Source organism: Panthera tigris, chromosome E1 (genome assembly GCF_018350195.1).
Source record: "Panthera tigris isolate Pti1 chromosome E1, P.tigris_Pti1_mat1.1, whole genome shotgun sequence".
Taxonomy (NCBI): domain Eukaryota; kingdom Metazoa; phylum Chordata; class Mammalia; order Carnivora; family Felidae; genus Panthera; species Panthera tigris.
The window spans coordinates 46,732,845-47,021,202 of NC_056673.1; the positions used below are offsets into that span (position 1 = coordinate 46,732,845).

At 42.2% G+C, this 288,358-nt stretch overlaps 4 protein-coding genes, 1 long non-coding RNA gene and 1 other non-coding gene across 19 annotated transcripts in view; 3 read left to right on the forward strand and 3 right to left on the reverse strand.

Annotated features, from left to right (window-relative positions):
• The first annotated feature begins 652 nt into the window (after positions 1-652).
• CE1H17orf58 (chromosome E1 C17orf58 homolog) lies at positions 653-6,247 on the forward strand. Its single transcript, XM_007088292.2, has 4 exons — positions 653-938; positions 3,338-3,892; positions 4,136-4,327; positions 5,272-6,247. Exons 1-4 carry the CDS (start codon positions 863-865, stop codon positions 5,460-5,462), a joined length of 1,014 nt encoding a protein of 337 aa, XP_007088354.2. The 5' UTR covers positions 653-862; the 3' UTR covers positions 5,463-6,247.
• Positions 6,248-6,839: 592 nt separating this feature from the next.
• Positions 6,840-154,537, reverse strand: BPTF (bromodomain PHD finger transcription factor). The gene is given in 31 exon segments (XM_042966712.1): positions 6,840-11,390; positions 16,740-16,926; positions 23,037-23,121; positions 23,957-24,149; positions 27,925-28,253; positions 34,773-34,998; positions 35,312-35,394; positions 36,986-37,902; positions 38,581-38,803; positions 41,660-41,877; positions 47,675-47,783; positions 48,692-48,843; positions 49,585-49,831; positions 51,418-51,460; positions 51,800-51,950; positions 53,695-53,823; positions 54,883-55,007; positions 59,274-61,584; positions 62,633-62,812; positions 66,153-66,291; positions 67,042-67,171; positions 78,976-79,107; positions 79,581-79,936; positions 81,777-81,964; positions 87,147-87,335; positions 101,393-101,581; positions 102,128-102,334; positions 105,792-106,015; positions 114,554-115,376; positions 153,905-154,280; positions 154,283-154,537. Coding segments are annotated over 31 exon segments (9,153 nt in total). The 3' UTR covers positions 6,840-11,353.
• On the forward strand, positions 29,771-29,843 carry TRNAK-CUU. Its single transcript has one exon. It is a non-coding gene; the product is annotated as a tRNA-Lys (tRNA).
• Positions 154,538-187,721: 33,184 nt separating the features above from the next.
• Positions 187,722-195,875, forward strand: LOC122233655. Its single transcript, XR_006211307.1, has 3 exons — positions 187,722-187,981; positions 188,113-188,257; positions 195,322-195,875. It is a non-coding gene; the product is annotated as an uncharacterized LOC122233655 (long non-coding RNA).
• An 8,792-nt stretch (positions 195,876-204,667) lies between these two features.
• Positions 204,668-228,022, reverse strand: NOL11 (nucleolar protein 11). Of its 3 annotated transcripts, none has more exons than XM_042966751.1 (18): positions 227,944-228,022; positions 225,847-225,960; positions 225,665-225,721; positions 222,522-222,670; positions 221,093-221,150; positions 220,656-220,800; positions 218,040-218,228; positions 216,290-216,366; positions 213,688-213,811; positions 213,007-213,095; positions 212,350-212,418; positions 211,450-211,634; positions 211,171-211,296; positions 210,788-211,015; positions 210,275-210,353; positions 209,541-209,633; positions 205,248-205,355; positions 204,668-205,082 (listed from the first exon to the last, which is right to left on the reverse strand). In XM_042966751.1, the coding sequence occupies exons 1-18, from the start codon at positions 227,983-227,985 to the stop codon at positions 204,966-204,968; spliced, it is 2,049 nt and encodes a 682-aa protein (XP_042822685.1). In that variant the 5' UTR covers positions 227,986-228,022; the 3' UTR covers positions 204,668-204,965. The 3 variants fall into 3 exon arrangements, with proteins under 3 accessions (XP_042822685.1, XP_042822683.1, XP_007088355.2); XM_042966749.1 differs by lacking the exon at positions 227,944-228,022 and adding an exon at positions 227,698-227,900 and having other exon boundaries at positions 210,788-210,955; XM_007088293.3 differs by lacking the exon at positions 227,944-228,022 and adding an exon at positions 227,698-227,900.
• Positions 228,023-242,403: 14,381 nt separating this feature from the next.
• Positions 242,404-288,358, reverse strand: part of PITPNC1 (phosphatidylinositol transfer protein cytoplasmic 1) — a 268,903-nt gene continuing 222,948 nt past the window's right edge. For 11 of the 12 annotated variants that reach the window (XM_042967495.1, XM_042967499.1, XM_042967497.1 and 8 more), the window contains 3 exons: positions 265,708-265,863; positions 262,320-262,383; positions 242,404-247,083 (listed from right to left, as the gene is read on the reverse strand). In XM_042967495.1, coding sequence (XP_042823429.1) covers positions 246,767-247,083; positions 262,320-262,383; positions 265,708-265,863 — 537 coding nt within the window. In that variant the 3' untranslated portion in view covers positions 242,404-246,766. Of the gene's footprint in view, positions 247,084-251,122; positions 251,242-262,319; positions 262,384-265,707; positions 265,864-288,358 lie in introns of all 12 variants that reach the window. The other variant, XM_042967493.1, reaches the window with a different exon arrangement.

The window sequence follows — 288,358 nt, forward strand, 5'->3', positions numbered from 1 at the left end:
GAGAGAGAAAGAGAGAGAGAGACCGACCTACCTTTCTCGGGGAGAGGAGCCATCGTTAGAGACCTGGGAAGGTGTTTTCCTCATTTTTATCTCCTAGCACCTGGTTGGGTAAAAGGCACTCAGCATGGGCTTGATGAATCTAGCCAAGGAGATACCAATTTCAATTGAGAGAGAAGGAAAAAAAAAAAGAGAGAGAGAGAGAGAGAGAGAGAGAGAGAAAGAAAAAAAGAAAGGAAGGAAGGAAGCAAAGGAAAGGAGAAGAAAAGCTATTTTGCTTAAGGCTGTTTTTCCTTCTGGTTCTAGAATATAAAAATGGCATATATAGTAAAATAGTTTAAGCAAACCTAGGTTTGGTTCCTCTTAGAATCCCTGACACATTCCCGGATGAATTCTTCCCTGTCATCTTGAATCCCTTCCACAAGCCCAAGTTGTCTCCAGCACTAATTTGCCTATTTGTTGACTTAATCTGGCAAAAACTTCCTATCACTCATTCTCCCCCCACCCTGTCCCTTAGCCCCTCAACACCCTTATTCCCCCCACTTGCCACCCCACCCTCTCCCCACCCCCCACCCCAGTCCGCAAACCCACACGGGTTTCAGGTTTAGGATTTGATGTTGTCACTGCCCACGGACATTCGCAGGGACAACTTTGAGAGGCCATGTGCTCGTCCCCCCTTAGGAAGTGGAAGAAATCCCTGCAGCTCGGTTTTGTTCCAATGGTCTGTTCAGTGAGTGATTCCCGTTTCCCCAAAGGCTGCCCCTCATTAGCATGAACGGGGGTGGGGGTGTGGAGAAGGGGTGGGGGGAGAGAAAGAGCAAAAGCCCAGGCTCAGTTTTAGAGCCTGGGAACCGTGTCTACGAAAATGACAGCTAGAGCTTTCTGGCTCCTCTGTTTGATCGTTGGATCATCTCCCGAAGCCCCAGTGGCGGAGAGAAAAGGTAAGATCGGTGAAATGCTGAGTCCTGGGAGAGGAGCAGGGGTGGGGTGGGGGGTGGGGGGGGACTGGGGAGAGGGCGCGCTGAAGGGCGGGACGAGAAAGGGGTCAGAGTTTGCAGGAGAGGGGACTCCCGGTCCGCGTTCGTGTTCGAAAGGAGCAAAATGTGTCCCCAGGATTTTGTGTGTCCTGGCAGCCTTTTCGGAAAGAAGCCAGTTCAGCTACTGAAATGATCTCGAGCGAGCCGGGCAGGCTGGAGAAAACTTTGCATGTTAAGTAGTTGCTCCATCGCAGAGGAGGGAAAGTGTCAAAAGGGGTCGCGGCGTGCCTTTCGGGCGCCGTGCGGGCCGGGCTCGCAGGACGCGGCGGGCGGCGGGCGCCCCGAGGAGCGCGGGGTCCGCCCTGCGCCCGGGCCCGGGTCCCGCGGGCGATCCGAGGCGCTGGGTGCGCCCGCCGGGGCTGAGGGCGACGGGGAGCCCAAATCGGGCATTTCTCCCCTCTCACTGCAGCCCCAGCGGATGGCCCAGGGATACCTGAGTCTTTAAAACACACACACACACACACACACACACACACACACACACACACACACAAGTTCATGCATGAGATGAAAAATAAGTTACTGAGGGTATGAAACAGGGGTTCTCTGCAGGGAGAGGTTTTTGTTTTGCTTTTATTTGGATGTTCTCTTCGATTCACTATCTCTGGGAAAAATAGCTTCCGCACCTCACGGGGGCAATTTACTTTGGGTTATTTTTCCACATGGAAATTGAATGACTTCAGTGGCATTTAACCCAAATATCAGACAATCTTTCCCATGACAACAGATGGTGATATCAATGGGGAAGCAGTTGTGAGGTCAACAGTTGACAGTCAGGAATTGGATATCTACCAGAACTTTATTCAGCTGTGTATGGCACAGCGTTGACCGTAATGAGTCAGAATCAACCTCTCTGCAAAACATGAACTGTAACCAGCTATTACTGCTGGGTGAAAGCTGATTTTAAAGGAGATTGTCAATTGGGCAAGATAAATCACTTTAAATGAGGTGTTGCGAGAGCTGCGAACCGGCAGACCAAGCTCTTCAACGCAAGAGGAGAGAAATGCCAAAAACCAGCCGTTGAAACAACTGAAAAAGAAAAATAAAGACCGGTTCTTGTGCCTCCTTTGGAGGGGCACTGGGACCCAGGCAAACGGGGAGGTGATAATTGTGTAACCGGGCATGGAAGGTTGCCCAGCTCCCAGGCTGGCTGAAATTTGCTCACTAACCTGTCTGCAGAGCTGGGGGAAATCATTAATAATTCTAAAAATTTGTTCTCATGCCATAATCATTTAAGATATTTTTTTGTTTGTTGGTTTTCCTCCACCAAGGGCAGGGCGGGGAGGTGGGGGGGGGGGGGAATGTAAGTGATGTGTGTGTGCTTTTACACTTAACCAGGGACCTCTGCCTCCCAGCCATGCTTTAAAAATCTTTCGTAGCTGTGGTTTACTAGTATGTGGTGTCCAAGAAGCCAGATAAAAATCCACTCACAGAGACCAAGATGACAGTGTAAACACGGATGGGAAAACCAAATAGTTCTGTTGTCAGGGGCGCTCAAACAATTAGGAGAACCTGTAATATGAGACCTTTCCCCCTGGGGTTTGCTCTTGGTACTTTCTCAACAAACTGTACATAGCAAAAAGGCGGATGTTTACATATATATATATATATATATATATATATATATATATATATATATATATATGAAACGGCAAAAAGAGTTTGTTAACCACAGCCGTCAGTTGTGTTTAGTTCTTAGAACAGATAGGTTGGTGCAATTTTGAAAGCTATAGATTTGAAAAGGTTCCCTAACAAAATGCAATGTTCCCATGTGGTGAGAACTTCTTCCTTGGTTGGCCTCGGTCTCAGAGGGCAAGACCCTCACCTCGGTCTTCCTGCGGGGCCTAGGAAACCCGTGCTCCGCTCGGACCTGAAGCTGGGGAGGCTTCCCTCCCCTCATCACAGGGGCGCCTTCGTCTCCCCCTCGCGTTCCCTGTCCTTCACTTCCAGGGCTCCCGGCCTCCCCATCGCTCCTCTCGCAGGTGCCTGCTAAGTTTCTACGGTCCCCCATCTCTCCCCCCCCCAGGGCCCTTTCTCCCCCACCCCCGCCCCCGCCATCGGCCTCGCCCCCCCCCCCCGCAGCCTCGTCGGCTCAGCCCGCCTTCCCACCTCCCTCAACCTCCCCGGCCTCCCCACTCGGCCTCCCCAACCCTTCCCGCTGGGTCTCCCTCCCCTCTCGGCCCCTCCTCCCCTCCCTCCCGTCCCCACTCGGCCTCTCCTCCCCTTCCCACAGAGTCTCCTCTCCCCTTCCGGCCTCTCCTCCCCTGACGGCCTCCCCGGCCTCTCCTCTTTTTCCCCTACAGCCTCGCCGCCCCACAACAGGAAGCCCGACCCCGGCGGCGGCCCGAGCGCGGAGGAGACGCCGGGGCCCCGGGCGCAGCCGGTTCCCGAGGCCCCGCGGCGGCCGCGCGCAGCCGAGGCCGCTCCCCGCGCTTGGTCCGACCCGCGACGCCGGAAGCCCCCGCCGCCCGCCGAGAACCGGGCCGGCTTCCGGGAGGCCGCGCGCGCGCCCGCCGGCCCGCCGAGCCCGCGCCTCGCGCAGGCCGAGAACCGCGCCTCGCCGCGCCGCGTGCCCGCGCTGGAAGACTCCCCGCGGCGCGCGCGCTCCCGGGCCCTGCGCTTCCCGGCCGCGCGGCCGCCCGCGCGCGCCGCCGAGGATCCCGCCGGCCCCGCCCACCCCAACCGGCCGCGCGCCGCCGCGCCGCCCCCGGGGCCCGCGCCCGCGCCGCCGCCGCCGCCGCCGCCGCCGCCGCGCCTCAGCCTGCCGCGGAGGGACGCGGGACCCGGCACCGAGCCCTGCGAGCGCGCTTGCAGGACGGACCTGGACGAGCGCGAGTCCTACTGCGCGAGCGAATTCGGTGAGCCCCGCCCCGCAGCTCCTCCCGGGTCCGGGCTGCAGAGCCCTGGCCGCGAGGCGAGCCTCTCCGAACCCAGAGTGCCGGGCTGTGCTCGCGGACTCCCCTAAGGGCAGACCCTGGAGAAACCCACCCACTCGATCCTGCAGTCCTCAGACCCGTGTGGACTATTGCGTGGTGTGTGCAAAACTCACTGGGGAAAGAGAGGAAATGCGTTTCTCCAAACTCTTTGTTTTTTGAAAGCAGCAGTGAACGGAATCGTGCATGACGTGGACGTGCTCGGCACAGGGATCCGGCTGGTGACTCTTCTGGTGGACCGGGACGGGCTGTACAAGATGAACCGCCTGTACATCACTCCGGACGGGTTTTTCTTCCGAGTCCACATTTTAGCCCTAGACTCCTCCAACTGCAATAAGCCATGTCCAGAATTTAAACCTGGTATTGAAACTGATCTGACCACTTTCTATACGGACTTTGTCACCACGTGTAGCTTGGGTGCCACAGCCTCGTCTGTCGGTCACCCCAGTACCGGTGGGTGGGGGAGAGTACTCGAAAACGAATAGTTTGCAGCCGACAGGTATATATTTCGGTCACTCCGATTTCAGCTCCACCAGCCTCCCCCGTGCTTCTGGTTTAAAGGTGGGAACGGCGTGTTTTGGCACAAAGCGGGCACTCAGATTTCTTTGTTGACAAATGGAGTGATGAAACAGCGTTGCCAGAGGGATGCCTAAGAGGCTTTTCGGAAAAGTTTAGAAAAGTCTTTTTTTGGAGGATGGGGGGTAGGAAATACCCACTCCCACATCTTCCTAGAGGTGTGCTCTGGAAAATCCTCCTGATTGTGATTAAGACCTTTGTTTTGTCGTGTTGGCAGGTTACAGGCTGATTATCTGGTTATCTTCTAAAAGGTCACCAGACTGTTTCCACCTGTTGTTTGAGGGTGAAATGTCTGAGAATCAACATATGCAGCAAGATAATAGATTCAAGCTTAGGCTTTTTCCCCGGGTGGCTCAGTCCCTTGAGTGTCTGATTTGATTTTGGCTTAGGTCCTGATCCCAGGGTCCTGGGATTGAGCCCTGCTTCCAGCTCTGAGCTGAGCGTGCAGCCTGCTTGAGATATTCCACCCCCCCCCCCCCCCCCCCCCGGCTCACGGGTGCTCTTCTCTCACTAAAATAAAAATAATCATGAAAAAAGATTTTAGAGTAATGTCTACGCCCAACATGGGGTTTGAACCCACAACCCCAAAGAGCAGGAGTTGCACACTCCACCGAATGAGCCAGCCAGGTGCCCCAAGCTTAGGCATTTCTTGACAGTCTCAACATTTTCTGTTCCTTGGCTTTTAAAAGACACTGTGAATTTACATTTTGGTTACTTTTTTTTTTTAGGCAGCAGGTATATTGTGATGGGTCACATCTACCATAAGAGACGGCAGCTCCCTACAGCTCTCCTTCAGGTCCTGAGAGGACGGCTCAGGCCAGGAGATGGCCTGCTCAGGAGCAGCAGCAGCTATGTGAAGAGATTTAACCGAAAAAGGGATGGGCAAGTTCAAGGTGCAATTCACACCCAGTGTGTTTGAAATGTCCTTGCACTTCTGGATCATAAGAGACTTGGCTGTCAGCAACGAGACAGGCAAGGTCTGTCTTCGTGTAATGGGGTCTTCCTGTGGAGTGGGGCACACAGCTCCTTCGGGAAGTGATCGCGTAGTTCCAGCTCGAATCCTGAAATTGCCACTTTCTTATTTACAAAATGCTTCTTCCGTGGTATGCTTCTGAGCTGCCTGGCAAAGTTATTCAACTCTAGGGGCACTTACTCACACGGCTCAGATAACTGACCTGTCCAGTTAACAGATCACTGCTTCATGGTGTTTATTTTTAATTATTTTAATTTAAATACATTCTTCAGTAGAAATAGTTCACAAAAAAACATTTCCTTGATTTTAAATATACAACTTTGAATAGGTTATATCGCGTATCAAACCAAATTTCATACTAAAACCATCACATTTTAAATTCTGTACATAACAGTAAGTGCACTAGTCAGAAGACATATATGAAATGTCATTTAGATCAAACACTAGGGTCAGAGCTCAAGACAAGTATTAAAGTTTTACACTTAAAAAGTACTAACGGGCTTAATTCAAGCAGAATATTATTCAAACAAGTGTTCCTGATGTACCAAAATGTAAGAAATAGTTTGTTTTCATGCCTCCCTGCTCCTAAAACATATGTTGTGTGCCAAACTGGCAACACAATGTCTATCCCAATGCTAGACATGTTCTGGGCGTATCTGATGTCATTTTTCTGTTAAGACCAAGTATCATGTTTGTGTTTGTCAAGTAGTAAATCTTGCCTTGAAATCAGATCTTGGATGCACCTGTTTTGTTTGTTTTTTTTTTTTTTAGCCTCACTGAGCTCTAAAGGTTTAGGAAAAAGCCCTTCTCGAACTTACTCCAAAAACCCTGGAACCAATAGTCAATGACAGCTTGCAAATAAGTGAATTTTAAACACTTGCCGGTTGGTTTGCAAAAGGTCGAATCACTAGCTGTATTTAATATCGATTTTATACTGGAGTCCACAAAGACATTAACAAGTTTTTTTCAGAAGACCAAGCTGCACATCAGTTAATTTGAAACCTGTGGCTACAGACACGGATAATCCATGGTTGAAGCCATGGTTGCATGAGGGAAGAGAAACAGGAACTGAGCTGAAGGGAAAAAAAACCAGCCTATGTGGTCCTAAAGGAGATGCGCTCCGGGAGCTCAAGATGTGTCTTTAGACAGTCTTGATGGCACACGGAAGCACTGTATACATGAAGGATGTTGAGGCCAGGACGATAGAGCATCCACAAGGAAGTTAGCAGCAGTAGCGTTAAGATGTAACATCTGATTGTGTGGGAGATACTATTACCTGGTGTGTCCCAAACGGGGGGGGGGGGGGGGGGCGGGCGGGGGGGGGGTGCTGAGGGATAAAATAACATTGGAGAGGTTCTGACTATTCTGTGGTAAAGCGTTATTCAGGGATTTTTTAGAGAATTTTCCAAAAGTGAGTCTTGCTAAAACTTACTAAAAATCATGGTAGAATTGCTTCTTGGGAACGGATCAATTGCATTGTAACACCGGCTATCAGCCAGTAGAGTAAGCAGCAATTGAAGAGCTTCTGGCTGTTTTTTTTTGTTTTTTGTTTTTTAAGAATAAAGATTAACAGACATAAGTTGCGCCAGTCACAAAAACCAAAGCTGAATTTTTCAGCGTGAAAAAGCTAACTGGTAATCTCGACCAACGCGGTGGGGAAAATTGCAAAACGGCCAAACGGATAAATTATCGGCTGGATGGTTGGAAGTTAGAGTAGTTACAAGGGTTCTTCTATAAATAGCTTTGGCCTAAAAGGGAGGGGAACACATCACTTTGACAGAAGCCTGAGGGTTAGGGTTAGGGTTTGACTAGACCGATTTGATAGTTTGAGGAGTTTTGGAAACACACAAAACGGCAGAACTGTGTGATCTCTGTGACGCGTGGTCATACGGTTAGTGAGTACGTCCCGGCAAACACAAGCAGGCCAGCTTTTTAGGAGCTGCCCAGGGTTATGGCCGTCGTTCAAGACCAGGTTGCAACGAGAGACAAGTGAGGCTCCAGTGAGAGCATTGGTGGGCTGGGGGGGGGGGGGGGGTGTGTGTGCACAGGAGGTGGTAAGACGGAGAATCCCAAGTTGGGCAAAAAAGGTTAAGAAGAATTTCATTGGCCACAATCTGTAATTTTATGGAAAAATTTAAGTGGCAAATCCATTGTAGTTCCTAATCCTTTTGTCCTGATAGATTTTCCTTAGCACGTGTGTTTGTGCGCCAAAGACTAAAAGGCTATGTGTGCTGGCAGTAGTCTCTCAATAGAACACTCCATCGCCTTCGAGAGGAACTCGGTACCCTCCCTCCTTTGAATTAAGCTGTTAGAACTCAAGAAAAAAAAAGTACTTGTCTTGCTTTCAGGTCTATAAAAAAATATATGCCTTTTTTGGGTACTGACTTTTAAGTTTTTAAAAGACATCATTTGGCACTGTTTGTTTAAATTCCTTCAATCGTTCTTAAGGTGGATCAAACAGCATATATGCAGACACCTAAAAACTGGCCCACCAATTGCAATTACAATCCCCGTTTCAAGTCTGGGACTTTATTATTTAAAAAAATAGAGCTTTTCTTTCGTTGAATTTGGTCCAAATTGGATCAAATGGGGTGTGATCTTCTAAGAAACGTCTTTCTCAGTAGTTTATCCAGAAGTATCGCTCAGAATACTTCATATTATTACAAATACTTCTCAGCTGGCTCTTCCCCTCCAAACACTTAATAAGACACTGCTTTGCCCATGAGGTGGCGCCATTCTCACATTCAGGACTAAACTGGACGCCTCCCGGGAACGCCCTCAATCACGGAAAGAGCAGGGGCCGCCACTACCGCGCAGCTGTGTCTAGCTCAGCCCGTCCACGCACACTTAAAAGGTCACCACGAGGCCGGCTCCTTTAATATCAGAAACACACAAAGATGAATACAAAGAGGGAAAGAACATCGATTTACAGATTCTGGGAAGGTAGCTTATAAACAACAGCAAAATCTCAGGGTCTCTAACACTCCAGGCCATTCAAAATATAAAAAGGCATTGTTTTACTTTAGAAAATAGCTCTGAAAGTTCACAAAAAATTTTTCTTAACCTATTGCAGGGCATTAGCTAAAATACAAATCCCGCAGAATCTGGATGGGAGAAAAAAGCTTTACCGAGATTATGAAAATACTTACTATTATGAAATGTTTTCAAGGACTGTGAACTTGGCAGATGAGACCCCCAAGCACCAATACTTTTGGCCAAGGACACCTACTAGATGCAAATTCAATATATTTACAAGACGAAGTAGAAAAACCCTAACCACGTATCACAAACGTGCATTCTACTACTCGGACTATTGAAAGGAAAACAGCTACAATACGTGTATCTTATGGAATAGGAGGAGCCTGTCAGAGAATACTCGTAGAAAAGCAGCTTGTGAAATCCATTATATAAGAATGTATGTTTTTCAAAAATGCCTTTTGAAAGACTGAAGCTCTGTTAAGTTGATAAAACTATAAAATGCCTATTTATATGGTGGCAGAAATTGCCAAAGGCTTTGTTATTAAATGCACACACGAAACTAACAACTTCCTGGTCTGAGGATCCCCATAAAATTTACCTTTTTTTGGTACAATTTGGCAATGCCAATGGCTACAGAAAATATACCAACCAACCAACCAACCAACCACTGTTTCATTAGAAACTGCACCAAATCCAATGTCAAAAACATTACTTTATTTTTCTAGGATGAAACGTCCTATTACGTACAAAAAGAATTGCTGTTTAGAATTTGCCACAATCTGTTAAAAACATAGCAATCTATTGCCTACAGGTAGGAAAGTTCTTGCCGCAACAAGTTTTAAATGATTAAGCCCATATATATCTATATCTATATATATATATATATGAATAAATAGTACAGAAATACTGTGACGTGATGAGATGCAGAATAATTTTATAATTCATTAAACTGTAGGACTCTTGCATCAGCACAGTGCATACAACAGGTAACATTTTCTTGAAAAGTAAAAGGACAAAATAACCTGTAAATAACCTGTATTTGACTACTTCCGTGTTAGTATTTTAAGCAAAAACTGTTTCCACGTTTTCATATTGAGCAGTTAGTCTCAAGTTTGTAAGCAGAGCTTTAAGTGACGTTCGTATGTACAAAAAGGAATGGGCTTCTTGAGATAAAATGAACCCAGAACACCTGCACACCTGAGTCTGTAATAAGGAAGAACTGGGAACTGGAGCCACCTCTTTATTTTAAGAAACTAAGGTCTGGGAAAGGCTTTGCATAGCAGGGTGATATTAAACAGAAGGAAACTTTAAAAACATGATTAGACAAATTCCAGAAACTGGTAGGACAAAGCTAATGCGCATTAGTGCAAAATCTAGTAAAATTTTTGCAAAGCTCCACAAACCACCTACGGCAGATGTTACAGAAGCGATTATTACAACACAGTAACACAACGTGGAAGGGTAGAACCCCGAAAGGAAAAATCTGCAAAGTCTACCTTCCTCTGTTGTTTCCATCTTTTCCCATACTTGCTCACACTACTTTTTATGAGGAAAAAAACAAACGAAAAACCCCCCAAACCCAGACAACTCAACCGATAAACAAAAAATACAAAATGGATCATGTCCTCTAAAAAACGCCCTTCATAAAATAGAAGTAGCTGTCCGTAACTGCTGATTCGCCTGGTATGATATAACGTACACATGAGGGCAATGTGTATTTTGCCACATTACCTCTTTCATTAGTATGATCAATTGATACAACAGGATTAGCACCCCTGAAGATTTTTCTTGGATGTAGTGACAGTGGGCTGGGAATTCTAAAACGAAGGGCCACTATCATCCTGGAGAAACTCAGGTACAATGAAGTTCGTCGGCCTTTTGTTTACCTTGTGGCCCTCCCTTTCCCCTCAAAGGCTTACAGATAATCATTAGCGCACATTCAAAGACACCATCTGTGGGAGAAAAATGATCTCCATTTATTTTGTTTCATATACATCCATAGTTGAATTTTAATACAAAAAGAAAAAAAATTAGAATCTGACAAATGTTTACAAACAAGATACCTTCAAATAGATTTTACTCAGTTTAGCCTGGTGCAGAGTAAATGACAAATTGTACTGTTATATTCAAGGCAACAGAGTCTGTAGTCCAGGACCACTTAGCCCAACCTTTATGCAAGCTTAATTTTTATCTACCATGAACAATAAACTCATTGTTGATTCCCAGTTGTGTGTGTGTGTGTGTGTGTGTGTGTGTGTGTGTGTGTCTGTGTGCACATGTGTACATAGCAGCTCCTTTCATAGAAAGAAAAGACATCTAGAGGTCGTCTTGTACTTTTACCTACAGGAATCATGATAAGATACAGAATGGATTACATGTAACCGGGGCTGGATTTTATAAGAAAAAATAATTAGCTGACAAATGAGGGCAGCAATAAAAAAGCGTCTTTTTTGCAACAATAAATAAATACAGTCAAAAGTTTTCTGTGAGACTAAACCAGCTTCTTCACTGAAGAGCAGACGTGGCATTTCCATGGAGTTACACTTGACCCCATATTATCTTTTTTTCTTGCTTTCTTTTTTCTTTTTTTTTTCTCAATAAACAAAGTTTTCCCGCTTCTGCCACAATAGTAAAACCATTTGATCTTGACAAGATAATGGTGTCGTTGACTTTGCTTTTCCCTTGTCCGTTGGACAAAATTGGCCAAGAATATAATTGGACTGTTATGACCAATAAAAACGAAGTTTAGGTCAAGTCTTGTCAGGATAACCTGACTAAAAACATCTGGCTCCTTAATTTAAAATAGTTCAGACAACCAGATTCTTGCTGTGTTTTATGTTAGGTTAACACGCTGAACTTTAAGAAGCTGTAGACTGCAGTTTGTTGTTATGAGACCTACAGAATACAGAAAAAAGGGAACAATTAAGCACCCTTCATTTTTGAAAACAATGATGCTTTATGTGGATGCCAAGGTCAGTCTGTCTGGGGGAAGAAGCAGCCATGTTCTTTCATTTACCCTTGGCAAGCAAATATATGAGAACAAGTAAGAAACTGTTAACCTACAATAGAAATTTTCACTGTACACTGAAACATGATAGTTCACTGGAAAAAGCCATTATTAAAATATATATATATATATATATTCATCTAATAAAGATTATACATTTTTAGCCAATGGGACAGATAGAAACATTTACAGAGGCGTTACCATTGTGGTAAAGGTGTGCGTGTGCGCGCGCGTGTGTGTGTGTGTGTCTGTGTGTGTGTGTGTGTGTGTGTGTACGTACATGCTTATTTACATTGATTCGGGGAATATGAAGAAAAAATTATATTAAAAAAAAAAAGAAATAGCAGTATTAAAATCACATTTTTCTATTGAAGTCCAGAAAGTCTCCTCTCTAGTTTCACAGTTTTATTCACAACTTTCGTTAGTAAAAACCACACTCCTGCACAGCCGCCAGGACTAAGTCAGAGTGCGGTCTACTGCAGCAGTGTGGATAAATACAGCATTCCAGGAGTTTACAATTCTTAAGTACATTGTTCAACATGGCCGCTAGAATAAACCATTTACTACTGTACATATATTTTTAACATTAAAACATTAAATTAACTAGTATGAACTTTGTGGGGGGGCAATTTTGAATTAGGTAATCACGTGGAACAATAAAAGAAAGAGTGACCCCAACATCCAGTTCTGATTCCAGTTAAAAATTCAGACTAAAGATATCAGAATCTGTAAGAAAAGAAAGAACATGGATGGTATAAATGATGAATTGTAACAAAGCACAGTAATGAAAATAATGTGCGAACAATGCTAGAGATCATAAATTAAAAATGGGGAAAATATGGCAATGGAAATACTGGAAACCCGTAAATCAATCCCATTTCAATGAATGGCTACATGTAGGTTTCATTCTTAAATGCCTTAAATCTGGAAAGCAACAAAAAGATTCCTTAAAATCTCCTCCCATTTCATCTTATAGAATTGAGCAAACTTGTCGATTTGCTCCCACGTTCCTTAATGAAGATTATGTGAACTCAAATAAAATAAAAAGCTGCAAAAAATAAACGGGTGACAAGCTCTCGTAAGTGGCCCCTGTACTGTGCGGACCCAGCCCCTGGACCCCCTCCTTTCCCCAATTTCGTTGTTTCGCCACAAGCCCGCAGATGCTTTCTCCTCCTTCATCGGCAGCTGCTACCATTCCCCCTCTGGGTTCTGCCTGCAAGCCTGGCATGGCAGCAGGGTGGGATTCAAATCCCCCAGTTTCCACCTCACAGTTACTAGCAAAGGCTAAAGCCTTTCCAATTAAAAAAGGGCAACTATAGAAATTTAACTGGAGGGATAACTGCAAGAGGTACAAATAAAAAAGCAGGGAGAGACTGAAACTAAGTTGTGGTCCTCTTATCCCAATATTTACTCAACCTGAAGCCAAGGCTCCCTAGGATCAGTTACTTTGAACTGCAGTTCGTCGGCAGGTAGATTTCTCATGCTGCTATTTCTCGTTTAAGCAACTTCATATTGCTTAAATCCTGCTACAGCAAATGATAACTAAGCTCACATAACCATTTTCCCACCTCTCTTCTTGAATCCAACTTTTACTTCTAATTTTAAATTAAATCTAAATGTGCTTTGTCTACAGGTTGATTCTAAAAGCTGAACATCAACGCACTGTTTACATTATTGTAACTATGTAAATATTTTTCTCCTTGTGCCACTTACTCCTTTGCTAAGAGGGCATTCTTAGCATTCCTACACGACTTTATGGTTTTCATGGGATCTTGAATTGCCTTCCATTTTTCCCCTCTTGCATTCTTAAACTAGTAATTATCTAATGTATGAACCATTTCTCCCGCCAGACACCTTCCTCTTGAGAATGCTCCATTCTCCTGCTCCAGTTTGGACTCCCTGCTGCATTAGCCTGCTGTACCAATGTCGTCATGAGTTAGAGTGATTCATATTATTTTCCTGAACCGCTTGTTTCTTGGATCCAAGATCTTTTGTTTTCTTGAGTTATTTTGCTAGTGCACGTCGTAAAATAACTTGCAAAGAAAGGATTCACGGGAAGGAGTCCCTTTATGAGTCCTTCCGTGACTGAAAGTGGATTTGTTCTGCCCCTGCACTTGATTGTTTGGCTGGACACAGAATCGTAGGTTGAAAATCATTTTTCCTCAAACTTTTAGACGTATTCCTCCAAAGTCTTCCGGCGTTCCATGTTGTCAGAGAAAAGTCTGATACCCGTCTAATTCTTGTTGCTTTATAGGTTGTCTGTTTTATCTTCTTTAGAAACGCTGAGAAAAACTTCTTTTATCCTTGGCATCTGGAAATTTTACAATGATGGATATGTGGGATGGACTTTTTCCCATTTGTCCAGCTGGCTTATATGTTTACCAACTGTCCTTATCATTCCATACCCCTCCCACCCCACAAGAATGAAGCCCCAGAGGGATTCAATATCTGACGCACAGCAGGGTCTCAATAACCATTTGATGAATGAATGAATCTGTTCTGCTCGAACTTGAAGTCTCGTGCCTCTCATCAGCTCAGGGAATTTTTCTTGTATTAGTCTTTTGATAATTTATTTTCCTCAGTCTTCTCTCTTCTTCTTTTCTGGAATTTCCATTAAGTGAGTACTGGAAATGCTACAATGCATTTTCTTCCTTTCACATTTTTCATCGACTTGTCTTTTTGTGCTTTACATTGAGAAAGTCCTTGATTTTAACTTTCACTGTTTACAGTAAGTTTAGTTTCTTTTCTAGCCACTCCTTCTAACTGTTCTTTATTCCTAATATCCTTTTCGCCATTTTGTAGATTCAAGATCCTTTTTTTTTTTTTTTTTAAAGTAAACTCTACTTGCAACGTGGGGCTGGAACTCATGACTCCCAAGATCATGCTCTACCAACTGAGCCAGCCAGGTGTCCCTAGATTCACTATCTCATAAAATTTCTCTTGGGACATGATTAGAGGCTTGGTTTTTTGTTTGTTTTTTTTTAAGTTCTCTTTTATCTGTTCTGCTACACCCTGACCTTTCTCTTTTACGCTGCAAGCTTTCCTTACATATCTGGTCATCCCTGGCTATCTGTTCACACTGAAAGAGAGGAAGTTGAAGGACCAGAAAGGTGCCTGCGGAGCCCTATGTACCTGTGTAAGGCTGACTGGCAAGTGTTGCCTTCGATCAGGGTTTCTTAATTCCAACACTGCTGACATTTGGGGGCTGGATAATTCTTTGTTGGGGGCGGTCTGGTGCACGAGGACGTTTAGTCGCATCTCGTCAGCATTACTTCCCACCTCCGAGAGACCGACAAAAATGCCCCCAGGCATCGCTGAACATCCCGTGGGAAGTGTGGGGGTGGGCAAATTATCCCAGTCGAGAGCCACAGCTCCAGAGCGACGGGGCCGTGGACCCGACCAAACCTCAGGTCGGGGGACTTTACTCCGAGTCCAATTCTCTTCTGCCTCGTCCAGTTCTCTGCAGAAAGCTCACTCCATTTCTCCAGGGAAGAAACTCGTGTTCTTCCAGTGCTTCGGGCTGCCCGCACAGGGCTGTCTGGACACAGGTTACAAAGGGTGACTGGCCCGTATACAGATCTTTAACTCCTCTCTTGCCTTTTATTGTATTTTGGAGTCTTCGTGTTGGAGGCTTGCGGCAGGTGTACTGGGCAGCAAGCGGTCACCTCTGCTGAAGAGCCGGCTAACGGGCTGTGGCACCCCTGGCTTTGTCAGACGATCCTTTCATCTGCTTTCTGTCTTCTAGAATCTGTGGAGACCTCATCAGTAACATCTAGCATATTCTTCTCATATTCTGAGTTTACCCCTTTTTATTCCTTCATTATTATTTTACGAGGGACTTTACCATATTGAGTAAGTCGTCCTCTTCCACTTTAGGTTCTACGGCTAATGGGCTAACAGATAGGAGAGGATACAAATGGGAGTTTCAGACATTCGGGAAACTCTCTTCGTTCTTGGTCTAGAGCCTGCCTACCTACCTGGTTTCCTTCCTTCCTCGCCTATACTTTTGATTCCCTGGGACACCTTGGCTAGGCTTGTCCTTCACTTTTAGTTTATGTAAACGGATTTTAAAATGCAGTTCTTGATCTACCTTGCTGCAGGACAAGGAGAGAGACAACACCCTGTGGATTTTCCTCAGAAGAAAATAACTAAGCTCAGCACTGATTCTTACACTTTGATATGCAGAGTTCACTAGATAACAGAGATGCCCAGGCCCCAGACCAGCCAAGATCTACCCAGTCCGAGTACCGAGGGAGGATCAAGCATGCAAGCTGGTGGATGGGGGATGATGGTGAGTAGTGAATATCAGGGCTACAAAGTGGTGGAAGTTATCACAGGAAAAGAGAACAGGGCCCTGTTGGAAAGAAGAAAGTCATGGGCTTGAGAAGGGGAGACTGAGGTTCAGAAACAAAAGGCACAAAGATGCTGTATCTGAACACCATGCAAAGTTGCTCACTGCTTCTGTGTTACCGGAGGTTCAAAGTAAAGGCCGGTGGACTTAAAGTCTAGTTTTGCTCACAGGAAAGATACCCAGAGAAATAAAACATTTTATGATTTCAAAGATACAGCAAGCATAAATTAAGGAGAAAGTGCTTAAATCCCCTTTCCTAGTCTTCTCCTTACTCTACCCTACAGAACAGTAATTTTTATGCTTTGGTAAACTCAGTAAGGGCAAGAGCTCTGTCTTGCTACTAAATTTTTATGTGCCCCATGGCATGTTTCTTTTTTAAATATAAATACATATTTATTTAAATATAAATACATATTTATTTAAATATAAATATATATTTATTTAAATATAAATATATATTTATTTATCAAGTAAACTCTACACCCAACATGGGGCTTGAACTCACTGCCCCGAGATCAAGAGTCGCACGCTCTTTCGACTGAGCCAGCCAGGTGCCCCTGCTCCGTGTGGCATTTGAGAGAGCATCTTGCATTCTATAAGCATCTGATAAGTGCTTTTTTATTAAAAAAAAAACAAAAAACAAAAAAACCAAAAACTTTACTTTTCAGCAGATCACAAACTCAGCAACTTCTCGTTACTGAGTCTGTCCTCTTGTCCTTGGCAGTGTATTGTAATGCTAGAGTCTTGATTTTTTTTCTTTTTTAACGATTCTTGATTTCAAGGTTCAAATTTATCACAGACTGCACTCACTGGCTGATCTAGACAAAAACAGTAGGAAGAACTGGAGGAACTGGGTTAATTCAGAACACGGAACGCATCTGCTCACCTGCTAGCCTTGAATCCTTTCAATTTCTGTACAAAGAATGATTCAAGAACTTCTGCACATTGGTAAAAAGGCGAGTCGCTAGGATTGTAGTAACGACAGTTATCAAAAATTTTGGTCATGTCTGCCACAAATTCCGTCAGCTTTTCATAATACCGTCTTTGTACTCTTTCTTCCATGGTGGCGAGGTCTTAAAAACACAAAACAGAACATTTTTAAAGCTTTAAGGCAGTTCCAATGTGAATACTGCCCACAGTTCTAATAAGAATATAGGTTTCCTGCCCCAGCAGCCCCTGAAACCAAGCTGATTTGCCACTGGGGACTGTTCAGCAATTCATGAAGAAAAAAGGAGCACTTCTCCAATTTTGGTTTTGATTGGGGGAGTCTAAAATATAAACCTTGGCTACTATTAAGAAGGTTCTTTTGATTTCAGTTAACGAGAGAACAGCTCTTCATTCAGTTGGGTTGAAATAAAGGAAACTACACCCACACGATCAATACACATCTAAGCACAATACATTTTTACATGCAAACAATTATGTGTATTACATGTACAAAGAGGAGGCAATCCAAAATTAAGACCGAAATATCTTTGGGGCTTTGTGATACCTGTATTAGATTTTAATACCATCATTTTGCTTTCTTTATTAATTTTTATTGTTACCTTATATTGGTGGCAAGTGACACTTTAACAACAATTTTTGTAATGGTTTCATTTATTTTTGAGGGAGAGAGAGACAAGAGTGCAAGCTGGGGAGGGGCAGAGAGAGAGGGGGACACAGAATCCGAAGCAGGCTCCAGGCTCTGAACTGTCAGCACAGAGCCCAATGTGGGGCTCGAACTCATGCACGAGATCTTGACCTGAGCCGAAGTCGGACGATCAACCAACTGAGCCACTCAGGCACCCCAAGTGACACTAATGTAACACTTAAGGTGGCAAGGATATAAAGTGTCCACTTAAAGAGAAAAATCTTAGCTGATATGAATAAAAATATTAGTATCTAACACTACAGGTAGTATGCAGAGAGGACTCAAATCATTCAACTGGGACAAAGGTAACTGTTTGGAATATACTGAGCTTAATCTTTTGAAATAACATTAGGTCCTAGGAGAAAGTTGTGTTTGAAGGAAAATTCCACATATGATCTCACATAAAAATCTGGGAGAATATGGGGCGTCTGGGTGGCTCAGTCAGCTAAGTGTCTGACTTTAGCTCAGGTCACTATCTCGTGGTTTGTGGGTTTGAGCCCCGCATTGGGCTCTGTGCTGACAGCTATGAGCCTGGAGTGTGCTTCAGATTCTGTGTTTCCCTCTCTCTCTATGCCCCTCCCCTGCTTGTAAGCTCGCTCTCTCTCTCTCTCTCTCTCTCTCTCAAAAATAAATAAACATTACAAAAAGAAAAAAGAAAAAGGGAAAAAAAAAACCTGGGAGAATAAAAAGCTGGTGATCTCAAATCAATCTAGGTTTGACAGATTGAGAGATAATACAATTTCAAACTAAATTTCCGTGATTATTTTAGAATTTGAGAAAATGATTTTAAAGCCCAAGAATATCTAAGAAACATTCGAAAAATAAAAGTAAAAGGAGAGATTTTAATCTATCAGACATTAAACAAATATTATAAAGCTGTGACAATGGAAAGTGTGGCATTATGTAGGGTGACACAAACGTTAACGAAACTATTCAAAACAGGAATAGACCTAATCATTTTCAGCAGAAGAATTTTATGTATGTCGAAGATGTCATGTCAAATAAGCCGAGGAAGGAAAATTCATTAAGAAACTGGGTTGAGGCGATAAATGATTAGCTGAACTATAGGTGCCATTGACCAATCTGGACAAAATACTAGACTATACTTTAGCTAAACTTCTCTCTTTCCTCCAGAAGCCTTAGCTTTGACCTATTCTCATCGTAACAGACTCAGCCCTTCCTCCATAATCTCTCCTAGAAATAGGCTAATGCAGGGGGCCTGCCCCCAACCACACCACTATTATTCATGCTATTTGCCACATCCCATTCTTCCTAGCCTTGTTTACTCTTCCTTATAAAAGAAAAGCCCTTTTCTGCCTAGCCTTTGAGATGCCTACAGATCTTTGGTTGGCAGATTCTCCCTATTACAATTTCCCCACCTCCATTTATTGTAGTCATCTTCCAAACAAGGTCTGGGGTGCCTGGGTGGCTCAGTCTGTTGAGCATCTGACTTTGGTTCATGTCATGATCTCCCAGTTCCTGGGTCTGGGCCCTGTATCAGGCTCTGTGCTGACAGCTCAGGAGTCTGGAGCCTGCTTTGGATTCTGTGTTTCCCTCTCTGTGCCTTCCCCCATTCGTGCTCTCTCTCAAAAATAAATAAACCAAAAAAAAAAAGAAAAAAAAGAAAAAGAAAAGTAAAGAAAAAAGAAAGAAACTGGGTTGAGGCAATTGCCTCTACAGCTGAAGAAAAAATTCTTCACACTAATGCCAAAGTAATTCCAGCTGGATTAAAATATAAGGACAACGATGAAAACCATAAGGAGGGCTAAAAGGACTACATCATAAATGTAATTAATCACTGAATTGTGCATACTAGGTAGTTATGTTATGTATATTTTGCCACATATGTGCACGCACGCATCTGTCTCTGGCAGTGTCTGTAGGGAGCAGAAAAATACAACCGCAAACATGCTTCCGGCCTCATGAAATCCCAAGCAAGACTTGGGCACGTCTATTGTGTGCAGGGTATGGAGGCTGTACAGAAGAGGGTAAACATCTGACACAACACATCATTCTTGCGCTTAAATTCTGTGTGCTTACCGTCTGGCTAACTTTAATAATGTATGTGAATAGTGCTTGGATGTTTTGTGATTCCAACTTAATTAGATATCCTTTAAAAAGAAAGTACCAGGAGAACATATATGTGAGTATTTATATACCTGGGGAAGCGCAAAAGACTAAAGGCATGACTCCAGAGGCAAAATTCGTAATGATTAATAGATTTAAATCCCAAAACATTAAAAATGATCATATGCCAAAAAAATCAATAAGAAGCTTTTAAAAAACTATTTTTGGGAGAGGCAGAGTGAGTGCGAGTGGGGAGGGGCAGACAGAGAGGAAGAGAGAGAATCCCAAGAAGGCCCTGCGCTGTCAGCATGGAGGCTGACACAGGGCTCGATCCCATGAACCGTGAGGATCACGACCGAAGCCGAAATCAAGAGTTGGACGCTCAACCGACTGAGCCACCCATGTGCATCAGTATGAAACATGTCCCTGGTATATAAAGAGCCCTTAAGGAACACTGACAACAATATGAACATCCCAGAAACATTCTGTATGGGCAAAATACATAAATAGGAAACTCACATCAAGTTCAAACGGTAAGTACACAACACTAATTACTGAAGTCATGCAAAGCCAAAGAACCACATTCTTTGTCCAAATTGGCAGATATTTAAAATTAATACATCAGCCTATTTTCAACAATGACTCCAAGACAGAGAACGAGAGTGGTAGTACACTTCAAATTTTACTCTCTGCACCTCTGTAACATCTATACACCTAACATATTATTTTGAAATAATTATTTTCCAAGAAAATATTTCCTATCAAAAGCACGATAATACTTAGGGTTTTCAAGAGTGGAGAGAGAAGGATACAGTCATACATTACTATTGGAAACGGGTTCAATGTGCTGAAGTGCAATTCAAAAATACCTATCAAAAACGTACGGAGTATAAATACCATTTGACCCAGAAATGCTAATTCTAGGAATTTCTCCTCAGAAAACAAACAAGTGCAGGCAAATGCATGAAAGAAGATATTCACAGAAGTGTTGTTTATAACAGCAAAAACTGCACACCACTGAAAACCCCATTAATAGAGAGGTGATTAAATACAGTATCTTAATTGCATACAATGAAAAATGATGTAGGTCTATACTATAGCTCATGTGAAAAAGGTACTGATAAATTTATAAAGTATGTTATAAAACAGGATTCATTCATATAACCCTATTTCTGTTTAAAAAAATTTATTAGAGCTGCTGATCTTATTGGTTCCCTCCTTCTCTGAAAATAAACTATTTTTAATTAATTACTTTACTTAAAAATTTTTTTTTAATGTTTATTTATTTTTGACAGGGACAGAGAGAGACTGAGTATGAGTGGGGGAGGGGCAGAGAGAGGGAGAGGGAGACACAGAATCCGAATCAGGCTCCAGGCTCCGAGCTGTCAGCACAGAGCCCGACACGGGGCTTGAACTCACGAACCGCGAGATCATGACCTGAGCTGAAGTCGGACGCTTAACCGACTAAGCCACCCAGGCGCCCCAAGCTATTTTCAATTTAGCCTGTATCTTCGCAGACATGTTTATGCATTTCTAAACACATTTATGTGCCCTTACAAAGTATATAATTGTTTGTTGCTTAAAACCTAGGTATTTTTCTGTACCTTTTATTTTTCTTTCAAGAGTATATGTCTTGGAGATCTATATTATCTCCATGTATATACCGAATCACAAGAGAATGTTTATCTTGATGGTTAATAAAGATGAAGGGGGGAAAAAAAAACCCAGAAAACAATCCAGCTCTTTAAGAAAAGAATTTTGGTTAAATAAGTTAAAGTATATTCAATTCACAGACTACAGAAAGTCCTCGAAATCATGTTATTGAAGATTAACGGCACAGTGACGTGTTTGTCAAACAGAGGACAATATTTATTTATTTACTTATTTTTAAGTTTTAATTTTTTTTAGTAATCTCTGCACCCAACGTGGGGCTTAAACTCATGACCCTGAGATCAAAGGCGCATGCTTCCCCTACCGAGCCAGCCAGGCGCCCCTCAAACAAGATGATATGATCTCAATTTTCACACATACACACACATGCACATGCATGCACTCCAAAATGGGATTCAGTGAGGAAAAGATCCAGGCGCGTTCTATCTTTTCCTACTTTGTTTATTTCCTAGTTTTCTTGTAATTGTGTTATGTTAAGAAGGAGAATTATCAGAGCGCCTGGGTGGCTCAGTCGGTGAAGCGTCCGACTCTTGATTTCAGCTCAGGTCATGATTTCACAGTTTGTGGGTTTGAGCCCCATGTCAGGCTCTGCGCTGACAGTGCGGGAGCCTGCTTGGGATTCTCTCTCTGTCTCTCTCTCTGTCTCTCTCTCTCCACCTCTCTCTCTCTGCCCCTCCCCTGCTCCTGCATGTGTGTGCTCTGTCGCTCTCTCTCAAAAATATAACTTAAAAAAAAGCAGTTATCTATCATCTAAATAAATATCCCTAGATATTTCTCAAAAGAGATTACAGAGATGTAAAATATGTACAGGGAGTAGCGTCTTCTACCTTCAACACCAGACCGTTTAGCTGCCTTTTCAGACCGTTTTAGCTAAGCCCTCACGCCTACCTCCCCTTCAGGGTTTCCCCTCTTTGAACTAGTCATCAAACACAAACCCTTCCCGTTTCTTGAAACTGAAATACAACCGACATATGACGCTGTATCAGTTTTCGGTGTACAACATAATTATCTGATTATACGTAGGTACTGCAAAGTGATTGCCCAGTAAGTTTAATTAACATCTATCACCAACCGCATATAGTAAAAAAGTTTTTTTTTTTTTCCCCTCGTGATGAGAACTGCTCAGATAATTCTCTTAGCAACTTGAAAATATACAATAAAATCCTTCTCATTTAGAAGATGGTCAGCTGGAGCTGCTTTTCTCTCTGGCAATTTTGGAAGCTTTGACGTACATTTTAATTTTTATAATTTCATCTGCAGATAAACTACTTTGAATGTAACCACCTGAGGCTGTTCGTCTCAATACGATCACTTGTGACTGTTACTTGTTACCATTTATTTTCCTGGGAAATGAGGATGTATGCTCTTGGATCTCTACCGCAGGCCCATCAAATTTGCTTTCCTTCAGGAAAAGAGGAGGAAGAGGTAACAGGGAGCGATAAGAGACTCAGACCCTGACTCGCTCACTGATTTCACTCATCTTTTATATGGCTGCAGGATGCTCTGCTTCCGTACCACTGATTCAGCTTTTCCTCTATGATGGCCACTGATGTCATTTCTGGTATTTCTGGGATTGACAACGGTACTGTGGTGAACAACATACTTGTGCCCACGCAAATCCTAATAAATGAAATTGCTGGGTCCAAGGGAATGCAGATTTAAACTTAATACACACTCCTAGTACATCCCACAAGTTACCACACCAATTTATTCTTCCACCAGCCTTGCTCAACGTATCGTCACGACGTATCACGCGTGATAGATATCTGCGGAGACTTCTGAAAAAACTCCATATTCAACTCAAGTACCTACCCATAGGTTCCTTAATCACACCGTAATAATCTGGTGCGTCATTAGGATCCACTGGCTCAAGGAAAGGCCAGGCCATCTTATGGGCCTGTGATGGGAGGAGAGAACATCATTATTGTCAGGTCATTGAAGTTTCCCATTTGAATTGCTTTATCAATCAACCCTTAAGCCCCAAAAGTCAGTTTTCAACCTGATAGATGAGATTATTTATAATGTAAACGTGAGTAGAGTTTTGCCCTACTTACAAATCATCTCGGGTGAGCATACTCTGTTATTAACGGTTCTCAAAGGGTTGGTCTGAGGACCTCCACTGTGGGGCTGGGGCACTAGCTTAGAAGACAAGAAGTCTGTCCTCTCATTCCTACATGACAACCTGCTACCGGTAAAACTGGGGTGGAACAGTCACCATTGCGGACGAATGAGGTGTCAGACACGCTAATAAATAACTTCACCCCCATACTGAGACCACTGTTCTCTTTTTAGTTCTTTTTATCTTAAGATTTTATTTTTAAGTAATCTCTACACCTGATGCAGGGCTCGAACGCACAACCCCAAGGTCAAGAGTCGTACGCTCTTTCAACTGAGCCAGCCAGGTGCCCCCTCGCTAGAATCGAATCGAACTGTTTTTCAATCTATGGTAGTGAGGAAAACTTTTCTTTAAAAATTACATTCAGGTTAAAAAAGTGAGTCGTTTTAAATGCGAGTGTCAGGTAGACACCATTCGAGCTAATGTGTGGATACGGTTAACCTGCTCGTGATATCGGCATGTGAAGGACTGAAGTCTGGAGTACCTCACTAGACTGGCTGGAGGTCAGTAAACGATCACAGATTCTGAGACTGGAAGGTTCAAACCCCAGAAATGGCTCCAGAGTCAGCGCTGGCTGATTTCAGCGGCAGACAACGCACACACGGCGTCTTCTTACCTGTAAAGAACGCAGCACCCTTTTCAAGCCCTCGTAATCTTTCTCCGTTAGCGGCGTGAGCACTGTCATGGCATCCTCGGTGGACTGGCACTGTGGACAGACATACTCGTCAATGAGCTCTGCCTCACTCTGCAAGATGCCCACGCAGCGCCCATGGTACCAGTTCTGACACCGATCACAGCCAATATAAAATCTGCAAGATCCGAAATGGAAATGTGAGTTCAAAACAGATGGGATCACATTACTTACATCTACCTTAAAAAGTAAAACATGCACCTGAGAGGACTCTAACTCTGGGTATAAAATAGTTTTAGTATCACAATTGTTTTAATACTTCTGAAGATTGACATTCAAATGTGTTAATTTAGTACTTCTGATGTTAACAAAGCACTAAAAGCTTATTAAGAACGCTGTGTAATACTGGAGAATATGAAGAAAAACGTAAAGCATTTGATTGACTTTAAAGCTCAAAACAAAATAAAGCCGAAAATCTTTCAACTAGTACCGTATCAAATGGGAAGCTGATACTGGCCACCCAACTGGGAGCTCAAAATCCTGTAAGCTAATAACAGAGTCTCAGAGCTTTTACCCAAATTAGTGTTTTTTTCTAACCTACAATAATGCACCATTTCAAACACTGATAAAATCCAAACAAGGCAGGCTGTTTTCATCTCATTCGTTTCTGTTACATATTGAAGAATCAAGTCTACCATTAAACCGTATTTTTTCCCAATGCATCTCAAACATTCGCTATGAAGCAACACAAATTTTGAAGGGGAGGTAAAGAGAGAAAAAGAGAAAAAAAACCGGAAAGGAATTTGTAATGTAAGTGTATAATATATGCAGAAAAATACCTTGCTTTTTATTAAAATAAATAAGTAACCAGTCAGAGCAATTTGGCTTCCTAAATTATTAAATATGATGCTCTTATCAGAACTCACTGTGACTCATCATAAGGTGTTCTGCAGATACAGTACAATTCCTCACTGCTGCCCTCTTGTGCCCGTTTACAATCATTACAGATGTACACATCCATTTTCTTAGCCTCCTTTTCTGTGATGCCAACACATTCTCCATGATACCAGTTAGTACAAAGATCACAGCCAATATAGAACCTAAAAGTATTCACAATGAAAATGACAATGTAATTGTCATTTTGAGCTGCATGATACTTAAACCTGTCTTCCCTGTCCTGATTCACTTTCTTACAGGATAACTTTCTGCAATGAGTCAGCTAAACATCCTGAATCCAACCATTCTACCCCTGGCAAACTACAGCATCTGACACTGTATCAAGTGTGGAAACATAAAATCACTCACATCAATTTCAACAAATACACTGTTTGGTGAAATATGGGTCTTTAAAAACATACTGGACTTGGAAAAAATAAACAACACACTGATGGTAATGTCTCCCTCTTAATGAATGTGTGTAAAACTGTAACAGGCACAAAAACCAAAGCCGAAGAATCAAAGACTTACATCTGTCAAACCTATGCCACAGAAGCCATTTCAAATTCAGGGCTATTTCTTAGATAGGTTTGAAAATGTATCTCACGATTTAAATTTGAAAACGAAGCAAAGCGCAAACACCAAGCAGAAGTTACACTACGAGGAACATGCAGGTCAGCCAGGTGCAAAAGATACATGGTCAAAATATGGCATGAGGAAGACAACTAAGAAAGGTACATGTAGTGACTCACTTTCTACTAAGTCTTCTCAAGAAACACTGGAATTTAACCCAATGGTAACAGATTATGACGTGGGCCAGTTTTTCAGTTAATGTAACGTATGTGACAGTGTGGAGAGTGACCAGGTTAACTAACTGGTAAGGAACTGCTTCGATTCAAAACAGGGGGTACCCGGCGTGGACAGTGATACAGGATAGGTATCCAAAAAGCAAGAGGTTCCACAGTACTTGGCACGGTGGGGGTGTCGGAGTGTGTGACTGAGGGGAATGGCATTCAGTCAGGCCTCCGGGCTTGTGTAACAGAAGGCCCCAAAGGATGGAACGAATGAAAAGCATCTCTATGGTAAACACAGAGTGCATTTAAAAGCGCTGACAGGAGCTGTGTAGGAACGCCATGTAAAAATCATAGCAGGAATTCGCGTGAATCTTAAGGACCCGGACCGGCCTTGCTGACACGGTTCCGCCAAAGTATTTCTTGGCGGATTCCCCGGGAGCAACGAAGCAGTCCTCAAACTTCAAACTAACCTTCCAAACGAATGTAAAGGAGTAGCGTATGGTTGTGTAGTTCATCCCACTCCCATTAATGTTTTTCTTTTGAATTAAGACTCCTCCAGGATTTTTGCTGCTGCCACAGGTGGGGGTTGGGCCTTCCGGGTGTTTTGTATGTTGCCTTCACGAGATGGTGGGCTATGTGTTCTGGAAGTAAGCTCAGGACTTGAATTTCAAGTTTTAGGCATTCTCACTGGCTCCCCAAACCAACCTAGTTTGGTACAAGAGATTATAAAATACTCCTAAAACACAGCAACTCATCCCAACTAGAACAGGGAGTGAATGAACCCGGTATACTGACATTTTAATAACACCCAACTAAAAATATGAACTATCCACAAAATAACGAGGTAGAAGGAGCACATACTTCATGCAACTGAAGTATGACAAAAATGATGGTGTGTGAAATGAATTTCTGTGATGTGAATATTTTAAATAAGCCACGTTTGTCTAATTACTTAAGTAAGCTCCATACACAGATCTTTGTGTAAAGAAAGTAAATCATGTTCCGCTTTATTCTGTAAATCATTATTATTTTGCTTAAAGGGAGGCAACTTATATTAGAACTAAGGGGGAAAAATCAGTTAATAGGGCTCCACCTTTCACATTATATATAATTTCCAAGAGAGACAATGAAAAGGGAAGATGCCTAAGCTGACGTGTCTAATTCGCCACATAGCTAAATCTACCAACAAAACGGTGTGACCTAGAACTTGCACGTTATAATTTTAAATAGCAAGCACTAAGGCAGCTCCAATGTTGTAACTTAAAACCTCACTGAAGAGATCACAATTTTATTCTGTAAATTGGTTAGGCATCCACTTAAGGTAGATATTCAGCATTGCTACTTCTAAAGAATCGTATATTTTTAGCATGATCAAACATTTTGGTCCTGCAAAAAATATCGTAGTTAATCTTGGCTTTAAAAAGCTGGCCTACGTTTAAATGCTCAAAAGGAAAGCTGGACAATGGGTTGAATGATAAGGATAACAAATGAAACTGCATTAATGGATTAGTGTTTCTAAAATCTTGTATCTATATCATCAAATACAAGTCACAACAGTCAAAAAAAGCTTCCAGCTGCCATGCTTATTGTCACATTTTTGAGGGTCATTATTAAGGACTGAGTGAAAACACTCCTAGTATTTTTCTGGCTTTTGTCCCCAGGAAGAAAGTGGGAACTTTGACAAAAATAATATTAAGTTTCAGTATCCCAATACAAAAACCACAGAATTGCTTAAAATTAAACAATAAAAAACCCAAACTACTCGAACTTGAAACCTTGTACACCGTTCATATTCAGATAGTCTCTAAGATGTGATGTTATCATAAGGTTGTGAACAGATTCCAGAAAGGATGCTCTCAACTTTGGGCAGCGATAATAACACACCTCCTTCTCCCGACAGCATTACTGATCGGTTTGGAGTTAATCCAGAGAGAAGAGGAGAAAGCAAAAGAGCAACAGAAAGCTTGTTTTTGACAGAAAAGAATATGATGAAGAACAAACATGGATCATGAACACGTAAAATACAGAAGTTTTACTTTTCCAGTGTCATGTTTAAGAACATCAGATGCAAGACCACAGAGAAAACATTATTGTCCCTACTTCCAGCTACTTTCATTGACATGGCTACCAATACACTCCTTTTCTTCACAACTTTAACACAACTTCACTTTAACAGCTAAGCTTTTAAGAAAATAAACGAAAGCTCAAAAAAGATGTACTCACTTCGATTCATCGTAAGGCGTTTTACAGATACAGTAAAGCTTTGTGTCCTTCTTAGTTTCCTTTGAGGTAGTAGAGATCATTTTCTTCTTCTTGGACTTGGAGCTCGAGTCTCTTTCCTCTTCTCGCTTCCTCTTCTGGGAAGCGGCAGGCAGCGTGGCCGTGGCCGTGGCCGTGGCCAGGGGGCCCGTGTGCTGTGGGGGGGGCGGAGGCGGGGGTGACGGCGGAGGGGCCGGAGGCGCAGGCGGCGCTGCGGGGGAGGGAGCCGCTACCGCTGTGGCCTGCACCAGGTCTTTTTCTTTCTTAACCCTCAGGTCTCTCTTGAGCTCTTCCTGTTGTCAATTAAAGACAATACAAAGCTGTCACCGAACTCCCGTTCATGTCGGACTCGGCCAGAGGACTCTGCGTTACCTCTCTTCTCACCTCCCCTCCCCTTGTCGGAGTGGCTCTGAGGTCAGCCTCGTGTGAGGGGGTCTGTAATTTGAGTGTCATCCTCACTATACCCTGAACCCAGTCAAAACAACGAGAAGTATAAAGCGAAGATTACGAACGACTCGAGATCTGCCAGTATCTTCAAAGGACACCTGCAGAAAGATGATCCAGTTGCTGAAAACAACGTGCCCCGGGCTTGCTCTTTTTGTGCCCTGGTTATTTCTGTTGTTGCTCAGAATGGGATTACAAGTGTCTTCACCCACTAGCTAGCTGCTTTCTTCTGGCGGCTCACCGTCTGTGTCCTTATAAAAATTTCTTTTCAACGCTTATTTATTTTTTTGAGACAGGGAGAGACAGGGCGTGAACGGGGGAGGGTCACAGAGGGAGACACAGAATCCGAAACAGGCTCCGGGCTCCGAGCTGTCGGCACAGAGCCCGACGCGGGGTTCGAACTCACAGACCGTGAGATCGTGACCTGAGCCGAAGTCGGACGCTCAACTGAGCCATCCAGGCGCCCCCGTCTGTGTCCTTATAAACTGAACACGATTCTTAAAATTTGGCCTGACCAGCCACAAGTTGAATGAGACACAGATTTGTCTAATTTATTAGGCTCCTAGGTCTAGAATTTAAAAACGCAGGAAGAGCTATCTTATCAACACACACTCTGATATAAAGTAAAACCCTTACTTCTCTTCACGTGAAATACTTTACAGATACACGTGTTACCTAGTGCCACAACTTATTCTTAGAAATGATGATTATTTCTCTAGAAAAGGCCATTGGCATTGGCATCCATGAACAAACCTGGTGTAAATCAATCACTGCTATGACCAAGCTTTTATTTTTTTAAATTTGTTTATTATTTATTTTGAGATAGAGAGCACGAGCAGGGGAAGGGCAGAGAGACAGGGAGAGAGAGAATCCGAAGCAGGCTCCATGCTGTCAGCACAGAGCCTGATGTGCGGCTCGAACTCATCAACTATGAGATCATGGCCTGAGCTGAAATCGAGAGTCAGATGCTTAACCGACCGTTAAGCATGGTAAGATCTTTTGAATATCACAATAAAAAAAATTTTTACAGTAATTTCTACACCCAACATGCGGCTCGAACTTATGACCCTGGGATCAAAAGTCGCATGTTCCAATGACTGAGCCAGCCAGGCGCCCTGTAAACATCACAAAAATTCTAACAAATAAACCTGAACGGTCCTGGTTTAATGAATCTTATTTTCTCTATTTAGCATCTAGATGGTCCGGTAAGTGAGAAGGTGAGCTGCGTGACTATTCAGCAGCCCTTCTCAATGTAAAAGGTCTAAACCTTGAGTGTCATCTTCCTAATTAATATGATGCGTTTATAACGTAGCGAAATGGATTTTAGTAAAATCAAGATGATCAAGGTGGTTTGATGGGGTGGGGTGCCTGGCTGGCTCATTTGGTAGAGCATGAGACTCTTGATCTCAGGGTCATGAGTTCAAACCTCACATTAGGCAGAGATCACTTAAAAAACCCACAGATGGTACGTTGGGTATACGCTCGACCCCCCTTCAAGAACACACCAATGACAGTAAACTATAAGACAGAGAAAAATCGAAAAGACAGAGCCATGTTCGAGTAAAATAAATGTCTCTATGAAATGGAAACACAATACTGAATGGGGCTAAACCTGCAGGCCCGGTGGACTCCAGGTTCAGAGGTAGGAGGAGGTGGCCCAACAACAACCGGTCTCTGCAGGGAGAAAGGGACTCAACATGCTGCATGGGGGGGGTGGGGGTGGGGTCACGAGAACAGGCTCCCTGCTTGATGTGGGTCTGGCTGCTCTTACACTGGGCTTCCAGGGAGGAAACAGAACTCCTCTCACTTAAATGCCAAATGCAAATCAAATGAAAACATGTGATGTGAAAAAAGGCAAAGTCAGTAACTGAATCTGAATTAATTCCAAATGAAATCAATTTTATAGAACAATTTGACCAAAAACTTCATAATATGTAGGTTTGAGATGTTCAAAGAGCTAAATGAAGGTTTAATTTCTATTAAGAAATGGTAAGAAATTACTTTATCAATAAGAGAAGCAGAGAGGGTTGGAGGAAAGATAAAAAGGTGGAACACAGGACATTTTTAGGGCAGTGGAACTATTCTGTCTGTAACTTGGGTTTGACATTACACATTTGTCAAACTCCCAGGGCTGTGTAACACAAAGAGTGAAACAATGTAAACCGCGGACTTTAGTTAATAGCAATGTACCACCTGGCTCATCAACTGTAACAAATGGCCACACTGATACAAGATGTTAATAATAAACGTGTGTGTGTGTGTGTGTGTGTGTGTGTGTGTGTGTGTGTGTGTTTTGAAGGGGGGTGAGTACACAAGAACTTTCCTGCATAATTTTTCTGTAAATTTCAAACTCTAAAAAACAGCCTATTTAACAAAAAAGACAGACAAGCAGAAATCATACAAGAATAAAGACATAAACAGGGCGCCTGGGTGGCTCAGTTGGTTAAGCATCTGACTTCAGCTCAGGTCACGACCCCATGATTCATGGGTTCGAGCCCCGCATTGAGCTCTGTGCTGGCAGCTCAGAGCCTGGAGCCTGCTTCGGATTCTGCGTCTCCCTCTCTCTCTCTGCCCCACCTCCACTTGCGCTCTGTCTCTTTGTGTCTCTCAAAAATGAATAAACATTAACAAAAATTTTTTTAAGTATAATAAAGATTATGTAATATACGGTTAAGAACACCATCCTGTATAATAGGATATTTACAGAAGCGCTGTTTTTTAAATGGCTGCACACTGTAATGAGTAGAGACATATTCCGTATGTGTTGTCTCTAGTGTGATTCTGTTTTGGTATAAACTGAGTTTACATATGGATACATACATTAAAAATAATGTAAGTTATATTCTGAAATTATTTAACAACAGTCATCTCTGGGGGGTGCAATGACTTTAAATTTTTTTAATGTTTGTTTATTTTTGAGAGAGAAAAAGAGTGCAAGTGGGGGAGGAACAGAGAGAGAGAGAGAGAGAGAGAGAGAGAGAGAGACAGAATCCAAAGGAGGCTCCAGGCTCTGAGCTGTCAGCACAGAGCGTGACGCAGGGCTCGAACTCATGGATCATGAGATCATGACCAGAGCCAAAGTCGGATGCTTAACTGACTGAGCCACCCAGGTGCCCCAACTTACAGAATTTTTTAATGTTTACTTATTTTTGAGAGAGAGAGAGAGAGAGAGAGAGAGAGAGAGAGAGAACACGAATGGGGGAGGGGCACAGAGACAGGGATAGAGAGTGGAGCCTGAGACAGGGTGAAACTCACGAACTGTGAGATCATAACCTGAGCCAAAATCAAGAGTTGGACGCCCAACTGACTGAGCCACCCAGAATCCCTGACTTAGATTATTTTCATTTGTTGGCCAAGCTAATTGTTTTCAAAGACATCTGACTGTACACGTCCAATTTATTTATTTATATGTAAAGAATACAGATGATAAATAAATCCCCATTCTGTGCAGAAGATGGAGTAGGAATAGCATATGACACACATTAGATGTTAAATACCAGCTGCATGAATTGAATGGATAAGTCACATTTATATCCTATTCCGCAAGCTGAATTTTTCACTCAAACTTTTCTCATGGATAATCTCCCCCAAGGAATTAAAGACAAAAAGTACCAATTCTGCAGTCACCATTTTGTTAAAATGGCAGCCCATTGTGTGGACACCCAAATGCATTGAATCCAGTGGTTCCCAACTGAGGTACCTCTAGAGAGTATTTGAGAATGTAGGTGGAGGGGCAAGGTCATTTTTTGGGTTGAAGGTGATACTATCATTTAGTAAATGCTTGGGTTCTTACAGTGTGTAAAAAAAACTGACCTATGGAAAGGGCCTAAAGTCCTTCTGTTGAGAAATCCGATTACTATGTGGATTTCAGGATGATTCCAAACTTTTATTATTATTATTATTATTATTATTATTATTATTATTATTATTAACATTCATTATGTCCTTGCTTACAGATCTTGCCTAATTGTTTCTTAGAAGAATTTCTAGAAGTGAAATTATGGATCAGAATATCCACATTTTAAAGAATTTTCATACACTGATGCAATGTTCTCTAGAAATACATATTTTCTCTAAAACGACACTCTTTTCATTTCATTCCTTGGTATTTAGGTTGACTATCTTTTTGTATATTTATTGGTGTTTGGCATTTTTTAATTTGAAAATTTTGTGTCTCACACATTATTAGAGTGTTTCTTTGTTTTAATTTCTGCTTTATTGAGGTATCCCTGATAAAACTATAAGATATATTTACAGTATACATTGCAGTGACAGGATTTCCCCTCATCTAGTTAACTAATGTTCATCTTTTTCTGTTTTTATGTTCTCCTTTTTCTTACTGACTTAAAGAGCTCTTTAAATTTTAGAAATACTAATTCTGTCATAAATATCATAAAATGTTTTTTTCGTTTGCTATCTGTTTTTCAATATTGTTCATTGTATTTTCTTTATTCCAACAAAAAATTTTTTTTCTGTCTTCAAATCTGTCTTTTTCCTTTAAAGCATTTGAGACCTGTAATGCGTGAGAGTGGTTTTCCCCACTCCAAGATTACAAAGATGACAGGCCTGTTTTCTTCTATTATTTTTGTGGTTTCCTTTTTTACATTAAAATTTTTGATCTGAAACGTATCTTTAAAAAAAAAACCCTCCCTACTTAAAACTTAAAATTTACTCATTTATTTTGAGAGAGAGAGCACGCACAAGTGAGAGAGAATCAGAGAGAAAGAGAGAGACGGAATCCCAAGCAGGCTCCACACTGACAGAATGGAGCCCAATGCAGCTCGAACTCACAAACCGTGAGATCATGATCTGAGCTGAAACCAAGAGTCGGATGCTTAACCAACTGAGTCACCCAGGGGCCCTGAAATGCATCTCACACACAAAAAAATTTTTTTAAATGTTTATTTATTTTTGAGAGAGAGAGAGAGAGAGAGAGAGAGAGAGACAGAGAGTGAGAAGGGGAGGGGCAGAGAGGAAGGGAGACACAGAATCTGAAGCAGGCTCCAGGCTCTGAGCTGTTGGCACAGAGCCCGATGTGGGGCTCAAACCTATGAACTGCAAGATCATGACCTGAGCCGAAGTTGGACGCTTAACCGACTGAGCCACCCAGGTGCCCCTGCTATGAGATGTGCCTTAATTTAAGGTGAGAGGGAATATTTGCTACTAAGAATTGGCTTTTGTTTATTGCCCTTTGACAACAGTTGTAGTCTTGACATTTATCTAGTGAGTGACTGACTACCTCACTGAATCCTCTCATAAAATTTAGGGTGGGGCTGTTGATATAATATTATACATTATGATATTATATATACAATATAATATAATATAATATAATATTGTATCATATACAATAAACATTTTACCTTCTTTTTTTTCTTGACTTAATGCACTATCTAGAAATTTCCGGAGGTAATAAATAATAATGGTGGTTTTCGGCACTGTCACCTGGTTTTTGACTTTAGTGGGAAGGTCTCTTAATGTCTCAGAGTTGTGGAACCATTGGTTGCTGGGCTGATCAATTTAAAAAAAAAAGTACTTCTCATCTTTTTAAAATATACAAGGCACATTTAGGTATGCTTTAGATAGCCTACTTCTAAGAAGCTGTTCAAATATGCATGAATAGATGTCTTCTTTCATTTTTAAATAACCCCCCCAAGCAAGCAGAGGGTTAGCAATGCCTACAGGATCAGTTACAAGACAAGAAAATATGGGGTCTTATTTAACGGGTGCTCTTCTTCTTCTCCTTTTTTTTTTTTAAGTTTGTTTGTTTGTTTATTTATTTATTTATTTTGAGAGAGAGAGAGAGAGAGAGAGAGAGAGAGAGAGAGAGAGAATGAATCCCAAACAGGTTCCACACTATCAGCGCAGAGCCCAATGTGGGGCTTGAACCCATGAACCATGGGATCACGACCCGAGCCAAAACCCATTGTTGGATGCTTAACTGACTAAGCCACCCAGATGCCGCTTATTTAATGGGCACTCTTTATTTTTCATTCTTCCGACATTGTTTTGTAGTTCTTGGTCTACCTTTCTCATGAAACTTGGCTTCTGATAACTTTTGGCGAGACTATGTCATAGAGAATAAACGCTATCCCCAAGGAGGTGCTCAAAATGTTTTTCTTTAAATCAATAGACTGACCTCTCTTAGAGTGGTTACTTGAGAGATTCCTAGATGCCTTCAGATATAAAAGCTCTGTCGTGTTTGAAAAGACATGTGTCCCACTGCTTTTAGTTTATGCACAAAAATGTTAAGTTCTAGAAACTAGCTGAAATGTAAAGCGTAACCAAAGAGGCAAGGGAAAAAAAAAAAAAAGAATATAATGACATGCTAAACACTGGCCATGGAAGGAAAGGAAATCCCTTCTTACCTGCACTTGAATTTGTAGGTCTTTGTCCAGGAGCGCTCTCTTTTTTAGTATTTCCGCTTTGAGTTGTTCTTTGTGTTTGAAGAGCAGCGCGGAGAGCTTGGTGGCATTCTGCTTGCTACGTTTCTGTTCCACACTCTCTTCGCGCTTCCGTTTTTTTGCTGCCTGTTTTTCTTCTTTATCTATCTTATCCAAAATATACTTCATCACCTGGTTACAGACAATCATTCTGGAGAGAAATACACAATCCATGTAATGCTGGGCATGTCATTCTGAAAAGCTCAAGACATCATTTTTCTATGTCTCTACGGTTGATACACAAACTTTCTGTGACCGGAAAGCTTCAAAGAGTGATTCAGACCAGTTTTGAGCACCCAGTATTGCCAAGTATCCACCTTTAATGAACTTCAGGCAAGATAAAAAACCAAAACAAACCAACAAAAAAACTTAAACTCAGACGTCCTGTCCGTGTACATGCTAAAGAGGAAAGGCCGACGTACAATGAGACCCTGTGTTGCTGGGTTATAAACAGGTCTTCCTACCTTTGATTCTCTTCTCTTTCAGCTGGAGTCATGGTCTTTTTCTGCTTTAAATGTTCTATTACAGCATTATGCTTCATCACCACCTTCAGGACAGAACAAAATCCCAAAGTGCATATTTTATAATGACTACATGTTGGTATACAGATTAACAGCAGAAATCTGAGCACATGTATGTTTTCCAAAGAAAACCGTAAGAGTTTTATGTCAGAACATAAACAGAATTAGAGCTGCAATATGGCCTGAGTGCTTACCGTGTACTGGGCACTGTGCTACGTAAGCACCTGACATTACCTCAATTATTCCTCGTAACAACACCGAAAGGGATAATCTTATAAACGAGATTCTGAGGCATGAAAAAATTAACTCACTTGTTTGACACGAAAAAAGGAATAGAAGCTGTAATTTTAACCCAGCTATCACTCTGCAACAGCCATTTTTGTTACCATTATGCTCTCTTCCTAGGTATTAATTTCTCCTCCCCGTCCCACTTTGCACAGAGATTAGGATAAAGACAGATATCGTAGTAATTCTAAGCTTACAGACTACACGGTACTAAACGCTGGGTGATAATGCATTTGAACATACATAGGACATCGATTTATAAGACTATTACCCCACGCCTTTAAAATCCCTTTGTTGTTTAAAAAGTACTTCTAATGACGTTGCATTAGAATCATCAAACGTGCTAGGAGACAAGATCTCAATTAATCCAACCACTGCAAAGGAACGTCGCTCATACGGTGTGACAGAGGTGCTGACTGCTGCTACAATGGCACTCATGGTCCAAATATCCGCGTACCAAATCAACGTGTTGTACACCTTAAATGTATACACTGCTGTATGTCAAACATATCCCAATAAAAAATAAAATGCAAAGTGTTTCTATACACATGACCTCATTTAATCGTTACAATAATCTCACGTGGCTGTCAAGAGAGGGAGTATTAAGGAGGATACGGAGCTCAGGGCAGAGAGGACAGTGTCGTGGACTGTGAATGGGAGACCCAGGAACTGAACGCAGGTCTCATGACTTGGGAACACTGGAAAGCCACACTCAACCTCCTGACTAATGCTGAGTGGTGCACGCTGTTGACGCAAAGAAAGTTTCCCTCAGCAATGCTTCAGGATCTTGTACACGTGACTTCATTTTAAGTAGAGCAATGCCAACTCCTCTAAATTGCCTTACTTCACTAAGACGCTATTGTAGGATGCCACTTTTTATTTGAGCTATGGAACAGAAGAATCTCCACCTCTAACAAAGGTGTGGTTAGAAACGCAAATGAGTTTCAATGGTCTGTAATGTGTCCCTCACGAAAACTAAGGAGTGACGACTGCAAATAACTTCAGAGCGCTCCTGATGCCTGAGCGGCTGTAAGCTTCGTTGACCTTCAAGTCCTAGATCAATGGTGCGGAAACTCCTAACTCCATCCTTCCCATCTTAGTTCTCCCCCGGCACAGGCAGTTTTTCTAATAAGCACTGACTGTCACATCCAAGAAGAGTTCCAAGCCATGGCAGTCATTCAGTATTTTTTCGTCAATCCAGTGCTGCTTTCTAAATAGAACCGTCAATGACTTTTGCCTCCTGTAGGAAACCTGACACAACCAACACTAGGTCTACTGCACAGCACAATCATTCAAGCTACCGAACATGCTGCTTTTACTTAATAACTTTACCTGTTTCTGAATGATTTCACTTTGATTAGAAGCTTGGAGAGTGTGTTCCCGCTTAATTTCTATCTGCTGCTGCTTCTTCTTTTGCTGCTGATCCCTGAGTTGCTGAACCCTTTGCAACTGCTCTTGCACACTGGCTGCCTGCACTGTAACCACATTCTGAATGTGGTGTGTCTGCACAGGACTGCTTTGCTGAATTTGAATAGGTAACTGGAGTTTGATCTGCTGGGGCACACCACCTTGCTGAGCCTGTATCTGAGCCACAACCTGCGACTGGATCTGAGACAGAACCTGGACTTGTTGTTGCAGCTGGGGCACAGCAATGACTTGGGGCTGCGGCTGCTGTATCTGTAGCTGAGGACGGGATGGGGATGAAACAGTAACTTGGTTTAACGTCTGTCCTGATGAAAGAGTTTGAGTTGGAGACTGTACCTGGGGTTGTGATTGTGGCTGGCCCTGGGAAGGTGTCTGAAGAGATGTATGTGGTTGAATTGGAATCGGTTGTGAGGTTGTAGTCTGAACCTGGGATTGCTGTCCGGGAGACACTTGGGATGGAGTCGATGGACGTATTCGAGTCTGTGGTGGACTTTGGACGCGAGCAGGAGACTGTCCTTGGACATTACTTTGAGGCTGACACTGTACTGCGGCTTGGGGTTTGGATGACTGTGCTTGGGCGGGTTGTGCTTCAGGAGGGACATGGGATGCAACAGTTGTTGGGGTCTGAGCTTCAGGCTGAGTCTGCACTTCAGGCTGAGCTGGGGACGGGGGCTGGGTTTGGGGCTGGGGCTGAGCTGAAGGCTGAGCAGTCTGTGGCTGGGCTTCTGGAGGACTCACACTTGATGACTGAGCTGGTGGCAAGGTTTTGGCTTGTGGCACCTGTGTCGGGGGTGATAATTTACTCTGTCTTTGTTCACCTGTACCTGTGAAGAAGAAAGACCAAATGTTTCTATGACTCTACGACACAGAACCTTGGTTAAAGAAGAATCTGCAGGGGATTGCCTAAAGGTGCGAATTCTGAATTTCAGTATAGAAGACTGACACCTTAGACATTCCAGAGACACTCCAGAGACACATCTGAGTTAGGACTCTCCTAACCGGGGAGCCAGGCCCTGTCTCTAGAAATCAGCCAGGACTTCTGGGACAGGCTGACGTTAAACCCTCATTGTTTTCCTGGGGCGTGGTGAGGGCAGCCGGCAGTGGGAGGCTAACACAGTGGTTCTGGACCTGCAGCTAAGCGCGGGCCATGAGCTGGATACGTCAACCTTCCCCGACATTACCTGCGTAATCCATTGGTGCCCCCGAGGCACCATGACTCCAGTGGTGCCCACAAGGCTGGGCAAGAAGCAAGTGTGGGCACAGTTACCATGATACCCACTGTTTTTGACCCCCCGCCCCAATTTTCTGTATTTTTTACGGGGTGACGGAGGTGACAGGGAACCTGTAGGAACAAGAGATGTTGTGAGGTGGACCGGACGGCTCTTAAGCTCACTGGCTTCAGGCATGATCTTCCCAAAGATAAACACCGGGCCTCCTTTCCCTCTACTAGCCCAGCAACTTGTGCAGCGACAAGCGGCACTTCTGATACCCCCAAGTTCTACCTGCTGCCGTAGTGGAAACGGTGGTGGTGGTGCTGCTGGCCGCTGTGGCTGTTGTGGCCAAAGGTGTGAAGAGGAACCGCTGGACAGTACCGTTTGGCATGGCAGCTTGCATCAGCTGCTGTCCTGGGCCCGGAAGTATAGTCACCCCTTGAGGTATCAGCTGCAGCTGTCCAGTCGTTTGACCTTGTCCTTGAATCACTACCGTCAAACCTTGATTGCCGCCCTGTGGAGAACAAAGGGCAACAGGTAAACGGTGTTCAAAGCGTCAGCCTTTAAGTATACCACTTTTACGTTGGAAAGAGCCTTTTAACGTAACGAAACTACGTATCTGAAGCTCTAGAGAACGGCATCGAAAGGAATTCAGATAAGCTGAAGTAAGAATGTTTATTTGGAAAGACTGATGTTGTTCAATGGAGAAAATATGAACTAACGACCCAGAGTTCCAGTCCAAGCTGTCCAAATGGACAGCCAGGTATCTGTCTACAAGTAACACTACTCCTCCAGATCCAAATTTCCCTACTATCTACAAAATCAGGGCACTGAAGTGAATGACGAATGGCTCCACAAAATTCTGATTTTAAACCTTCTTATATTCGTATTCTTTTGTAATTTTCAAAGCATCTTTGTATATACTGTCTCGCTGGATTCTCACAATGGACTTGTGACTTCGTGGAGTAGGGAGAGAAAATATTACTACAATCTTATCACCAATTAAGAAACTCAAGGTTAGAAAGTTCAAGTCACTTGCCCAAAGCTAGAGATGAACTTAAAGGTGAGAAAAAAATGAGGAACCCAGGTCTCCTGGTTTCACTTTTTCAGTATGTACCAGATTACCCATGGTGTGTGTCTGTGTGCACTGAAGGAGAAAAAGCTTAGGGTTTCGACAAGTCGTGAGGGTCGCTAATGCCCAGGTAGTTACCAAAATGGGGACCAGGAACTAAGAACTCTGTATGTACTGCCACTTCTGTCCAGGACTTGTTAATCCAGGAAAATTAACTACTAGGGACATGGCGGAGAGTTAGAAATCAAAGTAAAACAACCCACCCCAAATTCTCAACAGCCCAGGCTGACGCCACCAAGTTCATATACTAATGCACATATACTTTACTCATGAGTCCCCTGTTTACTCTTGCACGTTCAAAAATGCATAAAACACCAAGTATAGTTTAAAAAATAATTATAAAGTAAACATCTATAAAATCAGCACTCAGGTCATCGTCGCCAGTATCCAAGAAGTCCCTGCTGAGATCTGCTCTGATCTGCGTTCCCTTCCTTTCCTCTGGAGGTAACCACTGTTCTCACTGCTACGGTAACATCACACTTCTTCATAGTGCGACTGCTTACATATAGACCTTTCTGGGGTTACAGGTTCACAACTTCACGAATGCCATCCGTGAAAAACATGACGGGAATGAAGCTTCTCTCGACGGACAATGCAGCAGCCCTGTATCCCTATACAGCACAGCTGGTTTTGCCCGTTTCTGAATTTTGTGCAAATGGAATCATAATGTAAGTTTCATACTTGCTCCCTCAGCTCAACAATGTGGTTCTGTGTGGCCACGGTTTTTCATTTTCATTACTGTAGGACTACAACACAATTTATTGAACTGACAGTAGATAGACTTTTGGGCTGTTCTTACTTTTCTACTCTGGTGAACCATGTGCTACTATGAAGACTCATGTTCATTATCCTGGTGCTCACGTGAACAAGAACTTCGTTAGGGAATACAGGAGAACTCCCAGACCAGAGGTATGCATATCCTCAACTTTGCCAGGTCACGCCTGGAGTCGTCCAAACGGCTAAACCAATTTATACTACCGCGGTTGCACATGGAAGTGTATTTTGTTTCACGTCTTTGCCAGCTCTTCAGCTTGACCAACATTTTAATTTATACCAACCTCCTATGTACACGGTTCTCATATCCATTTCCCTCGTTACCAATAGAGTTCAGTAGTTTTTTTGACTTTGGACATTTCGATTTCTTCTCTCCTCATCAAGTTTGTATGCCCCCAACTTTTTTTTTTTTTTACTGAGCTTTTGCTCTTTTGCCTTATTTTTAGTAATTCTTCATGTGTTTTGGATAACAGTCTGTGTTTGTGTTACTTTTTATAATGTCTGATGAACTGAAGTTCTTATTTTTAGTGGAGTTGAATTTATAAATCTTTTCCTTTATGGTTAGTGCTTTTTGTGTGTAAGTAAGAAAGCCTTTCTTTCCTATCCCAAGGTTATGAAGGTGTTCTTCTCTCTAATCTTCTGAAAGTATTATACTCTTACCTTTCACAGGTAGGACTTGTATCCTCCTGGAAAGGAGTTTGGAAGTGAGGTAGTGGCCCAGTTTCACAGTTTTCCATATAAACTCAATTGTCCCAGCACCATTTACTGGAAAGTCTGTTCCTTTCTCAATGGTTTGTAATGACATCTCTATCATGGAACAAGTGTTCACATAGGCATGGGTCACTTTTTGCATTCTCTGCTGCGCTATTCATCTATCTGTCCTAGTTGTCTGCACCTTTCTGTACTAATGTGTGAGGCATTATCATAAATATTTTGATATCAGGTCATCATACAGGGCAAAGCCTCCTGTTCGTCAACAGTATTATAACTATTCCTTCTCCTTTGCACTTCTATTTTAAATTTTTAAAAAATCAGCCTGTCAGTTTCCATAAGAAAATCTCCTTGATTTTTAAAGGAACTGCATTCAACCTACTGATTAGTACTAGAAGAACTGAGAACAGTTGAATCTTGCAAGGAAGCAGCTGATGTACTCAAGTCTTATTTTTCCAATGGAAATTGGTCAACTAATAACGTTTTGGTACTTAAGAGGATTATCCATCTGGCTGTTTCAGCTCACAGTCTAAGGGCTCTAGATGACTGAAACTGATTATATCTCGCCTTTAAGAAGTATTTTTGACTCTACAAAGCAGCCATTTCTTTAAAAAGTACATTTTAATTTTTTGAGAATAAGTACCTGTTTTTAAACTTACTGCAAGAATAAAACGGATCACCTCTAGAGTTAACTAAGTGGAATTACAAATGAAAACTGGAAAAAGAGAGTTACCATGAAATGCCATTACTTACGTGGCCCTGTGTTAACTGAGTGAGTTGAGCCATGGTGAGCTTCACCTGTCCCTGTTGGGGACGAGGGGCCGGGGAGGGTGAAGGCTGCAGATTTGCACTGGATGTTCCCGAAGTTAATCCTTTCTGTCCCGGTGCTGAGGAAACTGCATTAGGGGTAGAGATCGCGGTGGAAACGGGTTGCCCTCTAATGATCTGGGTCACCACTTGCTGAGGGGCACCTACACAAACAGCAAAACGTTATGAATGCTTATATGCCCCCAGGCAGTCAACGCGTCAGGTGAAGGCACTCTTGTCAGTTTTTGAAAAGACTTAATGTGATGCCGTCAGCCCAAGGATGTGCTCAGACATATATCCACGCCCACAGTCCCACCTGGTTGCCAGTGAAGCTACTCTCGCTCAGCTCACACAGCCATTCCCCAGTTCCTGCTATCTGCAGGAGACTGAAGAAACAATATTCTTCCTGGGAGGCCAAAGCTAAAATGACAAGAGGGAAGACTGAAGGAAGAAATATGTATCTAATAAGCCATTTTATAAGGCTGCCTTTCCTGAGGAATATTTAAAATAAGATGACAATCTAATATATGGTGACTTCATATGACTTTTCAACATAACAGGACTATTCTGAACCAACCACTCGTTTATGAACGAGCTCTTCCTACAGCTTTTCACCAGTTTGGGAGAACCACGGGGTCAAGATCACTATATCCTTAATATTAGGGCAAAACATTCAAAGAATGGATCCATAGTTCATTGCTTAATAAACATCTACTGGATGAATGAATTTTAATTAGGATGGCTCAACAGTCTTCTAAAAACTTTAATTCTCATTTAACTTGCTGAAACTGGAGGAAAAGACAGGTGGAATCCGCTGCCCCCTGCCGTGGAACAGTTGCTAAGAGTAATGATCTGGCAGCTAATTTTACATTTATAATGTCCTAATTCATTATTAATTAGTGAATCACATCACACTTATGATGTTTTACATTCACTTTCTGTCTTTTGTTCCATAGGTGAATACATAGGTATTTCTGTATGTATTTCTTTTAACGAATGGTGTTTAAGATTCTTGCCTATGTATAACATTGAATGTCTTCTGTTATTCAAAATACCTTCCCCTTTATCTTTTAATAAATAATGCTACGGTAAAATCCCTGTTCATAAATTTTTATGCACTTCTAGTTCTTTCCTTAAAATAAACTCCTCTCAGTATTACTGCGTTTCTAGTAGGAACACAGTACCAAACTGAATTTTAGATAGGTTATCCCAACTCACACTCTCACCATTACTGAGATTCTATTTCACTGGACCCCTGGCAACCCTATGTACTATCGGTAAAGTACAATATTCCAGCAACCAGAAACGGTCTGACAGTATCATGGTATCTGAATTTCTTCAATTACCATAGAGGGTCAGCATTTAAATCCCTGTCAAGTCATGATGCTTCATTTGTGAGCTCTCTCTCCACACTCCTTCTCATTTCTCTACGGTTCCTACTTATTTATAGTCAATTTTTAGAGATTAAAGATATAAATTATAACTATATTTTTCCTACTTTTTAAAAAATTTTTTTAATGTTTATTTATTTTGAGAGAGTGAGAGTGGGCAAGCAGGGGAGGGGCAGAGAGAGAGAGGGAGACACAGAATCCGAAGCTGGCTCCAGGCTCTGAGCCAACAGCACAGAGCCCGACGCAGGGCTCGAACCCATGAACCGTGAGATCATGACCTGAGCCGAAGTTGGATGCTTAACCGACTGAGCCACCCCAGTATCCCTATTTTTCCTACTTTGCATTCTGCCTTTTGTTTCTTTTTAACAAAGTTGTGTGTGTCTGTTTTCTTTATTGTAGCTTTAATTATTGCTTTTAAAATTTTCCTGCATTCTCTAATCAGATCTATCCTCCCAAGTAAGTGCTTAGTTACGATATATGTTGGCAGACCTCTAGCCAGCCCCCTCCCCCACAAAAATATAAACTGATTATTCTAGGAACATTTACTATAAGTACTGTCTTTCTTTCTTGCTTCAAAATGACAATTTTATCACACTGCAAATTCTCACATATAATGCCTCTTTAAGTGATTCTATTGGTTTAGTTTCCTTTGGTGACCAGTGCTGATCCTGGTCATGTATCATATGTTCTAACAACCAGCACCGTATGTTTTCCATCATTACACTTTCTTCTAAAACTTTTCTCCATTATTCTCTCCCATTTATTAACATGAACCAAAAAACAAAGTACATCATGTGAAGTCAAGTGCTTTAATTTGAGTTCTGGACCCCACATTATGTCCCTGTACTGCAGTTTGAGGAACAATGCATGAAAAATTACTTTACTTGATTCCCCTGGTACTGATATGATGTTATCATAAACACAAATGGATTAAAGGGTTGGTAACGATCATACGATGGTCATTCAGATGATCCCTAACACGTACATGGTTGGTTTGTTTTTAATATGAAATTTATTGTCAAATTGGTTTCCCATAAAACACCCAGTGCTCATCCCAACAGGTGCCCTCCTCAATGCCCATCACCCACTTTCCCCTCCCTCCCACCCCTCATCAACCCAACAACATGTACATGTTAATTTGTTTTGAGATAATCACCAAAATGCAAATTCAAATATTAAAAAATTGTTATAGGGCGCCTGGGTGGCTCAGTCGGTTAAGCATCCGACTTCAGCCCAGGTCATGATCCCACGCTTCGGGAGTTTGAGGCCTATGTCGGGCTCTGTGCTGACAACTCTGAGCCTGGAGCCTGTTTCGGATTCTGTGTCTCTCTCTCTCTCTCTGCCCCTCCCCTGCTGGTACTCTGTCTCTCTGTCTCCCAAAAATAAACATTTTTTTTTTTTTTTAATTTTAAAAATTGTATTACATCCAGGGAGTCTGTGGATTCCATTTTGGGAAAGGCTAGCGTGGTGGGAGGAACAGGATAAGCCGATCGATCGGATCGGACCACAATCAGAGGTACGCTACACACATCCACCCCTCCTCCACCTCTCTGGCCACGACTCCTAGAATTCCTCCTCGTCTCCACTGGGCCTCACCAGACCCACTGGCCATCTGGCTTTTCCTCGACACACAAGACACACTCATGTGCAATTATGGGTTTACGGACTCACATATGCAAGTCAAACACGTCACTGAAGCTACAGAAGGCAAAAGGGAACAAAAGGCTCTGTACATCTTGCGATCACTCAATTTTTTGTTTTGTAAGTTTCTTATCATTTGTCATCTATAATTCTTTTTCTCCTTTACATTAGTTTTACTGTTCCCTTTAGTTACCTGACAGCTAGTTTTGAACAATAACAGATACTGAATTTTACCAATTGTTGCTGCAGCATTAAGTGAAATAATGAATCATACTTTCTTTTCTGGGGTAAGTCCTGTTTAGGCTTTAGAAAATTGACTTCAAAAAAAACAAAACAAGGGCACGTGGGTGGCTCAGTTGGTTACGCATCTCTCGATTTCAGCTCAGGTCATGCATGACCTCCCAGTTTGTGAGTTCAAGCCCCACATCGGGCTCTACACTGGCAATGCGGGGCATGCTTGGGACTCTCTCTCTCCCTCCATCTCCCCCCCACCCCAAATAAATAAATAAAATTTAAAAACAAAAACAAAACAATACTTTTTATTTCATTTTAGAACTGTGCTAAAATTGCAAACTGAACGGAAAAGATTTAATCTTTTCTGCCCCCTATTCCCTGTAACTACTTCTTATAAGAAAGAAATTGCTTCCTAATCACTTCAAAGAATTTTACCATAAAACCAGGGTCTAGAATTCTTTTTTGTAGGGAATCCTCTAGCAACTTTGCAGATTTCTTTCCTTGAGATGAATCATCGAGACTTGAAATTTATAAGCCTAGTATACACTTCTGCTTCATTATTCAAACATATTTAGTTCCTGAATATGGATAGTGAAAATTCTCCAAGGTCTTTGTTTTTTTTTTTTTAAGTTTATTTAGTGTGAGAGAGAAAGAGACAGCACGAGTAGGGGAGGAGCACAGAGAGAGGGAGAGAATTTCAAGCAGGCTTTGTGCTGTCAGCACAGAGCCCAATATGTGGGCTTAAACCCACGGACCAGGAGATCATGACCTGAGCTGAAATCAAGAGTCAGATGCTTAACCGACTGAGCCACCCAGGTACCCCTCTCCAAAGTCTTATTAGAAGGATAATTCTACTTGATTAAAAAAAATTCATTCTATTTTTATAGCACTTTTTCTCATTCCTAATTCTGTAAACCAGCATTTTGTTCCCCTTTCTTAAGATTAGACTTGCAAAAGAATGGTTTATTTTAATAACATGTGCCCTTTTCCATTTTCTTTTCTTCTTCTTCTTCTTTCTTTAAAGATTTTATTAATCTCTACACCCAAAGTGGGACTTGAACTCACAAACCCCAGGTCAAGAGTCGCATGCTCTACCAAATGAGCCAGCCAGGCACCTTGCCCTTTTCTGTTTCCTAATTATTACTTGTATTTTATTTTACTTCCTCCTGTTTTCTTTCAAGACTTGTTTTATATATTTTTCTAAATGCTGATTAAGACTTAAGAATATACTGGGGTGGCTCAGTCGGTTAAGTGTCCAACTTCAACTCAGGTCACGATCTTGCAGTTCGTGAGTTCGAGCCCTGCGTCGGGCTCTGTGCTAACAGCTCAGAGCCTGGAGCTTGCTTTTGGATTTGGATTCTGTGTCTTCCTCTCTCTGCCCCCTCCCCTGCTCACACATGCGCTCTCTCTCTCTCTCTCTCTCTCTCTCTCTCTCAAAAATGAATAAACGTTAAAAAAAATTTTTTTTTAAAGACTTAAGAATATGGGTTTTGGTCTGTTTTGTCCTCCAATGTATTTTAATTGCCTAGGGTAGGTGCTCAAGTATTTACTGAATAAATTTGCCTCTGAGTTTAGCTTTGGCAGCATGACTTAGGGGCTACTTAATGTGCTTGAAACTATACATTTGATGTTTCCTTCACCTAAAAGTTACTTATAAAAACACCCGTTTTTAAATTTCCAAGCAAGTAAAAATTAGTAGAATAAGTTATTAACTTCTTGCTTTACTTTGAAGAATGTGGCCTATACACTTTCTACTGTTTGGAAAGAATTCATCAGGTTTTACTATGACTCACTATGTGACCATTTTGGTACAAACAGCCCATAAATATTTAAAACCAATGTGCATTCCTGAAGGTTGAACAGTTGACATGCAGCCTGTTTCTCGTCTACAACGCTCCTGCTAATCCCTCCTTCATATCAAATAGTTTTTGCTTTATACACTCCAGTGAGATCTTATTTGGTTCTTAAAGTTCCCAAATTACACCTTCGTTGCAAGTTTTTGTCTTTAAGACAATGTGAAAATCACAGACCTCTACTCTGCTCAATATTAGTAGGGTAATCCTCATCTTCCGCCCCCAAATCTCATCCCCCTTTCTTTCTTTCTTTTTTTGGTCTTTGCCCATCTTATTATTGTGTACCTTTTGTAGTAATTCAACTTTAGGTATGTTTCTCATAAATGTACAGTTGGGATTTTCCGTTCAATCTTTTAGCGTTCAGCTTTCAATATGGCAGTTTTAACTTATTCACATTAACGAAAGGCGACACTGTCTCTGTAATCTTTTTTTTATGCTTTCCATGTAAATGCTTCTTAGCTGTTTCCTTGATTTTATCTGTCTTTTGCCACACAGACTGTTGTCTTTCCTCATTTTCTTTACTCCAATGATTTGAATTAGTATATATTCCATCTACTAGAGGTTTTTAAAACATTTTTATTAAGCAAACTTGGATCTATTTTCTCTCATCGGCACAGCCAGAGATGAAATAACATCTATGAATGTACTCCACAATGGATTAGAAATTTAGTATGCTTTGAATACTCATTCACAATGCAGAGTAGTAACCACTATATGATCACAGCCTGAAGTATTCATCCAAATTAGTATTTTCTAGTATGCAAAGTAGCCAATACAGAGTATTATAGATTTCCCAGACTGGATGTTTAGATGCAAAATGAAAATGCTGGAGGGACGAATACCTGGCTGTACCATCACGGGTGTTCGAATAATTGCCTTTCCTAGTGTTGACTGCTGGAGTGGTGTTCTAATCACCGTCATACCAGGGCGGATCTGAGGCCCTGTGATTACCTATAAATGACACAAAGGAGAATGAATTAAAATGCTTTTAAAAGACTAAAAAAGCACGATGGACTTAGAACACAGTCTTTGAACATCCTATGTTGATAATTACATCTACGGAAATGACAAAGGCTCTTGGGCATTACATTTTAAATTATATTAAGCATCAGAATAACGATGGAATTCTGAGGGAAGAAAATTTAATCCAAATGAGATCATACAAAATTCTTTGTCACTGATATCAAGTACAGCCTACAGACCAGAAGGAAGGCACAAGGCTCAGTGAAGCTCTGTCCTATGATCACCGTAGTTGTTCAGAGAAAAATGTTGGGTTGTGTTCTGGACCTGAGGTCCAACACATATCTGTCACCCACAGCATACAAGATCGGAAACCAAATGTCCTTTCACAGTTTTAGAGGAGAGACTACAGAGCATATTGTTTTCAGTTTTACAGTTACGTCCAGAACATTTTCAAGTCTGCAAAACTTGAAACCTCTTCCATGATACCAGAGCCAAGGAAATGATGTATCTAATAGGTGTGCATGTCGGCTGATAACCAACGAGCTCTAATGCCACGGATTCTATTTTTCATTCCACTTCTCAGTTGCATACCAAGTTTCCCTCGGGGCTCCAATGCTGTCTGCTGTTTCATATGAAGGAATTTTCTCTACAGAATCCTAGAAAGCATTTCTTCTGATTCATAAACTAATATGCTATTATGTTGAAAATTAGCATTTCATATGTCATTTATGCTTAGATATATAACAGATTTTTTAGAAAGTCAGTACCTTGGCATAGATGAGTAAAAGGTAAAGGAAGATGAGGAGCTACGTTAATCCTGGAAGAGGCCATTCTAAAAACTTCAACTTGATGAGGTTGACGCTTTAAAACAAAAGGAGTCTGTAAAGAATTCTTACTTGTGAAGTGCTTGAGGTTGCTCCAGAGCCTGAGGCATTGGGCCTAATTGTGACTGTTGCTGTCCTGGGCTGGAATGAAGTAAAGGTCTGCTGACTTGTACCTGTACTTGATGGAATGATACCCAGGACTTTCTGCTGTACTTGAACAACGCCTTAAAAGAAGATGAAGAAGTCATTAGCAACTGCCCCTTTCATAACAAGCATCAGGTGTCACTGGGTTTCTGAGGAGAAACTACGTGTGGCAGGGTTTTATAGTGGGCTACATAGAATGTGAGGTCCAAGGACTGAAATCAGTGAAAAGGAAATGAAAAATAATGGCAACAGTATGATCTGGCAAATGTGAATTAAAACTCTTCACATTTCCCTTACCTCCTTGTGTTGCTGGCACATTTACAGCGACAATCTTGCTGTTTGCAGGAAGTGGCAGTTTGGTAATTACTTTTCCTGCCATAGTGACTGGATTGCCTGTAATTTGGAACGTCTGACCTGTGCTGGCAATGGTTGTAGCAGATGTGGCAGCTGTGCTGGTGGCTAATGGGGTATAAGACATTTAATAAGCTTTAGATTTAAAATAACCAGCAACGTAGTGACTTCTAGGAAGGGCACCAAGGCATGAAATGTGGCTCATTCTTGTCTTTTTAAGAAAAACATTCCTCTCCACTCAAAGTAAGTGAACTATGTAAATGTTGAGAGGGAAATAATGGAAGAGAGGAGTTTCACTCATGTCATATCATGAATATTATCTGTAACAAACCAACTGTGGCAGCTTGATTGCTCAATCAGCTGCAGGAAGAAAACAATTCTCTAAAGAAATGTTTCATCTCAGTCGGTAAACGATCGAAATTTCTTTTTCCTGAATGAAAGCAATCTTTTCTTTAAGAACAGTCGTGTACCTGAGTTTGACTGGCCTTGCTTAACCCACGTAGCAAAGGTCTGATGGAAGTTCTTGTTTTGCTGGAATGTCACTGTCGCTGGAGATCCAACTTTGGTAGTTAGTACCATTTTAGTTCCGGTCGTAACTGAGCCACTTATGGGGGCCACCATCACTTTCGGCGCTGGGGAGATGGTACTAGTTGTACTGTTCGTTGGGGAAGTGGTGGAAGCTGCAATTGCCGTAGGCTTCTGCTGTTCCAATCGTTTCTAGAAAAGTCAGGGAGAGAAAACATGAACCGAAACAGTTCCAAATAAAAACAATACCATTCTGCAAGAAGTCCACCCACTATTTCTCCAAATCTAAGAAACTGCACCAAATTTCTAAAATATTTTATTTCTGAACCTACGTATTTAAATTTGCCCTTCAATTTAATTTCTTGATGCAGGCCAATATTTTTATGACTCTAAACCACACCTATTTTATTGAAAGTAGTAAGTCTTTCATTCAAAAATGAAGCACAATCAAATTTTTCCAGCCTATACAAGCGTCCAACCTTTCAGATGACAAATAAAAGAGACACAGGTCATCTTATTGAAGACAGGAACACCTTGCGGCTCAGCGGTGGGATTTAGAGCACATGGCAAATGATGGGAACTGTACAACGTTTCTGGTTTACTGTAGTGTTAATTTATCCGATTATAAAACACAGGTCAGTATTTAAATAATCACTATCCAAGTTGACAAACAGGCAAGCAAGTTGAAAATTATAAGAAAACATCTTTTTTAAACTTCTTATATTACTCAGTTTAAACATTTTTTTTCCAAAAAATTATTTTAGACTATTTTACGCAGGGAAGTACAGCCTGATTACAATAGAGGGTTATTAAAGCCAATTTGTACACCTTCCATCATAGATTGCTAACATTTCCTGACCTTACCAACATGACAATGTAAGCTTCCACATGTAAAAAAAAAAACATAGGTGCCAATGATTTCAAACCTGATGGCAAACGCTTTGTCATAATTATCTTCTTTAATGCTCAGACTGACCCAATAGAGTTGCTGGTATTGTAACTTAAAGATGAGGAAACGGAGACTCAGAAAGACTCTGGCCTGGGCAGAGCTAGCTACTGCTGGAGGTGAGAGGTGTACTAAGATAATATTGCAATGCTGAACTATCTCCTGCCACTGCAAACTGCTCACCGGCGACATCACAGCCAGTCTCGACAGGAGTGCTTTTGTGAACATCCTATGCGCGTGAACAGAATGTGAGGTATTTCACACAGTTTCTCATTCCTCAGAAGAAAAGTTTAGTTTTGTATATTTAGAAATGTCACCTGATTCAATCAGTTAAAAAAAAAAAAAAGAGAGAGACAAGGAAACTGAACACATATTAGGTAGTTATTTCCTGAGGGTGCTGAGGATATGCCTTCAAAATTGGAAATGTTGACTGCATTTGTAAATAAGTATTTTAAATACATTTTTAAAAAATCACACCAAACTCTTACAGAGTTTTAGTAGAATTTGCTTTCTCATAGACTACAGAGATTTTACAGATTGGAACTTTGCAGGAAAACGTACTTCAAAATTACCCTCAAACTAATGTAACACTGTGTGTCAACTATACTTTAGTAACAACAAAAAATTATGCGTCGAATTTTAGATAATAAGTCAAACCACACGAATATATCAACACTGTGCTTTTGGTGTGCATGGATTTGGCTAAAAATGTCAACTCGCTGCCAGGTGGGACTAGTACCAACTCCCCCACCTGCCGGGCAGCCAAGCGCTGCTGTTTGAGGTGAGCCTCCATTTGGGCCTTGAAGTCCTCTGCCTTCTTCTGTTCACTAACCTTAGCCTGTTGCTCAACTGCTTGTGCCTTCTCTTTCTCCACTCTGCAGGAAACAAAGGAGAAATTTTGTCAGAAACTACACTGTGAGGCATTCGGCATCAAATATTAAGTGACATCTGGTTGACTCTCATGTTCTAAAAAGATGTGAAATTATTTCGATTTCAAAAATGAACATTAGAAGGTAATTAGAAACTGACAAGTGGATACAACACATTAAAATTAGAAATAGGACTTTAATAGATGATATATAGCTAGCACTTAAAATCCAAAGGCGAAGTAAAATTAACTAGGACATACTGAATAAACTTTTGAGGTGGCAATTCTTCAATTCTGAAGTGATAAAAGCTTCGAGTATCTGAGCACATGTTAACTATTTCCTTACCTTTCAGCAAATGCCCTGATCTCCCATAATTCCAACTCTTCCTCTGCTACCCAAGTTTCGATAATAACAGGGCCAGTTTGCTTGGGCGTTTCTGGTCTCTTTGGCCGCAATGCACTCGATCGAAGGCCTTTTCTCTGAGGTGTAGGTGTTTCTTTGGAAAAGAAATCAGAGTATTTTAAGCAATATAGCTTCTAAAATTGCAGTACTTCTGACATCTCCTCTTAGATCATGAAAAACAAGAGTTGGCCAACTTTTTCTTAAAGAGCCAGATGGTAAATACTTTATATTGTGTGGGCCAGATGGTGTCTGTAACAACTATTCAACTGTGCCTTTGTTTTCAAGAAACGAGCCAGAGACCATACATAAGTGAGTACATATGGCTGTGGTCCAATCAAACTTTATTAACAAAAGCAGGTGACGGGTCAAGGCTCATGGGCCAGGTCTGCTCGCTCCTGATATAAAAGGCCTAAGAGCCTGTTACATCTGCCCGTAACATTCCTCCTGGCTTCGCTCCCCCTCACATGACTAATGCCTGTTCATCCTGCAGACCCCACCGTGGATACAACATTCTTCAAGAAGCCTACCGTGTTCCTCGCACCTAGTTGGGCTGAGTGTCCTTGCCATGTACATACAGCTCTGGCAATGTGTATCTCCCCATCACAGCACTGAGAAGGGGAATTTGAAAGTTGCCCGTGTAAAGAAGGGATCAGAAACTACTAACTAGAGGTAAAATCTCCTAATGTAAGATTTTAAAAAGAAAAAGCAGGGAGAGGCGAGCATTGCACCTTCCCATTTGTTCAGGGAGCAGGGAAGCAGCTGAAATAGCAGAAGGACCTAGGTTATCCAAAGTGGTACGAGGAAAGAAAAGTGACTCAAGGAGACTGCAGTGGTTTGAATTGAAGGCTCTGGGGTCAAGACTAAAGACTGGTCAGAAACTTGCCTCTTCCATCTGTTTCTCTGCCTATCGACTGAGCTACTTCTGTTCCAGGACAGCACTGTTTTAATTACATTACTATTTATTTCATCATTCTACTAGGACAGGTACCCCTTATTGAAGTTCTTTTCAAAAAATCTACTCTCATTTATTCTCCAGGATAAACCTTTGAATTAATTCAATCAAATTTCAAAATTTAAATTTATACATTTTGGGACAGTTAACTTCTATTAAATAGTATGTTTATATCTAAGGACAGCATTCTCTTTTTGCCCATTTTGTACCAGATTTTTTTCCTGAATGGTTTTACTGGACTTATAAAATAACACCGATTTTCATCTATTTATAGCTCTTGAATCTGGTCACCTGACTGAACTCTTTCTAGCGTAACAGTTTTGATGCTCGTGTGGTAGCATTATAACAACACTATAACGTTTTCTCTGCTTCTTTGAGAATAGGGGCCCCATCCAGTTCTTCCATGTCTTCGCTGTCTAATGCCCCCACGTAGGTGCTCCATAAATGTTTCCTGAATCACTCTTTGTGCCTCTGAGATCATTTCTTCCCCCTGACGTTATTTCAAAACAGCTTTAACTCTTGAGCCAACAAATGTTCAGTGACCACTCCTGCGTCTGATTCTGCAGCAGGTGTCAGGACTACAACAAACCAGATGGACTCGGTGGCCGCCCTCTTGGAGCCGATGGTCTGGTGTCAATCATTGTTCCACAGCTTGATTATAAGAAGTTATCATTACAGCTCTCGGTACCCCTCCCTGCGTTCGGCGCAATGCCTACAGGTATCGCTGTGTGTCTAGTGGAATCTTGTTAATTTTATTGAGTATCAAAAGATATCTTCTTCAGAAGTTGAATGAAGAGATAAGGAAACGATTTTAATCCAATTTTAATTCATAAAAGATGTGGCCAACAGGTCAGTAACAAAGAACAGAGTTCTTTCTATTCCTTACCTTTTGGTGCTTCTGGAACTCCAATGGGGCAAATGATTTTCCGGATACAATATTCAGATCGAATGCCATAAGGACCAACATCTCGCCTCTTAATTATCTCTGTCGTTGTGATTTCAGTTTCAGAGGTTTCTATGGTGATTTAATTCACATAGTATTAATAACCACCTAAAATAGTCAGAGACTAGAAAAGTACAACATCTGGTGCTTTAAGAAGGAGACACACATGGAATAAACTTTTGAAAACATTTGATTCATCAATGACTTCAGGATCATTGCTGGACTGCAACAATACTGAGTTTCTTCCTCACTGAAAATTTCTAAACTGAGCTGTTTGGGGGCAGCTTGGTTTCTGGTGGCAAACAGTCAAAATAAATAAGAGAAGAGAGAAGCAGCAAGCATAGGGTTCCGGATGTCCCAGTTTAACTGATTTGTTCTCTGTAATAAGATCTTTTAAAAATTCAGACTGATTCACATGTAAGTGCCTCACCTTATAATTTAACCCCCTTTCCTAGCCCCCAGTATCTCACAGCATGTGCTACCAAACTTTAGCGAAGCTGTATTTTAAAAACACAAGCCATATATATATATTGGACGTTTTTTTTTTATTTATTTTTTTAACGTATATTTATTTTTGAGACAGAGAGAGACAGAGCATGAACGGGGGAGGGTCAGAGAGACAGGGAGACACAGAATCCGAAACAGGCTCCAGGCTCTGAGCAGTCAGCACAGAGCACGACGCGGGGCTTAAACTCACAAACCGCGAGATCATGACCTGAGCCGAAGTCGGATGCTTAACCGACTGAGCCACCCAGGCGCCCTGTGTGGGTTTTTTTTGATGGCGGTGAAGCACACATGGGCGCAAGCTGGGGAGGGGCAGAGAGAGACAGAGAGAGAGAGAGACAGAGAGAGAGAGAGAGAGAGACAGAGAGAGAGAGAGAGAGAGACAGAGGGAGAGAGAGAGTCCCAAGCAGGCTCCACAGTGTCAGCTCAGCCAGACGCAGGGCTCGAACTCATGAACTGTGAGATCATGACCTGAGCCGAAATCAAGAGTCGGACGCTTAACTGACTGAACTACCCAGGTGCCTCCCAAGCATTATATTTTAATGAATAACAAAAATGCTTAAAATTAAGTGAACTGTCAAGTGATTTTCTCTTTTCAACTTAGACTAGGAAAGGAAAAGCCCTTACCTGTCCGTGTGGTCCCTCCTCCTGGAGGAGCCTTGGCTGCCATGTCATCCCATCTGAGGCTTGCCCACAGTAACCGTAACATAAGGCTCACTCCAGCCAAGGACTTTACAGTCTGAAGTCTATACCTGAAAGAAAAACCCAAGAAAAACTACATATGGATTGTGCACGCACGCGTGCGCACACACACACACGCTCTATTATTAAACTGAAGGACTATTTCTAGTTCTCATTATCAATCGTTACAATACAATTTTGTAAGCACTTTGGCTATTACATGTCCCTTAATAAAATAACTTTTTTATTCCTAGGCATACCATGCATCTAACAACTTAAAAGGGGTCTGTATGTCACTTCAAACGCCATATAAATTTGTAAAATGAGCACGTTTCATTGTAAGACTGATATGGCAAGAATTTATGAAGATTTTATAACGTTTAGCCTAATTCCAAAATATGTGCTACAGAAATTACAAAGGAGAACAAAATACGGAGACGTAATTGTGTTACTAAATGCGGTAAGAGTTTTGAAGGATAAAATCTTAACTAACTGATTTGTGCTGAAACAAACTGAAACTGTTTAAATTTTCTCAAAACCCAAAACGAAAAGACCCCCCACAAATCCAGTAAGACCTTTCCATATGAACAGAAATTCTGTATCCAAATGGTGGTTCTGGAAAACACGAACTACTGGATGATGAATGCCTGTCAATACTAGTAACACTTGAACCACATTAGTAGCTTCAGAGTTCTACAACACAACGAATAATAAAAAAGGGTAATGCTATATTAGTTATTGATCAGGAGACAAAGGAATCTGTGTGCAGGTTTTTACTAAGCACTGTGTGCAAAGTTATTGTACATTTTAGATATTCCTTTGAAAATAATATTAAAGATACATTTCAAAACGAATTTACAACGGCAATGAATATTTTGTCCCAAAATGGAACTGACCGTAAAATATTTTTAAAAAGCCCTTGGGTCTCAATTCTCTATTAGTGGTCTTTGAGTAATTAAACACTCTGTTGACATATCCACATACGTAAATAAATAAACTGGTTGTGGTGTACAGAAAACCTATAAAACTAAAATAATTCCCTCCTCTAAGAGAGGTAGAATAAGGTAGACCTTAGACAATTTGTATAATAAGAGGCAATGCTTTCTATGCTAAACATGAAGCTGGGGAAATGAACAGTGTGAGAAGGGGACCGCTCTAGCCAAAGACTTGCTGCAGCTTCTTACGTTCCCATCTCCACCTGGGACACCAGTACCTCCTTTGCTGTGCTGCCGCCCTGTGAATCCTGTGACCTGGACAGAACAATGCTTGAATGGGAGGGCGAACGCTAACCGTTGCAGGGGTATCCTGGGAGGGGGGAAGTACGTGTCACTTTCAGACCACACCCTACAGAAATGCCTAGGGAACTCTGGACACCAAATGGGGCTGTACTTGGAAAGAGAAATGTTTCTCATTCTCTCTTCTTCCCCAGATCACTCTCTACAGTCAAACAGCAACTTCAGTGCGTCTCTATTTCACAAGGGAAACACCGCCAGGTGAGGAACACACCTGAAGCCTGTTCATTCGTGCATTCCTTGGAAGAATACTTGCGTGCCTTCCATGTGCTTTAGACTAACTGAAAGGAGCTGGAGACAGGGATGTGAATTATGATCTGCTCCTGTATCCTCAGGAGCTGTGACAGAGGAAAGCACGAGGGGCACCTGACTCGGCTCAGGGATGGGGATCAGAGCTTTGCTGGAGTCTCAAAGGACAAAGATGTGGGGGTGGCTGCACAAGGGCAAGGGACACACGTATGTACGCTCAGGAGGAAAGTGTGCAACAGCACACGCTTCCTCCGGGAACCACATCTGGCGTGCTACGACCGGAGGGCAGGGGGGTGGCGGTGCGGCGAGAGATGAAGCTGGCATGAGAGAGGAAGGCAGAGCCAGACGTGCCGCACCAAGTGGAAGGGTAAGAGAAAAGCATTAAAGGCGATCCGTAGTAAGGCCTCGGAAGCGTCTGCAGCGTAGGATGGGTCCTGAAGGGAAGTGCTTCTCACAGATGAGGGTGTACAGGCGAAGGCTGTCCCCTACCTGCCCCGCAGCTGAAGGCTTGCTCAGCTCAGTCAGAACATTCACAGGGTAGATCTGCCTTTTAGGAGGGTCACTGGGGCAGAGCTGGGGGGACAACTACTGGTTCAAAGTGATAATGAAACACAGAATCAGGGCCCAGGAGAAAGGAAGTAAGGGAATGGACAGCGTGGAAGAAAAAAGAGGCCTAATGAGTTGACAAGACAAGTTTCACTTTTCACTACTGCTCAGCCTTACCATTAAATTAATAAAGATCAAACATGCACCTCTGACATTCTTAGCTTCTACGCTAAGCATCAGACATAATTGATTCAAGTGTGAGTATAAAAATGCATTTCACATGCATGATTTTTCCAGCAATACACTTTTTAAAAATGCATTCTAAAGTCAAGAATATTTTACATATTTACCCATGCCTCTGTTAGATAAAAGGGATTATGTTGCTCTCTCAACTTCAGCAAATTCAGACGTTAGCATGTATCTGATGACAATATCTGTTTAAAATGTACAGGAAGGTATTTCCTTCCATTAAAAAATGAGAAATTAACTAAACAGATACCAGTGGTGCCCACAGTGCATATTAAAACATAACAATACAAGGCTCCTGAAACCCAGCCGTGCAGAAAAGGGCCCTGGGCAACACGTGACCAGAACTGGTTCAGAGAAAAGTACTTCCCAGTTGAGCCTACCTTCCACTTGAGAAAAGAAAAGAGCAGAAAGGTCGGCCTCCACAACTGCCAGGTCATTGTAATTAAAGTATTTGTACATAGTAACTTTTCCAGTGGGAAAGAAGTTACCTGCAGGACAGTCAAGGATACACTTTGGGACCGCTCTCAATGAAGAAAGCAGAAAAGTGCAGAGTAATCCTATAAATCCATGAACTGTAATGAAGAGTTCCTTGATTCCCTGCAGGATTCTGCAAATCCTTCATTGCAGGCCCTGCAGAGAAATTGTACTTTTCAGCTGTCTCTATTGAATGTGTAATGGAGTGATATTTTAATTCAAATCAAAAGATGAGTTATAAAAACCTTGGTCAAACCAAATATGACTGGTCATATTAATAAGTTAATTTCTTTATCGAGAGTACTCATTTACACTTCGTTTTGGTTTTGGTTTTCTTTGATCATACTAGCCAGCTGTAATATAAAAGAAACACACACACACACACACACACACACACACACACACACACACACACACAGGTATGATCTTAACTTAAAGAAAGTGGGACCACAGATACACAGAAATGAAGCCTAACGTGAAATGGAGTCTGCTCAGTCACTTGCTGAAATAATTTTAGGTTCCTATCAAAATCTAGCAGACATCAAGACTGTTCCTGACTCCTGAGCATGCCCCACACAACTCTTACGTCTTCGGTGTTTATGTTTCATCCTTTCCAGTGGTGAGGGTGAAAAGATAAAAAGACAAGGACATGAAAAAGGACAAAGCAAGGACAGATATGTGAAAATGTGATATAGCAGATAAAGTACTGGACTGGGGGTTTAGGAAAACCGGGCACTATTCCTAACTCTGTCCCTCTGTGGCCAGAGGCAAATTATTCCACATCTATAAAAGATAAGAATTTCTAAGATCCTTTCCAATATAAAACTACACGATCTTACAACTGACAGTACTACGTACTTATGACTCATCCCCAAAGCTTAATGCCCAGAAAACCTTAATTTAAGACTATTTCTGGGTTTTAAAAAATCGTTCCTCAGGACCCTCTTGGGACCACCTCTTCGCACATAAATAACAGAGAACTCCAAAAACACATGTTTATCATGCAAATAAATTACATTAGGAAGATTTCCACATCATGATGGACCTTGTGTGATTCACAGGCATGTCTCCTGTATCTTATGTTTTTATGAATTACCTAATAGAAATAAAAGACCAAACTCCAGAAAGTTGATTATCCAATTCTGTAACTCTCTCATTCCCCAGGAAAACACATGGCAGTAACTTGGAAAGTCAGACCACAAAAACAACTACGTTTTCCCTGTTTCTTCCGTCTTGTGAAAAGTAAAACTGAATTTCATTTTAAAGAATTCCCACATATTTTTTTCAGTCTTTTAACATTTTTCCCTAAGTAAACTTTGGTACCTCACAGCTGGCCAAATTCAAGATTCGCTGTATCTTATTTCCATTACTAACTTGGCCCATTAAATTTCCGCTTCCCTGTCTTATCTCCATTATATCTCATTTTTTACCAAAAAAAAAAAAAAAAAAAAGAGAGAGAGAGAGATGCTTACTAGATACTGCTTTTAAGACTTTCTCCCTTCCCCAAATACATTTTAAAGTACATACCTCCAAGTGATACCAAAGGTTGGTCTAGGAGAAGGATACGGCCATATATCCAAGGCAGGTTTTGCATTGTAATTAAAATAAGGGACTTCTCGGATTCCTCCTTTTCTGGCCAACTTTTTTAAGTCATCATTAGGCAACACAAATATGCTCTTCTTGCTGCTCTTGGTGATAAATTTTCTATAGGATGGCAGAGCAGTACCTGAACGAGTCTTCTTGGGTCTTGAAAACTTCATGAGTTTCACTTTGTCCCTTGTGGAATATTCTTTGCTCACGGTCATAGATGTTACCAGAGTGCCTCCTGCAGTGGTCAGTGAGTCTGTCACTGTTGTGGTGACCACAGTTTTGCTTTGCTCCTTCACAGAGATGATGTCCACGCTGCTGCCCGTGGAGGGTGTGGAAAGCTTTGTTACCGTTGTAGTGGTGGTCGTGACAGTGGATTTGGCACAGTTTTCTGTGGAAGAGACCACAGTCTGCTTATCACCTTTTGCTACTTTGATTACGGTTTTTGATTCCGTGGCCACCGTGGATGTCATAGTGGTGACTTCTGTGATGACTGTTTTCCTCTTAGACTCTCCGTTGACATTTTCATCTTTGCTGGTAGGCAGCCCGTTTTCATCAACAAAATCATTACTGAGGTTAGATTCCTCTCCAGAAGTAACAGGTGAGGGAGTAACTTTCTTAACTTCTGAGGTTTCAATTTCCATATCTTCTACCTGATTTGTTGAACTGCTTTCTGGACAAGACAGTGGAGGTGTGGTAGTGTGTATACTCTCAGACTCTTTGGTTGAAGGCAGGGTCTCTAGGCCATCCTGGTAGTCACCTCCAGCATCAGAAGATCTCAGTAAACATGATTTTGTTTCCATGTTGTTTTTTTCATTAAAATCTTCCATGATGACATCACCATTCATGAATGGCTTTACAGCAGATTCTTTAATGGTCAAAGACTTAATATCATTTTCAGGAATTATTTTACTTATATTATTAAGCTTTGGCTCAACATCGCCACTTACTACTTTACTCTCAGAGATTTCTTTCAAGCATTCCCCTTTCAAATATACTTTAGATTTATTATCTTTTCCATTTATTTGAAAGGTACTCGCTTTCTGTCCTTTCTTTTCAGACTCTCGATTTTCATTATTCTTTTTGTCAGTGCTACTTTTTAGATCGACTTGATCAATACATTTAACTGATCTCTCCTCTAATTTCTGTTCTTGACTTGTTTTTTTACCATTTGCTTCAGTTACCTTACTCTGTGGTCTCTTGTCACAGTTTCCAGTGGACTGATCTGAAACAAACTCACGTTTCAATGGTTCCAAGCCTTCAATACCTTGTTCTTGAGTTATGAACTGTTCAGAAATACTTTCACTGCTATTCTGAACAATCATATCTTCTTCACTGCTGTCTTGAATAGACATAGTATCAGAACTATTTTCCAAAGTGCTATTATACTCAGAGTCACATCCCAGTTTTCCTTCAAAGTCCATTGCTTTTGACAGAGATGGGATATCTCTATCATCGATACTTTTAGGTACTGATGGAAGTGAAGGGCTCTGGGAAGGAGAAACAATGGTGTCATTATCCTCCTGTATGAGTGGTTTTTTGTTCTTATAGATCAAAGTACCAATTTCATCTGTACTGGCTAGTTTGGAGTCATCAACGAGAAAATCACTTCCTTTGGTGTTAATCTTACTAGGTTCCTGGCCTTTACTGGTAGGTTCAGAGAGACTCTCATCTATGTCATTTCCAACGGAATTTTGTTTCTGACAGTTTGTCTCTGGACTCTGAATGGAGACGTCATCTAACATTTGATCTTTTGGATAAAGTTTGTTTGTTGTATGATCAGGATCACTGATTCCAAGAATTGAGGGATCGCTCTGTGAACATCCCCGAATCAAATCTTCAGATTTATCATTACTTGCATTAGGGCTTTGTTCTTGTTTAATAAGCAAGTCACTCTGACACCCTTCTTTTGCTTTAGTTATTACTGGAGACTCAGAAAGACTTTTCGGGGAACTTGTAGAGGCCTTTCCGATACCCTTAATTCCACCCTCCAACTTCATCTTTTCAAGGCGCTGTTTTTCTTCCAGTGTAAACTGTTTAATTCTCCTTTCAAGAAGTCCATCTAGTTTGGATGATTTAATTTTCTTTTTATAACTAGTCCTTAGATGAAAACCCTCACTGACATTGACCACATCTACTTGACAACTTTCCTGACAATTGATATGTGGCTCTGTTTTCACATCATCATCTACTTCCATTGGTTCTTCCTTAAAGGATTTATCATTGTCAGAATCTAAAACTTCTTTTACATCTGTGAAATAAAGACATTTACGTAAGTGAAATTTTTTACTCTCAAATGTGGAACTCATAATATTTTTATTTTAAAAACTACCAATGGTTCTTATTTTCACTCAAGGGCTTAAATATAAATATATACTTGAAAGCTCCTGACATAGGATTAAGACAGGTCAATGGACAGGGCTAAACTTTATAAAATGTTAAAAAACACACACATATTGTAAATATTTAAATATTCTTAGCATCTGAAAATAGAATGTTACAATGAGAAACTACTTAGCCTGTGACAGCTACTCCATACACCAGTACCTTCATGTAAGATTCGGTATAAAATATTTTGTAGTCATAAAATATCTTAAGGCTAGTATCTTACCTAGTTTTTAAAATACAGCTTTTCACAAAAGGCAATGTAAGTTCCTCAGAAGGTTGGACACAGAGTTAGCTTAATGACCCAGTGATTCCACTACCGGGTATTTACCCCACATGAATGTTCATATCAATATTCGTAACAGCCAGGAAGTAGAAACAACCCAAATGGCCATCAACCGATGAGTGGATAAGCAAGATGTGGCACCATCCACAAAATGGAATACTACGCAGAAATAAAAAGGAGTGACAAAACCCTGACACCTGCTACAACATGGATGACCCTTGAAAACATGACGCCAGGTCAAAGAAGCCAGTCACAATGGACCACATATTACATGATTCCATTTATACGTCATGTCCAAAACAGGCAAATCCGGAGACAGAAAGTACATTAAGGCTGGTGAGGGGAGTTAGGGAGGACTGGAGACTGACTGCTAAGGAGTATGAGGTTTCTTTTTGGGGTGATAAAAATGCTCTAAAATTCACTGTGATGATGGTTGAACAACTCAGTGAAATACTAAAAACCACTAAATTGTACCCTTTAAATGAGTAGATTATCTAGAATATGAATTATGTTTCAATAAAGCTGTGATCATCAGAGAAAGACAAGGCAGTACCTCTCCTGCTGTGCGAACTAGATCCCGTGCAACCTTAGCATCCCCAGGCTGCCCTCCACCCCGGACTCTCCTTACCTTGGTCCTTCTTCTCAGCAATCCTGGAAATATCCATTTCACTTTGGTCTGCTCCTTTTGTAGCATCTGAATCTTTTACCTCATCTTTCTCAGAATCAGGCTCTGTTTTTATTTTTTTTGGACTTCGTGGACTTTTTCTTCTATCTGATTCATCCATATTTTCATCCACATTATTTTTGGCTGAAAAAGAATGAAGTATATAATAATGACAGGTATTCTGAATATTAGCAATTTACTGTAATAAATCTAGTTTAGTGGAAATTATCAAGTATTTTCAGCAATTTACACTGCTTTTTTAAATTAAAAACACACACACACACACACACACACACAAACACTGAAGACAGTATATACTTCCCTAATATGCTTGGCTGACCTAAACCATTAAAAGAAGACTGCATTTCAGATGTGCTTCAGAAAGAAGCTTTCACACAGAACGACTATTTCAACCTGTTCGATGACTTTACAGATTCTTTATCAGTGTTTCTAACATATTTTGTGTTAAAGAATCATATTAGAAGGATAAATACTTAAGTATTTTTCACCCAGACTCCATGGACAAACTTCAAAGATATCCAAGATCCAATGAAATTAATTACAAAAGTTTGTTTACATACTTCCCCTGGCCCCCACCTCCCCCAGGTAAGGAATCATAGCATTTATCACAGAATAAAAGAGACTTAAGGGAAATGACTAAATGCAATGTTTGGCCTTGTTTGGACCTGGTTTACTGCCAAGAGTAAAACGGCCTCTCTGACACAACTGGGGTACCTGGGGTAGGAACTGAGAATCTCAAGATGAATATGTTAAATAGTGTCAGTTTGCTGACTGGATAATAGCATGATGGTTATGAACGTCCACTCTAACTAGAGAGATATACTGTACTGGAAAATAACATGATTTCTGGAATTTGCTTTAAGTACAAGGCAAACAACTCTAGGAAAAAAGTAGGGAGTGACAAGTGAAAGAAGAGTGACAGAACTTGATAACTGTTAAAGTTGAATGATGATTACATGGGAGTTCATTATTCTCTCTTACTTTTGTGTAGCTTCAACTTTCCAGAAGGGAAAAAAAAAAAAAAAAAAAAAATCAAGCCTACGATATAGAACTATTGTCTAGATGAATTTTCTTAGGCCTTAGAGGCATTTCTGCCTTTTCTTTTCACTTGAACCCGAATATCCCAAGGACTTAGCAAGGTGAACCTATTTTTTATTTAAATAAAAATGACTCCTTCCAAAAAGATCTGCCTGAAAGGGGAAAGAGTGCAAAAAACAAAGCCAGTATCTGTCAAGACAGCAGGATATTGGTGAGAGAAGAAAAGAATCATAGAAAACGGTGACAGGATGTGTCTAGACCCCACAGGTAACGAAAGGACAAAAAACTAAACCGATACTCTCTTTCTTCAATGCTCCTGTAGTTATTTCAGAATAACTGGGCAATATTTTTTCAACGATTTCAAGTTGCTCACAAAGAGCTTCATATGTCAGTATACCCCATTTATAAGCTTTAAGATCCTGGACACTTAAATGGACGATTTATAAAACGTTTGGGATTTCCTCTCCATGAAAGGTCTCCTTGACAGACTATTAACAAAGGGAGCCCAGGTGGCTCAGTCGGTTAAGTGTCTGACTCTTGGTATCGACTCAGGTCGTGATCTCCCGGTTGTGGGATGGAGCCCCATGCTGACAGCGTGGAGCCTGCCTGGGAGTCTCTCTCTGCCCCTCCCCCACTTGCACACACGTGCTCTCTCAAAAATAAATAAATATAAAAATATAAAAATAAATTAAAAAAAAAACGATTAATTCATATCCGTCATTAACCCTTGCACATTAATACCTGTATTGACACTTATAAATTAATGTGCAAATCAAAGGTATACAGTCTGAGTTAGAATGGAGGTTAGAGATAAGGGACACAGCAGTCAAGCAAGTCAAACACTCTATAGTCTTCTGATGCTGTCAAGTGTTCCCTGAACTGTGTTTCTCTCTGTTCTTTCTAACACCTCTGTGCCTCTATCATACGATCAGACTAGATATCTTAGCCATTATGATAGGGACTAACAGTTCTGAGATTATAAATTGGTGGTTACTAATGCCTTCACCGTAATTCCTATTCTGTAGTTAAGCTAAACCAACAATGTGCTACCACCTGAGAGGAAAGGCTCTGAAGATGCTAGAAGACCAACCTGGTACCTGAATGGATAAAGGCCCGCCATTTGTACAATAGAAACCATATGCTAAGGAAAGTGGATTCAAGATAAATCTGCAAAAGCCTAAATATTTTGCTTATTGATAATCTGGATTTTACTACACAGACAAAGCAGGTCAGACATAAGTAAACACAGAGCTCTCTATAATTCTAAGTGCTACGTGGGCGGCTGGAGCAACAAAATGGCAATAAAAAAATTGTGACCGTCTTTCAGAATTTATCAGAATGTCCATTTTGCTTGGATATGATCAGATCATAATAGAATTTAATATTTGCCAAGTACCTACTATCACCTAGGCTTTTTAGGAAAGAACACATTGCACCAAAGACTAGCAAATTACACTGCATAGCACGCACAACTACTTTTGAAAATTGCTCAGATTACAAAGGAGATCTTGCAACGTAGTGTGCAGAAAGGACAACGGAAGCCAGGAGACATGGATTCCAGTCAGGATTCTATCCCTGTGTGAACTGTACGTCACTTAGTATCTCCGTGAAATAATCTGCTCGTGTGCTGTGAGTTTCAAAACGCATGGTCTCTTGGGGCGCCTGGGTGGCTCCTTCGGTTCAGCGTCTGACTTCAGGTCATGATCTCATGGTTTATGAGTTTGAGCCCTGCATTGGGCTCTCTGCTGTCAGTGCGGAGCCTGCTTTGGATCCTCTGTCCCCCCGTCTCTCTCTGCCCTTCCTCCGCTCATGATCTCTCTCTCACAAATACATAAAACATTAAAAAATTATATATCTATATATATCTATATATATCTATAGACATAGATGTATATAGTCTATAGATATAGATATATATAGTCTCTTAGTAGGGTAGTTCCCCTCTAGAGTTCTGTGATTCTAAATACTAATAAAATTGTTAGCGAGTAGCACAAATTGAGTTAATACCTCGTTTATGTGGAAGTGTTACTGAATTCTCCACTACTTGCTGTTTGGTTTTGTTATGTGCCACAATGCTGAGGTTACCAGATATGTAGCTCCTTAGGAAGTCAAGTAATACTGAATTTAAGATTTCAGAAAAACAACTAGGTGGCTGAGACCTGTTTTCTTTTTTTAACAAGTCCTATTCTAGCCTCTTTCTTTAACTGAAACCCTAAGTATCACAATCCTGAGAATAAAGGCTTAAATATTTTATAAAGGTTTAAAATATTTTAGAATTTATACCAACTACATTGGTAGTTTTACCATGTTCTGTTAAAAATTTCAGAGAAAACTTTCATCTAAAATACGGTCAGTAAACCTCATTTTGTAAGAAACAGTACAAATCAGAAACATGAATACAGGAAAAATAACTTCAATTACTTACTTCCTTCTAATGACTTTCTGTAATTCACATTAGTATTGCCTGGCAATTTAGGAACAAACCTATAAACATGAGTTTTACTAATCCAGCTCCAACCACCATATCCCGTAACTCTGTATTCCTCTCCTTTTTGTTTCCAAACCTGGTGTGAATGAAAACACTCTGATTAAACAAGAATGAGGATGCTTATAAAACATATGTGGTTTTATACATTTTTACCAAACAAGATCCACAGTCAGGCAAATAAGTTTACCAATCAATTTTATTTTCAACAGGAATCACACATTCATGAAAAAACTGAAGACAGCTGAACCCTGAACAACATGGGGGTTTGCTGACCCCCCACGCAGTCAAAAATCCACGTATAACTTGCAACTCCCTCAAAACTAACTACCAATAACCTACCGTTGACCTAAGCCTTACCAATAACACAGTCAGTTAACACATATTTTGTAAGTTACGTGTACTATATACTACATTCTTTACAACAGAGTAAGCTAGAGAGAAGAAAATGTTATTAAGAAAATCACAAGGAACAAAAAATGAACTTACAGGTACTATACTGTATTTATCGAGACAACCTGCTTGTAAGTGAACCCATGCAATTCAAACCTGTGTTGTGCCAGGGCTGACGAGACCCCTTTCTAATATGAAAAATGTAACGCAATTTTTACAGTGTTAGAACAATTTCAACCAATGAGTCTAATAGCCCACCTACATTCTACCGAGACAAACCTCTGCTTATAGAAATCGCCAGAAAGACTTACTTCATTCCAACTATATTAAATAAAAGGCTGTGCCAAAAGCAAAACAAAATTTAAGTACCTAAAGTTGCAGAATACAAGCCTCAGAAATGGCTAACACTATTTTAAAAGACTATAATAAAAATTACCTGATGTTTAACTGGAAATGTATATTTTACCCACGTGGCTTGTTGCATCGTTTCTTCCTCTTCTTGTTTTTTCTCTTTTTTCTTGACTTTCTCCTTCTCTTCTCTTTCAATTGATGTCATTCTGTGTAACCTAAGAATATATGAATAGAAAGAACTGCACTTAACTTTGAAAAATACATTAAAAAGATAAAAATACAGTACTGCAAGTCAGGAAGTTAGAATCAAAGAATGGTTAGCTATAATCCCACAACCCAGATAACCCCAGTTCACAAAAATCAGTAACAATTCCGTAACAGGAAAAATGAAACAGCAGAAAAAGGCAAAAGCGTGCCATCCTTCCCATATGCCCTCCAATAAGAAATACACTCCCTTACGGCTTATTCCTGAAACTATTAATACATATATATACCAATATATTTACACAAAAGGGATATATTACAATCACAACTACACAGTTTTTAATCAATGAATAATTGCATTAGAAGATCTTTCCATATACCAGAAGATATGGATATTCTTAAAGAATTACATAATCTACACCACTGCATGGACATACTATAATTAAACCAGTTCCCTATTAAAGAATACATTATTTCCTTCCCTCAAAAAAGACCAAAAAATCCAAAAACCTACCAACCAGTATTTCTAATTCTATCTAGCACTGGGGGGTTGAAAGCCTTTACACTAATGTGGAATTCAGGCTTTCTACATCCACAGAGAAAAGGGCTGACAACGTTCCTGCTTTTGGGTAAGAGGAAGGAAGGACCACATTGATGAGGCCACCAGTCACTGAATAGGGCATAGGCCACACTCTTTTCCCGGGGTGGGAAACGGATATCACTGCACCCAGTAATAGGGAGACAGGCAGGCCTGTGGTGAGGCTCTACATTAAGATGATTAGACTGGAGGGATGGATGCCTGGGTGGCTCAGTCGGTTGAACGTCTGACTCATAGTTTTGGCTCAGGTCATGATCTTGTGGTTTCGTGGGTTCGAGCCCTGCACTGGGGTCTGTGCTCGTAGCATGGAGCCTGCTTGGGGATGCTCTACCTGCCCCTCCCCCACTCACGTGGTGTCTCTCTCTCTCTCTCTCTCCCCCTCAAAATAAATAAAACTAGACTGCATTTTTGTGAATGGGAATATTCCCCATAAACATGGACACTGACCAAAACCTATGAAGAGAGGACCCTGTCTCTGAGACCTCTAGTGGTAGAAAACCTGCTTTATTACACCCTACCCAGAGGCAGCCAATCTTGAATGCATAACTTTGTGGAAACAAATAGAGATCTTTTGTCAACCTGGGGGACAAGCTGCTAATAAGATATGAGAGGGGAATTTAATCCTTTGGATCTCCATCCCCCCACCAAAACTCCCTACTGAACTCCACTTTCAAGAAAGCTGTGTGCCCCTGTGAATATAGGACCCTAGAATCTAGGCGGCTGCATACCGCGAGCTCATGCCTATCAGCCGCACAACCCTAGAACAGCATGCTTCATTCTCTCCCAGTTGACGGAAGGAGAGGAGAGGGAGGAGATTCTCCCCGGAGACTCACTTACTCAAATACCACCCATCTGCCACTACTCGTGGAACCAGGGAGTGGGGCGAGCTCTGTAGGCGCAGCAGGGTGGATAACCTGGCAGCCTCAGCCTGCCAGAGGAAGGAGTGACTGACCCAGGCTCAGGTAGCATTGCTCAACAGAGTTTTTGTGGGCTAGGCTTTCAAGCTCTCTGCAAGTTGAGGTCTGACGTGGCAACTGAACTATCTTCGCTGACAGTGGCCAGGAACAGAGTACTGTGCGGGGAGGATACGGGAGCAGTGACACTCTGAGAGCTCACGGCTGGACTGGGTGCTCAGCCTGTGCTTTTGTGTTCACATGGGAAACAGGTCCATTTTCATCACCAGATATAAAGGCTCCATTTTGCTGAGGACGCCAGGCCACTGAGGTAGTATTATAGCTAATCTGTGATGTTAGCTACTCTTGAGTAAATTCTATTGCTCTCACTGCCACCGAGCCAATCTTTAGGTTTCGGCAGCAAAAATGGCGAGCTCTGAAGGAATTCAAGTCCATTTGGTCGGGCAGAAACCTGGGCTACCGCTGGCAGCCCGGAGGCCCCAGAAAGGAAGAAGCCCCATCGGGCTGGCAGCGCGTAGCCTCTAGCTGCCAGTCCATACGGGGAGGCACACGGGGTGGCAGGTGTCTCTTCTGTACCTCCATGGTTCAACTGAGAGCCTGACCGAGAGTACGGACCAAGCTTCAATCCCACTCCTAATCTCCATGGGTGCCCAGGGTCGTGTCCTGCCTGCTTTGCTACTACAAACAAAGCCATAATAAACGATGTTCTATGTCTTCCCTGGTAAACTTGGAGAGTGCTCACAGTGTTCCCCAGCGGTGGGGTAGCTAACTCCAAAGGTCCTTGAACTTAAAATGCTGACAAGTAAAGCTACATTGTTCTTCAGAACTGCACATTTCACGCTGCCCTCAATGACAAAGCCACCGTGTTTTCCCATACCTTCACTCAAGTTAGTAACAAACTTCTAGATGATCAGCCCAAGTGAGAGATGAGAAATGATATCCCACTGTTTTGATTTACATTGCTTTAATTGCAAGAGAGTAAACATTTTGTTAATGTCTACTGGCCTTTCGTATTTATTTTTCTGCAAAATGCCTGCTCAAATCCTTTGTCTTGTCTGTACTGGACTATTAGTCCTTCTCACTTATAAAAGATCTTTGTCACTTAAGGTAACTTTCCATTTGTGGTGCAAAGATTTTTCCTCAGTTTGTCATCTTTTGAGTTTGATTATAATATTATTTTTCCACTCAGAATTTTAAATACATATATCCACTTTTTTTCCTCTATGGCATCTGGGTTTTATATCTGTTTAAAAAGAAAGTATCACAACAAAAACATAAATTAATCCACGGTTTCTTATTGAAGCTTTTTGGTTATTGTTTTTTAAAAAAATCTCTGTTTATCTGAATGTTTTTGCCAAGGCAGGGAGCTAGGCTGAAATTTTCTAGGTCCTGCTTCCTTCTCTGACATGCAGTGCTATCATTGCTAGATGCTCACATGTGTTTTTAGGTCTATTTCTAGATTCTTTGTTCTACTCTACTACCCTAAAATCTTATTTTTATTGTAGCTTCGAAAATGTTCGAATATTGAGGCACCTGAGTGGCTCAATCGGTTAAGCGTCCGACTCTTGATTTTGGCTCAGGTCCTGAGATCAAGCTCTGAGTTGAGCTTCACACAGCGCATGGAGCCTGCTTGGAATTCTTTCTCTCTCCCTCCCCCCTGCCTCTCTGCCCCTCCCCAACATGTGCTCCCCTTCTCTCTCTCAAAATAATGAACATTGAAAAAAAGTGTTCCAATATCTATTCCTTTCTTCCTCATACCTACTTCCCTTTTCTTGCAATTAATTTTCCTAGATGATATATCAGTATCATTTTGATCAAGCCTGTGTGCCCCTCAAGGAGGGAAAATCTTATTCAAAATGCAAATGAATATTAATTTTAGAAGATTAATATAATTAACATAATGCATGGTTTCAGAAAATGTAATATACACATCTAAACATAGGATATATCTTTATCTTTCATTTACTGCGTATCCTTTCTATCTTTTTTTTTTTTTTAATGTTTTTAATTTATTTTTGAGACAGAGAGAGACAGAGCATGAGCAGGGGAGGGGAAGAGAGAGAGGGAGACACAGAATCCGAAGCAGGCTCCAGGCTCCGAGCGGTCAGCACAGAGCCCGATGCGGGGCTCGAACTCACGGACTGTGAGATCATGACCTGAGCTGAAGTCAGACGCTTAACCGACTGAGCCACCCAGACGCCCCTCCTTCCTATCTTTAATAAAGTTTTAATGATTCCTTTACATGATCCTAAATATTTCTTGTTAAATTCATTCCAGTTGTTTGAGTTTGGTTTTTTTTAAATTTTCTTTTATGTTTATTTATTTTTTTGAGACAGAGGGAGACACAAGCATGAGCAGGGGAGGGGCAGGAAGAGAGGGAGACACAGAATCCAAAGCACACTCCAGGCTCTGGGCTGTCAGCGCAGAGCCCGACACGGGGCTTGAACCCACAAGCCGCGAGATCATGACCTGAGCCGAAGTCAGATGCTTAACTGCCTGAGCCACCCAGGCACCCTGAGAGTTTTGTTGTTATGGGGATCTTTTCATTACAATTAAAAAATATATATAAAACGTAACCAGATTAAGAAAGAGAACTTTATCAATAAAGCAAATACATCTGAAGCTAGTGTGTCCCACTCCCAGGCAGTCATTATCTTGACTTTAGGGTTATCATCCCCTTTTCTTTATAGTTTTACCACCCATGTGTATACCCCAAACAGTAACAAGTTTGGCTTTTGAAAACTCAGTAGCAAGAATAAAACTAGCTGCATGAGCATAAGAGCAATGCTGTTACTATTAAAAGAAGGTTCCCAGGAAAAAATAAACCTGTCTCTGTGTCACAGCTTCCAAGAGCCTCTTCTGGTGAAATCCAAGGGTGAGGGCATAAGCAAGGTCTGGAAGACACTGGGCTCACCACACTCTGGGTCATCTGGTAGGGCTGTGAGCAGGTACGGATCCAAAGTGGACTGCTATGGACTTCCTGCTTCTGTGCCATTTGATTATTCTGTGGTATAACTTGGGAAAATTCTCAGCTCTCCCCACTGACTTAGGATATGGTCCTCTTTGGTAGGTTATCATTTGTCTACCTGGATTACTGCTTCCATGGCTTTATTGGTGCTTTATTCTCTATTGTTCCTCTTTTCTCCATGGGTTTATGCTTTAAAAAAAAAACGCTTTGCCATAGTTTTCATGGAGGTAAGCAGGGAGCAAAATTAAATGTGTTCATACAATGTTATTTTCACTCAGAACTCAGACAGTATTTTCTACATAGTTACTGTCACATAGAATGTATTGTTCTATATGGCAGCCATCTTATTTAGTTTTCAGATTGTTTCTGATAGTTTTTCAATTTTCTTGGGGTTTCTAAGTGTCTACTTAGGTCAACTGCATACAATTATGCCTTCATCTGCCAACATGTACATACATACACGTATACACACACATGTATATGCATATGTATGTTTTATTTCTCTTGACAAACTCCCATCAGTTAATACTTTAAGAAAACTTGGGAATTCAAGCTGGTGCAGCCACTCTGGAAAACAGTATGGAGGTTCCTCAAAAAACTAAAAAGAGAACTACCCTACGACCCAGCAATTGCACTACTAGGCATTGATCCACAGGATATAGGTGTGCTGTTTCGAAGGGGCACAGGCACCCCCATGTTTATAGCAGCACTATCAACAATAGCCAAAGTATGGAAAGAACCCAAATGTCCATCGATGGATGAATGGATAAAGAAGATGTGGTATACATATATACAACGGAGTATTACTCAGCAGTCAAAAAGAATGGAATATTGCCATTTGCAACTACGTGGATGGAACTGGAGGGTATTATGCTAAGTGAAATTAGTCAGTCAAAGACAAAAATCATATGACTTCACTCATATGAGGACTTTAAGAGACAAAACAGATGAACATAAGGGAAGGGAAACAAAAATAATATAAAAACAGGGAAGGGGACAAAACAGAAGAGACTCATAAATATGGAGAACAAACTGAGGGTTGCTGGAGGGGTAGTGGGGGGGGGGGTAGTGGGAGAGGGGATGGGCTAAATGAGCAATGGACACTAAGGAATCTACTCCTGAAATCATTGTTACACTATCTGCTAATTTGGATGTAAATTTTTAAAAATAATAAACAAAATTTAGAAAAATACTTTAAGAAAAGTTAAAAAGAGGGGCACCTGGGTGCTCAGTCTGTTAAGCATCTGACTCTTGATTTTGGCTCAGGTCATGATCTCACAGCTCGTGGGATTGAGCCCCACATAGAGCTCCACATCAATAGCACCAAGCCTGCTTGGGATTCTCTCTCTCCCTCTTTCTCCGGACCCTCTTCTCCAATCCTTCTACCCAAAACTAGAAGCCCAGTGAGACCTTCTTCTATGGATGTAGGAGGCCTGAATACTATGTTAGTGGACCCTCTGAGGGTTTAAAAGCCCTAGTGCCGGCGAGAGAGAATCAGAAATACTGACTGGCATATCCTCTCTTCTATTCTAGATGTTGGTTACTTGTGTTTTCCCCTTTGTCTTTTCTTTCCCGATAATCTCATCAGATGGGCTCTAAGGTATGTTTATTTTCTATTTCATCAAATATTTAATAGTAGTTCTTAAAATTCGCTTTCTTTGAGGTGACTTCTTGAGATGTATGCCTAGCTAACTAATTTGGAGTTTTTCCTTTCTAACGTACACATTGAAGGCTATCAATTTCCCCTAGGTACTCTTTGGTTGCAGCCTACAAATTTCAATGTATGTAGTATTCTCATAAACTCTCAATTCAAAATGTTTACTAGTTTCCATTACGATTCTTCTTTGACCATTTGTTATTTATTTAAAAGTGTATTTCTTAAAAAAAAAAAAAAAAAAAAAAAAAAAAGAGGTTAGAGTGGGAGAGAGCCAAAGCATAAGAGACTCTTAAAAACTGAGAACAAACTGAGGGTTGACGGGGGGTAGGAGGGAGAGGAGGGTGGGTGATGGGTATTGAGGAGGGCACCTTTTGGGATGAGCACTGGGTGTTGCACGGAAACCAATCTGACAATAAACTTCATATATTGGAAAAAAAATAAAAATAAAAAAATAAAAGTGTATTTCTTAAGTTTCAAGCATATAGCTCTTGCATTTCTCTAAAGTTTTACTATAAATCTCTGTATCCCCAAATAACATTTTAACATGATATCAGCATATACGCTTTGAAACTTTACATAAATTGAATCCTATTCCACGTATTTTTTAAGAAAAGAAGTGTTGGGGCGCCTGGGTGGCTCAGTCGGTTAAGCGGCCAACTTCGGCTCAGGTCATGATCTCACGGTCTGTGAGTTCGAGCCCCGCGTCGGGCTCTGTGCTGACAGCTCAGAGCCTGGAGCCTGTTGCAGATTCTGTGTCTCCCTCTCTCTGACCCTCCCCCGTTCATGCTCTGTCTCTCTCTGTCTCAAAAATAAATAAAAATGTTAAAAAAATTTAAAAAAAAAAAAAAAAAGAAAAGAAGTGTTTCCACTCTCTTGTACATGTATGAGAGCCAATCTCGTTGACACTTACTCTGGCCTCACTGCTGTATACAATAGCCCATCAGAGAACCACATCGTAACTTGAAGGTGCCTCATTATGGGCATGTAGGGACTGTGCCCAAATTTCACCATTACCAAATATTATAAGAAACATCTTCCTACAGGTCTTCTCATACACACATGTAAGGTCTCTCTGACGTACTTAATTAGGAGTAGGATTGCATTTTCAACCTTGTTTTTGCCAAATTGGTCTCTAAAATGGTTGCAGTAACCAGTATACTATTTGCTTTTTTATCAACAGTGTATCAATTCTCTTCCTCTTTATGTCACATATTTACCAATACTCTTTAAATTTTTAACAATCTGATGGGTGTGAAAGAACAGACCATAGTTTTCTTTTTTTTTATTTTTTTTTAATGTTTATTTATTTTTGAGAGAGACAGAGACAGAATGTGAGTGGGTTAGGAGCAGAGAGAGAGGGAGACACAGAAGCAGAAGCAGGCTCCAGGCTCTTGAGCTGTCAGCGCAGAGCTCGACGCGGGGCTCGAACTCACGAACCGCGACATCATGAACTGAGCCAAAGTCGGACGCCCAACCGACTGAGCCACCCAGGCGCCCCAGACCCTAGTTTTCATGTGCATTTATCTCATCTTACCAGGAAGGTAAAATATGTTTTCATATTTTTTACTATTTGTGTCTCCTCTTCTGTGAATTATGTTTGTATCTGTAGCCTTTTTTCCTACTAAGTAGTTTGGTTTTTTTCTTTTTGAACTGTAGAAGTTCTTGAATATACTGTGAACGCTAACCCTCTTTTGATTATAGTACAAAAAAAGGAATGTACCTTTAACCTTTCTGTGGCTTAGTTTTTTTAGAATGATTTATTATTACAAAACTCAACAACAGACAACAATCCACCATTCACTGATCTATACATATGTGATAAAACTACATAATAAAAGGGAATAACAAACACTTATAAATTATGGTTATCTCTAGGGGTGCCTGGGTGTCTCAGTCGGTTAAGCATCTGACTCTCGGTTTTGGCTCAGGTCATGACCTCGTTGTTTCCGGAGTTCAAGCCCCGTGTTGGGCTCTGCACTGGTAGCATGGAGCCTGCTGGGATGCTCTCTCCCTCTCTCTGCTCCTTCCCTACTTGCACTGTCTCTCTTTGTCTCTCTCTCAGAATACATAAATAAAAAACTTAAAAAAAAAATGACAGTTATTTCTAGAAGGAGGCAGGGTAATGTGAACAGAAAGTAGATGTAATAATGATAATGTTCTTATTTGTAAATTGGTTGATGAATTCACAGGTGTTCCTTTAATTATGACCCACTATTGCTTATATATTACAATCTTACGTATGTATCAAAATATTAAACGTGAAAAAAGAAAGTCATTTGTAACTGCAGATACACAGACACATAAAGGTACACTTCTTCTTACCTGATAGATAACAGCTTATAAATGGAAGAAATAATCCCACACTTAGGTACATTTTGGGACGTAGTGAATGAATCAGGAAGGAAAGAAAGCAATGGAGAGTAAGAGAAAAGGATGAAGTGTGGAAGGGAGGATGGAAGAAAGGGAGAAGGAAAGAACATAGGAAAGAGGCAAAGGAAAAAGGGGTGGAAGGAAGAAGAGAGGGAAGTAGAGGAGCCAGAAAGGAGAGAAGGAGGAACTGTCTTCATTCCAAAATCATAAAGAGAATCTTTTATATTTTCTTCGTGCAGCTTTGCTTTTCACCATTTAGGAATTACTCTGCCTGGAGGGGACTATAAAGATACGGGATGTGTAGGATACAAAAAACGAAATCCAATTTTCCTCTGTGTAGATAACTCAAATTGCCTCATCACCCTTGTTACTGAAGAATTCATCCTTTTTAATGCTACTCTCTATCTATTATATTTCCATATATGGTCTGGTCTCTTTTTGGATTGTTTACTCTGTATCACGAGTCTATTTCTTCGTAACTACACCACAGCATTACTACCAAGTAAGTTGTGTTACCTGGTAGGACGAGTCTTTCTACCCTGTCCTTCAAATTTACCCTTTCTATTACTGCCCTTGTCCATATAAATTTCTTTCTTTAAAAAAAAAAAAAAATAAGTTTATTTATTTTGAAAGAGACAGTGCATGAGTGGGGAGGGGAAGACGGAGACAGGGAGACAGAGAATCCCAAGCAGGCTCTACAGCTGTCAGCGCAGAGCCTGATGCAGGGCTCAAACTCATGAACTCTGAGATTATGACCTGAGCCGAAATCAAGAGTTGGACGCTTAACTGAATGAGCCACTCAGGCGCCCCTCAATATAAATTTCTTAATCACCTTCTCAAATTCAGCAGAAAGCCCAATGATAATTATCAATGCTATCGAAATTAATTTATGTAGTAACATGAGGAAAATTAACATTATTAAGACACTGAGTATTTCTATACATGAACCTGAGATATATTTCCATTTATCTAGGTATACTTTCATCTCTAGTATTGTTTTTCAACAAAAACTTTATAGTTTTCTCAAAAAAATCATAACTTATCATTATTTTTTAAATGCTCTGCAACTGTTAGATATTTAGAAGGCTCTCAAAGCTTTATTATTGACTATCACAATAAGCAACCATTTTAAGAATAAAATATCTGGCTGACTTTCTAGACTGTTCTTTAGGGCCAAATCTTAGAGGTCTGTCACCTGGAAGTTTTTGAGGAGAGCACTGAGGAAAGTGAGAGTCCTATTACTAATTTCTATTTTTTCTGAATCTCGGTGTCTAATTTTTTTAAAATTCAGAGTATTCTAAGGGCACCTGGATGGCTCAGTCGGTTAAGTGTCCGACTTCAGCTCAGGTCATGATCTCGCAGTTTGTGAGTTCGAGTTCTGCATGGGGTTCTGTGCTAACAGCTCAGATTCTGAGCCTGACTCTGATTCTGTGTCTCCCTCTCTCTCTGTCCCTCCCCAACTTGCACTCTGTCTCTCACTCTCTCAAAAAAAAAATAAACATTGAAAAAAAAAAATTTTTTTTAATTCAAAGCATTCTATTTTATCTCACTTCATCATATTAAAAAAGAGTTCTTTTGGGGCGCCTGGGTGGCTCAATCGGTTAAGCGTCCGACTTCAGTTCAGGTCATGATCTCATAGCTCATGAGCTTGAGCCTCACGTTGGGCTCTGTGCTGACAGCTCGGAACCTGGAACCTGCTTCAGGTCCTGTGTCTCCCTCTCTCTCTGCCCCTCCCCCACTCACACTCTGTCAAAAATAAACATTTAAAAAAAAAAAAAAGAGTTTCTTCATATATATGACCAGGTGTGTCATACCAATACAAATATAATTCATGATATAATTTTATAACTTTAAGTAACCTGTTTAGAAGCTAGTCCTAATGACAAACCAGGAAGAAAAAAAAAACAAACCTTGATTTTAAAAAAAAAGTCAAATTCCATCTTCCATTAGAATGTTTAAAATTGAGAAATGAATTTATAAAAGGTAGGATTTAGTCACTTTAAGTTACGTTTGAGTACTGGAGTTTATTTAGCAACATTTAGCTAAGCTCTAGTTCGCCAAGCACTGATCTCTGTCACCAGAGACATGGCTGCTTAGTCCACCACCATTAGCTTCCGGATGATCGCTGAACAGAAGTAAGTTGGGGCAGAACTGTTTTGGTCATGTCTCGAGGTAAATGGACGAAGGAGCAACAGAGACTCAAGAGCATTACTGCACACTTGCCTTGGACTCTCCTCGTTCTATCGTGATAAAAGAGATCAGTAAGAAGTAGAATAAAGGTATTAACTAAGCAGAATTTCAATAAAAATGTGAAAAAAATAAATAAAATCTTAAAAAGAAGTAAAATAAAGGTATGCCACCCATTCAGCTCTCCTCTCCCAGTGAGCACCTCTGTAGCACCTGAACTCAACCCTCTTTTTTTTAATCCTAGGAAGAATTAAATCCATCCCATTTGTGAAAGCCTCTATGAGTAGCAGCAGTTACATTCAAAATAAGAGGGAGAAAAGAAAGAAAATAAGTATCCATAAGATTTATGTGAGGAAAACACACACACACACACACACACACACACACACACACACACACACACACCCCTTAGAGCAATCCTTAGCAGATGAAAATTTAGCAGGTGTAAACGACTTTTCTTAAAATACTTTTCATTGAAAAACAATAAAACTTTGTAACATAAAATAAAACACAGATGTGGAAAGCAACACAAAATCTGTGTATATTAACAAAATAACAGTGTTATATCTTCGGAATGGGATCTATAGAGGGGCATAAAATGATTCTTACTTTTCACTTTGAATAGTAATTGACATTTTTTTACCATAAGCTCATAGTAGTTCTGTAATAATAACTTTTTAAAGACTAATTAAAGTTAAATCCATTAGAGCTAAAAAGTAGAATCAAGTCACAAAATTTATCTGTTTTTTTTAAGTATCTACTGAAGTGACACAGCTCTGGGTCTACTTAGGAGATGAATGATCTTTGGACATTCAACTCTAAATCACATGCCTAGCACAGTACCTGAAACATTCTAGAATATTGAATGTGAATACTCTATTCAATAAAAATGCTTCTTACTTTAAAAAGTATTTTAATCTCTTTCCATCTTCATCCAGTCCTTTATCACAAAAAATACATATTTACTCATGTTACTTATCTCATGGAGGGGAAAACGAGGCCAAGAAGAGTTAAACGTAACATGTAAATGGCCTTTTCAATACATGAACTTCCATTATTAAGAGACTCATATTCCAAAAGGGAGCGCGGCCCACCACGTACAAGGCTCAGAACTCACTTACCTGGTGTGTCCTAAAGATTCTCGCCATATTGGCAGCATCACAACAGGCTTAACCGCACACTCCAAAATAGCTAAAGCCAATGCAAATTCTCTGGGTTTGCTACACATCTGAACTGCCTTGATCCAATTCGCCCTGTATGTCAGAAGAAGAAAAAAAATTCTTTCACTTGTTGGTCTTCAATTAAAAGCACAAGAGTTGTGATTCATGACTCCACCTCATAGGGCAGATGTTTCTAGGCCAAGCAAGTATCAATACACTGCTACTGGAAGTTCCTAACTCACCGAGTCACGGATTTTGAACACTACAAGGAATCCCAGAGGTCAGTTAGTCTTTCAGCTCCTTAAATGTTCTACAGTGTTCTGGAACTTTGTCTTGCCTTCGCGTGACTCCAGGGATAAAGACTTTGCTTTCCAGAAATCTTCCAAATGCTAACGCTGGTTCACTAACTTGGAAGGACACTCACATCCCTCATGTCCTCAGTGTTTTGCTGCCTAAACTGACTGCATTCAATTTACTGGTAACAAGTTTAAAGCGAGCACCTGCAATAAGCATTCCGTAAATATTTAGTATATTCACAGCCATAAATGAACCTTAGTGTCCTTTACCTGTGTGAAGCCCAATTTGGATGAAGAAAGGATGAAGGGATATTGTTTTCCAGTTGGGTGATAGTCAGCCTCAGTGTAGATATGGTAAGAACTTTGGACCCATGGACAGAACCATTCCACTTGAACTCTCCTGCTGGAGTCAGACAGAATTTATGTGCAAGATGCCTTCTCTTATCATGATCTTCTCTGTGCTGGTGCTTATTCAAAGCAAATGAATTGGTGGAGTACTGATTGTGGTAGACTCGATACTTCCCTTCTTGACCCAACTTAAAATAATTGTTGATATTTCCTTTCATGACCACTTCCTTTTTGGTGCTCAACCGTGAAATTTCTCCTTGAGAGTTAACTACCAGTACCTGACCAAGAAGATAAAGAGACTCATTATTCATATCAAATATGTAAACTTGATCAACTGTCTTTTAATAATTTGTAATTTATCATTCCAAATAAGGTATACCTTATGACAACTTTTGAAATGTTACGTTTATTTATTTTGAGAGAGACACAGAGTCTACAAACGGGAGGGGCAGAGAGAGAGAGAGAGAGAGAGAGAGAGAGAGAAAAGAGAGAGAGGAAGAGACAGAGAATCCCAAGCAGGCTCCACACTGTCAGCACACAGCCCAACCTGGGGCTTGAACTCACGAACTGTGAGATCATGACCTGAGCCCAAATCAAGAGTCAGACGCTTAACCGACTAAGCCACCCAGGTGCCCCGTGAACTTCTGAAATTTATAAGCGAAATTAAAAGCTAAAGCTAACTGTTTACAATTAAACAACCAAGATCTTCCCACAAAGAGAATCTCTATTATATGTCAGACATTATTATTTTCATGCACCTCAAATACACACACAAAACTACGTGTGTACATCATTCACCAATCGTTAGTTCCAGCCTAAAAAACACAGGTTAGGGAAGAAGGAAACCATGGCATGTACTATTCCCCAAAAGATATATTCCTAAAAATATCTTTTCTTCTGCTTTTATCATTCCAGCTTTAGCATAAGAGCCCACAGATACTTTAAAATCATGTTTTCAAACAGTTGATCCCAATCCTTTAGTGAACCATGAAATCGACAGTGGATCACATTCAACTTTATAAAAAACAAAGTATAATATACTCGAGTAGACTAGAAGAGAAAACACCAGAGTGCATCACACACAGTAAGGTAAAATCCTTTTTCAGGAAACTACTGAATAGGAGTCCTGGGTTGCTGCTTTAAAGCAACTCCTATAGGGGCGCCTGGATGGCTCAGTTGTGTAAGCATCCAACTTCAGCTCAGGTTAAGCCATGATCTCACGGCTCATGAGTTCGAACCCCGTGTGTCGGGCTCTGTGCTGACAGCTTGGAGCCTGGAGCCTCTTTGGATTCTGTGTCTTCCCCTCTCTCTGCCCCTCCCCCACTTGTGCCCTGACTGACTCTCTCTCTCTTTCTCTCTCTCAAAAATGACCATTAAAGAAAAAAAAAATAAAGCAACTCCTACAATGTTTATAAAAGAATATTGTATATTCTTGCCTATCTACCTTGTAAATAATTCTTAAATGTAGGAGACACATTGTGGCATTATTCTGCCACCCTGGCTAGCTGGGGGGCAAATACAAGTCCTAGCTGGGGTGCCTGGCGGGCTCACTTGAGGTTTTGAGTTCGAGCCCCACACTGAGTATGGAGATTACATAAAAAAATTTTTTTTTAAATTACTAAATCCTAGCTTCGGCCTTTTTGTTCATAATCAGAGCTAGGATGCTGTGCTGTTCTATGCACTGTACTCTGCTACCATGGGGCAAGCAGAGACCCATCCACTAGCTGCAGGTTCAGCTAAATTTATTATAACCAGAACTGAGCATTAGGTCATCTATAACTCTTTACTAAAGCCCACAAACAGGGTACTCATTACCATATGTGTAAAAGAAGGCTCTATCTCTTTAGAATTATATACAATAAAAGTAGCCATGCAGAAAGAAAGTATACCACCCATTTATAGCATTTCCCTGCATGGACTGAAATTTGGGTACACAACTATACTTACTGTAATACAGGATGAAACTAACCACTTTCAATCTGGTTACCCACTACACTCTTGGAAAGAGAGCAAACAGAATTCAAAAGGTCTACAAACTTCCCATCCCTATTTTTAAGGCATGATAAATAAAATTATTTCACACTCCAGAGATTTTTGTGTTAAGCAGAAAAAACATACCTCTTTGCCCTCCTTAAATAATTTATTTGCTTCATGGGCTGCAGCAGCCACCTGTTGGCTCTTCAGCTGACTCAGCTTGCTGTCTGGATTCCGTAATCTGGTGATAATTCGAGTTGACCCAGATGTCCCTCTTCCAGCTCCAGGGGACTCACTTATTTCTCCATTAGACTTCTCTGATTTGAAATCACCTGTTAGCAAACGAAAAGCCAAAAGTAAATGCTAAGAGTAAGTAAGTTATAACAATTTCTGATTTATCCAAAACTCATACCTGATGCACATCTAAGATCCAGAAAGTAAACAAAAAGTCCTTGAATAGCCAAAGCAAATGTATTCATTCTTAAGGGTTTTGCTTAGAAGAAAGTATGTCAGAACTTTACTGTCATTTATTATTTTACAGAAAATTCAAACATGCCAGGTTATCTGTATCAAAGCACATCTACTAGAAAACATGAAGGGCTGCTACAAATTTATAAACATCATAACTCAAAATGCACACTAATAAAATGTTGCCTCATATATTCAATGTGGATTTTGTATAAAAAGTAAATGGTATAATTAATTTTAGAAAGATGTCCACTGAAATTGTTTAAATACATAATACTTTAAAGCTTATAAACATAAGTGCCAAGTGAATTTTCACCTAAGAAATCTAGATAGTTATCTGTGTATACAAGTAATTATACATGTGAAATCAACTAAATCAGGTTTTTTTAATGTTATAAAGATCTCTCACATTTTCATAATAACTTAATTTTTTTTTTTTTAAGTGACAGATTGTTATGCCAAGGGACATTTTCTGCCTTTGGCTGAGAATTTCTCTACATTCTTAAAACTTTTGCATCACTATCCAATTTCCACTGGCCAGATAGCTGAACAAGATTTCTCTTTTCAATTTAAAACTTTTTAAAATTTGGGTCGCCTGGGTGGCTCTGTTGGTTAAGCATCCGACTTCGGCTCAGGTCATGATCTCATGGTCCATGAGTTCGAGCCCCGCGTCGGGATCTGTGCTGACAGGCTCAGAGCCTGGAGCCCGCTTCCGATTCTGTGTCTCCTCTCCCCTTGCCCGTCCCCTGCTCACTCCCTGGCTCTCTCCTTCTCAAAAACAAATCAACGTTAAAAAAAAAAAAATTATAAAGTTTTTTAAATTAAGAATTGTGTGGCACTGGAAAATGAAAGATTAAACAGAAAACTTACTATATTTTATAAAAATTGCATTTTGAGTAGAAAAAAAATTAGAATGGGAAAACTATTTTAGAAAATATAAAATTCAGGAAAGCATTTCTTAATATTATCTGACCAACACCCCTTCTTTCCTTTGGAGATATGCTTTTCCCCTACTTCAGTCATATTATTCAGCCAGGGCTACAAAATAATTATCCTGCTATATTGGGTAAACAATGTCACCCAGCTTGGCCAGAGAGAGCATATCACTGCCTGGCCACAGTGACTGTCCAGATCTGGCTATGTGGCCCCAGCCATTCAGCCCACTACTCTAATTTTCAAAATCTGGTGACAGATAAAGCCTCTTGCTTTTTTAAAATTCTATTTTATTTTATGTACGTATGTATGTAATCTCTACACCCAACGTGTATATATGTATGTATGTAATCTCTACACCCAACATGTATGTATGTATGTATGTATATAAACAATCTCTACACCCAATGTGGGGCTCAAACTCTCGACCCCAAGACCAAAAGTTGTATGCCCTTCTGACTAAGCCAGCCAGGCACCCTGGTCTTGTTTTTTGTGTTAGTGAGCAGAAAGAGTATAAATTAGGGGTTGTCTACTTTTACCTCACAACATGGAAAAAAGTTTCAACAATAAGAGACAATAAGTTATTGGGGAGGGAGGGTGGATAAGAGGAAGAGGGAAGACCCATGGTAACCTCGTTTGGCTCCCACGGTTCAATAATGCACCCGAGGCTGTCTGTCACTCCCTCTAGACTTCCCAGAAGCATGAGCCAATTAAATTCTCTTTTTATTTTAAGCAAGTCTGGTGGATTTCCGTCACTTACAACCAATAAATTCTAAACAATCCAGTAGAATATTTTAAAATGTTTGAGCCCAAAATATGGCACTAACTAAATCAAGGTAGGGTAGAGGTATTATCAGGTGTTTTTCTGGCCCAGGTTGAAAAGCCAGAAACCTTCGATGTGTGACATCAAAGCAGTTGGTCAGACTATCAACAATTTTCTCTTGGGTCTCAGACCATGAGCCTGGCAATGCTGAAGTTCATACCAAGATGTTGAACTACAGCAGCTACTTCCTGGGACCATTAATACGGCCCTACAATAAACCCTTTATAGAAAGCATCTGATCTGGGCTAAATTTCCTAAAAGCAGCAAGGGCAAGCACAGTGCTTTTGAAGAGAAGCCCTTCAACGAAGAACCTGAGACTCCATCCTTTGACACTTTGCTAAGGTGCCTTTTTTTTTTTTTAAGTTTATTTATTTATTGAAGTAATCTCTACTCCCCATGTGGAGCTAAACTCAAGGAACCGAAGATCAAGGGTCGACCCGAGGGGCACCTGGGTGGCTCAGTCGGCTGAGCGTCCGACTTTCGACTTTGTCCGACTATGACTTCGGCTCAGGTCCCGTCATGATCTCATGGTTCGTGAGGGGAGTCCGAGCCCCACACTGGGCTGCCTGCTGTCAGCCTGCTTCCGCACAGAGCCCGCTTCGTTTCCCCAGCTTGAGCTCTCTCAAAAATAAATTAATATTAAAAAAAAGAGCTGACCCCCAAGATCAAGAGTCATAAGCTCTTGCAACTAAGCCAGCCAGGCACCCCTGACACTTGCTAAATTGCATGCAAATAAGAGAAAGGAGGTATAAAATTCATCCTTAGGGGTAAGACTTGAAGTGGCAGAGAAAGGGAACAAGGCCTGTCTAACACCCCCTACCCAGAGGCCACATTCCTCCTATTATAAAGGAGTGAATCACTTCCATGCAGCCTGGAGGCAGAGTACAGAGCGGCTTTAAGCCAGCCTCTGGAGCTCGTGGTTTAAGGACGGCAGGAGGCAGAAGCCTAGGCAGACTTTATTTACCTGCAGGCTAGGGAATCTGGTCAGAAGAGCAGACCCACAGAGCAAGTACGGTGGCTACACCTTGAGAGACCCTGAGCAGAGTTTCTGGGTATTAGGTGCTAGGCTGGGAACCCAGGCAATCTACCAGGGAGTGCTACTGCCAGAAAAAACTCCCAATCTGCCATGCTGAGAGAGATGATTATTTAAACCTACAGCAATCCCCAGCAACCCATTCTGGAAAACAGCCAGCAAGAACCAGGCTGCTAAAGCAGATTGGCCTCTGGAAGGGGGATCTTCCCAGGTACTTCTCACATTTCATCCACAGCCACCCTCCAAAACACCAAGGGCAGCCAGATTCACCGGAGAATACCTTCCACTATCAGGATAGCAAGTGTTATAGAAAGTTTAAATTCATAATCTGGCTCACAGATTGTGAGATTGAGAGAAGCTACATCCAGACCAAATCAAAAACAATACACAATACCCAGAAGTTCTAGATAAAGTTACAATTACCAGATGTACTTTTGGGAAGTTTTTGAAAACCTCTTCAGTTGTGGTGAGATCTTCACATTGTGTTCAGCAGAAACAGTTTGAAATTTGAGTAAATATGTTTGTGCCGAGCTACCAAAGGGTAGAGCTGTGGGTACTTGTTTCCTATCTTTGCAGCATCCCTCTTTCTTTGGAAAACCACTCCTACCCCGCTCCAGTCATACACTTTTGCTGGAGCCATCAAGTAGAATACCTTGCCTGCCCTGGCCACAGGAGTGGGAACAATATGTCCAAGATAGGCCACTCAAATTTCTTCCTCAAGGACTTTTGATTTGGAGCAGGAGTAGGGGCCTTGCCTTTGGGTCACAGACCTTGGAAAGATAGGAATACAAACCGCTGGTGCCATCTTCCCTGCCACTTGGAAAAGGCCTGTCTGCATCAGGAGAGAATGAAGTTAACACACAAACACATGCCGATCAAAAGGTGGGAGAGAAAGAGAGGAAGACAGAAAAGCTTTGATACCTGGGGGTCCAGGTATCTGAACTTCCCCATTACACGAGCTAATTACATTCCCTTTTCACTGAAGCTACTTTGAGCTGGTTTGGCAGCTTGCAACTGAAAAGAAGTTCTAATTAAAACAGATCTCTATCTCACACCATACACAAAATTATACAGGATTAAAAACCAAGTTACAGAAGTACTATGTGAAATTACTGTAAAACATGTACATGCTTGGGGTAGGGTTTTCCTGAGTAAAACACAAAATCCAGAGAAACCTTAAAGAAAGGAATTTAACTATATAAAAATATCTGTATAACAAGATAACAGGAAGAGTTAAAAGCAAGCAGTGACTATGTAAGTATATACATAAAATCAAAGATAATAGCCATAATACATAAAGCATTCCTAAAACTCATTAAGAAAAACTGTCAAGACTCAACAGGAAAAAACGAACAAAAGATATGAATCAGCAATTCACTGAAAGTCCAACAAACACATAAAAAGAAACTCAACCATATTAGTAAGCAACGATATGCAAATTTTTAAATGAAATATTTTTCACCATTAGCAAAAATGTAAAAGGTGGATGATGTTGAATTCTTCTTCGTATGTATGAAGAAATAACCTATTATGTAAATTATTGGTATAAATCCCTTTTAATGTACAATTAAGCAGCAGTCATCACTATTTTTAAAATGTACCTACCATTTGGCCCAGCAATTTCACTCACTGTTCCTATACTGCCAGAAATATTTACATAAATACACAAAGATATATGCTAACGATGTTTAAAAAAGCACCACTATTTGTAATAAGAAAAAAACTGTTAACAGACTCAATGTCCACTAATAGAGAAATAGTAAATAAATTACTGTTCATCCATACCGTGGAGTACCATGCAGCAGTTAAAAAAAAAAAAATGAACGAATTCAATTTATATCATGATAAGGTCCCCTACATGGAAAAAAAAAAAGCAAGGTGCAGAACCATACATGCAAAATGATTCCATTTTTGCGAAAAAATAAAATAAAATAAAAATAAACCTTCTTGTAAGCGCACATACATTATGTAACCACGTGGAAAAAAATAGAAAATGTTACACACCAAACTGCTGACAGTGGTTACCTGTGGGGAGGGGGTAGTAAAAAGATTTTTTCCTGTGTGCTTTCGCATTTTTTTAAATAAAGACAATGAATGCAAGTGCTATTCGTGCTTAAAAAAAAAAAAACAAAAAAAAAACAAGAAGCAAAAAAGGCAAAGAAAATCTAGGTCTTCCCACCCCATCAAACTTTTATTCGAAAAATTAAAAATTAAAAAAATTAAAAAGCTCGCTTGAATGGATGAAGTGTATTCTTACCTATCTCTTCTTGAATAGAGACAGGTGTATGAGACTCTCTTTCTCCATTTTCAGGCTCATCAGCTGCCTTAGCAGATTCGCTCTGGGAAGAATTTAGTTCACTGCTGCTGTTACTGTTTTCCAGATTAGGCTGGATGGAGGTAGTGGTAGCACTAGTGTTACTGCTGTCACAGGTCTTGTTAGGGTCTTCTAGAAAAATAGAATATCTGATTTTTAGATTAGAAATCACATGAAAAGCCACTGCTTTGCCAGAAAAGACATTTCACTGTTTCAGGTTTGCATTACAAAGCTAGATTTCAAAAAGAAAAGCTGCTCATGTAGGAAGGATGTAACGTCTGAGATTTACAAGCAACACCCTAGGAGTTGTTTTTTAAGCCTTTCAGTCTATTAGCTCAGACTCTTACCATCTTAGTCTCTAGCACAAGGCAGACAGCCTTTCAGTTACCCCAGAGCTGAAGAAGAAGAATACAGTGATAGAATTATCCCAGAAAATGTAGAAATGGGTTTGAGATAATCCCTCAAAATCTGAAATTTATATTCTTTCCAAAAAGGTGTCAAACAGTATTAGGAACAGTATTAAACAGGATTATTTATCTCTAAGATTTTCTGCTTGAATTCTGTGCTCCCAAATTAACTAGAAGGTAATGCTTAAGTCATTGTAAATTTTAAGAGCAATTTAATAGTTAGCAGTAAGAGTACTGCTCCTAAAGAATCATCAAAATGAACACTACCATGAACGGAGAGCCTAGGTCTTTCCATGGTAGTTCAGAAATTAAGAGCCTCCCTCCCTCTGTATTTCATTTTGCCACTAAGATACTTTTAAAATCAATCCCCTAAATTAAAAAGTGGTTGGCCGTATATCACAAAGGCTATCTCTAATGAATAATGAGTTCCTAGTTTTTTTTTGAGAGAAGAATCCTAACAACCTGATAGGAAAACGAGAAAATCTATAAGCAGTCACAAAAGAAGTAAAAATGGCCTTGAAACATATGGAAAAACGCTCACTTAATTCAAACTAACAGAAATGCAAAGGAAAACTATACGGAGCTTCCCAGCTATCAGACTGGCAAAATTCCAAGTCTCACAATACATTCAGGTGAAGAGGCAGTTTGCTAACAGGCACTCCCACACACAACACTGTGAGAGTGAAAAATGGGGCAAAGCGCATAAAAAGGAACTGACAATATCTACATGTGCACTCGCTCGTAACCTACCAATCCCATATCTAGAAATCCATCCCAAAATACGCTGGCAAAAAAATACTAAATTACTTATTTACAGAGCTACTCATTCCAGCATTATTTATAATGGCGAAAGACCAGAGACACAATGGCCATCAATGGGGCACTGGTTGAAAAAAAGGTGACACACACATGAAATATCATGCACCATAACAGGACTAGGAAAATCACTATATCCACATATGAATGATTAAATATAAAAAAGCAAAGTGTGAAATAGTACTTATAGTATGCCAACTTCTGTGTAAGAAGGGGAGAAAAATACAAGTTTAAGGACAGATTTTTGCCTTTACTTATAAAAATTTTTAAAATACTGGAAAAATAACCAAAAATTAATAAAAATGACTACCTAAGAGGGAAGGAAAGGAAATGATTACCTAGAGAGGGAATATACACAGTTACACAGTTTGATTTTGGAATCATGTAACTGTTTTACATTTTTTTTAAATTAAAGTTAGAAATGCAATCCCTAAAAATTGAAAACTGAAATAAACCTAATTGTATATCAAGTTGTTGACATAACCATAAAATAAAAATTATTTTAAGTGACTTTGAAACACAGTACTTTGACTATACATCCTTAATGGAAATACAGCATAAGGATGAATAGAGAGCTACAAAAAAACTCTGAAATGCTATTCAGTGGTCTTACTGTCAACAGTAATATTGTTATTACAAAATTGCTATGATGCTCAAAATAATTTCCTTTTTTTTTAAATTTATTTGAGAGTGCACACATATGCATAAGCTGGGGAGGGGCAGAGAGAGAGGGAAAGAGAATCCCTCTGTCAGCACGGAGCCCAACATGGGGCTCGAACCCATGAACCATGAGATCATGACCTGAGCCAAAACCAAGAGTCAAACACTTAAACCGACTGAGCCACCCAGGTGCCCACAAAATCATTTCTTATTAATGTATACCACGGTATTAATATTAATAACATTATTATTAATGGACATCTGTATGAGAATAAAGCAAAAATGTAAGTTACTACTCTGTTAAGAGCTAATAAGGCTTTCAGTGTAAGAGAAGTGATGCAAGTTTAAAAACAAAAACAAACAAAAAAAGAAAAAAAACACCAAAACTAGGTATGAAATCCTCAATCTGAATTGAAATGTCAATATGAATTGATGGTCTTTGTCTTTTCAAAAATACTTATTTGCTAACACCACCCACCAAAAAGGCCTAGAGGCAGTGACAGCCCAAAGCAGTAATACTCTGGGTCCAGATTGTGGTCTCTAAATATCATTCCCCACTAAAAGGAACCACCAGGGCTTCTTGGAGGAATGACTAATTCCAGGTCTGGAGAAAGAAATACATAAGGGAAGCCCCACACGTCTTATTCTGCCAAAAAGTGGAAACGCTATCTAAGGTTACCAGGGTTATGGAAAAAGGACTCAAAAGCCAACACGAAGGGGACTGTGGTCAATTTAAGCAAAATAAATAACTACAACTGAATGAAAGAAACTGACTATATGAAAGTCCAGGATCTCAAACAGATTCTTAAAATGAGAAAGCCATGCCCTTGTGTAAAAGTCCATAACTCATGACTCACCACTGAAGGTAACTGTTATACTGACTCCTGACTCTGAAAATTAAAATTAAAGAGAAATAATTTAAGCATTTATTCCTGCTCTGACTACAGTTCAAGGTATTCACACAGCCTTGGTTAATGAGGGAAAATTCTCCACAGAATTTCAGTTAAAAAAAAAAAAAGAAAAAGAAAAAAAAATCAATGTATTATAATCTCCAAATAGATAACTATTTCTGAAATGACCATGAATGAATGAGAGGTTAACAGGAAATTTTATAATGTCACTACCTGAACTCACTGATCAATTTCACCATTTATAAAGGCAAAACAAACAGACATCGTATCATGAGCCTTTTGATGCTATATAATTTGAAGTACCCAGAGCACATAGCTTATGGAATATTCTTGCCAAAAACAGTTAATGTTTGTAATGTATGTAATCAAGCTTTTAGAATAAATTAAAGAACACTAAGAAGAAGGAAACAGACAAGTTCCAAATGCACGATACCCATAGCAGGATTACACTAGTATTCTTCAACAAGTCAACAGCGTACAGAAAAAATTGGGGGAAACAGAGTCCTCTAGACTAAGAGACTCAAGAGATGTAAAACCATATGTAATGGGGCACCTGGGAGGCTCAGTCAGTTGAGCATCTGACTCTTAATTTTGGGTCAGGTCATGATCTCACGGTTGTGAAACCAAGTCCTGTGTCCGACTCTGTATTCAGCGTGGAGCCTGCTTAGGATTCTCTCTCCCACTCTGCCCTTCCCCCGCTTGTGCACAGTCTCTCTCTCTCTCTTTCTCTCTCTCTCTCTCTTTCTCTCCATCCCTCCCTTCTCCCCTGCCTCAAAATAAATAAATATTTTTTTTTGAAAAGGTTCTAGGGATGCCTGGGTGGCTCAGTCATTTAAGTATTTGACTCTTGATTTCGGCTCAGGTCATAATCTCACAGTTTGCGGGTTTGAGCCCCACGTCAGGCTCTGCGCTGATAGCGTGGAGCCTGCTTGGGATTCTCTGTCTACCTCTCTCTCTGCCCCTTCCTCCCTCTCTCCCTCAAAAATAAATAAATAAACATTTTGAAAAAAGAATATATTTTTAAAAGGGTTTTAAATAATATGTAACACAATACACCTGCTATCAAGATTAAAACAACTAAAAGAGAAATATACAGTTTTTTAGCAAATCATGTAAATCAATTCAACGAAGCAAAAGCATGTGAATTATACATCGCTTTGAGCTCCAGTATCAATAGTCTTGATTCTACCGTGTATCCCTTATAAAAACAAAACATGTTAGTGAACACAGGTTTCAGAGTGACAATTTACTTCAGGCAAGGGAGAGGGAGGCAGGGGATATGACTGGGGAGATGATTATAGATGCAGGTTAGTTTCAAAGCAGGACTTAGCTCTTTGTTTTAAGTGACAGGTTCCTAAGTATTTATTTTCATTATCATTAAGCAATTTAAAACCTTAATGAATAAATTAAGGGGGACTATACAATGGTCAATGATGAGTACAATTAACTAAGGATTATGATTTATCTAACAGTGTACACCTAGGGTCAAAAAATAAAACAATTTTGGGGCACCTGGGTGGCTCGGTCAGTTAAGCATCCGACTTCGGCTCAGGTCATGATCTCACGGTCCGTGAGTTCGAGCCCCGCGTCGGGCTCTGTGCTGACTGCTCAGGGCCTGGAGCCTGTTTCGGATTCTGTGTCTCCCTCTCTCTCTGCCCCTCCCCTGTTCATGCTCTGTCTCTCTCTGTCTCAAAAATAAATAAACGTTAAAAAAATTAAAAAAAAAAAGAAAACAATTTTTTATTTCAGCAAAAAAAGGGCGGAGTAAAAAAAATCATGGGTAAAGCAAATATGACAAAATCTTGACAATTTTCTATCTAAGTGTTAGATATATGGTAGTGGGGATGCAGCCATTATGCTCTTCTCTTAACTTCTGTGTATGGTTGAAAATTTTTATAGTAAACAAATTTTATGTGAAGGATGGAAATAATTTAATATCTGACAGCTGCAAGCCACTAACACAATCAACTAACTCTTGTTGGGAAAATGCATATATCTGAAACAAAAGAAGTCTCACATGAATAATATCAAATTCTTCACTAACCATTCTTTTCACAGCTGTAAAGTCTAGATTTGTAAAGCGCAGCAGTCCTAATTTATAAAGGTCTAATTAACATCTTCTCAAATAATGAAACAATATATAAAGATAATCATCCCAAGAAAGAAAAAAATAAAGAAAGAAGGAAAGAAATCCCCTCATTTATGAGCTCAGAGTTCAGAGTGTACTTTCTCACAGAAAAATAAAAAGTGATTAGATTCTACACCAGCCCACAAAAACTTTTTTAACATAATATACTCCAAGTATGGTTTTAACTAAGAAAATACTTCTGGGGGGCACCTGGGTGACTCGGTTGAGCACCCGACTTTTGATTTTGGCTCAAGACATAATCTCACAGTTGTGGGATCGAGCCCCACATCAGGCTCAGGCAACCCTGCTTGGGATATCCCCCCCTCCCCCCCCGCCCTCCCCTGTTTGCGTGCACGCTTATGCTCAAGCACTCTCTCTCAAAATAAGTAAGTAAACATTAAAAAGAAAAGAAAAGAATTCTGGAATAGGAACTTAAGAGATTCTGACTATACACATCTTAAAATTCTTTAGAGAAAGTGTTTTCTGCTAGTAGAGAGATAATGGTACTTCATAAAGAACAGGGAATCAATCCCTTGCCAGGTATTCTGATATTTAAAAAAAGCCAATAACCCACTGAAAGCAAATGGGAGTTCAGATTCTATCCATTTAAACTTTCGAGGTGACAATAAGCTGAGGACTACCACAAACTCATAAAACATATAGCTTTTTTGTTAGTTTGTCCCCAGTTAATTTGTCTTGAGTGGAAAACAGTGTTTTCCTCCATTTCAGTGTAGAATACTGACTTTGGGTTTTGTTTTGTTTTTTTAAAATAATTGTTCTAGGGGCGCTTGGGTGGCTCAGTCAGAAGCGGGTACAACTCTTGATCTTGGGGTCATGAGTTCAAGCCCCACACTGGGTGTAGAGATTACTAAAAAAATTAATAAATAAACCTTAATTGTTCTAGAACTCTTCACTTCTTTATTTCATTTGGCTACAGAATTAAAGGAAATATGAACCGTTTGCTTCAAAACACCACCAAGAAGGTACTGTCTACCAACATACATTTTTTAATATTTATTTATTTTTGAGAGAGAGAGAGAGAAAGAGAGAATGCGCACACAAGCAAGGAGGGGAAGAGAGGGGGAGACAAGAGGATCCGAAGCAGGCAGAGCCTAACGTGGGGCTTGAACTCACAAACCATGAAATCATGACCTGAGCCAAAGTCAGACGCTTAAGCTACTGAACTACCGAGGCACCCCCACCCCCGCAACATATACATTTCCAAATGTTCCAAAGGCCAAATGTTCTAGCCCTATGGCAAATATTGTAAGTTTTGGTACTTACGATACCATTTTCATTAGACATGAGGTAAATGAGTAAAAATAAGGTAATTTTGTAGTCATCCCTCAAACCAAAAATACCCCTTGATCTTCAACGTCTGAACATTAACACCAAAGCCTAAAAAAATTTCTAAGCAAAGTACTACAAAGAGAAAAAAGTAAATTTTCCTTCTGAAGGTACTAAAGGAATTTTTTTAAGAAAGAAAACGAGGTAAAATAACCAGAATGTGTATGACTAGAAACTAAAACCAAACATATTAAAAAGAATAAGAAACAAAAGAGTATTTAGCTGCAGAGGTTCCCAAAGCCTTTACCGATCAACTCAGTGAGCTAAAATGTGGCTACTACATGAGATCAACATCTAGTACCAATAGCTTCTTACCCACTGAATTTCCCTTGTAATAAAATGCAAAACTAAAACAAAGTGCCTATCTTTTAAAATGTCATTATCTCAGAAAGTTAAGAAATAGATTAAATCAATGTTCTTTTAGTTGAACTTTATAGATGTTAGAGTTTCAATATGTCCATGGAAACGTTTTCAAACAATTATAGTTATGGAAATAAAACCAGTTTTATCTACTACTCATATGTTCCTAATCCCAGTGATTAAATCTAGAGGCATGAACTTGAGACAGATACTGTGTGCATTATGTCTGAATACAAACACTCAAAGTGGATTTCAGTTTAAAATGTTTAGAAAGTTATGTGTCCTTCTCTCTCCACTTATGAATTTAAAACTCAACATTCTGGTACAAAAAGTTTCTCATCTAAAATCCAGGAAAAAAGTGTAATTCCTAAATTGAGCCTTTGTTAACTATAACGAAGTTATACTAAATAACATACTTGCTACATGGGGTTGTTTTTGGCAACGTAAGTATTTTCATGAACTAAAGTGAAACGTCTGGAACAGAGATGCAAGAAAAAAATCTAAGGAATAGGCATATTAAGAGATTAATTTCTTTAAGTGATGGCTACCAACCTTGCCCAAAATATGGCTGCCAACTTTTCAGCTTAATCTTCAATCTTAGCCACATAAAATCTTTCTGATCACTGATCGTACCCAATATGACATCATGAAACCTGCCTACTTTTCTCATGTTCCCACTCCCACAGATTTTTAGACCATAAATTTGTAATGTTTCCTTTGCGTAAATTCATTAATCATATTACATAAAAATGACAGTACTCTCTGACAAGACTTTATGTCAAAATACAGCTTGAAATACTATACATTTACTCTTTTCTTTTTTTTAAGGCTTTAAAAAAATTTTTAAGCTATATCCAACACAGGGTTCAAACTCATAATCCCAAGAGTCTCTACCAACTGAGCCAGCCAGGCGCTCCAATACACATTTACTTCTAAAGAAATTCTAAAGTACATGTCTTTCTCAAGAGATTCTGGATATATTTCTAAGGAAATTTAAATTCTCACATTATTTAAAAAACGCCTTTCTATTCCAGAAAAGATATACAATATAAACACTAACCAAAAGCAGGCTGTGGTAGCTTAGAAATGTTATTAAAGATAAAGGATTATTTTACAATGAGAAAGTTAACTGAACAAGAAATATAAAGATTATGTGCACCTAATTACACAGCCTCAAACTATGTAATGCAAAAACTGACAAAAAGAAACTCCACAGTAAACTGTTAGAAGTAATTTTAAAATATCTCACAGAGAAGGAAAACAAATACTAGGAAGGATATAGATTTGAACGACACAATTAAAAACCTTGACCCAGGGGCACCTGGGTAGCTCAGTCGTTTGAGCGTCTGATTCTTGATTTTGGCTTGGCTCATGATCCCAGAGCAGTGGGATATAACCCAGCATTGGGCTCTAGGCTGGGCGTGGAGCCTGCTTAAGATATATTCATTCTCTCTCTCCCTCTCTCTCTCTCTCTCTCTCTCTCTCCCTCCCTCCCTCCCTCCCTCCCTCCCTCCCTCCCTCCCTCTCTCCTTCTCTCCCTCCCTCCCTCCCTCTCTCCCTCCCTCCCTCTCTCTTTCCCTCTCTCCTTCTCTCCCTCCCTCCCTCCCTCCCTCTCTCCTTCTCTCTCCCTCCCTCCCTCTCTCTCTCCCTCTCTCCTTCTCTCTCTCTCCCTCCCTCTCTCTCTCGCTCTCTCTGTCTCCCTCTCTCTCTCTCCCTCCCTGTCTCCCTCTCCCTCTCTCCCTCTGCCCCCCCACCCCTCCGCCCCTCTCCCCCCTCCCCTCTCTCCCTCCCTCTCTCTTTCCCTCTCTCCCTCCCTCCCTCTCTCTCTCCCTCTCTCCTTCTCTCTCTCTCCCCCTCTCTCTGTCTCCCTCTCTCTCTCTCCCTCCCTGTCTCCCTCTCCCTCTCTCCCTCTGCCCCCCCACCCCTCCGCCCCTCTCCCCCCTCCCCCACTCATGCTCTCTTTCTCTAAAAAATAAAAAAAAATAAAACAATAAACTTTGACCTGATTGTCCAATACTGCACCCAACTAAAACACATATATTCTCTTCAAGCGTGCGTGAGACACTTGTCAACATTAACCAAATACTGAACCATTAAAAAAAGCCTCAACAATTTCTCTGATTACAGTGGGTAAGCTAAAAATCAGTAACAAAACGATAACCAGAAGGGGCGGGGGGGAGAAAACTATATCATAATGGAAATTAGAAAATAGTTTAAACTCAATGACAAAGACAATATGATATTTATGGGATGCAGCTACAACAGCACAAAAAGGAAACTTACAGCCTTGACAGCGGAATAGAAAAACATAATAAAAATAGAAATAGAAAAAATAAATAAAAACTAAAAATCATAAAGCACCCATCTTGAAGAGCCAAGAGAGAAATAATATTTTCATCTAAATGCAGAAGGATGGGGGGCGCCTGGGTGGTTCAGTTGGTTAAGCATCCAACTCTTGATTCTGGCTCAGGACATGATCTCAGAGTTTGTAAGTTCAAGCCCCACGTTGGGCTATACACTGCTTGGGATTCTTGCTCTTTTTGCCCCTCCCCTGCTCCCTCTCTCTCTCTCTCAAAATAAATAAATATAGATAGATAGATAGATAGATAGATAGATAGATAGATAAATAAATTTTTTTTGAATGTAGAAGGATAATTAGTATCAACTAGGATACTCTTTTGAGGAGGTTTTGTTTTGTTTTGTTTTGTTTTAATGCAACCAACAAAGGGCACCTGGGTGGCTCAGGTCATGATCTCAAGGTTTGTGAGTTTGAGTCCTGCATCAGGCTCCGTGCTGCCAGTGCAGAGCCTGCCTGGGATCCTCTCTTTCTGCCCCTCTCTCACTTTTGTGTGTGCGCTCTCTCTCTCTCAAAATAATAAATAAACTTAAAAAAAATAAGTGCAACCCACAAAAATGATAAAAATTTAAAAATTTTAAAAGCAGGGGAAAAAAGCCAGGTGATGAATATGTTTGTCACAGATCGTGGTGATGGTTTCCTGAGTGTATATTTATCTCCAAACTCATCGAGTATACATTAAATATGTACAACTTTTTGTATGCCAATTATAGTTCAATAAAGTTTTTTTAAAAAACAGGAGCAGTTAAAAAAAAAAAAAACACCACAAAGATGCAAAGGAAATAATAAAGACAGGATCAGAAATAAACTGGAATAAACACAGAATCAAAAAAGGATCAACAAAGCCAAAAGTTATTTTTTTTAAAGACTAATAAAAGGTGTTAACAGTTTTGTGAGATTTAACAAAGTTTTGTGAGATGATTAAAAAGAAAACAAACAACCAATTTCTGGACTGAAAAAAAAGAGAACATCACTATAGATCCCTGCAGACACCAAAGAAACAGGATGTTATTATGCCAATAAAATTTAAAATTTAAGCAAAATAGGTAGATTCCTAGAAAAATGCAACTTACTAAACCTGACATAAAACAACAGAAAATATAAATAGCCCACTATCCATCAAAGAAATCAAATCTAAAATTAATCTTTCCCACAATAAAAACCCCAGGACCCGGGTGCCTGGGTGCCTCAGTTGATTAAGCGTCTGACTTCAGCTCAGGTCATGATGTCACGGTTGGTGGGTTCGAGCTCCGTGGCAGGCTCTGTGCTGACAGCTCAGAGCCTGGAGCATGTTTCAGATTCTGTGTCTCCCTCTGTCTCCCCTCCCCTGCTCACGCTCTCTCTCTCTCAAAAATAAACATTAAAAATAATAATAATTTAAAAAAAGCTCCAGGACCAAGTGGCTTCATGAAAAAAATAAAAAGCCCTTTATTTAACTAATAAATAATACCAACTCACAGAAACTCCTGCAGACAACAGAAAGAGTGGGAACTAGCCCCAACTCATTTTGTGAGGCCAGCATAATCTGGACACCAAAGCCGGACATGGACATTAACAGAAAAGGAAAATTACAAGTCAATCTCACGTATCAGTGTCAACTCCTAAATAAAATATTAACGAACTGGATGCAACAATATATAAGAATGAAAATACACCACAACCAAATGGTATTTATTCCAGGAATATGAGACTGGGTTAACACTTACAGAATCAACGTAGGAATTTCTGCTTCCAGATGGAGCAGAGGGACTGGATTTAACCCTCTGCCATGAAACAACCACAAACGAAAAAGAGACCACATAATAGAAAACAAAGGAGCTAACAGGTACTTTACAAAAGAGGGTAACCAAATGACCTATATATACACATATATTTCGTATACATGAAAAGGTGCTCAACATCTTTAGTCCCCAGGAAACTGCAAGTCCAAACCACCGAAAGATATCCCTACATTGCCATCAGAAGGGATAAAATAAAGGGGAAAAGAAAGAAGAATGATACTGATGATACCAAGTGTTAGCAAGGATGTAGAGGAGCTAGAACTCTTGTAGACTACTGATAGAAGTATAAACTTGTACAACCACTTTGGAAAACCAGCAGCACCTATTACAGATGAGCATACATAAAATGAACGGCCCAGGAAATCCACAACTAGATTCATATCTCTAGAAAGGTACATACATGAGCATAAAAAACATGCAAAAAAATATTCATAGTAGCATTATTCACAATGGTCCCAAACTGGAAACCATTCAAATGCCCATCAACTCAGAAAATGAATAATAAATTCATAATTAATCGTCATCTATCTATAATAGAATATTATACTACAATAAAAAGGAATGTACTACTATTACAAGCAACATTTGGATGGCTCACACATATTGTGGAGGCAAAAAAAACTGGACATCAAAAAGTATATACTGTATGATACTATTTTTTTAAAGGTAATCCTAACTGGTGTTTATAGAAGTCAAGATGGTAAATGCTTTTGTGGGAGTGAGGGCAGTGGCGGCTAAGAGGGGAAATGATGTGGTTACACAGGTGTGTTCCACCTGTGTAGATATTTGTAAATATCTATCAAGCTATTTACTGAATATTACTTAACCAAGTGCTATACTTTAATGAAAAAGTTTATCATAATATATCTTTCCATACCGAACACTTGTCAATCTGACAGTCTTCTACTGATAAACTTTAGTCGTTAAATTAGGTGTCTAAACACATTCTGAAGATTTAGAAAAGAAAACCCTGTGAGATGCCTTCTATCAGTTGTTATTTTTCATCCACCTAGAATAACCCCCCTCTCTAGTTCTTGTGATACCACATCTCATCTACTGACCACAGAGTGGTCAAGAATGGTAACAGAAATTGGTCCGGGGACACCACAAGGTACCTAGCACACTGCCAGGCACCATTACGCTCAATAAATATTTGTTGAATAAATGAGCTCATAGAGAAAGAGAAACAGAAGGAAGCAGAGAGACACGTTATAGTCTTCTCTGAGGGTCAGAACTCTACTATTAGGCCTGTCTACTGCCCATTAGAAAGTAAAGTCCTCAAGGGCCTTGACTTTGTCCATTTCGGTCACTAGTGTCATTAAGTTTTACAGTCAGGGACCTACCAAAATGTTTTTACCTACTTTAAATGTATCAAATTCCTCTTTAAAGACTGGTGTGGTATGTTTAATTAGTATCTTTAAAAATGCTTCATATTGTTTTGGAAGCAAGTATAAGACTATCAGGTTTCTAGGTTTGGTTTCATTTATTAGTCTAGTCAAGAAAAGAACTATGATTTACTAAATGGTCAGGTTTCGAATCTACAGCATCTTCAGCTATCTAGCACTCTGATCCTGCTAATGGCCCCAATCCACTCTGATCACAACTACTGACAATTGCTATTTGCTCCCATTCTAGCTTTCTTAACACTTCTTATTCGGGTTCTCATCTAAATCAATTTTTCATGACTACGCATGAAGAAAACCACCTGAATACAAAGTTTAAATACAAAGGATCTCATTTAGAAGAATTATGTTAACTACTAGTGAGTGAATCAGTAAATGTATATAATTCAACTCACCCACTTTATTATTTTTTTACTTGCTGGGCTTTCTCACTCTTTCAAAGAGTTGACTATACAGCAATAAGGACAGTATCCAACATTTATTAAGCAGTTAACATGCGTCAGATACTATGCTAAGTCTTTTATATATATTATTTCACTTGGTGCCCTTTAAAAGTGTTAAGTCACATACTAAGATAAGAGTTTCTCCCCTTAAACCATTCTAATAACAAAAATAACAGGGGCGCCTTGGTGGCTCAGTCGGTTAAGCGTCTGACTTCGGCTCAGGTCATGATCTCACAAGCCCTGCATCAGGCTCTGTGCTGACAGCTCAGAGCCTGGAGCCCGCTTTGGATTCTGTGTATCCCTCTCTCTCTGCCTCTCCCCTGCTCATGCTCGCGCGCTCTCTCTCTCTCTCTCTCTCTGTCAAAAATAAATAAACATTAAAAAAAAAGTTTTTTCATTAAATTTGTTTCTGTATTCATTTCACCAGATAGCAGTTTCCAGACTTTTCTTCATCTTAGTGACCAGTCTCTCATTAGCATAAAACATGGTGAGCTTATTATTGTGATTCTTCGGGACCCTCCACACACATCACTGCATGTAACCTAATGTTACACTGGTGTTTTCAGCAACAGTTTACTGTTTATAGACACTCAGTTGAGAACAGTCACACAAGCACTGTTGATCATCAAAATCCTTCAAGTTAACAGAAAAGGAACACTGAGGCCTTGCAAGATTAAATAACATTGACTTAATGACAGAAGCAGATCTAGAATCAAATCTTCCAACTGCTAATGCTATCTTCCTCCCAACACATCAGAATCACATCCCCAGTATGAAATGTAGCAACGAAAGTACCTTAAGTTGGAAAATATGTGATATTCTTACAATATACGGAAAAAAATCATTAAGGATTTCCATCAAGGTATTAGCTACAATTCTTCCTTTCTGGTAGGATTACCAGTGTTTATTTTGTTTTACTCATCTGAATTTTTTAGTTTGCTTTTTAAAAAAATACACAGTTCCTATAATAAAAATTCTTTCTCATTTAAAAACAAGGCAAAATGAAAGGTATAATGACATCCTTCGTGTGTGATAAAACTTACTTCAAGCACAATTTTAATTTTAGAAAAGCTTAAAATATGGATTATTGGTTAACTCACATTTCAAAATATATCTTGCACAAAATGTTTTGTGACAATGGTTTTCTATCATAACATCATGGTTTGAAATGTTTAAAAAAAACCACACAAGCACATGCAAACATAAAATTAATTTGTTAGTACGTACAGAATTGGAATGGTCAAATCATTCAACACTGAGCCATTAGTATGTAAGTACTTAAAACCAAAATGTCTGCCACTATGATCTGGTGATAAAATATACAAATAAGTCTATTAGTCAAAACCAGCTAAATGAACTTAAAAAAGCATGAAGATTATGATGAGTTTCAAGCACTAAGTGCAAGAATGTGTCAAACTCCGAATGTTAGGTGACAATTTAGCAATCAGGGATGGCACTTATGTAAGCAAGCAGCATGAATGAACACATACTTTAAAATTCCAGGTGACATTCAGCTCTTACTACCAAAGGGAAGGATTCCCCCCATTACAGAGGCATTGATACACTGCCCTCTGTACCTGGCACGTCCTGGGGGAGCTCAGATGCCACCTTCTTCTCTGCCATGTTGCTGCTATCATGGGTTTCTGAGAGACACCCCACGGGACTCCTCCCTTCAGAGGGACTAGTCTCTTCTGGAGAAGCATTTGTTGTGTTGTCGCCAAGATTTGCTGACACAGAGTTACCTTTATCCCCAACTTCTGTTGGCTCTACAGTAAAATGCACAACAAAACTTTAAAGATATCCTTTAAATTGCTCTAGGACAAATGGCCACATTCAATCAACTACTAAAAATGATCACCAAGAAAACCTGCTTTTATTTGATGGCCATTTTGAAGCAATTAGATTTTGGGATATTTTTGCAGTAGGCAATCCAAAGAGTATTTAAGAATATTTAAAATATTAAGAACGTTTAAGTAATTAATATAAAAATGAACGTAACACATACAAAAGTGTATATTCTGGTATAAAAATAGTGATTTTTTTCACCAACAAATCTTACAGGGAAAGGGTATCTTATTAGGAAGTATAAATAGAGATATGGGTATATTATAGCAAATCTACCAATACATAAAACTCATTACAATGATTATACATGTTACAAGAGGAAAGGATATCCTAATTTCTTTAGAAATATAAAATTATAGAGGTATTAGTAATAAAAAAAAGGATTCATTTTCATTTTGAAAGCAAAATTGGAGGTTTCATAAATAACACTGATGAAATACTACTTTCTAGCCAAGTAATTTTTTTACCCTCAGATTTTCCTTGCTCAGGATCATCATCTGGTGCTTTGTCATCACCATCTTTTTCAAGGGACTGGTCTTCAAACTCCTCTCTGCTTTTCTCAGCATCTTTGGAGTTATTATTCTCAGTCTCATTCTTGTCCTTTTCTATTTCTTCTGGGCTTTTAACAATATCAATGTCTCCTTTTTTGGCTCTTATGGATTCCAAAATTTCTTCTACAACAAAAACAAAAAATTTTGTTTCCAGGTATACCAAATATAGAAAAAGTACCACAAATGTCACTCAAGAGTTTCAATACAAGTTATTAAAGTTACATATGTCAAAACACCGGAACTAAGAAATAAGGATCAAGATTACCGATACGATATTGATGCCCATAGAACACAACCAATAGGGTAATCTTCACTTCTAGAAAATATATGGTAGGGGCACCTGGATGGCTCAGTCGGTTAAGCATCTGACTCTTGGGGCACCTGGGAAGCTGAGTCGGATAAACTCAGGTCATGATCTAGAGGTTTATGAGTTCGAGCCCCGTGTCAGGCTCTGTGCTGACAGCTCGAGCCGGGAGCTTGCTTCGGATTCTGTGTCTCCCTCTCTCTCAGCTCCTCCCCCACTAGTGTTTGCACGCTCTTTCTCTCTCTCTCTCAAAAATAAAGAAACATTAAAAAAAATTTTTTTAATAACAAAAAGTACACTACATGCTGAATTACACTGAAATATAACATGCTCATTGTAGGAAATTTGAAAAATATAAATAGAATACCAACTATAATCATTCTATGCTAGTTGGTTATTTTTTGATAAAAGCTGGTCTATTACCTAGTTAGAGAAAAAGAATCTTTTTAGAGAAGAAGAATTTAAGTACCTCAATGACCCAGGCACTGTTTTTGCATGGTATCTTACATAATTCTCCAATTCTCTAGTGTTCTACCACATGATAATCCATAATGGAATTAACTAATTCCTCTATATTGGACACTTTTAGTTTTTCACATTCCCCTAAGTCAGACCACTAAACATTTTAATTATACATCTTATTTTGGCTTTGTTCATTAGTTAAGATGATATTATGTACATAATTTTGTGAATAGGCAAGCTCACTCTAGAAAATATTTCTAATTTAACATATTTGATAAAAACACACTTAACATTGCTTTTTAAGGGACTGGACAGTTCTTTATTATCGTACCAAAAGCTGAGAATGCAAGAATAAAAAGGGATTTTCGATTTTTTTAATGTTTTTTTTTACTTACTTTTGAGAGGGAGAGAGCACGCGCGCGAGTCGGGGGTGGGGGCAGAGAGCAAGGAAGACACAGAATCTGAAGCGGGCTCCAGGCTCTGAGCTGTCAGCACAAAGCCTGACGTGGGGCTCGAACCCATGAACCAACCATGAGATCACGACCTGAGCCAAAGTCGGACACTCAACCAACTGAGCCACCCGGGCGCCCTGAGATTTGCCGATTTTAATGCCATGATTCATGAAAGAAAACTAAGAGGGATATAGCCTGACTGAAAGTAATAAAATTTCTTATTATTTGATCTACTGTATGGAGAGAAAATAGTAAGAAGGGGATACAACCTCCCCAAAGAATTCTGACAACTAAAGCTTATCTGATGAAAATGTTACATATTTTTCTAAACAGATGTAACAGAAAAATACTTCCTACCACCAGATATGAATAAACACAATCCTTGGTAATCAGTCTGCTAGTTTCTGAAGATGAAGTATATTTGTATGCAACAGTATTTATATATAACAGTATGACTATAGCATTCTCAAAAAATACACATGAATTAAAGGCACTACAGACGCAGAGCATGTAGGAACAGGCTCCGATATAGCTTAAGTAGATATATTTATTAAATATAAACATTCTACTTTAAGCAAATAGAAAATGGGGAAATTTTTCAGTAAATGGAGAATGGGAAAATTAATAGGATTATATGTATAGCAGATAACACATATAGAAGAACAGAGCCAGGCAGTTCAAGTGTACTTTCAAAGTCTTAATCATTTTATCTAAGATTAAAATGCACTATTAGAAAACACAGGTGATACTTATTAAACATGCAGAATAGACCTGGCAGGATTTTAAAAATGGCAATAATAGCACGTCTGGAAAAAAAGTAAGGTGAAACGGGATTATGAAGGAGATTCACTTTTCACTGTATACCCTTTTATACTATTTGAACTTTTAAAAAAATCGTAAGTATTTATTATCTTTTACAAAGCAAGAAGTTGAGCAAGAAAGTAAATTAGGTATTGAAATATAACCCAAACTATAAAGTAAATATCCATAATTCAAGGTAACCCAAGGTAAATTAGGTATTGAAATATAACCCGAGCGATAAGGTAAATAGCCATGAGTCCACACTGATATAAATAAATGACTGAATAATAAACTAGAAGAACAGACAAATCTCCTGTGCAGAAAAATCCCAAATAATTTATGTAGATAGCCACTACCTCCAGGAGGGAGACCCTAACTCTCCCCTCCCTGAGTGTGGGCTATGTATAGTGACTTTCTTCCCCAAAGCACAGCATGGGTAGAAGGAGTAATTTTATAGTGGAGAAACTTGACAAACGCCACCTGAGCCAGGTTAACATGATCAGTGATAAGTCACGTTGATGGCACATAATCTTGGTATGATGATAAGAATGGCACTTTTCACCTCTGTAGTCTTCCTCCCCAAATCCATAATCTCAGCTGGGAGAAGAACATCAGACAAATCCAGACAGAGGGCATTCTACTAAATACCTGACCAGTACCCATCAAAACTGTCAAGGTCATCAAAAATAAGAAGTCTGAGATGGGGCGCCTGGGTGGCTCAGTCGGTTAAGCGTCCGACTTGGGCTCAGGTCGTGATCTCGCAGTCTGTGAGTTCAAGCCCCGCGTCAGGCTCTGTGCTGACAGCTCAAAGCCTGGAGCCTGTTTCAGATTCTGTGTCTCCCTCTCTCTCTGACCCTCCCCCGTTCATGCTCTGTCTCTCTCTGTCTCAAAAATAAATAAAGGTTAAAAAAAATTCTTTTTAATAAATAAATAAATAAGAAGTCTGAGAAACTGTGACAGTCTACAGGAGCCTTAAGAGACATGATAAGTAAATGCAATGTGGTGTTCTGGATGCGACCATGAGACAGAAAAAGGATGTCAGTAAAAATAAGGAAATATGAATAAAGTATAGAGTTCAGGTATTATAATGTATTAATATTGGTTCACTACTTATGACAAATGTGTCACACTAACTACATTACTAATGGGGAAACCTGGTGCAGGCTATATGGAACACTGTTCTACCTTAGCAACTTTTCCGTAACTATAAAACTATTCTAAGATTAAGTTTTACTTAAAATAAAAAAGAAAGCAAAGACTAAATTTTAAAAGAATACTATTTCTCATAATTAAAAATAGGGTTCCTAATAATAAGGTAACTTGAATTAAAGAAAACAGTTGGGGAAATATTAGTAATGACCGAAGCAATATACAAAATGCTAAAATGCATAGCATCCCTAATTTATGCTGGGATGAACAAGGTTCTCTTGGGAAAATGAAAGTATCGGGAATTAAAATATACATATTTGAAATGTTAATATCTTCAAATTTTGTAGTGACTTAATACCAAGAATTTATCTCAAATTTAGTAACAAGTAAAATGAGAAGATTTCCCTCTTACCATTAGCTGCCGCCAGAAAGGATTTGTTACTGCCCCGAGCCTTATTGGTCAAGTCTTCAGTTATGTCCATGTGTCGGTGGATTTCTTCACGCATTTCTTCCAGAATTTTGCAGAGTTCTGCTTCCCAGTAATCTTTATCTAGACAGTCAATTAATTCTGCAAGTTGGACCTTTGTGCTGTAGTACCAAATTTTCTTCTCATTTTCATTTTCTGTATCTTCTTCTCTGTTTAAAAGAACAAAAACACTTTCTATGTTAGCTATAATGGCACTGATCTGACAGTTGCCATCTACGCAATGAAAGTTAAAATATGTAACACAAACTGCACGTTTTAAGGTGTTCAGTATATCTGCTCATAAAAACTCCCCTCCGGTCTCATTCAAACTCGGGTTACTTTTGTTCTAGTTGAGCAATCTCTAAGTATTTGGATTTCCTAGCCCACAGCAGCTTATGATAGAATAATCTGTGGGGCCTCTGGGTGGCTCAGTTGTCAGTTAAGTATCCGACTCTTGATTTCAGCTCAGGTCATTATCTCACAGTTATGAGATTGAGCCCTGCATTAGGCTCCACACTGGGCATGGAGCCTGCTTGGGATTCTCTCTCCCTCCTCCCCCCTCCCCTGCCCGCCCTCTCTCTCTCTCAAAAAAAAAAAAGAAAAAGAAAAAAAATAATTTGTAATAGTGGGGAGAGAGGAATTAGTATAGCAGCAGAGAAAGGTATCTAAAAATATGACACACAGAAACAGAATCTCAAGGGGCACCTGGTTGGCTCAGCAGAAGGAGCATGCAACTCTTCATCTTGGGGTCATGAGTTCGAGCCCCACACAGCATGTAAAAATTACTTACATATATAAAACTTGAAAAGGGAGAAAAAAGAAACAGGACCTCAAAATTCAAAGTGTGGGAGTGCTCAGTGGAGGACAGTCTTGGTTCTACTTCAGTCGACTCTGATATCATCACTCTAACCATACGAATGAAATTTTAACCAGAAATATTTAAACTATACTCAGAGCAGGTTGACACTACAATCCAGTTTAGAACATTTCCATCAACATGGTATAAATGCTCTGCTAAATTCTGGTCCTTGAAGAGTGATCTCAATGAGCAATAATGTCTCGTGTCTCTTCCCTTCTTATGGCCCAAGTTCAAAATGGGGAGAAAAGGAGCAGCCCCCAGCCCTGCCTACATCTCTCCAAAGGTCCCACCCACTTGTAACGGAGGTGTAGACTCCAGCAGGGATGGCCACTAACTACAAACCCAAGGCAAATTCAGGCCTACGACGGGACTATGAGAAATACATGCGATGATATTCTCTCATTCGAAAGGAGTCCAGGAGCATGTGTGAGGTACCTGCCGAGAGTTTAACTTTCCTGTCTACTCAACAGCAAACTCACAAAGCTGAAAGAACTAGGCTTCAAGAAAGACTTGGCTTTAGGGGCGCCTGGGTGGCTCAGATGGTTGAGCATCTGACTTCGGCTCAGTTCGTGATTTCACGATCTGTGTGTTCGAGCCCCACGTGGGGCTCTGTGCTGACAGCTCAGAGCCTGGAGCCTGCTTCGGGTTCTGTGTCTTCCTCTTCTCTGCCCCTCCCTCCCTCTCAAAAATAAACATTAAAAAAAATTTTTTTTTTTAAAGAAAGATCTGGCTGTAAAATGGGTTCAGGCATTTATGAGATATGCAACCATGAAAAAGACACCACCTCTCTGAGCCTCATCTAGCTGCTAAAATGGGAATAACAGTGTCTATTTTCAGGGTCAGCAGTAAGAATTAGAGGTGTTATAATAAGGCACAGATTGTAGTACCCAGGCACATTGTTAGTAATCAATAAATATAAAATATGATTACTACTATTAAGGTAGCAAATAAATAAAAATTGAGCAGAATTCCAGGAATGAATCATCCAGTAATTCTAAAGAAAGAAGGGACATATCAAGTCATGGATAAATAAATGGATATCGAAATTATCAAAACTTTTCAAACATGAACAGAAAAAAAAAGAAAGAGCAAAGCGAGATAGCATTTAAGTTTTATTTAAGGAATCTCTACCCCCAACCTGGGGCTCGAACTCATAGCCCTGAGATGGAGTCGCATGCTCTTCCAACGGAACCAGCCAAGCACCCCCTGCTTTGCTCTTTAAAATCAGCATCTGCTAACATATGAAATTAGTATATTGCTCTGTTAGAAGCTTTCTAAAAAATTGCTGAAAATCATTTTTTTTTAATCTGCTCTATAAGGGTATTTTTACTGACTTCTTATGACTGAGTGATGACAACAATCTTATCCCAATTTACAATGTTAAAGATGTCAGAGTCCTCTAATCAAAAAGACTAATAAAATGCTTTCAAAAGGCAATACTGTATCAAAATTCTAATTAAGTGACAATATCAAATCAGAAAGTACTTAGCTTTGACTGAGCGTAAGAGTTATAGGACAGCCTGATTATTATCTAAAATATCAATCTTAAGGATTTCACTGTTATAAAGATGTTAAATTCTTTCTTTTACAATGTGCTTTACAATGTGCTTTATCCTCTTTATTCAGAAATATCTACCAATTTCAATGAAACAAGAGAAACATTCTGTATAAAAACATTTTGGGGTTAGAAAACATAATTTACAAGCATAAGATTTCAACATGAAAACGGGGTTCTATGGGAACCAATTTAATTAAACGGACATTCTATTTTTTCAAGTAACTCACATACTACTGAAAAGGTTCCTAATAGCTGACTTAATCCATATAGACACCTGCATAATTTCCATTTAAACAAAGAATAATTTCAATTTTTATCTTAAGTTTCATCTTAAAGGAGAACTCACTACTTCATATAGCAGTCCGTTCTGGATTGGAATTGCCCTTTTAGAAAGTTCTTCCTTTTAATGACATGACACAAACCTAGTATTTCTGCCAATTAGGCCTGGTTCTGCCTGCTGGAGTTATGTGAAATAAAACTAACATATCCTCCACACACAGTCCTTCAAATCTTTTACTTCAAATCTTTCACATCTGTAATTTTGCTGTTTTTTCTCTTCAGGCCAAACATGCTCAAATACTTTAATCATTCTTCTTTTTTTTTTTTTTTAAGTTTATTTTGAGAGACAGCACGCGTGGGGGAGGGGCAGAAAGAGAGGAAGAGACAGAGAATCTCAAGCACTGTCAGCATGGTGTCCAATGTGGGGCTCGAACTCATGAACCATGAGATACTGACCTGAGCCAAGACCAAGAGTCAGACGCTTAACTGAGCCACCCAGGCGCCCTTAGTCATTCTTTACAGCACATTTTCCAGTCTTCACTCCCCTGATTTTCTTCCCTTAAATGTCCCTCTACAAATGTGGTGCCCAGTAACTTTTTTATTCTGCTCATCAAAGGTAATACACAACACTGACAACTTTTTTCTTCTTGAAGCTGTAGAAGGATAAATTTGTTAAAAGCATAAAGTAACAAAACAGAGTGAACAATAACTGCTCATGTTTTCAAAGAAAAGCTGTTCTGTTTTTGTTTTTTTTTTAAAGCAATGTCTGTGCCCAAGGAGGGTCTCAAACTCAACCCTGAGATCAAGAGTCACATGTTCTACTGACTGAGCCAGCCAGGCACCTTGTGAAAAGTTGTCCCAATGCTTTTTTTATTGTTTTATTTTCATTTTTTTATTTTATTTTATTTTATTTTTTATTATTTTTTTCATTTCCACACCCAACATAGGGCTTGAACTCACAACCCTGAGATCACAAGTCACATGCTCTACTGACTGAGCCAGCCAGGTGCCCCGCCAAGTTGTCCCAATACTTGTGGACTTCAGCACACATTGTCAGAGTTTATATCATCAAAATTATTTGTTTTAATTATAAAAGTGACAAAAGCTTTCCTATATAAATATACACTGATGTGTATGTATATTTAGTTTGGGGGTCAGAATGTGGTTTCTATTGACGCTCTGTCCCTACAGTGCCTACAATGTTCCTTCTGCACACCCAAACTGGCCTGGCTTTCCTAAAGACACTAATCAGCTCAAAGGAGCTCACAGGGTGGCAGGGAAGACAGGTTGGAATGAAAACGTCTGCCAAAAACATAATTAAGAGCAAACATAAATATTACAGGTCTCCATGTTAAAGTCTGTTTGGCTTTCACTCAGGCAAGACAAGGAGGAGGTTAAGACTAACAATAAGTCTCAAGTTTCATTTTTAAACAAACCCACAGAAACTAAGAGTAAGGAACAGTAGTAGTGGGTTGAATAGCATCCCTCCAAAATTTATGTCCATCCGAAACCTTAGAAGGTGACCTTATTTGGAAACAGGGTCTTTGCAGATACAATGTGATTAAATCTGGTATCCTTGTAAGTGGAAGAGAAGACACAGGGACACACAGGAAAGGTGATGTGAAGGTGCGGGCAGAGATTCGCATAATCCATCTGCCTATAGGCCGAGAAATGTCAAGGACAGCCAGGGACCACTAGAGCTTGGAACAGTCTCCCTCAGAGTCTCCAGAAAGAACCAGTCCTGCTGACACTGAGGTTTCAGACTTGTGGCTTCACAACTGTGAGAGACCAAATTCCTGTTGTGTGAAGCAACTCCGTGTATGGTGATTTGTTAAGGCAACCCTAGGAAACTCAACTTTCGGTACAGGGGAAATGGAGCCCTCGGACAAACACCTAAGAATGGGAACATGGCTTTGGAACTGGGTGATGGGGAAAGGCTGGAGGAATTTGGAGATACTGGATGGAAAAGGCTTCGGCTTCCTTGAAGAGACAGAGGTAAGCAGAGATTGGAATTATGTTGCTCACGAGCCAAGGAACACTTGAGCCACTAGAAGCTGGAAAAGGCAAGAATGGATTCTTTCCTAGGGCCTCCAAAGGGAACACGGCCCCACTGCCACCCTGAGTTTAAACTTCCAGCTGGCACAACTGCCAGAGAATAAACTTCTGCCACCCAGTTTGTGGTACTTGGGTTATAGCAGCCGCAGGAAACCAACCCAGCTAGGGATTTAGCAGTTAAAGCACCAGCGAGGTCAGGCAGTCTGAGCAGATCAGGAGCACACATTCTGGAGCCAGAATACCTGGGACTGAATCCTGATTCTGCTACTTATGACTAGTTGTGCGACACTGAATACATTATTTAACCTCTCTGTGCCTCAACTTCTGTCTGAAAAATGGGGTGGCAATACTTCTATCAAAATGTTGTGAGGACTGAGTTCAAACACATAAAACACTTAGAACGCTGCCAGTGTCGACTGGGTATAATAATGCAGAGTTGCTACTATTTTCTTCATCTTATGAAGTATGTGATACCTACCTTAAAACGAATAATTACAAGTGGGATGGGTGTTTAAAAAAATAAATAAAGGAGGGGCGCCTGGGTGACTCAGTCAGTTGAGCATCTGACTTGCTTTTGACTCAAGTCATGATCTCGCAGTTCGCGGGTTCAAGCCCCAAGTCGGGCTCTGCACTGACAGTGCAGAGCCTGCTTGGGATTCTCACTCCCTCCCTCTCTCTCTCTCTGCCCTTCTCCCACTCATGCTCTCTCTCTCAAAAATAAAAAACTTAAACTTAAAAAAAAAAAATCTTTCAAGGTGCAAGAGGGAAAGAGGTTCAGGGAAAGAAAGCCCTAGGAAAGGGCATATATAGGCCAAGACTTGAGAATAAGCCAAAAGATTTCTGGATGTTTTAGTTTGATATTTATTTATTTATTTATTTATTTATTTATTTATGGGGGGGGGGGGGCAGGTAATGGGAAGCAAGAGAATTAAATGTCCGAAATTAGTGAACTGTGAACTTTCTGTTAAGAGCAAATGGAAGTAACTGAAAGGTTTTTTCAACCTGAGGGAGAAAGAGACCTGATCCAAATTGCTGAAATCATCCAGCTGTGGAACAGAGACTAGAACTGGGTAGTGGGGAGTTACACACAGGGGTAACTACTAAAGGAGTCCAATCCAGATGATGTTGGCTTATGTTATGATAAGGGCAGCAAGAACGGAGAAAATCAGATTTAGAATTTAAGGAGTAATTAAAAGGTATAATAAACAATACAAGACAAAAGCCTATTCCTGAGTTTCTTGCTTGAGCAGCTGGTGCAATGGTGATCCCATTTACTACAGATAGGATCAATGGGTGAAGGGTAGGTAATGCGGGGGAAGTGACGAGTTCAGTTTTGGACATGTTGTGTTTGAGGTGCCTGCTGTGTGAACGTGTCCAGGAGACTGCGGGATATACAGAACTGGACACGGCCAGAAGGCTTACCGATGCAGGTTTGATGGCATTAAGCTAGCAAGGAAATAGGCGGCTTACAAGCTAGAACGGGGAGGTATGGGTGCAAAGCAATATAGGTTTAAAATTATAATTTAGTACATTTGAAAATGAAAAAAAGTTGTTAAGTATATTTATTTATTTAAGTAATCTCCACCCCCAACATGGGGCTCTAACTCACAACCCCGAGATCAAGAGTTGCATGTTCCTCCGACTAAGCAGGGCCAGGTGCCCTCAAAAAACAGTTTTACTTTTTTTAAAGTTTACTTATTTATTTTTGAAAGACAGAGAGAGAGAACATGTGCACAAGCAGGGGAGGGGCAGAGAGAGAGAATCCCAAGCAGGCTCTGGGCCTATAGGAAAGATAGCACTGCAATTAAAAATTGGTTCACTTCCCCAGACTTTGCTTTAGGTATGCCCCCCTTGGGCAATAAGTCCACTGATTTATCATTTTAACCGTCCAGGGAGAGTATATACCAAATCTCCACATACTGTCAACTGAATAATTCACATGGTTTCAAGTTTCACCAGGCGTCCACATATAATCTACCACAAGAGGGCATCACACTGAAATTGTCTTATTTTAATCTAAGTTTTAAAGAGATGTAAAATTTACTCAAATTATTGACAAGGAACACTTAATTATCACTAACAATAATATTTAAAGTTTTGTATTTGACTTGGGGCACCTGGGAGCCCGACAGCAGGCTCAAGCTCACAAACCGTGAGATCATGACCAGAGCTGAAACAAAAGTTGGGTGCTTAACCAACTGAGCCACCCAGGTGTCCAGGATTTTATTACTTTTTTTTTTTTTTATAATTACTCCTATCTTAGAGGTTTTTTTAATGTTTATTTCTGAGAGAGAGAGAGAGAGAGAGAGAGAGAGCGAGCATGTGCGAGTGCACGTGAGCAGGCGCAAGCATGAGCAGGGGAGGGGCAAAGAGGGGAGACGGACAGAGGATCTGAGGTGGGCTCTGGGCTGACAGCAGCAAGCCCGATGCAGGGGCTCAAACTCAGGAACCGTGAGATCATGACCCGAGCTGAAGTGAGACGCTCAACTGAGTGAACCACCCAGGTGCGTGCCCCTTATTACTTTTTTAAAGGAGGAAGATTCTAAGAACAAAAGAGCTCTTAGAAAATAAAAATACGATAGTAAGAAAGAAAATCTAAATAGTAGGGCTGAAAGACTAAGATAGGGAAATCTTCCAGAAAAACTGAACAACACACATATATACTCACTCCCTCCCTCCCTTCCTCCCTCCCACCCCAAAGAAGAAAAAAGACAACGAGGAAAACTGGAGGAAAAAGGTAAGAAAATCAGAAGACCAAAACAGGAAGACCAGTGTTCAACAAAATAACAGCACAAGATAAATACAACAGGGAAAAGGAGAGGAGGAAGTTCTCAAGACAAGTTCTCAACTGAAGGACTCAACTGCCAGATTTGAAAGTGCCCACCAAACACCCGGTGGATAAAAAAAGGACTCATACGAGGCCATATCACTCTAAAACCGCAAAACGCTACAAGCAAAGAGAAGATTCTAAGCTTCCAGGTAAGTCCCGACAGGTCACATACAAAGAATCAACGAACAGATTCAGATTTCTCAACAGCAACACTGCAAGACGACGACTGCCCAGAACTGAGGACCTGTTTACTCTGTACCATCTTCGTAAGTGAAGGGGGGGCCCGGCTGGGACGCTTCCCTCTACCTGGCGAGGCCTGCCCAGGCGCTGAGGAAGTTCCTGCTTATCTTCTCCAAGCCCTGCTCGATGTTCCTTTCAGCCCACCACTGGTTTTATAAGATCTGACCTAATTCTGAGAGCTGCAAGAGGCTGTGAAGACTTCAGAAGCTGAAAATACACAGCAGCCCACTCCCTCCGATCGTATTTCTACAAGACGTCAAAACCAAGTCCATACTCCGACCCTGCCCGACACGTGACCGAGGTAAATGCTCTGCTTTCCCAGACGGTCTCCTGTGCTTCCCCCTGACCTGCCTGGAAGAGCCTCTTGAAAACCCTCAGAAAAACAGAAGTCAGGCTGCGACCATGAGTCTGGAGAGCTTCTCTCCTCCTCCTGGGAGACAATGATGACAAAACCGATCTTTCCTCAGACGGCTGGTTTGTTCTTGCCGGTCCATTTTACGTATGGATGCAGCGAAACCGAAACGAGAGGAAAATCCTAACACCAAAATAAGGGTGGAGATCGCCTCACGATAGGCTGCAGGGATGCAGGGAATAAAGTCAGGGAAGGGCCCCCCGTGGCATCTGCCTTGTAACAGTCTATCTCCCATCCCAGGCAATTAATACCCTGGGTGTGTAATTTGCACGTTTTCGTACACTCTTCTTTCCCTACAACTTAAAAAGCTGTTTTAAGGTACGTATTCCTTCAAGTCAGAAACTACTCAACTACGTAACTCGTTATTCGATCACAAAGGTTTATATTCCATCAGCGGCCGAGCTCGGTTTTCTCAGTCAGGAAGGAAACTGGCTCGATTTTAAACACACACAAAAATTAAGACCGTCACACTTACATTATGAGTCTCCGGTTTAGGAACCAGTATTTCCTTCGACTTCGGTCATATCCAATAGGTTCGTGTCGAATGTACGGTTTGTTTTTTTGGATTTCGGCGACACAGTCGGTCACACCAGGCACCTTATGCGCTACGCAGACTTCACACTGCCACTCGTCCTCCGGCACCTCCTCGAGAGGCGGCTTCACACATTCCAAATGGTACACAGCCGAACACGTCTCGCAGCAAAGCAAATCCCCAAGTTTGTGGCAAACCCGACAGTGATCGTCATACTGGATCACCCCTTCAGACATCAACTCCTCCCGCGCGATATTTGTGGTAAGAAACTGATCGACTAAGAACTGCAGAACCTTGATCTTGTTCTCCACTGGTCCATAGGGATAGTCCTCTGCTTCTTGGTAAGGAAGAACGTGATGGTACTCCTTATCGCTCTCACAGTACACCCGCAGCACCTCCGGCCACGTCATCCCGTCGATGAAATAGAGCGTGGAGTTAACGCTGTCTTTCAGATCAGCAGGCCCAAAGGTAGTATTGGAAGTGTCCTCTTCGCGCAAAACCGCTTTCAAGAGCACGACGTGCATTTCCGCCATAAGCGTGCACTGCTCCTGACTCACCAGAGCCGCGCAGAAGTCCTCAAAGCGAAAAGGAGACAACCTTAAAACGGTGCCAAAGTTCCGCAGTACCTCATAAATGGCAATGACATTCATTATATGCTCATTAGGCACCATTAAATCCTCAGAGGACTTGGGAAATTCAAGGGGCGGGATGTCTTTTTCTTCCAATATCGGAGAACGAGGCCGATGTACTCTCGGTTTTCGCCTACCTGCAAATAAAGAAATGGCATCATTACAAATCAATCCGTCATTTCTGCAAACTACGGTTCTCTAGCTTTTCCCTGTCTGGACATACACCTCAAAAAACAGATAAGCACACTCCGATTTTTCTAATAACTGTCAAGTTAAAACAGGATCAAGAAGCAATGATTCAGTTCTAGTTTTTAAGTCAAAAAACATCCGAACTCAAAGTTTTCCCACTATATCACAAACTAGAAGTAAAAAAAAAAAACACAAATTTAATCGTAATCACCTCTCAATTATCTAGAGGGGGTAAGTGGTTTCCAGGTAACTATGGTCAAAAGTAACAGTGCACTCGCGAAAGATCTGTAAAGAACATAAATGAGAAAAAAACATCCCCATGTGAGGTAACAGGCACAAGAGAGCTCACACTGTGTCAGCTGTGATACAGAAACGGCTCTCGACAAACAGGAAGTTCTCTGGTATAGCACCCCTTCTCCTCTGCCAGAAATGCTTCCTGAGAGCCACGTATCGGAGAGTTCCACAGTGCAACACAAAGTTAGGGCCGAGACAGAAAGGCAGAAGAAAGGAAGAAGTAAAAAGAGAAGAAAAAAGGGAGGCTCACCTAGGAAACAGACACAGATTGTATGCATTTTTTAGCAGTGGGTTAAGCAACTGTAGGTACCTGTTATGAGATGTGATGTCCAGGAATATATATGTATATATATAAATGTATCAATATACAGCGCATTTGAGAGCTTAGTTTGTACCAAGCATATAGGAGCTCATCTAATTTTCTGAATGGATCTATGAGGGATTTTAATAAGCCCTACTGTATAATAAGAAAACTTGTTGAGGGGCACCTGGGAGGCTCTGTCGGTTGAGGGTCCGACTCTTCATCGAGGCTCAGGTCATGATCCCAGGGTCATGGGATCGAGCCCCACATTGGGCTCCAAGCTGAGCATGAAGCCTACTTAAAATATTCTCTCTCTCTCTCTCTCTCTCTCTCTCTCTCTCTGTCCCTCCCTCCCTTCACCCCTCCCCCTGCTTGCACTTGTTCTAAAAATAAATTTTAAAAAGAAAACTTGTTGAAACAAGTGTCTCCTAAACAGCTGTGCCTATATTATTTTTTTTATTATTACTTCCAATGATGTTTACAGAAAAGTATTTTTAAATATCAGAAACAATTTTAACAAGATAAGTTAACCTTAATTCACTGCTGTACAATTAGCTTCTATCAACCATCAGTTAGGGCTACTGGTAACCTCTGAACTGCCTGCCCCCTCCCCCATTCCAGAGACCTCCTCACTTTGAGCTTAGTCTCATAACTAAAAGGGTGTAGGGTGTCAGGAGAAAAAAGCATGCTAAAGAATATAAAAGGTGAAGATATTTTAATTTATCCAATGCACACCCAATATTCATTCATTGAAAAGATTTTCCAAATAAAAATGTATCCATTACTTTCTGCAGAAAAAAAGTCCAAAGGATCACCCTGGGCCAGACACTGTTGGTGAGCCTACATCTCGGCAAACTTCACGAAAGGGGTACCATCTACACAGATGCACTTTTCACAGATTCGATTAAATCCCAGAATCACCGTGATAATAAGCACCATGATGGGTAACCCAGCCCATTTTAGTGCCTCCTGGAAATTATCTGGGCTTCGTCTGTATAAATATAAATGAGAGAGAGGAGTAAAAGGGAAGGCTGAACCTAGAGGGATTCCCTCAAATGAGAGAAGAAACAACAAGTCCGCAAGCGAGACAAAACTGCTTACAGACCCGGTCTCTGCATTCCCTCAGCTGTTTATGCAAGACACTGTCAAAGAGCATCCAAGTAAAGAATTCCAGAAGGAAGGCTGGAAAGCAGTTCTGGGACCAGAATGTAGAGTCTTTAGGAGTCTGTAGAGTACTTTATTCCGGCAGTGATGAGGGTTACCAGGTTTTTTAAGCGGGGCAGGGACAAGGGTACACTGTTCCAGAAAGACTTCTCTGGCTTCACTGAACAGAAGGAACAGGACAAGGAGGAAGAGACCAGAGACAGGGCATGTTCTGCAATGAAGCAGAAGATAAAGACCTGGATTCAGAGTCTGGCTGTGAGAATAACAACAAAAAGATGGATCCAAGTGACTTATGGAGAAAGAAACCAACTGGTGTGGAATATACCACCACCTTGAGATTTAACTCTGTATTTACCATTACGTTCAAAAGCTTATTCTAATCTCCCCAGGCTCTTCTGAATTCATGTAGCCTTCTGTGAACCATGTTACCTCATATTATATTACCTTTTCATGGTATCTACTCCATCTCCCCAGCTGAACACCCAACTCTTTTTTTTTTTCCTTTAAGTTTATTTATTTTTGAGAGAGGGAGAGTAAGAGTGCACAGGCCGGGGAGGGGCAGAGAGAGAAAAGAAGACAACAATCCGAAACAGGCTCTTGGCTCGGAGCCGTCAGCACAGAGTCCGACGTGGGGCTCAAACCCACCAACCGTGAGATGACCTAAATCGATGTTGGGCGCTTAACCTACCGAGCCGCCCAGAATTTGGCATATTTCTTTCATTAGCAGTATTTTCCCAGCATCATTCCCTTTTGAGAATTTCCCTTCCCCACGCCGTGGTTGTGATGGGGCCCCAGTCACAGTATGGCATGGAGATATGACCCAGGGCAGGCCAGCAAGACTCTCCTTGGGATTTTATATTCAGATGAGAAGTGCTCTGAAGCCCCTTCTCTCCATGAATGAGGCCAGAGCTGTCCATGGCTAAGTCATCTCTACTTCCCTCATGGAAGAAGGGAGTAAAGATGATGGACAAAAGCAGAAGCGACACATAAGTACTAACAATTCTTGAGTCCTTGGTGGAACCTATCCTTCGGATTTCCCAGTTACGGAAACCAAAACCATTTCCCTCGTGCGTAAGTGAACATGTTTGTCTTCGGTCACTTGCAAACGAGAATACTTAAAAAAAGTATCTGACACTGTATATACAGCAGGCTTTTTATAATGAGAAACACAATAAATTACTGAAGACTATCAACGAAAGCAGTTAATGCTAAAAAAAAAACAAACTGCTGATAAGAATCTATTTTAAAGCGGTAACAGAAGTATTATCTAAATTAATTTAATGTCTAATTTTAAAGCATCAGCTTTCATACATTCTGAAAGACTTTGGATAACCATTGCATAGATCTGAATTTTAACGGATTATATAACTTCATATTATTAATCAGCTAAAGTTGGGGCACCTGGGTGGCTCCGTCGGTTAATGTCCAACCCTTGATTTCGGCTCAGGTCATGATACCAGGGTTGTGGGATGAAGCCCCACATCGGGTTCCCGGCTGAGTGTGGAGGCTGAGTGTGGAGGCTGCTCGAGGTTCTCTCTCCCTCTGCCCCTCCCCCAGGCTTGCCTTCCCTCTCTCCCTCCCTCCCCACTCCTTCCTTTCTCTCTCAAACTTAAAAAGATTCTCTGCCCCTCCCCCACTCTCTCTCTCTAAAAAAAAAAAAAAAAGCTAAAGTCTGTTCATTTTCTGTTGGTTTTAGAAATAAAAGGAAAAAAGGCAAAAAAAAAAAAAAGGCCCATAAGTTCTATATTCTATACATCTAGCTGGAAACCACAAAAGAGCTTCTATTCAAATCATGACTATAGTCATGTACATAGTAAACAGGGTGAGCACTTTTGAAAGTTAACATTAAATATAGGTCAGTTTCCTCTGAAGCATTATTGGGAAAGTATAAATTATTTCAAATTTTAAAAGGCAATTTGGCAAAATCTATCTGAATGCATAACCCTTTGACCCAGCAATTCAACCTCCCAGAATCTATCCTACAGATATACACATATGCATTTAAGTAAGTACAAAAAAATCGAACGCAAGGGTTTATGAAAGTTCAAGTTTTGGGGGCGCCTGGGTGGCTCAGTAAGTTAAGCGACTGACTCTTGATTTTGGCTCCGGTTGTGACCACTGGGTCGTGGGATCTAAACCTGTACTGGGCTCTGCCCTGACAGTGTGGAGTTTGCTTGGGATTCTCTCCCTCTCTCTCTCTTTCTGCTCCTCTGCCATTCACATTCTTTCTCTCTCAAAATAAATAAACTTAAAAAAAAATTTTTTTAAGTTGAAGTTTTGTGGGCTTTGTTTTAGCCTGAATATACATCAATACCTAAATGAATTATGAATTATGATACACTTACACAATGGCAGTTGGAAAGAATAAAGTAAAATTCATATATGCTGAAATGAAAAAGACTTTTTTTTTAATTTATTTTGAGACAGAGAGAGAATGAGTGGGGGACAGAGAGAGACAATGAGAAAGAGAGAATCCCAAGCAGGTTCCACACCATCAACACAGAGCCCGACACAGGGCTCAATCCTACAAACTGAGATCACAATCTGAGCCAAAATCAAATTGGACACTTAACTGACTGAGCCACCCAGGTGCCCCAAGAATCCTTAATATTTTTTAAGTTAATTAATTAATTTATTTATTTGAGAGAAAGAGAGAGAGAGCTCACACATGGGGGAGAGGGGGAGGGAGGGAAGGGGGAGAGGGAGAGAAAGAGAGAGAGAGAGAAGAGAATCTTAAGCAGACTCCACACCCAGTGCAGAGCCCAATGTGGAGCTTGATCCCAAGACGCTGGGATTGTGACCTGAGCTGAAATCAAGAGTCAGATACTCAACCAACTGAGCTACCCAGGTGCCCCAAGAATCTTTTTAAAGTACTTGTTTCTAGGATTTCAAGCTGTACTACAAAGCTGTAATCATCAAGACAGTATGGTACTGGCACAAAAACAGACACTCAGATCAATGGAACAGAACAGAGAACCCAGAAATGGACCCACAAATGTATGGCCAACTGATCTCTGACAAAGCAGGAAAGAAGGTCCAATGGAATAAAGACAGTCTCTTCAGGAAGTGGTGCTGGGAAAACTGGCCAACAACATGCAGAAGAATGAACCTGAACCACTTTCTTACACCATACACAAAAATAAACTCAAAACGGATGAAAGACCTAAATGTAAGACGGGAAGCCATCAGAATCCTCAAGGAGAAAGCAGGCAAAAACCTCTTTGATCTTGGCCACAGCAACTTCTTACTCAACATGTCTCCGGAGGCAAGGGAAACAAAGCAAAAATGAACTATTGGGACCTCATCAAAATAAAAAGCTTCTGCACAGCGATGGAAACACTCTGTAAAACTAAAAGGCAACCGACAGAATGGGAGAAGATATTTGCACACAATGTATCAGATAAAGGGTTAGTATCCAAAATCTATAAAGAATTTATCAAACTCAACACCCGAAAAACAAATAATCCAGTGAAGAAATGGGCAAAAGACATGAATAGACACTCCTCCAAAGAAGACATCCAGATGGCCAACTGACACATGAAAAAATGCTCAACATCACTCATCATCAGGGAGATATAAATCAAAGCCACACTGAGATACCACCTCACACCTGTCAGAATGGCTAACATTAACATGTCAGGCAACAACATGTTGGCGAGGATGCAGAGAAAGAGGATCTCTTTCGCACTGTTGGTGGGAATGCAAGCTGGTGCAGCCACTCTGGAAAACAGCATGGAGGTTCCTCAAAAAACTAAAAACAGAACTACCCTACGACCTAGCAATTGCACTACTAGGCATTTATCCACGGGATACAGGTGTGCTGTTTCAAAGGGACACATGCACCCCAATGTTCATAGCAGCACTATCAAAATAGCCAAAGTATGGAAAGAGCCCAAATGTCCATCGATGGATGAATGGATAAAGAAGGTGTGGTATATATATACAATGGAGTATTACTCGGCAATCAAAAAGAATGAAATCTTGCCATTTGCACTATGTGGATGGAACTGGAGGGTATTATGCTAAGTGAAATTAGTCAGAGAAAGACAAATATCGTATGACTTCACTCATATGAGGATTTTAAAAGACAAAACAGATGAACATAAGGGAAGGGAAACAAAACTAATATAAAACAGAGAGGGGAACAAAACATAAGAGATGCATAAATATGGAGAACAAACAGAGGGTTACTGGGGGGAGGGTGGGATGGGCTAAATAGGTAAGGGGCATTAAGAAATCTACTCCTGAAATCACTGTTGCATTATATGCTAACTAATTTGGATGTAAATTTTAAAAAAATTAAATTAAAAAAAATTAAAAATAGAACTACTCTACGACCCAGCAATCACACTACTAGGTATTTATCCAAGGGATACAGGTATGCTATTTTGAAGGGGCACATGCACCCCAATGTTTACAGCAGCACTATCAACAATAGCCAAAGTATGGGAAGAACCCAAATGTCCATTGATGGATGAATGGGCAAAGAAGATGTGGTATATATATATAATGGAGTATTACTCGACAATCAAAAAGAATGAAATCCTGCCATTTGCAACTACAAATGGACAGAACTAGAGGGTATTACGCTAAGTGAAATTAGTCAGAGAAAGACAAATATCATAGGACTTCACTCATACGAGGATTTTTAGAAACAGAGCAGATGAAGGGAAGCAAAAAGAATATAAAAACAGGGAGGGGGATGAAACATAAGACTCTTGGGGCACCTGGGTGGCTCAGTCGGTTAAGCATCCGACTTCGGCTCAGGTCACGATCTCATGGTTTGTGGTTCGAGCCCCACATCAGGCTCTGTGCTGAGAGCTCGGAGCCTGGAGCCTGCTTCGGATTCTGTGTCTCCTCTCTCTGCCCCTCCCCTGCTCATGCTCTGTCTCTGTCTCTCAATAGTAAATAAACGTTAAAAAAAAATAAAAAAATTAAAAAAGGAAACATAAGAGACTCTTAAATATGGAGAACAAACAGAGGATTACTGGAGGGGTTGTGGGAGGGGGATGGGCTAAATGGGCAAGGGCCATTAAGGAATGTACCCCTGAAATCACTGTTGTACTGTATGCTAACTAACTTGGATGTAAATTAAAAACATAAAATTAAATAAATAAATAAAGTTCTTGTTTCTGAGAGGGAGAACTGGGGGGGCAGGGGGGAAAAACTAATTTTTTTTTACTTTTTTATATTTTTTAATATCACATGTGTATATTTTTATTATGGTAATTTAAAAGAAAAATGTTAAACAGGTATCTGTGCACACATATGAAACATTAATATTCAAATCAGCAAAATGACACTGGTACTAATGGCTTACTGATGGTACTGTAGGAACACAAGTATAAGATCACTCTGCCAAATTCAAAGATTCAGGTTTATAGAACTGAGCGCAGATTAGAATGCACAAAGAGAAAGCTCAAAATTAAGCCACGTAAGCCCCTCGACTGTCAATCATTAGTATTAGCAAATCATTTCAACGCTTCATTAAAATGTATCTATCATATGCCACCAAGGATTACACTCATTACCATTTTCAACGCTATTCTAATATCTAGCAGATATATTAAATTTTCCTGTATTAAAAAAGACGGGGGGGGCGGGGGCGGGATTGACATCTGCCTCACTAGTTATCAGGACAAAGCAAACAAGACCACAGTGAAATACTGTGTCATACCCATCAATGGACACAGACTTAAAAATCCAACTAAGTAAAATCTGGGGGAGAAGGCCGTACGATGGAAACAGCAATCCACCATCAGTAAGCACCACACACGGGCACCCCCAGTTCTGAGAGTAGCTCGGTGCCGGTTAAGGTGGTGCACACAACCCTCAGAGAACAGTCTGCAAACTCTACGTTCGCGGCCCAAAGTAAAAAATAACATTTTACATCTCAATCCAGCACACAACACCAAAACAAAAGTCCTACGAAACGCAACGCTACTCTTAACCGTATGTCTTATAACCTCTTCTCTTCTGTCCTAACACCGTCTATTCTGTCAACTTTCAAAACATGCTGGTTGCAGTCCACAGTTTGAAAATCACTTCTCTAGGGAAACCTTCCTTGTGCATATGCAGAGTATTCAATTTGTTTAAAAGAGCAAATAAGACAGGGGCGCCTGGGTGGCTCAGTCGGTTAAGCGTCCGACTTCGGCTCAGGTCATGATCTCACGGTCTGTGAGTTCAAGCCCCATGTCGGGCTCTGTGCTGACAGCTCAGAGCCTGGGGCCTGCTTCGGATTCTGTGTCTCCCTCTCTCTCTGACCCTCCCCCGTTCATCCTCTGTCTCTCTCTGTCTCAAAAATAAACATTAAAAAAAATTAAAAAAATAAAATAAAATAAAAGAGCAAATAAGTAGCGAATCAAACTAGAAATGACCAAAATGTTCACCAATAAGGGAAAGATTAAATTGTGGAACATACACTTGATAGGATTCCAGAGAGCAGTCTTGAGTAATTTAGGGCTACATATGTCAGCACGTATCAATCTTAAAAACAAAACACCATGGGACAAAAATGCTACAAAAGGATAAACAATTTGAAACCATGCAGAACTGTTTTATCTGTTGCTTATGGGAAAATACACACGTACATACATAAACGTACATAAAGTAGTAAATAACCATAATAATGTAATCTTCTTGGGCCGCCTAGGTGGCTCAGTTGGTTAAGCATCCGACTTCGGCTCAGGTCACGATCTCACGGTTCATGGCTTTGAGCCCCTGTCAGGCTCTGTGCTGACAGCTCAGAGCCTGGAGCCTGCTTCAGATTCTGTGTCTCCCCCTCTCTCTTCCCCTTCCCCGCTCACACTCTGTATCTCTCAAGAATAAATAAAAAAACATTTAGGGGCGCCTGGGTGCCTCAGTCGGTTAGGCGTCCAACTTCGGCTCAGGTCACGATCTCACAGCTCGTAAGTTCGAGCCCCTTGTAGGGGCTCTGTGCTGACAGCTGGGAGCCTGGAGCCTGCTTTGGATTCTGTGTCTCCCTCTCTCTCTGCCCCTCCCCCACTTGTGCTCAGGCTCTGTCTCTCAAAAATGAGTAAATGTAAAACAAAAAAAAATTTTTTTAAACATTTTTAAAAAAAGAATGCCTTCTTAAAGGCAGGGAGTTTTGTCTGTTGTTGCCATGAATAGTGGCTAGCACATAGTAAGGTACATAATAAATATTTATTGAAACACTGTGTAGTTTTTAAGTGCTAGCCCACACAATTGCACAAATGTCAGAAATGTGCTTTTACTCCTCACTATGTAAACAGTAAACAGAGGACTACAACTGGAACCCCTGGAACAGTGGTCTGCAAACTTTGTACAACAGAATCACCTGGAGAGCTGACTCTGGTTAAAAGAGTTGGATTTAACGGTTCTAGAATAGAGTCTCAGAATGTGCATTTCTAGTAATTCCCAGGTGCCGCTAACTGTGCTGGTCTGAGGCCCACAAGTTAAGAACCATTGCCCTACAACTCAGAAAGACTATCCCTCTGAGATCAGACAATCAACAACACACATCAGATTAAATGCACTAATTTCAAAGAGTACCTTCAAACCATGCTACTCAAAATGCGACTGGCATCATCGAAGATGCCTGCAAGAAATTCAGCAGCTCAGGCCCCGCTCCAGAAGGGTCTCCTACAGAAGGATTTGCAGTTTCTCAAAATCTTCAGGCGATTCACATGCTCATTAAAGTTCGAGAAGCTGCCATGAAGCAGCCGTCGTAAAATTGGAGATGCAGCAAAGTCACATAGTAAGCTGTTAGAAGTCGAGTGTCAACATGCATCCCAAATTTACTGAACCCCAGGTTAGGCTCAGTAATCTGTATTTTTATCTTTCTCCCCAGATAACTCCATTGTGCAGCGAAGTTTGAAAACTACTGCTTTCCAGAAACCGGATATCTCCCCTCTCAAACAGAACGTAAGGCTTTTGTGGAAACTCAGGCAAGAAAACTAAGGGGTCGTCTCAGGAGGCAAGACTGGAGGAGGACTGATTTACAAGACAGCTGAAGCCTAATCAAAGACTACAAAGCCTACAAAAAAGAAAATGCCAAGGATGTAAAGTGGTCTGCATGAATTCTGGGGGGAAAAAGAGAACCAAAGAGGAAGAATTTGTCAATGAATTTCCAGCATAGTCTAGGTTAAGGGAGAGAATTTCGTGCCTGAAAAACAAAGATTCTGGCCCATCTGAAATGTTACTACTTTAACAGAAGAAATGTGTTACTATGTATAGATACTTAAAAAAAAAATGACCAGACTTGCAAAACTTTCCACTCTTTTATATTTCACAATAAAAGTCTAACTGAACCTGATAGGGTGTTGTAGGGATGCTCTTTTTTTGAACGCTTTGGAAGAACTGGTCAACAGTTCTCACCAAGTGTTAACTTTTGGTCGGGGGCCCTTTTCTACATATCTGGGTTTTTAAAATATGCACTGTGGGCACAATCTGCACTTGTTTGGTTAATTTCTTGCTCTTTTTTTTTAAAGATGTTATTTTTTTAATGTTTATTTGAGAGAGAATGAGAGAGAGAGAGAATGTGTGTGTAAGTGGGAAAGTCAGAGAGAGCGAGACAGAATCCCAACCAGGCTGAGCACAGAGCCCGACGCAGGGCCCGAACCCACGAACTGTGAGATCATGACCTGAGCCAAAACCAAGAGTCTGATGCTAACCAACTGAGACACCCAGGAGCCCCCAAGATTTTATTTTTAAGCAATCGTTACACTCAACATGGGGCTTGAACTTACAACCCTGAGATCAAGAGACACACACACACACTCCAACTAAGCCAGAGAGGCACCCCTAATTTTTTAATTAAAGGGGGGAAAAAAAAACCCTTCTCTTTACACTTTAAACAGAAAATGCCTTAATTTGCTAAAGTTGTGAGAAATCCCAGACCTTTTTCAAGGCCCTGATCAAATGTCACCTCTTCTGTTCTCTCCTGTGCCTCCGAGAACAGTGCTTCCCTGGCACTTTGTACAGCTCTCCATTACAGTTTTGAGTACATTTATACTACAGGCAATCACTCATGTGCCCCCAGCTCATTTGTTGACTTTTTTAGAGCACAAATCATGTCTTGCTTACTGCAGTAACTAAGAAGTGGTTGTTCAGTGACACCCAGAAGCAACACTACTTACACAAGGTGGAGGTCCAGTGGTGAAGTCATGCCAGGATTAAAACCCTGATGCCACTATAGATTTTTCAAAATTTGGCTTATAAGTTTTTACTGAATTAATTCTATCTAGAAAATTGTCTGGAAGTGTTCAGACTTCTAGACCTCGTAACTCTCTATATAATTTGTGTTTCTAGAGGGAAAAAATGTAATATTGTCTCCCTATTTCTCATCAGTATCTGAGAGAAAAATAGTATTGGTATAGGGGGTGAAGAAAGATCATTTTCATCAGAATACTCTAGATCTAATAAAATTTAATTACTTAATCTACTGTTACACAAACTATGGATGGCATAACAAAATATCACCTATGATACCTTTACTAGTCATTTTTTAAAAATTATGAAAATGATTTGTCATAAGTAAAAAGTATTCCTCCTTTCATCTTTCCCATTCTGGCTCAGTCCATAGAGCATGCAACTCTCCATCTCGAGGTCATCAGTTCAAACAAGCCCCACGCTGGGCATAGAGCATACTTTAAAAAGTGTGTTGGGGGGCGCCTGGGTGGCTCAGTCGGTTGAGCGCCGACTTCGGCTCAGGTCATGATCTCGCAGTCCGTGGGTTCGAGCCCCGCGTCGGGCCCCTGTGCTGACAGCTCAGAGCCCGGAGCCTGTTTCAGATTCTGTGTCTCCCTCTCTCTGACCCTCCCCCATTCATGCTCTGTCTCTCTCTATCTCAAAAATAAATAAACGTTAAAAAAAAAAAAAATTAAAAAAATTAAATAAAATAAAAAGCGTGTTGGGGGGGATGCTGGGGGGCACCTGGGTGGCTCTGTAAGTTAAGCATCAGACTTCTGCTCAGGTCATGATCTCACAGTTCGTGAGTTCGAGCCCTACGTGGGGCTCTCTGCTGTTAACACGGAGCCTGCTTTGGATCCTCTGTCCACCCCCCTCTCTCTGCCCCTCCTCCGCTTATTCTTGCACTCTCTCTCTCAAAAAATAAATTTAAAAACTTAAAAAAAAAAAAAGTGTGGTGGGGAGAAGGGAGGCACCTGAATGGCTCAGTGGGTGGAGCATGTGACTCTTGATCTCAGGGCTGTAAGTTCAAGCCCCACATTGGGCACAGAGATTACTTAATAATAATAAAAAAAAAAAATTAAAGAAAACGGTACAGAAAATTTGTTCTAAAGTTCCTTACTTTTAATTATTTCAATTACTTGTTTTAATTTTTTCAATATATATAGCTAACAGGAAGTATGTTACAGCCTGAATACAGAATAAGATTAAATAAAAAATATCAACTGTAAAAACTGACAAAACTTGTAGTTTTGAAAACATCAACTGAAACAAAAACCTCAACTGAAAAAAATGAAAAAACGTCAACTGAAAGAAAACATCAACGGAAAAAAAAAACAACTAGAAAACATCAACTGATACCTGGGATACAAATTACTATAACAATTCACCTATTTTTACCTCGCCTTTCTGAAAACATCTAACACCTCTGGGCACATCATTCTTCAACTTCCTGCTGCCACATACAATTCAGTTTCCTTGACCAATTGTTCTTCGGTCATACATTGCTTTTCCATGTGGGCTCTCCCCAAAACGTAGTCCTCACCACATTCTCTGGCTTTCCCTCAATTATCAGTGGACTCGATTATCACCAAAATACCAATGACTTCTAAATGGATTTCTCTACCCAGACCTCTCTTCTAAACCCCAGATACATTATTTCTAACTGCCTATTCGCTATTTTCAACAGGATGTCCCAGGTAAACTTCTGTGGTAGGAAATGAAAACGAAATGAAGTTATAAAAGTTTAATTCAAAACAAAACTTTAAAACCCCTAAATGGAACAGATATTTTATAATGATAAAGGATGCAGTCCACAATGAAGATATAAAAATCATAAACCTCCATAAAACATAAATGTGGGGCACCTGGTTGGCTCAGTCAGTTAACCGTCCAACTCTTGCTTTCAGCTCAGGTCATGATCTCACAGTTTATGAGTTCGAGTCCTGTGTCAGGCTCAGCGTGGAGCCTGCTTGGGATTCTCTCTCTCTCTCTCTCTCTCTCTCTCTCACTCTCACTCTCACTCTGTCCCTACCCCGTCTGCATGTGCATTCACATGCATGATCTGTCTCAAAATAAATAAATAAACTTTAAAATAATAAAATAAAAAATCTGAAAAAAAGTTGCTGCATGAATAAACCAAATAAATTGGCATCAAACTGTACAAAGCAAAAATGTAAGAAATCTAAGAAGAAATGGACAGAAACAGAATTACAGCAGACTTAAGACACTTCTTTCTGTCCTTAACATATCTAGTAGACTGAATCAATAGTTACATGGAATGCTGGTTACAAATTCAAATGTGTACAAAGAGGAAGTACAAGGAAAGTAAGAGGACAGAGGTATCTACAGGGTCCATTTAAACTGGAATTAACTTGGATGCCTGGGTGGCTCTGTCGGTTAAGCATCCAACTCGTTTGACTCTTGATTTCGGCTCAGGTCGTGATCTCAGTTTGTGGGACAGAGCCCCAAACTGGGCTCTGTGCTGACAGTGGAGAGAGCTTGCTTGGGATTCTCTGTCTCCCTCTCTCTCTGCCCCTCATGCTCACTCTCTCTTTCTCTTGCTCTCAAAAATAAATAAATAAAAATTAAAAATTAAAAGAATGCTAATAAAGTATAAAACCTGGGTGAAGGAATGTTTGTTAGAAAATTAGTTACTAATCACCAAAACTAAATCAAAACTAAGAAAACAAACCAGTAATGATGAGAAATTATATGATCGTCTCAAAAGAAGCTAGGAAAATATTTCAGAAAATACAATAGCTACATCTGATTTAACAAAAAAAAAAAAAAAAACAAAACAAAACATAAAGCAAACAAAAATAGGTGAATATACTCACCACAATTAAAGATCTCAAACCACCAGCCAGCATAGCAATTAACAGTAATATATTGGCATCAGTCCATTAAATATGAAAAGCACAAAGATGCCCAGCATGACAACACTGTTTTGGAAGTAGTAGGCAATACAATTTGAAAAAGAAGAAAAGGAGACATAAACATAAGAAAAGATTGGGGGTTTTAGGATTTTTTTTTTTTTTTATATTTTTCACTTCATGAGTCCACAGCGGAAAATTCAAAAGTGGGAAATTTCATTTAAATATATCACAACTCATTAGCTAATCCTCAGTTTCTTGTACAGCAATCATCCACCATTTCTTGTATAGATTTAAATTGTATTTAAGCTAATAACTGCAACACTAACAAAAGCCTTGTAGGGGCGCCTGGGTGGCTCAGTCAGTTAGGCGCCTGACTTCAGCTCAGGTCATGATCTCGCAGCTTGTGAGTTCGAGCACCGCATCAGGCTCTGGGCTGACGGCTCAGAGCCTGGAACCTGCTTCAGATTCTGTGTCTCCCCTCTATCTGCCCCGTCCCTGCTCATGCTCTGTGTCTCTCTGTCTCTCGATAGTAAATAAATGTTAAAAAAAAAATTTTTTTAAAGCCTTGTAATGTACAGTATAGATAAAATAACATGAGTTTACAGTATTAGAATGTTCACTTACCAATATTATCATCATTTCTTTTTGTCAGTCTTGTAAATTTCTACTTAATGTTTGTATACCTTGCATTTTCCATATTTCATTTCAAAATTATCACTAAGAAACTAATAATTCAGGGGCACCTGGGTGGCTCAGTCGGTTGAGCGACCGACTTCAGCTCAGGTCATGATCTCACGGTTCGTGGGTTCAAGCCCCACATCGGGCTCTGTGCTGACAGCTCGGAGCCTGGAGCCTGCTTCTGGTTCTGTGTCTCCCTCTCTCTCTGCCTCTCCCCCACTCATGCTCTGTCTGTCTCTGTCTCAGAAATAAATAAACATTAAAAAAAATTTTTTTTAGAAAGAAACTAATAATTCATATGGATGTGTGTGTGTGTGTGTGTGTGTAACTAATTACTGTGTAAATGTACTAGAATTTGAAACGCATTGATTGATGTAATTTGATCTGTGTCAAAGATGCTGTAAAAAATAGGATCATTCCTCATTTCTCCCTCTCAATATTTTTATTTTATTTTTTTCTAAATTTATATCCAAGGTAGTTAGCATATAGTGCAACAATGATTTCAGGGGTAGATTCCTTAATGCCCCTTACCCATTTAGCCCTTCCCCCCTCCCACAACCCTTCCAGTAACCCTCTGTTTGTTCTCCATATTTGAGAGTCTCCTATGTTTCATCCCCCTCCCTGTTTTTACATTCTTTTTGCTTCCCTTCCCTTGTATTCATCTGTTCTGTGTCTTAAAGTCCTCATATGAGGAAGTCATTTGATATCTGTCTTTCTCTGACTAATTTCACTTAGCATAATATCCTCCAGTCCCATCCACGTAGTTGCAAATGACAAGATTTCATTCTCTTTGATTGCCGAGTAATACTCCATTGTATATATACACCACATCTTCTTTACCCATTCATCCATCGATGGACATTTGGGCTCTTTCCATACTTTGGCTATTTTAATAGAGCTGTTACAAACACTGGGGTGCATGTGTCCCTTCAAAACAGCATACCTGTATCCCTTGGATAACAGATGCTTAACCCAGTAGTGCAATTGCTGGGTCATAGGGTAGGTCTAGTTTTAATTTTTTGAGAAACCTCCATACTGTTTTCCAGAGTGGCTGCACCAGTTTGCATTCCCACCAGCAGTGCGAAAGAGATCCTCTTTCTCTGCATTCTCGCCAACATCTTTTGTTGCCTGAGCTGTTAATGTTAGCCATCTGACAGGTGTGAGGTGGTTATCTCGTTATGGTTTTGATTATTTCTCTGATGATGAGTGGTGTTGAGCATTTTTTTGGATTACTTGTGTTTTGGGTGTTGAGTTTGACACGTTCTTTTATAGATTTTGGCTATTATGTTGTTTGCAAATATCTTCCCCCATTCCGTCGGTTGCCTTTTAGTTTTGCTGATTGTTTCCTTCGCTGTGCAGAAGCTTATTTTGATGAGGTCCCAATAGTTCATTTTTGCTTTGTTTCCCTTGCCTCCGGAGACATGTTGAGTAAGAAGTTGCTGTGGCCAAGATCAAAGAGGTTTTTGCCTGCTTTCTCCTCAAGGATTCTGATGGCTTCCTGTCTTACATTTAGGTCTTTCATCCATTTTGAGTTTATTTTTGTATATGGTGTAAGAAAGTGGTCCAGGTTCATTCTTCTGCCTGTTGCTGGCCAGTTTTCCCAGCACCACTTCCTGAAGAGACTGTCTTTATTCCATTGGACATTCTTTCCTGCTTTGTCAAAGATTAGCTGGCCATATGTCTGTGGGTCCATTTCTAGATTCTCTATTACGTTCCACTGATCTGAGGGTCTGTTTTTGTGCCATTTAAGATTTTTTTAAGCTTATTTACTATGTGAGAGAGAGTGAATAGGGGAGGGGCAGAGAGAAAGGGGGGGGAGGGAGGGAGGGAGGGAGAAAGAGAGAGAGAGAGAGAGAGAGAGAGAGAGAGAGAGAGAGAGAATCCCAAGCAGCCTCCTCGCTGCCAGCACAGAGCCCAACACAGGGCTAAAACTCACAAGATCATGACCTGGACCGAAACCAAGAGTCAGCTGCTTAACTGAAAAGCCACCCAGGTGTCCCCATAAGAAAATATTTGTGCATATGATTCATATTTGCAGATGATACAATTTCATTTCTAGAAAATCCACCTCAATCAACAAATAAGCTACTAGATACAAAAAAAGAACAGGTGAGTAAATACAAAGTTTACTTCTAAAATACATGGGCTCTCCACTAGATGCTCCATGAGAGCAGAATATTTTTTTTAAGTTAATTATAATTTTGAGAGAAGAGCGTATGCGCATTCATCAGAGGCTTAACCTACTGAGCCACTCAGGTGCCCTGAGAGCAGATATTTTTGTAGACAATTTTATTTAGATATAGTAAGATCCTATTGTATAAGTAAAAAGAACTACAAAGCCAATTATAGATATAACGATACGTATGTTTCTACACATGTGAGTATTCATCATATACATACACACATTCAAAGACGGTTACCAAAGGAGAGTGACCAAAATATTAATGTAACCTTCTGACTTTTAAATTTTTTTGTTTCTTTCCTGATAAATGGGAAAAACAAAAGTAAAATTCTTACTAGACTTTCAGAAGTGTTATTTTAAAAATTCAAAACTTTCTTCCAATTTTAATGATCCAAATCACAGATTAATGAACATCAAGAGCTCAAAAGAGGGTTGGCTAACCATGACCGGCCACAGCCTTATTTTTTTTTTTTTAAAGTTTTATGCGAACACGGCCATGCTTACTTGTTTACTGTCTATGGCTGCTTTTGTGCTACCATAGCAGAGTTAACTAGTCGCAAGAGGGTCTCGCTCACAAAACATAAATATTTATTATCTGACAATTTATTTATTTATTTATTTTTTTAACGTTTATTTATTTTTGAGACAGAGAGAGACAGAGCATGAACGGGGGAGGGTCACAGAGAGAGGGAGACACAGGATCTGAAGCAGGCTCCAGGCTCTGAGCTGTCAGCACAGAGCCCGACTCGGGGCTCGAACTCACGGACCGTGAGATCATGACCTGAGCCGAAGTCGGACACTTAACCGGCCGAGCCACCCAGGCGCCCCCTATCTGACAATTTAAAAGACAAAGTTTGACAATCCCCTGCCAATTAGATCATGTAGTCCAGCCAATAGTTTACAGATGAGTAAACTGAGGCCCACAGAGGAATGACTTTTCTAAGGTCAAACTCAAGCTAAGAAACAACAAAGAACTCCATTCCAGCCTAGCCAGAAACTTCTCAAAACAAACATCTGCCCGCTCCCCAGTCTGGAAGCTAAACCTCAGGCTCTCAAACCACACATATATTTACCAGCAAATGATGAGGCCTAATCCATATCCAAGACCACCTACTAAAGGTCTCAGTATAGTTGGCTAGATTCTAGAAAGAAGTTAATTTAAAAACCACATGGCGGGGGGGGGGGGGGGGGCTCATTCACTTGAGCATCTGACTCCTGATTTCAGCTCAGGTCATGATCTCACGGTTCGTGAGTTTGAACCCCAACAAGGGCTCTGTGCTGACAGCACGGAGCCTGCTTGGGATTCTCTCTTCCCTCTTTCTCTACCCCTCTCCTGCTTGCATGTGTATGTGTGTGTGCTCGTGCTCTCTCTCTCTCTCAAAAATAGATAAATAAACTTTAAAAATATATAAACAAGGGGCGCCTGGGTGGCTCAGTCGGTTAAGCAGCTGACTTCGGCTCAGGTCATGATCTCGCGGTCCGCGAGTTTGAGCCCCGCGACGGGCTCTGTGCTGACAGCTCAGAGCCTGGAGCCTGTTTCGGATTCTGTGTCTCCCCCTCTCTCTGACCCTCCCCCGTTCATGCTCTGTCTCTCTCTGTCCCCAAAATAAATAAACGTTAAAAAAAATTTTTTTTTTAAATAAAAATAAAAATAAAAAAAATAAAAATATATAAACAAAATAAATAAAATAAAAACCACATAAGCCTAGGGATGTGTACTGTATAGCATGACTACAGTTTTAACAATATTGTATCATATACTTGAAAGTTGCTAACAGAATAGAGCATAAAAGTTCTCATCACAAGAAAAAAAAAGTATAACCATGTAGTGATAGATGTTAGCTAAACTTACTGAGGTAATCATTTTGCATAACGTGTATGTATTAAATCATTATGTTGTATACCTAAAACTAATACAATATATGTCAATTGTATCTCAAGTAAAAATAATTAATTTAAAACCGTAAGTATACATTAGGGAAGGTTTAAAAACAACCAGGTGATGGGAGCATAACCTAGTTCAGCCTATTAAATATCACCCAATAATCCCACTCTTAGGAATCTACTCTATAAGGGCAGCTGGGTAGCTCAGTCGGTTAAGCATCCGACTTCGGCTCAGGTCATGATATCACGGTTCGTGAGTTTGAGCCCCGCATCGGGCTCTGTGCTGACAGCTCAGAGCCTCGAGCCTGCTTTGGATTCTGTGTCTCCCTTTCTCTCTGCCCCTCCCCTGCTCGTGCTCTGTCTCTCTCTCAAAAACAAATGTTAAAAAAATTTTTTTTAATAAATAAACATCACTCAACAATCCCACTCTTAGGAATCTACCCTATAGAAACACTCAGTATCTAAGTAACTACAGATACATCTCTAGCACATTTAGGACAGCACATTTCAATAGGGCTAAATGTTTTTTTCTTTTTTTTCTTCTTTTCTTTTCTTTTCTTCCTAAGTAAGCTCTACACCCAACGTGAGCTTGAACTCACCACCCCAAGATCAAGAGTCACATGCTCTACCAACTCAGCTAGCCAGGCATCCCTCAATATGGCTAGTTTTTTAAGGCAAATAAATATTAACAGCAAATGTAGTTACGTACTAACAAATTTTAAAAAGGCCATTTCAAGTCTTTAACTTACATACTTGAACCCTGTAGGCATTTGAGGTTGTAACCTCTGCCATAAACAATCTCCACTGTTAGGTTTTTCCTGAGACACGGGGAAGATTCACAACTTAAACTACTTAGGCAATTAAGGACAATACATCTGTAAGGAGATAATCTTCTAAGTTTACAGCAGAAATCAAAGGCATTTCACCTGGATCATTTTGGACCAAAAAGTTCAAATATGTATCTGAAATTACAGTAAAACTGCTTTCTAAATTTTTTATTATTTGCATAGCACTTTGTTTAAAATTTTTTTTAATGTTTATTCATTTTTTTGAGGGGGTGAGGGGCATAGACCAAGAGAGACACAGAATCTGAAACAGACTCTAAGGTCTGAGTTGTCAGCACAGAGCCTGACGCAGGGCTTGAACCCACGAACTGTGAGATTATGACCTGAGCCAAAGTCGGACACTTACCCACCTGAGCCACCCAGGTGCCCACATAGCACTTTAAAAGCAGAAGAATATGGTCATGAGTCGGAGAATAATATGGTCATGAGTCGGGATAATTTACTGAATAAGGCTTCAAGGAGTATGTGAAAATTATTTCAATGTCTAGAAGAACAGGGGAAAATGCTTTGATAGGAGATGCTAAAATTTTACTACCTATTTTAAATGTCGGGACTATTTCCTCAGACAAGCCTTGATATCGCTGTGCGAGCATTAGAAGGAAAAAGGACCAGAAGAGAAATTCCACACAGATTAATATGTGCATTTCTGAAATACTTTTTAAGTTCCATAAATAGAATATACTATAAACAGACAGATCTCAAAAGGAGGCAATGTTAAGATACTGAACTCTAGCAGGAAGCCATGACAGGAAAATATAGAAATTGAACCTAATGAACACTGCCATTTGGTATGAATTTCTCTTGGCCAAGCAGTCTCCCAAGTATGTGAATTCTAGAAAACATCGGTGAGTAGAAGGGTCTAATAAGCATTCAGTTTCTTAGCAAACCTCAGGAGGTTTCACAGTTGCAATTTAACATCAATTAAGTAACAAAAGAATCCTACTCAAAAAAAAAAAAAAAAAAAAGTGATGTGTTTTCCTTGAAAACTATTAAATAATTTGGCCAGAGTTTCCGGAGATGTTTTATACAGCAGAATGAACACCCTGGAACACACCAGTATCTCACAAGTCAGTTCATACCCCAACTGTTAAACTTTTACAACACTGCAATACTCTAAATTATCAAATTAAATTTCCCAACCCAAACCTCTAAATTGTAATCCTTCTTTCCCTTCCGTCCCACATCTATGACTCTTAGCTTAATTTTATCAGGATTGTGGCAGATTTTCGAAAACTAAGTATTAACTGATTGCCTCTTCCCCCTACCACCAAGAACAACAAATGCAGTCATTTCAAAGATGATCCCAAGTCTGACTGCAGAAATACCAATTACATATACAAATAGTGCTGGGCTGACGGTCTCAATAAAGGAGGACCAGGGCCAAACTATTGGAGCTACCCAGGCCATGCAGGATTCAGAGCAAATAACAGGTTAGAGGAAAAAATATGTTAGGTAAATGAGCAGAGTCTAGCAGAAGCTAACTACAACAGTGCAGTCAAAGAGAACTTTCTGCAATAGTATTAAAAGATCCAAATGTTTTACATCTCTGTTTGTGCAGTATGGGAACCACTAGCCACATATGGCTACTGGGTACTTGAAATGTAGCTAATGCCACTGAAGAACTGAAGTTTGAATTTTATTTAATTTAAATTTAAATAGGCACATGTGGGGGCACCTGGCTGGCTCGCACCCTTGATCTCGTGATTGTAAATTTGAGCCCCCCCATGTTGAGTATAGAGATTACTAAAAAAAAAAAAAAAAATCTTAAAAATAAATTTTTTGGGGATGCCTGGGTGGCTCAGTTGGTTGATCAACGGACTTTGGCTCAGGTCATGATCTCACGGTTTGTGAGTTTCGAGCCCCACGTCGGGCGCTGTGCTGACAGCTCAGAGTCTGGAGCCTGCTCTGAGTCTCCCTCTCTCTTCTGTGTCTCCTTCTCTCTCTGCCCCTCCCCCACTCATGCTCTGTCTCTGGCTCAAAAATAAATAAACATTAAAAAAACATTTTAAATAAATAAATAAAAATAATTTTTTCAATAAAGAAATAAATAAATAGCCACATGTGGCTAGTGGTTGCCATAATGGACAGCACAGAACTAAGAGTGAAAAGAATCCAGAGACTTTCTTGAACTCACACACTCAGCTGAACAATTACCTCTGCTGCCCATTCATACTGGAGACTGAACCAGGCACTAAGGGGAGGGAGATGAATGAGACCCCGCCCTAACGTAGGTTCTCATAAAGGAGACAACCATAACTGACAGTCCATTTCAGTAAAATATCTTAAGAAATAAAGATACAATGATAAAGGGGTCAAGTAATCTAGAGGATAAAATAATCTCTCCTAAAAGCTTATGTACTTAATAACAGAGCCTAAAAATACTGAGACTAATAGAACTCCAAGGAGAAACAGGCAAATCCTAACAACAGTTGGGGATTTCAACACCCCTCTCTTAGTAATCCGTAAAACAAGTAGATGAAAACCTAGCAAGGATACAGACCTTAATAGCACTGCAACCAACTTGGCCTAACATTTATGGACCACTCCACCCAAGAGCAGAACACACCTTCTTTCCAAGTACACTTGGAACATTCACCTAGAGAGACAGTATTTGGGGGCACAAAATAAGCCTCTAAAAATGTTTTGCAAAATTAAAGGCATACAAAGTATATTCTCTGAACATAACAGAATTAAAAATCAGTAACAAAAAGACACCTAGAAAATCCCCAAACGTTTGGAAACTAAACAACATGTAAGTGTACAAGGTTCTACAGGGTAGAGGAAAGGTAAAAGAACTTAGCCCTACCTGGGGAAAAGAGAATAGTGACCAGAGAAGGCACGCTGGACAAGGTGATGGCTGGGTGGCTAGGAGTTAATCATCACAGCACTATAAAACGAGAAGGTGTGTGAGAAGAACGACAAAGAATTCCGTATTACCTGATGATCAAATTCAAGGTGAAGAGAAAGGAGTTGTGAATCAAGAGAAGTAAGGTTTAGAAGTCAATTCATCCTTGACCCCTTTCCTTCTTTCGCCACACCCCACCTAGCCAATTCATCACTAAAATGAGTCATTCTAAACCTTAGAATATTTTTTTGGCTTATTTTTCTTCACTCCTACTGATACCAACCTAGTACACGATGTGTCAAGTGGTTTACTTCAACAGCCGAATTGCCTTCATCCATTCATATCCCACTCCAATTCATTCTCCATTCTACAGCCAGAGAGACTTCTTTAAAAGCACAGATCTGGGGGCGCATGGCTGGCTGCGTCGGTGGAACAGGCAACTTTTGATCTTGGAGTTGTGAGCTTGGGCCCCAGGTGAGTGTAGAGATTATTTTTTAAAAATAAATCAATAAGGGGCGCCCGGGTGGCGCAGTCGGTTAAGCGTCCGACTTCAGCTCAGGTCACGATCTCACGGTCTGTGAGTTCGAGCCCCTCGTCAGGCTCTGGGCTGATGGCTCGGAGCCTGGAGCCTGTTTCCGATTCTGTGTCTCCCTCTCTCTCTGCCCCTCCCCCGTTCATGCTCTGTCTCTCTCTGTCCCAAAAATAAATAAAAAACGTTGAAAAAAAAAATTAAAAAATAAATAAATAAATAAATAAATAAATAAAACCTGGGTGTCTGGGTGGCTCAGTCAGTTAAGCATCCAACTTCTGCTCAGGTCATGATCTCACGGTTCTTGACTTCGAGCCCCACATTGGGTTCTGCACTGACAGTGAGGAGCCTCCTTGGGATTCTGTCTCCCTCTTTCTCCCTCTGCCCCTCCCCTGCTTGCTCTCCATCTCTCTTTCTCAAAAATAAATAAACATTAAAAAATAATAAAAATAAATAAAACCTTAAAAAATAAATTAAAACACAAATCTAATCACATTACTTCTTACTTAAAATCCTTCATGGTTTTCCCTCCAGTCCACGGCACGTGATGATCCTAGGGCCTACAATCTTCTTTCCTCCCTTTAATTTTGAGCTTAACTGTCAGCTCTTCAGGGAGGCTTTCTCTGACCCCCACAGACTAGATCATATTTATGTGCCCCCTTGCAAAACACTTCTCTTACTGACGCACTGTGCCTTCCCTGCCACATCAGGGCAGGGGCCTTATCTGATTCATTCTCAGCTCTATTCCAGATAGTGCCTGGAACACAGCAGGCACTTAATAGTTTGTTTTTTTTAATTGAACAAATCAATGAAGCAACAGAAGATGAAGTTGGGACATAAATGAAATGAAAGCAGGTCAGGCAGGCAAGCTGGTTCCTTCAAGAAGCCAAGTGATGGATGAAGAGGGCCTGATTTAGGGAACCATTAGCATGAATGGACAGAAGAGTTAAAAGATATGTGAACTGAATAGGACCTGATGACAATCCTGCACAATGAGGGTGAGGCATAGGGAGGAGTTTGTTACTTCCTCACTTCTGACTTGGGCAATTCAGTGGGCAGTGCCGTTATTTGCCGAACAAGGAAATGGGACGTTGGGAGTGGTCACTAAAGAATGAATTCTATTTGGAACACATCCAATGTGATGTGTCTATAGAAGATCTAAGTGGAGGGGTGCAAGAAGTATTCACCCATTAATGAGTTAAAACACAGGAAAGAAATCATGACTACAAATAGATTTTGACATCAGAGGCCACGAAAGTATTAAATTTTATTAGCAAAGAAATGCAAATTCAAACAAGAGAGCTTTTAACCCATAGAATGCAAAGATGCTTTATAAATAACCAGTGCTGGCAAAATGACAGCTGGTGAAATATATATTTGTATACGGCCGATGAAAATATATTTACTGTATTTATAATATAATGGTATATCATGTTACATACAGATTATAACATGCATAGTATATATTACATATATGTATTTTACATGCTATTTATAATATATTAATAATACATAGTGAAGCCTTAAAAAAAATCAGGATCTATCTAAAAGAATAGCCACTAAAGGCAACCATAGCCAGGAACCAGAGTACAGCTTAACTATTTTGACAAAGCCTTAGGATGGAATCTTATGTAGTTATTAAAAGTCATATTCTATCAGTCTTCTCCTATTACAAACATCCTATATGGGGCACTTCAGTGGCTCAGTTGTTAAAGCGTCCAACTCTTTTTTTTTTTTTTAAACGCTTATTTATTTTTGAGACAGAGAGAGACAGAGCATGAATGGGGGAGGGGCAGAGAGAGAGGGAGACACAGGATCGGAAGCAGGCTCCAGGCTCTGAGCCATCAGCCCAGAGCCCGACGCAGGGCTCGAAATCACGGACCGCGAGATCGTGACCTGAGCTGAAGTCGGACGCTTAACCGACTGAGCCACCCAGGCGCCCCTAAAGCGTCCAACTCTTGATTTCAGTTCAGGTCATGATCTCACGGGGTTCATGAGTTCAAGCCTCGAGTCAGGCTCTGTGCTGACGACACAGAGCCAGCTTGGGATCTTCTCTCTCCCCCTCTCTCTGCTCTTTCCCTGTTGGTGCACATGTGTTCTTTCTCAAAATAAATAAACTTTAAAAAAATGCTATACATAATTACATAAATCCTATAAACCAAAGCCAGACTTTTTTTTTCTTAAATCAGCTTTATCGTGACATGTTCCACTTTTAAAACACTCAATGACTGTCAACTAAGTACAAATTTCTCAGACTGGCATTCATTCAAATTGGACCCAAATACAATCTCCCTTTCTCTATAGTCTTAGCTGAACACTCAAACCACAAGCATGTACACCCTAAACAGGCATCTTTCTGTTCATCTGTTATAATTCATATCGTCCTTTCTCTTATTCAACCTCTACTTGGAGAAATCTTACTCAACTTACAAAGCATATCTAAAGTTCAACCTTATTCCTGACACCGGTTCTGATCTCCCAAAAGAACGTGACTTCTCTCCCTAATTTCTTTTTCTTACAACACTTACCATGGTCTACCCTACATTATAGTTATTTTTTTTCTTCTTTATTTATTTGTGAGAAAGAGAGAGACAGAGAGAGACAGAGCATGAGTAGGGGAGGGGCAGAGAGAGAGAGAGGGAGACACAGAATCTGAAGCAGGCTCCAGGCTCTGAGCTGTCAGCACAGAGCCCGACACGGGGCTCGAACTCGGGACTGTGAAATCACGACCTGAGCTGAACTCAGACACTTAACCAACCGACTGAGCCACCCAGACACCCCTACGTTTAGTTTTGAGAGACAGAGTATGAGTAGGGGAGGGGAAGAGAGAAAGGGAGACACAGAATCTAAAATGGGCTCCAGGTTCAAGCCCGACGCGAGGCTTGAACTCACGAGCTGTGAGATCATGACCTGAGCCGAAGTCAGACACTTAACCAACTGAGCTACCCAGGTGTCCCAAGAAAAAAAATTTTTAACTACATTAAGTGATAGATGTTAACTTATTGCAGTAATCATTTTGCAATATATATCAAATCATTATGTTGTACACAACTACTTTAATGTTATATGTCAATTGTATCTCAAGACAAGTGGAGAAGGGAGAAAGTAACAAAAAAAAAAAAAAAAACAGAGGAGAGAGGACATAAGCAGTAAAGCAATTTTTGAGAATTTGTGGAATGTGGAACTGGGAGAAGAGGAATCTGACTTCGCAGAGAGGAAGAACTTTCAGAAGTGGAGGGGAGGAATGAGACAGCTAACTCAGGGTTCCTATGGGAAATTTAGTGACACGTGCATACACGTGAGAGCCCTAGCCACCTTCCGTCATCTAATTTCCCAGGATACTGGGCATACACACTCTCTCAGACCCCTAAGTTCCAGCCACAGGCAAGAAATTTAAGAAATCTTCTCTTAAGAAAGCAAACAGACTCACAGGAGAAAAATTAAAGAGAAAAATGAAAATACACAAAAATAACAAATACTGGTATCTGGGGTTCCACCAAAGAAAAGGAAGTCTCACTCCCCAATCACCTTACAGTGAAACTTACCAGTTGAGAAACCATGGCCACCCATTACCCAGAGTGGGTGCTATTCAGTGTCTCACTCCATGAACAGCTAAGGTTCACGGTATCCAAAAAAAGCCTCCACGATTAAGGAGAGAAAACTGAAAGAGAAGAATGGAATCTGGGGCACCTGGCTGGTTCAGTCAGTAGAGCATGTGACTTGATCTCAGGGTTGTGAGTTCAAACCCCACATTGGATATGGAGCCTACTTAAACAAAACAACAACAACAACAACAACAACAATAAATTGGACACCTCGGTGGCTCAACTGGTTAAGCATCTGACTTTAGCTCAGGTCATGATCTCGCTGTTCACGGGTTCAAGCCCCACATCGGGCTCTCTGTCAGTCAGTACAGAACCTGCTTCAGATCCTCTGTCTCCCTCTCTCTCTGCCCCTCCCCACTCATCGCACACACCCTCTCGCTCTCTCTCTCTCTCTCTCTCAAAAATAAACATTTAAAACAAACAACAACAAGCAAAACAAAAAGAATGGAATCTGAGGTAACAAAAAAAAAGCTCAAGAAAACTATAATAAATGTCATCAGAGAGATAAGAAGATAAGAAAGGGCATTACTTCCAAGAAGAGGATGATCTAACATAGGAACAGAGGAAAAAGCTTTGGGAAGTTATGTAACATAAATAATTATTGTTAGCTAAACTTTCCAAATTCAATAATAAAAATTAAATATTTCAGTAATTCAATAATTAAAAATTGGGCAGAATATTTCAACAGACACTTCACCAAAGATTTGCTTCACAGACAAGCAAATAAGTATATGAAAAGATATTAAGCATCATTAATCACTAGGTAAATGCAAATTAACATGGAATTAACATGGCGGTGCACAGCCTTGGTATGTGTTTGCCGAAACTTAGAGTCAAAATTATATACTAAAAAGGGTGAATTTTATTATATATGAAAGGTGTACTTCAATAATTTTTTAATTACCATTAATAAGAAACATAAGAAAATATATCGTTAAACAGGATGCTTCTATGAAAAGGCAACAAAAAAAAGCAACTTTTAGAAATTAAATAACTGGGGTGCCTGGCTGGTTCAGTAGGTAGAAGTGTACAACTCTTGGTTTCAGGGTCGTGAATTCAAGCCCCATGTTGGTCATGGAGCCTAGTTACAATAAAATTTTTTTTTTAATTTTTTAACGTTTATTTATTTATTTATTTATTTATTTTTTTTTTTTTTTTTTTTTTTTTTTTTGAGACAGAGAGAGACAGAGCATGAACGGGGGAGGGTCAGAGAGAGGGAGACACAGAATCTGAAACAGGCTCCAGGCTCCGAGCTGTCAGCACAGAGCCCGATGCGGGGCTCGAACTCACAGACTGAGAGATCATGACCTGAGCCGAAGTCGGACGCTTAACCGACTGAGCCACCCAGGCGCCCCGTAACGTTTATTTTTGAGAGACAGAGAGACAGAGCACAAGCGGGGGAGGGGCAGAGAAAGAGGAAGACGCAGAGTCCGAAGCAGGCTCCAGGCTCTGAGCTGTCAGCCCAGAGCCCGATATTGGGCTCAAACCCACGAACCGTGAGCGTTGGTGGTACAGTGGTGAGCATAGCTGCCTTCCACGAACCATGAGATCATGACGTAAGCCGAAGTAGGACACTTAACCAACTGAGCCACCCAGGCACTCCATAAAAAAATTTTTTTAAAGATTAGAAATTAAATATCTGATAGCTGAAATAAGAACTTAACAGAAAGTCTGGAAAAGAAAAAGAAAGAAATCTCCCCGAAAGCACTCCAAAAGGACAAAAAGACAAAAAAAAAATTTAAAAAGACAAGAAACTTAGTAAGATCAGTCTAACAGATCCAACATCTAACTAGGAGTCCAAGAAGAAAACAAAGCAAATTTGGGGGAAAATGAGCAAATAACAGAAAAAACTTCCCCAAAATTAAAGAACACAAATAAATCTCCATTTTAAAAGGGCCCACCAAAAGTGCCAAGATGGCTCAGTGGGTGGAGGGTGTAGAGTACAGGACTCTTGATCTCAGGGTCCTGAGTCTGAGCCCACACGTGGTGTCCAGTTTACTTAAAATAAAATAAAAAAATTTTTAATTAAAAAGAAGGGAGAGGGACCACCAAGCACCCAGCGCAATTAATGAAACAAAAACCTACATCAAGGGATATGGTATTACTGAAAAACCTCATGAAAGTAGAGACCATAAAAAGGGCCTAAAAACTTTACAAAGGAAAAAAACAAGTCACACGTGAAGAAAGTCATCAGAATGGCCCTAGACTTCTCAGCAGCAACACTAGATTCTGGAATACAATCAAGCAAATCTTTCAAGTGAAACTGATTTTTAAATTTAGGATCCTATATACCCAGCCAATCTATCAAGTATTAGAGTTGCAAAGGGCATTTTAAACATCAATGATTTTTTTTTTTAAGTTTATTTCTCATGCACATCCATTCTTAGGAAGCAACTAGAGGTGGTGCTGAAAAAAAGAAGTGGATCAGGAAAAATGTAAGACTCAAAAAACAGAATCTACATGGGGAAGCAGCAAAAAAGAAGTTCCAATGTGATGTTCAAAAAATCTACAAGAGCAATCAGTTCAGGTGAAAGCATAGATGGAGAGGGGTGCAGAAGGGAGAGCAACAAGCAAAAAACATGGAACTGTTATTTTTTTTTAAACATTTTATTTTTAAGTAATCTCTAAACCCAATGTGGGACTCAAACTCACAACCCCAAGATCAAGAGTCGCATGCTCTACCAACTGAGCCAGCCAGGCACCCATGGAACTGTTACATTTGACAGTTTAGAAAATAGCAGGAGATATTTTACAGACTTGACAGTGCACTGGGCTAGATACACAGAACATTAACCAAGTAAAAAAATAAGGCAATGAACTCCAGGAAAATAGTTAGTAATAATAATTATAATTATAGCACGGTATTTGGTTCAACTGTCAATATTTACATACTTATAATAATGTAATATATTCCTCAACATTTATCCAAAAATCATGCTGTAATGAGAAGATATGGAAAAGGGTAATTATAATAAGGCTAAATCTTCATCTATCATTAACAAAGTCAAAAGAGAAATGTCAGAAACTGATAAACCAAATATAAGCATATTATTTTAAAATACTGTGGTAAATCCCGGGGGGGCGGGGGGGGATACAGCTACAAGAATTGAAAGTCACCTTTGGAGGGGTCTTGGGTGGAAAGAGGTATAGGCAGGGAGCTGCTTTTGTTCACTATGAGCCTTTAATACAATTTTAATTTATGTTACCTGTGTTCATACACTACCTTGATAAAGACCGTGACAGGGGAAAATCTTGCTATATATCAATTAAAAACAGTTTGTTTGATATAATCCTAGTTGTACCTTTTTAAAAATATGTAGGTAAAAACATGTTATAGGAAATGGTATAAAAACATTCCTGGTAGTTACCTCTGGTTGGTGAGATTATAGATTTTCATTTTCATCTTTGTATTATGTGTATTTTCCCAAAAGAGTAAATCTGCACTATTTTTATAATTTTTCACCACAATTCTTAAAAACAACTTGAAAACAGATGAGCTCCCCAGGGAAGAAGGGAGATAGTGAGGGGGCCATGCATGGGCTGGTTTGAAAACCTGGAAAACTGGTGTTGAAGGAACAGGCAGAGAAAGGCAGCACGAACTACCAAAGAGTTAGAGTAGCAAGAGTGCTTTCTATTACTTTAATGACCATTGCAAATAACTGAAGGAAATATACTATTTATAATAGTTCTGGAATAAATCAGATGTGAGGTAAACCAAATTTTTTTAATGGGTAAGTTAAACATTCAATATTTCTTTTCTGGGGGGTATTAAAGCTCTGTTTTAATGCATATTTTTACTTAAATGGGGTCCTCAAAATATTTTTAGACCTGGCGAATCAGATGACATCTTCTGACAGAATAAACTACTACTTCACTAGACTGGAATTAAGGCCCTGATATCTGCACAGAATCTCCATCTTCAGTTCAGGAACGTACCAACAGATGATAATAGCTACTATCTGCTGAATCTTTATACCATGTGCCACTGTCCGAGGCATTTCACGTGTATTAGCCATTTAATCCTCACAACACCCTGAATCAAATGCTATGATATCTCCATTTTACAAATGAGCAAAGTGAGACACTGTTAAGCAAATGGCCCATTCACCACAGAGCCCAGATTCAAATTCATGAAGTCTGGTCCAGATTCTCCACTTTAAATCTCTGTGCTCCATGCCACCTCTTTAGACCCTTGACACACACGACAAAATGTATCTATACTCCTCAGATTCTCGTACATCTTAACAGCCTAAAATCTTGTGGTGGGTTCACACACGCGGGTGCCTGCCACAAGTCCCCACACTCACAGTGTGGAAATCAATGGTATGACTCCACTCACAGTAGTCTTCCGACAAATCCTTCCGGAATAAATTATCCAAAATGACCTAAGGCAGTCCAAAAATCCCAGATAATATGAAAGACTTACAACCCAGCTCTCATTCATCGTAAGAGAACGGTTTTAAAACTATCGGAACAAAATGTCCGATCAAAATGATTTTATCAAGACTGCATTTATAATGATCCGCCAATTCCACTCCCAGGTTACACCCTTAAGAAACGAAAACACTGTGGAGACAAAAACCTACACACAAAATGTTGATGTCAGCATTATTCGCAACAGGCAAAAAGTGGAAACAGTTCAAATTTCCATCACTGGACGAACAGGTAAACAAAATGTGGTATGTCCATATAATGGACTATTCTTCAAATACAGTACTGCTACATGCTACAACATGCATGAGCCTTGAAAACATTATGCTAAGTGAAAGAAGCTACATGTTGTATGATTCCATGTATATGAGATTTCATCCAAAAAAGACAAATCAACACAGAATGAAAATAGTTATTGTCAGGGGATGGCAATGGAGGAAAGAGAGAACCGGGAGTGACTGCTATGGGTACGGATTTCTTTTGGGGGAAGATATGAAAAACTGGTATGAAATTAGGAAATGCCGATGGCTGCACAACTCTGTGAATATATTAAAAAACACTCGATTAGACGCTTTAAAAAAGGGTGAATTTTATGAAATATATATATTTATATCAATAAAGCTGTTGTTTCAAAAAATGAATTATTGGGGGATGCCTGGGTGGCTCAGTTGGTTAAGCGTCCGACTCTTGATTTCAGCTTAGATCATGACCTCACGGGTTTGTGAGTTCAAGCCCCACAGCGGACTCTTTGCTGACAGCATGGTCCCTGTTTGGGATTCTCTCTCTCTCTCCCTCTCTCTGCCCCTCCCCCATTCTCTCTCTCTCTCTCTGTCTCTCAAAAATGAATAAACTTAAAAAAAAAAAAAGACTTAAAAAAATGGAATTACTGGGGTTCCTGGGTGGTTCGGTTGGCTAAACCTCTGACTCTTGATTTTGCCTCAGGTCAAGATTTCATGGTTAGTGAGATCCAGCCCCAAGTGGGACTCTAAACTTATAGCATGGAGACTGCTTGGGATTCTCTCTCTGCCCCCCTCCCACTCATGCATGCTTGTGTGCAGACATGCGCATGCTCTCTCTAAAAATAAATAAATAAAACATTTAAAAAATTAAAAAATAATAAATACTGTTTGAGAGTTATTCAGTAATTTAGGTGTCCAATCAATGTTAGCTATTACTGTTACTATTTTAAAAAATCATTCAGTAGTCAAAACGTAGTATTTGAGTAACAGAACTTAATAGCTAGAAAAATATAAAATAATTTTCCATATACCAATAAACAAAGAAATTAAAACATAATTACATTGAGTTATAGGCACTTTCATTCTTTCTATATGATTTTACATATACGCACTTTTAAAGTGCACTTTGCCGGGATGCCTGGCTGGCTCAGTTATCTTGGGGTTATGAGTTCAAGTCCCACATTGGGTGTAGAGATCACTTAAAAAGATAAACTCTTAAAGTGCATTTTGCAAGTGTAAGTTTTGTGTTTTTTTAAAGAAATGTCCTGCCTCCTGAGGCTTAACCATTTTAAAGAACTGAAAGCATGAAAAAATTAGAATGAGGGTCAATGCTAAACTAGTGCTCAACCATGAAGTTGAGCCTATGATATAGGCTATAAGCAGGCATTCAAAGAGAAAAAAAGACCAAGGTGAGCAACAGTACTCTGGGAAGACTTCTGGGAGATGCCTCCTGGAAAGCAGGAAGCGGGATTCGGGATTCGGGATTCGGGCTTGGCTAAGGGGCAAGAAGGGAGGAATCAATTCAATGCAAAGAGGGTATCTGCTAGGATCTGCTCCGGTCTGAGTCCCCCACCACAATCACCACCTTACAGCCCCTGTATACCCCCTCCAGGGATCTGCAGGCACAGGGAGCACACCAGGTACTGAAGACGAAAAGAGAGTCTACTGGACTAGATCAGAGCTCCCGGCCTCAACAACCCGTCCTGCCGTCCATACACGTTTCAGTACATAGCTCCGCTTCCAAGTACTCGCCGGGAAAGACGATGGACGCGAACTGTACACCAGACAGCGTACTACTGCACACCTCAGATGTCCCTGCTCGCCACTCACAGATCAGGCTGCCCAACTTTTTAATAACTCGTTGAGGCCCTCATTTTCTTTCTTTCGCTTCTCATGTTTAACCTCTTCAGATACAGATACCTGAAAACAGATCCCGCTCATTTCCCTTATAATCCTGAATTCCTCTTGCCACTCAAAACACGGCCGTTCCTCCAGAAGCCTATGTGATGCATTCCTCTGTCTACACTTCTGATGTTGTCGAGGCCTGGAGAACTCTGAGGAACCTCCTGAACTGATCTTCCATTCAGTGCTTCCAAACCTCTCCAGATCCCCACTAGCTACCTCACCCTCCAATCCATCCTACAGAACAGAAGCCATGCTAAACCTGCTAACATCCCACTAAAATCATATTCCACTTGTTTCCAGATCTTCTGATCGATCACCAATACCCGCAAATGAAACAGAATTGAAACAGATGGGGTAGGGGGCAGCTTCAGAAACTACCTCCTCCAGTAATACTCTCAATTTGGGGGGAATGAGCTGGCTGCAATGGTGACTTAACAAGAGTCTCCATGATTTGATTTGGTTTTGTTTCATTCTCCTGCGTGCTGCTGATGGGAATACAGCACATCCCCCGGGGGTTCCAGGAATGAAAAATGACAGAGGATCACTGATCCAGCCTGATATTTACCCTACAGATGAGAGCCGGAAAGTACAAACACTATAGCCTGGTCCTCTAGATACTGCCCAACGACAGACCTTTACGGTTGTTTTTTTTTTAATTTTCTCTTAATGCATATTTATTTTGAGAGAGCAAGAGCAGGGGAGGAGCGGGTGGGGGGGACGAGGGAGGGAGAAAGGGAGAAAGGGAGAAAGAGAGAGAGAGAAAGAGAGAGAGAGAGAGAGAGAGAGAATGAATCCCAAGCAAGCTCTGAGCTGTTAGCACAGAGCCCGACGTGGGTCTCAAACCCACGAAGTGTGAGATCATGACCTGAGCTGAAATCAAGAGCCAGATACTTAACCAACTGAGCCATGCAGGCACTCCTACAGTTTCTTATTTACATGCTCATGCTCTTGCTAAACCAGGTTACTTAAGACTGCCCACACTTTAAAATCAGTGCCTAGCTGGCTCGGTCTGTGGAGCATGTGACTCTTGATCTCAGGGTTGTGGGTTCAAGCCCCACGATGGGTGTAGAGGTTACTTAAAAGAAAATCTTTAAAAAAAAAAAAAAAATCAGTGCCTTAGTTCATGTTCCTCCCTCCCTTGGTCTATCCATCATCACCTTGCACATGCCCATCCAGAAAGCATATACCCACACCAACTCCCCCAAAGAGGGTATGATCTCATCCTCCTCTAAATCTCTACTGCATTTTGTAGTTGACTTGTAGCAATCAGGAATTACACAAACACTGAAAAGATACTTGGTTGACACTGGTTGGAATAAATAATGCCAAACCAGTAACAAATTCTGCTTCAGATAAATCTACAGTTCATTCATGGCATAGAGGCCACTGTTCTCTGTCATAATCCTTAGAGGATATAAATCACCTACTCTCCCAGGGTACCACCAGGTCTTTGGCTTTCTGAAGTCATCAGAGGTTCCAAATTTCATAATTCCAACTAAGTAGAATACCTCAGAAGTCCCACACAGGTTACATGAAAAAAAAAAAATTCAGTTTCAAGTATGATTTAATTTTTTTAATTTAGCAAATGCTTGATTTTAAGGTGCTGCCAGAATTCTACCAAATGCCTATTAAAACACATTTTTGGGGTGCCTGGATGGCTCAGTCGATGAAGTGTCTGACTTCAGCTCCGGTCATGATCTCATGGTTCATGAGTTCCAGCCCCGCATCCGGCTCTCTGCTGTCAGCACAGAGCCTGCTTCAGATGCTCTGTCCACCTGCTTCCCTCCCCTGCTCGTGCTTTCTCTCTCTCTCAAAAATAACCATTTTTAGTTTTTTTAATTTTTTTTTAAACATTTATTTATTTTTGAGAAACAGAGACAGAGCGTGAGCAGGGAAGGAGCAGAGAAAGAGAGGAAGACACAGATCTGAAGCAGGCTCCAGGTTCTGGGCTGTCAGCACAGAGCCCGACATGGGGCTCGAACTCACAGACCGTGAGATCACAGCCTGAGCCAAAGTCGGACACTTAATCGACTGAGCCACCCAGGCACCCCACTCAAAAATAAACATTTAAAAAATAAATAAAAATAAAAAAATAAAACACATTTTCTATATAGTCTTTCTCAGTGTGTTGACAAAATATATCATACAACCTACAGGCTAAAATATTCTAAATTAAACAATAAAAATAAATAAAAGACTTTTTAGCCATATGCCTCTAGCTGAAAAAACTAGATGATTTCAATTTTATATTAACAAACTGTCATCTCTATCATACTGTCATGTGAATACCTTATGTACCCATTTAAAATTTTTCTCCATAAAAGGTAAACATTTAACTCTCCAATGAAAAAAAACTTGTTAATCTATGATTTTAGGGGTACCTAGCTGGCTCAGTTGGTGGAGCATGCCATTCTTGATCTCTACCCATTGGGAATAGAGATTACCAAAAAAAAAAAAAAAAACTTAAAAAAAAAATCGATGGTGGGGGGCACCTGGGTGACTCAGTCCGTTGAGCCAGTCTTGATTTCGGCTCAGGTCACGATCTCACGGTTCAGGAGTCTGAGCCCTTTGTGGACCCAAATACAGAGCCTGCTCGGGATGCTCTCGCTCTCGCTCTCTGCCCCTCCCCTGCTCATATGCGCTCTCTCTCTCTCAAAATAAATAAACTTTAAAAAAAAATGATGGTTTTAGAAAAGTAAGCTTGTAGTACCAACCAACGTCTCTGCATCATGAATAGTCATATTACCTACATAGTAGTCGATAGACGAATAAACTAGTGAATAATTTCTTTTGCTGGGAATTTAACATGTTAGTACTTAAGCCAAAGTTCTAGTCTACGAAAATCAATCAAGTTGTTCTAAATTACCAATAAAGAGTAATCCTTTGACAGTACAGGATTCTAAGCCACCAATCCTATTTCTTTATGTGCTCTTGGGATATCAAGTCCCACAATGTTTTTTTCTTCCCAAGCATACACATATACACACACATTTACCTGACAGCCTCCTTCCCAGCCTTTATTGTCTGGAAGTACAGACAATAAAACCAAAGAAACTGGTGCTCAGCCTCAACAACTCACTGTCATGCACTGTTACTCATTCCGGCCAAGTGGACATATTCTCAAAGTTTAGAACACAAAATGCATGATCCCTTTTACCCTGATCTTGAGAAATAATGTGCTTTAAAAAGTAAATCGTCCAACAAGTTAACACCACATCCAATAAAGAGAGGCAAATGCCTGGCAAGTAATATGAAATAGCCGTACGAAATATGAAATGGCATAAACGAAACACGCTAACTCTGCGACTAAAAACACTCACTGGGTCAAACTATCAAAATTTACTTAGACTCATTTTTAGTTTCCCAAATCCCAAATATTTAGGAGCTATGGCACCCATTGTAGAATTATCAAAACTTGCATCTATTACAGCTCTTACCTAACCATCATTTATCTAACCAATCTTTGATGAGTGGCTGCTATGTGCAAGATACTGTACTAGGAACTGCAAGGGATAGAAGATTAATACAAAAAATATAAGCCTTAACTTCATGTAAACATAGGACAAGAATCCTACCAGGTAGGATACAAATATCATTAATAAAAACAAAATGTCACGGAAGTACACAAATATACAAATTTGCTTTTTGTTGTTTTTTTTTTTAAAGGACACCTAAACACAAATTGTAATTTAAGTCGGCATACACACAAGCTCTCAACCCTAAGTATTGCCTGCTGGTCCCTCAAAGAGAGGTCAAAGTTAGCTGAACGACCCTGCCAAAATGCCTCGGCTCTGTCTAGCCCCAAATAACTTGCTCAGATAGTGTAATTCAGTCTCTCTGGGTCTTTCAATTCTGGGCAGAAAGAACCACATGCGATTTCGTAAGGTAAAAACTATTACTATAAAAGATACGAACTTGGCGAGAAATGAAAAGTGGCATGCAGTTCCTTCTACGTGCAAGACATAAATACTTGAACTTGATTCATTCCCTTCAATCTCCTCCCAGCCTCCCTTCCTTCTCCCCACCCCCCCCCCCCCAACCGGGCAAAGGCAGGCAACTAACTATTCTGTCAGGCAAAAAAATTACCTTCTGCACTTGCTGTTAAGACAACCCATATGAGTCTAGTCTGGCTTAACACACTCCTCCATAAGTAGTTAAGCATTTATAAAAAAAAATGGAAATATTTTAATTTAACCTCTTCTGCTACCCTAGTCTCTTTTTAAAACCAGTGACACACCTTAATTACTTTGTTAACATCCTATTTCTTCATAAACTTAACTTTGTAAATGCTCGTAAAACTGGAATCTAATTTAGTTAATCCAGACTAATGAAAATGTAAAGAAAGAATCTTGTAGGCTATTGTTACAAATTACTTTTTTTTTTCACAATGTAGTAACCTGCAACTGCGTATTTAATACAAAGCAGCAATTGTGTGTTTGAAATCAAAACAAAACAAAACAAAACAAATGCATCTCAGCACCAGCCCAGAGAAACTTTCTGTGAGAAAAAAGGAGAGAAGTCACCCTGGAGAAATTCATTACACATCCAAGGAAGACTTATCCTTAGAAACAGAATGGGGGAAAAAAAAAAAAAAAGTCATTTTGTAATAAATCCCCACGCACTTCTGCTGTGTAACTTAGAAGTTAGTCCAAAAGTTCACCTTCAGCAATTATGTCTGCATGATCAACTATACATCTTCTGCAACAGGTGATCCGAAACTGCATTTCTCAGGCGAAGCAAAGGGATCGAATTAGCTAAGCCGCGTGTTGCTAACGCTTTCCTACTTTTATTTTGGATTTTACCAAAATGACCTGGAATCGAATGTACTGCCAAATTCGTTTTGGTTTCGTCTGGTTTTCTACGTTGCTTTTTAATCAGCCATTTACTAGCAACTGTTGCACGAGCCCCTTAGCACCCGAGAATAAAAACAAACACACAGGACCAGATAAGGCTCCCCTACTAACCCCACTGATCCATTTCCTTAACACAATTTTAAAACCACACTGCTAGGAGTGTGAAGAGAAGCATGTTTTTGTGTATCTGTGTGCCACAATCTGTCTAAATCCTCAATTCCCTTTTAAGGAACAGATATATAATAAAAATCTAAAAGAAACCACATTAGAAATGCAAAGAGGTTTGCAAAACAAGAGGCTTCTTTCATTCCAAAAACCAAACCAAAACAAGGGGAGAAAAATGAATGCGATGGAAATGTGTGTGCCAAAGTTTCAATCCTGCCCGGTGGAGACACTGCACTGGCACAAATTTTGAAGAGGAAAAAGAGGGGGTTGGGGGGAGAGAAAGAGAGAGCGAGTGTGTGGCCTGCAAACTGCAACAATGCAATCTCCATTTTGAACAATGCGCCTCTTTCCTCTTGTAAATCTAGTTTTTTGCCACTTGATGTGCCGTCGCATTTCCCCTCCGTTTGGGGGGGGAGGTGGGGGTGGGGGGAGACCAGAGAGGGAGCGAGCAAGGGGGGAGGGTAGAGGAGGTGGGGAAGGAGTCTGCAGCAACTGGGCTGGGTGGGTACCTGGAGTGCTGCTATAGGTGCTATGGCTCCTGAAGCTGCTTTCCGTGCAGTAACTGGCGTCGTCGTCGTCGTCTTCCATCTCCTCCGGATAATCGGAATCATCGTCGTCCTCCTCCATCTCATCCTCCTCGTCGTCCTCGGAATCTTGGGTCTCCTCGGCGTCGCCGTCCTCCTCCTCCTCCTCCTCCTCCTCGGAGACCATGTCCTCCTCCTCCTCCTCCTCCTCTTCGCTCTCGTGGTCATCGTACACCACTTTGTTGACGGCCCTCCGGGCCGGGGTGGTCCGGGCCAGGTGGCCGCCGCCGCCCCCGCCCCCCGTCCTGCCGCCCCCGCCTCCTCGCCCCCCCCGGCCCGGGGCGCTGGTGCTGGGGGGGCCGGCGGCGGCGGCGGCGGCGGCGGCGGCTTCCTCCGGCTACTGCTGCCCCCCCTGGGCGAGCTCAGCCGCGTCTTGGGCGCCACCTCAGCCTGGGCGGCGGCCCACCTGCCCCGGCTGCTGCCGCGGTGCCGCGAGCGGAGCCCCCCGATGGGTCCGGACGTGGGCGGAGGCGGCGGCGGCGGCGGCGGGGCCGGGGTGCAGCGCTCCGCAGCGGGAGCCGCGGGCTGCTTGGGCGGCCTGCCCCGCCGGCCCCTCATGTCGGAGCCGAGGCGGGGGGAGAAGGGAAAGCGGAGGGGGGAGGGGCGGGCGGAGGGGTGGCGGTGGGGGGCGCCGGGGCCGGGTGGGGAGGCCCGCGGGGCCGGGCGGGAGGGGCCCGGCCGGCGGAAGCGGGTGGAGGGAGAAGGCTCAATCCGAATTGCTGGGGCCCCACTCCGGATCGCCTTCAGCCGCCATCTTGTTTCTTCCCTCTCGCTCGGTGACTGGGGGAACCGACAGCGGCCGCAGGCCCGGAGCGCGGTCACGTGAGCTGCGCCGCCGACGAGCCTGGGACGGAGCGAGGCCGCGCGGCGGCCGCTAGGGGGAGCGCGGGAGCGCCGGGTCGGGGGCGGGGAAGCAGGGGCGCCTCCGCGCGGCGCGGCTGGACCGCGGACTCGGGCGGCGCGGCGGAGAGGGGCGCAGTGCTCGCGAAGTGCCCCGGGGCACTGGCCAGGGGAGACTACTGCTTCGGCGGAGTCCCCGCCGGCGCCTGGACTCAGCAGATCCTCCCTCTCACGTCTCCTCTTCCCCGGCTCGGAGAGGAGGGCAGGAGCGGCTCCATACTCGTCCCCCTCCCGCCCCCTTGGGGGAAACTGATGCTGAAAAGAGCCAAAAGATGTCCGGAGGGGGCCGCCTGCACCAGCGCGAGAGGGAAATTAACCGGGGCCCGGGGAGACGAGCCCCCAGAAATGTGAAACTCCTAAGACCTGGTTCTAGACAATCCTAAAATTGATCCCAATGACAACTACCCAGGGGCTGTGCCAGGAACCACGCCCTGGGCTGCCAGACCCTGAGGGAAAGTCGCTCTGAGATTCAGTGGATAAAATCCCCACCCGAAGAGCCTCAGCCGGAACGCAGCTACATTCCAGTCTCCTTCCACCTTTCCCAGTGTCCCAGCTAGAAACTCGACCACCTCGGCAAGAACTTTCCAATTTCTTATTAGCAGTAGAAAGGATGACTTCCCGCCTAAAACCTAGCTCGAAATGTTGTGTGTTTGTGTTATCTTTTCTGGAAATAATTTTAATTTCTTAAAGTCACTAGATCTCAGCTTAGCCCAGGGAATGAATCATGATGATGAAGTGTCAGGCACCGCCAGACCAAGTCAGGTGTTCAACTCACAGGAATCAAGGTCAGCTCGGGATTAGAGAAAAGTTTTATACATGTATTAATATCTATCAAGGGGCGTATGGGTGGCTCAGTCGGTTAAGGATGGGACGCTTGATCTCAGCTGAGGTCTTGATCTCAGGATCCTGAGTTGAAGCACTAAGTTGGGATCTGCGCTGTTCCTGAAGCCTGCTTAAAAAAAAAAAAAAAAAAAAACGAATATGTGACAACCAAAAAGTGATATTTTTTTTAATGTTTTTATTTATTTTTGAGGGAGAGAGAGAGACAGAGCACGAGCTGGGGAGGGGCAGAGAGAGGGAGAGAGATACAGAATCTGAAGCAGGTTCCAGGCTCTGAGCTGTCAGCACAGACCCAAGGCGGGGCTGGAACTCAAACACGAACTCATGAACCTCGAGATCATGACCTGAGCCAAAGTCAGGTGGTTAACCGACTGAGCCACACAGGCGCCCCCAAAAAGTGATTTAAAAATAGTTAGGAGGATTCTGTCCACCAAGTGGCTTAGTACAACCTAATTAGAAGAATAGAACACAAGTGAAATGAAAATGAAAATACAAGCGTTAATTGCCAAGTAAACTCAGTATAATTCTATTTCATCAAGGGTGGCGAATTTATAGGCCTTCAAGGACCACGTAAGCAAAGAAAACAAAGTGGGCAAAGTGAAGACTGGCAAATGGAAAAGCCTGTGCTTTGTTTACAGAGGGCAGCTATAGAAATACGGGTGTAAAATAGCGAGATCTCCAAATTCTTCGAGGGAAGGTGGAAGTGTGCATTTCATAGGAAATCTCTTGGTTTATATAGGGCCACCAAGTCGATTAAAAAAACAAAAACACGGGGTGCCTGAGTGGCTCAGTTGGTTGCGCATCCGACTTCAGCTCAGGTCATGATCTCATGGTTCGTGAGTTTGAACCCCGCGTCCGGCTCTGTGCTGACAGCTCAGAGCCTCGAGCCTCTTTGGATTCTGCGTCTCCCTCTCTCTCTCTCTGTCCCTACCCCGTTTGCACTCTGTCTCTCTGTCTTCTCTCTCAAAAATAAACATTTTAAAAAATTAAAAAACAAAAAACAAAACACTTCAGACTGGTCAAAATAAATGCAGTTCGGATATAGTCCAGAGTCTACAAGTTTGCAACCTGTATCCTTCCCTATGGAAAGCACAGCATTCTGGGACATCTGGCTGGCTCAGTTGGTAGAACCAGCAAAGTGCCAAAAGTTGGTAGACTTCTAATCTCGGGTTGTAGGTTTAAGTCCCACATTGGGTGTAGAGATTTCTTAGAAACAGTCTTTAAAAAATAAAATCTTTAAAAAAAAGTTTAGGGGGCGTGGGTGGCTCAGTTAAGCATCCGACTTTGGCTCAGATCATGATCTCACAGTTCGTGAGTTCGAGCCCTACCTTGGGCTCTTTCTTGTCAGCGATGAGCCCATTTGGCGTCCTCTGTCTCCCTCTCTCTTTGCCCCTCCCACCTCACCCCCCTCTCAAAATGAAATAAACATTTAAAAGAATCTTTTTTTTTTTTAACGTTTATTTATTTTTGAGACCGAGACAGAGCATGAACAGGGGAGGGGCAGAGAGAGAGGGAGACACAGAATCGGAAGCAGGCTCCAGGCTCTGAGCCATCAGCCCAGAGCCCGACGCGGGGCTCGAACCCACGGGCTGCGAGATCGTGACCTGAGCTGAAGTCGGACGCTCAACCGACTGAGCCACCCAGGCGCCCCTAAAAAAATCTTTTTAAACACAGTGTTTTATATACTATAGGGAACACAAAGATAGTAAAACTGCGGACAGCCTTTAGGGTTTGCAAGCTAGTAGTGGAGGAAGACCTTTACAAAAAAAAAAAAAAAAATTAGATGCCATAAACCGAGGTCGGTTGGTTGTTTTTACGTAAGCTCTATGCCCAGTGTGGGGCTTGAATTCACAAGCTTGAGATCAAGAGTGCCATGCTCTACCAACTACGCCAGCCAGATACCCGAGAGGTATTTTTGTTGCAAGCAATGGAAACTGACTGTAGCTCATTTAAACAGAAAAGGAACTCCTGAGAAAGACACGAACACCTCCAGAAGTGCTGGGTCCAAGTATAAATGGAATCCACACTCTCGAGCTTTTGTCTTCCACCTGGCTGGGTAGCTGTATTCCATGGACCATTGACTACAAAGCCAGTTGTTGGGGTCCACAACAGGGCTAGGAGTCCAGTAGGACAGCCAGTTTCTTTCCTCCTTTCACTGTTTAGTTCCTCGGTCAGATGCTGTTTTGGACCCAATGTTTGCATACCCAAAAATTCATATGTTGAAACTGTACCTCCCAATGTGATGGTATTAGGAGATGGGGCTGGGGCGCCTGGGTGGCTCAGTTGGTTGAGCACCCAACTTCAGCTCAGGTCACGATCCCACAGTGAGTTTGAGCCCTGCATTGGGTATTGTGCTGACAGCTCAGAGCCTGGAGCCTGCCTCAGATTCTCCCTCTCTCTCTCTCTCTCTCTCTTTCTCTCTCTCTCTGCCGCTCCCCTACTTGCACTCTGTCTCTCCCTCTCTCTCAAAAATAAATAAACATTAAAAAGAAAAAGATTCCCCAGACTATGGTAATTTGCCCAAAGTGACTAAGACAGGTGCCATGATGTATATAAGACACCGTGATGGCGAATAAGGTCTGTAGTAAACCCATCTAGGAGAGCGATGGTGAAAGCATTGCTGGTGGGAAAAGCAAATCCAAATTCAGTGTAAGCCTCTTCCCAAAGAGGCTTGACTCACTGTACCCACCGTGAGAGAAAGAATCCATTCTAATGATTCCTGCAAACATGGGCACTCAGCAGTAGCCACAGCCAGGTCAGCCTCACCGAGGAGAAGCCCATGTTTGTGTGACCCCAACCAACAGGCATTAGCTTGACTAGAAAAGGAGCTTGATCTACAACCACAAGGCGGGTCTTCTTGTCCACCAGCTTTAACCTTCTTTAGCCGTGGGAGCATTCTGGTAAGTGTTCATGCAGGACACAAACGCTCTTACTTTCTCGGTCTACTCTGAGAGGTTCGTCTATGTTCTCTCACTCAGACCTTGTCACCAATCTAAGTCCCTGACCACCTGCCCATGAATTGGTATAGAGTCTTTCTCCAGGCAAAGAGGACCACAAGAATACCCCTCAAAGCTCTACCCACTGGGCGATTCCCTTGCGCCATTGTCCTTCCAAGACCATTTGCAAGCGCAACTATAACCCCTTAGCAATCCACTCCCGGCTGACACCATCTGTAAAACGAGCTCAAGTGACCTCCTTCGTCACACGGTCATAGGAGTTTCCCAGGAGGCCGCAGTTGTGAATTGAGGGAGGATGATAGTAAAATGTGAGTAAACATATCGGGAGTTGCACGATTGTGTCTTCTCCAAAAAAATGCTCAGGCCTGCTCTTATATATTCCACGTCCTCTTGAGGAAGGGAGGACTCCTGGGCACTTGATGGCCAATGGGGACAGATAACTCGGCTCATGATAAGCCATGTAGGTTACATGGTCACCTGGTACTCCAGGGCCAGACTGTCAGTCTTGCCAGGGCCCAGCAGCAACTTAAGAACAGTTTCCAGAGGGGCACCCGGGTGGCTCAGTGGGTCACACATCTGACTCTTCGTTGCGGCTCAGGTCACGACCTCACAGCTCGTGAGTTTGAGTCCCACATCCGGCTCTGTGCCGACAGCTCAGAGACAGGAGCCTGCTTCAGATTCTGTGTCTCCCTCCTGCCCCTCCCCAACTTGTGCTCGCTCTCTCTCTCTCAAAAATAAACATTAAAAAAATTAAAAAACAAAACAGTTTCGAAAAAGGAGAATGGTTGTTAGCCAAAGAGAGCAAGCTTTGCTCCAAAAACCCTAAGCACATCATAGTGATGCTCTTTTGGGGGCTTGCCACAGGTTCTATACAGCATCCCAGCATGTGGTTGTTCACGGAGCACCAGTGGACCCACCGGGTCATGAGGAACCACTTAGCACAGTTCCTTGCGCTGCAGCCTAGATCTGCTGAAGAACCTTTTGCTTCATGCTGTTGCTCAACGTTAGCGAGCTTTCGGGTCATTTAGAAAACGTGTTGGGGCGCCTGGGTGGCTCAGTCGGTTAAGTGTCCAACTGCGGCTGAGGTCGTGATCTCATGGTTGGTGAGTTCGAGCCCCTCGTTGGGCTCCCCGCTTCGGATCCTCTGTCTCCCTCTCTCTCTGCCCCTCCTCTGCTCAAGTTCTCTCTCTCTCTCAGAAACAAATAAATAAATAGAAAATGTGTTAAGCAGTGTATATATAAATGTGGTATATATTTGTCTTGTGAATCTAAGAGAGTCGCCAAATATTCAGCACTGTCGGAAGAAAGCTCCACACCCCACAGTCAAAATTTTCACATCCATTGTATGTTCTACGGTTACAGCCATTCAGTCTTCTAAAGACTTGCCTTTAATTCCAGGTGACGCATATTCTGTTGAATTATTTTGCCGTGGGGTGTTTAAATCTCAAATCTCGGGGCGCCTGGGTGGCTCAGTCCATTAAGCGTCTGACTTCGGCTCAGGGCATGATCTTGTGCTTCATGAGTTCGAGCCCCGCGTCGGGCTCTGTGCTGACAGCTCACAGCCTGGAGCCTGCGTCCGAGTCTGTGTCTCCCTCCCACTCTGCCCCTCCCCTGCTCATGCTCTGTCTCTCAAAAGATAAATAAATGTTAAAAAATAAAATAAAATAGAAAATAAATCCCAAATATTAGAAGAAGCATTTTCTCTATCATCCAGCTCAAAAGACTCTCCAGTCACAGACCTTCCCCACCCCATTTCCCTGAGAGTCTATAGACTTCATCCAGTCTGGTTCCAATTTCTTTATCCAGTTGGGTTCTTGGTTGTAAGCAACAGAAACCAACACTGCCTGATTGCAGCTCACAGGATCTCTGGGAGGGCCCAAGAACCAGACTTTGAGTATGCAACCAGGAAGTGCTACAAAATCAGGCTGGCGATAGCCTGGTTGTTGCCTCCTGGCACAGGTCCCAGCTTGTCCTGGTAACACACTGACACTAGGCCCCGGGCACTGCCCCACAGCGCTGCCAGCTTCCAGTTCCGAAGCTGGGATGCGTGTGTGCGTGAGTACAGAGTCTGGCTGCGGGGAAGGCCGGGAGGGGAGGACCTGGGTTTCAGCTCCCATGATGTGAAGGGTTCCTTCCCCCCGGGGAGGGGATAGAGACCGAGGGAGATCTGACACACAGAGAAAGAAGTCAACACGAGTTGACTTGGACTTGAGTGACTCAGAGAGTGATGGATCACAGACCTGCTGTTAAGACTCAGAAAGTCAGCATAGGCACTGCTTTAGGAAGGAAGTGATTAGCTCTGTGACCTTAGCTCACTCAACCCTGGTGGAGCCCGGGTTTCCTCATGAATAAGTGAGGGGGACTAGGTCAGACCTGTGTTTTCCAATCCTTTCACATGACAGCATCCAATGGAACTAGAGGGTCATTTCAGGGGCATACTGCATTTGTAAAAATAAAGTGTTCTCTTCCTAAGTACAATGGCACTAAAAATTAAACTTAAACATATAGCGGTAGATAGAAGATATCAAACAGTGAATTTGTAACGCTTCCCCCAAAGCCCTTTTTTTTGTATTAAATGACAAACTTGGATTTGAATCCCGGGACCTAACTTTATATTCTCAGCTTTGTGTTTTAAATAGCTCTTGCAATTCCTGATCCAGACGCTTTAACAGTGATCTCTTTAAATGACAAGAAACTGTTTGCAGCAGTAGGTGATAAAAAAATCGAAGCGTCTTTTATAACCGTTGCAACACTTACCACGGTAGAAATTATACTTGAGTTATATTTAAAGCTCTTCCTTTTCTTTCATTGACAAACGCGCCCATGAAATTTCTTGTTCATGTTAGAGCCAATCAAACTTTTTCGTGGCTAGTATTTCCAGATAACAACGAGACACAGGCATCATTAGAATGGCTTGTACATCGTTTGCGGCACATCAGCCACAGGCAAAATTGTCCAACATAAAAGAGTGCGAGGGGGCGCCCGGGTGGCTCAGTCGGTTAGGTGTCCAACTTCGGCTCGGGTCACGATCTCGAGGGGTGTCAGCCCTGTGCTGGCAGTGGGGAGCCTGCTTGGGATTCTCTCCCCCCACCCTCTCTTCCCCTTGCTCTCTGCCCCTCCCCTACTTGAGCTTTCTCTCTCTCTCTCTCTCTCAAAATAAATAAACGTAAAAAAATAAAAGTGGGGCGCCTGGGTGGCTCGGTCGGTTGAGCGTCCGACTTCGGCTCAGGTCATGATCTCACGGTCTGTGAGTTCGAGCCCCGCGTCGGGCTCTGTGCTGACAGCTCAGAGCCTGGAGCCTGTTTCAGATTCTGTGTCTCCCTCTCTCTCTGCCCCTCCCCTGTTCATGCTCTGTCTCTCTCTGTCTCAAAAATAAATAAACGTTAAAAAAAATAAAAAAAAAAAGAAATAATAAAAAAATAAATAAAAGTACGCAAAGACAGTTTCTGAGCTTCTGCGCTAGGATCTTCACCCCTACGCCCCCCCACACACACTCACCCATACCCCCCTCTCCACCAGATTGCTCCCCACAACCCTTGGGCACCTGGGTCCCAAACCCTTCCAGCCTCTCTATGTAGACACTGATGTGCCCTGCAGCTGACTGTCAATGGTTGTCTTTTGCTCACTATCAGACCCCACTCTCTTAAGGCCATCAGAGAACGAGGCCATAGTGGACAGAGAAGTCAAATGTCCAGGGAGGATGATGAACTCTGAGGGCAGGGAGGATGAACATCTCCACCTGCCCAGATCTCATTCACCGTGCTCTAGTGTGTGCCATAGCTCCCTGGTGTGGCAGGTCTGGATTAGGTCATCTCTACGGTTCCTTCCCATGCTAACGTCTATGATTATGATTCTGCCACGGTTCATACTAAGTAGGCTGGATTTGGCTTGTTGGTGGGGAAATGAAGTGGAAATGTCCAGGAGATTGTTTGAAATGCGGACGGAAGCTCTGAAGAGATTGACACTGGAGGTAGAATTTGAGAACCGGCCTCGTTGAGATGTAAACGGCGGCCATGTGGGTAAATTAAGCCATCGTGGAAGAGAGTGCAGAGAGAAAAGAGTATCTCATACAGACTTTGGGGAATCACTTACATTCCAGGAACTAGAAGAAAATGAAGAGAAGTCTAGAGACAGATCAGTCAGTTTTAAGAATGGCTCTGGGGTAAGGCGTGGCCAAACGGAAACCAAGAACTGATTGGGGAAACTGGGCCCCAAAACTGCAAACCTCAAATTCGACTTTTCCTCCTATCTTTAGCCACTCCCCTCATTTCTTTTGTGGATTTCTTTCCCTACACCTGTTGGCTCACATGTCATTACTTTCAAGCTGCTGTCCTAATTACAAATTTCCCAGATCCGCTAGTCCGCTTCCTTGACTTCATGAGCCACCATAAGTTCACGTCCCCCAGACCAGCACCTGTTGTCCAGACCTATGCTCCGATCGCTTGTTTCTCAAGCAACCTTTTGATTGGTTGTCTCACTTCCCTGGGAGCAGGGAAAAGTCCCCCGAATCCAAGCCTAAATCTTCTACTCACCTAGTCCTCTGTGTGATCCATCAGGCCTTACTCTGGGAGGAACACAGCCTGGTTCCTGCCGAGAAGACAAACCTCACCTAAGAACTTTGTAGCCTTGGAAGTTCCCTGTGCAGTGAGATAGGAGGGCCAACGTATCCCAGTTTGCTAAGGACTCTCCCAGTTTGGGTACCAAATGGCTGGCATCCCAAGAAGGGCCTCAGGCCCTGGCAAACCAGATGGTTGGTCACCCTACAGGGGGGCGTCCTTTGTGAGGTTGGCAAGGGCAAAGTCCTGGAAAAAGAGTAGCTGTGTCTATCAAGTACCTACGTTTTGAATACTGGGGACATGGGACGGAGGGGCAAGTAGGTTCTAGCTACGCCCTAGGTCCCTTAGGGCCTTTGTAGAGGTCTGCAGGAGCAGGTGGGGGCAATGAGGCAGAGAAATTTGGGTAAAAGGTGAATGTAGCTTCATTAAACCCACAGGCTGGAAAGGCCCAGGGACGTTGGGGATGTATTTACATAGCCAAGATGAGGCCACATACACCCATTTTGTCCAGTGCCTTTGTATCTATGACTCTACAATACGTTCTCACAATTTAATGGCTGCAGAATGCTCCGACAAGAGGATTTTGCTGGCTTCAAATTTTTGCCGGCACTTCACAAACATCTTTGTGCCGACAGCTTCTTTTGCTGTATGTAAAATTTGTGTTGATTCGGCTCAGGTCATGATCTCACGGTTCATGAGTTCGAGCCCCACATCAGGCTCGGCGCTGAACGCTCCCTCTTTCTCTGCCCCTCCCCGGCTTGCTCTCTCTCTGTCTCTCTCTCAAAAAATAATTAATTAATTAATTAATTAATTTTTTAAAAACATGAAAAACTTTTTTAAAAAAGTTTTTTGTCAGGGCAGCTGGCTGGCTCATTCAGGAGAACATGCAACTCTTGATCTTGGGGTTGTGAGTTTGAGCCCCACGTTGGGGGTAGAGTTTACTTAAAAACCAAATTAAAATTGGGGCGCCTGGGTGGCTCAGTCGGTTAAGCGGCCGACTTCGGCTCAGGTCACGATCTCGTGGTCCGTGAGCTCGAGCCCCGCGTCAGGCCCTGTGCTGACTCCTCAGAGTCTGGAGCCTGTTTCAGATTCTGTGTCTCCCTCTCTCTCTGACCCTCCCCCTTTCATGCTCTGTCTCTCTCTGTCTCAAAAATAAATAAACGTTAAAAAAAAAAACAAATTAAAATTTTTGTCAGCAGTAATTCAAACATATCATTGATTAAGTGTATTATATTATGAAATGTTATCTCATTTAACCCTCTCAGCGCTGCTCTGGATTAAGTATTATTTCCCCTAGGTAGAAACGAGAGCCCAGGGATTACATAATTTGTGTAGGTCACATAGCTGGTGCACGGAGCCAGGATGTGACACCCGAGGCACCATACGTGTTTTAAAATATGTTGATGGCGAATTCTGATTCGTTCAGGGCCGCATCGACTCTTGCCTGGGTTTGCTATACTGAGCCTTACAGATGCATCTCTTTATTTGTGGTCATATGTTGAGCAAGTGATCACCTGTGTCTCTCTTTTGCACTTTTCTCGCCATGTTGTATTTGCTTGTTCACACATCTGTTCCACCTGCAAGTGGAGAGAGCCCCTTAGGGTAGAACTGCCTCTTGTTCATCTCCTTCCAGCGTATCTAGCATGATGGAGGAGAAACTGAAGAGAGACTCGTGGTTGAAGGCACAAAAAAAGACATCGATTGGTAGCTTGAGACTGAAGGGAAGGACCACTTCAGGGTTGAAGGGACTAGAACAGCTTGATGGGTGAAAGCTGATCATTTGGTAGGTGCTCAGAGGAGGTGGTATCCTTGGGGGGAAAGGACTTGAGCCAGGCAGACAAACCATCCTGGCCTGTGGGAATGGGGGAAGCAAATTTAGGGGGTTGGGAATGTCCATGGGGCACCTTCCCTTACTCAATAAAGATTTACTTTTATTATTTATTTACTTATTTTTAAATAGGCTCCATGTGCAACGTGGGGCTTGAACTCACGACCCGAGATCAAGAGTTGGATGCTCCACCAACTGAGCCAGCCAGGCGCCCCACTCAATATTTATTTTTATTTATTTTTTAATGTTTATTCTTATTTTTGGGAGAGAGGGAGACAGAGTGCGAGTTGGGGAGGGGCAAAGAGAGAGGGAGACACAGAATCCGAAGCAGGCTCCAGGCTCTGAGCTGTCAGCACAGAGTCCGACGCGGGGCTCGAACTCACAAACCGGGAGATCATGACCTGAGCCGAAGTCACAAACCACGACATCATGACCTGAGCCAAAGTCGGCTGCTTAACCAACTGAGCCACCCAGGCGCCCCTGAACTGTACACTTTAAAATGCCTAAAATGGAGGCAGATGGGTGGCTCAGTCGGTTGAGCGTCCGACTCTTGATGTCAGCTCAGGTCATGATTCCAGGGTCAAGGGATGAAGCCTGGAGTTGGGCTCTGTGCTGAGCGCAGAGCCTGCGTAAGGTTCTCTCTCTCACCCTCTGCCCATCCCCCGTTTGCTCACTCTCCAAAATAAAAACAATTAAAAACTTAAATGCTTAAAAATAACTAAGTACATAAATAAAATGTTTAAAATGGTAAATGGATTTTAAGTTAAGTGTATTTTTCCACGATTAGAAAACTTATGCTTAGTGAAAGAAGCCAATCACAAAAGGCCACATATTATATGATTCATTCACACGAAATGTCCAGAATAGGCAAATTCATAGAAACAGAAAGTAGCTTAGTGGTTGCTGGGAAATGGAAGAGGGGAGAATGGGGAGTGACTGCCAATGGTCACCAGGCTTCTTTCTGAGGTGATGAGAATGTTCTGGAACCAGATAGTGGTGATGGTTACACAACGTTGTGAATACACGAAAATCTACTGAATTGTACCTTTATTTAAAAGGGTGAATTTGGGGCGCCTGGGTGGCTCAGTCGGTTAAGCGGCCGACTTCAGCTCAGGTCACGATCTCGCGGTCCATGAGTTCGAGCCCCGCGTCAGGCTCTGGGCTGATGGCTCAGAGCCTGGAGCCTGCTTCCGATTCTGTGTCTCCCTCTCTCTCTGCCCCTCCCCCGTTCATGCTCTGTCTCTCTCTGTCTCAAAAATAAATAAAACGTTAAAAAAATTTAAAAAAAATAAAAAAATAAAAAAAAAAATAAAAGGGTGAATTTTACGGTATGTGAATTATATCTTGATAAAAATTAGTAAGAAATACGTAAGTGCTTTAAGGAATGGGGGAAAGTTATAGGTATGCTTCAAGTCTTCTTTTTTTTTAATTTTATTAAGTTATCTCTACACCCAATGTGGGGCTCGAACTCACAACCCGAGATCAAGGGTCACATGCTCTACTGACTGAGCCAGCCAGGTGCCCCTCTTTAGGCTTCCTGTAATCAGTTCTCTTCACCCTTTCAGCAAAAAATTTATTTTCAGATGACAGTGTGTTGTTTTGTTTTAAGTAAACTGTACCCCCAACGTGGGGCTCGAACTCACCACCCAAGATCAAGAGTCACATGTTGCATGGACTAAGCCAGCCAGTCTTATATTATTAACTATTATTACCTCTGATAATTCTGATAACTGTTATTACCCATTAGTAAACTTTCTAGTCCCTTTTCTAAGATTTAGAGAGACAGACACACACACGGAGACGGACACAGAGAAACAGAGAAAATATGCAAGGTGATTTGTGGACCTGTTTTTCTTTGTGATTTTTACACTCTTCAAAATTAAAAAAGTATTTTTAATGCTTATTAATTTTTGAGAGAGAGAGAGAGAGAGAGAGACAGAGTGCAAGCGGGAGAGGGGCAGAGAGAGAATCCGAAGCAGGCTCCAGGCTCTGAGCTGTCAGCGCTGAGCCCAACGCAGGGCTTGAACTCATGAACCGCAAGATCATGACCTGAGCCAAAGTCAGACGCTTAATGGACTGAGCTGCTCAGGCGCCCTGATACTTTTCAAATTTTTTCTTTTACTGTGTCTCTGCTTCTACACCTTCCTTTTTTTTTTTTTTTTTTTTTTTCCTTCCCCTCCATGGACTTTCTTTCTGTCTCATTTGGACTCTGCTTAAACTGACCTAGTTTTGTCTTTAATCAAATCTTCAGGAACCAATTCATTACCATTAGAAATGATCTAACAAGCTTCATTTTGATCATTGTTAAAAACCCTTTTTTATTTTTGGATAACGCAATCACAAAGTAAAGAACGTTATCATTTATTTGACCGGTAAAAGACAACACTTGTGAATAAAATTTGAAAAAAAACATATGCCAGCAGGTTTACCTTGATGATAAAAATGATTGCAGCTGAAACCTGCATCAGCCAGACAATGGTTTTAGATCTGCCGTGTGCCCTGAAAGCCGTGAAAAATGTATCGCCCGGCATCTTGATAAGGAAATCAATTACCTCCCTCATTCTGAGCGAAGGGAATGAAGAGATTAAAATGATAATAATAACAACCCAAAGGGCAAGGATAAAACAAACTGGCAAGAGACGCACATTTCCAGCTAGTGTTGCTTTGCCTGAAAATAGGCTTTATGCTTTCAAATATTCACAGTGATTTTTAGTCCTTCATTCCCGAGTCTCAGAAGCCACTGGGAACACCCATCCTAGAAGCAGCCAGCTGCCAGCCTTCAGCCACACCCGGTGCCATTCTTCTGAGATTGTCAGGACAGTGACAGGGTGGCCTCTGATCCTCCCTACCACAGGCGCACCATTCAAGAATCCGGACCCCCCCCCACCCCGCCCCCGTGGGCCTGGCAGTACAAAACAAATTTAGTTTCCGCGGGGGCAGTGACACACGAGCTTTTTTTCTAACCGGGGACTCCATCATACTCTTTGGGACCTCGCTGCTCCCTGAACAGCCCTGGCAAATAGGCAGTGAAGCAAGTGCAAGTATATCCAAGCCCCATTTGGTCTTCCGAACAGGTCATTTTCCCTGAGCGATACGGAGACGGAATATTTTTATTTCCTGACCGTGGAAAGCTACCCCGAGTAACATCGGCCCCTTCGTTATCTCCTCACCCTCACGAATGCCGCTTTCTCAGCCAGGCAGCTAGAAAGCCAACGTCTTAGGAGAGTCCAGCTTTTATTAAACATTTATTTGCTTTACTCCAAAGTGAATGCATGTGAGCTTGGTCATAAAACGAATGACCTTTTTTTAGGGGAAGGGAAGGTGGTGAATGAAACATGGGACTCATTTGCCAGCTGATGCTGGAGGCATAGAGTAAATAAGAGGCTATGGGGAGAGCTCCCCACGCCTCAGCTGGGATGGTGTACCCGGGGACTGAGACTAGAAGGAAAGGGTCCGCTTTGCCCTGCCGTGGGAACGCAGGCACACACACAGGCACACACAGTGGATCACGCTTGAGGGCAGTCATGGCCAGGCTGGACCTAATTTCACAGGCTCTGCTGTTTGGAAAACTAGAAGCAGATCACAGAGGCAGGGAATGGAAGGCAGTCTTGCAGACATGCCTCAACCTGTTTGCAGAGAGGGGGTCCCCTGGCCAGAGCAGTGGCCCAGAGATGGAAGAAACAGAAGCGCATCTAGCAAGGGGCCTCAGATTGCCTGTAGCTCTGCCTCCTTCCTGACCCCTCCACTAGGGGACCCTGGGCTCAACATAACTGAGGAGGGGGCTGGCCAGGCTGCAGGACTCAGGGGAGGAAAGTATAGTGGATCCTCAATCTAGCCCTACTTGCGATCCTTTCCCTAAGGATGTCAGCTGTATCTTTGGCCTTTGAACACTCAGAGTACATTTTGATCAAGAAGAATTTTTTCTTTAAGTTTGACTTATTTAACCTATCTCTACACCCGATGCGGGGCTCGAGCTCACAACCCTGCAATTAAGAGTTGCGTGCTTTTCCGACTAAGCTGGCCAGGCGCCCCTTAATCAAAAGAATTTTTAAGCTGTGTCATGGAAGGATTCGTGGTAAGGCCAGATTCGAAATGTTTTACAATGGGGCGCCTGGGTGGCTCAGTCGGTTGAGCGTCCAACTTCGACTCAGGTCACGATCTCGCGGTCCGTGAGTTCGAGCCCCGCGTCGGGCTCTGGGCTGATGGCTCAGAGCCTGGAGCCTGCTTCCGATTCTGTGCCTCCCTCTCTCTCTGCCCCTCCCCCGTTCATGCTGTGTCTCTCTGTGTCTCAAAAATAAATAAACATTAAAAAAAAAAAAAAAGAAATGTTTTACGAAGAAATCGGGATGGCGTATTTAGAACCCAGATCACTCTGGATCTAAGGGGATGGGATTTAAACACAGATTTCAAGATAGACCTGGAGCAATTCAAAGACGTGGCAGTGCTCTTAGGCTTGGGCGATGCCCCTGTTCTCTTCCAGGAGATGAAAGGGACCAGGCTAGCCCTCAGGACATCTTCCACCGGGTAACATCCTCCTCCAGACCTGCCTGAGCCTCCGTCCAGTGGTTCCAGACCAACAGCAAGGGCGCCACCTCCAGGCCAATCCCAAGAAGTGTAGTTTGGTGATCCAGACTGATGTTCCTGGACACATCTGTGTATCCTCAAGACGAAAGGTAAAAAGGTCTGGGCTCGTGGGTTAGGAGCACCTTCCCCCGGGGAATTCTAGAATCTAGGGTTTCTTTGGGGATCAAGAATCTGAACAGCCCATGCCCTATTTTCCCACCCTGATTGCCCCAAGGGACTTCAGAAAAGAGTTGGGATTCCTCCCATACCAGCCTCGCTGTGTGTTTTATTTCAGGGATTGCTTTTTATTTCTAACTTGTCCTTGACCTCCATCTAAATCATTCTAACTTTATATCCTCAAAGTCAACTCTTCCAGCCTGTCTCAAGAAGTCCCCAGCCTAAGCGACTTCTGTTGTGACATCATGGGAGGAAACACGTAATGGCTAACGTGTATGACTCTGTCAGGGAGACATTGCTACTGAGCCAGTGGTTGTCTGGGAGGGTAGTTCCCATCAGCTGACAGCCAGCTCCTGTGCCTGGAGCTCTCTTGGTTCAGCGCCTACCTCATCGCAGTCTTCAAAGAGTTGTATATTCACATTTGCCAGCTGAGCAGCCCAAACTGTCCGGTAGGTATCCTGTCGCATTAGCTGAGGGTGGCAGGAAAGCCCCACCTCCAAAGCCCCATGGCCTGAGAACTTTGCATCATGCCAGTTTGGTTGCTGCTGGTCTAAGCAATTCTGCAAGACTATCACCGAGTTGGCTGAAATTCAAGTCCACCCAAAGGTAAGGAATGCATGGATCCTCTACCTCCTGAACAGCCACCTGTACCCCGGCAGCATATACTGCACATCAGGGTTGAGATCAGACGAGGCATCACTCAGCGTGTCGTTGAGGATCATTCAAAATCCTGAACGTGATCGTTCAAGGGGACTTTTGGTGGCCCTGTGGTCTGGAAACTGCCCCTGAGGTCTATCAGCTCTTGAGTCACAGGTACTCTGGCTGAGGACAGACAGTAATGGTTCTAAGGATCAATGGCCGCCTGCCTTGATGCCCATGGCCATCACGTCATCACGGTGGGAAGCAGGTAGCCTAGCTAAGGTGGCACAGTTCACCCTCACCACTGAACCTTACCACTAGATTCCTGATGGAATACATCAGTCAAGCTCTAGAGAACTCTCTCTGCTGCTCCCTGACCACCAGGTAACACAGCTGCACCGCCCACCTTAACTCTGCAAAATTTGCATACAGTTCACTACATTGCCATGTCTACAATACGCTGACACGCATCTCCCCTTCAACCTTCTAAATCATGAACCACCTTACCAGCAAATGGTCAGGACCCCAAGGGTGTACATTAGAATCACCTGAGGGGCTTTAAAAACCCAGAGGTCCTACCAGAAGTAGACACGTATACGGCCACCTGGTTTTCAACAATGGCATAAAAGCAATCCAGGGGCACCTGGGTGGCTCAGTCAGTTAAGCATCTGACATTGGCTCGGGTCATGATCTCGTGATTTGTGAGTTCGAGCCCCGTGTCAGGCTGTCTGCTATCAGCACGGAGCCTGCTTCAGATCCTCTGTCCCCCTCTGTCTCTGACCCTCCCCCGCTCACGCATTCTCTCTCTTAGAAATAAATAAACATTAAAAAAAAAAAAAAAGGAATCCAGTGGGGAAGGGAATGTGCTTTCACAAATATTTCCAGGAAACTGTATATCCATATGGAGGTAAAGAAACAAACAAACCCCAACCTCTTACCTCACATCATATACAAACATCGATCCATGATGGATCCTAGACCTAAATAGAAAAGCTAAAACTTTAAAGCTTTTAGAAGAAAACACAGAATATCTTCATCACTCAAATATAGGCAAAGGTTTCTTAGGACACAGAAAGCAACAACCATAAAAGAAAAAAAGCCAATAAAATAGACTTATCAAAATTTATAACTTTTGCTTATCAAAAGACATCATTAAGAAAATGAATAGATGAGCCACGGACTGAGTAAAAGTATTCTCAAAATATATATCTGACAAAGGAAAGGTATCCAGGATTCAAAAAGCATTCTTAAAACCCAGTAATGAAAACAATCCAATTTTAAAAATAGGCAAGGGATTTGAAAAGACACTTCACAAAGACAGATGGATAGCCAATATGCACATGAAAAAGTGCACTCCATCATTTGATCAGCAGGGAAACTAAAATCACAATGAGATACGTCTACACTGCCACCAAAATGGCTAAAATTCAAGACTGAACACACCAAATGTTGAAGAGAACATAGAGTAACCAAAGTTCTTTTTGGGTAGAAGCTTAAAAATGGCACAACACGCCTGGCTGGCTCTGTTGGTGGAGCATGCAACTCTTGATCTCAGGGTCATGAGTTCGATCCCCACGCTGGGTGTAGAGATTATTTAAAGTGAATAATAAAACTTTTTTTAAAAATGGCACAACTTTGGGAAAATGTATGACGGTTCCTCATAAAATTGAACATGCACCTTACCTATGACCCAGCACATCTGTTCCCCTGTATTTACCCAAGAGAAATGAAAACAGGTGACCACACACAGACTCAAAGTTGTACAGAAATGTTTATGGAACTTTTGTTTGTTTGTTTGTTTGTTTGTTTGTTTGTTTTCCTTTAAGTGGGCTCCATGCCCAACGTGGGGCCTGAACTCACAACCCCAAGATCAAGAGTTGCATGTTCTATTGACTGAGCCAGCCAGGCACCAATGTAATTTACTTTGAAATGCATGAAAAATGAGACGATCTGATGGATGGATAGATGGGTGGAGAGATGAATAATTGTGTAATAAGACAAATAGTAAAAGGTGAATTATAGAATCTTATGGTGAGGAGATCTACAATCACTACACAGGCTTTTCAATTTTTTTGAAGTCACAGGATCACTAAATTCTTATTTCTCCAGTGGTAAACACACGTGGATGTTTGTTACACATCTATCATATTTTTGCTATTGAAATATTCCATAATAAACACATGAATTACCAGATAAATAAGTAAATGTCACCTGGTGATTCTGACACCCACCACATTGGGCCCTGACGGCTCAGAAGTCTCTGTGTATAGCATGATGAGGAGCTATACGGCACTTATCCTGAAGGCTGGAGAAGAGTTTCCTGTGTCTGTTGGAACAAAACATCACAAACACAAAGGTTTACAATCACACACGTTTACTATCTCACAGTTCTGGAGGTCCGAAGTCAGAAATGGGTCTCGCTGAGCGAAACTCAAGGTGCTGTCAGGGCTGTCTTCCTTCTGGAGACTCTAGAGAATCAATTTCCTTACTCTTTCCATCTTCTAGAGGTCATTTTCTGGACGCCTGGCCACTTCCTTCACCTGTGAGATAATGACCTGAGCCAAAATCAAGAGTCAGACATTTAACCAACTGAGCCACCCAGGTGCCCCCCAAATTTCTTTTTTAAGTAGGCTGTATGCCCAACATGGGGCTCAAACTCATGACCCAGAGATCAAGAGTCCTGTGCTCTTCTGACTGAGCCAGCAATTAACGTTATTTCCCATATAGAGTTCTATGTGTCAATGGGTCCATTATACTGATAGACTTTGCTTTGTCAAAGTCTATGTCACGTCTATGTTTTTAGCTTTAGGGACACTGCCAATCTGTGGTTATTATAAATATCTCTGGGGGTGCCTGGGTGGCTCAGTTGGTTAAGCATCTGACTTGAGCTCAGGTCACGGTCTCATGGTTCATGGGTTGGAGCCCTGCATTGGGCTCCAAGCTAACAGCACAGAGCCGACTTTGAATCCTCTTTCTCCTTCTTTCTCTGCCCTTTCCTCCCTCCCTCTCTCTCTCTCTCTCTCAAAAATAATTAAATAAACATTAAATAAATAAACAAATATCTCTGCAATGAACATCTTTATTCAAATGACTTCAGTTTCCTTTTGGGTTATTTACTTGGGACTAATCACAAACACAAGATAATTGGGTTGAGGTATTCATCTGTTCCTTCTCTGTCTGATGCACATCCCTTTCCACTGGGAACAGCCTCTCTCCACTTTATGGTTCTGATGTGCTTTCAAGCAAAAGTCCCCACCCGTCCTATCCCTGGGGTGGGCATTTGAGCCAATTTGCTCATGGTAGAGTGATAACAACAAACCACAAATCTCGGTGGTTTATTTCTTGGTCATATCATTGCTTGATAAGAGTTTTTGGGAGATAGAGGGGGTGGGACATGGGAAGGCCCTTTTATAAGCAGAAGTTCATATATAAGTTCCTTCCTTTTAGTGTCTTCAGGGTTCGCTAGGGCTTCTTTGGGGCCCTTCATTAGACCTGTCCACCATTAATGAGCAGAGAGTAGGGAAGATTGGGGGAGGGGGTACATTTTAGGAGCCAGCTCAGAAGTTGTATACTTTACTTCTGCCATATTTCATTGGCCAGAATTAGTCACATGCTTTCACTAGACATGAGGGCCCCTGGGAACTGTAGTCTTCTATGCTGCCCAGGAAGAAATGAAACCGTCTAGTCAACACACAGCATTGTCTTTGCCAATTCGAGTACCCCATACTTGAACATGAGGTTGCTCAGTAATGGGCATATGACCTAAGTAGATTTCTCAGAGTTATTCTGTCGGATTGCTATGGATTCTGGGAATCTTTCTAAGGATGGTTAGCTGTGTAGCTCTTTGCCAACATGGAGGAGGCAGGGCTTCTTCCCCAGCAAAGAAAGAGAGGAAGGCTGCTAGCAAACAAAGCCAGAGGGGGAGAGCCCAGAAGCTCAGACCCCCAGGTATGTGCTTTGAACTCTTGGATCCAGGATCAACTCTCTTGGATAGATTCCCTTCGCTTGAGCCAGTCTATGTTGGATTTCTGTCACCTTCAAACCAAGGGAGTCCTGACAAATGATACATAGGTCAAGACACAAAAAGATTTAATAATATTTGAAATCTACTTCTAGATTGCTCTCTAAAGCAACCTAGTAAGTCAGCTTGTTCCCCAACTTTTGTTTTCATCACTTACATTTTTAAGCATGATGTCTTAATATTGTCATACTCAAATGTTTTATTGCTGGGAGAGCTGAATCTTTTTCACGGTTTACATGCTGTGTTTTCTCGGGTTTATCTCTTCTAACCACATGTTAAAGATATTGACTATATAAGTCTGGATAAAGATATTGACTATATAAGTCTGGATAAGACTGGACTAAAGCAGTCTATGAGTCTTACTTTCCTTATATATTTTGAAGGGTAACCTGTTATTGGTTACATCCATCATGTAGAAACGTGCACAGAGGCTTAGGTGGATGGTTGTAGCAGGAATGTCTTCCATTCTCTCAGCAGAAATTTACTTATTATGAGAGCTAGTATAGCACAAGGGTTGAGCGTAGAGGCCTTGAAGCAGACTTCCTGGGTCCAAAATCTGGTCTATATACTTACTAGCTGTGTAATCTTGAGCAATACCATTGACCTCCTCCTTGTCTTGGAAATGCAGATAACATCTACACTGCAGATTTTTTTTTTTCTTACAAGGTTTTTTATGAGGATTGGATGAGGTAATGTATATAGAATGATCAGAACAGTAACTGGCTTCAGGAAACACTCATTAGGACGCTGGCTTTGTTATTATTATTACCAAGCACCTACAGCTGGCCAGACACTGGCCTAGCCACTTGGGATACAGCAGCAAAGAAACCAGATAAAACTCCTGATTTCCCATATGGAGCTTATGTTCTAAAACAAACTGATTAAATAAGGGAAGTATAGAGCATGCCAGATGGTGATTAATGCAGCGGAGGGAAATAAAGCAAGGAAAGGAGATAAAGAGTAGTGGGGAGGGTGTTCTGATAAAGGCATCACTGAGACACTGATGTTCAAGTTCAGACCTGAAGCTGGGGAAGAAATGAACCACATGGCTATCTGGGAGAAAGGTGCTCCAGAGAGAGGGAGAGGCAAAAGCAGGGGTGCGAAGGTAGGAACAGACTTAGCCACGCTGACCTCCGTACTGGTTAGAGTTGAGTGGAGTGGAGAAGTCAAGGCAAGGGAGGGGGATGGGACCTGATCATGTGGGGCCTTGACGGCCTTCTTTGTAACGTATTTGGATTTTACTGAGAATAAAGTAGGAGCCATTGGAGGGTATTGAGCAAGGGAGTGGCATGTGATGACATGTTTTAAGGGCACTGCTCTGAAAAAGCAGAGAGACTAGCTAGGGGGCTACTCAATAATCCCCGTGGAAAATAATGCCGACAGCTCAGAGCAGGCAGCCAGCAGTGAAATGAGCAGAGTGGAGTCAGAGTCTGTATGTATACTGCAGACAGAGATGACAGGATTTGCAGGTGGATATGACACAGGGAGAAAGGTCCTTCAAGAATGACTCCAAAGTTTTGGCCTGAACAACTAGAAGGAATGCGTTAGCAGGTGTGGGGAAGACTAGGCAAGGAACAGGTTAGATCAGAGTTCAATTTCACACTTGTTCACTGTGAGAAACCTACTAGTTCTGCGTTTATTCCTCATTACATTTGTGCAAACTTTCGCATAGCACGAGTGGTAACTACTTATGATTGGTCATATTTGTTGTAAATAAAACCTTTATCTCAATATTTTTCCTATTCCACTGGTTCTGTTGGTTTTTCAGTAGACAGAAGATGAAAAACCTCACAACACTGTGCTAAGGTCTCCGTGATTTCTCAGAGGGCTTCAGAGTTCTTTCATTCTGGGTTCTTTCCTGTTGCCCACGGAGAGAATTTTTTTTTAAGTAACTTCTACCCCCAGCGTGGGGCTCAAACTCACAACCCCAAGATCAAGTGTCGTCACTTGCTCTACCAACTAAGCCAACCAGGTGCCACGCCAGGGCACCAGGGCACCTGGGTTGGCTCGGTCAGTTGAGCATTGGGTTCTTGATTTTGGCTCAGGTCATGATCTCACAGTTTGTGAGATGGAGCCCCCCGCCTTGGGCTCTGTGCTGACAGTGTGCAGCCTGCTTGAGATTCTCTCTCTCCCTTTCACTCTGCCCCTTCCCTGCTCCCACACACTCTCTCTCTCTCTCTCAAAATAAATAAACATTAAAAAGAAGAAGAAGAAAAAGAACATGCACCAGAGGGGATGCCTGGCTGATTCGCTGGGTAGAGCGTGTGACTCTTGATCTTGGGGTCGTGAGTTCAAGCCCCATGTTGGCCGTAGAAATTACAAGAAAGAAAGGAAGAAAGAAAGATGCGCCAGAGGATGATGGAAAAGACCACCTTGTTACAGTTAGAAATAACCCTTTGGAAACTATTAGTTTTCATTTTACTCTAAAACTGCAAAGGTAAATGGGATTGATGGTAGATCTGACCTTTTCAGTTTAATCTCATCTAGTTTTAAAATTCCATGAATAGGAGGTCAAATATGTCAAATGACATTTATCACTGGCTTTTAACCAGTGTTTCGTGGAGATGTTTGGGGGAGGGGAAGCACTGAAAGGATGGGACTCCAGGGTCACTCTCTGTGTCCACGGGGAGCTCGCTCTTACATATTACATAGACCCTGTCCTATATATAAAGCTTCTGAGCAGGAAGGACTTCCTATGAGACAAGTTTCTGCCATTTAAAAAAAAAAAAAACTGTGAAAATAATGTGGCACCATGTTATTTCAAGAATTAGGGTCACAGTCACATGTCCTATTTTCCCAACCAGTATTGTTTTATAATGGCTAAATTTGAGAAATGTGCATTTTCTTTTTCTTTCCTTTTTGTTTTTAAGTAGGTTTCACGACCGGTGCAGAGCCCAATGGGGGCTTGCACTCACAACCCTGAGATCGAGACCTGAGCTGAGATCAAGTGTTGGACACTTCACTGAGTGGCCCCCCGCAGGCCCCCCAGAAATATGCATTCTCTTTGAGTGGCTCTTATATGTCCAAAGTGAAGTTAATTCCTAAATATTTACTGGTTGATTTGCATTTACCATTGTCTGTGGGACCTTTCCCTTCCCGTTGAATTTTCCACCTGTTTTTCCAGCAATGGACTCTTTATAACCTAAACTCTTTTTTTTTTTAATAATTTTTTTAATGTTTATTTATTTTTGGGAGTTAGAGAGACAGAGTGGGGGACGGGCAGAGAGCGTGGGAGACACAGAATCTGAAGCAGGCTCCAGGCTCGGAGCCTGTCAGCGCAGAGCCCGACATGGGACTTGAACCCACAAAGCAGGGGATCATGACCTGGGCTGAAGTCAGACACTCAACTGACTGAGCCACCCAGGCGCCCCTCTTATAACTTAAAATCTTGCTGAACCCATTGCTGAACTCCAGTAGGTTTTTTTTGTGTTTTTGTTTTTGTTTTTTTTTTTAATTTTAAGAGGGCTCCACATCCAATGTGGGGCTTGAACTCATGACCCTGAGATCAAGAGTTGCTCGCTCTACCAAGTGAACCAGCCAGGTGCCTCTGAACTCCAGTAGTATTTGGGAAGATTTTCCTAAATATAAATATCTTGACTTCCAAAAATGATACATGCACTTCTTTCTTCTCAATTCTTTTGTATCTTACTTTTCCTTCTTAGAGAATTATGACAAACATGTCTAATATAGCATCTACTAAACTAAATTGTATCAGTTAAACTAATCAAACTAGGGGCACCTGGGTGGCTCAGTCGGTTAAGCGGCCGACTTCGGCTCAGGTCACGATCTCGCGGTCCGTGAGTTCAAGCCCTGCGTCGGGCTCTGTGCTGACAGCTCAGAGCCCGGAGCCTGTTTCAGGTTCTGTGTCTCCCTCTCTCTGACCCTCCCCTGTTCATGCTCTGTCTCTCCCTGTCTCAAAAATAAATAAAAAAACGTTTAAAAAATTAAAAAAAAATAATAAACTAATCAAACTACATTAAGTTAGGTCATCTTGGTTTCATGCTTTGAAAAATTCATCATATATATATATATATATATATACAGGTTTGAAGATTCACAGGTTACAGATAAAAGCTAAGTGAAAAGTAGTCTTTCTTCCTTACCACTTATCCTACTCCCTATAAGGCAAATCGTTTCTTGAGCTTTGAAAACAAATAACTTATATGTGAAAATGTGATGTGTGTGTGTGTGTATGCACGAGTTCTTTTTTTTTTTTTCAAAAGTTCTTAATTATACAATTACACCTGTCTTTAATGATTCTACTGCTTGTCAATTAAGTGAGGATTCTGGGTAGGAGCAGCACTCCTTAGCCTCTTAAACCAGGAAGGACGAGAAAGAATGCATTCACCTGGTCCTCTTCAGCATTTGCCATTTTGGGATGAAATTCTTTCTGGACTGTTGCATAGCCTCTCTTGTCATCATTATTATTTCTTTTCTGATTAAAAATACTCTGGTTAATGCTTTTTTGCAAGTCTTTCCTTTCTTGAGATATGTTCATTGGGAGTTCCTTTTCGGCTCCGCTTCCCCTCTGTGGTGGACTTACTGAGGCTCCGAGGGCTGCCTGCGAGGGGTGCCTGTGCTCCTTCGGGTCTTGGAATGTGAGCATGCCCCCGGGCGGGGGCAAGCCCTGCCAGGAGCCTGGCTGCCTGTAAGCGAGTTATCTCCTGGGGAAGAATGAATCCTAAGAGAAAGCAGCAGCATCCAGGCAGACAGACCTGGCCTCAAGAATAAACCTCAGGTGACAATGTAGAGGGGGTGTTTGTCGCTCATGCTTGTCTAGTCTCCAACCTAGCCAACTGGACTGAGCTGTCTCAGTCCCTAGGCAATACATATAAACTAAATCTGGAAGAGCTGTTTCCAGTACAAAGTCTATACAGGACTGGAAGGAATGACGGCCCCTTTTACTTTGTCCATGTGACACAGTATGTTGGTAAAGTAGGGAGAGTGGCCTTGCTCTCCACTTCTACGTGGACATGTATGGAAGACAGAGCCCTGAGTCTGCCAGAAAATACAACACAGCTTTGGCCTCCTGCTCATCAATATGGTTGGCACTCATGCATGATGATCTGTTCAATGGGTCAACGTGGCTGTTAAAATATCCGGTTATTCAATCAAATAGTAATCCAAGTGTTGCTGTGAAGGCATCTTGTAGATGTGATTAATATCTACAGTCAATTGGTTTAAGTAAAGGAGATTATCCTTGATAATCTGGGTAGGTGTTATTCAATCTATTGAAAGGCCTTAAGAACAGAACCGAGATTTCTCTCAGGAAGAAATTTGTAGATTGTAACATCAGCCCAAGAATTTCTTGCTCAAGAGTTTCCCCGCCTGCCCTGCCCTACAAATTTCAGACTTGCCAGTCCCCACAATCACAATTCCTTACAATACATCTTTTTTTTTTTTTTTTTTTTTTTTAAGTAATCTCCACACTCAACTTGGGACTTGAACCCACAACCCTGAGATCAAGAGTCACATGCTCTTTCAACTGAGCCAGTCGGGGCCCTTAGAATAAATCTTTTTAAATCTAGGGCTGCCCGGGTGGCTCAGTCGGTTGAGCATCTGACTTCGGCCCAGGTCATGATCTCACGGTTCGTGAGTTCAAGACCCACGTCAGGCTCTATGCTGACAGCTCAGAGCCTGGAGCCTGTTTTGGATCCTGTGGCTCCCTCTCTCTCTGCCCCTCCCCAGCTCTCGCTCTGTCTTTCTCTCTCAAAAATAAATTAAAAACATTAAACAAACTAAAAAAAAACTCTGTCTATCCATCCATCCATCCATCTATCCATCCACCTTGGTTCTATTTCTCTGGTAGAATCCTGACCGATATACCATGAAAGTGGCTGTGCTCAAGAAAGGCAGTGGTGAAGCCTTTGGTAAAAATGGCAGTGCCTATGTGACGTTGGCCTGATTGTGGGTATCAGAAAAATGCCAAGATGCGACCCTGTACCTTCTTCACTGGACGTGTCGCTGAAAGAAGCCAGGGTGGAAGAAAGAGCTGGTTGGTGAACACGTGTGCACACCCTCTGGGGATGTTCAGACCTATCTAGGTGAGACTTGAAGGTTGGTCGGGGATCCTTCCTCATCAGCAGGTGTCAGTGGGAACCCAAATAATACAGTTAAGCCTCATGTGACCCCATTCATAGTTCCAGAACAGTGTGGTGCAGAAAAACACAGGGCTCGGGTTCCAGCAGGAAAAGGACGGCACACCCAGATTATGATCACGCAAGGCGGGTCTGACAAACGGACTCTTGGACACCGCAAGGGACAGTCCAGTGCTCCGGGGGCTGGTAACGGCCTGTTACTTCTCCTGGGCTGAAGGGACAAGAGGAGAGAAAGATTCCCAAAACTGGAAAGACAGTTGTGTACGGAAGTTTGCCTTGCAAGGACCAGGAAGCGGAGGGACAGTCAGAGCAGGGTGACCCCTTAGGAAGGGAGCTGATCTTCCTTTTTTTCTTTCTCTGATGTCTTGATGGGCTCTTCCCGTCTAGGAGCCAGGGACACAAGAGGCCCTTTATGAGATCCATACAGGTCAGCCTCTAGCTAGAAAGCCAGATAGAGAATGATGGAGAATCATCTGGAAGGATAGAGAAATGCTGTCTGGCCTATACAGATTGCACTGAAATACTGAACTTAGGTAGATCTTTCCTCTCCCCAGAAGACATTTTTTAGTGTTATGTTATATTTATAGTTTCTCTTTCTTCTGGAGATTTTTTTTTTTTTGAGTTTATTTATTTGTTTTGAGAGAGAGTGACCAAGTGAGTTGGTTTTATTTACATATGTGTTGCATATAAGATGTCATCAATCGTAAAACCCATCCCGATTTCAGACGTAATATATGAAAAAAAAATCAAGAATCTTAGACTTGATGAAATACAGTTCTTTAACTCGGTTCTCTCAGCAACCCTAAAAAATGTAGGTGATGTTATTTCTATGTACCAATGAGAAATTTGAGGCTCAGAGAGAGTAGGTAACTTCCCAAACGGGAGGTTTTAATCCAACAGGGAACTTATTTCTTCCAGAGCTTTCTCTGGAGCCAGAGATGCTCTGACATGTCCGTTTAGCAGGAATTGGGGAACAGCAAGTGGATTGGAAGGAACTGGAAGCTAGCTTGTCTCGAAACCTATCTGGGAAAAGTCATAGGCTTACTTGGGGTGTGTTGGGGGACTCATAGAGATACCGGTGGGGATTCAAATGTCCCCAAGCCACCCCCTTGGGGCTGCCACTGCTTGGAGATGTGAACCGTGAGCCCTGACTTATCTGTCAGACACCAGCAGTCCGGGCTGGGGACTCCACCCTTGCCAGACCCTCTCAGGACACTGACTGACTCCGCCCACCCCGCCCTTTGACCCCAGCTTGCCTGAAGCCACGGTGAGTGTCAGGTTTCCTGGAACCAGGTTCCTGATACCTCAGGGATGACTCTGGAATGCTGAGGGATCGTGGGGACTCCACACAGGCCACACAGCCCAGCCAGTGCTTACTCTCTGCCTGGGGCCCCACCGATTCCGGGCAGGCCCCGCTCGCCCTTGAGAGATCTTCTGTCTCTTCCAGAATCAAGTCTGAAGTGTCTAAGAAACAAGTCCAGAACCCTGGGCTCCATCCCCAGAGGCCCCATCAGCTCTATGTAGAAGAAAGACTGTGGCTTCAGGCTCTCGTCTGACCCTGTGTGTTACGGAAACTTCTGCTTGGATATTGGGCATATCTGAGAGAAACCGGAGGCCCAGGCGTGCCTCTCAACATGGATGCCCTTGCTTCTAGAAAGGTGTGCTGGAGCATCTTTGCGAATAAAGAAAGCACGTTTGGCCTACATTGGCTTATATGTTCAGCTAAGAATCTTGGTTTAAGGCTCTAATGTATTAAGAATCCTAGCGAATTGGGCCTTAGTAGGGCCTTGTGGTTTCTCCAGGGCTTTGGAAGCCAATGTGACATTAAAGCAAATTTCAGACAAAGAAAAAAACCTCAAACCAGAAGAGAGTCTTAAATACAGAGAACAAACTGAGGGTTGCTGGAGGGATATTGGGTGGGGGGATGGGCTAAATGAGTGATGGGCATTCAGGCGGGCACTTGTTGGGATGAGCACTGGGTGTTATATGTAAGTGATGAATCACTAAATTCTGCTCCCGAAATCCTTATTACACTCTATGTTAAGTAACTTGGATTTAAATGTTTAAAAATACTGAAACGTTAAAAAAGGAAAAAGAGACAACCTTATCCCCAACCCCGGCACCTTAGCACTGTTTCCATAGCTACACATCACTGCTGCTACTTATTTATTGAGCATGTACTACGTGCCAAGCACTGCACATACATCGCTATGTGCGGTGCTCTTAATTACATCCATCCTGGTTCCATCATACGTTCTGCTTAAAAGAGCAGGCTCGTAACTGATTCGTAAACATTATCCACATTTTCACATAAGCCTCATGATTATTTTTTCATGATGACTATCAAAATGTAATACATTATACAAGTTTCGCCAACTAAGCAGGAAAATATCCTATCTCAGCACCTAACAACCCATTACCTTCCCTGTGTATTTCTCTACGCCCTTCTATACAAAACAGTAATCCCGCACGCTGCTTTTCCTAACGTTCGTGTCCACAGTGTTTCCCCATCTCGTTACCCAGCCCTCTTTCAAAATAGCCTTTGCTTCTAGAAATTTCCAGCTTACTGGCATCTTCCTGCCCCTCACTTCCGAAGCATTGCTGGAAAGGTGCCAAGATGATTGTCTGCGTTGGGATTTGTTCTAGGTGGTTTCTCGTGTTCTTGCGGGAGTCCGTCCTGTCCCTGTGTGAGCAAGGGCTCTCCTCCATGAGCCCCCCTCAGAAAAAGGGATGAGATCGACAGAGTTTTGCAGCTTCTTCCTTTGCCCCCCTCGCTCGCCCTCTCCCCCCATCTCTGATGCCCATTTCTTCCGGTCGTGGAGTCAGATGGTCCCGGGCTCGGCCATTCGGCAGAGTGACCGCATCTCTGAACCTCTGCGTTTCCTCAGCTGTGGGACACAGCCCCTGTCTTCACGGGGACGTCCCTACACCCGAGGGACGGTGCAGGTAAAATACAAGCAGAAGACTTGCTACAATTGATGCTCTGAAGTCGTTCTGTGCCTGGAGTTTGATCTCCACCACTGAGTCTCTCTGTCTGGACCTGACCCGTGGACTCCCAACCCTGGGATCCAGCTACGAGCGAGTTTGGCAGATGAACCGAGTTCTCTGGACCCGAGATTCTATAACCCTGTTACCCAGAGCCTCCACATCCTGACCTCTGCCACGCCTCGGTTTGACCTCCTCACCAGAACAGTAATCCTCTTACTGACCGGTGGCAACGTCCCCAGGCCCCAGACTTCAACAGCCCCGTTCCGTCTTTGCTGCCTAACTCCTTCCCCTCTTTGCTTTGGGTCTCCTGACGCAAGCACCCATCCAGACACCAAAGCACTGAGACCAGCCGGTGCCTTCTACTCAGGACCTGGCTCCTGACGTGCCTTGCGCATCTGTCACGTGGCTGCCTACAGCGAAGTGTCTTGCACACACGTCCTTGGCCGTGTTAAGAAAGCAGTGTGATTCGACGAGTCACTAAGATAAATAAAAACAAAACCTTGCATGTGTAATGGCAACTGACACTATGTATAAGGCACCTGCTGGCAAGTTATCACCTTGGATTATCACAGCAGTTTCATGCGCGAAATGAGAATAATTTCACTTACTTTGAAGATGAAAGACGAAGGCACAAAGGAGTGAAGTGCCCAAGGTTGGTGACTTCGTGGTGGCGCCAGAATGAGTATCCCAGGGGCGCCTGGGTGGCTCAGTCAGTGGAGCGTCTGACTCTCGATTTTGGCTCAGGTCTTGATCCCATGGGTTCGTGGGTTCGAGCCCCGCATCGGGCTCCACGCTGCTTGAGATTTTCTCTCTCTCCTTCTCTCTCTGCCCCTCCTCCCACTCTCCCTCAATAAATAAACTTTTAAAAAATTAAAAAAAAAATAAAATGAGGGGCACCTGGGTGGCTCAGTCGGTTAAGTGTCAGACTTCGGCTCAGGTCAAGATCTCCTGGCTTGAGATTTTGAGCCCCGCGTCGGGCTCTGTGCTGACCGCTCAGACCTTGGAGCCCGCTTCGGATTCTGGGTCTCCCTCTCTCTCCGCCCCTCCCCCGTGGCCGCGTTGAAGGCTACAAAAGCCACAGGAGCGAGCTGCCATGCCAATTTAAAAAGGAGGAGGAGGGGCACCTGGGTGGCTCAGCCAGTGTAGGCCTCGGACTCTTGATTTCGGCTCAGGTCATGATCTCACACTTCAGGAGTTTGAGCCCCGCGTCAGGCTCTGCACTGACAGTACAGAGCCTGATTGGAATTCTCTCTCTCTGCCCCTTCCCCTGTCACGCTCTCCCAACAAATAAATAAGTAAACATTAAATAAAAATTAAAAAATAAAAAGGAGGAGGACTGAGAGAGGAGCGACTCCGAGGGCAGCAAGGGGAGACATAGGGAAGGAGAGAGGACTTTTAGTCCCAAGGGTAGGGGCCCCCAAGCTTACACTTTGGCACGCTTCACAGAAATGGCAAGTGCTCAGAGGAGATGGCCCACTGGCGTCCCCAGGAGTCTAGAGCCTTGGCTCTGGGGCGCCCACTCCGGCCACAGTGAGAATTCCTGGATGTCAGACATGGCACAGAAACAGAGATCTGCAAGACTTCAAGGGACTTCAGGGGTTTGGACAAAAACCATGGTGGACTGACCATCCCCCATATCTCTGGCATCATCAAAACCTCCTGGTAGCTATGGAAGGGGAGGGAAACCCGATCGTGACTGAGATGGAATTGCCTAGAAGTCGGTTGAAACAAACGCTTGAAGTAGGATTTAAGTTGATTTGATTTAAAGAAGATAATTAGAATGGTTCTTGAACCCCTGGGGCTGTGGATGCAACAGCTACCATTCCTCCTTCATTCATTCATTAAGAATTTAGCTAATATGGGGAGCCTGGGTGGCTCGGTCGGTTAAGCACCTGACTCTGAATTTCGGCTTAGGTTGGGACGTCACCGTCGTGACGTGATGGAGCCTCAAGTCGGGCTCCGGGCTGGGTGTGGAGCCTGCTTGGGATTTTCTCTCTCCCTCTTTCTCTGCCCCTCCCCCACTGGCATGCTCACACGTGCACTCCGTCTCTCCGAAAAGAAACAAATAAATACAAAGGGGCACCTAGGCGGCACAGTCAGTTAAGCGTCCAACTCGCTCTTGGCTCAGGTCATGATCTCATGGTTGAGGAGTTCGAGCCCCCATCTGGGCTGTGCGCCGATGGTGCGGAGCCTGCTTGGGATTCTCTTTCCTTCTCTCTGCCCCTCCCTTGCTTGTGCTCTCTCTCTCTGTCTCACAAAATAAATAAATACACCTTTAATACATTTTTAATGTTTATTTATTTATTTTTTTTGAGACAGAGAGAGAGAGCAAGCCGGGCCAGGGCAGAGAGAGAGGGAGAGAGAGAGAATCTCAAGCAGGCTCCACAATCGCTACACAGAGCCCCACACGGGGCTCAAACCCACGAACTGTGAGATCATGACCTGAGCTCAAATCAAGAGTCGGTCGTTGAACCGACTGAGCCACCCAGGCACCCCCAAATAAACTTTAAAAGAAATAAAAAAGGGTTTAGCTCATTTGATTGAGCTCTTAGGAGGTACCAGGCATTGGAATACCTTTTGTATTGATATTACCCTTACCTGATAAAGCAAATAAATAATGGTAAATAGTTGAGGCACCTGGCTGGCTCAGCCAGTAGAGCACGTGGCTCTTGATCTTGGGGTCATGAATGCAAGCCCCATGTTGGGTGTAGAGATTGCTTAAATAAGCTTAAAAAACAAAGGGTAAAAAGCCATACATAGCAAAAAAAGGAATCGAAGAAGTTGAAATGATAGAACATAAGGTAAGAAAAAGGCAAATGAACCCTACTAAGATAAGGTAGTCGGGGAGTCTGGCTGGCTCAGTCAGTGGTGCATGCAACATGCAACTCTCGATCTTGGGCTTGTGAGTTCAGGCCCCACGTGGGGTGTAGAGCCTACCTAAGGGGTACCTGGGTAGCTCAGTTGGCTGAGTGTCCGACTCTTGATTTTGGCTCTGGTCATGATCGCGAGGTTTGTGAGTTCGAGTCCCACGACAGGCTGTGTGCTGGTGGTGTGGAGCCTGCTTGGGATGCTCTCTCTCTCTCTCTCTCTCATAAATGAATGAATGAATGAATGAATGAATGAATAAATAAACTAACATTAAATCACATAGGCCTCCCTGAAGAATGCTGTCCATTATCTTCTGAGAGTCCTGTTAAAAATGCAGATTCTGGGGGCACCTGGGTGGCTCAGTCAGTTTAAGCGTCCGACTTCGGCTCAGGTCATGATCTCACAGTTCATGAGTTCGAGCCCCGCATCGGGCTCTGTGCTGACAGCTTAGAGCCTGGAGCCTGCTTCAGATTCTGTGACTCCCTCTCTCTCTGCTCTTCCCCTGCTCATGCTCTCTCTCTCCTTCAAAAAGAAAGAAAAACATTAAAAAAAAAAAAAGAAAGAAAGAAAGAAAAAGGGGCATCTGGGTGCTCGGTCTGTTGGGCATCTGACTCTTGGGTTCAGCTCAGGTCATGATCTCACAGTTTCATGAGTTCAAGCCTCACATTGGGCTCTGTGCTGCCAGGGAGGAGCCTGCTTGGAATTCTCTCTTTACCTCGCTCTCTGCCCCTCCCCCCATTCATGCTGTCTGTCTCTCTTAAAATAAATAAACCTTAAAAAAATTTTTTTTAAAGAAAGAAAAAAATTGTTTTAACTTAAAAAAAAATTGTGTCTTCAAAAAAAAGTTGTGTCTTCTTTTGGGGTGCCTGGGTGGCTCAGTTGGTTAAGCATCCAACTTTGGCTCAGGTCATGATCTCATGGTCTGTGAGTTCGAGCCCCGCGTCGGGATCTGTGCTGACAGCTCAGAGCCTGGAGCCCGCTTTGGATTCTGTGTCTCCCTCTCTCTCTACCCCTCCCCCGTTCATGCTCTCTGTCTCAAAAATAAATAAACATTAAAAAAAAAAGTTAAAAAACAAATAATCATTCCTTTCAGAGACTCCTTATCATGAGTTCTGGGATTCCTTCCAGCCTATGGGTCTGGGGGTGAACGCCCACTGGGGGCGTCCTCCACGCAGAACACTTTGGGACCATTTGATCCTCTCCCACCAGCAGCTCAGTAAGGTTGTCCTGTGTGGCCATGAAAGAAAAGCCTATGTGGAATATCCCTGGGAGCTCCAGGACCACCTGGGAGGACCTGGGGAGAAGCAGAATTCAGAGACAGCTGTGGCATGGGGTTGGGCACCCCAGCACCTAGGACACCTCTGTGACAGAGCTGATACCCATTGATGATGCCGCCAATCACACTTTGCGTCTCCCCAATGACAAGAATGAGAACCAGAATAACTCCAAGGACGTTCCAAGGACAATGGTTCAAGGGACCGCTGCTCTAATCCCTTGAAAACTGACTATCTTGGATTTTACCTCTGAACCCGCCCACTAGCCACATGGGAATGAGCCCGTTTTCAAGGTGGAGGATTCTTCCCCAGACCCCGTCCCTTCCAAATATCCGACCCAGGGGCCTCCATCAACCTGCCTAATGTGGTCCTACTCTCATCCAACTTCTTTTGCCCGGATCCTGACACCCTCTACTTGTCCTAGGTCCTCCATGGAGCAACCGGCCATCTCACCATCCCAGGAGCCAAGAGGCAGCCCCAGCTGTGCGGGGTGAGGTAGGAGATGCTCACTGAAGTAGGAATGGGGCCTGCGTTCTCTCAGACGACTATGAAGACAAGGGAGAACTGAGGTAACAGTTCTAGACACTGTCAATACTCTATTTCAGGTGTTCTTGTGTCATGCAAGCTTCTGTGGGCTGACCTGTGGTCTGTAAGCTCTGCGTGAGCCAGGATCCACATCTTTCTTCTTGTCTTTTCTTTTTTAAAGTTTATTCATTTAGGGGCACCTGGGTGGCTCAGTCGGTTAAACGTCCAACTTTGGCTCAGGTCACGATCTCACAGTTTCTACGTTTGAGCCCCGCAAACTGTTAGCTGTGCTGACAGCTCAGAGCCTGGACCTGCTTCAGATTCTGTGTCTCCTTCTCTCTCTGCCCCTCCCCAGCTCACACTCTGTCTCTCTCTCTCTCTCTCTCTCTCTCTCTTTCTCTCAAAAATAAATAAATATTAAAAACTAAAGAAAAATTGTTTAAGTTTATTTATTTAGAGACAGAGAGAGAGGAGAGGGGCAGAGAGAGAGAATCCCAAGCAGGCCCTGCACCGTCACCACGGAGTCCGATGGCAGGGTTCAAACCCACAAACCATGAGATCACGACTTGAGCTGAAACCAAGAGCCGGACGCTTAACCAACTGAGACACCCAGGCGTCCCACTGGGAGCCACATCTATCTTGTTCAGTGCTGTATCCTCTGACCCCAGAACTATGCCTGGCACAAGCAGGCACTCATTTAATATGTGCTGCATGAGAAACAGCCTGGGATCAAAACTATTGTTTAAAACATTGGCTCTGGGGGCGTCTGGGCGGCTCAGTCAGTTGAGCGTCTGACTTCAGCTCAGGTCACGATCTCACGGTCTGTGGGTCTGTGAGTTCGAGCCCCACGTCAGGCTCTGTGCTGACAGCTCAGAGCCTGGAGCCTGCTTCGGATTCTGTGTCTCCCCCTTTCTCTGCTCCTCCCCGTTGCGCCCTCTCTCTCTCTCTCTCTCAAAAATAAATAAACATTAAAGAATGTTTTAATAAAAATAAACAAATAAAACATTGGCTGTGGTCTAAATTCCAAATACCTAATTACCTTCACGGTGACAGCTGGCACTCACATAGAGCCGACAGTGCCCCGGGCACTCATTCACTAGATGGCTTCAAAGCAACCTGTAAAGCAAGTCTTGTTATCCCACTTGCTGGATGTGGAAACTGGGTCTCAGGGTGTGACTTGCCTGAAGTTTCATGGAGATTAAGAACTGGGGTTTGCAAAGAAAGGCTAGGGGATCCCATTGTGTCTTTCTGTTAACACATGTTCGCTGGGATACGACCTGGGTCCAGTTCCTACAGATACATTCTTCTACGAATTTATTTTTTATTTATTCTGTTCTGAGTCCCCTCTCACCAGGTGGACCCCCATGGAAGCAGCCAGGCTCAGTGCTCCCCCGGAGTTGGGTTACTGTGGACAAGTCATTTGACTCATCCTATTAGCTTCTTCAGAGAATTTTTAGAGTCCCCATTCCCCAAAGAGATACTGTGAATGTAAGGGGGAGAGAGAGATGAAATTGAATACTATTCATAGTGAAGTTTTATACACTCATAAAAATGAGGTCTTCAGATGTGACCGAGTAGTGAACTTAAGAATACAAGTTAACTAGTTTTTAAGACTTGCCTTCGAACAAAGATTTGACCATAGCTCCAATCCTCTCCTATGGACAGGGCCAATTGGCCATTTCAACACACTTTCCAAGTAGGCTAGAATGAGCTAGAAACACCCTATATTTAGAAAGTATTTTGGGGCACCGGCTGGCTCGATTGGTAGGGCATGCAACTCTTTTTTTTTTTTTTTTTTTAATTTTTTTTTTAACGTTTATTTATTTTTGGGACAGAGAGAGACAGAGCATGAACGGGGGAGGGGCAAAGAGAGAGGGAGACACAGAATCGGAAGCAGGCTCCAGGCTCTGAGCCATCAGCCCAGAGCCTGATGCGGGGCTCGAACTCACTAACGGCGAGATGGTGACCTGAGCCGAAGTCAGACGCTCAACCGACTGAGCCACCCAGGCGCCCCAATAGGGCATGCAACTCTTGATCTCCAGGTCATGAGTTCACACCCCACGATGGGCAAAGGGTCTACTTAAAAAAACAAATGCAAGTAGGAAGTATGTTCATATTGATGGAATATGTGCGTGTATGAGTGTATTCAATTTCTTCAAATCATTATGAAAATTAATTTCGGATGTATACAAATGTAGAGAGACTAGTATAATGAATCCCATGAACTCATATGTAGATTCAACAATCATCAAATTCATGGCTAAGCACCTTTCATCTAACCCCCTCCTTTTCTCCCTCCCCATATTATTTTGAAGCAAATATTAGAAAGCATATTTCTTACATAAATATTTTAGTATATATCTCTGAAAGAGAGGGGCTTCCTTTCGAAAAATATAAAACAGCTAAAACAAAATAAAAATAATTCCTCTTATCGTCAAATATCTAATCAGAAATCCACCTTCTCTTTGTATTTATCATACGTTTTTTTAGGTTTGTTTAAACTGGGATCCAAATAAAGTTCCCGTATTGCAACTGACTGATGTCTTTTAAGTCTCTTTAGATGAGACTTTCCCGCTCTTTATTATACTCTTGCAATTTATCTTGTAGTCGAAAACCTAAATGATCTTTTAAAAGCCTCTAAATAATTAGAATTATCCTGAGATCACATGTTGGTCTTAAAGAAAAACTGTATCAATTAAGAGAAGACAATCATCCATGCTTTCTACCTCCCTTTTGTAGTCAAACATGGATTCATTCACAAGGTGGTCATCAACAAAAAGATACATTACCTTGTAGTACACAGGCGTCCCTGCTTAAGATAATTTTTAAATTGTATAAACCAGTTTTTAAGCCATGGAAATCCTATAGAGCTACTCCTTTCATTCGCGGTTTCTAAAAGGAAAAATAAAGTCCCCGAGCACATTGTATATGAAAGAACAGCATACAGAGCTATGGCAAGGGCGAATACCCAGGGCACAGGGCAGAGAGTGTTCTGCGTGGATAAGAGCATGAAAGTGCATAGAGATTAGCTGCTCTTTATTACGGGGCTCAAGGCTTCCAGAAACATGAAAGTTTAAAGATACCTGGTTGCTATGGCTGCACAAACTAAAGAGAGACAATCCTCCTTTACCTACAATGTAAGGAAGAGTTTAAGGGGCTGCTTTTATCTCCATAATTGCTTTAATTTCCCATTACCCACTGCGGGAGGAGAACGAGCGGAGCTCCTGCCGCTAACGGGCCTTGGCTGAAGCCCTGTGGTCCCAGGGATGAGCCTGGGTGGGGGGAGCCTGTCTTCTCTGGGCCCTTTCACCCCTTGCCCTTTGAGTCTTCCCAGGGTACACCCTGCCCCGAGAGGGTGTTTCCGGGCCGAGAGCAGAGCAGCTGGGCCTGGCGGTTGGTCAGAAGGGACTGGGTGTGGACTGTGGTCTGGATGACGCGAGGGGCGCCTGCCCTGGGCACGGAGCCAGGCTGAATTATTTTTCTGGCTATTGTGGGTCTCAATATACATTCCTGCCTCCCTGTCCGGGTTGGAAATTCCATTGCGCTGAGCATGGTGTGTGTGAGCACGTGTGTGGTATGAAGAGCATGTAGGGAGAGGCTGGAAGGACCCGGGCTGGTGGCTTTCCCAGCCCTCAGCTCCCAGCCAGGGTGTCGCCCCTTTCAGGTAGAGCAAAGAGGCCCTCAGTTCCCTCCAGGCCACCTTGGCGGGGCGGGGGGTGGGGGGTGGGGGGTGTGGGGGGGGGCAGCGTCAGCTTGACATTGAGTGGAAAAATTACAACACTAACAGGCCTTGATGGAAGGCTCCGGACCACAGCCTGGCATTTGCTATGCATTGTTTATCCTCCTTGCAACTCCCCCCCTGGACGGGAAAGGCCTGGAGGGGACGCAAGGAACGGGAGCGGGAGCTGGGTGAGGCCAAGCAACGCGCTCGAAGTGAAGCCGATGAGCGCATTTGGCTCCGTCGCTGCGATTCTAGGCAAGTCATTTGGCCCCTCGGAGCCTCGGTTTCCATAGTTGCAAAGCGGAAATAATAGAAATACCCACCTGGAGAAGTTAATTCAAAGAAAAGATGAGCTAATGCGTGGAAGGTCGCGTGATGAACTAAAGCACTATCCAAAAATAAGGTCAGGAGGTCGGAAAGGAGCTTGCTCCGCCCAGACCCAGGTGCTCTCCTAGTAACAAGGCACAGCTTCTTGGATGAAATACTTCCGGTCGGTCAATTAGGTTATCTCTGTAAGAATATCTTGTGTCTTTGCATAACATTCAAGATTTTCATATTATGTTTTATTTACTTATTTATTTTTGTTTTATTGGGGGAGGGGCAGAGAGAGAAGGGAGAGCGAGAAGCCCAAGAATCTCCCTCCCAAGGGGGAGAGAAAGAGAACCCCGACTCACGGCTCACTCTCATGCACTGTGAGATCAGGACCTGAGCCAAAATCAAGAGTCAGATGCTTAACCGACTGAGCCACCCGGTAAATTTGGGGGCAGAGGGAACAGCCTGAACAAGGACTGGAGGTGGGCTGGCCCCAGGTGAGGCTCAGAGTACGGGACAGGTAGCCAGGGGCCAGATCACGCAAGGCTTGGTGGACTATAATAAGCAATTTTTTTAATGTTTATTTATTTTTGAGAGACAGAGGGAGGGGCAGAGAGAGAGGGAGACAGAGGATCTGTAGCAGGCTCTGTGCTGACAGCAGAAAGCCTGACACGGGGCTTGAACTCATGAACCATGAGATCGTGACCTAGGCCGGAGTCTGATGCTTAACCGACTGAGCCACCCGGACGCCCCTTACTTTTATTTGTTTTAAGCAATCTCTGTACCCAACATGGGGCTCGAACTCAGTACCAAGAGGTGCATGCTCTACTGACTGAGCCAGCCCAGTACAGGCTTCTTAGAGGGCATGTGTGGACCAGTCTGATTTACGTTTCAGGGTCCCATTTACTGCTATGGAGAGGAAGGACAGGAGAGAAGCCGGGGGGAAAGTAGGCAGGTGAGAGAGGACGGAGGCGTGGGAGGGTGGCTGCAGTAGAAATGCCGAGGAGGCGCTTTTGAAATATTTTCTGGGTAAGGTCGACAGGACTTGGTGACGGATGGGGGGGCAAGGGACGTGTGGCATCAAGTCCCCATGAAGTCCAGGGCAGGGTTATTTCCCCGATAGATACAGTGCGGTGCTGTAAGTGTATTTCCCTCATGATTTTTTTAAACATTTTATTTTTAACAGAATTTATTTATTTGTATTTATTTATTTATTTATTTTAAAATTTTATTTGTTTTTTTATTTAAAAAAAAAGGTTTTTTGGTATTTATTTATTTATTTCTGAGACAGAGACAGAGTATGAGCAGGGGAGGGACAGAGACAGAGGGAGACACAGAATCAGAAGCAGGCTCCAGGCTCTGTCAGCACAGAGCCCCACGCGGGGCTCGAACTCACAAACCGTGAGATCATGCCCTGAGCCGAAGTCGGTCGCTCAACCGACTGAGCCACCCAGGCGCCCCAAATTTTATTTATTTTGAGAGAGAGAGAGAGCACATGAACGGTGGAGGGGCAGAGAGAGAGGGAGAGAGAAAGAATCCCACGCAGGCTCCGTGCTGGTTTGACGTGGGGCTCGAACCCATGAACCACAAGACCATGACCTGAGTCAAAACCAAGAGTTGGGACGCTCAGTCAACTGAGCCGCCCAGGTGCCCCATAGTTACATTTTTTTTCTCTAGCTCACCTATTGTAAGAATACAGTGTATAATACATATACAACACACAAAAGATGTTAATTGACTATGTTACCAGTAAGCCTTCTGGTCAAGAGCGGGCTATTACTGGAGTTTTGGGGGAGTCAAAAGCTATACATGGATTTTCAAATGCAAGGTGGTCGGCATCCCAACCCCTGTGTTGTTCAAGGGTCGGTCAACTGTATTCATAAAGTGCTTCTACGCCGTCATGTTTTTGAGGGATTTGACTCTTCCTGGACAATCCATGCTCCTGTATGAGCGGCCATCCTAATTGTGGACACAAAGTCTCTGGGAGAAGTCCTGTAACCAAACGCCTCACAAGGGAGTCCACTTTCGCTCAAACAGCAGTGACGGGGCCCCACCCCAGCCTCTGGGTGGGCGGCACTGGGAAGGAAGGGAAGATGTAGATAGACTTCCAACAATTGTCTTCCTGGTCTTGCCCAAATCTGTTTACTTCAATCACTATAAAACCCAGGTGCAGGAACTCAGGCAAATAAGGGGAGAGAGCAGCGCAGGAGGAAGTGCCCTTGACCTCTCCAATCAAAAAGAACGCTTCTCCCTTTGCTGAAATGATCCTTTCGCGAGCAAGGGGCACGCGCTGGCGAGGATGCTTACCAATCAGATCCCTGGCTCTAGAGCTGCCTGGTGGTTCACGGTCAGCAACGTCAGGGCAGAGGGCTTCGTTTCTTTATCTCGAGGCCCTGGCTGCTCTCCTCACTCGCTCGGCAAAGAAAATGCCTCCGTGCACTAGGTGCTGACCTAATGCTTGCAGTTAAAGCAGAGAACAAGACAGGGATTCTGGCCCCATGAAGCCCAAACGGACGAAAAAACTCCCAACAGATTAAGAAGTAAAATATAAGGGGGGGGGGGGGCAGGGAACCGGGTGGCTCAGTCGGTTAAGCTGCCGACTTTGGCTCAGGTCATGATCTCACGGTTTGTGAGCTCAAGCCCCGCGTCAGCTCAGAGTCCGAAGCCTGCTTCAGATTCTGTGTCTCCTTCTCTCTCTGCCCCTCTCCTCCCCTCCACGCTCTGTCTCTCTCTCAAAAATAAACATAAAAAAAACTTTTAATAGGGAAGTAAAATATAGGGGATGTTGGATAGTTAACAGTTTTCTGGGTGGAAATGAATGAGGGAAAAGACATTGAGAGCGGCATTGTGGGCACAGAACGGGAGGCTTCGCTGAGGTCCCATTTGAGGACAAACCCCAAGGGGGCGGGGGAAGAAAAAGATTCAGGAAGAAAGAATAAAGTACAGAATTGCAGGAGCAAGACAGAACAGGAGAGCCGCAGATGAGGTCGGGAGGACTACAGTGAGGAGAGACACAGGGACGCAGGTTTGAAAGACACTCACGTGATTTGTCTTCCTCTTCTGATTTTTTAACAGGATCGCTCCATCTGTTACACTGAGAACGGACTGCAGGGAGCCAGGGTGGAAGCAGGAGGCTGTCTGGAGGCTTCTGTAGTAACCCGGTGGAGAGAGCATGCGACCGGGAGTCGGAACTAAAAAAGCAGTGCCTTTCAAATCAAAACCACGATGAGTTACCGCCTCATACCTGTTAGAACGGCGACTGTTAACAACCAAAACCACACCCAGAAAACACCAAGTGTTGGCAAGGACGCAGAGAAATTGGCGCCCCGGTGTCCCGCTGGTAGGAATGCGACACCGTGGCAGTTTCTCAAAATATTAAAAATAGAATTATCGGATGATCTAGTAATTCCACTTCGGGGCATACATCGGAAGAGTTGAAAGCAGGGTCTTGGAGAAATATTTGTACATCCGTGTCCATAGCGAAGAGGTTCAGAACACGCACCATGAAATACGCATTAAGAATTATTTGTTGTTGTTGATTTGAGTAAGCTCTACACCCAACGTGGGGCTTGAACTCACAACCCCAAGTTCACACGCTTGAGAGTCATACGCTCCATCGACTGAGCCAGCCAGGCACCCCTGATAGAAGAATTATTTTGAGGGGTGCCTGGGTGGCTCAGTTGGTGAAGCGTTTGACTCTTGACTTCAGCTCAGGGCATGATCTCATGGTCCGTGGGATCAAGTGTGGGGCCTGCTTGGGATTCTCTCTCTCTCAAAATAAATAAATAAAACTTAAAAAAAAAAAAAAAGAATTATTTTGAGCTGAAAGGAATTGGGAAAAAAAAAGGGACACAGGAAAAACTGCCCCCCCCCCCCTTTACAGGACAGGAGGGCAGGACAATTCTTGATCATCAGAGACACCTCTAGACTCTAGCTCAGAAATAGCACCAGAGGACTCCACGTAACAAACCCTATTAGGTAACCTTTATCCTCACTCTCTCCAAATATTTACCTTCCCACACTTTGCTGCCCGTAGAAGCACATAGTCCTGGTGCTTTGTCTTGTCACTTCTCTATCAGATTCATTGTTCTTTTGTTCGATGCACTACAAGCCCAACTCCTAATTGCCCCTTTGAGTTCTCCGGTGCACATACGCTCATGAAGAAACCATTCTTCTCCTATTAATCTGTTTTGTGTCAGTCCAATGTGCAGGGCGCCAGCCAGAGAACCTCAGAGGGTAGAGGGAAAAGTTCATTTGCTCCTCCCCTACAACGGCAGCATTACTCGCAACAGCCAAACATGGAAACACAAGTGCGACACCAACAGAATGGATAAACAAAAAATGTATGTACGTGCGATGGAATATTATTTGACCTTCAGAAAGGGCATTCTGACACAGGCTACGACGTGGATGAACCTTAAAGATATTATGCCAAGGGAAGTAAACCAGTCACAAAAAGCCAAAGATCCTATTTCACTGATGTGAGGCATCTAGAACAGTCAGACTCAAGGACAGAAAGTAGAATGGTGGTTGCCAGGCACTGGGGAAGTGGGGAAAGGGGAGTTGTTTAATGGGCACAGAGTTTCAGTTTTGCAAGATGAAAAAGTTCAGGAGATTGGTTGCACCACGGTGTGAACGTACTTAACAACACTGAACTGCACACTTAAAAATGGTGAAGATGGTAAGTTTTATGGTATGTGTATTTTGCCACAATTTAAAAAAAAAAAAAAAAGCCATGCTTTTATCTATTACAAGATAAAGTGGTTCAGGAACCACTGACTTAAAACCAAGAGTTGAACACAACTGACGGAGTCACCCAGGCCCCCCCACTGTTCCTAACTTCTTTTGCATCCTCCTATAAATATTCTAAATGTAAACATATCCCATTATTTATACTAACCATAGCACTGCACCTTGCTTTCTGTTTTCACCTATTATATTCTGGAGACTGGTCCACATCAATACATGCTGACCTGTGCCCCTTTTTAACGCCACTCGCTGTGTCAAACCATTGTACAGATGTACCGTATTTATTTATTTAGCTAGTATTCTCTTGGACATGTAAGTTATTTCCAAATGTTTCCTATTGCAAAAAGGGCGGGAATGAATATCCTTCTACATGCTTCTGTGGGCGCAGGTGCCCTACATCTGTAGAATAAATTCCGGTGAGAGAGGAGTCAAAAAGATACCTGATTTTCACTTTCAGGAGATACTGTCAACATTTTCTTCTGATGAGGCTATACCAAATTTACATTTACACCTAAACTGTAATGCATGCTTGATTGCCCACCTTGTCACATCTGCTCATAAAAAGCCCAAACATTTCATCAGCCAACTTAATCTGGTCTACATCCCTCTTCCCTACACTCTGACTGCAGGTGGCTCTGGATTTACTTTCCTTGTTTTATATCCAAAACACAATTTCTGATTCTTATCCTTTAACCTCAGGACTCATGAGCAGCATTCCATCCCAGAAGGCTAGTAAATAGCCCTCAGTACCATCCCCTTTCCACCCCCTTGCTATAGGGGGGCAGCGGTCTGATGATTGAGACTTCTCCATGGAGATTCTCCCTTTACAACCAATAGTTCTGCAACATGAACCGGATTATGCTTGCGATAATCCAGATTACTCACTGTGCAATTCAAACTCCCCCATCACAACCCTCATGGCACTTAGTCACTTGGGAGCCTTGCCACATGCTGCAGATCCCCTCAACTGGAAGTAAATAAGGCCCCCTGAACAGTAGGTTGACAAAGAAATATTCTCAAATGCCATTTTATCCCAACGATCTGAGGGGCAGTGCCTCAAAGTGCCCTTCTTTGGTACAATCTGCCCTTCATGACCCCAAGCCTGTAGGTAGGAACTTATCCATAGTCTGAGCTGATCTCCAGGTCCTGCCATACTCGCTGCCCTGGGACACATCATGATCTTGCGTTTTTGTTGTTTGTTAAAGGCTATATCTTTAAGTAATGTCTATACATACCTAAGATGGGTCTTGCACTCAGGACCCCTACATCAAGAGTCCCACGCTCCGCTGACTGAGCCAGCCAGGCACCCTGGGATCTCGGTTTTGACGTCGTTTATGCTGTTCCCCTCCTTTGGAAGTATCCTTCCCTTTCACTGCTGTATTTCCAGTCTTTACCATTTTATAAGACAAACTTCAAATGCCACCTCCTCCACAAAGCCTTCCATGATTCCCTAACTGGGAGCAACCTTCACCCTCCTCAAAACTCCCCCAGCGTTTAGGACACTTGACATTTTCTAACCTTTTTGCTGACAATACATCTGGGCTTCCCTGTAGCCCTGGGAGATACTTGGAGGTGGGGACGGGACAGCGCTTTACTCACCTACATACTCTGTGCCACCACAAGCGGGTTACTTAAGTCATAGGCTCCTGGATATCCTGGCAGAAGTTCCTAGGCATGGCCTGTTTCACGCTGACCCCATAGAAAACTACCTGTACCAGATGTCACAATGCCCTCATCTAGCTGCTGATTCTGCTGGTCAAATTTATTTATTTATAATGTTTATTTATTTTTGAGAGAGAGACAGAGTGCGAGCAGGGGAGGGGAGAGAGAGGGAGACACAGAATCCGAAGCAGGCTCCAGGCTCTGAGCTGTCAGCACAGAGCCCGAGGCGGGGCTCGAACCCACGGACTGCGAGATCATGACCTGAGCCGAAGTCGGACGCTTAACCGGCTGAGTCATCCAGGCGCCTCTCTTGGTCAAATTGAAACCTCTGAACAGAATCCTGGCACTACCCGTACTGCCCGCATCTGGGCGTGAGCCTCTGTAACCTTCCTGGGCCTTGCTCTTCTGGCCATACTTACCCAACCCATCCCACCGTTTCACGCACAGCAACGCAGCCACTAAGCTTAAAATTACACGTGGACTCGGAGCTGTCCAAATCCCAGGCTAGGCATGGTATGCTTCTTTCAGGCTGGGTTGTTTCATTTCATTTCTGCAATGATCTCGGAAGGCAGAGGTTATTGTCCTCACTTTGAATAAGGAAAATTTTTTTTCCTTTTTTTCTAATTCATTTTTTCTAACTCAAATCACTCTTTCATCCTTAGACAAGTATACTTTTATCTATTCCGGACATAAACTATCTCCATTTTGATTCCGCGTCTTTCTTGATGGTAACCGCCCAAGGTATTCAGTGTTTGATGAGAAAATTTACTAGGTCTTGGGAGTCATAATGCTTTCTGCTAATGTGTGCATGCATGCTACAGATATTTAGAATCTATCAGATAATCTTTTGAGCACTATATAGATGGCACCCGTTTCTTGTCACAAGGTGTTCCTGTAAACTACATCCCAAGAAACACTACCGTGAAGCAGGTCTTAACGTATAATTTTTCCTACATAAAATTAAATGGCAATTCAGTTATATTCCTCAGATCAAACACCAAGTTATAGATATAAGCAGCCAGGTAGCCTAAGTATAGCAGTGGTGAAGAGGCAGCACAGCGTAGGGGGTTAGGAGCAAAAACCGATAGCTAAAGCAACCTGGATTCAAATCCCGATTGTTACTTGCTACATATACTTGGAAGGGTCTCTTACTGGTGTGTGCCTCAATTTCATCAACAGTAAATCCTACTTCATGGGACTGTTAAGCAGAGTATTAAATTAATTAATTTGGGGGATGCATTTAGGACAATGGCTGGCACACACTAAGTATTACATAATCTAATATATACTAATTTATACATTATAAGCTTCAGGGGCAAATACACACCTGTACATTTGTCTTACCAGTTAAAATACAATTAAAACAATAAAACTCTTCTATTCTAAGTCTGAAAATAAGCGTAGAATAGCATAGCAACTGGGATCTGAAATGTATTAAAAGCTCAATCCTATGAACCAGGAGATCATGCCCTGAGCTGAAATCAAGAGGTGGACGCCTACTGACTGAGCCACCCAGGCCCCCGACAGACATTTGTTTAAAACCACTTCCGGGGTGTCTGGCTGGCTCAGTTAGTAGAGCACGTGACCCTTGACTTTGGGGTTATGAGTTCAAGCCTTACTCTGGGTGTGGAGCCTACTTAAACAAAATTATATACGCACACATATAACTTATTATATATTATATACATATTATTTATATATAAAATACATATATATTATTACATATATACGTATATATAAAATCACTTTAATAGTAGTACACTGCTCTCTTAAGAGAGAAAAAGTCCTGAGGAGGTAATTTAAAATGATGACTTTTTGGGGTACCTAAGTGGCTCAGTCAGTTGAGCATCTGACTTGACCAGCTGAGGTCATTATCTTGGGGTTCGTGAGTTTGAGCCCCACACTGGGCTTGCTGCTGTCACTGCAGAGCTCGCTTTGGATACTCTGTTCCTCTCCCTCGGCCCCTCCCCAACTTGCATGAGCGCCCTCTCTCTCTCAAAAATAAATAAATATTTAAAAAAATGATTACTCTTCAAAAAAGTTATCCAGAATTTAATCTTGTTTCCTTAAGAAACTTGTAGCAAACAGAAGCATTCCAAATATTCCACTGATTTGGGTAGTCTCCTAAGTATCCCGTAAGTATGATGGAAGTTGGATGGTATAATCCAGTTACACTTTAGTTATGCAAAGTACAAAGCTGTGGGAACTGCGTGAGACACTTAACATTTAGGAATAAATCACTGGTAAGCCTTTTCAGTTGTACAGTTTTCTGAGTCTGAAACTTTTAAGAATCAAAACATAGTAACTAGGTAAAAATAGCTTTTGATGAAGATATTAAGTGAAGGAAAATAGACCACACATGGTACACTCAATGTGATAATAACTATTCAAATCTGTGAAACAGCTCCATCCATCTATAGATTAGAAAGCAGACCGCAGAGAGGATAATGGTGGCTACTGGCACAGCATTCGGTTTAAAGTGAAATTTATGCCAAAACAATTTTCCGCTTTGCAATCACAACCACCAAAGTAACAACTGATTCAGGCAAAAATCACCAATAGATCCAAAAAGCCATTGTTGGGCAGAATATTCCAGAATAAGATATTCACAGTCTCAAAGATACACACAGGTTACTAATGGGGTTACAAAGGAAAAAGACAGGGGCACCTGGGTGGCTCGGTTAAGCGTGTGACACTTGGTTTGAGCTCAGGTTATGATCTCATGGTTTGTGAGATCGAGTCCCATGTCAGGCTCTGCGCCGACAGTCAGGAAAACTGCTTGGGATTCTCTCTTTGGCCCTCCTTTGCTCCCTCACTCAAAAAAGAAGAAATAAAAGAGGGAAAGGGAAAAGATAGAGGCAGTCTGGTACAGCGAGGCAATCTGGTACTCTACCAAAGTGATCCAATTTAACATCACCAACGATGGGACGAGTCCCATCAATGCTTCCTGATGCTGTGCCGTCTCTGTAGCTTTCCTGTCAAAAATGTTTACTCTGAATCTAATCATGTGAAACAAGATAAATCCAAACCGAGGGACGTTATGCAAAATAACTGGCCTAGATTCGTCAAAATTGCACTAAGGAAATTAAGGAAACATGAAAACTAAATGCAGTGCAAGATCCTTGGAAGGATTTTATAAGGAAAAAGTCCAGCTATAGGAGACATTACTGAGACAACTGTGGAAATCTGAATAAGGACTGTAATCATTCCAAATAGTACTGTATTTAATATGAATTTCTTGAACTTGATCATTTAATTATGGTCATGTAAAATAATGCTCTTGTTTTAGAGGACTAAACTAATGTACTTATGAGATTAAACTGAATTATTGTATTAATCTGGATGTTTGCAAATCTCTCAAATGATTCATTAAAGAAAGAAAACAAACAGGGGCTCCTGGTGGCTCAGCTGGTTAAGCACCCAGCTCTCCGTTTCAGCTCAGGTCGTGATCTCATGGTTTGTGAGTTTGAACCCTGGGTCAGGCTTTGGGCTGACAGTGTGGAGCCTGCTTGGAAATCTCTCTCTGCCCCTCCCCACTCTCTCTCTCTCTCGAAATAAATAAATAAACTTAAAAAAAAAAGAAAAAATATATGCAGAGTGGTGAAACAAACATGGCAAAATGTTATCAGGTAAACTGAGGTCAAGAATAAATGGGTATTCGTGGTTTTTTCTTATAACTGTTTTGGGATTAAAAATTTTTTTAAAGAGTTGGGGCAAAAAGTCCATCTTTTTTTTTTTTAAGATTTATTTTTGAGAGAGACAGCGCAAAGAGGGAAGGAGCAGGGAGAGAGAGAGAGACAGAAGATCTGAACAGGCTCTGCATTGACAGCAGCGAGCCTGATGTGGGGCTCGAACTCACGAACCACAAGATCATGACCTGAGCTGAAGTTGGACACCCAACCGACTGAGCCACCCAGGCACCCCTAAAGTTCGTTCTTTCTTTTCTTTTCTTTCTCTTTCTTTCTTTCTTCTTTCCTTCCTTTCTTTTTTTAAAGTTTATTTATTTTGAGAGAAAGAGAGAGACAGGAAGGGGTGCAGGGGGGGGGGGGGGGGAGACAGACAGACAGGCAAAGAATCCCAAGCAAGCTCAGCCCTGTCAGTGCAGAGCCCAACATGGGGCCCAATCTTATGAACCATGAGATCATGACCTGAACTGAAATCAAGAGTTGGATGCCTAACCAACTGAACCACCCAAGCGCCCTGCTTTAAAGTTCTATACATGAAAAAAATAAAATAAACATAAAATACTAAAGTTCTAACATGATGCAGAGGTGTCTGGCTGGCTTAGTCGGAAGAGCATGTGACTCTTGACCTCAGGGTCGTGAGTTCCAAAAAGTTCTATACATGATCCAGAATGGATTCCGCTATAGTTACAGTCACCAAATATTCACAAGAAACCTAAAGAGACAAAAGGCAAACAGATGTCTAATTTCAAGTATTAAAGATAATTTGTTAGTCCACATTATCCTGGTAAAACATTAAGTTCACAGCAGGAAATCGCTTCCTAAATGGAGAATTTAAGTTTAAAAAACAATTATTTTTCTTTTTATAGATGTAGTATGTAACCAGAAACAAATCTGAGATATAATTTAGGGTTATGAAAAGTAAGTATAAAGGCAAAAGGTACGCTGACTATACGTAAACACAGAGGATTTAGTTTCCAGAAAAATTAACTGCTGCAAACCTCAGAATTTACTCGATAGCTGGACAGATAAGATCCATTATTCAGTAACTTTATTCAGCAACCATCTACTGAACGCTAATTATGTGCCCGTGGTCCCGTGTTTAGTGTGCAGAAAGGATAAGACGTAACCCTTGCCTTGAAGGACTCGGCCTACAAGAGTCTACTGTCAATTATACTTCGATAGAAAAAAAGTCTCTACATATCCTTATAAAATCCTTATTTTTAAATTTAGTGACTTAGGCTGTGGGCAACCTAATTTTATAGCATGTAGCATCAGCAAAATTTCCCTAATATTAAATCCACACTATTAAACTTTACAATAAAGACTTTATAAGGACCATATACAGAAACTCTACTATTATGAAAACCTGGATTTTCTATTTCTGCTGAGAAGTACCCTATGACTTTAAGAGCAAAAATTCCTGTTATGTAAAGTGAGCGTGACAATTAACATACGCTGTTACCTTTGTAAGTCTTTTCTCTCTGGATTAAAGAGAGATTAAGAACAACTGAGGGGTGGCTGTTTGTTAAACGTCACAGTTGTAACTAAAGTTTACATGGAGTGCCTGACATAAAATGAAGCCTCTCTCTGATGCAAATTAAGTTAAGCAATCCGAATTCTGTAACTCTGGGCTCTACAATCACATTTGAACTTATATTTATGCACTAGAATTTACAGGAATTGTTTTTCACATATTGTAACTCTTCAAGTTAAAACAGGTTTCAATATGATTTACTCAACAGAGATTTCATTGCTCAGAAATGTTTCAAGTTATTTACAGGGATCTTAATTCATCACCTGAAAGAATGATTTCATTTTTAACAAAGATAAATCCTGAGTTTATCTCCAAGAAACAAAAGCATTCATTTCATCTACATAAAACCCCTCATCTGTCTTAAATCCAAAGAGTTAAAATGGGAAATTCTATGGTCAACTAACCTATAAAGCTATTTTCAGAACAGACTTTTTTACTATTTAGTAATATAAAAACCTAAATTACCTACTCATCATGAAGATGATCTGAGGGACAACAAATAGAGGGAGGTACTGTTCAACCCCTGGGCATATAAAGAAGGTAAGCAGAAGTCGATAAAGGACAGGAGAAAATGGCAGAAGACAGGCACGTGCCTGTACAGACCTTTCTGCTGAGGGTCCTGCTTATGGGACTGACTTCTTCGGTCCCCCACAAGCACGGGTGAGCTAGGACACCTTCGGACTCTGATAAAACTACATTCTTCTTAGAATCACTGTTTCAGTGATGATTTTTCCTATTATTATTTATTTATTATTTATTTTTTTTACTAAAAGAAGAACTAACCAAAACACATGGTAAGAAATTAGATTTTTATCAATACACAAATAAGTTTACTTAAAATCAGCTCAGTTACATATTTAAAAAAAGTTTCAGAACCTCTCCCCACCAACGTCCATAAACTAAAATAGGTTCACATGAAACCTACGTTCCAACCCAGAAGAATGCAACAGTGATGGTCCAGGTACCAGAGGACTCATTTCTCTGGTCACGGAGACAGTTACAAACAAAACACATCTCTTGCCTGGAAGAGCAGGAAGAATTCACATAAAAGAGCTTCATAAAACATCTATGAAGGAGAATCGGTAGCATCAGAAGAGTTCCAGTACTTCGATTGAATATAATTCCCTATTATTCTTTTCTTGATTTAGTTTCTGCAGCTCACGAAAACTTACTTCAATCTTGTTGAGCTCGGAACAAATGCATATCTAAAGAAAAAAGTTTCAGAGTAACTTGTACCGTAACTTCCACACACAAACAAATCCTCCACGATTACTTAGAACTATGCCAAGACAAAAATGTTAAGAATAAATTATAATGTAAGTGATACTCGGGTACAAAAGGAATTCAGCATATATCAAATAATCACACACCTGGGATTTCACAAACTTATAAAGACTTAACAGTAGTCTTTTTGCTTCTGGTATCATTACCACAACGGTAAAGTTAGCATCCAGAAGGAGGCATATCCAATCCATAATCTGAGGATAAACGGGAAAAGGAAAGTTAAGATTTTAAATTTAATTTTAGGTTAATTCATTTTAGAAAGCCCAGAATTATATCAAATAGTTATAAGAAAAGTTAGTCTTGTTTACAAAAATCTAAGCATTTAAGTTTAGAAATGGAAGAATTTCTAAACAATATAAAAATGGTCTTTGCTTTACACTTGTTATTTTACAAGCATAACTCAATCTTTTTCACAGCATTAATCTGTAAAAAGAAAGCCAGAGTGACACTTAATCCAAGGGAGAGTTAGTACATGGTTTTTATTAAAAATTTTTTTTGTAATCAGGGCCCCTGGCTGGCCTGGTCTGGTCTGTGGAGCATGGGGACTCGACCTCAGGGTTGTGGGTTCGAGCCCCAAGTTGGGTATAGAGATTACTTAAAAATACAATCTTAAAAAAAATTACTGACAGTTACAAAAAACAACCCACTCATCTCCTACTCTGAAATATACACTATGCCCCAAGAATAGGGTGTGGTGTATCAAAGATGAACTACCATGAACTAAAATACAATCACTATACATTTATTAAAGTATTCTACATAGTTTGACACCTTCAGATGGGCTGTAGTTAACATGCAATATCACCTGTCATGAAAAAGCATTAAGGAAACTCATCCACCATTTGGGTGGAGAAAGGAAGGTTCATCCCTATGAAACTCCTTACACCAAAATAAATTTTTTTTATATGAATCAAGGAATTAAACACAGAAAAGGAAACCATGAATGTACTAAGAAAGGGTGGCTATTTTTATATTCTCTGAGTTGAAAGGGCCTCAAGCATGACCTAGCCGTAACGAAGCCACAAAGGAAAACCTTAATAATTTTAAAAATTAAAATTTTTAAATAAAATCAGAAACTTATCTACCGCAAAAATTACACTGAAAAAAGTAAAAAGACAAGTGATAGGAAGAAAGTACTTATAATACACTCCATAGAAAAAGACAATTTCCTAATACACAAAGAATTCTTTATAAGCCAAAACGAAAAAGACAGAAAATGCAATTGAAAACTGGACAGAGAACCCAACCTGGCAGTTCACGAAAGGAAATGTAAATAGGCAAGAAAAGATGGTCACAACCCTTCAGAAAGGTACTGGCATTTTGAAAACTAAAAATGCAGGGCATCTGGGTGGCTCAGTCATTAGAGCATAGGACTCTTGATCTCCGAGTTGTGAGTTCAATGCCAGGTGTAGAGATTACTTAATACGGAAAAAAAAGGGGAGGGGGAGAAATTATTTAAAACAAACAAACACCTAAAAAAAAATGCATGTACCCTTTATCCAGTAATTTCAACTCCTGGGAATTTACTCCACAGGTGTTCCCTTATAATCATACTAGAACATCTGTGTAGGGGCACCTGGCTGGCTCAGCCAGTAGGGCATGTGACTCTTGATCTTAGGGTTTTGAGTTTGAGCCCCAGATTGGATACAGAAATTACTTAAGAAAAAGAAAGTGTGGGGGGGGAGTGCCTGGGTGGGTCAACCAGTTAAGCAGCCGACTCTTGATTTTGGCTCAGGTCATGATCTTATGGTTTGTGAGTTTCAGCGTCACAGTGGAGCCTGTTTGGGACTCAACCTCTCTGTCTCTCCTATGCTTGCTCACAATCTCTCTCTCTCTCAAAATAAATAAATAAACATTTAAAAAAATTAAAAAAAAAAAGAGTGTGTAAAGATGTTCGCTGAAGGTTCGCTGAAGTTTTTTAATAATAAAAAAACTGTAAACAACTTAAGGCAAATCAACAGGGGACTGACATAAATTAAGATTCTCCATAAAATGAAATAGTATGCAGCGATTAAAAAGAATGAGGCAGGGAGCGCCTGGCCGGCTCAGTCAGCACAGTATGTAATTCTTGATATCGGAGTCCGAGTTTGAGTCTCATGCTGGGTGTAGAGATTACTTAAGAAAATTTTTAATTAAATTAAAAGAAAAACAAAAAAAAAAGAGAAATGAGGCAGATGTTTGGTCCAGAAAATGTCTAAAACTCAGAGCTGAATAAAAAAGCAAATTGCAAATAGCATGCATACTATGACCTAATTTCTGTTAGAAAAACAAGAGGAAGATTAAGTTAGGGTATAGAAAGAAAATTCCCAGACATAAAAGAGACTTTTTTAAGTTAACTTAATCTCTTCACCCAACACGGAGCTCGAACTCACAACCCTGAGAATGAGGAATGCACGCTCCACCACCTGAGCCATACAGGTGCCCCAAAAGAAACTCTTAATATTGGTTATCCCTAAGACGGACAAGGGGAGTGGAGAAGCAACCTCTGATAATGTTGGAATTTTTGACTCCAAAAATTAACTTCTTAGGGGCACCTGGGAGGCTCAGGTGGTTAAACATCCCACTTTGGCTCAGGTCATGATCTCACGGTTCATGGGTTTGAGTCCTATGTGGGGCTCTGTGCTGACAGCTCGGAGCCTGGAGCCTGTTTCGGATTCTGGGTCTCCCTCTCTCTCTGCCCCTTCCCCACTTGCGTTCAGTTTTTCTCTCTCTCAAAGATAAATAAAAACATTTTAAAAAATTAAAAGAAAATAAAAATTACTTAACAAAATTTTACTAAAAAAAAAAACGAAAGCAGGGGTGCCTGGGTGGCTCAGTCGGTTGAGCGTCCGACTTCGGCTCAGGTCATGATCTCATGGTTTGTGAGTTCAAGTCCCGAGTCGGGCTCTATGCTGACAGCTTGGAGCCTGGAGCCTGCTTCAGATTCTGTGTCTCCCTCTCTCTCTGCCCCTCTGCCACTCATGCTCTGTCTCAGACATAAATAAACATTAAAAACAAATTTTTTTTAAATGAAAGTAGTCAAATTAAGTGTTTAAACTGCTTAATTAGGATAACATATTCTTAAACCACAATACTTTTTTTTTTTTTTTTTTAAGGAATTTCTATACCCAACATGGGGCTCAAACTCACAACCCTAAGATTGAGAGTTGAATACTCTACGGACTGAGCCAGCCATGCGTTACTGGCAACAATAAACTTTTTAATGTTTTAAACTGCTTCTCAAATAAATACTGTATTTAAAGAGATTCTCTGAAAACATTTTTTTCCATTAACCTTAATTCTCTTATTCTTAAAGAGATTTGGACACTTACACCATCTCCCAGAGAGATAAGGAAATTCTTGAAAAGGGTCACAATAGCAAGAATTTAAGATGTATTTAAGTTCTTTAGCACAGAATTTTGACCCCAAATTGAGAGATCCTCCCCACCTCTCACTCCAGTGGTTTGTATACAGGGTGAGAGAGGAAATTCATATGGACCAGGAGACAAAGAGAAATCAGTTACTGAATTCCAAGTTCTGACACTATTATATATAACATTATTTTGTTCTTACAGACTTTTCCTAGCACCAGATCGAGTTAAAAAGTTAAAAAGATGATCTCACCCCTATGTTTACTGTGGCATTATTTACAATAGCCAAATTATAAAAGCAGTACAAGTGTCCATCGATATATAAACGGATAAAGAAGATGTGGGGAAAGTGTGTGTGTGTGTGTGTGTGTGTGTGTGTGTGTGTGTGTGTGTGTGTAATGGAATATCACTCAGCATTGAAAACAAATGAAATCAAGGGGCACCTCGGTGGCTCAGTCGGTTGACTATGTGACTCTTGATCTCAGCTCAGGTCATGATGTCACGGCTTGTGAGATCAAGCCCTGCATCCGGCTCTGTGCTGACAGTGTGGAGCCGGCTTGGGATTCTCTCTCCCCACCTCTACCCCACTTGCTGCTGCTGCCCCATTCATAAATAAATACACATTAAAAAAAAAATACCCGGAAAGTTGCTATTTGCAATAACATGGATGGAGCTGGAGTGTATTCTGCCAAGTGCAATCAGTCAGAGAAAGACAAATACCACATGATTTCACTCATATATGGAATTTACAAAACAAGTGAACAAAGAAAAAAAGAGACAAACCAAAAAAACAGACTCTTCCTGTAGAGTACAGACTGCTGGTTACTAGAGTGGAGGTGGGTGGGGAGAATGGGGGAAATAGGTGAAGGGGAAATAATGAGAGTTCACTAATTACGATGAGCACTCAGTAATGCCTAGAACTGTTCAATCACTATACTGTGCACGTGCAATTGATATAATACTGTATGTTAGCTCTACTGGAATTAAAACTAAAAAGTTAAAAAAAACTTTTAAAGAAGATGATCTTACTTGGTTCAAGGTTGGAGGGTGCAGTCCAGGAAGAGTCATAGTAGCATTTTCACTACACTTCAGATAAAGGAAATACAAATACTGGAGAAATAGCTGCGTAGGAAGAAAAGGGACAATTTATCACTTCGATAGAAAAATTTTCTCTCTATAAAGCTAACAAAGAGACTGAAGAATTTTAAGAAGCTACTGAATTTAATTATACAGCAGACAAATATGCTAGACATCTGGGGATATAAAAAAGAATAAAACACAGTCTTTGCTATCAATGGGGAGTTCATCTGGTTGGGGGGGGGGGGTAGCTGGGAAGCTTATCCTGTTTGTAAACAATAAGCAGAAAAGAGAGAATCCATCTCTGGGCAATTCTTTTTAGTTTCTTTTTTTTTTTTTTTTTTAATATTTGTTTCTTTAAAAGTAAGCTCTATGCCCAACATGGGGCTCAAACTCACAACTCCAAGATCAAGTGTCATATGCTCCACTGAGAGCGAGCCGGCCAGGCACCTGTTTTTAATGCAGATGGATCAACTTGGCCTTCAGGCTTGGCACCAAGCATGCCAAGATCTGCCCACCAAAAATCACTCGTCTCCTGGGCACAGTTTTTTATCGTGGGGGCTGGGAAACCTCTTATTCACATGAAGGAACCTTCACTGATCACCTTTCAAATGCCCTAAAGTCGGTCAGTTGAGCAGTGAAACGTATAGAATATAAAATTCCATAGGATGTCTACAAACACTTACAGTGACATGTTGTGCTGGGATGTCTTTCAAGTGCGGCAGAAGAAACATTTCGCTATAAGCTGAATGAAGAATTGCATTTCTACTCAGGACTAAAGGAAAACCTTGTTTCAACAAATGAAGGCTTTTCTACCGGAATTATGAGTAACTCCCTGCCTCAGTGAGATCTTTTCTAAATTTATATGAAAGTTTCACTTTTCTGAAAGAGCTCGATCACTGAACTTTCTCCTCATCACGACAGGTCACCTCGAATACTTCACTCATCTAACTGGTATTTATTCAGAAGACTAGTTTTTAGAATTGATAGAGCTTCTGCTTTCATACGCCTTCTTATAACAGGTTTAAGTAAGTTATTTGAATCTAGCACTGAATGTATTCCACATTCAGGCAGAAACTGAAAAAAACTGAAGAAAACAAAAAGCACCTGAAATGATCTACTTATTCCCGGGTTACTGCCTGGCACTCGCCTGTATCTGTGGAAAGAGACAATACGGGGGAGAGGGTTTCAAAGGATACAGCAGTGCCGCTCTCTTCGGTACCACAGGGCACGAGGTGGTCTCCTCGGCTGCGTCCTGAGGCTTTTGGTTTAACTTCCGATCACAGCTGTCACAGTTTTGTTCGTCAGCATTGAAACCGTTTTGAAGAATTTCCGTTTGCTCGTCCATTTTCTCTTGCACAGGATCACTACAGTCAGAAACTGATTCCATATTGATTTCTGTTTCTTGAAGACTGTCATCACTAATGCTATCATGTTAATTGAAAGTGAGAAATTAATTCTTATCGCTGCATGAACTTACTAGAAAAATGTTCATTCTGTAAGCATCAGACGTTTTAGAAATCAAGGACTGTAAGAGAGTAAAGATGCAGTGGAGCAAAAGGACCATCAGCTTCTAACTTACCTCAAGAAAATTTTTAAGCAAGCGCAGGTGATCGATTCAGGAATGTCGGGGAACTGCTGTAGACACAGCTGTAACATCTGCACATCTGTCTTTTCCAAGGCCGCCTCCATCAGGCCGGGGCACAAGCTGAGACAAAACACCATGAACCACTTTTGTATAGCAAGAAAGATCTCAACTGCAAATAACGTATAAGCTTTTTCAGAGTATGAACACTAGAACTGTAAAACAACAAGGTCAAAAGAGTTACAGACACAAAGCGTGGTACACAGAAACACTTACCTGTAAGAAAGCACGTGTGTCTGGATAAGTTGCATCAGAGAGTTCCGGGGGTAAAATGATGGCTCTGTTGTATGTCGTCCCAGAAGTTCTAATACTATGTCCCCAACAATAGTATGAAAGTCAGGTGTCCGCTTCACAGCCAAAAATTTACATAGTTCTACTTCAATGTCTTTTTCTGAATCTTTCTGAAAGGGTGGAAGTAACAGACTTCAGTCTAGTACAGGAAACAAACGTCACTCCGAAGTCAAAAGTTCCTAGCTCAACATTTTCTCAAATCACTTAACAACATTCGTGCATTCCTGTGAAACTGGGAGTTGATACGATATGCTACACAAAGACCAAACCAAAACAGAAATTAATTCCAGGGTTTAGAGATCAAATTCTTTAAGAGGCAAAGTGACAAGTATATTCAACGCAAAGGTGAAAGAGATCCTGATGAGGCCACCTCCCTCTCACAAAATGGTCGGTAAGAGTCAAATAAGCCAAAGTATTAGGTAGCTCTGACAACCTGAAGACACTATACATATGTTAGCTGCAGATATTAAACAATGATCAGAAAAATTAGAATGGAAAGCAGATGGGATTTCTTTTACCACTTCGGTTGATTTTTCATATTTCTTCTTTTTTTTTTTTTTTTAAGTATTTTAATGTTTATTTTTGAGAGAGAGACAGAGAGAGAGAGAGAGACAAAGAGACAGAGCGCAAGCAGGGGAGGGACAGAGAGAGACAGGGAAACAGAGAATCTGAAACAGGCTCCAGGCTCTGAGCTGTCAGCACAGAACCCGAACGCGGGGCTCGAACTCACAAACGGTGAGATCATGACCTGAGCCAAAGTCAGACGCTTAACTGACTGAGTCACCCAGGTGCCTCGATTTTTCATATTTCTAATATTTTATTTACCTTTATTGTTGATAAAAGTTGTTCGAATGCTGGAGGCGGTACATTCACTTCAATTTTCCTTCTCCTTAACTGGAATTAAGTAAATTGATTAGGATCTCAAAACAATGCAAAAGATCCAACATATATTTAGAAGAATATAAAATGTCCTAAAGACACTAGAATTGCACCCTTAATGCTCTCATCACAAGCTTTTCAAAATATTATAGCTTCGTTATAGTGAAGAGTGGGTTTATTTAGAGTAATTTAAATACCTTTAAGGTTTTTGTTTTTTAAACACACACACAAAACTCGCTATACTCAACTCAAATAATACTCAAGGTATTATTACTAATTGCAAACTGTCCATTTTCACACCTGTGTCTTAGACACACACACATGCCTATAAAAATTAACTACTAAACTACACCTGACATTTTGGATAAAGGCTGTCAGGTCACTGGGTTCATGATTCAAATTGCCGTCATGAAGATCAAAGCCATAAGAGTTGTACAGATGTGAATTATTAAAATAATCCCACCTTTTTTTTTTCCTCTCTTTTTTTTTAAATATGTGCACTAACATTTTTGGAGAACTTTTTTTTTCTTTTCTTAAGATCTTATTTTTAAGTAATCTCTACCCACCCTGCACTAACATTTCTATTTCAACTACCAAACTTACAATTCTCTTCGACTGCTCTGAGTTCTGGGATCCAAATCCATATCCTCGAGATGTTTCCCAGTTTACAAAATGAGGCACAGTGTGAGTGCCTAAGAAAACACAAAGCATACAATTTCTGAAAATTTTTGACCTATTGGTGTTTAGCCAAACGACAACCATTCATGCACAATTCAAGAGATGCTTTAAAGACCATTGAATTCTACTGATAACCCCACATCAGGAAGTCACAATACAGTAAAAGGGTATGTGCCCAGCAACATTAAACCAACAGATGAGATCACTGGGAAACACGAGAGGATAAAGCAATTAGTGATTTTGCCTGGGGGACTCTTCCAATGCCCCTAAAGTCAGAACACTTGTGTTCAAAACAGTGTAGCTCTTCAGCCTACACCAGTACCTGCAGTATAGACTGTTCCCAAGGTAGATACCTGGGTCAAGGAAATTTCAATGAACAGTGGCAAATTTCAACATCAAAAACAGGCTCCGTAAACTGATGGCTGTAGAAATCTACATCACACTGGAAGTTAATAAAATGGTTTACATTAATAAGAAAAAAACAGAAGTTCCTGGGGTGCCTGGCTGGCTCAGTTGGTACAGCATGCGACTCTTGATCTTGGGGTCATGAGTTTGAGCCCCACATTAGGCACAGAGGTTACTTTAAAAAAAGGGGTGGCCTCCTACCTGGATCTTGACTATGCTTGAGTTTTCCAAGAGCACCTGCTAATGAAGATACTTCACACTTGTATGGAATCACAGTAAGAAATTTTCCATGTAGCATAAATAAATTTTCCCCAAAATACCAGAGCTACAAAAAATGTTACAGAAAATGTAAGCAATTTTTTTCTAAGATCTGAATCCCATTTATAACAATAACTTAGGGTTAAGTAATCTTAACATAACAAAAAACAACAGGATAAAGTTAAACAACTTTCCAGAATAACCTCACATGTACAACTTGTTAACTGGGTAGGCTTACACAGCTCTTATTTCTACCCACGTCTGAATGAACCACAATTTAATGTTTATTTATTTTCGAGGGAGAAAGAGAGAGACAAGCACAAACAGGGAAGGGGCAGAGAGAGAGAGAGAGACACGGGATCTGAAGCAGGCACCAGGCTCTGAACTGTCAGCGCAGAGCCTGATGTGGGGCTTGAACTCATGAACCATGAGATCATGACCTGAGCCAAAGTTGGGCACTTAGCCGACTGAGCCACCCAGGCGCCCCTGAATGAAGCATAATTTAAAGGATACTCTCAACTCTTAAAAATCTGATCACTCTATGCATTTAAAATAATTATTTAAAAATAGAATTGCCACTATTCTAAAGCTATTAATGTAATGATTACCAAGGGTACTTAACAGGGCACTCAGTTAATGATGTGCTAGATGAAAAAAGCAGATGGGAATGCAAGCTGGTGCAGCCACTCTGGAAAACAGTATGGAGGTTCCTCAAAAAACTAAAAATAGAACTACCCTACGACCCAGCAATTGCGCTACTAGGTATTTATCCAAGGGACACAGGTGTGTTGTTTCGAAGGGGCACATGCACCCCAATGTTTATAGCAGCGCTATCGACAACAGCCAAAGTATGGAAAGAGCCCAAATGTCCATCGATGGATGAATGGGCAAAGAAGATGGGGTGTATATATACAATGGGAGTATTACTCGGCAATCAAAAAGAATGAAATCTTGCCATTTGCAACTATGTGGACAGAACTAGAGGGTATTATGCTAAGCAAAATTAGAGAAAGAAATCTCCTATGACTTCACTCATATGAGGACTTTAAGAGACAAAACAGATGAACATAGGGTAAGAGAAACAAAAATAATATAAAAACAGGGAGGAAGACAAAACAGAAAAGACTCATAAATATGGAGAACAAATTGAGGGTTAATGGAGGGGTTCTGGGAGGGAGGATGGGCTAAATGGGTAAGGGGCACTAAGGAATCTACTCCTGAAATCATTGTTGCACTATATGCAAATTTGGGTGTAAACTGTAAAATAAAATTAAAATTAAAAAAAAAAAAAAAAGCAGAATTTAACATTGTTTCTATCTTAGGATTCCAATTATTAAAATAGTATAAATAAGATATATGAACAAAAAGCTTAAAGAAACATGGAAATCATATGTTAGAGCAGAATTGTGAATGGTTAACTCTGTTGTTAAAATTACAATTTTTTTAAATGTTCATTCATTTTTGTGAGAGAGAGAGGGGGTATGAAAAGGGGAGGAGCAAAGAGAGGGGAACAGAAGATGTGAAACAGGCTCCACGCTGAGAGCAGCAAGCCTGATGAATTCATGAACCTTGAGATCATGACCTGGGCCAAAGTCAGATGCCCAACTAAACCACCCAGGCAACCCTATAAATTAGAATTATATTGTATGCTGAGAAATTTAGTCTCTTTATCCTCTAATTACAATTATCAGTAAAGCCGTATTACCTTTATTTGCATTTTATTCGCATTCACTAAACCACCAATATTTACTGAGCACCTCTCCTAGACACTGAAGATAAAACGGGTAACAAAATAGACAAGGACCCCCGGCCTCAGTTTACAGTTTGGTTGGTCTAAAATTTTAATTCTTTAATAATTCTTGTGTAACTCCACGAGAATGTTTAACATATATCTAAAAGACTAATTTGTTAGAAAAGTAACAGCCTGGGCACATGGTTCAAAATACAAAGGCAGGGGTGCCTGGTTGGCTGAGTCGGTAGAGCATGTGACTCCTGCTTGGTCTCAAAGCCGTGAGTTCAAGCCCCACACCGGATACAGAAAATGCTTAAAAAATAAAAACAAAATATAAAAAACAATACAGAAGTAAAAAGGTCAAACCAAAGAGCAGCTAAAAACAAAAGTTGTTTTATTTACTAATTATTCTCCCTTGATCTAAAATTACCCCAAATTTAGTGTTTTGAAAGTAACAAACATAAAAGAAAATTCAAATAACCAAACAAGTATACTCTCGCAGGTAAAAAAACATTTCTCATTTTAATCGAAAATTGCCAAATAGGGACGCCTGGGTGGTTCAGTCAGTTGAACCATGAATCAGCTCGAGTCATGAATCCAGGGTCTTGGGACTGATCTCCACGCTCAACATGGAGCCTGCTTAAGATTCTCTCTCTCACTCTCCCTCTGCCCCCGGCTCACGTGGGCTCACACGCACTTTCTCTCAAAACAAAAACTGCCAAATTATTTAGATCGGAAGTCTCTTCCTTTACAGTGTATTTATCATGCACAAAAGTACTAAATTTGAAAAAAGAGTCAAGGACAAAAACTTACTTGACCGCTGGTCCCCTGTGGTAACTCTCTGGAAGTCTGTAGTGTTTGAAATTTTGTGTTCCATATGGAAAGGCATTCTGTAAAACAAGACATACAAATTCAGACATCGTGCCACATGTAAATATGTGATGCTGAGGGCAGGGGGAAGTGGGGAGACTGGGGAGAGTCACAGTTAAACACACAAGTCTTGCCTCATTCAGTATAAAAATGAGTCACAAAGACAGTGAGTACCACAGAAATTCAAGGAAATGAGGTCTCATGACAAGTGGACATGTGCGAGGGCAGGGGGCATATGGGAGATCTATGTATCTTTCCCTCAATTTTGCTGTGAACCTTAAACTGTTCTAATAAAAGAAAGCTAACAATACTAACAGTAATAATAATGACAAATGTCAATATGGAAAGGGCTCTTTGATCTCTCAGGTAAGTGAGTAAATAAGGTACACATCAGCGTGTACGGTATGCTACCATTCATGGGAAAAGAAGAGGAAAAAAAATAAGCAGTAGTATTTGCCTGCATACATATAAAAACCCTCTGGAAAGAGACGATGGAAGCTCTCACGGTGGTTACCAGGTTTCGGGGGGTAGAGCAGAACCGGAAAGAGGGAGGACGGTGGGGGAGAGGAACAGCACAGGGCGGTAAAGTGGCGGGGCGCCAGGACTTGAGAAAAGTAAGGTCCGTGACCGAAGAGGCAATCTGCTTGGGCCGAACCCCCGCTCTACTGAATCCTCTAACACTTGTCTCCTGGTCTGTAAAACAGGAGTGCTATTAGTAACTACCTTCTCTCCTGGCCTTGTTGGAAGATTAAATAGTGCAAAGGGATAACACAAGTCAAGTGCCTGGCCCAGGACAGCTACGCTGTGTCTAGTAGCTCCTATCTCAATAAGCAGGAGAAACAAAGAACCACAGACGAGCACAGGCAGATGAGAGCACAGGCAGATGACACGTACAGTCAATAGGAAGCCTGGACTGAATAAATCAAAGGGTTTTTGCTCTGCAACTGGGAAAAGAGACCGGAAAAGATGGGTGGGGCCTAGACTGTAAGACACCTGAACACCAAACAAAAGACTCTTGAGTTTTATAGCGTTGCCTAAGAGATCCCAATCTGGCACTGGTCAGGAACAAGTATGTTCTTCGTGATAGACTACAAGTCTGTGTTGTGTGGAGGGGTGTTTGGGGGCTAGGGGAGGTGCAAATGAGAATCATGCTCTGAAGTCACAGATGGAAAAGCATTCTTGTAGACCCTGAATTTCAAGACATCCAGGTCGTGTGGACTTCCATTCTGCTGAAATGCCACCAGGCTATGAATTCAATTCTCTACTGTAAGGCTTACCAAGGATCAAACGCCCACGGGCTGGTACAGATATTTGCAGTTTTTATTTCTTTAAGGCATTAGTCACGAGCAAGGTAATGATATAAGGGAATGTTTTCTAAAAAGATGGGGCATCTGGCTGTCTCAGGAAAGTATGTGACCCTTAATCTTGGGGTCGCTGAGTTTCAGCCCCACGTGGGGCATAGAGATGACCAATAAAATAAATAAATAAATAACCTGGGGGGAAAAAAAGATTAACTAATGTTAAGATAAAATCAAAGACCTATTCAAGAAGAGTTAGGAAGCTACAAAAATAATTTGAGTACGATGATAAAGAAAACGAATGGGTGGTAATAAATACAAAAGAAAAAGAAGAAAAAGAGGCACACGTTGAAGGAAAAACCCAAAGGACTTCTTAATTGATCACATCCAGTCACCCTTGGAAGCTGGCAGCGGCGGTCCTAGGACTGCTACGTGATCCTGATCCAGGACGGTGAGTGCAACACCACTTCGGGCATTACCGGCCACCACAGTCTTGAGCAATAGCGATCTGACTACCCTCTGATTTTCGTCTGGGTCCCTCGGATGTATTGGTATCAAGGTTTCATATACACACCCATCAGAGCCTGTTGGGAACAAGCATTTGTTGCTCAGTATCAGTTAAAGGACAGTTCTAGATCTTTTAGAGCTAAAGGTACCAGGTTATTTGTAAGTTGGACCAATTTGATAGAAGATATAATCAGAAAAATAAAGTTAACAATCACATTGCTCTTTGCTTTCCCTTAAAGAATGCACTGCACTACAAACCTAAAATTGAGCTGGGTGTGGAGCCTGCTTACGATTCTTTCTCTCTCCCCCCTGCCCTTCCCCGGCTCACTTGCTCTCAAAAAAAAAAAAAAAAAACATCGTCACAACAGGTAAGAATTACAAACTGTAGATACTAGTACGAACTTAAAATATGAGAAGGAACTGTCAGGAATACAGACAATCTAGTCACCAAAAGGATGTATCTCACATTCAAGATTAATTAGCATTCGGGTCTGCACATGACATTTTTTGTTACTCCATCACCCTGAAAACTGTATGAAGTTGCCGTTTTTCGTATGTCAATTGAAGTTGGGCAATTTCACGTGGTTCTAGCTGAATAACACAAAGGTTTTAGGGCTCTTTGGTTCAGATTCCCTTATTTCTATGTTCATTCATTAACCCACAAGCTTTCATTTAATCGTAAGTCTATCTGGGGTGCCTAGCTGGCTCAGTCAGTAGAGTATGCAACTTTTTCTTTTCTTTTTAAATGTTTGAGAGAGAGAGAAAGAGAGCACATGCAGGGAGGGGCAGAGAGAGGAGGACAAAGGATCCAAAGGGAGCTCTGTGCTGACAGCAGAAAACCCAAAGTGAGACTCAAAGTCACAAACTAGGAGATCATGACCCGAGCTAGCATCAGACACTTAACCGATTGAGCCACCCAGGTGCCCAAGCATGCAACTCCTAGTCTCAGGGTTGTGAGTTCAAGCCTCATGTTGGGCATGGAGCCTACTTAAAAAACAAAACAGAACAAAACCAGTAAGTATATAAGTGAAACCATAAGAAAACCAGTCCTTCTTGAGCAAAGGCATTAAGTGCATTCCAAAGATCTTCTAGATAGGAATCTTTTTCTTTTTTTTTTTTTTTTCAACGTTTTTAATTTATTTTTGGGACAGAGAGAGACAGAGCATGAACGGGGGAGGGGCAGAGAGAGAGGGAGACACAGAATCGGAAAGAGGCTCCAGGCTCCGAGCCATCAGCCCAGAGCCCGACGCAGGGCTCGAACTCACGGACCGCGAGATCGTGACCTGGCTGAAGTCGGACGCTTAACCGACTGCGCCACCCAGGCGCCCCAGGAATCTTTTTCTTAATAGCCATTGCAAACATTTGCACATTAAAAAACTTCACAGGTTTTTAATTGTGATAATATGAAAATGCTGCTTTTGTTTCTTTCTCCCTTTTCTCAAAACAACTTCAAGAGGAGCCATAAAGAGCAGGAGGATGAGAATCCCACACAGGCACTCTTCTTTCTCCTAGTCACATGAAATTGGATTATACTTTAGACCATTACATACAGCTAAACTCCAAGGCATTAACAAATCTATAAAATGCTGGCTGGCAGAGGCCACGAATGCTTTGTTAGTCTCCTTTAACCCATCTGCCTCCACCACTGTTCAAAGAAGGGCAAACTATACCTTAAGGCTAAAAAAGAGGACTACCGGAGCCACTCAGTACCAACCTTAGGGGCGCCCGAGTGGCTCAGTCTGCTGAGCGTCTGGCTTCAGCTCAGGTCATGATCTCGCGGTTCGTGGTTTGGAGCCCCGCATCAGGCTCGCTGCGGTCAGTCTGTCAGTGCAGAGCCTGCTTTGGATCCTGTCCCCCTCTCTCTGCCCCTCCCCTGCCTGCACTCTCCCAAAAATAAATATTAAAAAAACAAAACAAAAAAAACCCTCTTAATTTATGGGTCACTATTTACAATATCGAACAACCTGACCTTATCACGATAGTGATTTTTCCTTCTTTATTGATATTACATTTATTGCTTATGATAAATTTTAAGATATAAAAGGTACCTGCCGATGGGGCGCCTGGGTGGCTCGGTCGGTTAAGCTTCCGACTTCGGCTCAGGTCACGAAATGATGGTTCATGAGTACAAGCCCCATGTCGGACTCTGTGCTGACAGCTCAGAGCCTGGAGCCTGTTTCAGATTCTGTGTCTCCCTCTCTCTCTGCCCCTCCCCTGCTCATGCTCTGTCTCTCTCTCAGAAATGAATAAACATTAAAAAAATTAAAATAATAAATAAAGAAATAAATAAAAAATAAAAGGTACCTGCCGAGAAATACTGACTTAATGCGTGACCAGACATGACAAAGTGCAAAAAGTGAGGGCATAAATGCTTGTAAGGAAGCACGTGAAGGGAAGTGTTACAATAGACAACTGCAAAAACCTAAGACTCAAACTCCAAAAAACCACCATCCTGTGATATCCCTTTATTTACTATCTCTGAAAGTTCAAAGAAAAATACTTACTTAATGACATCAGAGAGATGAATTTCCGATCCACAGATGCAGTAAAATTCTGTATGACGGATTTTTCTTCTTGTCCATGGAAGAGTGTGTATTTGCTTAAGGTGCGAGAGCTAAATGTTTGTATGTAAGCAAAGTGATTTCCATGCTGCACACAAAAAAAGGGTTTATTTAAAAATATTTCCATTTCAACCACTGTACCTAAATGTTAAAGCCAACTGTCACTCCAATTACTTCAACGAGTGCTTAAAAACCTCTTATCCATTTAAACGTATTCTAAAATGTATTTCCTTGTAACTAATAGGTTTTTTAGCATTTAAAAATACACACACACACACACACATCTGAGAGAAATACTAATGCCCGATTTTAGTTTTAAAAATAATACAGGTGAATTTGAAATGTCGCAAAACAGGCCAGGAATCACAGCGATCACTTACTTTTTCAGTAATAAAGATTAAGACAGGATGCCTAAATACCATGAAAACCTTTGTCCACCTAAAAAACAGAACAATTATAAAACATCAAATCACCAGCTGAGAGAAACCGATCAAACTAAATTTAAGAGGATACCTTATCTTCAATATTTTTTAGAGCCAGAGAGACATCAGAGAACATTTGATTCGGTGTTTCAGGATACATATATGACAGGGAATCAGTAGGCATTTCTCTGTCAAATGCATCTCTGGATTAAATGCAAGTTCCTGAACTTCCCACAGCTTTGAAAGACAATGTGAGGGGCGCCTGGGTGGCTCAGTCGGTTAAGCGTCCGACTTCAACTCAGGTCACGATCTCACGGTCCGTGAGTCCGAGCCCCGCGTCGGGCTCTGTGCTGCCAGCTCAGAGCCTGGAGCCTGTTTTGGATTCTGTGTCTCCCCCTCTCTCTGCCCCTCCCCCGTTCATGCTCTGTCTCTCTCTGTCTCAAAAATAAATAAACGTTAAAAAAAAATTTAACAAAAAAAAAAGAAAGACAATGTGAATTGTAAAGCTCCAAAGGGGTGGCTGTGGGACATTGTGCAGTGTTATTAACCTTATCTGACTCACCTCCTCTCCCTTTCCAGTCACTTTTGGGACCCGTGCTCTGAGGAAAACATGAGGCGCTCATGTGCCTTCCTCGAGCCGCAGGACAGTGGGCCGGGGGTTGGGGGGGTTGGTGACGGGCTTCTAGGCAAGGCCACACACAGCCAGACTCTGGCAAAGTGGCCATTAGAACGCAGGTCCTCCACCTACATCCCTTTTCTGAGGGATTTCCTCCACTTTCCTCCACACGTTAGGAGCATTCAACAGGGCGGTCCAAGATACACATGGTCACTGTCCACACTGTTCACTCAGTACAAGCCTTCACCTTGACTTTCAGGAACTTAGTTTGCATCAAGTAGACCTGGACAGGGAGCAAGTTCACTAAACAGGAAATGTGATAAAATAATGGAGACTGGAGGGGATTTCCTTCTATCATTTCAGTGAGTCATTTTTCCAGTTTTATTCCAGAATGTGGGACAGCAGAGGGCTCAAAGCACTATCATGATTTTACTAACAACAAACTACTTTTGCTCAGGGGTAAGGGTTCCAATCTTGGCAGTCAGGGCAATAGGACAGAAAACAGAGATTTTGGTCTCCTGGAGTTACCCACTTCATCTTCAAATAATTGACTATCCAGTTCTCTGTCATTAGAACAGGATTCGTATGTCCCTGCAGTTTCCTCAATCGCCTAACACTCTCAAGGCTTCTGGAGGATGCTAATTTGGCCAACAGCACATACATGGTTTTTAATTAAGGTTTGTTATGTTTATAACCAAGGCAAAGAATGTTAAAAAACATGCAGAGTCTATTATTTTGGTAAAAAATTCACTTACAAGTATTGGAACTTACTTAATCACTTCATCATCAGAGAGAACAGTTTCAATTTTCTGCTGGGGCTCTGCAAGCAAGGCCTCTAAACCACGAACAGCACCTTCCTTGAATAGCACTAAGGGTTCTGTCCCTTGTATTGAATGTATCCTATAGATCTCAGCTGACAACTTGAAAAACATAAGAATGCATTAATTTTTATTCTAAAACAATTGCCACCTAATAAAATAAGGACGTTTATAGAAAGCTTATTTTTAAGAACTGATTTGTTTTCATTTTGATTCAGCTTTGTATGGTTCCAAAGTCAAATGTACAACATAAATATACATAGAAGCCTTTTCTTTATAAAGTTTATTTATTTACTTATTTATTTAGAGTGCAAGCAAGAGGTTTAAGGGCAGAGAGGGAGGGAGAGAGAGCATCCCAAGCAGGCTCCACACTGTCAGCATAGAGCCTGACTCGGGGCGCGATCTCACGAACTGCAAAATCATGACCTGCGTGGAAATCAAGAGTGGGATGCTCAACCGACTGAACCACCCAGGCACCCCCACACAGAAGCCTTTTACTCCCATTCTGTGTACTCGGTCCCCTGCTCTCCCCCTTAAGTATTTTTTTGCATTTCTACGCATTTTTGGTTTATCCTTTCATTGTGAGTACTGGAGGTTAGGTACAACCTAGCTTTCCAAAAACTGAAGGTGGAAGAGGTATAAATAAAGCCACTAATTAGACTTAAGCAGTTGTGGTGCAAGACAAAGACTGATGCCATAATTACAACTACAGCCTGTAAACCCAAGAAAATAAGTTAACCCCACTGTAAAAATCAAGATCATGTTACCGCAGGGTAAATGAAAAGACGGGGGCCGAGAGACAACATAGTTAGCTAGCCAGAAGTTTCAAGGTTCCAGGTGATAAATGCGATTATATCTGAACCAGCTCCATTATAAGCCACGTCTACAATTTGCCAATTAGGGGCTCCTAAGTGGCTCAGTTGGTTACTCCTCCAACTTTGGCCCAGGTCCTGATCTCACAGTTCCGTGAGTTCGAGCCCCTCGTCGGGCTCCGTGCTGACAGCTCAGAGCCTGGAGCCTGCTTCGGATGCTGTGTCTCCCTCTCTCTGCACCTCCTCCACTCACATTCAGTCTCTCTCTCAAAAATAATAAATTTTAAAAATGTTTAAAATTTGCCAATTATACTTAGAATTAGACATCTTTATTTATTCACAGCACATGCAGAGTGGGGGGAGGGGGGCAGAGAAAGGGGGAGAGGGACTGAGAGAATCTTAAGCAGGCTCCACACGCAGCACGGAGCACGATGCTGGACTGGATCCCATCACCGTGAGATCATGGGAAGCTCAGTCGATTGAGCCACCCAGGCACCCTTAGAGTTAAGACATCTAGAACCGGAAGGAACTTTGGGGGCGCCTGGGTTGGCTCAGTCAGTTAAGTGTCCAACTCTTGATTTCGGCTCAGGTCATGATCTCATGGTTCATGAGACTGAGCCCTGTGTTGGGCTCTGCAACGGTGTGAAGCCTGCTTGGGACTCTCTCTCTGCCCTGTCCCCACTAGCGCTCTCCACTAACATAAATAAAAACTAAAAAGTAAAAATAAATAAATAAATAGATAGATAGATAGAAAGAACTGGAAGGAGCTTTCAAGGTTACCCTAATTTGAGACTCTCAATTTGTAAGAAAAAGTTAATTAACATACTTTAGGTCGTCACTAGAAAATGCACAGTTCCTCATGGTTGTTTTTACTGCATTCTGAGCCACTCTTAAAAATACATAATGCAGGGACGCCTGGGTGGCTCAGTCAGTTAAGCGCCCAGCTCTTGATTTCAGCTCAGGTCATGATCTCACAGTTCGTGAGTTCAAGCCCTGCATCAGGCTCTGCGCTGATAGTGGAGCCTGCTTGGGATTCTCTCTCTGTATGTATGTAAATATATATGTACATATGTATAGGCGCGTGGGTGGCTCAGTCAGTTGAGTGTCCAACTTCAGCTCAGGTCATGGTCTCACAGTTCGTGGGTTCAAGCCCCGTGTGGGGCTCTGTGCTGACAGCTCAGAGCCTGGTGTCTGCTTTGGATTCTGTGTCTCCCTCTCTCTCTGTCCCTTCCCCACTCTCTCTCTCTCTCTCAAAAATAAACATTGAAAAAACAATACATGTGTGTATACACACACACACACACACACACACACACATTGCATCAAAGTAGCAGGACGTGTTCTACTTATTTTAAGAAAGGGCATGGTAAGTTCTCACAAGAGACATACCATAAACACCTGAACTCGTGGAAATTAACTGTAAACTTATTCAAGAATTAAAAAAAAATTTTTTTAATTATTTATTCTTGAGAGAGAGAGAAAGAGAGCAAGCAAGCAGTGGAGAGGCAGAGAGAGAGGGAGACACAGAATCAATCCGAAGCAGGCTCCAGGCTCTGAGCTCTGAGCTGGACAGCACAGAGCCCGACACGGGGCTTAAACTCACGAATCATGAGATCATGACCTGAGCCGAAGTTGGGACACTTAACCGGCTGAGCCACCCCGGTGCCCCAGGAATTATTTAAATTCTTAATCTCATGGAATAAAAAAGTTTATATTTTCTAACATTAACTCATGAACTAAGATGTGTTACCAAGATACACTATAAGATAACTAGAACGAAAGCTAATGTAACCTTTATGCTCACTTTCACAGATGCATGAAGAGAAACAATCTACTACATTAAAAACGTTAGAAAATTCCGGGACACCTGGGTGGCTCAGCGGATTGAGTGTCTGACTTCAGCTCAGATCTGATCTGGCGGCTTGAGTTCAAGCCCCACATCGGGCTTGCTGCTGTCAGCGCAGAGCCCACTTCCTATCCTCTGTCCTCCTCTCTCTGCCCCTCCCTCCCTCTCAAAAGTAAATGAACATTTGGGGCATCTAGGTGGCCCAGTCAGTTGGGTGTCCAACTGTTGATCTCTGCTCCCGTCACGATCTCACAGGGAGTTCGAGACTCACATCGGGCTCTGCACTGATGGTGTGCAGCCTGCTTGGGATCCTCTCTTTCCTTCTCTCTCCCCCTCATCTGCTTGTGCTCTCTCTCTTTCTCTCTCAAAATAAATACATAAACTTTAAAAACAAACAAATAAACATTTTTTTTAAAAAGTCAGAAAATTCAGACTTACTGTAGCTTTAAATACTTTATCCAGGTTTACATCTTCAGTATTCCATATTCTCAAAACCTTAAATCAAAACATACAAGCTAAGAAAGCATTCCAGTTTTCATTTACACATAACAGTTTTCATGTACACAGTTAATAAATCAACACTTGTGCCGTATATATTATTAAATAGTTTTAAAACTCACCTTATTGTCATGTACAACAATAAACTCTCCAGTTTGAAAGTTGCACACAGCTGGACACGTTATAATTTGGCCTTGTTTCACTGACCAGCTCCCCAAGGGTTTCTGATCAGAAACCTAGTAAAATTAACATACAATATTCAAAAGGTCAATTTCAGATATTATAAGCAATTAAAGTTACAATCAAGACAAAGGAAGAAATCATTAACATAATAGCATTTGATAAACTTCCTAAATTAAAAAAGTAAGTAGTCACAAAAGACAGTGTATGATTCCACTTAAGACAGAAAGTAGAAAGGTGGTTTTCAGGGGCTGGGAGAATAGAGATTTATTGTTTAATGGTGGAGTTTCAGTTTTGTAAGATGAAAAGAGTTTGGGAGGTGGAGGGGGGTGATGACTGCACAACAACGTAATGTACTAAATACCCTAAGCTGTATGATCAAAAAATGGTTAAGATCTAAGTTTTTTTTTTTTAAGTAGGCTCCATGCCCAGCATGGAGCCCAACGTGGGGTATGAACTCACAACCCAGAGATCAAGACCTGAGCTGAGTGAGATCAAGAGTCAGACGCTTAACCAACTGAGCCACCCAGGCACCCTGAGATAAATTTTATGTGTATTTTACTACAATTAAAAAACATAAAAATTTTTCAAAAAGTAATTTAAATGAAAATATGACTAAGTTCCTAAAATGAAAATGTAAATAAACAACACTATTTAGTGAACAGTACATTTAAAAAATGGATTCCACTGTGCCTTTGAACAGAGGCATGGGAAACTGAGTAGGGACAGTCCCGATCATGTCAGTTCCAATCAGCCACTGTATTCCTATGCAGGAACTACAAAATTTTAAGTCCACTAGACAGCCAAGGTAAAAACCAACAGTGTCATCAGAGGAGTCAAGGGGCACCTGGGTGGCTCAGTCAGTTAAGCTTCTGACTCTTCATTTTGGGTCAGGTTGTGATGTCATGGTTCGTGAGTTCGAACCCAATATTCGGCTCTGTGCTGGACAGCAGGCAGCCTCCTTGGGATTCTGTCTCCCTCTCTCTCTGCCCCTCACCCGCTTGTTCTCTCTCTCTCTCTCTTAAAATAAATAAAAATAAACCTAAAAAAAAAAAAAAAAGGAATGCTGGGAACCTGTTCCCCAAACTTCCAAGCAGACAGCTAGCTTCTTAAAGACACGTGAAACTATGTTCAGCAGCCCAAATAAAACAGTTACTTTCTATGAGACCACTAAAAGCACAACGTAGAACGTGTGGTGAGCCAAGAGCGAGGATGAAAAGGGGGTGGGACGTACAGAGCCTGTCCAGGACTCAACTCCAGGATTTACAACATGGGAGTTGGCAAGAGACCGCTCACTCGGAATCAAAATTCCATCAAGCTACCAAGGACACAAACAACCAAACAAACAATAAAACAATCCACACGTCTCTTTTCCCCAAAGAGAGGGAAGAAGGGTAGGGACACAAACACTGTTCCCCTGCTGCCAATCATGCTCTCCCGCCCAATCTCTGTTCAACCTTCTGCGGGCAGCTGGGGTGACAAGAAATCCCAGGAGGGGATGTTAAGGCCCTGTCGGAGAGATGCGAAGCGAAAGCACAGGTTTTCTTTTCGTTTCTGAGTCTAGCCCACGTGCACTTAGACGCTCCGCCACTTGCGACTCCGAAATATGCCTCTCTCTCCAGGAAAACAGCCGAATCCTATTCTAGACCTCAGCGTCCCGGAGGGGCCAAGCCAGCTCTCCAACAAGCTGCTCGGCGATCTCTTTCTGAAGCCGTGAGAAACCTGCGGCTCTAGCTCAGTGAACAGAAAGGGGCAAGACCTCAGCGGGGGCTCTCCGATCACATCGCCCTCACCTTATAGAGGATGACGGTCCTGCCGCCGTGCGTCACTAGAAACTGGTCTGTTTTGTCGCTCTGCTCCACACCTAGGAGTCCGTTAGGCCCAGCACCCAAGGGTACCGTAGACAACGTGAATTCCTCCTCCAGGGCTGCCATTTTGGGCAAACCTACCGACGGCCGCGCATCCCTCCCGGCAGGCTTTGCGCTTTCTATCGCGAGAACTAGGATCGCAACTGGACAGGCGCTCGCCAAATAACAAACCTGTTTGCTGAGCCTGCGACCTCTGCCGGGCGTGGCGGGCATGCAGGGCTGTGGGCGCCGCCGGGTGGGCGGAGCCTGGACTTTCCTTCTAGACTCCGCCTCCCAGCCCCGCCCCGTCAGCGTCCCGGATGTACTCTGCGTGACGGGGATGGGCAGGCTGGGGAAAGCTTACGTTGCGTACAGCTGCCCAAGGTGCAGCGCCTTTTGCTAAGGATTTGAGAGTCCGAAGGGTGGGCGTGGCAGGTGACCAAACAGAAATAAGCTCATTCTTGTTTTGGTTGTGGGTTTGTTTTTGTTTTGTTTTGTTTTTACTTTACGTGGACTCTCTGGGAATTCTTTACCAAGGCCTCAAGGAACAGTGCGCTAGAGAAATTTACCTCTTTAAATAAACTCTTGATAAACTGCTGTCCCTAAGTGAGATGCCTAACCCACCTGCCTCTGTCTCAGTCGCCTTCTGTTTTCTGAGCGCTGTCTAGCTAATAAGAACTTGTCTCATAGAAGGTGAAGGCCAAGGTCCTCTTGGGCAATTTTTATTTACATCATTTCTGGGAGAGATTTCTAATGTCAACATGATTGATTTAACTAGTAATGTAAAAAAAAATAATAACGATAAATAGTTCATGTTCTTAGGGAGAAACCATCTAAATGGGCAATTACTAAAAAACCTATATCAGGTGTTACATCAGGGCAACATTTAAATCAAGCATCCACATGGATCGCCTTATGTGTGGAGATACTTCATGGCTACAACATTACAACACTGGAGACAAGAGGATATTTAGCTACCGTAAAGGAATCAAATACTGTAAACTCTTAATAAGGCTAACAGGCCTTTAATTTTTCAAAGTTGCCAAGGAATTTGACTACGAATTTGTGGCCCCTTTGTTAGTTGGAAAAGAAGTACTATGAGATTCGACCCATCTTGGCCTCTGTGAAACCTTCCTTTCCCTCCCAGGACAGTTAATCGGCCTCTCCACTGAACGTTGTCTGGTGCATACTGCCCATGGTTTGGTTCCAGCCTAGACGTTTCCTCCTCCTCCAGGAAGCCTACCCTGATTCTCTGGGAGGAAGCCTACCCTGATTCTCTGGGACTGGATTAAATGATTCAATGCACCGATGTTATTGTAACATGTGCCATCCAGTACTGGGAAAGCCTACTCAGATATCTGACCCATTATGTTTTATTTCTTTGAAGGAACTCTGGATTTTTCACTAGTATCTGGCATAATGCCTGTCCCATAAATATTTGTGCGACTAATGAATAAATAGTGAAAGCTTACTCATAATTTTGAATTTGTGCTTTCCCTTTTCCTTCAGCTTGAAGACTTAAAACAGGGGTTCTTGGGATACCTGGCTCGCTCAGTTGGAAGAGGGATAGCTGGATAGCTCAGTGAGAGGCACATGCAGCTCTGGATCTCAGGGTTGTGAGTTTGAGCCCCACATTGGGTGTAGAGATTACTTTAAAAAATTAGATAAATACAGGGTTTCTCTTTTTAAATTTTTTTTTAACATTTATTTATTTTTGAGACAGAGACAGAGCATGAACGGGGGAGGGTCAGAGAGAGGGAGACACAGAATCTGAAATAGGCTCCAGGCTCTGAGCCGTCAGCACAGAGCCCGACGCGGGGCTCGAACCCACGGACAGTGAGATCGTGACCTGAGCCGAAGTCGGATGCTTAGCCAACTGAGCCACCCAGGTGCCCCCAGGGTTTCTCAAACTTTGTGATTTCAAGATTCCTTTACATTCTTTTTTTTTTTTTTTTTTTTGGATTTTATTTTAGGTAATCTCTATACTCACCATGGGGCTCAAACTCACAACCCCAAGATCAAGAGTCACATGTTCCATGGACTGAGCCAGCCAGGTGCCCCAGGATTCCTTCAAATTCTTAAAAATTATTGAGGATCACAAATAGCTTTTGTTTCTACGGGTTATATTTATTGATATTTACTGTATTGGAAATTAAAACAGGAATCAGGAAAAAAGTTACTCATTTTAAAATAGTAATAAACTCATTACATATTAACACAAATAGTATGTTTTATGAAAAATAATTTGAAAGACAACTTTTTTAAGTTTATTCATTTTGAGAGAGAGAGTGAGTGAGGGAGGGGCAGAGAGAGAGAGAGGGAGAGAGAGAATCCCAAGCAGGCACTGCGCTGTCAGCACAGAGCCTGACACAGGGCTTGAACCCACAAACGGAGAGATCATGACCTGAGCTGAAGTGGGACACTTAACCGACTGAGCCACCCAGGTGCCCCTACATTTTCTTTCCATTCTTTCTTGTGATAGAGGTTATGGGCTGAATCATCCCCTCCCCTAACCAAGTTAATATGTTGAAGATTTAGCCTCCAGTACCTTAGAATGGGACTGTATCTGGAGACAGAGCTTCAGAGAGATCATTAAGGTAAAACGTGGTCATTTGGGTAGGCCCTAATCCAGTATGACTGGTTTTATTATAAGAAGAGGAAATTTAAAAAGGAGAAGGAGAAGAGAATAGGACACAGACCCACACAGAGGAGGTCTTGTGAAGACATGAGGAGATAGCCATGGACAAGCCAAGAAGAGAGGTCTCAGAAGAAGTCACCCTGAAGACACCTTGATCTCAGACTTCTAGGATCCAATTATGGCAGCACCAGGAAACGAATACGATAGGTTACACAGAACTCCAAACATACAAAGGCTATGTGGAGTAAAAACTCTCCCATCCCTGTCTCCAGCTACCTTATCCTCCTCCTCAGAGATGATCAGTGTTAACAATTTTTATGTAACATTTCAGATAGATTTTCTACCCATATAAGTCTGCGTACGTACACCTTTTTCCATCTCGCTTTTACGAAAAGGATGGCATGGTGTATCCAGTGCTCTGCCCTTTGCTTTTTTCACCTGAATAATGTCTTGTAGCTCACTCCCTATCAATACATAAAGAACTTTCGTCTTCTTCTTGATTCTTGCATAATCGGTAATAGATTTTTGATGGTTTGGGGATTTCATGAAATATGCAGCCATATATGGAGTAGCTATTGATATCATTCTATTTTTTAGGTTGGGTGGTGGGTTCAGGAATATGTGTTTTATTACGCACATATTATGCTTTGTAACTTACATTATTATAAGTGGCAAGGAGGAAAAAAAAAAGCTCAGAAGGGGGAAATGAAAAGGGGAGGGGGGAATTGGATGATAGGTGTGTATGTGAAATTTTAGTAAGGATGGGACCATAGAAGGTGTTCTTGAGAAGATGTCTTTTGAGTAAATGACATGAAAGAGGAGAGGGAGCTAATTATGGAGTTAGCCGAGACAAGAGCATTGTCGGCAGAAAGTGCAAATGTCCTGTGGCACAAGCAGGGGACTTTATTGGAAGGCTATTGCAGTTACTGTAGTTATCCAGGTGATAGATGATGAGGATACCATCATCAGAGAGGCCTTCCTGTCTACCTTGTCTAAAACAAGTCTTGCCCATCATTCTCTTAACAATTTGTTTCCTTTTTATCATAGTTTGTAAATTTTTAAAAATTAGTTTTCTCACTCACCTAGGCTCCCCAACTATATCATAAACTTTTTTTTTTAGTTTATTTATTTATTTTGAGAGAGAGATTGAGAGTGCACACACAAGCGAGCAGCAGAGGGGCAGAGAGAGGAGAGAGAGAATCCCAAGCAGGCTCCATGATGTGGAGCCCAATGCAGGGCTTGATTTCCCCAACGTGAGATCATGACCTGAGCCCAAATCAAGCAGCGGATGCTTAACTGACTGAGCCACCCAGGCGCCCCTATATCATAAACTTCTTGGGCCTAGGGAGTCCCTGTCTCTCCTATTAACCTACACATCCTCATTTCCTGGCACTTAGTAGGTACTCATTAAAAATATGCTATTTGAATGAATGAATCAATCGGTCACTTTACATCTTTGCATTCCTAGCAACAACAATTGTGTCTGATCTATATAAAGGGTTCAATACAGGGGTGCCTGACTGGCTCAGTCAGTAGAGCATGTGACTCTGGATCTCGGGGTCATGAGTTTGAGTCCCATGTAGGGCATAGGGTTTACTTTAAAAGAAGAAAGAGTTTAATATACGTTTGTTAAATAGAAGAACACTCAAGTGGCAAGCCATTGTAATAAATGGGCTGTGGGCTTGATCCATTAGGATAAAGTAAGACTTGGTGGTTGAGAAAGCTGAAGCTGCATTTGCGTGTTCATCTGTCAATTCGAGTCTAAGTTTGGTAAACTATTAAAGGAGATTGCAATCCTTTCTGGAAGGACACCAGCCGTAACAAGGGAACTAGGGGGCTTCAGTAACCTAGTCTCAGATAAGAACGGGTCAAAATGTTCCACTTCCAAGATGCATCCGTCAAGGTCAATGAGCAAGAACATAGCCTGGGTATCCATCGCCAGTGAGAGACACAGAAGAGCCAGGCTTCACAGGCAGCTGTGACCCTGTACATTTTACTGTGAGCTGTGGCTGTTCCATCTGAATTGTTTGTCATGTTTATGCTGCTTGGCTGCCTAGCCGTGAAGACTGGGGGAAGTTATCGCCTCTCACATTCAATTCCTAGAATAGAATTAGGTGATAAATATACAATGAACAAGTCTAATTATGTAACGGGTAGGAAGGGATGCCTGCCCATATTCAAAAGGGAGAATGTTGCCCATTATGGATTTTTCATGGAAGGTTGACAGTTGGTGGTGTGCACATTGCATGAGTGGGTTATAGTAAGAGCTTTGCCAAAGGAACATTTCTAGAAGCACCATTCTGAAAAGAAGATACATGGCAGATATATATATTCTACCAGATCTCCATATCATATGGAAGTTATGGTGGTTCTTAAATATGGTCTAAGACGCTCCAAGATATATTTTCCGGTGTTAGAATCTCAAAGTACCTTTGAGGCAAATGTTGAGACCGCCATGATGAATTGAACAATATCACTGAAACTCAGGCAGGCACCTCTGTACTTCCCACGGTAAATTTCAGAGATAAAGGAAGAATCTAAGCTTTTTTTTTTTTTAATTTTTATTTTTTGGTAATTTGGGGCACACATTTCAGTCTAACGCTAATGCCCTTCCGTTGTGCCCAAACGCAACAGGTGTGTTTGGAATTTGAGGTCAGGCAAACACTTGTAATTTAATTTCACAGGACAGGGAAGGAGGAGGAAAAAACTTGAGCTGAGGAGCAGAAGAGGTTTTTGTTTTTGTTTTTGTTTTTTAAGATTTTATTTTTAAGTAATGTCTACACCCAACATGGGGCTTGAACTCCCAACCCCGAGATCAGATTAAGAGTTGCATGCTCCCCTGACTGAGCCAGTCAGACGCCCCTTAAGCTGAGGACTTTTAGACAGGTGGGCGGGGTACAGTGTCCACAGAAGCCAACAATCTTCAGGAAGAATTTGGACAACTTGTCACTAAGGGTCCAAGTTGAGGTCAGAGCGGTAACCAGGGCTCTGCAAAAGTGATTGCTGGCAGGTGAACAAATAAACAATCTGGGAGGGGTCTGGCCTCTGGAAGTGGTTTCTAGTCACTGGACTGAGGATTGGATCTGGCCAGAAATCACTGATACTTCCTCTCCCTTGTCTCCCAGATCCAAACTGTTCCTATGTATTCATTCACTTCACAAATATTGATGAGGGCCTAGGAGTTGTGAATTTGGCAGTGAATGAGACAGATGAGGCTCCTACTCCCAAGGAGCTCTCAACCCCATGGGAAGTGGGGGAGACAGTCTGCTCAAGAAAAGTCTCCCTGAAGGTGGGACTTTCCCACTGAGATTCGCGGGACAAGAAGGGGTCAGGTGATGGGGGACAACCGATGGTGATGAGGCGGAGAAAGGCAGGAGCCTTGATCTTCTAGGACTCTCTGTAAGCCAGGGTGAGGAGCTGGCACGTTCTAAATGCCATTAGGAGTGCTGGAAGGGTTTTAAGCTAAGATCTGATTTCTATTTTGAAAGGATTACCCTTGCTCCCGAGGGGAGAATGGGTTATAGGTGAAGAAAAGTGGAAACGGAAGGACCAATTTTGAGACTCTTCTATTCATCTGGGTGCGACAGATGGTGGTGACTTGTGGTTGGTAGTAATAATGGAAATAGAAGAAAGTGGACTGATTCAGGATGGGATTTGGGGTGAAGTCAACAGGATTGTAGATGGATGGAGTGTGATAGTGAGAGAGGGAGGGGAATCGAGAGCAAGCCCTGTGCTTTTGGCTTGAGTGACCAGGTGGATTGGGGTGTCCTTTACTGACATAGGAGGTCGGGGCAGGGGAGGGGAGATTTGGAGGGAGTGGGTTGGAGAGGCCAGACCTAGAGTTCTAGTCTGGCTGTGTTGAGCCTGAGGTGCCACGTAAGCAGTAGCTCTCATGGGCCCGGAGTTCCTGGCAGAGGTTCGGGTCAGAGACACGGATTTGGGCATTTCAGCACCATCGGCATGTGGAAGGTGGGACCAGAGTAGGTAGGTGTCCAACGCTGTTGATTTGATCTTCTCAACCTAGCTCAACGTGTCCACCTCGCCCCTTCTCCCCTACCATCCCTCCGGGCCAGCCCCCTGCTCTTCCTTGGGCCACTGTAATTGTTCCTTGTCCCCGTGCTTCTCTGCTTGTTCCTGTTTAATCTGTAGCCAGTGTGATCTGTTCAAAATGTAATCAGATTATGCCGCTCCCCAGCTTCAAACCCTCGAATGCCTTGGTCTCAGGAAGAACAAAATCAAATCCTTACCTGACCCACAAGTAGGGTTGCCAAAGAAAACACAGGATGCCCAGTAAAGTTTGAATTTCAGATGAAGAATCACTTTTAGTATAAATATCATCACTCGCCTTAAATTAAACTCAACCTGGCATCTTGTACTTTTTTTAAGTTTATCCGTTCATTTTGAGAGAAAGAGAGAGAAAGAGAGGGCACGTGCACACGAGTGGAAGAGGGGCAGAGAGAGAATCCCAAGCAGGCTCCACACTGTCAGCCTGAAAGCCCCATTTGGTCCTCGAACTCATGACCCATGTGCCTGTGAGATCATGACCTGAGCCCAACCGAGAGCCAGATGCTCAGCCGAATGAGCCACCCACCCTTGGCATCTTGTATTTTTATTTGCTAAGTCTGGCAACCCTACCTACCCACCAGGGCTTTGCAAGATTTGACCCCTGCCATTCTTCCCTGGTTCATCTCTCATCAGATATCCCTTGTTCTCTGACTCAAGTCATATTAGTTTTCTTCAGAACCTGAAATACACTCTGCCCTCTCCACCTCAAGGCCTTGAGGAATGCTTTGAGTATTTATTTATTATTAAAAACAATTTTTTTAACTTTTTAATGTTTATTTACATTTTAGAGAGAGAGAGACAGACAGACAGACAGTGTGTGTGAGCGGCGGAGTGGGAGAGAGGGAGACACAGAATCCAAAGCAGGTTCCAGGCTCCGAGCTGTCAGCACAGAGCCTGACGTGGGGCTCGAACCCACAAACTGTGAGATCATGACCTGAGCTAAAGTCGGATGCTTAACCGACTGAGCCACCCAGGTGCCCCATTAAAATTTTTTTTTCGAGGGGCGCCTGGGTGGCTCAGTCGGTTAAGTGTCCGACTTTGGCTCAGGTCATGATCTCACGGTCTGTGAGTTCGAGCCCCACGTCGAGCTCTGTGCTGACAGCTCGGAGCCTGGAGCCTGCTTCCGATTCTGTGTCTCCCTCTCTCTCTGACCCTCCGCTGTTCATGCTCTGTCTCTCTCTGTCTCAAAAATAAATAATACATTAAAAAAAATTAAAAAAAAATTTTTTTGAATGTATTATTTATTTTTCAAAGAGACAGAGACAGAATGCAAGCGGGGGCGGGGCAGAGAGAGAATCCAAAGCAGGCTCCAGGCTCTGAGCTGTCAGCACAGAGCCCGACGCAGGGCTTGAACCCATGATCCATGAGATCATAACCTGAGCTGACGTTGGACACTTAACCCACCAAGCCAGCCAGGTGGTCCTGCTAGGAATGCTTTAAGCTCCTCCTGGATTAGCTATGACTCACCTTTCAGATTTCACAGCCTTCTCCTTGTGTTGTGTACTCTCCTAGAGTGGTGTAACTTTCCTTCACTGACCCTGTGTCAGACCACAATTACACATTTGTGTGACTATGTTAAGTATTATATCTTTTTTGCTAAACTGTAAGGTGAGAAACCAGATTTATTTTTGCTCACTCTGTGTCCCCTGTGCCTCTCCTCGTATCTGATACATGATAGGCACTGTGAAGGGAGAGAAGAAAGGAGTTAAAGGAAAAAGGAGGGGAGGAAAGAGAGAAGGAAAGAAGGAAGGAAAGACGGAAGGAAAGAAGGAAGGAAGGAAAGAAGGAAGGAAGGAAAGACGGAAGGAAGGAAAGACGGAAGGAAAGAAGGGAGGAAGGAAAGGAAGGAAGGAAAGAAGGAAGGAAGGGAGGAAGGAAAGAAGGAAGGAAGGAAAGAAGGAAGGAAGGAAGGGAAAAAGATGAAGGATAGTACTAGATTACTGAATAAGTTTTATCAGGACCAGGGTGAGGAATGAAGTCTCCAGCAGAGATTGGCCCTAGGAACCAGTTTCACCGGGAAGGCAGGAAGAGAATGCAGGGTTTCACCGGGAAGGCAGGAAGAGAATGCAGGGTAACGACAAAATACCCAAGTCAGCTTGGGAATAGTTTTCCCAATATGTGGGGGATGGGGCCGAGGATGAGGTTTGAGGCTGCTTAAACATATTCTACCTCTAAACTCTATTAGGTCTGGCATATGGGGCAGCACGGGGGTGGGTACGAGTGAATTTCTTTGTGCAGTTGTTGCCTCAGGGAAAGGTCAAGTGGGTCTGGGCTAGGACGCTGCTCAACTATGTGGGGATTGTTCCCCTCCACCCCTGTGGCCCCAACATCTTCCTTTGTCAGCTTAGCGTGAGCAAGGGTTAAAGACAATCCGTTCACCAAGCTCTTCTTCCTCAGTCAGCTCTACAAATAAATTGGTTCTATTCCTTTTTTTTTTTTTTTAAGTAGGCTCTACACCTAACATGGGGCTTGAACTCACGACCTTGAGATCGAGAGTTGGGGATTCCACCAGCTGACCCAGCCAGGCACCCCTAAATTGGTTCTATTCTTTTCTTTTTTTAAAAAATTTTTTAAATGTTTATTTATTTTTTGAGAGACAGAGCGCAAGTGGGGGAGGGGCAGAGAGAGAGGGAGACACAGTATCTGAAGCAGGCTCCAGGCTCTGAGCTTAGCACAGAGCCCGACATGAGGCTTGAACCCACGAACCGTGGGTGGCTCAGTTGGTTAAGCCACTGATTTCGCTCGGGTCATGATCTCACTGTTCATGAGATCGAGCCCCGCATCAGGGTCTCTGCTGTCAGCGCAGAGCCCGTTTCTGATCCTGTGTCTCCCTCTCTCTGTCCCTCCCCTCTCTGTGCTCCCCTCCTTCTCTCTGAAAAATAAACAAACATTTAAAAAGTATCTATCTATCTCTATACATATGGCGCCAGGGTGGCTCAGTGGGTTAAGTGCCTGACTCTTGATTTTTGGCTCAGGTCATGATCTCACGTTTGTGGGTTCAGGTTTGAGCCCTGTGTAGGGTTCTGCAGTGACAGTGCGGAGCCTGCTTGGGATTCTCTCTCTCCCGCTCTCTCTACCCCGTCTCTCAAAAATAAATAAATAAACATTAAAAAAAAAAAGATTCTGGAGGGAGAGGAAGAGAGGAACTCACCAAAAACACTTAAAATAATTGATTCATATTTGGATCCAGATCTGAAGAGGCTCTTGTTAAAGATATGTATGCTTCTTTGAGTACATTTGGTTTAATTTTACTTAAAAGGATTCACTGAAGAGTTTCAGCTGAGGCGGTGTTATTGCTTAGCAAATCCAAATAACAAAATGTTGGTTTTTCTAGTTAAACTTCTGTGTATTAATTAGATCTGTCTCAAAAGCCATTCATCAGGTTGGGGAGGGTGTCTTACGTGAAAAAGCTTTTTCATTTAGATGTAAATTAGACCTAGCCTATCAGGAAAAAAGGAAAGTTCTTGACATTTTTATATTCTGAAAATACAAGGTCATGTTGCTCAAAAGAATCTGAGTATACATACTATTGACCCACCAGATAATATGAATTAGCCAGTTTTTTAAAAATGATCCAAGCACCCTCATTTAATTATCTTTATAGAAGTAAAATGTAGGGGCGCCTGAGTGGGTCAGTCGGTTAAGTGACTGACCCTTGGTTTCGGTTCAGGTCATGATCTCACGGTTTCATGAGTTCGAGTCCTGCATCGGACTCCGTGCTGACAGTGCAGAGCCTGCTTGGGATTCTCTCTTTCTCTGCCCCTCCCCCTCTGGCACACGCTCTCTCTCTCATTAAAAAAAATAAAAGAAATACATATAAATCCAAATGCTTAGCCTTTAAAGGTTTTAAACAAGATTGCCTGCCCCTAAACTCAAAGATTAGCCTTCCTCCCACATCCCCCAATGCAGCCCCTCAGCTGTAGCTAACCCAACTGTGCACGCACTCTCTCTACATTAATAAACATTTAAAAAATAGCCAAAAAGGGGCGCCTGGGTGGCTCAGTCGGTTGAGCGTCCGACTTCAGCTCAGGTCATGATCTCACGGTCTGTGAGTTCGAGCCCCGCGTCGGGCTCTGTGCTGACCGCTCAGAGCCTGGAGCCTGCTTCAGATTCTGTGTCTCCCCCTCTCTCTGCCCCTCCCCTGCTCATGCTCTGTCTCACTCCGGCTCAAAAATAAATAAAAACATTTAAAAAATCTTTAAAAAAGACCCCCAAAACGTTTGAGAGCTGTGATGAGTATGTTATGGTGAAAAAAAGATATGGCTGTGAAATATGTCACTAACAAAATATTTCACAAAGGTTTGGGAGGCGGAACCAGTGGCCGCATGTATGAGAGGGTCCTGTGGGGATCAAACAGTTCTGTAGCTTGAATATGATGATTACAGGAAGCTCCACAGGTGGTGAAATTGCACAGATCCACACACACACACAATGTGGTGCACGTAGAACCGGTGAAATCTGAATGAGCTTTATGGATTGCATCAATTTCGTGGTTATCGTATTTATTGGGGGAGGCCGGGGTAAGGATGTACAGGAGATCCCTACCCATTTCTTTGTAATTTCCTGCGAATCCATAGTTCTTTCAAAATAAAAAGTTAACCCAAACACACGACACGGACAACAAAAAAGTAAAGACAGCAGTCAGATGGCGAACGAATTTGAGGGCAGATTTTATTCCTTGTCCTTGTGATATGTGAGGAATGACCATTCTCCTTGAGGAGAATTCTCTCTTCTCCAGGAGTGGCTCTCACCTGGCGTCAGTGAGAGAGGATGATGCACAGTCTGTTGATGTCCTTTTTTCGGGGGACACACATGCAATCTATCATCATTTTCTTTCCAAGAAGTTAAAGGAAAGACTTAAGCTTCTGCTGTCCTTACCAAGGTCCTGTTAGAATCAGGAAAGCATGGATTCTAAAATAAGTGAGCTTGAGTTCTTACTTTCATTCTCTCCTGGTTAAAAACAAAACAAAACAGGGGCGCCTGGGTGGCTCAGTCGGTTAAGCAGCCGACTTTGGCTCAGGTCATGATCTCGCGGTTTGTGAGTTCGAGCCCCGCGTCGGGCTCTGTGCTGACCGCTCGGAGCCTGGAGCCTGTTTCAGATTCTGTGTCTCCCTCTCTCTCTGACCCTCCCCCGTTCATGCTCTGTCTCTCTCTGTCTCAAAAATAAATAAACGTTAGAAAAAAACAAAACAAAACAAAACAACCCCAAAAAATTCTGTTGGCATTTACATGGTGGTTTTCAGGAAATCCTCAAGTAAAGATGCATTCAATGTTATCACTGAAACTGCGAACGCAAATGAGAATTGATGTTTGTTTATTCAATTAAATGGAGTTCCTTATGTTTTTGTCTCTTTCGTAGCCAATGTTTCTGCAGTGTAGTAAGCCAGCGAAGACACTGAACCTCTAAATAAATCAGAGAACTTCTTTGTCTACGTTTGCCCTTCATCACATGAACACCCAAAAAGAGAGTATTAATACGTTAAACCAACAAAGGACTTCAATGGGAATTGGATGCTAGCAACTGCTTAACAAGTGGAGAGTAGTAAACTTTTAAAACTGTAAATACTTGTTTAAAAAGACAAATGTTCTCACTCATATATTGTCAGCAGAACTGTAAATTGTTACAATTTTCTTTGGAAGAGATGTTGGCAGTAAATACTCACTCATAAAAACATTCGTATCCTTTGGCCCAGTAATTCAATTTCTGGGAATTTACCCAAAACAAATCATTAAAAAGAAGACATAAACTATGTTATAAAGATGCTCCTAACAACACTCTATATAATAACAAAATCCAGAAAATAACCTAAATGCCAAATAATAAAGGAATGTTTAAGTAAACTACGAATTTCCAACCTGGGGGACTATTATATAGCTATGAAAAATGGTAAACAGGCTATGTACCAAATGGAAAGGTGCTTATAAAACAATTAGCAATCGTCAAAGCATTTTATAGAAAGGTATGCACTTATGAGTTACCTTCTATAGAAGAAAGAGCAAACTCTACAGTGCTTAATTAAGGTGGGAAGTGAAATTCATGTCCTTGGGTCTATAGAATAGATTTTAGCAAAATGCAAATACATAGAATAAGTCTAAGATGGGTGTGAGGAAATTCAAACTTGTAGAAACATTTATCAGTTTTCAAGTTACGTTCTGAGAAGAGGCATAACACACATTAGAACTGATGGCTGGTCTTGGGGCGCCTGGGTGGCTCAGTCCGTTAAGCGGCCAACTTCGGCTCAGGTCACCATCTCACGGTCCGTGAGTTCGACCCCCTCGTCGGGCTCTGTGCTGACTGCTCAGAGCCTGGAGCCTGTTTCAGATTCTGTGTCTCCCTCTCTCTGACCCTCCCCCGTTCATGCTCTGTCTCTCTCTGTCTCAAAAATAAATAAACATTTAAAAAAATTAAAAAAAAAAAAAAAAAGAACTGATGGCTGGTCTTTAACCAGTGCATACAGAGGGGAGCAAAGCTATCTTTGGAATGCTCTGGATGTGATCACTAGTGTGCTTAAGATGACACAATGATTCTCAAGCGTTTCTCAGGAGCAGCGAACTGCCAGCATCTTGCATGTGGAATCGCTTAGAAGCAAGAAAGTTATTTTGAAAGATAAAGGTTTAAAAAAAAAAATCACAAAGGTCCAGATGTGGCTGTCCTTAAATATGCTCGAGAGACAGAGTGGGCAGTCTCCCTTCTATAAATTGGAGGGGAAATGATGATCTCCAGGCTTTTGTGTCTGTCTTCTAAATTCCAGGTGTTTAATTCATTTTGTAAGGTTGGTAACGTTGCTCTGTAATGTTGCTGTACCGAACAGCCACGTTCAGTAGGATTTGAAGCCATGTCGAGTTTCCTGGGCTACATCTTACCTTGAGTCCTCACTGCTGGGACCAGAGCCAGAGCATTAAGGCAGAGTACCAGACTGTTTCCAGTCTTCCCAGTTAAATGTTTGGACTTGAATGGCATATCCCACTAGGTTGCATGTTATAGAAAAGGAATTTTTGAGAGCACGGAATATTAGAGGGCTGATAATTCAACGGAGAAAGTCAACATAACAAACTTGAAAACAGGGCTTTGCTTGGATCAACCACGTGGAGTTAAACACACACACACACACACACGTACATGTACACACAGGTTGATTGCTGTTCCAAGGCCATCAAAGCTTCAGGTTTGAGAGGAACATTTTCATAGAGGGATATTTCAGAACAGGGCTTGGAGGAAGGATACATGATTTATCCTGAACTTGACAGGCCAAGGTACAATCGGAGGTTGGAGGCAAAAACTCCCAAAGGGAAACAGGGAATTTTAGAGAACAGTGTGGGCATTTGGACGTCTAAGAGTAATACTCAAGCAGGAAACACTGATTAAAAGCAGTACTGGTAAGCTGGTAAACTACAAACTATTTATTCACCAGTAAGCGTCCAAATACTTAGCAACCTTTCTAGTTTGGCCCCAGGAAGAAACAGCCAGGCTGGCTGTACCTGAGTTTGCTGGCACAAAGTGAAGTCTGCGTGTGTGGAAAAGAGAATTTAAAGGCGGGGTGGGAGTGGCAACGGCGAAATGAGAGCTATAAAAGCAAGCATGTTTTAGTTCATCGGCTCAGTGTGACATGATTACGTGAAAGTTTTCGGTGTAGAAAGCCTAGTTATGGTGCAGTTATACGAAGCCTGTGGCCTGATGCAATCGGGACACGGATGTTGACATCAGCTTCAGGTTTGAAGAGAGCATAGGCTGGGAGGTAGGTAGCAAACGACTGCTGACAAAGGGCAGTAAAGCATTTCTGTCTTCACTCTACCCACTCCCACTCCTACCTAGACTTAGGTCTCAGTGCCGACCATTGGCTCATTCCTTCTTCCTTGAAGCTTCTTTTCCGGCAACCCGCAAGTTCACAATTGCTAACATTCCCTTGAGAGTGGCTGAGAAAGGGAAAGAAGGAAGCTACACTTGGAAAGAAGATTGCTTTGTAGTTTATTTACAATAGAATGTAAGAAAAAGGAAGTTATTAACAATAATAAATAACTGGGGGAAAAAAACCAACAACACAAAACAGCCATGAAATGACACAGAAGGATGGCACGTATGATGATCAAACCGTGCTTGCTTTGCTCGTAGTCTGTAACACTGTGCATTCCAAAACTTGGTCCTTCGGCAGTGGCAGTGGTATTTTGACTCCATATACGTAACTAATCCAGATCCCGGCTTGAAATGTAAACACTAAAAAATTACACTCGAAACCACACGTAAGGGGCATAGAGATAACAACAACTCAAAGAACCTCTTCTTGGTGATGACACAGAAACTGAAGGGAAACTTGCAATTCGACAGACGTTTTCCATTTTAAGCAAAAACATCCAGAGGCTTATCCTAATGCACTTGTGAACAATGAAATTGTAATAAGGGCATCTGAAAAATTCTTAACATATTCACATTCTCTTATTGCACTAACTCCTAAAAAGCTTACACACTTCTATTTCAAATGCAAACAGATTGTTTTGAAGGTAGAACACAGAAGAACCCAGTAGGTGTTGTCTCTGCGTGCCAACGCTGTGCTCTCGAGCAACACTTCAGTTTCAGCAAGAATGGAGAGTTTAAATGGTCTATTTATGATCAATTGCGGTTATTAAACAGACCTTTTTTTTTTTTCAATTTCAAGAATTATGGCTCAGATGGCAGGTTGTCACCTAGCCTACTGAGTCAGATGATCAGAAAGGGACTAAAGCTATTTAGACAATTCTCCTCTATTGGATTATCTGAATACACATTCTATGTGACTAAATTATACTCTGGCCCTTGTAACAAGTAAAATTCCTATTGACGTAAGCCAGCCAGTGACCTTGTTGTTTCTGAGGCCACGCAGAGATGCTAAGGTAAGTAAAATTGGAAAACACACATAAAGACAGTAGTCTTGAAATTTCCATGGAGAAAATGACTTCCTGAGAAGTGTCAGAATCTTTTCTCTTAGGTCACTGTTGATGACAGTGTCATTTGCTTTTGGAGGTCTCGTGTTTTTCTAAGTGTCTGCGTTCATTCGACACCCACAACTGCACCCCTTAGAGATTTATTTTCACAATCCAAAACATGGGTATTAAATCCTCCCAAATTAAAACCATTTCCCCCCACACACAGATGCAAACCCAAAGCAGAAGGTTTATAACTTAGTTCACCAGCAAACTCTTTGTTTCTGTTATTACGTTGGTAACTGAAAGACGTCACAGACTCCTTTGTTATGCTTTTCCTTTGCTTTGCTTTATTTCAGCCCAACTGTAGGAAAATGCGATGATCTTCAGAGCTCATCTCGGAGAAAGTCTGTGCAGTAAAAACACGGAGACCTTCTTATCCTGGGACAGCACAGCCAAAGCCACAATGCTGTATTATAGCCAATGAGCAGCACAGGGGTATTTCACCATTTGAAATCCACCCAAAGCAATGATATTTATGGCCATTTTGATGGTCTCCACTAACGACAGAGATAAAGATGGGGTGAACATATGTGTTCTTCTATGGATTATTTATTTTAATTTGGCTACCAGAGACTTAAAACTGGTGGTGTCTGATTCACTATACTATATTTATATATATACAGGTATAATACAATTTCGGTGAACAAAGTTGAAGGTTTCCACACTGCAGACAGAGGCACTGAGTTAAGATTCTATGTTTCCCCAAACATGCTTAATAAATTCAAGTTTCGGCTTTGTTTTCTTCTAAGTTTCCATCATGCAAGCATTTAATTTCCATCCTTATAGGAATTATTAATGGTCTATATACACATTCATCGCAGGCTTGTATCACACAAGAAACAGACTCATGTATGGAGAATATGAAAGGACAGGTGAAAAATCAAGATAGACAAAATATTGAAGTCATTTATGCCTTGTGATGACCGGATTAAATATTCAAAGCAGCTAAGGGAATATTTGCACCCCCCACCCCCTTGTTTAAATGCACACACACCACATGTAGACAGGAAAAACTGAACATACTTGGAGTGCACACACATTTGTTGGCTAAAAACCACACGATCATTGGCAGCTTTGAAACTGATGTCTGTGTTACTGAACTGGCTACAGGAGAAAGAAAACTCACAGAAAGAAATCAGAAATCAGCTTTCTAAAGCATATAGCATTGTTGACCTTGATAGCAGAAGCTGCTTTACAAAAAAAGAAAAATGGCAACGGTATTAATGGAAAAACTGGGTGCCAGATGTGTTAACAACCTGCACAAGATAAATCTGTTCTGTGCAAAAATAACGATCCCGCCCCATCCTGGCAAATTTCAGCTGGCAAATGGTAAACAAATACGTGTACTATGTCAGTGTCTTCTGAGCGTAGAAGCTTGCACTCGAAAGCCACACATTCTCATTAAGTACTACTGTGTGGAGAGGGGACCACTGAGCAAGTCCAAGAGGTTTGAGAAGATTAAGTTTTCCCACAGGCAAAAATCATGCTACTATACCATGCAGAGAGGTCTTACTACAGCGCCGTCATTCTCAGGGAAGAGACGCACCGTGGATCTAAGCTATTTGCAACTGGTTTCCTTTGAGTTCTGGGTTTATTTATTTATTAAGCTCAATGTCAACCTGTAGATAAAGAAATGATCTTGACAGTCTGACGTAGGACTTAGAATACTCGGTGCTGGGTTCGTGGGGCCAGCGCCTGCACCTTGGGAGAGTTGATCAATTGGAAAGACACTATGCAGCGTGCTGAGCGCTGAGACAGAGAAGCAGGCAGGGTCCACTGGCTGAGAGGCTGTTTGGGAAGGAGAACACGCTCCTTGGTTTCTGTTGTTTCCTTTGGAATCTGTGTTTTGGGAAGGTCCCTTTCCTGAGGTTGGAGGTTATGGTCAGGAAGGCTAGCTGGGGCCTCGGAGTTGCCCAACTACCTTGTCGTCTTCCTCTCTTGGAGGACAAAAATAAATGCTAGGTTCTGCTTGCCCTTCCTTCTGCGTTTAAAGGCAGTGAGGCGCGATGATGGCAGATTTTTCTCTTTAGAGGAAAGGAGAGTTCGCTTTCTGCCATTTGGGTTGAATGGTCTTGCTTCCTGTCAGCCTGGGTTCTGATCCTGCATTACGGCTACTTGCAGAAAAGAAAGCTAGCCAGGGGGGCACCTTTTCTCATGCTTCCTGTATACTCTACAAACAGGAGTCATCAATTCTGCTCATTCTCTCCGCCCCCCCCCCCCGACAGCATTTACTCCACTTCTGCAGCATTCCCAATATTTGGATTTCAAGTAAGAGCAAGAGAAGGACAGTCTTTTTTAAGGTCCGGTGATGGGCAATCTGTTCCAGGGAAATCTGGATGCTATGAAAAGTAAAACCTGGAGAGGGATGGGAGACAGTTCTCTTTTTCAGGGTTCCCAAACCAGACATCCTGACAGTGCTTAAGTCCAGTTAGCTTAGGCTACCCCTGCGCTTTTTAGAATGGACAAAGAGTCAACGAATTCTACTCAATTAATTGCAAATACTGTGAATCTTAATGGATGACGGAAGGTGGACAATTCAGGGTTTGTTGGTACCTGTGGAGACAAAGGACGTTTGCCTCACCTGGGCCTCTTGGTTCCTAAACCAAGCCATCCCCAAATCAGTCAGTTACGGCCACACTCATCCATGCAATTCTGAAAGGTTTCTGAGGCCACAAGGGCACAAAGGGGGAAGTTATTAAAAGACAGAAACAAGTGGAATCTTTATTAAATTCTGCGAAAGGTATAAATAAGTTCTCACTAATTGCACTTGGAGCCTCTATAGGTTGATAATTAAAATTTTCAAAAAATTTAAAGAGTTAATTAGGCCCCAAATCCTGAGTCAGATTAATCAAAATAGGAATCTCAGTTAAGTACTAGTATTCAAGTCTTGGTGATAAACAGTTTGAAATCGAACAGTTAGGTATGTTATGCCTGAGAGTATTTTTGAGAATTCAGGTTTGATGAGAGGAGACTGACTTCACTATTTTACCACCCCTGTAACAGTGGCATAAGGTTTTCATTTATTTACTCTTTACGTCCACACCTACCTCATCAAATGCTCAATAACAAGGCTTCCTGCCTTCCTCCCGGCTTCCAGCTGTGGTTACAGAAGATTCCTTCTGTCCTTTGCAAGCCTTACATTTTACATCTAGTATGATGCTGTGTGGCATACTTAGGGAATCGTATTATATGGGAAATTACTTAACCACATGCATACTCAGAGATCGAAAGAACATGGTTGAGTGACAAAGCAGTCTTTTTCTCTATCAGAAGATTCTTAAAAACAAACAAACAAACAAACAAACAAACAACCCAAATGAAAATATAAAAACCCCATGAAAGATTCATAGGAAGTTACTCTAATTTGGGCCGACATGGCTTATCTGAAAAGTGTATGCCAGGTAAATTCAGGGTGGCTTTTTTCTCAGGGTCTGGAAGCGTGAGAGTTTCTGGGGCTGACTTTTTCCGGGGTCGATCTTTGGGAACGGACAGAAATTCTGGTGCGTCTGTGGAGAGAGGTGTGGACGGAGCACTGGAAGGGGCACTGCGGACTGAGGAAGGCAGCAGGGGGATGCTCGAGATAGAAATCGCAGGAGGGAAAACGCCAATTTTCCTGTTGGTGGCTTCCTGAGTGGCTCGTTCAAATTCTCGGACTTCATCCATTGTCATGTCTTCAAAGAAAAAAAAAAAAATAGAAAAATGACCAGTCATTTAGAAGAGATGCAAATGGCTTTATCTCTACACCTGATTTTAAGGGAACTACGGGAACTGTATCATAAAGAGGTCTGTCCAGATTATAAACCAAAAGTAACACTGAAATGCTAAACCCTAAAAAAAAATTTTTTTTTTTTACTAAGGCAAACCTCTGGGGAAGAAAAAAATTCCTTTATGAATATCCATCCAAGATTTTCCAAAGCATTCTTCAGTGAGTAGTTTAAATATTCTGAATTAGAACTGATCAGCAGAGTACAGAACCAGACTGTGTGTGTGTGTGTGTGTGTGTGTGTGTGTGTGTGTGTGCGCGCGTGGTGGGTATATGGTATGATATATGGAGCTATTATTAGACCTAGTCATCTTTTCTATAAAGGGAAGACAGTTAAAGCCATCAATGGCCCAGGAATGACACATATTACTACCTACTTTAGGTCATGCAAGTATACCTTTATAGGGTAAAACAGGCAAATCATCAGATTTTCTTCTTATTCAATAAATATATTTTTTTGTATTCTGGGGGTTACTGGTTTCCTGACTGTGAACCCATCCTGACTATCCATCCTGTATTTTAATTAATTCAGCTTAAAAAAACAGGTAAGATAATGACAACAACAAACCCTGCTAATTATCCCAAAGCCAAGAAAAATAAAGCCATTTTTCAAGGAAACATAAAAGAAAAAAAGCATTCAAGAAATAAATTCAGTGATGCCCCGTGTAAGAGGAATTGCCAGATGATGGAGATTTTCTAAACACCTGAGATGTTTTCATTTAAGTGAGAAAGTAAAAAAATATATCTATTTTAAATGTAAATCTTTCCCTAATCTTCTATTTATTTCTTAAACAGATTTTATTTTTAAGTAATGTCTATGCCCAGCGTGGGGCTTGAACTCACAACCCTGAGATCAAGACTTGCTCGCTCTACCAGCTGAGCCAGCCAGGACCCCACCCCGCCCAAGTGTATTATATACACTTGCTACCATTTAGACCTAATACATTGAATATATCATTGTGCTACAACACAGTGATGACTCCTCTATCACGGCCTATTTTTTTTTTTTAATAGTTTGAGATCTCTAGTTTTCAAAACTCTACGACTATTACCATCATCACTATTGTTACGGTTCTTATTAATTACTCTCTGGCTATCCCTGGTCCCCTTTGCCATTTTTCCTTACTGGGAACAGAGAAAATAGGTAACTGGGCTTATTAGAAAAAACACTGAGTGAAAGTCTAAGGGCTTGTCCTTGAATAAAAGGTGAAAGCTATTGCCCATGGATTTTCTACATGTGTTTTAACTTCCCACAGACCCATTTTTCATTCTTGTCCTCTCCCATGCACCGAGTGGTAGAACCATGAGATGACAGTGCATCAGCTAGCAAGGCGCAATACATCCACTTTGGAAATATTAATTATGGGATGAATATTCATAACATGGTATTAATCATTAGGAGATATAGATGCATATATTAGGTCATATCGTAACATGAGCAGACCAGAAATGTTTCTTTGGGTGTTGAGTTTGATCAGTTCCTTATAGATTTTGGATACTAACCCTTTATCTGATATGTCATTTGCAAATATGTTCTCCCATTCTGTCGGTTGCCTTTTAGTTTTGCTGATTGTTTCCTTCGCTGTGCAGAAGCTTTTTATTTTGAAACCAGAAATATTTCTTAAAAAACTAAACCCTTAAGAAGATTTCTTGGGAGCAATTGTTAAAAGATTCTGAAAGGGGAAATTTATAAAGTAAATAAAAAATTACGATCGTATCGATATCGTAGAAAATTTAGACTATAACAAGAAAAATTGTACCTATAAATTTACCACTTAAAAAAATACTAAGACTATTAAACAAGCTAAGAAATGAGACTAAATTTTTAAAAAAGAAGGATTTACTCCAAAATATAATTGAGACTCCCAGAAAAATTTTAGTGAATGGAGTATGTTTCTGCTATAATAAATAAATGTCATCTTGGAAAATTAGACTTCCTAGTGGCTAGTATAATGCTCTACTCCACACATCCAGCAGGGGGCAGAGAGCATCCAAAATACAGAATTTGGTTTTTACATTCCCAGAGTCTCTTAGAAGTTCCCTTCCTTGAAGGCACTGAAACTGCTCAATGGAAAAGAAGCCTGTGATTTTCTTATTGCCATGTTCATGGATGCTAATTTTGCATAATTTCAACCTACCACGTCCTGTCTTAGGTTGAGGATTTAAATTTTACTGAGCACGCCTGCAGTTTTTACTTGTGACGGACAGCAGCCTCTTGATGTCAACTGTTTTTCATTATGATAGAGAAGAAAGACAATGGAAAAATAAATGGTCCCCAATTTGATGGAATTCCAAAGCATAAGGGAAATGTCGTCAGCACTCAAAATAACTGCTCTGTATAACTTCTGAGGAGATAGGCATCTCTTATGCTGAAGTCATGGGAACCACAGTGAATCTCAGCCAGAGAACTCATGGGGCTTCCCCATGGGAGAATCATTCTAGGTACCACTGTCTACATACATAGTAAACGGACTTTCTAATGGTAATAATCACAGCCAAACAGAAAGGAAACCAAACAAACAGCCGTAAGCCATAAACCATAAGAGCCTGGAATGAGAAAAGCACTTCGCTTAGTATCCCTGGGAATGTGGCATTTCTCCCCCTTTCCCCTGGCTTCCTTTGTCTGGTCACACTTCCAGCAAAGCAGCTTTCAGAGCGCGGCTGAGCGAGCGTTAGCATCTAAGATTCCAAAAGGAAAGGGAATAGAAAATGATGCATATTCAAGGACAGTGTCTTCAATGAGCATTTCCAACGTGAGCACAGGGACAGAGGAAAGGGGGAGGTCCGGCTGGGACTGGCCTGTGCATAGAGAGGAACACCCCAGTTAAGTCTACCCTACAGCTTTCCGCAAATCCAATCACTGCGTGCAACCTGGGGAGGAAAGGTCAGGGCCATTTCGGCCTCAAGGACAGCCACACACACCCGGCAGGAACAAACGAGCCTTGCGGGGCACACACCAAACACATGCTCTAGAAACTGAACCAAGAATTTCCAAAGTGCAACCAAAAGATCTTCACAATTCCGAAGCGCCCATTTACAACAATGGCCGTTGCTCAACTTTCCACAACTAGGTTACCCGTTTCTTAAAAACCTAGTACGTCCTGTCCTGCGGCATGGGCCAGCTGACAGGCAGGCTCAAGCCGATACCCAGAGAGATCACGGCTCTGGCCAAAAACACATACAAACAACTTGATGATTACATTTTCTTCGTTATCTGTATCTCCCCTTCATTAGCACCAAATGATTGGGAGGGAACAATATTCAAAACGCTGACATACACCATGCAGTCAGCTCTCCATGTCCAGTGTGCCACTAAATAACCTGTGGCTCTCTGAGTCTCATTTTAAGTCCCAGGCCGGACGTGCTACATGGCCCAGCACACTCCCAGCTCACCACACCTTCACCGCTCAGCCAGTGTGTGCACAGATTGCACCCCATCTTGAGATGAACCCAAGTAAAAAGGAACTGATTGGCTAGAATAGAACAGCTATAAAGAGCCATAGAAAGCATTTCAAAGGAAATGTAAAGAAATCTCAAATACCAGATGAGTCACAAGCTGTCCCTTGAATGAATAACTTGAATGCTAACTACGTTCTTAAAAGTTACGGTCACGACGTTCTAGTTTTCCTAGGACTTCTGTTTTCACCCCTGTCTTCCTCCATGGTGCAGGCCATTCACCAGCCACAAATGTTTCCCCTCTCCACGTTCTTGGGTTGTAGGAGTGTAACAACCCCCAAATCAAGCGGCTTTTTGAAGGAGCGAAAAGTCGAGAGGGGGGTGACACTGTCCAGTTTAGACCCAGCTCAGGTTCCTCACCAACAGCCTCTGGGCGACGACGACATGTTTTTGTGGCAGGTCGAGAACTGAACGTTTGCAGTATTTCATATTATCAGTTTATGTGTACGTTTGGTAAAGGGTGGGCAACATGTTTTAAAAATTCTACATACACTTGTTTGGGCATGGCTCTCTATGTCATCCACAGTGGAGGAATGCTGATTGCAAACTTTTATGTTGGTTTGTTCATGCATGTTTTTCTCGTATTCCCGAACATCATCCATTGTCATATCTGAAAAAAGGTCAAGACGTTGGCAACTACTGTTATTAAACGCAGACTTTCAAGGGGGAGACTTTAGGGAAAGATGACAGCGGAAGCCAAAGAGAGGTTTAAAAAGCAGGGAATTCACTAACTTTATGAAGAGGATGTCATAAAGTTAGCTACACCAGCCAAACGGGGAGTGAGTGCAAGGAAGTTAAGTTGAAATAGTCTTAGAACAGAGAAGAGTGGAAATTATTTAGGGGTGAATCTTGTAATGTGAGCTAGATGGGTAGGAAGTATTAGCACGTGGGCAGAGCCATAGCCTGAGATCTCCTAAAGCGATCGTTAGAAGATCCCTTCGGGAACGGGGTCAGGTTTGTTTGGTTTAATACTTACCTTTCATACACCCTTCAAAACAGATTTGGAGATTTTTTTTAAGTCAACGCATTCGACCATAGAAAGGACACTTTCATTGCTAGTGCAGGAGACACGACATGGAAGGCAGACAAACGATGTTTACCGGTACAAGGGATATTGGGCGCAGTGCTCACACATGGATGTATTTCTGCACAGAATTCATAGTGTTGGAGAGTGCGGGTCTACATCGAACTTCAAGTCTAGTCTAACAGCTTGGAGATGGCTGGCATTACTTCCACCTACACTGATCTATAAATAAAATGGCACATGACATTATGCTTTTGGGTCTGAGTCTGTAGTTTTTCAGCATTTCAGGATAACGATCTCCTAATCTAGTGGTTCCCAGCAGGGGACAACTTTGTGACAGTTTCGGTTGTCACACCTGGGGTGGTGGTGCCACTGGCATCTAGGGGGTGGAGGCCAGTGACGCCACCGAATATCCTACCAATGCACAGCACTCTCCCCTTCTCAACGGGGAAGTGTCTGGGCCAAAATGTCAACGGTGGTAAAGGCTGAGGAACCCCCGTCTAAATCCAACTGACAAAAAGCTGAAACAAAGAACCCATTCATCTTCAGTATGTGAAATGCGTAAAAATAACTCTTATTCTCACTTTCAAGATGGCTGCTGTTTTACCCTCAACTCCCCACCCTGCTCTTTGGTTATTTTACACCACGCTACCAGCAATCTTCCCAGACAGGCATTCCTCTGTTGCTCTCATGGCAGAATTTAACTTCATGCCCCTCTACAATGAAGGTATGCTGAATTGGTTATGCGACCACCCCGATCACGAATTAGCTTGGTGGGGATTCAGAGAGGGTATTCACAGCTGGAATTTTTCCCTAAGTATTTGCTGCATCATGTGGTTTGCTGTCTTTTTATATCAACCCATGTATGTCATGTGAGCTTCTCTTCATCTCCACAGGGTACACTTGCCAGAACCCTGTGATTCAATTCAGTGTGGTCTGGGGCCAAGATGGAGGGCGGCTCTAAATCCGAACCTGGGCTATTTTATTTAGCCGATGACCCCCCTCCCGCCCACCCCAAAACCATCAATCAAAAATACTGTCCATAAATCAATGTAAGTATCGAGGATGCTAAGCAGCAGTCTGGCCAGGCAAAGAGCATGCTTTTCTTTTAGAAAATCGAGGTAACTGGAAAGCAATAAAGAGACGCTGCTTTGTAATTAGAACAAACGTTATCTTAATTAACAATATTCTTTCAATACAATCAACTTTAACCTCAAAGGCTAGTTATCAACATTTCTTAAACACAAATGCACCTGGAACAAATACTGAGGTCATTTTTAAGCTAAGACTTTGGGGACGTTTCTCTATATATGTGTTCATTAGACATTTCCCTCCCTCCCCTCCCTTCCCAGCCACTGGCATGACAGTATTTTGGCAAACAAAAACAAAGGCATTGTAGTTTTTTTGTCCTAGTGAATCCCAACAGAAATCGTTCTTTATCTTTAATTAGCTCAACGTGAGGAGAAGGGTTTAACTGTGTAACCGTGTGCTTTCAGAGATATTTCAATTTTGTAGATGTGAAGAAGGATTTAACAACAAAGGTATTCATTACTGCCTTGTTCGTAATAGTGAGAAATGGAAAACAACCCAGGGGACTGATAGTAATATACAACCATTCAAAAGTGATGTAGAAGAAAATTAACACTATAGAGAAATGTTCTTGGTATATTGTCAAAGATTGGAGGTGAAAACACTGTATGTATTATATGAAATCATTTTTGTCAGAAAAGCATTACATACATTTTAAAAAGACTAAAAGGATACATTTCAAAATATTAACGGTGATTGTTTTGAGGAGTTGGAATTATAGGTAATTTTCATTTTCTTCCTTTTGTTTATTATTTCCTACATCAAATCTGCTGTACTTGTGTAAGAACAAAAACGAAGAACATTATTTAAAATCTATTGTTTGGGGTCAAATACCATCAGTTTAGGATTGGTAAGGAGAAAATACAGTTTTCTAGGGGCACCTGGGTAGCTCAGTAGCTTGAGTCTGACTTTGGCTCAGGTCATGATGTCGGGGTTCGTGGGTTCAAGCCCCACTTCGGGCTCTGTGCTGACAGCTCAGAGCCTGGAGCCTGCTTCAGATTCTGTGTCTCCCTCTCTCCCTGCCCCTCCTTTGCTCATGCTCTGTCTCTCTCTCTCCCAAAAATAAATAATAAATATTTAAAAATAAAAAAGAAAATATAGTTTTCTAGAATTTCTGCTCCTTCTAGAAACATGGTACCTTTTAAACAAATTTTTTTTTTAAGTTTACCTATTTATTTATTTTGAGAGACAGCACAAGCAGGGTAGGGCAGAGAGATGGGGAACAGAAAGAATCCCAAGGAGGCTCCACGCTGTCAGCACAGAGCCCGATGTGGGCCTTGAACTCAACAACCGTGAGATTATGACCTGAGCCGAAATCAAGAGTCAGATGCTCAACCGCTGAACCGACTGAGCCATCCACGCACCCCACCTTTTTTGTTTTGTTTTGTTTTGTTTTAAACGAAGAGTTACAAAACAAAGTTCCAGGAAATTTCACCTAGAAGAAGAAAATCTCCCAATTAGACCACATAAGACTCCTGAGTTCTCCCTATGTACCATACATACATGCTTATGGATACGATGTAAATATTTTCAATATTCCTTAGTAATTTATGGAGAGCCTAATCAGTGAAAATATTCCTGTTTAGTTTATGTGGTGAAATGCATTATGTCTTGCTTCTGCAAAGTATATTACCTCAAAATCTATATATGAATCAATTTTTTAGTGAATTCGATTGCACTGCCCAACGACAGATTATACTTTCAGAGATGATTCATCTTCATTATGGATTGATTTTCAATGATCAGAGAATGACTTCTAACAGTTTAGGTTCAAACCTTTTTATTTCTAGTTCATGTATACTAAGACACTCTAAAAGGAAACTTATGTTAATTGTTTTGTAAATAGACCGATAAGTAATCACCCCTCAATATACAGATTTGGAAGGTCATAATTTACTTTTCATAAATAACGTTTCTTAGATAAAAGGTTTTTAAGTAAGTAACACTGGGCTAGTTCCTTGATTTAAGAGTATGTTGTAACTAGTATGATGTTTCTGTTGGTAAGAAAGGTACATCATAGTATCTCTGACATTAGGCTATCGGAAGTTTTATGTGTGTGTGTGTATGTATATATATATAACACTGATATGATCTGCTCTGGGAAGTATGCTGGGGGTATAAATGCCCTCATTACACTTCAGTGGCACAAGATTTCCTCTCTTTGCCCTCTTGCGAGGCCGTTTCTTTCCTTCTCTTTCTTACCCTCCTTCGGATGAGGGGAGAGCTGATCCTGTCTCCTACTCCAGCCACGTGGAGGTCACACTGAATGTGGTCCAGATAGAACCTTCCCCCCTGCCAGATGACTGGGCTGAGATGGGAACCTTCTGCTTTTATTACCAGTCCACTTTGTCAAAGAAGCTCTGGATCCAGGAATTTGTTAATTGAGGAATCTGCTTTGATTTCTTCAGCTGTGAACTAAAGGCTTTCATTTAAAAACAAAATATAGGGGGTGTCTGGGTGGCTCAGTTGGTTGAGTGTCCAACTTTTGGCTCAGGTCATCATCTCATGGTTTGTGGGTTCGAGACCCTCTTTGGGCTCTCTGTTGTCCGCACAGAGAGCCTGCTTTGGATCCCGTGTTCCCCTCTTTCACCCCTCCCCTGCAGCATGCACATGTGCTCTCTCTCTCAAAAAAAAAAAAAAAAAAAAAAAAAAAAAAATATATATATATATATATATATATATATATATATATATATTATATGGGGGGGGGTGCCTGGATGGCTCAGTCAGTTAAGTGTCAGATTCTTAACTTCGGCTCAGGTCATGATCTCATAGTTTGGGAGACTGAGTCCCGCTTTGGGCTCCTTGCTGACCTCAAGGAGCCTGCTTGGGATTCCACCCCCACCCCCCCGCCCCTCCCTCACTCGCATATGCACTCTCCCTCTCAAAATAAACATTAAAAAAAAAAATACGAAGAAGTGACATTAAAAAAATATATAATATATATACACCTCCACTCTATGAATGTTGGTCTGCTTCAACCATTTTCTGCTTTTTAATAAAATATGGATTTCCGTGACTGTTTATGAAATCACTCAAGTAATACATGAATTGCGTTCCATAGAAATAATTCAAATAGTACTGATTTATATTGAGAAAAGAATTTAATTCCTTGTAACCTCTCCCACTAATCCTATTTTTTCTGAATATCACTACTGTTAAGAGTTTGAGGTACAGGCTTTTCTTTTCTATGAATTCTTTCTATGAATTCACATGTATATTACTACACATACATATAGTCTCACTTATTTCTACATTTATGGAATCATACTATATAGTACCCTATGCCATACATCCTACAAATACTGTTCTTTTTCTTTTTAAATTTTTATTTTATTTATTTATTTATTTATTTATTCATTCATTTATTTATTTATTTAGAGGGAGAGGGTACAAATGAGCGAGGGGCAGAGGGGGAGAGAGAGAGAGAGAGAGAGAGAGAGAGAGAGAGAGAGAGAGAGAGAAAGCTCACCCAAAGTGGGGCTCAAGCTCATGAACCTGGAGATCATGACCTGAGTGGAAATCAAGAGCCGGATGCTTAACCAACTAAGCCAACCCGGGCACCCCATTTTTATTTTTTTTAATACATTTTTAAAAAGTTTTAAAGGCGCCTGGGTGGCTCAGTTGGTTAAGGGTCTGACTTTAGCTCAAGTCATGATCTCACAGTTCGTGAGTTCCAGCTACAAGTTGGGCTCTGTGCTGACAGCTCAGAGCCTGGAGCCTGCTTCGGATTCTGTGTCTCCCTTGCTCTCTGCCCCTCCCCTGCTCACGCTCTAGGTCTCAAAAATGAATAAATGTAAAAAAAAATTAAACAAAATAAAGTTTTATTTATTTAAGTAATCTCTGCATTCAACATGGGGCTTGAACTCATGACCCTGAGATCGAGAGTCACATACTTTACCGATGGAGCCAGCCAGGCACCCCTATACATATTGATCTGATTTGCTTTTTCCACTAATGGAAAATATACATATTTCCATACTGGTATATATAGAACTAGCTTATTCTTTTTAACTGTCACAAACAATATTCACAGTATGGGTGTATCGTAATTTATTTGCTCATATTCCTATTAATAAAATAAACACTTAAACTGAGACTAATTTCTAGCTTTTATAAACAACACTATACTGAATAGCTTCTTTGTACCTATATTCAAGGGCACATGTATAAATAAACAAATTTCTATAATAAATTTCTAAAAGTGGAATTGCTGGGTCATAGGTTTTCGTACTTAATCATTTTTATAGAAACTGTTTATTTGTTCTCCCACTTTATCCAAAATGGAATATTTTCAAGATCTTAAATTTTTTGCTATCAGATGAACAAATGAAATGTCATGTTTTGTTTTCATTGTATTTCTTGTGATTAGTATCAAAGTTATTGGTCATTTGTGCTTTTTTCTATGGTGTACCTATTAATGTTCTTTACCTTTTTTTTCTACTGAGTTGCTGGATTCTTTATTTACAGGACCTCTTTATACATTATAGATATTCTCTGTTGGCTACCCTATACTACAAATATCTTCTCCTCGTCTTTCGACTTTGTTTATGGTGGCAATTTTTTTTCAATCGCTTTATTTTTTAAAGGAGGCAGGCTGACTTCACCGTTTGTGGAGGTAAGATCATATATTTGAAAGGACAGAAGTCAGCTGAACATACAGAGAAGTTACAAATGCCATGGGACAAAACGTCTGCAATCAAAAATTTTCCTTCATTGTATTGCATAGCTACAGCAGCTAAAATTTTAATGGAGTTATATACTTTAATTCAATGACCTGTCTAGTAGTACATGTTTTATTTCCTTCTACAAACATTTTCTCTCTACTTCTAAGATCTTCAGCCTAAACAGAAGCAATTTTTTCTTAATACTAGGTCAAAATGGAAGTGTTAAACAAGTGGTTGGGTTAGGGGCGGAGGGAGGCTCCAGCAACCATGAATGAAATTTGATACTCCTCGGCTCTAGCAAAATGGCAATTATCCTTTGGCGTGGGGGGGGGGGGGGGGGTGGGGGGGGGCGGAAGGGAAAGAGAGAATGAGGTAGGGGCAGAGAAAGAAGAGAGAGAATCCTAAAGCAGACTCCGCACTGTCAGCACAGAGCCTGATGCGGGGCTTGAACTCACGAACCATGAGATCATGACCTGAGCTGAAATCAAGAGTAGGACGCTCAACCAACCGAGCCATCCAGGTGTCTCCTGCCTTTAAAACTCTTTACAATGAGGGGTGCCTGGGTGGCTCAGTTGGTTGAATGTCCAACTTTGGCTTAGAGCACGATCTTGTGGTCTGTGAGTTCAAGCCCTGTGTCGGGCTCTGTGCTGACAGCTCAGAACCTGGATCTTGCTTCGGATTCTGTGTCTCCCTCTCTTTCTGCCCCTCCACCACTCACGCTTTGTCTCTGAAAAATGAATAAACCTCAAAAAAAATTAAAAGAAAAATAAAGCTCTTTAAGGTGATTATAAATTCAATACAAGCTTGTTATAAATAGCTTAGGGGTGGGCTCCACTTTTTTTGTAGTGAAAGTAGCCAATCCTCAAGTCTTGGTCAATTACCCTTTCCATGTAATTCAGACCCCTAAGATCTAGAATTGTAATACACGGTTATGATTTTTTTTATAGTTCTTAATTTGGGGAGGTAGAAGAGAGTCACAGATCCCTTTGAAAATCTGATGAGAAACTAGGAGTTCTCTCCCCAGAAAAATGAACACAGGCACACACACATAAAACGTTGTGTCATAGCCACGGCACTGAAATTCATACTTCAGGAAACTGGAGGCCATGGGAAAATACCGGCTTGGTGAGTTCAACCAGCTAATGCTAGTCTAGTCTCTCAGTAGGCTTCCTTCTCCACCTTGGGCTAGCTCCATTCATCTTTAGGCCTGCTCTAGGGACTGGAGAATAATTTCTAAGTCACTTTCATGAGGGACTTTCATCTATACTAGCAAGACTATGCCACCCTCCCCACCCCACCCCCCACCCAGTCTCGTAATTTTTTTGGAAGGGTGACTATTTCAAAGACGTTCATGAAGTTCCATTCAATCATAGCCTCTCTTTGGCAATCCTCTTTGTGCCTCTCTCAAAATACCTCCAGATTTGTGAACCTTTTGTGGACATGGTTACACTTCACAATGAACATGAGCAGAATAAAATTTGTTTAGGGAAATAGTTATGCGATAGCCACGTGCTCAGACTCAGAAAAGATACAAAATTAATCCTTGGGTAAGAGAAGAACAACCACCATGGACAATGTCCTTCCCACCGACCCCCCTCCCCCCTTCTTTCTTCTTAATTAAGCACTGGAGGTGGTTAGCTTAATTAGAGAGAAAGACATTCAGGGGTGCCACTGCCTATGGTGTAGAGTTTGTGTCCGGTACAAACACATCGCCAGGGAGGCCAATGGGACTAAAATTCAGCCCTAAGCTGAGATCACCTGCTGAACCGGCCCAGAAGGATGTTCTTTTTTCCAATTCTCACAAGGCACCGAAGCCTACCAGTTGGCCCGGAAGACATCCACCATTCTCTAATCTGTTTGGACTGAATTAATTAAGCTGTACTTGCAATCTAATCTGATTTAAAGTTGTTCTTAAACTTTAGCAAGTATCCGAATCATCTGGAGGGCTTGTTAAACCACGGATTGCTGGGCTATTCCCCCAGAGTATTTTATTCCGTAGGAGCCCAGAATTTGAATCTCTAACAAGTACCTGAGGTGGGGGCTGATGTTGGCCTGGGGACCTCACTTTGCACCAATGCTACAAACCATAGGCAAGGGTTTTTTAATTTTAACTTTATTATTATTTATTATTATTATTATTTTTTTTACTTTGGACCTTTTCTGTGTCTACTAATGAGAGCCTCACTGAGCCTACTGGGACCAAAGAAAAATAAGTAACTTCAGGTAGCCCAAACTGAAGGGCCATCCTCATGGACAGTGACACACCCATTTCCCCCGAAAGGCCCACAGTCCCTAGGATCACCTTGAATAAGGGACTGAGAAGGCACTCTGTGGGCAGGGCTATTATGACTGAGCCGTCTGTAGCTGTGTAAGGAAGGAGCCACAGTTTTCCTGGCAAGCAGTTGCGGGGGAGGGGGGCAAGAATGCCAGTAATTTACATGAAATTGATGGGGTGGTTCCTAGACCCCTTGCCTAGTGAAAAGGCTGCCTGTTTTGGTTGGAGCTAAGACTGTGTATACAGGGGGTGGAGACCTTCTCTGCAGAGTACATGGCTTCCCCATGATCTACATCCACTAAACCACACACTGCTTTTCTGCACTCAGATACAGAAAGGCTTTTTGTCAACAGACTCCTTGAGTTGTTAATAGGTCCACCTAACCCATCCTGAGTAAATAGGTAGGCATTCTCCCTCTGAAAGCTCTCCAGGACTGGAGGCCTCTATTTTCCTTTGATGCATTAGTCTAGCTTTGGGCCCCCTGGAATGGTCTGAGATTTTTTTTTTTTTTTTTTTTTTGGACTAAAAGACTTTAAGTCTCTTCCTTGCTCTGGCATGCCTGAGACAGAAAAGAATCAGCCCCCATTTTTTTTGTACCCCAGCCATTCCGCATTGGATGCCCACCCACATTTTTTTTTTTTTTTTTCTATCCTGCCTCTACTCAAACCCTCTTTTCTGATCAACAGGCTTGAAGTGTTTTGTCCTCTTAATCAGGAACCAGCTACCCTTTTTGATGTTGCCTTTTCTGAAAAGACCTCTATGGCATTCTGGTACTGGAAGGAAATCTATCAAAGTGCTCTCCCTGTCTCTTCGTCTTCAAAGTGTCAGATTCTTGGCCCTTCAGGTCCCCATTCACTTGCCAATTATTCTCTGAATATCCTTTTGATATTCTCTTAGTGTTGGTGGCAAGGACACCACGAGCTTAGAGAAGTCAAAGTTCAGAGAGAGCAGCAAGTCTTCAGGATTTTTTGCGTCTATGCGCCCTCTCTAAGAAGCTGAGAAAAGCTCCGGGTGTGTGTGTATGGTGGGGGGGGGGAGCAGAAATATTTGTTTCATGATCAGGGTAAGTAATCACAGGAGGCTCTCCCTCTACCTGCCTTGGGGAGACATCATGAAAATCATGACAATGTGGCAAGCCAACATCTGCTACACATAAGCAGTGTCCTGGGGGTGTGCGGTAAGAACGAACAAATGATGATCTTTCAAAAGAATCTCTTCCAGAGGTCTGCCTTTGGACAAACCCAGGAAGATGCACTTGGCTCTCCAGAAGATGCAGATCTGGGAAAAATGCACACACACACGCACACATACACACACAGACCAAGCCCTCCAGAACAAGGTCTTTTGAAATGTGGCTCGAAGCAGCTAATGACATTAATGACAATCATTTTCTTTGCCTGTTTAGTCCAATGTATCTTTTCATTGTGGATTTGATATCTTCTGCTAAGAAGAGGGAGGGATTGGTGGAACAATGACAGACAAGCACCAAAATGCAATGTAGGTTACACTGAGGACAAATTCAATTCACTTAGGAAGAGGCCAAGGAGGACAGCATTTCATTGGCTAATCAGATCTAACCCAAGTCACCAATTGGGTGTGTTCATCTCTATTTATAGTCAAGGACAAGAGCCTCTGATGACTGATTCTGGGAATGTAGAAGATTCATGTGGATGAAATGATAGTGCTGCGAATCTGGAAAGGGTGGTCCATCTATCACAGGATGAAGCAAACCTTATTTTCTTTTAGTGGAAATGTGCAGAACTTGTTTAACTCCTCCCAAATCATGAAAAAAAACGAAAGAAAGAAAGAAAGAAAGAAAGAAAGAAAGAAAGAAAGAAAGAAAGAAAAAGAAAAAAGCCACAACAGTCTTAGTTAGGATGAAGGGGCACCTATGGATCCTTGCAGAATCCTTAGGTTTTTAGTGAAAGAGTATTGCAAAGTGTCCTGTGAATCCAAGGGTTCACTTTCACTTGATATGATGCTTCAGACAGTTTTGATCTTGAATCGAAGTCTGGGATAAATCAGGATGGGTTTAAAACCCATCCAACAGAAGTACAGAGCCCTTGTGTTCTCAAGTATGCCAGCAGCAAAGGTACGGAGGTCCTACTTACTAGTCAGTAACTAAGTACAGTTGACCCTTGAACAATTAGGGCGTTAGGGGCGCCAACACGCACATGCTCTCCTGCGGAATCGAAAATCCATGCGTAACTTTTGACTCCCTCCAATAGCCTACGACTGACTGGACGCCTTACTGATAACATTAACAGCTGACGAACACATATTTGTATGTTCCATGTAATCAATTCTGTATTCTTACCATCAAGAAAGCTAGAGAAAAGAAGAAGATGTTGTTAAGAAAATCATAAGGAAGAGAAAACACATTTACAGCAGTGTTCTGTGTTTAGTGAAAAAGAAAATCTGCCTAAGTGGATCCACACAGTTCAAACCCGTGTTGTTCAAGGGCCAGCTGTACCGTGGTTATTTGAGACAAAGCTTCGATCGTTATATTCTTCTTTGTTATGTTCCCACAGACAGCGCTGCTGGCAATTCAGGGCGGAATAGTCCTGCCTTTGCTGTGTCTTTCTAGGTAGCATCTGAAGCCAGGTGGGATGAAGGTGGGGAAGGTGACTTACCATACCACTCATCAACCCATGCAAAAGCCTGTCTATGTCCAATCAGCAGAATATCCCGGACCACCTAAAAAAGTAGAAGAAGGAAGGTGAAGTAATAACCACGTCTGACGAAAAACAATCCAGAAAATAGGTTGTTCCCAATTCTAGGAATCCTGGCAATTACAAATTTCTCAATCACTCTGTCCATGGGACGGCAATTAGAGTCTCATGGACACAGATACGGGCTCGTTCGCCCCGAGTCCTTCCATGGCATGCTCTACTCGCTGTAAGTTAATCTCTTCATCTTGTTTGAAACTTGGACTGGGAGTGTATACATTGTGGACAACCTTACTTGGCAGTCGTACAGCAGGGGCTGGGATGGATCTCTAAGCTCATCACCCTGAGACTTTTCATTTATCTTTACCTAAAACAGGTTCAACTTTTTGCTTGTGGGACGGTACGTGTCTTGCTGGTGCAAGGAGGTCCTAGGTGTTGGGAATCAAGAATGCTTTTCTGGATAGCAAGTGACTTCTAAGCAAAGAGCACTTAACTCTTCCCTGAGGAAATAACCTAAATATTGATAAAAAAAAATTTTTTTTTAAAAATGTAATTGAAGGTGTGGGATACGAGATAAAGAAATATCATTTGGGGAGTGACTTTCACATAACAGAAGGGGAAAAAAGCAGTTTACACAAGTATTATTGAAAGAGACGAAATAGGGGCGCCTGGGTGGCTCAGTCGGTTAAGCGGCCGACTTCGGCTCAGGTCATGATCTCGCGGTCCGTGAGTTCAAGCCCCGTGTCGGGCTCTGTGCTGACAGCTCAGAGCCTGGAGCCTGTTTCGGATTCTGTGTCTCCCTCTCTCTGACCCTCCCCCGTTCATGCTCTGTCTCTCTCTGTCTCAAAAATAAATAAACGTTAAAAAAATTTTTTTTTTAAAAAAAAGAAAGAGACGAAATAAAGAGACCTCAGCAGGTATAGAACAGATGGGGATGGTAAGCTTGGCTAGGAGACAAAAGGAAGGAAATTGTTTCTTGTAGTGACACGCAATGGCAACAGAAGACTAAGAAAGATAATATATATATAGCTTGTGTGTATATGTGTGCCTGTGTGTAACCCTGTTCATGAGTTTTAATTTTATTTATTTATTTATTTATTTATTTATTTATGAATCTTCTGGTGCTCTTTTTGTCCTCTATAAATATGCCGCTTTACGTTTCTTGGATACGCACACGCTCCCTTCAACATTCCTTTCTTCTTGCCAAACAAAATCCAGCAATTGTCAAAAACCTCTCACGAAAGGTTCAAGCACGTTTCAATAAATGAAGGAGTTTAATCTGGCGAATTTGCAGAAACAAGGGAAGCGTTTATAATGAAGTGTTTATTTCTCCATGCCTCTGGATAGCTGGTGAGGCTTTTATGATTTGGAAGGAGGAAATATGTCACGAAAATAAGAAAAAACATGAAACCATACACACTCAAGTGCTGACTGTCAAATTCATGGAAATGAAAAGAACGGCATCGAGCCATCAGTAAAATATACCCTATTACATTAAGCACAACACAGCTGTCTGCTGGAACCAAGAATTCAATAATGTGCTAATGGCTCGCTTTCGAACATTTTTTTCCCCCTTAACTGTGAATAGATTCTTAAAAAACAAAAGTATTCAGAGAAAGGCGTCCCTGGTACTTTAAACGCATGCAAATACTAGCCTCCTATACTCATTAGCAGCTCATGGGCCACAGCAGGTGTGGTTAGGGGGTGTAGATAACACTTCCTTATATTTGGAAACGGGCATGCCTTTTACTAGAGCATAATTCCTACAGGTATTGTAAAGAAACAGAATCTCAAAACTAGCCAAAGTCATCGGATGAGAAAAGAAACACAATAAGCCCTACAGCAATCTAAATAGGCTTTGAGAAGAGAAAGGAGGATATGACAAGTGCTCTGTGTAGTGGCCCCGAGAAGAGGAGATCATTTTGGGCTAAAAAATAAGGGGGTAGAGATAGTGCAGGAAGTCAAAGAAGATATAGCCCAGGTTAGACACAGAGCCGGGAGCGTCTTCCCGCTTAATCGCTTGGGACACGGCTGGGAAACAGGTGGTCCCCAAAACTTGATTTCTATGTGTCTCTCACGTGGCTCCCACCTCTGGCTGGGCCGACAGGGCTCTAGAGCGCAGAAGAACGATACACCTCTCCGTTAAAAACACACCAAAGCTCTCAGATCTGTTCTAGAGTCTGCCATTCTCATGAGCCCAGGTTCAATCTATTCCTTTGTACTTAAATTCAAAATGTATACGTGTTATTGCCAATCGGCCTTCAATCTCAGTAGACCAATCCGTCTAAGTAAGTAACACAAAGCTCAGTGCATTAACGTTAAATTCCAGCGGCCCCAAAAGAATTTCAGAAAGCTATTCTTTATCAGTTTTTAAGTGGAAAAATAAACAGATATCCAGCCTATCTGGAATGTAGAGACAATGTGGGTAGTATTTATTTTTATGAAAATGGGAGGCACTACAAAGGGTAATGCAAAACACTACATTTTCCATTTGTTTCCATGAGGGTAACAGTCATACTAGAAGCCCCTAACAAACTTAAGTCATCACCAGGTGATGATTTCCTGCTACACAATTAACATGTTTAGCTAAAGTGGGTATACAGTTGAAATCTGTGTTTCGAGGCTATTAATAATTCTTTGGTAACAGAATTATTAAATGACCAGAAATACTGAGATGCACCATCTAGGGGACAATCGTGTTTTCTCTTGGGGCGTCTTCTACCTTAAGTGTCTATATTTGCAGGGTCTTTTGAGTGAGAATGATCTTGGGGGCTGCACACACAGATAAGCCCCGTGCCTCTGCCTGGAATCCAAGTACCCAAGTACCAAGTACAAGTACTTCTGCCTGCAATGAGGTTAGCCTGATGCCAGAGGGAGAAGTATGTTTTGAAGTACGTTTTAAATTCAGTTAATTTCCTGAATATACTCATCCGACAGACACGGAGGTCACGGAACGAGAAATGAAGCGCAAAACATCAAATTAAGCCTGGATGTAAGATGCATTTTCACGAAAACAGGGTTTTCTAGATGCAGTTGGCTCGTGTTGGCTCAGCACTGTACAGGTGTTGTGCGTTGTGCACTCCAGCTGACAATAAAGACAGTCACGGAGAGCCTGGGTGGCTCACTTGGTTAAGCATCCGACTTTGGCTCAGGTCACGATCTCACGGTTCGTGAGTTCAAGCCCCACATCAGGCTCTCTGCTGTCAGCCCAGAGCCTGCTTCGGATCCTCTGTCCCCCTCTCTTTCTGCCCTCCCCTCTCTCAAAAATAAATAAACATTAAAAAAACAAAAACAAAAACACAAAAACAAGTCACTGTGTCCACAGTCCGGGAACTGCTGTTTATTCACTTACCTTGTGTACAAATTGTTCCACTCTGGTCTGAAGTCCCCAGACCTCAAACTTCACGGTCACCAGCTTGTAGGAACACATGATGGGTTGATGACTATCTCTCCAGCCTTCCCTTAATTGGCCGCGTCCTGTCTTCTCTGACTTGAAGTGTTTAGGATCCTGAAAAGGATACATCAAAGAAATGATAACTTCAAAGCTTAATTATCATTTATTTTTTATTTTTTTTAAATGTTTATTTATTTTTGACAGAGAGAGATACAGAGCATGAGAGGGGGAGAGGCAGAGAGAGAGGGAGATACAGAATCCGAAGCAGGCTCCAGGCTCTGAGCGGTCAGCACAGAGCCCGACATGGGGCTCGAACTCACAGACCACGAGATCATGACCTGAGCTGAAGTCAGAAGCCCAACCGACTGAGCTACCCAGGCGCCCCTTAATTATCATTTATATAGGAAATTTCCAGAATAGGTTAAGTCCATAGAGACCAGCAAGATGAGTGGTTGCCAGGTGTTGGAGTCACTACTAATGGATAAAACGGTTCCTGTTGGGGCGATGAAAATGTTCTGGAACCAGGTCATGGTGGGAGTTGCATAGCTTTTGTGAATACACTAAAACCCTCTGAATTGTACACTTAATTAAAAGGGGGAATTATATACATCTCAATCAAAAGAGGGGCTTACGGTGTAGGTAAATAGCAAAATGATAGCTCACCTATTCACATGTCAAAAACGGGATTTATTTATTTATTCACATTTGAAAGATTTTATTTTTAAGTAATCTCTACGCTCAAATTAACAAACCTGAGATCAAGAGTTGCCCATTCCACCAACTTAGGTAGCCAGGTACCCCTCAAAAACGTGATTTTAAGCCAGATTTGTGCTGGGACGCCTGGGTGGCCCAGTCAGTTAAGCAACAGGCTTTGGCTCAGGTCGTGATCTCACGATTTGTGGGTTCGAGCCCTGCGTCGGGCTCTGTGTTGACAGCTCAGAGCCTGGAGCCTGCTTCAGATTCTGTGTTTCCCTCTCTGTCCCTCCCCTGCTTGTGCTCTGTCTCCCTCTCTCAGAAATAAATAAACATTAAAAAAAAAAAAGCCAGATTTGTGCCACTGCATTGTATTTTCTCTGACCTTAGGTTCGATAAACTTTACAAAAAAAATTTTTTTTAGGTCCAACCCATTACTGGGTGTGTAAATTTGGACAATTGCTCAACAATGTGTATAAATATCTAAGAGCTAAGCATATGCACCTACCTATGACCCGACAATTCAATTTCTAGGTGAAATGGGTGCATTTGTCCATCAAAAGACTGTACTTGAATATTCACAACAGCTTAAAAAAATTTTTTTTAATGTTTATTTATCTTTGAGAGAGAGAGAGAGAGAGAGACAGAGCACAAACAGGGAAAGGCAGAGAGAGAGGGAGACACAGAATCTGAAGCAGGCTCCAGGCTCCGAGCTGTCAGCACAGAGCCCAACGTGGGGCTTGAACTCACGGACCGTGAGATCGTGACACGAGCCAAAGTCGAACACTTAACCTAATGAGCCACCCAGGTGCCCCCAAAATATATAAAATATTTAAAAACAAAGAAACAAATAAATAAGAAAGATTAAAAAAATTGTTTTAATGTTTAACCATTTAATATTTCCTCAATGATTGCCATGTGGAAATCAGCTTCTGATTTTTAATTTTTTAATTTTTTATTTAAAAAGAAATTTTTTTTAAATGTTTTATTTATTTTTGAGACAGAGAGAGACAGAGTACGAGCAGGGGAGGGGCAGAGAGAGAGAGACAGACAGAATCCGAAGCAGGCTCCAGGCTCCGAGCCAACAGCACAGAGCCCGACGAGGGGCTCGAACCCACAAACTGTGAGATTATGACCTGAGCCGAAGTTGGACGCTTAACCAACTGAGCTACCCAGGTGCCCCAGCTTCTGATTTATCTCATCAGAGGATTATTTTTCAGAGAGACCTCAGAAGAAATGTGTGAATTAATAAAGTAAGAGAAAATGCATATATACACCTAAAAATATTTTTATTTATTTTCCCAGCTTAGAGTTAGTAACAGATAACACTGTGTAGGCTTAAGGTGTACAACGTGTATGATTAAAAAAAATGTTTAAAAATTTATGTAGGAGAGAATTTTCGTTAACACACAGAAGACTTTGCTCTGGGGATTACTGTCCAGCTCTGTTTCGGGGCTCCCCTCTACCACAACCCTGCCCCCGCTCAGGGGGATGTAGGAATTTGGAGGAAATGAGCCCCCCAAACACAGCAGAGGCCACAAGATAAAGCAGAATGAGGCTCCCCCCACCGCCCCGTCCAAGAGAGACCTGGGGACCCTGTGCAGGAAGGGAGGTAGTCTGAGCCACGGAACTGGATTATCTCGGGCTGCCCAGCCCTTTTAACTCAGCCCGGACTGTGCCTCAGGGGTAGGTCCAGCAGGTGCAAGCAGGATCCTTACAACTAAAGAGAGTGTTATCACTGGGGTCTGGCTGAGGCTCTGGCAGGGACGTCTGGCTTGGCTCTGAGGGGCTGGCAGGCTGCCCCTGCCTTTCTTTACTGGCGTGCCTCCTGCGGACAAGACTTTGGCTGCGGTGGCCACTCCCAGAACTGTGGCTCCCCCAGAAAACACAGCACAACCCCGAGACCAACTCCCACACGAGGCTGATGCCAGGCCCTCAGCGACGTCCAGGCAGAGCCCACAGCCTCCCTGCCCCTGTGGCCTCTGCCTCTAGCCGACATTCCCCATGCTGCTGCCAGAGTGACCTCCCAAATGAAGACTTAATCCCATTGCTGCCTTCCTCAAAATCCGCCTACAGCACCATGACTTCAGGATAACATTAAAATGCCTGGCATGAAATACAAGGCCCTTTATGATCTTGCCTACCTTTCTAGCAGCTCTTCTGGACCACTGTTCCAAAGCCACACCGTTACCTTCAGCCTTATGAAGCTCCTGCATCCCCATGCTCCAGGGCTCCAGAACCTTCTAGGCAAGTGTCAGTTCTTCTTTCTGAAATTTTTTCTCCCCAGCCAACTCCTCCACTTTGCCTCACTCTTCTTTTCCTTCTGTAAGACTCAGCTTGAGGGTCCCCTCCTCCCAGAACACTGTCCTATGTGGTTCCGAATGAACACTCCTCCTTTATGCTTCCAAAGCCTCTTCTGCCATGAACCTGGCAGGTGGGAAGGACTCTCATCATTGGTGTGCTTGCCCATTTCCACAAGACCACAGTCATCTTGAGCCCAGTGGAGGCTGAATGCCCATGATGCTGGTACACAACACAGGCTGAATAAATGTTTGTTGAATGAATGCCTGAATTGTTTGGACCCACCACACACACACATGGCTGGGCATCACCATCTCAGCTACATTTGGGTAAATCTTAAAGTGAAAGACAGGTGAAAAATGCTATGTGCATCATTACAACTGCCGGCAAGCATGTGAAAAAATTAGAACCCTCACACCTTGAGGATGGGAATATAAAATAGTGTGGCCACTTTGAAAAACGACTGGGTAGTCCCTCGAAAGGTTAATACGGAGTGAATTTGGCTCTGCCATCCCACTCCAAGATACCTCCCCAACAGAACTGAAACCTATGTCCATGCAAAACCTTGCACATGAATGTTCAAATTCCTAATAGGCAAAAAATAGAAACAGCCCGAGTGTCCATCATCTGATGAATGGATACGCAAAATGTGGTCCATCCATACAATGGAAGATTATCCAGCCATTAGAAGGAATGAGGTACTGATCCATGCTCTAGCACGGATGAACTTCAAAACACATTACAATAAGCGGAAGAAGCCAGTCATCAAAGGCCACATCGCATAATTCCATTTATCTGAAATATCCAGAGTAGACAAATCTACAGAGAAAGAGAGCAGAGTAGTGGCCTGAGCTGGGGTGAGCTGCTATGGAAACAGAGTTTCTCTTGGGGCTGATGAAAATGCTCTAAAATCAGGTTTAAGGTGACGGCTGACAACTCTATAAATATGCTAAAAGCCATTTAACTGTACCCCTTAAATGGGTGAACGTTATGTAAATTATGTATCGACAAAGCTGTGAAAAACACACCAATGCAGTATAAAAATGCCACGTGCTACCTTAGTCGGATTTTTCAGGGTATGTACTAGTTCTGAGATTCCTGAAAGTCCTGCATAAAGTAATATTATAACAGTCATTATCCTAAGCATTTACTGAACGCACAATGTGGGCACAGTAGAGAACCAGATATTACATTATGCTCTCCCTTGACCTGGTTTCTTTGCCCTGAGGGGTGTGGGAGGGCAGCAGCAGCAGCTGTGTGTGTGTGTGTGTGTGTGTGTGTGTGTGTGTGCGCGCGCGCGTGCACATTCGCACGCCCTGGAAGGTGTGGGCTGTGTGTGGTCACAGAGCTCTACTTGGCTGATTTCCATTCCTTGACCTTCCCCCGGGTCCCTCATTGGCATCGGTTGCAGGAAGACATTGGGCCTGGAGGTAGCAGGGACCAGAGCGGGACAAATATATAATTAATGGAATACTCAATTGACAAAAGAGATTCTGAAAGAGAGAAGGAAAAGAGAAGGCACAGTAAGTATCCCATAGGAATAAGTGTTCTGTGAAAGGAATAGCTGTAGATTGGAGTATGGGTAGCATTTTCGAATCTTTGATACCAATATTGTCACGCTGTGTTTTTATCACCCGAACCAGCCCAGAAACGACTACTGAAATATACATACAGGCCTGGAAAGATTATGTTAATTTAATAATAACATGATTCAGGAAAAAGGCACAGGCCTAGGGTCTGGTTCACGGCAAGCGTTCAACTGACGTTAGCTATTACGGTACTCCGAAGGCAGTCTCAGATGTGTCTGAGTAACATGCCCAATCCTGCAGTCAAGGGCAGAGCCACTGATGCTTTTCCAAAGTACCCTGGAATTGCTGGTAGGAGATTTGATGGTTTAAGGCCACGGGACTAATTCCTGCCTACCCCATGTTCCTACAGTCTACAACGCCATTGAGAATAGAAAGAGAAAACCAATAAATCAAGAGGTATCACCAGGGAGTCTCTGGTGGATAATCTCCAAAGATGGCCTCCAGCAGTTCCTTCCCTCTCTGTGCCTATGCTGTTCCTCCCACCAAGAGATGGAGGCTACCTCCCCTCACTTTGAATCTAGGTTGGCCTAGGTCATGCTCTGACCAATTGCAAATGGCAGAAGAGAAACTGCGTCAGTTCAGGCCTCTAAAGGAAGCTAGTAACCGGACGCCTGACACAACGTACGGAGTCTGGTCTGATTACCCTGAGCCCACCATGTTGGGGGGAAGCCCAAGATAGCCTTGCGGAGAAGTGCCCACCCATTCCAGCTAAGAAGCCAGCAGGCACGCGAGGGAACAGGTCAAATTGGATATTTCAGTCCAAACATACATCGTGAGGAACAGAAGATCTGCCCAGTTAAGTCTCGTTAAAAAATTTACAGCTGCCACGTACTCAATGTGAGTTAACAGACAGGAGCTGGAGTTAAACAGGGAGGCTTGGTTTCTTTCGCCACCTGCCTACGAACTTTCCAACAAAAGGCAAATGAGGAGTATAATTATCAGCACGTGGACAGTAACTATCCTTTTTAAAACAAATTTTTTTTATGTTTATTTATTTTTGAGAGACAGAGAGCACAAGGTGGGGAGGGGCAGAGAGAGAGGGAGACACAGAATCCGAAGCAGGCTCCAGGCTCTGAGCCGTCAGCACAGGGCCCGACGTGGGGCTCAAACCCGCGAAACGCGAGACCATGACCTGAGCCGAAGTCGGACGCTTAACCGACTGAGCCACCCAGGTGCCCCTGGACAGCAGCTAGCTTGAAGCTTAGAAGACATGGCCTCCATGCTTTGGCCGACCAGAATACACACAGGCAAACCCCTGAGAACTCGAGAGAACGTCGTCCTTCTTGAGTTTGCGAGTGGGTAATCAAACCACAATTATGGAGCCAGCAAGTGGCGGAAGGCGGGAAGGCAACTCTCTCAGCAACGCAGACGTGTGGGAGACAAAGGACCCCGCAAACAGAGCAAGGGGCCAGGCACAGGAGGTGGGGGAATGGGGTAAAAGCCATGGCTGGGGCCTGACTGCCTTCATGCGTCTCGGATCTTGTGCAGGGAGTCCGAGAGAGGCCTGAAGATGAAGGTCCTGGAGCCACCCGGCGGCGCCCTGCCCTGGTTCATGGACTAGCCTTAGCTCGCCTCTTGGGCTGGCAACTACTTGACCTTGAAATGGTACCTGTTCCCGAATCTTCATATACATTCTAGGCATGGGCTTCTCAAGAAACCAAGCGAGACTCTGCAACATTAAGCAGGGAACGCTGGTAGGTCACATTTTCCCAAACAGTGAAGAATCACAGGCCCTCACGGCAACCATCAGCTCTGAAGAAGACTGGAAAAGTAACGTCTGCACAGCGAAAACCATGCAGATGCCAACATCTATGTGTGGCTCCTGATCACGCCACAGAAGCACTAGGTCACAAGGAGACTAGGATCCCAGCTCCCCTAATTCTAGGCCAAATGTTCTTGCCACTACATTTACTTTCAATGTTAAACAGCAAAGGGTGTTTTTGTTATAGCCAGATGCCAAAGAAGCAATTAACAATTGGGCTTTTTATGGCAACAGTGGGTTGATGTTTTTGCAAGTCTTGTGTCATATCTACAGCTGCTGATTTCATCTAGTAAATCTTATACGTGGCCTATAATTAGGGATTCACTTTCAAAGAGAGGGAGGGAGGTAAGAGAGAGGATTTACCGGAGGACTCCTTTAATCAAAACTCGAGATCTGGGGCGCCTGGGTGGCTCAGTCGGTTGAGCGTCCGATTTCGGCGCAGGTCATGATCTCGCGGTTTGTGGGGTCGAGCCCGGCATCGGGCTCTATGCTGACAGCTCAGGGCCTGGATCCTGCTTCGGATTCTGTGTCTCCCTCTCTCGCTGCCTCTCCCCGCCCCTCACATTCTGTCTCTCTCTCCTTCAAAAATAAATAAACATTAAAAAAATTTTTCTTAAACCCCTCAAGATCAGAAATGAACGTCCAGCTGAATGCCTTTAAGTGAGGACAGAAAAAAAAAAATCAAACCACCGGGTCTTATCTGAAATATTCTGGTCACTGCAAACCCTTCTCCTTGGTCATGTTCTCCCCCTCCCCCACCCTTGCCCATGCACCCCCTAATATCCATTGCACTTGAAATCATCTTCTTCAGTTTCATTTTCTCACTTGAGTTTGTGAACATAAATGACTAAATCGCCCCATTCACACATCAGTTGACCTTTCTTCTAACCTTTTAAATTTTTTAAATTTCTGGTTTGTGTTTCTATAGCTTCTGTACTATTTTGGTCCTGACTCAAAAAACCTCTGTGATAGGATTCACTCATTCTTTATAAGACTTGGATTATTTTTAGGTTTTAAACTTTCATTTCTAGGTTTCTTTATTTTCAAATGAAGTTTGTAAAAGCTCCACCTTCATCTCCAATATTACGAATTCCACACTTTCCCACCTTGGCTTTTTTTAAATGAGGACATCAATCACATTGGATTAGGGTCCACTCAACCTCATTTTAACTTGATTCCTTCTGTAAAGATGCTATTTCCGGGGCGCCTGGGTGGCTCAGTCAGTTAAGTGTCTGACTCTGGCTCAGGTCATGATCTCGTGGTTGGCGGGTTTGAGCCCCGAGTCAGGCTCTGTGCTTGCTATCAGTGCAGAACCTGCTTTGGGTCTTCTGTTCCCCTCTCTCTGCCCCTCCCCCACTTGGGTGCTCTCTCTTTCTCTCCCAAAAATAAAAAAACATAAAAAAAAAAAAGGATGCTATTTCCAAATTTTCCAAATAAGCTCACATTCTCAGGTGCCAGGGGGTTAAGGGCTTCAACATATCTCTTCTGGGGGACACAACCCAGCCCACACCAGTGGGTCATAATTTTCACAAGGCAAATCTTACAGGGTCCCCTGTAACTAGCTCTCGAGTAGCATGCCCACTCACTGGGTCACGGAACAATGAACCTCGCGCCCTGGCTGCGGGTGGATCCACGGGCTGCCGGGGAAGCAGTGCTCTTGCCTCCAGGCTGCTTGACGTACGGCTCCTGGAGCCCAGCAGCTGGCTGGGGGGCTGGGATCATGTCAGGCTGCAAGTTCCTCTGGCTGGGGGCTTCTAAATTCATTTCCGATGAGAGCTCTGGCTCCGGAGTCTGCTGGTACTCCCCAGGCTTGGCACATGGCAGATCGGGCCCTCGTAGTGAGTTACAGCCCATCTGTGTGGAGGGAGGTAATCTCCCAAGCCAGACGGACCAAATTGGTGAAGGGAAGGAAAAATTCTTCCTCTGACTTTCAAGGTCTTCCAGTTGGACTAAGAATTCAATTTACATGAGACAGATTAACAGGAGGAAAAAACCCAAAGTGTTATTATGTGCGCACAGAGGGCCAATAAGGAAATTGAGGCCTGAAGAAATTACCGATATATATATATATATATTTTTTTTTCCCCAATGTTTATTTATTTTTGAGAAAGAGAGACAGTGTGAGCAGGGGAGGGGCAGAGAAAGGGAGACACAGAATCTGAAGCAGGCTCCAGGCTCGGAGAGGTCCTCACAGAGCCCAATGCAGGGCTTGAACTCACGGACCGCAAAACCATGACCTAAGCCGAAGTCAGACACTTAACTGAGCCACCCAGGCGCCCCTGTTTTCATAAATTATACACAAAGAGAATAAATCTGTGAGGGATTGACAGGACAGAGAAAACTTTGGGAGCTTCAGTTAGGAAGGTATTCTAAACAGAATTTGGGCTGGGGTAGTAAACACACAAAAACGTAACAAGGGTTGTTTACACAGGCTTCTGCACCCTGAATTTCCCACCTCTGGTGATGAGGAGGTCTCTCTACTTCCTGATGAGGCTACCGTTCACAAGGGAGATTGATTTCCTGGATTCGGGGGACAGAGAAGGGTCTGAGTGTCCTCCTTTTTTTTTTTTAAAGATTTTATTTTTTTTCAAGTAATCTCCACACCCAATGCAAGGCTTGAACTCACAACCCTGAGATCAAGCATTGCATGCTCTACCAACGGACTCAGCCAGGTGTCCTGGAGTGTCCTTCTTGCACAGCCAATCTCTTAAGTAACTTTTATTTAAAATAACCAAATGCCAAATTGGCACATTTGGAACAGCCTGCCCTTGGCCTCCACATTGGCCACCCCTTCCATGCAGGCACATCTTCTTTAGGAGGCTTCCTCTCCCTGGAGTCACTCACGCCTCCAGGCTTCATCCATCTTGCACTTGGACAAAGCAGAACAAAGGCGAAGCCGAGGGCCTCTTCATTAGTGCAGTCCTTTCGAGACTGTGTCTCTTTGTTTGTTAGAATCAGTCTCACATCCGGGAGGTGCAAGGAGGAGCCCCCAGGAGGTCCTGGCCTGGCTGGGGCTCAGCTAGCATCTCAGAGGCAATATTATCAGTCTACATTCACTGAGATTTAAAGTCTCCATGATTAATTATGCTTTCAATGTGAACCACAAAGGACTAAATCCAACGGGGGCTTGCCCTGTTAATTGAAATTAGAAGTTTTTGATAAATGTTAAATGAAATAGGGCTAAGCAGTAACTGGGTAGGAATTGTTACATTATGTAACTACAACGCTCAGTCCTAAAATAGGGATGAACTAACAACACTTATCGGACTTTTTTTCCTGCATTCTTGGAGTCTTGAAGGCTCCAAAGTGATGAATATATCCTCATTCCCCATCAATGAATGGCATTTCAACCAGGTAAAATTCGGCTCTGAATTTGGACTCAGATTCCTTGAACTTGAATCCTAAAAGGAATGCACATAAAAAATTAAGGAGCTTTCAAAGCAGCTAGTCACAACAGACCACATATTAAAGGATCCCATTCAGATGAAATATCTTGAACTGGGAAATCTACAGAGACAAAAAGATTAGGGGTTTCCTAGGGCTGGGGTGGGATCGGGGCGGGGGGGTAAAAAAGTCGGGTGTGTGTGTGTGGGGGGGGGGCGGGTGATAGTTAAAGCATGCAGGGTTTCTTTTTGAGGTGATGAACATGTCCTAAATTTGATTGTGATGATGGCTGCCCATATCTGTGAATACACTGAAATCCATCAAATTCGCCACTTGAAATGGGTCATTGTATGGTATGTGAACTCTTTCTCAATAAAGCTGTTGAAATAAGCAAAACAAAACTAAGGAGCTTTCAGAGTGCGTTCGAGAAGTGACCTAAAACTTTACTTAAAAGGTCAACTGCTGTGCATCAGCTTAAAAAAAAAAAACCAAACAACAACCCTAAATGCAAATTGTAGCCACAAGCAGCCAATTCTTGCTTTGTTAGCAGTTAATACCTAAAGTGCTATTTTTAAAGCATTTGCTCTTGGCACTCGAGTATACCACAAACGCCGAGTGATTTGTGCTATTCCTCTGCAAAGTGACTCTCTTAAAGGAGCTTGACTTATAAAGTGCTACTGACATGCAGAAAGGCAGAGAAAAGGGGGGATGTAGTGGGGAGGCGTTTTGGTGTGTGTTCTGAGCCCTTCTCAGTTATAATTCAGTGCCAGAAAAACTCAAAACTCTACTGGAGGAGGGAGCATGAGAATGGAAAATATGAGCACAAACCACAAAATAATTTAATAGTCGGTGGTCTCCAGCTGGAAGGGTAACCACTGTTGATGCCTGTTAGGACCGAGGGAGAAGATTAAGTCCAAAGAAAATCCTCAGAGGTGATCAGAAGAAAGAGAGGCTGGAAGGAAAAATAACCACGCTAGCTAATGTTTATTAGATGCTTCCTGTGCACCACAGCCAGGGTCAAGCACTTTATAGATACACTTTTCCTTTTCATCTTTATATAATAAGAGACCTATTTTGAGGTGACTTAGGGTGAGGTCCCCAGATGGCCTCAGAATGGAGCTGGTTACAGGAAGCTCTCGTGCTGAGGGTGGAAACCCTCAGGCCCACCCACTGACCTTTGGGGAGGGAGAAAGGGGGGCTGGAGATTGAACTAGAAAAACTCTTGACAAGATCTGGAGAGCTCCCTGTGGACACAGGGATGCGCTGGGGGGTGTGGCAGGCCCAGAGAGCGCAGGGAAACTCTGCACCTCCCCCCACCCATACCTCGGCCTGTGCCTCTTTTCCATTTGGTTGTTCCTGAGCTGTACCCTTTGTAATAAACTAGTAAACATAAGTAAAGTGTTTTCCCGAGTTCTGCGAGCCTTCCTAGCAAATTTTCCAACCAGAGGAGGAGGCTGTGGGAAGCCCTGACTTGTATGCGTGGTCCCGGACTTGTGACGGGCGTCTACAGTGGGAGCGGCCTTGGGGGACCGAGCCCTTGAACTTGTGGGGTCTGACGCCAACTCCAGGTAATGTCAGAACTGAACTGAATTGTCGGACACCAGGTCAGTGTGGCAGAACTGGAGCAACAGTTGGTCTCAGGGCAAATATACCAGAATTCTCCGGACAAATCTCTAAAACAGTACCCGATAATCTTCGTTTTGCATGAGGACCAAGGGAATGTCTGCATCCTATTCCCAGACGGACTCGCCCACATTTCCACCCCAGCTCCCACCATGGGCTCCTTCCAAAAGCCCCCTCCTTCAGAAATCTCCAGATGGGCAGTAGGCATCAATGTCTATGTTCCCCTACAAACTTCTGGGGCCACTTTTCAGTCTCGCCCCTGTCCCATAGGGTGGCAGTGCTACGGCTGGACCTGGAGGTTTGCAGCTTGGCAAAGAGTCAGCTTTTTTGCAGATGTCCCAATTTCTGTAATTAATGCCCTCCGAACACTCCCTTCACAAGGCTTTGGGGTTAGGCAAGAAGTGTACCCCCAATGAACTCTCCTCCCCCCTCTCCAAATACAGACTAGAAGCAGGGCAGGGGGGCAGGGGAGTGGGGTGGGAAGACGGATGGCCCGGCCATGATGAGAGGGCCAGCTGGGCCACCTCAGTCCCAGCCCTGGGGAGAACCTGGCCTCGGTGATTAGCACCTGCCCGTGGAATGTGGAGTCATAACCCCTTTGTCCCCAGCTTTGGGCCTGGCTCCCATTTCGAGAGCAACCAGAGACGGCTCCCTAAAATCCTGTTATATAACACTAACCTGTTCCTTTCAGCACTAACACATATGACTTTATATTTTTAAGATCACCTTATCAAAACCAGTACGGTCACTCAAGGGCACATTGCAAAGAACCCCCGTCTTACTGTGTGTGACAGTGAGGCCAGGCACCAGCTCTCCTAAGAGCCCATGAGGCAAGCTCTGCTCAAAAAGGAGGGTGGTTCAGACTTGGCTCGGTTTGCAGCCTTTGAACTGGGATTGCTTGCTGTGGACTGTCCCTGCTCACTCTGCTTTTAGCAGTGCTGTTTGGACACAGGCTATGACGCATGAGGAGCCTTGATCCATACCGAGGACATACAATTTGGCCCTTAGATAGCTTGATAAATCAAAAGCTTGTAATAGACTAACAAATATTCTTGATGAGTTGCAACATGGCAACAGCAATCAGCACTGGATTAACTGTCCCTAAATCGAGCTTGCCTTTCATGTACTGTATTATTTTGGGAAACCTGGACCTCCAACTTGAAGAGAAACCAGGATAGAGATGTTCACTCAGCCAATCAATCTGTAATTTGAAGGCAATACAGGATTTCCATTTTTAAAACTGGAGGAGATTTCAGACATATTTTAACTTTAGGACCCATTTCATTTTTCCAAATATAATATTATTGGGAATCCCAATACATTTATAAGGCAGGTGAAAGTGACAAGTGGAGTCCTAGGGCTATTTCAACCTTTATTGTTTGACACAATGCATTGCATTATTTACTGGGCCCAGAAGCACCTCTGAGGGGCGCAAGGTTCTGTGGAACCGAACTAAGGAGGCAACAGAAAAGGCTTTGGAACGAGACACGCCTGGGTTCGAATTTCTGTTCTAGCAACGACTACCTGCGTAAACCTGGGCAGGTTATTTAACTTCAAGACTGTCGGGGTGCCTGGGTGGCTCAAGTCAGTTAAGTGTCCAACTTTGGCTCAAGTCACGATCTCATGGCTTGCGAGTTTGAGCCCCGCCTTGGGTTCTGTGCTGACAGCTCAGAGCCTGGAGCTGTTTCAGATTCTGTGTCTCCCTTTCTGCCCCTCCCCTGTTCACACTCTGCACTCTGTCTCTCTCTCTCTCTCTCTCTCTCTCAAAAATTAATAAACATTAAAGAAAACAAAAAACCAAAAACTTCAAGACTATTGTGGGGATGATAGGGTGAGAAAAGGAATGTTTTCCAAACTGGGGTCTGGAGAGATGTCTTTAGGGGCTAGGACATCTTTTTTTTTTTCTTTAATGAGTCCCTGCATTACCTAGTTATAGGAAGGCCAGTTTTTATTTTTTCCAGTCTAGGTTTGTTTTGTCCAATCCACTATTTTCTAGAATATTCACAAAGAGGAAAATTTCCCCCAAAGATGTAAAATGGAGTGCTAGCAGATCAATAAACCTAAGGGGAGTCAAAAAGGCCCTTTCTCTTGCCCTGTCTTTCCCCCAAATCCTCCATTCATATGATCAGTGAGACTCGGGGCTAATGAGGTACATTTAGAGACGAAACCAACTGAGTGTTCTTCAAAGACAGACAACAGTTGTACCTCCAGCTTTAACCGAAGGAACCAGCTTGGTGTGGGGGAAGCTCAGTCTGTAAGCCTGGACAATTCGGGGTCTAAATCGAGGTTCTGGAAACTTCCAGCAAGTTATTTAAGATTCTCTGAGCTTCGGTTTCCTTATTTATAAAATGGAGGCAGTATCTATTCTATTGGATTGTCAGGCTTAAGTGACATAACTGAATAAAAACAACTTAGCCATGACTTTTATTTTTCTCAAAAGTTAGTTCTTGGCCCTCTAGGTCTGGGTCTAGCACTTCTGTGAGAAATCTGCTGAAACTTCTGAGGCCCAAATGAATGAGCTGGTAATTGTAGGTCTTTCTCTGGGCCCCTTAAGACGGAGACAGGCAACTTAATAACACCTATTCTTTCCTGGATATTTTTGGAGCAGAAGCTGAACAGTTGTACTTGGGAGTCTGAATAAAGAGAAGGAGTGGAGGAGAGAATCACAGGGTCACGTCTTGTCTCTCAAGGGGAAAAATATGACCTCCGTCATTAGCCTTGTAGCCACAGATTCTTGGAGAGCCAACTGGGAAAAGGCCGGGACAAGACTGGGCCAAAGGGCCTGCTGGACACGGTGAGTCTTGGAGAGAGGAAATTAACTTAGATGGGGGTCAATCTGAAGCCAGTCCCCAGCTCAGAAACCATTTAGGAGGGAACCTGCACAAATGTATATTATAATTAACACCACTGGCTGGCAAGGACAACGCTGATGTGACTCCCCAGATGGTATCAGATTCTCAACAGATGGAGTGATATTCAAAGGCATTGACCCCTCCCCTTAGTAGGGAAATAGGCAGTTTTCCAGGCTTAGGTTGCTATTACCTTCTCCCTCCACAAAATCAAATAACGATAAGTTGACAGAAAAACGTGACCACAGAAAATAAATAATAAAAAAACCCAACAGCTCGAATACAGAAAATGGAGCTCTCTTAGGCAGAGCTGCCTTACCTTGAATAGATCATAGATGTGGAAAGATACAGATACTCTTTCTCTTGGCCACCGGCTAAGCACACTAGGCCATCTGACCCCGCGACGCTGGTCAGCTCTCACCGGGAGGTCCTCCCTGATATGCCAGTCAAAAAACTACTTTCCACATGTATCACGGCAGGCAAAAGTTGGGAAGGTCTGCTCTGAGGCTATTTCCCCAAACCCGGTGTAATTTTATGTAGATCCTTGGGTCCTGTCTTACTGCGTCTCGTTTGGTAAGTCTAGGGTAGGGTCCAGATATCTGCTTTTTTTTTTTTTTTTTTTTTTTTTTTTTTAAAGGTGTCAAGGTGATTCTGACCTGATTTGGGAGCTCTGCTCTAAGGGCTAAGAAATTCTGATGCTGTAATTTAATAAAACTAAAAACAGCAGAGGCTGATGTAGCTGGTCCAAGTCCTGAGCAAGTTGTGGATTTAATGCCTGTTTTCTTAAACAGGTTCTCCACGGGACAGAATTTTTTTTTAATTTTTAACATTTATTCTTTTTTTTTTTTTTTTTTGAGAGAGAGAGAGACAGACCGTGAGCAGGGGAGGGGCAGAGACAGAGAAGGAGACACAGAATCCGAAGCAGGCTCCAGGCTGAGCTGTCAACACAGAGCCAGACGCGGGGCTCGAACTCACAAACCGTGAGATCATGACCTGAGCTGAAGTCGGATGCATAACCGACTGAGCCACCCAGGGGTCCCTCCATGGGACAGAATTGAAAAGCTCGGTTGCATCTATTCACTTTTGGCTCCTTCTTTCTTCTTTTAAAGTCTTAAAAGTTATTCTTCTAAAATACGCCTGGTAAGGACGCCGGACAGTGACAGAATGCCCCAAACTGCCTTGGGCACCCTCTTGGACTCCGGTGCCACAGACAGCTCGAAGTTAGCACGACAGACGGTAAGCCTAACTGCTAAGGTTTCCTAGAGGTGAAGTATCAGAGACACGCGTCACTCTGGATTCAGATGAAATAACAGCAGAAGAAATAACATAGTTTTTAAAAAGTCTCAGCAATAAAAAAATGGTTGTAGTTTCTGAAGGAGCTCGCTGTACCCTCAGAGGATTCTGTGATCTTGAGAACTAGAGGGATTGGAACCAACCCTCCTCTGTTTCTCTTCTCCATTCAGTCATGCCAATAGGTAAAACGCAATATGCAAACTCCCAGAGCACCATTCACGGCAGCCGCTTTCTGAAGACACATGGTTTCTGAGGAACCATCCCAGCAACACATCTGTAGATCTCAATGCCGGAGCCCAAGCAGGGGGAGGGGACATTTATTAAATGCTTACTATGAACCAGAGACTATGCTAGTCATTTTCTTTGTTTGTTTGTTTATGTTTATCTTATTTTTGAGAGAGAGAGAGAGTGCAGAAGGGGCAGAGAGAGAGGGGAGACACAGAATCCGAAGCAGGCTCCAGGTTCTGAGCTGTCAGCACAGAGCTCAACACGGGGCTCAAACTTACGAACCGCGAGATCATGACCTGAGCTGAAGTCGGAGGCTCAACTTGAGCCACCCAGGCGCCCCTGTCCTAATCATTTTAGTGTCGTGCCTTTCACGTCATATCATCCCATCCCATCCTGCCATCTCTCCATCCACTCATTTGAAGACACAGTAATTGGTGGCCATGCAGCACAGCACAATGACTGTAATCACTTGGGAGGCGACTGGGAGCCAGGGTCCCTTATTACCTTGGGGTTGAGTCATTTTCACAGGGAAAGAATGGGTGGGAATCCCCACCCGTAGGTTCTAGAGGTTATCTTTTGCATAGATCCCTCTACAACAAGCCTAATTGTTTCTCCTTTTATGGATGTTTTGCTTGGATGAGTCCTTCCTTTTGGGGCATGGAGCCATTTCCCAAGGACTTTTTCTTTTATAAAGTAGGCTTCATGCCCAGCTTGGAGCCCCATGAGGGGCTTGAACTCCAAGGCCCTGAGATCAAGACCTGAGCTGAGATCAAGAGTCGGAGGCTTATCCGACTGAGCCACCCAGGCATCCGAGCCCCAAGGACTTTTTCTATTCAGTCGGTGATCCAATGCCACAATCAGCAACTCCACTCCCGGCAGAGGCTTAGAATCTCTGGTTCCGAACTGTTATTTGGGAATTCATTTGCCTCAATTTTGTTTGACCTACTTGGTCTGGCCTTTCACTACCTGATCCAATTGGTAAGATTTGATCCTCTGAGCCCTGAGCTCTGGGGAACCTCGTTCGTGCAAATTGCTGTAGCAGTTAAAAATTTTTTTTTTCCTTTGAAAAATTAAAAAATGAAAACCTTTTCTCGAGGCTGGAGTTGGGCACTACTGTTTTCCTAGTAAAATTGGCTTTGCTTAAAACAGTGCAGTAGTTAGCTCCACATAATCAGGCCAAAAGAACAGAGGTGCTTTTAAGAATCAGCACGAGGTACGGTACTTTGTCAAGACTTGGTGACCTAGCTTTCTTTTGTTTGGAAGAAATGAGATCCCAAAGAGATTACCTATTTGTTCCTAGGGAAGTGAGCTCCTGATTATTAGTCTAAAAATGTGGTAGCCAGGGTTGCTGAGGGCTGGACTGCTGTTTAATGCCTTTTCACTTCTAAAAAGTTCCTGTTCATTAACAAAATATTGCTGTTGAAACGGCTGAAGCCCACTTGTTCATGAAAGGGATGGCGGACGGAGAGAAACAGGCTGGTGGAGAATCACCAACCCGTTGGCATCCAGAAGCCCGGCCTCACCATCCCCTGGAGGAGTTAGACTCTCAGGAGAGGTCACAAATGGAGTCCTGCTGCATGGTGGCTGGTGACCCCTGCTGTGAAGGCCCTCTGCTACTTGCAGAATAAAATCCAAATTCCTCAGCTTGGCATTCAAGGCTCTTCTTCCCTTCTGACTCAGTCAGTTATTCACTGACCCCTGAATAGGCACGGGGATTATTACTGCCTCTGCCCTCAATACACTGCTCTTCAACCTTACTCATCTTCAAAATTCAGTTTGCTCCCACACACGTGTGGATCAGAAGGTAATTTTTAAAAATATTTTTTAATGTTTATGTATCTTCGAGAGACAGAGACACAGAGCTTGAGTGGGGGAGGGGCAGAGAGAGACAGGGAGACACAGAATCTGAAGCAGGCTCCAGGCTCTGGGCTGATGTAGGTCTCAAACTCACGAACCATGAGATCATGACCTGAGCTGAAGTCGGGACGCTTACCTGACTGAGCCACCCAGGCACCCTTCTATTTTTTTTATTTGAGAGTGAGAGAGAGAAAGAGAGAGAGAGAAAGCCAAGTGGGAGAGCGGGGCAGAGGGAAAGAGAGAATCTTAAGCAGGCTCTGTGCCTAGGGCAGAGCCCAATGCAGGGCTCGATTCCACGACCCTGGGATCGTGACCTGAGCCGAAATCAAGAGTCAGACGCTCCACTGACTGAGCAAGCCACCCAGGTGCCCCATAATCTGCGGCAACATTATTAGAACAACACGGAAAAGATAGCACGTGAGATGCTTCCTAGAGTACTATCCCCGCAAGAGAATGGAAAGCCCTCTCAAATGTCCAGCAAACGACGAATGGCACGAGAACGGAGGAACCACACACTGGCACGTCATACAGCCCTTACAAAACCTGCCAGGGACACGTGCGCTGCCACAAACAGGCGGCAAGCTCATATGGTTCGTGAAAACGTACACGTTGCAAACAGTACAGTGTGGTGTCGTTGCACAGGGTGGGCTTATTTTCATACAATAACGTCACTTATGCATTATGGTTAAGTATACACATCAGAAACACCGACTGTAACTACACCTATCTCTGGGATGACACATCGCAGGACATTTGTCTTTTCGATGTCATATATTCCTATGCCGGTTTTTTTGCTCTTGTTGGTGGTGGCTGTCGTTGTCGTTTACAAGGACCACATCTTACTTTGTGAACAAAGAGGAAAGAACATCATTTTTGAAAGGTCCCGCTCAGATCCCACCATTCCTCTAAAGCCTGTCTTGATCGCTTCTGTTTAGAGAGCTGCCCCCTCCTTGAAATCCTGTAGTGATGACAGAACAGAGTTTCAGGGGAGTAAACCTCAGCTGCGAAGCCTCCTGGTCCGCTGCCTCCTGCTGTTCCTTACTTAGCCTTTTATGTTGTGACACCTGGATTACAGGCTTCTTAAAAGTGAGGGTGTCCCACTTTTTCCCTTTATATCTGCTGCTCTGGCCGCTTCCAGAACTCCTCCCCCCCCCACCCCCCGCTCCAAGTCCTTTCCTCTCTAAAGCACTGCCCTCATGGAGACCCTGCCACTGAGGAGGGCTCCGGGTCCTGTGACCCGGCAGCTGATGTTAGCGTCTGGTCACCAGGGAGCACTTTGGTGGAAGAGGGTGTCCTCTCCTCTCCACGATACGGTCAGTCCAACTACCCAGAAGCCCCTGGCCCCAGTGAGTTGGAAGCCATCACAAAACAGTTGCGTTACTCTCAGAAACAGACAGACGGAGGGAAAGGGGGGGGAAGATGACGTCACGTACCCGGTGTGAGGCAGCTGTGTTAAGCCTGGCCATTTGGAGACAAGTGAAAATTTTTACCACCCTAAATCGCCAACATGAGGACCAAAATGAGAAGATTTTAATCTGAGGGAGCCGAGCAGTTCGGACGAAGCACTTTGTACGGAAGGGTAGAGCGAAGCGTGACAATATTTACTCATTTGGTCTCTCGGTTCCCTTTCCGCGGCCCGTCGGAACTTAGCAAACAGCATTTAATCTCTCACCCTGGGCGGTTATTGGAAGAGTTAGATGTTTCTCTCTTTGTTCTGTTCTTTTCCCTTAAGAGAGAATTCAACGGGTGTTTAGATCGGTGTGACCAATGAACGGGCTACCGGTCCAAGAAGATTCTAGAATCCAGGGGCTTACAGGCTGAGTTCAAAGGAGTCCCCTTAGGCATCCAGCTCAAGGGAAATGCTCTCAAATTCTGCCTAAAACCTCCCTGGTACTGTCCTAATTCTATTACACCACTTCAGGAGTCCATGCTTTTGGGCAGCATCACTCACATGTGCCCTTCCCAGCGCCCGAGTTCCAAACATTGTAAATTTCTCCATTAAAATTATTATGCTCTAGGGGCGCCTGGGTGGCTCAGTCGGTTAAGCGTCCAACTGCAGCTCAGGTCATGATTTTGTAGTTCGTGGGTTTGAGCCCCGCGTCGGGCTCTGCACTGACAGCTCGGAGCCTGGAGCCTGCTTCGGATTCTGTGTCTCCCTCTCTCTCTCTCTGCCCCTCTCCCACTCGCACTCTGTCTCTCTCAAAAATAAATAAACAGTTTTAAAAAAATTAAAAAAAAAAACTATTATGCTCTAGTGGCACCTGGGTGGCTTAGTCAGTTAAGTGTCCAACTTCAGCTTAGGTCATGATCTCACGATTTGAGGTTTCAAGCCCCCATCAGGCTCCCCACTGGCTCCCGCCCCAGATTCTTGCTCTCTCCTCTCTCTCTGCTCGTCCTCTGCTCGTGCTCTCTCTCTCTCAAAATTAAAAAAAATTTTTTTAATTATTATGCTCTCTTTATCACTGGTAAGATGGGGACTTCTTTTACATCCCTGTAAATAAAGGGAAAGAGGAATTTCTGTCATTAAAAAAATTGTTTTTCTATTTAAAAAAAAATTTTAACGCTTATTTATTTTTTGAGAGACAGAGACAGAGCATTAGCAGGGGAGGGGCAGAGAGAGAGGGAGTCACAGGCTCTAAAGTGGGCTCCAGGCTCCGAGCTGTCAGCAAAGAACCCAACGTGAGCCTGGAACTCATGAATTGTGAGATCACGACCTGAGCCGAAGTCAGACGCTCAACCGACCGAGCCACCCAGGCGCCCCAGAATTTCTGTCATTAAAAAAAAAAAAAGATCCAGTTCAAAGGCAGAGACTAGACACAATCATGGCCTCTGTAGCCTCAGTGCCCAGCACAGAGCCTGGCACACAGTAGGCCCTTAGTGAATGCAAACTAAAAAAATTCACTAAGGAGTCTTGCTACCAGGAGCACCTGGGTGGCTCAGCTGGCTAAGTTTAAGTTTCTAACTCTTTTTTTTTAATGTTTATTTATTTTTGAGAGGGAGAGACAGAGCGTGAGTGGGGGAGGGGCAGACAGAGAGAGAGAGAGAGAGAGAGAGAGAGAGAGGGAGACACAGGATCCGAAGCAGACTCCAGGCTCCGAGCTGTCAGCACAGAGCCCAACGAACCCATGAACCGTGAGATCATGACCTGAGCCGAAGTCGGACGCTTAACCAATTGAGCCACCCAGGCGACCCTAGGTGTCTGACTCTTGATCTCAGCTCAGGTCTTGATCTCAGGGTCATGAATTCAAGCTCTGTGTTGGTCTCTGTGCTGGGTGTGGAGCCTACTTAAGAAAGAAAGAGAGAGAGAGAGAGAGAGAGAGAGAGAGAAAGAAAGAAAGAAAGAAAGAAAGAAAGAAAGAAAGAAAGGAAGAAAGAAAGAGTCTTGCTACTACTGCTTTTACTAAATTTCCTTTCCTTGGATTGGTCTACAACACGGTTTCTCGACTTAGCCACTCCCGGTGTTTGGGGACGTCCTGTGCATTTGTAGGACGTTTAGCAGCGTATCCGGCCTTTCCACCCACTAGACGCCATAAGGACCCTATCCCCTGCAAGTGGTGACAATCAAAAATATCTCCAGACAGTGGCAGATGTCCCCTGACAGGAAATATTGCCCCTCTGTGTGGGACAATGAGGCTCCCCTCTTTGCTTTACATAAATCAATGAAGATTAAAAAAAACAACAACAACAAATAAAAACAAAGCACAAAAAAGTCCTCTATGTATAAACTTAGCTCTGGCAGGTAATTACGTTCCCTGCTCCTTTCTACGCAAGGCATGTCTGAACATTTAGAAGCATATGCCCATATGCCACCCCCCCCCTCAACATTTGTGTCCCTGGTGGAGAGCTGTGGGGGGGCAGCACCCTGGAGGCCAACACAGACATCACCGTCTCTGGTCAATCAAGGACACAGAGTGCGGACTCTACCTTAAGCCAACACCAACGGCCTCCGAGCTAGAGCTCTCTAAGCTCGACTCTGGGAATTGGCCGGGCCGGACCAGTCCCGTAGGCTGGGTGTTGAGATGTGTTCCTGCGCCCCCAAACTGCCAACTCAGCTTTGCAGGCCCGGGCTCCCGGCCTGTGTCCTCTGCAGGCACGCTTCTGACATATTGTACGGAGTTCCTCATTCCTGGGCTGGGATCTTCACCTTGAAGCCTTGGCAGAGCATGAGAGGGTTGGGATGGAAATCTTGGCAGGGGAAAGAGCCCACATATCAAGTGCCTGACAAGCACAACCTGTTCGGATTTTGGTTTCACTTCCCCTCTCCTGCTTTGGGGGGTGCTAATGTGACTTGATGCAAAGAGCTTTATGACTGATGGGGGCGGGCCCTTGGTGGGGCTGTGCTGAGGTGAATGGAGGTGCTCCCCGTTTCTGGGAAATCGCGCTGTTTTGTTTTGTTTTGTTTTGTTTGCAGAGTCTTGCAATGGTCATGAGAACAAAACCTGAGGCTAAGAGGCTCTTGGGGGTTGAAGCTCAGGCCCTTGGTGTGGCGAGGAGACAGCAGCACTGCAAAACGAGAATAAGGAGAGCACCGTGTTGTCACCTGATCCGAGTCTCCAGAGCGTCCTTCTCAATCTCTGGTGAGTGGTGGCACAAGGCTCCGCCAGGCGGAGGGCACCCAGTGGAAAATTCCCAGCTCCAGTCACCTTAACGAAGGGAGGCACTCTCGCCTCTCGTGTGGCTCGGAGGTTTCCGGGGAGAAACGGGAGGAGGAAAGCAAACGCTTCAGGCCGCTGCCTCGGCCTGGACAGTGGTGCGTGTGACCGGAGCTGGGAGGAGACGGGTGACCCACATAGCCCTGGTCTGAATGCATAAGCATCAAAAATCGCAGAACGCAGTCGGCCCACGAGCGCCTGAGCTTTCTCCGTGGAAAACGTGCTCCTATTTATGATGCTGACAGAGCCAACTCGGCTGCCCCGGCTTTCACTTATTCATTCAACAACCGTCTGCCACGTGCTGGCCGTGGACTAGCTGGGCAGGTACGGTGATGGGAGAAGACGGCTCTTGCTTTCGCGGGTGGGGTGGGGTGCCCA

Excerpts from the sequence above, each read along its gene's own strand:
- NOL11 (XM_007088293.3), bottom strand. The coding sequence starts at position 227,838 with ATGGCAGCCCTGGAGGAGGAATTCACGTTGTCTACGGTACCCTTGGGT. Across the intron at positions 225,722-225,846 it reads TTGTTGTACATGACAATAAG|GTTTTGAGAATATGGAATAC; the intron begins GTGAGTTTTAAA and ends TTTTGATTTAAG. Across the intron at positions 209,634-210,274 it reads TCCCAGCACAACATGTCACT|CTATTTCTCCAGTATTTGTA; the intron begins GTAAGTGTTTGT and ends CTTCCTACGCAG.
- CE1H17orf58 (XM_007088292.2), top strand. The coding sequence starts at position 863 with ATGACAGCTAGAGCTTTCTGGCTCCTCTGTTTGATCGTTGGATCATCT. Across the intron at positions 939-3,337 it reads CCCAGTGGCGGAGAGAAAAG|CCTCGCCGCCCCACAACAGG; the intron begins GTAAGATCGGTG and ends TTTCCCCTACAG. Across the intron at positions 3,893-4,135 it reads CTACTGCGCGAGCGAATTCG|CAGTGAACGGAATCGTGCAT; the intron begins GTGAGCCCCGCC and ends TTTTGAAAGCAG.